The sequence below is a fragment of the Pelecanus crispus genome, chromosome 8, assembly GCF_030463565.1.
Source record: "Pelecanus crispus isolate bPelCri1 chromosome 8, bPelCri1.pri, whole genome shotgun sequence".
NCBI lineage: Eukaryota > Metazoa > Chordata > Aves > Pelecaniformes > Pelecanidae > Pelecanus > Pelecanus crispus.
In genome coordinates this window covers 38,266,500-38,554,857 of record NC_134650.1, presented here as the reverse complement: position 1 = coordinate 38,554,857, position 288,358 = coordinate 38,266,500, and the positions used below count along the sequence as shown (strand labels likewise).

General features: G+C 40.8%; 8 protein-coding genes across 14 annotated transcripts; 5 read left to right on the top strand and 3 right to left on the bottom strand.

Moving 5' to 3' along the window:
- Nucleotides 1-43,252: 43,252 nt before the first annotated feature.
- CDH5 (cadherin 5) lies at nucleotides 43,253-54,510 on the top strand. Its single transcript, XM_075715538.1, has 11 exons — nucleotides 43,253-43,450; nucleotides 45,785-46,073; nucleotides 46,163-46,279; nucleotides 47,048-47,212; nucleotides 47,625-47,812; nucleotides 49,587-49,840; nucleotides 50,414-50,556; nucleotides 51,361-51,485; nucleotides 52,552-52,660; nucleotides 52,948-53,193; nucleotides 54,017-54,510. The coding sequence occupies exons 1-11, from the start codon at nucleotides 43,262-43,264 to the stop codon at nucleotides 54,508-54,510; spliced, it is 2,319 nt and encodes a 772-aa protein (XP_075571653.1). The 5' UTR covers nucleotides 43,253-43,261.
- A 26,770-nt stretch (nucleotides 54,511-81,280) lies between these two features.
- DYNC1LI2 (dynein cytoplasmic 1 light intermediate chain 2) lies at nucleotides 81,281-286,252 on the bottom strand. Of its 6 annotated transcripts, XR_012831245.1 has the most exons (14): nucleotides 286,120-286,232; nucleotides 285,136-285,209; nucleotides 284,603-284,719; nucleotides 278,156-278,386; nucleotides 272,504-272,670; nucleotides 272,075-272,168; nucleotides 271,374-271,509; nucleotides 270,929-271,040; nucleotides 269,745-269,804; nucleotides 268,965-269,006; nucleotides 268,403-268,520; nucleotides 267,235-267,351; nucleotides 261,106-261,885; nucleotides 81,281-81,290 (listed from the first exon to the last, which is right to left on the bottom strand). XR_012831245.1 is itself a non-coding variant. In XM_075714906.1 (13 exons), the coding sequence occupies exons 1-13, from the start codon at nucleotides 286,212-286,214 to the stop codon at nucleotides 261,779-261,781; spliced, it is 1,470 nt and encodes a 489-aa protein (XP_075571021.1). In that variant the 5' UTR covers nucleotides 286,215-286,252; the 3' UTR covers nucleotides 260,538-261,778. The 6 variants fall into 6 exon arrangements, 5 of the variants coding, with proteins under 5 accessions (XP_075571021.1, XP_075571018.1, XP_075571020.1 ...); XM_075714906.1 differs by lacking the exon at nucleotides 81,281-81,290 and having other exon boundaries at nucleotides 260,538-261,885; nucleotides 286,120-286,252; XM_075714903.1 differs by lacking the exon at nucleotides 81,281-81,290 and having other exon boundaries at nucleotides 260,538-261,885; nucleotides 278,156-278,284.
- On the top strand, nucleotides 89,716-144,929 carry BEAN1 (brain expressed associated with NEDD4 1). Its single transcript, XM_075714807.1, has 5 exons — nucleotides 89,716-89,860; nucleotides 95,004-95,138; nucleotides 126,051-126,260; nucleotides 128,920-129,061; nucleotides 144,581-144,929. The coding sequence occupies exons 1-5, from the start codon at nucleotides 89,716-89,718 to the stop codon at nucleotides 144,927-144,929; spliced, it is 981 nt and encodes a 326-aa protein (XP_075570922.1).
- On the top strand, nucleotides 152,857-157,717 carry LOC104032744 (uncharacterized). Its single transcript, XM_075714806.1, has 2 exons — nucleotides 152,857-153,168; nucleotides 155,390-157,717. Exons 1-2 carry the CDS (start codon nucleotides 152,857-152,859, stop codon nucleotides 156,893-156,895), a joined length of 1,818 nt encoding a protein of 605 aa, XP_075570921.1. The 3' UTR covers nucleotides 156,896-157,717.
- On the bottom strand, nucleotides 164,353-179,787 carry TK2 (thymidine kinase 2). Of its 2 annotated transcripts, XM_075714907.1 has the most exons (10): nucleotides 179,613-179,787; nucleotides 178,633-178,667; nucleotides 177,696-177,770; nucleotides 176,232-176,285; nucleotides 174,519-174,608; nucleotides 172,860-172,933; nucleotides 167,246-167,334; nucleotides 166,858-166,937; nucleotides 165,489-165,569; nucleotides 164,353-165,095 (listed from the first exon to the last, which is right to left on the bottom strand). In XM_075714907.1, the coding sequence occupies exons 1-10, from the start codon at nucleotides 179,785-179,787 to the stop codon at nucleotides 164,997-164,999; spliced, it is 852 nt and encodes a 283-aa protein (XP_075571022.1). In that variant the 3' UTR covers nucleotides 164,353-164,996. The 2 variants fall into 2 exon arrangements, with proteins under 2 accessions (XP_075571022.1, XP_075571023.1); XM_075714908.1 differs by lacking the exons at nucleotides 176,232-176,285; nucleotides 177,696-177,770; nucleotides 178,633-178,667; nucleotides 179,613-179,787 and adding an exon at nucleotides 175,152-175,156.
- Nucleotides 179,973-183,064, top strand: LOC104027282 (chemokine-like factor). The gene is made up of 4 exons (XM_009477986.2): nucleotides 179,973-180,044; nucleotides 180,172-180,330; nucleotides 180,939-181,034; nucleotides 182,650-183,064. The coding sequence occupies exons 1-4, from the start codon at nucleotides 179,973-179,975 to the stop codon at nucleotides 182,752-182,754; spliced, it is 432 nt and encodes a 143-aa protein (XP_009476261.2). The 3' UTR covers nucleotides 182,755-183,064.
- CMTM3 (CKLF like MARVEL transmembrane domain containing 3) lies at nucleotides 184,042-200,122 on the top strand. Its single transcript, XM_075715586.1, has 5 exons — nucleotides 184,042-184,155; nucleotides 194,758-194,913; nucleotides 196,748-196,843; nucleotides 198,133-198,250; nucleotides 199,907-200,122. The coding sequence occupies exons 1-5, from the start codon at nucleotides 184,042-184,044 to the stop codon at nucleotides 199,933-199,935; spliced, it is 513 nt and encodes a 170-aa protein (XP_075571701.1). The 3' UTR covers nucleotides 199,936-200,122.
- Nucleotides 209,914-246,688, bottom strand: CMTM4 (CKLF like MARVEL transmembrane domain containing 4). The gene is made up of 4 exons (XM_075715117.1): nucleotides 246,503-246,688; nucleotides 226,530-226,706; nucleotides 215,515-215,613; nucleotides 209,914-214,568 (listed from the first exon to the last, which is right to left on the bottom strand). Exons 1-4 carry the CDS (start codon nucleotides 246,686-246,688, stop codon nucleotides 214,395-214,397), a joined length of 636 nt encoding a protein of 211 aa, XP_075571232.1. The 3' UTR covers nucleotides 209,914-214,394.
- Nucleotides 286,253-288,358: the final 2,106 nt, after the last annotated feature.

The following is a 288,358-nucleotide window of genomic DNA, read 5'->3' as shown; positions in this document are numbered from 1 at the left end:
AGCCTCCATCCGAGCTGAAGAAATATCTTCCTTTTAGATGCAGCACGTTTCCCAGAGCAATCCTCAGAAACACCGTGCCTCGGATGTTCTTCTTCAAAGCAACAATTCTGCCCCACTTTCCCTTTGTTCAGGAAGTCACGCAAGGCAACAACGGCGCACGGCAAGGCAACAACGGCGCACGGCAAGGCAACAACGGCGCACGGCCACGGCCGTGCTATTGAGCGCCCGGGGGTCGAGAGCAAGCTCCCGTCACATGGCATTAGCCCCAGCTGTCATGCAGTAACTCTGCTGCCACACTGGCTGCGCTGAGCTGCCTTACCTATTCCCTGCGTGTCCCGATGCAAGAGCAAACAAGCCCACAGTGGCTAAGGAGGGTTTCATACCTATTCCCCACCTGTAGCTAAAGTTACAGTCCATCCCTGAACTAGTTTTCGTTCTCTGCACCCATCACTGTAGACAGACCCTTGGGCTCCTGAATACCACTGTCCTTTGAAAATCAGAAGAGGGAAAGGGGCACTTCTGAAAATTTCAGCCTTAACCCAAACCAGTCTTTTGTGCCAGTATGTGCAACACCTAAGCTTGCAGATTTCCAAGGAAGAATTTATTATTAATAACTTAATGCAGTGAGAGCTGCTGTTTTCATTCTCCTCACAGCTGTCAGGGAGGCACAGATGCAGCACCACCTTCTGTAATTGGAATCTTTATTTTACAAACAGTGCAATAGACTGTGTTTTATCTCCTTTGATCCCTGTGTAATACAAACAAGGCTCACTAATCAAGGCTCCTTCCCCTTTGTTTGCCCTTCAAATGCTGCAGAGAGCCTCTTCCTGCTGGATATTGTCGTTATGCACATTGCACAGTGAAAACGTATGTGATACCTTAAAGTCAGGACAAAAACTCTCTGTAATGCCTGCTGTATCTCCGTAGTGCCAACTGGCAGCACATACCAGCCTGGCCAGGTGCTGTTCTCCTAACGATACCATTATGTACCAACAATTAACAAATCTATCAACAGATTTCCTTTATGATTCTTGGTGCTACTGAATTTAAATACATTGCAGAATAATAGTGCCTGGATGGTATACAAAAACATATCTAGCTGGCAGACCTGAAAGATGAACACAGCAAAGCAGCTCCGCTCAACCACAGAAGGGATGGAAGCACAAGCAAATCATAACCCCGTGGGAAGTCCTGCAGTCGCAGCCAGCGCAGAGGCTATCGCTGCGGTTGCCCGACACTCGCGACGGCAGAACTCCATCTTCAGTTGGAAACTTGTCAAATCCTAACCAGTTAGGGCACTTCCAAACAAAGGGAGCATTTCTGTGAGCATTTCAACCACAACACTTCTGTCATTTCTGAGAAGGCCCCTAAAGGAAGAACAAGCTAATTTTGCCCAGGTTAACTGCAAATTTTTACAAGCTTTTTTTCCGTTAAGAGCGGGAGGGTCCCAGTGCTGTCGAGCAAGGGGGTAAAAATATAAACAACTTTAGTTTTCGTGATAACCTGCCTGATTTTGACATAACTTCACAAGTAAAGTTCACGTCCATTGAGTATGTTTCCTTAGAATATGGTAGAGCCAAGACATTTCATGGAAAAAGTTTCTCCTCTGTGCTCTTTTTGCCTGCTTATTCTAGCTTATCTAGGGGGCATGAAGGATAAGTTTAAAATTAGAAAAGATAAGTGCCAAATAATCAGGGACAGCAGGATAGATCAGGCATCGGAGATAGCTGGGACTGGCTAGGGAAAAAAGAGAAATCAACAGGGAAAGGAATGAAAAGCCAAAAAAGAAGTTTTGGCTATAAGCAGCACAAAAATAAACACAGATGAATTGATGAGGAAGCAATATACTGGGGAAACAAGCACTCACTTGATGAAGAGCAGTCTCGGTGGAAAGCCAGAAAGACAGTAAAATACAGACAGATTGTTGAGGAGCCAGGAAAACAGCGTGGATGATGCGAGGAGCGCAGACTGTTACGGAACAGAGTTGGAGACTGTGCATCACGCTTTGCAGGTGAGCTGAGGGCCTGCACTAGGAAAATCAAGACTACCCAAGTAGTGATTTGGCTCTAGGTAGGTGAGGAGCAAAGGTTATGTTTGGACACAAACCACCTAGAGAAAGGGCTTGTTTGAAAGGGAAGGAAAAGCAAATGAGTTTTGGGGTAAGCGAGCGGCAGAATGTGTCTCCAAAGAGCACGTCCTCTCCCTAGCCTTAGCACACGTTGTGCTGTAGAGACATCTTCATTACTTTAGGAATAGGGGAAAAATGTTTAAACATAATTAGAAAGCTGATTAAAACAGTTATTACATTATGTAGTTAGTTTAGCTGGTGCAATCCTCTGGTAAGCCTGCAATCCAAGATGAGGGCAGCTTTTGATGGCCTCTTTCTCCTCAGGGTGTAGGCTGGATCTCAGCAGCTGAGCCCCAAATGGATGTCTCTACTGTCGGGAGCTGCGGCCACCTTCGCCACCAGGCAAGGGTGGCAGAATAAGCAGGATTTCTTTTTCTTATGCAGAGAATCTTAAAGGTAGATGAAGCTTACCTGCCTCCCAGCCTTGCTGCACCAGGCTGACTGCTTTTCTCTTTGAGCACGCAGGGGAGCGCGAGACCCCCTCTCCAGCGGAACCAGGGTCAGGCCCACCCAGCTGCCTCTGCCCTGGTCCTGTGCCCCAGAGCTGCCTTCCTGGCCATCCTCCCTCACCCCTCTCCTTGGAGAGAAACCTGGCAGCAAGGAGATGAGGAGGCTTTGGATCAGAGTCTGCATTCCCTACCTAAGTCCCAAGAGCTCAAAAGCTTTCAGCTGCATCCTATTCACATCTTTTCCTTGTCAGATATCCCTTGACAAGAACAGAGCCTGACAGGAGGGGAGGAAGAAGGAAATTACATAAGCAAAACAAAAGTGTAATTAAATTCCCTCTGCAGATGAGCAGATCGGGTCTCGGCTGTTACTTTACTTCATTCTGTCACATTCTGGACTGTTCTTTAAGGAACTCTCTGCTAAATGAAACTAAGAGGGCAGCTTAAGGTTTCCTTTTTCCAAGGAGTGCCATATGTCTGGACTCTTTTTTCACTCCTGCTGTCTTATGCCATTCTTACCAACATGAGCGTTGACTGGGTGAAGCACGAAGCATGTATTTTCAAGGTACTAAAATGAAACCACCAAAACCATGGTTGAATTATGCAGGAAGAAAGCATGCTTCCACCAAGTGTCAGCCTCCCTGGGGTATAGTCCTGAGCTGTCTTAGCAATTGCTTGCAGCAGTAACAAAATGCCAGCTGACTGATGCCGTTAGCATTTCTAAGGCATCTCATCAATCACAGCTTTAAGTCTTTCCCAGTGAGTAGCTTAGGAAAACAAGGCCATTCCTCCTGCTCATCCTGCTCTGATGATTTTCAGTGGCTCCATTATTCTGAATTACTGACAGATGCTTTGTTTCTCCCATTGCTTGACTTCTAGGTGCAAACTACTTTTGATTTAGCACACAGATTAAGTCCTTACCCCATCTCACTTTTCTGATTGGGAAAAGGCCTGAGGCAAAGTCGAGGAAAATTGTCCGTGCTTCCTTCTTTCAAAATAAAGCTGTGATTTTTTTTAAAAGCACACAGAGCATGTTGGTGGTATGCTAACTTTTCAACACTGCCTGGAGAATAAAGAAGAGTAAGAGGTTCTAATGAGAACACTAAGTAGTATCATACTACATTGCTATACTTTTGTTCAAGGTTATTAGGCAGAACAACCTGAAGATATTCCTTATAGTGGGGAAACTAGATCAACTCCAGATATTTTATGTGCAGGCAGAATACCATCCCGACATTCCTGGAGTGCTTAAAGAGACCAAGATAAACTTAAGAGACCAAGTTCAGTTAAACCAGGTTAGATCTTTTAAGAAATAAAATACAAACTACTGAAGTACAACAGGCCTCCACATCCCATGTCCAATGAGGTTTCTGCACAACAATACTTTTGCTCAATTTTTGATAACTTACTTGCAATATGTGCAACCTGAGACATTGCAAGGCTACTATGAAAGATGCTGAAATAGTATTTCAAATTGGTAATCTAATCGCTTACATGGAAATGTTAGCTTTTTTCCAGATACTTTTAGCAGCTAGCTATGAAATTCTGGCAGACAATTTGTCCAAAAACTCTTCAAGACTCATAAACTTATGCTTATTAAGTCCAATTTCTTATTATGTCTAATTTTCCTTCAGTATTCTGATCAGCTGAAAGCTATGCCTTATTTTTTGGGCGTGCAAAAAAGAAACAGCAAAGTTTTAAAGTTAGGAACAGAAATTATGAACTTTCGAGAAAGTTAGAAGGAAAAGGAAGGAAGTAAATCTTTCAACTCAAAAATGCAAGGTAGACAGCAAATCCTCAGCATTTAAATTGGCAAAGACCACATAATGGTGCAATCAGGTTCATTGCACTTACAGCTTTATTTCTCAACTTTTAACTTTATAACATTTAACAGAGGTTTCAGAAAGTAATTACTTTATATGGATGTTTAGTTTACTTTTAGGGTACTTGATTTTTTTTTTTTTTTAAGCTAACAGGAGAATAACAATGATAGTTTAAAAAAAAAAAATCTTAAGTTATAGCTACAGTAGAGGAAAACTGTCTCTGAATACCATTTAATTTCCATGACAGATTTATTTCTGAAATTCAGACTCCAAAAAACTATCAATTTAATGCATTAGATGGATTTGCATGCATTTAAAATCATGACTTAAAATACCAGCAACTGTGCTTATACAAAATTACCATGCACACACACTTGCCTGCATTCACTCATTACAGTTTAACTGACCCTTACTGAGAGCTACCAGTGTTTCCCCAGGTTGAGGAAGTGATTTACATAAATGATCCCTAAGAGGAGGAACTAGGGGCTCAAGTTCTGCCTTCCTCAACCTACTTTAAAATGTCACCAAAACTTCTAGAGGAAACAGTTCCTCATCTTTGAAGCAATGTTTCAGACCACGAGCAGCTATGCTGGAACAGCAGCCTGTATGGGAACACGTTTCTGCTGAGTTCAAGAAACAGTAGGTTTGGTTCAGTTTGACTATCACAGAATGATTTCTCATTATATTAGCCATAGAGTTAATTGGTCTTATTTAAGAAGGCATTGAATATAAAATGGAATGGCTTTACAAATATTGCAGTATCCTTAATGACACAGATTTTGAGAGTATTGTATCATACACTTTGGGGAGGACTTTGTACATGCAGCCAGACAGATGGCTGGATGACTGCATATCTATATAGTTTATTAACTGTATGAGTTACTAATGATCATATTTCCAGCCAGTTTTACCCACAGCTTCTAGCTTTTATGCTCAAAACTGCACATGCAATTACTTAATCCCTGCACTCAACTGCTCACCCCTCAACCTCGCATAACCCAGATCGCTGCATGCAGTCAGTCAGTGCAGTTCCAGTAAATAGGGTAGTGCGAGGGAGCAGACAAAGATGTCGTGCCGGCACGCACTCAGCGGGTGCAGAAGCTGGCTATGTGCTTCGTCTTTTGTGCCCACAAATCCCCAGTCACAGGTAGAGAGGACAGCTTTCCAAAGCCTGTCTTCTGGTCTTAGGTATAATTTAAACAACAATCATTCCAGGAAAAAAGATGAGCCATTAAAGCATTTCTACACTATTTAAGAAGGTCTAAGTAACGACATGAATTAAAATTGCTAAATGAGTTGAGTTAAATGTGTCACTTCAAGGAACCACACTGCTCTACAGTCCCTGAATGTTTGGCCTTCGGGCTCACACAACTGTGCTACCTAATGAGCGCATACTCGCCATCACGCAGAAACAAAAGTCTGGTCTTGTTAGCATGTACTCAGACATCCCTCTCAACTGTAGAGAAGCACAGAAATGTCAGAGTCTGTGGAAACAGCACTTAGGAAGCAGCAGAATCTGTATTAGTTGAAAATTCGAACGGAGAGGTTGTTGAGACGGAGTTGGTTTTGGAGAAAGCTTGGGGACCCATAGGCTCAGTTTAAAAAACCCTTTATATGTCTTTCTCTAAAACCAAGATTATACTTGATCTCTTACATAAAAAACCATGTTTTCCTCAAAGAGTCAAACTAACAGCAGCGTATTTCTTTAAAAAAAAAAAAAAATTCAGAGAGTGACGACCAAGTCATGGCAGGATGTTATCCCTCCCATCAAACCCTGACAATAATTTCATTGTAAATAGGAGCAATAAATGTTTGCCTGTCTTAGTTGCAAAGGACATACAGCTTATGTGATCCAAACAATTGCCAGTAATATGCACAAAGTAAGGAAAAAACATTATCCAGATTACTAAAGTGGCAACCTGCTGTAATACGCTTATATAGTAAAACTTGTAGAAATATTCATTTATCTATTTGCTTAATGCAATGTCCAGCACATGAAAATTATACTTTGCACCATCTTATTTACTACAGGGAAGAAGGTTAATGCAGGAGAACATATTAAAGGTCATTTTCATTCTTTGAAATAATTAAGTGTAGCACTCGCTGAATCCTTTTGAAGAGACTTGCAACAGAAAGTGCTTTTAAATAACTCCACAGGTAACTGCATTAAAATAAATCCTCAGACAGTGGAAATTTAACAAAGAACTTGGAACAAAACAGGAGCCCCTTTTTGAGAGGGCAGTATTTTCTTGTCCCAGGTTTTTTAAGTTTCCAAACCAGCAGTGTCCACTGTACACCATTTTGTTCTATGGCTCTTTTAAGCACAATAAGAAAATTTCCTTGTACTTATAACTAGATTAATTCCAGATTTTCATATCAGAATGAACCTTTAATGGACGGGAAATACAACAGTCTGCACTGTCATTTCACCCAGATATCTCAATGTTACCAAAAACACTGAAGCCATCGCAGAACTGTAAAGGGAAGTTCATTATCATAGAATCATAGAAGTTCATTAAACAAGAACAGGAAACAAACCGAAAATGGCGTGTTCCTGTGGACAACTGTGGTGTTGGACCCAGAAACTCATCTTGTCAGCACGCAGAAAAGGTTTTGTTCATTTGGGGCAGAAAGAACTGTCAGAACTCATAAGCCAGCATGGGGGAAACTGGATCTGCCGCCACAGTGAGGAAGACCCCAGGAAAGCCATCACCACTGGCATCGATGAGCGAACACCATCTCCTGCCTTCATTTGGGGTGTGATATTTCTGTTAGGTGGGGCACTTTTAAGAAATTAGTTTTAATAGCTATTAGTTTAGTGTTGTTCTCTCGAGGTAAAATAGCTAAAATATACAAAGGTGATGATAATGAGATATATGCACAAAAAAGAGGGGAAAAAGGAAAGAGAAGTATCCAGTATTTTAATCAGCAGTTATAACATACATGGCAGGAATCGCTGCGGTCATACCATGTGCAGGAAGCACAGGTGTGGCAAGCAAATTTTCCCTAGATGAGGTTATAAAAGAAGCAACGGGACGTGTCAAAATTATTGGGTACAGCAACTCCAGCTTCGTAACATTTTGGTGTTCTTTGTTAGTGCCGACAGCCACAGGGACACTGCCTTGTTTGAATTACAACGGGTAACATTTTTCAAAACAGCGACAAGCTTATAAACACTGCGTATCTGGTCTCCAGTTTCACTGAAACGCTGCATCAGCCCTGAGCTGACCACAAGGACAGCGTGAGCACTAACAAACTCCTATTTAGTGCTTACTGGGCATCAGCACCCAGCAAAGAGATTAACTACAAACCAGGCTTTCAATAGCAGTCGTGGACTTGGTTCAGCTTCGTAGATTTTTTCATTTTCACAATTTATCACTTTTCAGACTGAACAATAATCACTTGTTTCTACATAAGAGTCATGAAAACCTGAATGGAAAAGCCAAAGGGACGGGAGCTTTCACCATGTTCTTTAAACATCCTTAAGCTGAGAGCTGGAAGTGGCGGGGCCAGTAAATCAATAACTGCTGCCTGCTCATTAGTCTTCACGCCTACGTTTCTACCTGTGAGGAGCAGGCAGTGTTTCCAACCATGCCCACAGTCCCTCTTCTCAGGTCAGGGTAACCCTCCAAAGAGGGTATGGAGATGCTATTGAAAGGCTTCTCCTTCTGGCACAAATCACAGTGGCACAAACGTCAGAAATATTTTTCTGCTGAACTCTGCTATCATCCACATGGCCGTATTTTTCACCCTTAGACACATTACAAGCATAATGGAGAATACATAAATGAATGCACAATGATTATAGATATTTATATGCATCCTGCTAGTGAGAGATCATGCCTATAATTCATATGTGATAAAGCCACAAAATTATGAAGGTCTTCCTACCACTGCCATTTATAATCCAATGCGAATCCATTACATTTTTATTTCTCATGTTACAAGAGGCAATTTATGACTGTCTGTATATCACATTATGTTTTAGAGGTGATGACAATGTAAAAGCAGCCTGACCTCAAAATGCAATAACTGATTCAAGCGAAATGCCATTTCACAAAAAGTATACTTGGTATCTCAGAGAAATAAGTACCTATAGGTAAAGCTTTTTAAATTTTAGTTATGGCATTCATTTTAGAAAATCATTTTCATCAAAGTAATCTCTTTCTGGGGTCATTTCATTTAATCTTCCTTTTAGGAACAGAGGTGTGGTTTTATTTGATTTTTTTTAATCACAACCAAACATACAAAATCAGCCTGTTTCAGAAGTTTTACATTAGCCCATTCTCTAATTTTTCAGTCTGGTCATTCCCAAGCCATTTTGTGATCAATACTGAGCTGTTCCCAGCCCAAATGGGGATTTCAAGACTGTTACTATTTATCCACCTCCTAATTGCATTGTGAGGCATAAGCTCTTGGTGCACTTACACACACTTAAGAGTTACTGTGATGACATCAATAAAAGAGGACAAGAATATCAGATTGTTGTAATGCCTAACTACACAGGATTTGATGGGTTACAGTCATACTCACTATCTTCTACTTATAAATTAAGTAGCATTTGTGATAACAACTATCCTGTGTCCTCCACAGAAGCTGCATCCCACTCCTGAATGTGAGACGCGATATGAATGTTCTTTTATCACTGTTATTCTTGTGGGGTTTGTTATTATTTCTAAGGATAAGAGTTCTATTACATTTATTTGGTTTCTTAACAGCAACACTATTTTGTTCCTACCTTTGCAAACCTACCACATTTTAATTTTCAGATTCTTAAGTTTCCAATATTAAGGATATCATTGCCATATTCCGGTTACAGTTTTTTAAAAGCTGTAAATTCTGTTCTCTGTTGAAGGGCTGCCTTTCTGTGGGCATAAGTATTTCAGAACAGATTCATAAAAATTGACAGCTAGCTAAACTTTATACATCTTGACCTCACTAAGAGTTCAGTTTCACCTGCAGTAGAGCCATTTATATTGGCATAATGTGTTACACAAGTATAGCTGAAGTCAAATTACACTTAATAAGCTAGACTATATTTTAAAAAGAAGATGAAATAATGGCTATAATATTTAATGTGCCACTTAACTGTCACATTAATAGAAAATCTATCAGTAAAGATGACAGAGCTACAATGATTTAGCAGTTACCAGTCCAGACCATTAGAGCTTTATGAGTAACACCAGCGAACAGCATTATGGGACCACTTCATATCTTTTCTCATATGGAAAATTAGTCTCTTGAAATTCCTGAACAGTCCCGACTAAAGGGGACCAGTTACAAGGCTACCCAAAGGCAGTCAAGGTACCCAAATGTGGATCTAGCAAGCGTAAAACATTACTCCATTTTTCCAGGTTTTAGTGGGATATGATGCGACTTCCATGCACCACCTGAACAGTCTGCTGCCTATGTTACTCTTACAGTGCCTAAAGACAGACCACTCTTTTTCAGCATCAGAGAGGAATTCCTTCTTAGACTCACCTGCACTAGCAGAGGTGAACTGTTTTCAGTCAGACCACTTCCCTGAACCAACCCAGAACACATCACGGAGGTGCCAGAGATCAGAGGGAGCAGGACATGGGACCAGTGCAGCCCAGACTTACATCGCTTTAAGCTGCCATGAAGCTGAATACCTAGAGTGGAAACAGCTGAGGACCAATTTCAGTTTCCACATAGCATAGAGCAGCTGCTGACTGCAAGTACAGATTTTACACCAAAGTGTTAAGGAATAAGCTGTCTGGATCTTATTCTTCCTATATAACTTATTTTACTTTATATAGGTTATAGTCTAAGTTTAACTTAATATTAAGTAATAATTACATCCAGATTATAAAACACATATTAAATTATAATTTAAAATCCATTTATCAAAACGTATTTATTTTTAAATGTTTCATCATTGGTAATGGAAAAACAAGTTTAAGTTTCCTTGCTGCATTCAGTGCATAGACTACTTCATTTGTACGTCTTGTCATTTAGTACCTCTTAATTGAAGGTCTTAAACTGATCTGCACTGTATTTTATGTCAGTATCATTTAGTATATCCTTTAACTCACTGAATGTAAAAAAAGCTAAGAACTGAAAATTCAAACAATAAGCTAAAAGTTCAGGACAGCAAAAGACTTAAAAACACAGGTCAAAATAAATCCTGGGTTAACTTCTCATCTTTTCAGAAAGCCTGCATAATTCTTAAGTTTATCTGTGCTGTGTGTACCAAAAGACAAATTTTGTTTGTGAGCAACATACGAAGTATTTTCTTTAGTAGCCAGCATTTTAGACCAGGACTTGAACTATGCTTTGGGTTGCATAATATTTGAAGAAAAGAAATTATCTCGACTCTGATCTACCTTTTCAAAGGAGTTGCTTTGAAGCAGTTCAGCAACAGTCCTCTGTGGGATGCATTCCGTTTTTAAATTTCTTTTCTATTGAAGGATAATCTACAAATTCTAGGCTTTGTAATTCATCTCTTTTTTCCATAATGTGATTAAGGGACTAGTTCCAATACAAACCAGAGTAAATTATATAAGTGTGTCTGCCTGAAAATGAAGTATGTTTTTGCTGTTACAGCAGTGTGACACTATTTCCAAAAAGGAACGACAGGCTGCTAAGCAAAAATGATGAAGAAAAGATTCTTATTAAGGCTTTCAAAAATGTCAGAATAGGGAAGGACATTGGTTTAACTACTTTGGTTCTGCAAACGTTTTGCCATTTCACTGAAACATCTCTGGTAGTAGAACAGGGAGAAAATGTTGCTTTTGTTAGATTTTCAGTGATGGATTTCAGGCCTTCTCCACCTATCAGGAGACTACTTTAATTTTTTTAAATAGTGTCCTGACTACCCAGCATTTCATACTGAAACAGTGCTTTCTTCTTTTCATATTAAGCGAGCTTAATGTTGGACAAAGGTGCAAATTTATCTCCCACAGTCTAACACTTGAACTTTGATTGAGCTTCTGAACGTTTCAGGAATGTCAGCCCCAAGCTCTCTTCACTCATCAAGGAAAACTGCAATTGCCCAAATAGTCTTTTTTTTACAGAAAGACAACAGCTCAACTCCCATCATGCCCTATTCGTCCCTTAATTCATTGAAAAGGCTGCCAATACAGGTTTAGCAGATGCTACATGGCCCACACTCTTGAAACCGTTTTTTCCTTGGGCACTGAACATTGTTCCTCAGCCACATGCTAGAACAAGTGAAAAGCTTCACGGTCCATTGCAAACATCCTGAGCTATTTGATCATTCAGATTAGAAAGCCTCTAAAGATTATACATGAAAACACACTGGTTTACAATCAGCTGCTTTAGGCTGTATGCTGTATAAATTTGTGCTTGGTGCACTCTGTGAAAAGCTTTCTCAACAGAAGCCAAAACCCTTGTTTCTATCTTTAGTATCAAACTACCCCAGTAATAAGTTTCATGGGCACTGTGGTCTGCTCAGAAATTCAGCAGCCTCTGGCCACAGATCACCATCCACTAGGTAACCTTAAATGTTACCCTCTCAAGGTTAAAAAAGTGTGTTTAAGATTGCTCTGGCTTTGAGCTCTCATTCTTGCATCCTTCCTGAACTCCCAGCTTCCCAGGAGATTCTGCGCGGTGATGGATACAATGTGTTTTTCCTCTTGTTCTTAAAAGTCAATTCATTCATCACAGTAGGTGGGGTACATTTTTTAAGCCCTGGAATGAGAGCTGGTCAGCACAAAACAGCATGCATGAAAGATAAAACTGTGGTGAAAACAGATCTGGGCTAGTATTGAGGAAGAGTCCAGAAGCGCACAAAAACCTCTCCTACCAGACACAAGACCTTGTATCAAGCAGGTCACTGCATCTCCCTCTTAAAAACTCTGTAAGTCTCAACTGATGTTCTAATTATTATGACACATTAAGGATTATTAACATTAACCTGGAATATCCCCCAAAAAAATTCAAATTTTTTCTCATCTTTGAGGCCTATTCAGAGAAGGCACCTAGGAAGAAAACTGCTCAATATACAGCCTGGATTAGTATCGTCTACATAACGAACCCAACTTCATAGACAGAAATTATTACAAGTATTTTCCACATAACTTTTTAATAGACAATGACTTTTCTCCATATATATTTTCTGCTTCATGGTATCTACACTCATCCTCTTAAGTCTCCCATATAACTGCCAAAGAAGATCTTTTAGAAAATACAGACCAGCTTTCACTACAACTGATCTCGTACATGTCATTATAAGATATGCCTCACCATTTACTTTTCACGTTACAACCAAAAGGAATTAGGATGTAATTAACACACATCAAATAACAAAACTACTCATAAGATTACTGAGAAAAATTCCTTTTAACATCAGAGGGAATTAATAACAGGGTTTGCCTTTGCACGTTACAGATATTCATACTTACTAAAAAGTTCTCAGTCATGGAAGATTTGGCTATTGTAAGTACAGCTGTGACTTTGGGACAGGTCACAAAACTCAAGGAATGTAGTTTTCATCTATAGGAGTAGTCACTATCGCACTGTGTATACATAAGCAAACTGACTGTTTTAAAACTCAGGCTGCTTATATACGCAAAATGCCAGAACACATTTTGAATTCAGAGCTAAAAGAACCATTGCACTATTGGCATAGAAAAAAATTAAACCCTAAAGATGAAATCTTTCTACTGCTGTTGATTTTCATGTATCGCTAATCTACATGATCTTTTATTTAATCTGCCAGTGCTATCATTGATTTTAATGGGCCAATGCTAATGATTTTTTTTTAAAAGCTGTCCTTAAATATAGAAAAAAAGACAGACAGATGTCATAGCCACAGAAGAGACACTAACAGGGCAGATGTCTGCCTGCTGAAGTCAGATCAGCATGCAAGGTGATTACCATATCTTGGGTTACAACAGCTCTTCAGGAGGGAATTTCAGGTGTAGGCAAAGTGAGACACAACCCTCATCTATTGTAGGAAGCTGATATATGCAGCAAAAGGAGTATGTTTTATTTTTATTTTTAAAATGGGACTCTTCTTTTCCCTCCTCCAAGATCTCTTATTTCTAAAACTCATTAGCATTAAAATACTATACCAACAGAGAAAAACAATTTTCTCCTTTTCCTTAAATTCTCCTTTGTTTCCCCAATAGCCAGTTTCTGAAGCTTGAGAAGAACAATTCCAATAGAGAAAAGCCCACTTTAAAGGTACAGGTTTAACATTTTACAACAGTCTATACCTTATTTCAGCAAAAGTCCAAACACAATGTGCTTCCTGTCCCAAGCTTTGTTATACAACGGAAATCCTTTCAATAGAAGCATAGATGGGTCAAAACAAACCAGAACTACTGTATTCAGAAAGAAAAAAAAAGTTCCCATTCCCACATATTATTCTATTCAAAGTGTATTTGATAGCATTTACTGGCACCCAGACTGCATCTTTCCCTTGCACCACGATACATGTCTTTAATTGAATGCCTTCAAAAAGCTAAGAAATTTGTTGCTCATTTTCTCTTAAAAAACAAAATCTCCTCTTGTGACCAAGGAGGGGGGACATTTCGTAAGTCATCCAGTAAGTAAGCACATGCTACAAATGTCTTGGGAAATACTAGCCTGGGGTACTTGAACTCCACAGCACCTCCTGGCAATATCAACCCAGTTTCACACTGTGATAGATGGATGGAGGTAGCGACAGAGAAGTCATCAGGGAGAAGAATACCTCACATCTGACTTCATCTGGTGTGTTCCTGTCCTGGTTTTGGCTGGGATAGAGTTAATTTTCTTCCTAGTAGCTGGCATAGTGCTGTGTTTTGGATTTAGTATGAGAAGAATGTTGATAACACACTGATGGTTTAATTGTTGCTAAGTACTGCTTACGCTAGTCAAGGACTTTTCAGCTTCCCATGCTCTGCCAGATGCACAAGAAACTGGGAGGGGGCACAGCCAGAATGGTTGACCCAACCTGGCCAAAGGGCTATTCCATACCATGTGACGTCATGCGCAGTATAGAAACTGGGGGGGGGTTGGCCGGGGAGCAGCGATCGCTGCTCAGGGACTGGCTGGGTATCGGTCGGCGGGTGGTGAGCAATTGCATTGTGCATCACTAGCTTTGTATATTGTTATTTTGTATATTGTTATTATTATTATCCTTCTTTTTACTTTATTTCAATTATTAAACTGTTCTTATCTCAACCCAGGAGTGTTTCTCACTCTTACTCCTCTGATCCTCTCCCCCATCCCATCGGGGCAGGGGGAGTGAGCAAGCGGCTGCGTGGTGCTTAGTTGCTGGCTGGGGCTAAACCACAACAGTTCCACATTTTGTTCTCATGATCTTCAGAGATCCTTTGGCCCTACACATCCCTAAAATGACCGTTAAACCAGAGAATGAAGAAGAAGCCCTTGAGAGCAAGCAGGCCTCCCCTGAAGAGATGGTAAGAGTCCAATACATGTACAGTATGCATCTTTGTAGCATCATCAGTTTAGGGTTTTATTGCTGATGAAGTGCTCTGTGATTATTTGCATCATTTATATAACTGAGAGTAGCTAACACTACAGAGTTACATAATGCATATAACAAAATGCAGAAAAATGTTACTGATCCAATTAAAATCACAAGTCAGCTTCTGCCTTTCAGAAAATGAATGCAGCATTTGATTTTAGATGGTTATAAAAGTATTTAAAATCACCATTGTATTTCTTAGTACTTTAGAGAGATACACTTCCAGGTTGTATCAACCTGCAGTAGTAAATCCAAAATTCAGCTCGCCTTACTCATGCTAGCAGTACTATTAAGGGAAATGGGACAATTCCCAACATGGGGTACAAAGTTAGTTGTATTACCATAAAATTGTGGGTCATAGGTCAGAATCCAGAATGAAAAATCTAAGCCATTCTTAAAGAGGTATGATCTGCAAAAACTAGGAAATCAATAAGGAAATCAATAGAAAATAATATTTGACTCATTCACAAACAAATTTGTTTCAAGGGACTTCATCTATATTCAGTGATAGAATTTAAAGTAAGCCCACTTTTAAAACTTAATTAAGCTACAGCTGAGTAAGTCAATAAAAACGTTACCCTAGTGCCTTCATCGCCCTGCAGGAGTGGAGAAAAGAGCACTTTGTAGGCCAACTCTGAACTGAAGATTTCAAACCAATAAGCCATCTGCACAATGATCAGCACAACAGGGCCCTATTTCATTCTGGACATCATAATAAATTTCATCAGCTAATGGTCCCAGCAGGTCTAATCTTTGTTTGCGGTACTGCACACATTTTTGTAGATGAGGTATCAATGAAGCTAAGAAGAGCTGTTTTAGCCCTGAAACATGTGGCACCAGTACAAGCTCCTACATCACACTGTAGTAGGGTGGCTTACGACACACATATCCAGTCATCCCTGAAAATATTTTTGGCGTTGGATATCTATTGTTGCTGGGAAAAATCAGAAAAGCAGGAGAGCCACACTCAATCACCCTAGATTCCCTGGTATCGCAGGCAGGGGAGGTCCCTTCTGCTCTTCAGAAGTTTGAGGGGCACAGTTTCATTTGCAGTACAGAACGATCTGGAGGCGCTACAGAAGAAAGCAGGGCAAGAGAGAAAATGGAGGAGCTGCATTACACTTGTATAACTGTCAGAGATCAAGTCTGCTCCAATAGTGTAAACTGACTCCTCATAAAAAAACCTTTGTTACAGGCTTTCATGTAGTGTATTAAATATCTCAGCCTGCCCATAGATGCAGCACCACTGTCAAATCATGCTCAGGTACCCATCGTTTTAGTCTTAATTTGACCTCTCTTAAAACAAATCTACTTTTTGTAACGATAGCAGTAACATCTTTTTTTTTTCCCTCCAGATAAGACAGGACAGAAAATCTTTGCCTTGACAGTCAGAGAGTGCTGATGTGAAACAAATACTCTGCGACACACAGATGTGCTTCTCTGTTTTAGCGCTAGACAGGCTGTCCCACGTTGGGCTGGAGAAGGCGTCTTTTACCCGCAGTGAAATCCCGCGCAGTCAGGCCTCCCTCCCACTTGAACTGAAACGCTCTCTCCAGAGCCACACCGCACGCATTCCCCTCCCTCCACCCAGATGGAAGCCACCAAAGAGCATCACCCACAGCCAAGAGCGCATTCCAGCTTGTTGAGTCACTGCATTTCACTGCGACTGGGTTAGGGGTCTTTTTGTTTCCAACAAGCCGGATTTTAAAAATCTGCTCATATTCAATGCTTACAATTCAGAACACTTCTGCGCTCATTTCCTATGTGCAGCCTTAGCTGTGATAACGCTCCACAGGGATGATTAGAAATGGCTCATATTTCATCCAAGCCTCCCCTAAACCAACCTTTCTGAAGATTTAAAGGAAACACGTAGAAGGCATTTCTCATTGTGCTGCTGTACACCTGCAGACACCAGCCAAGGTCAGGAGAGGAAACAACAAAATTCTTCAAGACAGCCCGTTCCTTTGTCATCTGAACGCAGGCAGGAAACACTGGAAGTGGCATAAGAAAGTTTTTCTAATGAGATCTTAGCCCAGCCTTGCAGAAGCAACATACAGATGATCGCTGTAGGTCCCTTCCAACTGAAACAGTCTATTTTATTCTATACAGCTTTGAGGAATAAATGCACCAACGTCTGGCTGCTTCAGTCCAATATTCAAACAGGCCAGATCCTCACATTCACAGTTTTCGGTGCTTCAGAGCACAGAAACAGCCACAGAACTCTGGTTTGAGAGGAGGGCAGGTTCAAGGTCTGGGTTGGGCAGGTTCAAGGTCTGGGTCAGACCTGCTCTGGCTGAACTGCCCCATCAGCCAAAGAAGGGCCTGGATTCGGGATCTGTTGCTCTGATTTAACCTCAGGCAGCCTTCTAGGAGTCATTCTGTAACACAAATTATATTAATTACCAGCCATTTTATTTCATAGATACCTGAAGCACATTTAAAAATATTGCACTTAGTGTGCAAATAATACATAAAAGGTGTTTTTTTTTTTAAATCAAGTGTTTCAAAATTATGCTTTCTCTTCAAAACAAATTTTTAGTTAAATCAGCATAATTTTCTGCTGCATTAAACTGGTGACAAGTCAAAATAGCTGCAAATCTACTTGCAGTAATTCATGAACATTTATCTTCTTGTTTATTGCAAATATATCTTTACACAACATTTTAATTTAGTGGCATATTTTTTCAGGAGCACGCTCAAGAAGATAGATCCTAATAGAAGTGTTCATGCACAACCTTTGCAAACTAGCAAGATCAATCATTTTTCTATTTCTCTGAATTTCCAAAATTAATGTAAATCCTGAAAAGTCAAAGCAAGGATTTAACTGTCTTAAATTTTCCATTGTGCTTTTAAATATACATATTCTCTCCTTTGAGATTCTGTTTGGATGTTAGTAACCAACTCTTATTCTTTTTAATCTCTGTTAAAGTGCATAGGGATGGGCACGGCATAACCATTTGTAGGTTCAAGATGAAGTATCAGCAAAAGAAATTGTCCAGGGCAGATATATTTCAGCATGAATCATTAATTCCTAAAGCTTGAGTCTTTTCATTATTCATTACACATTTTTCATCCTGCATTATTCCTGCAGTTAGCAGAGTTGCAACGAGATACTTACAGCTCAGAAGCGTTAGCATGTAGCTGGGGAGACCAGTCCCATGCCTCAGCACTATCAAACTGAGCAATTCACAGGTAATCAGAAGATTAAAAATTACTTTTCCACTGCATTGCAAAGATCGCAGTCCCTGAAATTTGGCATTTTATAGACCAAGCCCTTCAACCTCTGTGACTAGTTTCCCTGACTATTTGCAGGGTACTTCTTTATGCCAGAATTACAAACAAGAAAACCCAAACCCAAATCTTTGGATTTCCATCAGATTTGCACTGTCCCTATGCTGTCGGAAGCTAGGAATTTACTTATGCAATTATGAATATATTTAATTCTGTTAAGAATTAAATGCTATTTTATCAGTTCTAGGGAAAGACTAAAACTTTGTATTCCACAGTCCACTGTAATGGCTAAATTCAAACTAGTGCAAATGAGAGCAGCTTCACTGCAGAGAAGGAGACAACATCACAGCAGAGAATGGCCTCCAGTGTTTAAATAAAGGAAAATACTAGCTGCGGTTGCCTCCGCACGGATGGCTCAGTTTCAACGGGTTGGGGGAAAAAATCTATACTGACTGATTTCCAAGCCATTAGGAGTTCTTACACATACACTCACTGGCTAAAAGAGGCACAATGCAGACTGCAGAACAGGAACAATACATGGGGGACTGTCAGCGATACACTTAAACCATCTGCATTTGCACAGCGTTTGGCAGCAAAACCAGAAATAAGGCAGCCTAGGTCTGAGGGTGTAATAAAGGGAGTGCATATAAATGAGTAAAAGTCACTGAACCAATTTACAAGGCATTAGTGCATTGGCTCCCAGACTTCAACCCCTCAGCAAGAATTCTTTCAGAACAGCTCTCTCCACCCTCCTTTTGGCAAACGCTCAGACACGCTCAGCCCAGTGGACAGATCCACGAACAGCTTTTATAGAAAGCACATGTACCTCCTTCCCTTTTCCCATGTGCTATTTTAACAAAACAAAACCCCAGTCTGAAATCCTGTGCCCTTGGGAAAAGGGTGGCCGCAATTTGAGACTGGGGTCCATCTGATCGCTGTCGCAGAAGCCTGTGGAGTCTCACACGCAGCCTGTGCCAGGCAGAGGAGCCTGGACCCCACGCCTCGCGCTCCTCCGTCCCCTCCCTGGCACCTCGCATCGATAGCGGGGCGTCGCAGCCTCTGCCCACTCCATGAAAGCATACGCCGGAGAGATCTGGCCAGCCCCAACTGCGATCTGCCAGCCAGCTGGGGCTGGCACACCGTGCTGTTCCGAGCGGGACCATGGCTGCGCAGCGGCGAGACAGCGTGTGTGTGTGTGCGTGCGTGCGTGTGCCTTAACAGGGCACAGCGGAGCGCTGCCGGAAGATGCTCCAAGCGCAGCAGCAGAGCGCTTCTGCCCACCCCGGCGTGATGGAACTGGGGGAAGGGAGGGATGATCCGTGACCTGGTGCAGGACGCCAACGTCAATGGCATGACTTCACGCATGGAGATTAAATCACTGGAACGCCGGCAGTTCAATGTAACAAGATAAAAGGAAAATCTGGAGACTTCAAGGGGCATCAAGGAAAGCATTTAAGATATGGGTCACCTCACATCCTGTAAACACCCAGTGCAGCTTCCCTTCCAGGAACTTGTTTATTCGCAGACTCATCTGGCACGGAACAGACCACTAGTGAGACACGTCCCTTGTCTGGCAAGTTTAAGAGTGGATACGGTGCATCAGCATTAGGAAAGACACCGAGGTGAATGGCACCCCAACATGGCCCTGAAAGCAGCCCCAAGTCTGCGACCTACTTTGTGTTGCACCCTGCTCTTTTCACCCCAATACTGTAAAGTCTTACTCTCAAGATAAAACTCCTTCTGCACTTGATTAGCCACACGAATCCCACCATCACAGAGCTATTTGTGTGCTGCAGCTTTTGGGATGACATCTCTCTGATGTCTGGAACAGTTATTTGGTATATAGCTTGCAGTTCAAGCAGTAATCTGAGTTTTTCTCTCCCTTGAGGCTCTCACAGAACAGTAAGAGGCAGAAGAATTAGGTTTCAGTCTTTTTTGGAAGAAAAATCAACATTATTTCAACCTTTTTTAAAGTTTATCTAAAATGTTCTTCTGCTTCAGAGCCTCCGAGCAGACATTCAACTTCAGAACAAGTCAAACAGCCAGTGTTGCTGAGTGCTACCCTTGGCCACCCCACCACTGAAGTCAGGAGCTTGCGGCCAAGCGTTTCAGCTGGCAACGTCTGACCCATTAATGGGGAGAATGTCATATGAAAGCCAGTATCAGGATGGGCATATCGGTTATGTAAATAGCGTAGGAAGGAAAGAGAGGAGGCTGTACCCCTGCTTCTCTCCAGCTCCCTACTCCTGATACGCCACATCCCTTCCAGAGCGAGGAATCGCAGCACGCGGTCAGGACACGAGCGCAGTGGCCGGAGAAACACAAGACAGGGCTCAAACAGAGGGAAACCTCCCCAGTCCCTCCTGCCCCAGCAGCTCCACAGCTCTACCTCTCCATCACCTACTGCAGGCTCTGGTTCTGTTTATTTTTTAAATTAATGCCACAGACATAAAGAGTGTTTGCAATCCAAACTTTACCAAAACTTAAGATGGATGTTGTCCCTCTCATTTCAGACGTGGCATAACAGAGAGAGAAAAACTTTTCTACGCCAAAACATGAGCTTCCCATTTACATTACCCACCAGAGGCGAACGCGGGGCTCCTTCTACAATCAGCAGTGTTAATGAATGAAAAGTAACGATTTTCATCATTTTTGTTTAAGTGGGAGAAGAAGAAATTGTGTTGGTTTGGGTTTCTGTTTTATGGGACATTTCAATTAAAGCAGGTATGTTCTTTGGGTGAAAAAGTTTCACTGAAATCAAGATTGTTTATCAAAAACATTTCTGGAAAATTTTTTATCAGCTTCACACCTCTGCATCAGACTTGCTCTTCAAACTCAAATCACATATTAAGATTAGTGTGCCTGGGTTAGCCTCCAGGCTTGCTTGTTAAAATCCCTGTGGATTGTGTTTTCAATGAACAAATCAAAGGGATTCATGATTCCTTTCTTTCAGTTCAATGGTGAGGCAGTTTCATTTTACAGCTCCTGCTCAGAGTGCTACTAAGAGCTTTAGCACAATGTGGGTGCATTTTCTACCATCTATCTTTTCCTGTCATTTCCAAACAAGGAAACAAGATCATTTGGGCCATTCCCTACTGAACATTTTAGATGCAAATCCTGCAGTCATTAGTCTTTATGCAGCCAGAGGTCTCATATATGATGAGAGATTTGCCTGATTAAGGAGCACAGGATTTAACCTTCCATGAGAGACAGAGTTTAATGAAATGCGTATGGTACAGCCATAATGGTACTCTGGAAAACATTTCAGAAAAATGCTATCGCGTGTCCCCAACAAACATCCAATTCCACCAGTTTTCACTAAAATTCCTCAGCAGTTTTTTAAATACACCTTATATTAAAAAATTTCAGAGCTACATTCTTTTGTTTAACAAACCTGACAAAAGGAAGCTGAGTCAGACTCACTCCGGGATATGCACCTCAATCTGTGACAAAAAGGAAAACAGTTACCAAGTGGAAATGACTAAGAGCACTGCACTGCCCTGATTAAAAGTCCCAGAAATAACAACACAATGTTCTGCAGAGATTATGCTTTCCACATGGAGCAGTAATGTTATTTTTTAAACTTTAAGGAATGTTTCTTCCAGAGAGGCTTCAGACAACAGTCATATACAATTGCACATCTAAAATGGGAGGGATTTTACACTGATTATCTGAACTGTTCAAAATTAGCATTTCAGGTTTATTTTTATAACCAAAGGAAAGCTTATGCTCAACCCCACCATAACTCTTAGCTGGTCATAAACATACTGACACAAGTATTACTGCTGTGACTGAATTTCAAATCTTGGCAGACCTTCACTTGCACAGTGCCTGTAACATGCTGGTTTTAGCAAGACAGACTACTAGGTCTAGCCTTAATAAACTGTTACAAAAGCATTCTTGAGCTGTATTGTCAAGTGTAAAGCCCTTCTCCAGTGAGAGTCGAATATTAGGACAACTGCTCTTGAGGAATTAAAACACCATTAGCTGCAGCTGTGTCAATAGCTGTCTTTGGTTTTGATGACTGTGCTTATTAAGAAGGGCTTATTTAGCATGTTGGAATTTCACCGTAACTAGAATTATGGTAAAAAAAAAAAAAGAAAAAAAAAATCCCATGCTCACTCAGTGAAAGGCATGGGCTGTTTTACCAACTTTGCTGGAATTGGTGCTAGTTAGGAAAGCAATGAACTTGTTCCTACAGCTATGGTTTCCATGAGTTTTTTGAGGACAACTTCACAGACCACTGATCAGACAGGACAGCGAACAAGCACTACAGTGCAAAACTGAAACAAGACGTAACCAAAAGCTATTATCACAAAAGTCAGCCTGCTTTGCTGGCTACGCAGAAAGTAATGAAACTGGAGTTTCAGATCACCTGACCAGTCTCCTCAGCAACAGATAAAACATAATTCTGAAGAAAGATGCAAGCTTTAATCTCTCATTTATTCTGTGCAGTTATCAATTCCATTAACTTAAACTACCCACTCACAGGTATCTGTGTATAGTGAGAGCAGTCAAATTTAATAGATTTAGCATAGTAAATGAGGGCTCTGTTTCTGCCCATTATAACACATTATTTCGTTCAGCAGTAGCAAGATGACAGTTATTACTTTAGATTCCCAGAAATGTCAAATTTAAACTACACACAAGCACCTTCAAAGCAAAGTTGAGTTTTACCCGCTTTGGCCAAGACAGGAAAGACTATTTTAAACTTTACTAGCATAAGTAGTCTGGAAGATTGCTCAGACACCAGCATTTAAATAACACAGGCTAACATCATAAAGTTGCATAGAAAGAGACGCTGATCTGAACCAGACACATCTAACCCAGGTGCCACAAAGTGAAAAAACAGCAGCTAATGAAAATCTGTGGGAAAACCTCGGGGAAAAAAGCGAACGATCCAGTAGGAACAGCTGGATATAACATGGAAGAAAACTTGTACAGCAGTGCTGAACAGACCAGTGAAAAAGGCCTGGCGTCATCTGGAAAAAGGAATGGCAAGCACTGTGAAATGCCAAGTAAATAACTGTCGCTCCTTTTACTTGTGCCACCAGCTCCATCCATGAGTCACACAGAGTAGTGGGAAGTTGTTAGATGCTACGCATTCTATTTGCTTTTTACCTATTCCTTTCACTTCCAGAAGTGACTATTAAATAAGATTTCATACATAAAATGAGGCACCTAAAAGGTAAGTATACCTGCCAATGTTGTCTGATCATGCACAGGATGTTTCTCGTTAGCAAAACTTGGTGTGAATTAATAATATTTGGTTTAAAACATTACCCCCTTGCTTGCAAAAGACACCAGTCACCAAGGAATTTTTCCAAAGTCTTATGATTTGGCCTTAATGATAAAGAGAAAGAAGTCTGAAAGTCTAAGAAAACAAGAAAACCTGCTTGCTAGCGTTTGGAGTCAGCCAGCTTTGAAAACGTGATGAAATCCACTGCCTAGGAAACAAATGTCTGGGATTAACCAGAGGGCGTGAGGTGGTCTGAACCATTAGAAGCTTTGCTGCCTGTTCGAGAGGGCTACAAAGACAGGTTCTTCATTCGGTAGAATCTCAATGGACATTTCCTCATAGCCAGAAAGAAGAACTTAAAGAATCAGCTCAGCAGAGGTGAAATCTATAAAGCGTAATGTGGAAGGTTTTGAAATATTAAACCAACCAGGTTTCCAAAATTTAAATGAAAGTACCTTCCTCCAAGCTTATAAATGGTTTTCAGTTATTCTATTGAGCTCTGAAGCAGAGCATGCTGAAAATGCCTTCAGAAACTTTCTCACTTCTTTCCTTGAAACTTTTCAGTAGAGATAAAACAAGCCAACTGATACAAAGCTTATTTAGCAGGCATCAAAACAGACCTTGATAGTCTAGGCCTGTTTCCTCAGGGCATATATAGAGAACATAGGGGGTTTCTCCTTTGCTTTTCTGAGCAGCAGACGTGAAAGGCTCCCTTATCCTCATCCTTTGTTTAGATTAGCTAAATAGCATGCTTGCTCCCAAGCCTACAGATATAAACATCAAAAGCTATGCAACAGTTGTAAATACAGTTGAAGTCATTTGCAAAAGTAAATCACATCTGGGACTGTTGTCTGCTGTGGGCACCAGATTATCACTGAGCTGCATCCTGACCAGATAGCTGCAGTCCCCTGGAAAACTCCTATCCACATCCTCCCTGCTCTTCTCTCAGCAATGACATAGGAGCGGCTTATTTTCTTGTGAGGAAACTTCACTCTAGTTGGTCTGCTTATGTAAGACTTTGAAAAATGTCTCCTCATTAGTTGCTTAACTTTTCTGAATAATTAATGTATCAAAGTTTTTTAAAAAGCCATTGATCTTTGCTGCTGTACATCATAAAAATGTGAAACAATCTAACCAACCTCAGCCTTCTAGCAAGCCAGGAAATCAATGCCATCACCTGTGCTGGACTGTGATGACAAATAGGGGCTAGAGAGTATTTAACTGTGGAACATTATTATTTAAAGTCCTACTTAAGATACATTGAACATTTGCCTACATTTATTATAACTGGTTCAAAGAAAGTGAGTTTTGAGTTAAGCCCCACACTTCTCAGATTTTCTTCTGCATTATTTAGTAAAAAAAAGGTCTCTTCCATTTGTACTGTACAATGCCAGAGATACACCTTTGCGATCAGTTTTCATGTGCAGATAGGGGTCAGAAAATGGGAAGTGGCACTGAAGAATGCATCACAGTCCCACAGAAGGATTTGGGTGCTCAGGCTAGGCTGTAGAAAAGCCCACTGGCTCATCAGGTTGGGCTCACTGAACAATATCCTGACTTAAGTTTTACGTGGGTGACAGTATTAGAGACACTGACACCTGCGCTTAGGTGAGCCTCCCCCAGGCTGCCACTGCCCAGCAAGTCAGCCTCAGGAATGCAACACAAACGCTGAAGCTTTCCCTTCTGTCTGCCTTGAGTGGTCTTGAGATGTAAAACTAACCATAATCAGGTTGTTACAAACATCTCCTTCTGGAAGGCCCACCTACACTATCTCGCTTCTGGGGTCATAATTTTACCTGTGAAAAATACTGTTAAATGTCATTTTTACATCCAGCACTGACAGAGCTTTACAGGAACCTGGTCTCATTCATATGGGGGCTCTAGCTTTTGTGCTTGCAGGTATAAAAATCCTTATAGATAGGACATCTCCAGACTGCTTTGAAAATCCTGTTTGTGCAAAACAGGCATAGTCTGTGCTGGTCAAATATCAGACACTATTTAAAGTACCATTCAGATGTTTACTAACTCCTAAAACTCTTTATAAAACTGTACTAAATATCACACCAACTTTTGTGTTTCTCTCGGAGCCAATTTCCTTTTATTCAGCTCCCTCATTAGAGTCAGCAACAAGTAAGTAGGTATAGCAATAATAAGACTAAGTTTATCTTGTTTCCTCCACTCCCTTTCCTCACTGTATTACCAAGACTTGGAACAATAACAGGATGCCGGGATGCAGGATGGGAAAAGGCTGACTCCCAGCTGGAAAACCTTGGAGACTGGAGAGCTGAACACTCCCAGTATTGCTTAACGAAAAGAGAAGTGGATTTTTCTATGCGATCTTCATTTTCTGTATGCTGCTTAACATTCTGGGATACTGTTGATTTTAGTTCGCCTGATTTGGGAACAAACTGAAGCTCCACCAGCTCTGACTGAGGTAAGGGATAAACAGTATTTGCTGAACTTCAGCTATGAAGTTCATATCAAAGGTTTTTCACCTCCACCAAAAATCTCTTCTAATGTCTTAAATAATTTAAGAAATACCAGGCTATGAATTTTATACATATCCACAGAATCCTTTGGGCCTAACACTGATGGCACTTAAACCAAATTAAGTGCAGACAACAGCAGAGCTGTTTACAATTGACACTGGAAGAAGAATATATCTGGCCTTCTTGGGCTATACCACAATATTCCAAGACTGTTTAAAAGAAGAGATATTTTATACATTTTTGTAGTTCTGTTTTGTAATATTTAGATTATGCTGCCGATGCTCATTCACAATGGAAAAGGGACAGAAATGATACCGCAAATTGCACCTGTAAACCCTTTAGGAAAGGATTTCACTTGCAGTGTGGACAGCTACAGGCTTAGTACTGTTTTGAGTGAGCAGGTGTACATGCACTGGTTTGATGCAATATGCCTTAGCAAAGTGGGGGCTGAGTTGGTATCTGTCTTTAAGGTGCTATGAGTTTATTGTGACCAATGCCAAGAGGAGGTGAAAGCCACCATGTATAATAGCCAGCTTTGGCATCTCTCTCCTGCTAAGAGATTTGTTTAAGGCTTAGAGGGGACTTTACATAAACACATCAGCGACTTGGTCTCCTAACCTCAAGTTTAAAGTGGCCCAGGTACTTTAGCACCCTAATCCTGGGCTACCAGGTTTTACAGCCCGTGTTCTAAACGACCAGCAATTCTTATTTTAGAAGCTTCTTGATCTCAGTGGTCCAAAAAGAACCATTTTTTCTGACGAGGTATTTTATGAGCAGTGGCTTGATACAAAAAGTTGGTTGAAAAGGCTTTTATCTATCCTAAAGATAGTGTAGCAAGTCCCTGAGCTAACAAGTTTGCTGTACAGCTTGCAGAGACAAAGCATTCATGCATAAGAGACGAACTGATACTGCTTGTTCTGTAAGAACTCTATTCTGCAATAGTGGGGCTGTCAGTGTGCACAGCACCTTACTGTGCTGGTTGTCACACTGTAATAAAGATAAAGGAAGGAGAGAAATGCAAGGAAAAAAGATATGGAAGAAGATGAATTTCTGTGAGAAAATCTGTTCCATTCTTTGCTACCGAAAATATTAAAAGTTGGTTGCTACTCCAGTTAACAAAGGTATAGTTAATCAATGTGTCCCTGCCTCCACTGATTATAAATCATTATATCAGCACTTGTAAAAGCATACAGTATTATAGATGTTCGTGTAGGGAAAAATATTAGACAAAAGCAAGGATACTCCAATGATTTACAAAAGCTTCTCATCTTAGGTTAATTTGTGCCTTGTAACAACAACCAATATACCAGAAACAAATCACAGAAATGCTGACTTGCAATTTATCTGCAGTGTCTCCAGGAGTTATTTTTTATCCTTAAATAAAGGGTGACCAACAGGAGAAGAGGACACAGGATTAGTTTAGCATATGAAAGGCTTAGAATAGTACAGTATACTATAGAGAAGAATGTGAAGTAACAAACAATAAAACAAATTATTTGAAAGCAAAAGATAAACTCAATTAACAAATCATTCCTGCTTTGTCCAAAAACCGGGGCTTTATTTTTCGGAGTGCTACAGCTGCACTGCATTGCAACAAGAAGTATTTCCCAAAGCTTTGCTCTTTAACATGAAATCATAAAACTGTTTCTTAAACATTTTAAAATAAATGCTAGCACTGAAATTATGCCATGAAATGGCTACACACCAATCAGCAAGCTGCAGCTTGCAGAGCACTACATGCAGGGCTCAGTGCTGAAGAGGCAGCTTAGGCAGAGAAAGTTCCACCCAAACAGTTAACAGGTTTGCTGCCAGGTTTGCTTCACATCCTGCCTCTGCTGAGTGAACCAGAACTGAAAACAGGATATAGGTAAAAATCACTGGGGATGGTTTAGAAGCTCCTCTGATTTATAGCACTTATGGAACAAAGGACTTCACTGTGCATCTGTAAATCAAGTACTTCAATTAATATTTCAAATGAAAAATAGAAAAACTTTTAAAAAATTCCTTTTTCTCATCAGGGTACGTGTCTACAGAACTACAGGCTTAAATCAGGCCAGCTAATACTTCATATTTTCTAAAAACGCAGAGGTTCACAGAATAGAGGTAACTGATTATTTCTAGCAGCTGAGCTTTCTGTAAGGAATCTTCATGGTTATTTTTGTCATGCATTCATAATGCCGGTTTTTGATCGGGTTCTAGAAGTTTAATCCAGAGGTTCAAATGTTAGTGCCAAGAAGAAAATAAGAGGTTCTCTCTCTTTGTAAGAAATTTGTTGGCCATGAAAATATTTGGGTGGTTTGTTTGGATATTTTTTTTAACAAATGTCTTTCCCTTTGTTATCCCTGTGGGTTTACAAATCAAAAATCCCTCAAAGTTTAGCCCTGACACAACTGGTTTCCCTTCTACCCTAGAGCACAGCAGACAGTGATTATTTGCATAAACTGGAGATTTGCTAGGACAGAGATGCCCAGCTCACAATCACTAAGGTAAACCAATTCCCCACATATGCCTTTCAAGAGCTGACCAGAATTGGAACTAGGAGAACAGACCTTAGCAAATCCAGAGCTGGATACTAGTTTGATCCGTGACGAGAGTTTGCTCGATACCTGTGTGGACTTCAGTTCAGCGCCCTACTCCATTCTAAGGGCCTGTGCAGGTGTATTTCCACTGCAAACACACAAAGCAGACAATGCTCTGGTGCCACAGTCATGATCAGGAGCCACCATTTTTGCTGCTAAGAAACTTGCAGGCACCCTGCTCCATGGCCTGTCCTCAGCCCAAATACAGAGCCCAGTGTAAACCCAGGAATCCCACCAACAGGACTAATGCTGGGAATAATGATGTGCAAAAAAACATCACTTGCCAACACATGTGCCACCTACCTACTAAATTCTGCAATTAGTCTGATCTTAAAACATAAAAAAATTAAGAAAAAATCATGAAGAACCTGTTTACAGTTCTTCAGTGCAAGAATACAAGTTAGCCCCTTCATTCAATGAGACCCTGAGCTTCATTCATCTTGATCTGAATTTCAAATTTGTCAATAAGCATGGAACTAGCTATATTTTGAATGTAAGATTTTCCTGACTATTTTAAGTAAGGTCTCTCTGTAACAGACTTCTGAGATGGATGTTATTTGTGCCACAAGTCTATTTTGTACATATGCTGCTACAGACATCTGTTGGGCAGGCAGTGAGAAGATTTGGGGCTCAGCCCTCCTAGATGGTAGTTAAAGCCCATGGACGTTCACAGGAACTGGAACAGTTCAAGGGCTGTGTTTTCCAGGGCTGGGCAAAAACAGGGGAAGGGCAGAGGGGAAACTTATCCATCCATTGCAGGTGTTCACACTGCCTACACTTCAGTTGTGGTACTGTGAGTATATCCAAGTAAAGATCTACAATCAGTAAACCGGAAAGAGTCAAAGAGGTGGATGGACACTGGCAGACTTTTCTCCAGACAAGTATTTTTGTGTGATACGGACAGCAAAACTGTTTTACAAAAGATTAGGAGCTGCATGTGAAAGTGTTACCAAGTATGATTCATGAAAAGGTCCAGAACCTATAGTGAAAAATGACTGATATCTTCGAGAAAAGGCAAGCACGCTTACCTGGGACACACTGCAGAAATTGTACAGGGACCTTTCCAAAAGACCAGTGGAAAGACATTCTTCTGCCCTATCTGAAATGCAAGGACTTACAGAGCACCACCATAGTTAGAGGTAGACCAAAAGCAGAAATGTTTTAAATTCTTCATTTTTCAAAATCCAAACAGGTCAGTTTTATTGTCCCAGTCTAGTTGTCATCAAAATCTTCCTGTTCCTGTGGGATTTCACCACCATCCACTGCCAAAACTTCAGGAAAAAGAGCCCCCTGTTTCTATTACACATTCTTTTTAAAAGCCTACGATCAGTCTCCACAAATTAGCAGTAGCCCATCTGGCTTTGCCCCCACTGAAATCATCCATTTCTCTGCATCCTCCTCTCCCTCAAGCCCACCAGCAACATCTGGAATGGTCCTCCTGACACCTGGCAAAGTTCACAGGGCACAAAGTGGGTTATCTGCAGCACACACAGGCCCTTGTCCTTATTGTGTATGACAGCGTAAAGGGAAATTCCACCTCCACAGTATGTCTGGAGGATACGGTTTAATTTCTTCTCCTGCCTTTGTCCACATTTCTAAGCAATGCTTTGGTACGATCAGTCTTCCTTTTCCCCTTCCTTTTATGATGCTATCTGCTATGAATTTGTGTTCTGGAAATCCTCTAGGAGTGCAAAGTCTACCTTACAACATACCGCTTGAGGAGACTAAGGGCCTAATGCTGCTGTCATGCAAATGATAGGAAATCCTGCCACTGGTGGGAATTGTTCCTGTGATAGGTTCAGCTTCATTGGCGGAATCTCCACTGGCACAGAGTTTCAGGTTAGCTTCTCCATTCTTTTTCTGGGATAATCCCTCCCCATACCTCTAGTCCTAGACCTGAATTCAGAAGAGATTTGTGTTATCTCACTGGCTTTTATCGTCATTATCTTTCAGATATATATGATCTGTCTGCAAGAGAACCAGTTTACTCATGTTAGGGTTAGGCCAACCAATCAATACTACTGATAAGGTATCAGACTTTTCACCACCTCATCCATGAACCCAAACCTACAATGAAACAGTATATATTGTCTATTTGCTCAGTACTGTTGATTTAGGTTTTTAGGCTGTCATTAAAACATAACCAAATATTGCTATACTATGCAGATTTTAGTATCATCCAGATTACCAATGCACTTCACCTAAATCATGTATCCAGCACAGAAATTAAGAAGTGAGGACAGAAGCAGAGAGCACGAAAAGCACAAACGTTTTTTGTAATGTGTTCATTTTACAAAGACAATAATGTGAACTTGACAGTGACAAAGCTATTGCAGAGCTCTATCATCTGTAGCACCATTTAACAAACACATGTGCTTTGTACACTAGATTTGCCAGCAGCAGCCCCGGTAAAAGTTTAGGATTAGAATAGATACTGAATCCTCCAGTAATTGCACTTGGAGATGACTTAAGTTTCAAACAGGAAGAAAGGGGCACTTTTCTCTTTGGAATATATTGCATCATTTTCCTGCTGTGAAATGGTGAGCTGTATTACTTGCCTTATATGGATTGATCTTCGTCTTCTTTAAATGAAGAGAAAGGCTTTATTCGCACAAGAAAGGGGTTTTCAGTGGCCGTGATTAAAATATGAGCTGCGGAAGAAATAATCATTCCACTTACACAGCCACTAACTAAGGAGAAAAAAAAAATTCCCACCTCAGCTTAAGAAATATCTCCAGCTGTGTTTCGGATTCAGGCAGCAAACCCACAAGTGCAGCACTGCTGTGAATGAGAACTTCCCAAACAGTCAGGTTACTTTAAAGCCCTCAGCTCCCGGGGGGATGCAGGCTGCTCCCCTGCGCTCACCGCACCGAGTCCCAGCAGGGCAGCTGCAGCAGGCACCAGCCTAGACACTGGGCGTTGGCTCGAGAAGACCTGTGAGCAGAAATGTCCTCAGGTCAGCCAGCTGAAAGCCCCCAGCTCTCACTTCTATCACTTTCACAAAAACTTCTTACCACAGGTAAATAAAAGCATGGCCTGCCTTGAAACAGGGTCACTCCTGCAGTCACATCTTACGTGTTGAACTATCAGCTACTACGGTTGCAATCTACTTCATGAAACACGCTCTCCTTGGGTGCGGGTTCCCTCATTGCCTCTGGACTTGGGGTTGTAAAATTCATCAGACTAATGACCTGCTTAAGCCAGTGCATAGATAATGGAGCAAAACACAACACAACACTGTGTTAAATCACAATCACTCCCACATGGAAACAAATCCATACAGAAAAAAAGTCAAGCTCTAAAAAAAGTCACAAAACTTAAAACAGCTTTCCTCATCTATGTCTGAAGCCTGAATTTTCAGGTTCTCCAGCTTCCATTTATCTGTAAGCTGGAAATTTGCTTCCCTAGTTTTATTTTGATTTGAAGATGAGATTTTCCTGACAAGAGCTAAGCTGTAAGTAAAAATATTGAAAGGCTCATTGTGAATTCATAAGAGCAGTAACAATATCATTTGTATCATCTCACAACACATGGAGATTATAACAATGGAAATGTTCCAGGAAAAGACTGTGACTATAGGGGTGGGCAGAAAAGGTCTTAAAGTTAATTAAGCCTGGTCTGGAAGTCTAGTTGAATAAGGGCAGGAAATAGAGAAGAATGAACTGACATTTGAGTTAGACATTTTAAAAAGGGAGAAAAATACTGAATAATAATTACCAAACAAAATATATCCAGACACACCCTGGTTTTTTAGCCTCTTGCCCAGCCAGAAAACAAGAGATTTATGTATATGTACATGCTTTCTTTATCTGCCACAAAATTAATTTTCAGAGGAAATATTAATGCATTCAGTTACCCAGTAGAATAACCTGGACAAAGGAATCAGAACACACAGTCAGCTAAACACGGTTACTCTGCTTCAGATTACTGTTAGCGCAATAAATATCAATTACTGTGACCTGTGCATGATGGTTGTGTTCAAGACAGATACTTTTGCTCTTGAGCTTTTGTTGAAGGAAAATGTCAAAAAAATCTTTTCTGCTGTAAACACAGCTACACTGTACTTAAAAAAAAAAAATCATATTTATTGCATGCAGTTCCTCAAAGGATGGGCACTTTTCCTTAATCAAAGCTACTCAGTTGGAGCTCTGTGCTAGGAAGCCTCTCTGATACTGAGGCTTTATCTCCAAACAAAGGGGAAGTGGAAAAGCTCTATAATACATTATTCTTATAGTGTACCTTATTTTGTTTCAGCTTGACCAAACTCTTAAACATTCAGTGACAGCTTCAGCTAATCTCTGTGTACAGCAGAGCTAACCAGGGGGCAGTATCAAAACAGATCAATTCTGAAATGTGCACACAATTTATTGTAGGAAACAAAGCTTCTGGTTAGAGATGCTTGAGAAATCTTTTCAGTGATCACAAACACCTCCAATATACCCAAACTGTTCCACTTCTGCACTGGGATGAGCCAAATAATTTTTGGAGGATTCCCTTGTCCCCTTCTCACCCAAACCCCCGCTCCCCAAAAATTAAACAACATCGTCTGAGTGTGGGAGGTCCTGGGGATGAGGGGGGCTCAGTTTGGGCTAAGCAAAAGGAAATTGGCTGAAAGCAAGCGAGAAAGAAGCTGGATCTACAGCCACGCAAATATGCCACTGAGACTAACAGAGCCTCAATCATTCTTCAAAGTCAACGAGGCCCTTTGCAGGAATGAGTACACCTGACTGCAAGATCATCCCTGGAACTACTTTTTGCATACAAGGAAGAGAACAAGTTCTTTGCTTGTCTGTAACACTGGCACTTCATCACTATTTTCAGCATCTGTCCTTATCAATAATTAATCTGGATGGGAGATATTTTCCTCTTAGCTTTATATTTTGGACAAAGAATTCATAGGGGGAAATGTTTGCAGTTCCAAACTATGCATGCAGGCTTTATCCCACCCATCTTATCAGCTCACTTCAGAACAGAAGGGCCGTATTTAATGCAAAGTTAACCCCCCCAGATAGCTCAGATTTCAAGAGCATTTGGCAACCGTCATCAAAAGACATGTGGCCAAGAACAAATTTTCTGTCATTTAATTGTTAGTTTCACCCCTGCAAACATCTGCAAAGCAAACAAATCATACTAGTCATAGGTACTATGAGCTTCCCGATTTTAAAAAATGGAATGCTCTAAATCAACAGCGCACAGAATCTGCATGACACGATGGTGATGAGGAGGTGATAATATTCTGTACCAACACCCAAACTCTGCTTGTGGGTTTGAGCATACTCACTAAACACCAGAATACTCTTGCTCCTTAGGAGTCATTCAGCCCTCATATACCTGCTCCCAAAGCTCAGAAGTTGTAAAGAGCTATAGGAGAGTAGTTTATGACCTTAAACTCAATGCTGCCCATGCTGTCAACAACTAAGATAAAGCCAAAATCTTCTGTTTATGATACTATATTTATTTGTTATGAAACAGTGTCACAAACTGGCTTAATAATTTAATCACAAATCAGCTTCAAAATACTTTAGTGGCTGGGTTTATACTGGGCACTGAGCTTAAGCACATTTTATCCCTTGTTACCTTTTGTACTAAGATATTTATATGTGAAGTAAAAGGCTTTATGCATGGAAAGACTGGACAATACCAGCTGCTGCTTCTTTAAAGCACTCATCCATTTGGGGATCACTTCAGGGAAAGTTTCTGTAGTAAAGCACTATATGACTACAGTAGCATGGCCAGAGTTAAGAACTCTTAAGCAGCACCAGAACATATACATTTCAGTGCTTCGTGTGCTGTATCTGTTCAGTTTCAGATTGGTTATCATCAGCTCTCAAGTATCTCTACAGCCTCTGTGATGACAAATAACATTATTATGAAAAATGAGTAAAGACATTGATTCTGTACCTGGCATGATACATGATCTGCATGCTGAGAGTGTGAAATGACGAAGATTCTTAAAACTCACCTAATGATTCAGTGTGATAGACCTTCACATGTATTTCTCTCCTGGGCGAGGCAGAAGGCCAGCTGTTTTACTAAGACTGGTGGATTATTTGCTAGACATACCAGGATGCTCATATGAAAGGAAAAGAGTCATCCATTAAAACAACAATTAGATTGCATAACTGACCTGACGAGAAGAGGAGAAAGTCAGTGCTCTCATCACGCATTTTAATGATTTCAAAGTATTGTTTTACCTTCATCACGTCATCCTCACCACAGCAAACCCTCATGTAAACGGTGCACTATTTCAACAACAGAAGTGATTCAGGAATTATTAATTTATCTAGCCCAAAGATAATGCTTTCTTAAAGCCCATGAAAAGACCAGCCCAGTAACTAAAACATGTATTTAATTTGCTTCTCAATTACCAGATTTGCAAGTAAGAAACTCAGATAAAAAATAGGTTACTACAGATGGATGGAAAAATTATTTAATTAAAGATTAGAATAGGAATCACGGCTTGTGCACCTGAACCACAGAAACAGTCCCTCTTGGCTGGATAACTTCACTATGTAAGATTTTTGATGTGCCACATAAAAAAAAAACCCCTAGCTTCTCTCCAACCTATGTGGAAGTTGCATACTTTTGTACATACTATACAGGTACACAGAAATACAACCACATGTTTTATTAGATCACGTATGGGATTCATTTCCACAAACAGAAATGTTTCAGATCCCCAGACGTACTTAAACTAACACTATCCACAAAAGGCTACCAGCCCCTAAAGAACACAGAACAACTAGGCACAATCTGTCAGCCCATCTCTTCCAAATTTTCCCAGAAAAAGATACTGTTTGAGGTTTTCTTGAATTCTAAAAGAAGCCAAATTCAGAGCTGATTCTGAGCTGTGCGGGTGTCTGGTACAAGTAAATCAAGATCTAAGCTAAACAAGTGTGCATTTGTGAACAGGAAATTGAATCTGAACCTCCACAAGCAACACACATTCAATAGTTTTATAACTAATCCAGTCTTTATCAGATAGGAGTCACGTCGGAACACAGACAGCACTCTCCAAACTGCAAAGATGATTTCCTAAGTTTTTGGAAAATACACATTAAGATAAGGTTAACTAGAAATTGAGAGAAATCAACAGAAGTTAAATGTCCTCCTACCTTTCAGATTTTGGGCCTTGGTGCTTGACTGTCCAATAGACTTGCCTCTGAATTCTCTCAACTAAATCAGCATTTATCAGCGGAGGATTTTTGTGAGCCAAAGTGCAGTCGTGATTATGTCTTGCACGTTCAGCTAACAGGCAGTAAATGTTATGAGTCTACTGATGCAGTTAGCGGGACACCTTTGAAGGTTAGTGCTGTAAGGAACAGTGTTTGAGCTGAAGTAGCACCACCAACAAAATTATTTCCCTGTTTGTTACGGAGGTCATGCCTGTATATAACGGGTCAGATTCAGAGCAATTCAGAGCCAAGATGGACAGGGGCACAAAGCACAATATTTCTGGCCTACTATGATGGCTGACTGCATCTGTAGTACTGCACTGTTCATAGATTAAAATAAGCAAAGCCTGCTATAGGACAGTCTTTCCCCACTCATGCCAACAGTTTTATTTTTGTTAATCTACCCAGCTAAAATACTGTCAGGCACATTACTGATGTAAAACAAACTACAGTAAAGTCAGGAGAATTTACTGATCCAAGGTCAGATCCTGCACCTGACTCATCCCGCTCCTATTTCAGATCTGTGATGAGGTGATGGCTAGCAAACAAACTGCAAATCTACACATCCCTTTTCCATAAAAGCTTCTTGGCAGGGAACAAAGGAGATCTTTGTGACCTCTTATAACTTTCTTCCTCATTCATTTCTCTAAAAACATTCTGTTTACAGTAAATGTCTTCTTAGATCACACACTTCTTATTTTCAGTTCACACTCAGCTTTTTCATACACACTTCTCTCAGTATTTACTGCAGCACTTTAATCCCGGAGTCAGCCAGTTACTTGCTAAAATGCAAGCAGGGGTGTCAGGAAGCTCTGGGAGGACTTCAGGCAGATTTCATTATTGCTGCTCACCTGTCTTCAGTGCACAAGCTCCCACTCACTAGCTTGGAGGGTGGCTTTGTTTCATAAAAAAAAACCCCAAACAAACAAACAAACAAGTCAAACCAGTGCTTGCCTCCCCCATTTTTAGCCAGTTCTGTATCTGAGATAACAGAAAGACTGGGAGATCAATTTGGCTGCCTGCTTTACACCAGGCAATGAATCTTCAATGTATACATAGTAAGTATTTATAGATCTTTTATAACCAAAGTTCTTAATTTCTAAAAGAGGCATCTGTCCTGGCTGAGGACTTCACCCACCCATGAGATGAAGTTGTATTTTGTACCATCCAGGAGAAAATTTTCTCAGGAGTTGAACAGACAGGGGAAAACAATCATTAATACATTTTTCCCAGACCTACCAGAAACTTAAGGCTGAAATCACAAAGAACATTCAGATTAGAATTATTCTCTTTTTCCCTGGAAAAATATGAGGAGCCACAACTACAGCCAAAATCAGAAGTGCTGAATTATCTTTAGGGGGGTTGGGCTAGATGACCTCTAAAGGTCCCTTCCAACCCAAAGCGTTCTATGACTCTATGATTCTATGATCTCCTCAGCTATATTGATATACAGTGCTGCAGCATCTACACCAAGAACTGAACAGCACCAAATGCACACAAGAGCGGTCTCACAATAGTGAGTGATGTGTGGGGTTTTTTTAAAGTAGCAAGTTTAGTTAAGATATTGCTGAAGTGGCTATTCATTCAAAGGTACTATCACAAGTATAAAATGTCATTTCATAATCAGTTTTCAGGCAGGCATTTGCACTCTAGATTGTTTAGTCAGCAAAGTGGCTATTTACTTAAAGGTACTATCATGCATATAAAAAGCCATTTTATAATCAGTTTTCAGGTAGGCATTTGCACTCGAGACTGTTTAGTCATCAGTGGAAACCACTTCTCAGATGCATAAAATTGACATAAGGACAATCAAAACTATAATACCAGGTAGTCAGGCACTAGGCCCGTTTAAATCAGCTCAATAATCTGGAAACAGAAAAGCAGCACAGTGTTCTCAGGAAAGGCCTATTTTAAAATGAAGCACTGTACACTGTCGAGGACATGTGACAAGACAGCTTTAATAAGAAATAAGAGAAGCACTGAGTACCTACCCGAAACAAATTATATCTGAAAATGCAACAAAAAAATTACTGCTCCAAGTTAAATGTTGCACAATTTCCTCAGACAGTTTTTTAAAGTGATGTTACTAAGTTTGAAGACCTACCCTTGTTCCCGTTCTCACTGTGCTCACCGTGTGCCCTCAACCCTTCTCACGTTGTAAGCTCAAGGGAGTGAAGGAGGATCACAGTTTTGCAACCTAGATGCCAAGCAGAAACTGGAGTGAAGGTAATAATTATACCTATGTGATTACTTTGCTGCCGGGTTTCTCTGGGTTTGTTAAAAGCTGGTTACAGCCATGTTACCTAATTATGACATGAAGAAACTGGGAGAACAAAATCTGAGACTGTTGTTACTCCTGACCCTGGTCCACTGTCAGCAGATGACAAACGCATTTAGGTCCTCTGTCCTCCAAATGTACCTTTTGAAAGGGATATTGTTCCTCATCTAGCTGCAGTACGTTTCATGAAGAAATGAGGAGGCTTTATCAATTCATGTTTGCACAGCCATTTAAGGTGCCTGAAAGGCAGTGTTAAGTATTGCTAGGACTATTTTCTTCTAATAATGTTTTGCCTGCTTACCAAAACTACAAGCATTGCAATGAAAAAGATAATTTATCCCCCTCCTGTGTTTGGTATGTTACCTTTCTCTTTCTTAATGCTCACTGCATTCACACATTTACCTTTGGTCTTAAACACCATATAGATGAGAAATTAATGTCAAAAATGGATTCTGTATGGCAGGGTTGTTCGGGGTCGTTTTGTTACTTGACACTGGGTCAGATTCTGCTCTCTTCATATCTATCGTGGCTTCACTGAGCATAGTAATTTCAGAGGTATTTAGATGGTGTATCAAAGTACATTTTTTGCATCTAAAAAAAAATTTTGAAGTGTTGTCTACTCTGTATTGTAGGGTTTAATCCACTGCAGTTCAACAGAATTTTTTGCACAGAGCTACTTAGGAATACTGGGGAGAGTGCAGCAGACAGGAGGGGGAAAGATAGTCAGAAAATACTTACTAAAATAAATTAAAGCTATCCAAAGTCAACTTTTCTGAAAAAAACTTTTGCGAAGAATGTTTTCTTAGTTTTCTTTAGCCCAGTCAGCGTGTCCTTGTGGGCATGCACCCATCCCAGCACCCCGCTCCCTGGGACACCGCAGGGCCGGGGCCCGCACCCACATCCACAGCAAAGGCAGGTTAAGCTGAGCAAATGCCCTCCTTCAAGCTCCATATTTCTCCCAGTTGATTGAATACAGTATTTCATATATTTAGTATTCCCTATATTTACATGGCTGCAGGCATGACAGCTGAGGTTTCATGAACAACCAGAAACAGCAGAATTTCCAGTAGTGTGGAATGGAATAGGTTATGTCCTATAGTATTGATTTATTGGTGATTTTGTTCATATTTTCTGCTCTGATGAAACTCCCATTCTTGCATAGGATTTTTCATTTTCATTTACGTTATTCAGATTCCAACCAAGATATTGTAAGCAAAAATAATCATTGTTTCCAGCACAACCATCAATAATAATTTTGTTTCCATCTTTTCTGACAAACAGGTATGCAAACTATCTGAACAATACAGACACAAACCTTTTAAAATGTATTTCTTTTCTGGTGCATGACAGACCCTTTAAGCAAATTTCTCTCTTAGGATGTTCCTCATCACTATTTCTAGCACTATTTCTGGTTTTAGATGCTGAAAACCAAAAATTCTCAAAGATTTGCATAAGATTTTAGTCTGATCAACCAGAAAAAGACATCATTTCAGCTACAACTGTCTCCTCATTTGCCAAAGTCTCCATACAGAAACCTGGTTTAACTCCTATTTAACATGCAAGCATAGAACAAATTTCTTCTCTAACTAAACTAACCTCACATAAGCATTAATATACATTTTTAGACTGAGAAGTAAACCAGATAAGAGACAAATACCAGGAAAAAAACCCTACAAATATTCATAAGAACATTTCACTGAATGTGTTTTCATTAGAGACCTTATTTATATTAGCTGCTCGTCAACTTTACAGTTGATTACTTACCAAAACAACTTGTAAAATGCAAACTTTTAATTAGTACAGTATTGTCTGTATCTCCATCTGACATTTTTTTAATAATTACTCCCAATCTGTGAGGAGAAACTACACCGTATGAGTCATGTGTCCCATAAATCAGTTTGAATACCAGGATTTCTCAGTTAACTGTCTATAGTACCCTGCAGACCAAGAGTTATTTGCTAAAATAATTCAACTCATAAGATGAATAATGTTGGTGGAAAAAACCATCATTTGCTGAAAGAAAATTTAAGAGCAAAGAAAGAAACTTAGCTATTTGAATAAACCATTCCCCTGCTAACTTCAAGGAACATTTATGGTCCCTGCTTAAATTGAAAAAAGTTTGAATTATTGGTCTCATCAGTTAGAGACAGGGGCGTAACGGCAGACTGTACACTAAGGTAGACCAGCGATGGCACCTCAAGGCAGCATGCCAGCGAGAGCCACGCACGGGACAGATCGGTCACAGCGCATGCTGTGCTGTCCCCTTCCCCGGAAGGGCGTGGCCGCGGGGGTCATTACTTGAAAGGATGCATCTTATTTCCTTTTCTTAGTCCTGGCTGCCATAGACATGAGAAAAAAATGAAAAGCCAATCCCTACATGTCATCCACCTGTCATCCCTCAGAAACTTTCTTGCTTCTGACTCCATAGGAATGCATTCCCCTGCTCCGGCATGGGAATATCTCTCTTCTGCTACTACCTCTAGCATTTCAAATTAGAACTGCTCGAAAGGAAAACTATCATGGCCAGAAAAAGAGTGAGAATTTAGCATAGCTTGTCAAGAGCTAACATCCATGGAACGTGGCCTTCACACCAGGACAGTGCCCTTATCCAGTTCCTGCTCGGCAGGGTCCTGCTTCTGAAGTGTTTGTATGTACTGCCAAAGAAAAGTATTCTTAAATATTGTGATGAATTCAGCTATGGATTCAACAGCAATGGACTTCCAGCTACTGAGTGGAAAACTTGCATGATATCATAGAGGAAGTCTTCTCAGAGTCAGCCTGTCCTATGGAGCAATGCATATCAAACATCCCTAGAAAAGACGGCATGCAAAGTGCTCGACTGTGCAGTGTTACTTCTACCAAAATGAGAAATTTTGAAAGATGCCAAAGACAAAGCAGAAGTCATTTTTTGCAAGAGGCTCTTCTATCTCAGTCTGTGTTTGACCTACAGTGCATACCAGAGGGCAGACCAAACTCCACCAAATTGCTCACGAAGGAACCGTTAACTTACCAAGGAGGCTAGACAAGTATTAACAAGGAATCCATTAATGGGGAGTTAAAGGAAGTGAAGCCACCTTAAAATCTAAGAACACAAAGATGGATCTGCTGAGTGGAAGGAGTAGCTTAAGTTTCAGCTGAAATGTGCATATACTTAAAAAGATTCAGTCTAGCACTTTCTGTATTAATGGCCAAGCTTTCGAACAAGCCTGAACTGTCAAACACATACAGGCCACCTACTTCAAAGGAGAGTTTGCATTTGCTGCATGGATCCTGAGGAATAATCAGGATATTACCACAGTCCCAGGGCTCCTATACAGATAACTGTACACTGGATATGAATTTGAGCCTTCCATTTCCGATAAGCAGCGCCCCTGCATGAGGACACCAGAGGTCCCGGAGCTGCTGTTACTAGTTATCACTTTCAGCAACGGCGAGAGAAGTACCCTGAGGAGTTTGACAGAAGGCATGGCAGGCTCTGAATTGAGCATTAATAAACAGAGAGGCAAATGCTAGGAAAATATTACTGGGAAGACACAAAATTTCTCTTTACAAAGTAGATTTATACTGAGACTAGTATGCTTTAGTGGAGATTTGACTACTTGAGTTGAAAATGCTTTCTGCAAGGGTACCTAAATGATTCTATGATGTTTGTAAATGTATCATGTCTAGTGAAATGAATGGCAACTGAAGTGGGCAGTATTCTCCTCAGTTTTCCCAGCTAATCTCTTCACTACAGCAGTACAGGAGATCTCCACTGTACCAGAGCAATAAGAGAAAAAGACTTTTTAAACACTACAGTCAGTTTTTTCCAAAACTACAGCCTGTACTAGTGGACGTTAACCAACTGGTTTCCTTTGGTTATCATGTTTTGTAATTTTATGAATACAAGACAGACTTACGTGGTCACAACAGAATCATATCAATGCCTTCCAGTTTCCAGTTGTAGAATACTCATTTACACAAATAAAACACAGAAAAACAACTAAATCTTACTCATTTTTCTAAAAATATTCAGAGCCAAAGTAAGTGCATAGCATACAAAAAACTAGCTAAATCAAAAAGTTTTATATGAATCCACAAAACTGTGTAAAACACAGCTTAGCTACTAAAAAGCAACTTCAAAGCCACCTTATTTGGTCATTTCCTACACAATCACAAAGAAGAAGGAATGTTCCTCAGCTTATGTACAACAATGTAGAAGAGAGAAAAGTACAGGAAAGCAAAATTTCATTGTAAATAAAATCTTTTTACTGACAATGATGCTGCACCACAGGATAACATTGATTGCCTAGTTACCAAACAGTAATTCTGGAAACGGCTCAGCACCTTCCTGATGAAAATATTAACTTAATCTCGCATCTAGCAACCTGTGTGATGTCAACTTCTCTATCACAATTAACGGTTTTATTTTTGATGTGCATGCTGACAGTTCCTAAAATCTAATGGAAAGTCATTTATGTGTAATTTAAAGTCTGATTATTTGAGACTTAAAGTTCCCCGACAGTCCTTTATATTGGGAAGGGGAAATCTAGTAAGAAAATTAATCAGCTTTGCTCCATTAAAATAACTCCTCAATCCAATATGAAAGTCAGGACTAAAGTTTGCTAATATTAACACAGGATGCAAAAATATGGTTTCACCTGAGAATAATTTCACAGATTATCATTCTGTAGATGGTAAACTTGACAATAGGGGATAAAGGAACTTTATATGTGTCTTCAAACGTTTCAAAAGACAAGGAATTGAATCAATAAATGAGCTCTCTGAGCAAGATAGTTTGCTACATTGTACCTGGAATTGATTGAAAATTTCACATGAATCATTTTTTCCACCAAAAAAACAGATTTTATTCTAAATCAATATTTTCCATATGAAGATATTGACTACAGCATATTTTGTGTCAGGGCAAGTCAAAACATTGCATTTGGGTTTGTCAAGCTGGAACATTTCATTTCAAGTTGAGTTAACATAAACTTTGATCTGGCTCAGCCTTGGTGTTGCTTCCCATGGCTACTCTTTCTGTGAGCTATGCTCTGCAGTCGGACTACATTTTCCGTAACGCGCAATGGGTGACCTTCACTACTGAATTTTCTTTTCAGATTAACTGTGGTAGCTCAAGGGGATGCTGGCTTTTATGCAAGCTTTCAAAACTTGCACATTTTTTATTTCATTAAAATATTTTTGCTGGTGTTTACAGTTGCCATCTAGCTAAAACTGTTTCATGGAAGGAAGAAGCCTGATATTTCAAATTTTAATGCTAAGGCAGATGAAAAGAAATAGAGAAAGTAATCAAACTTTCATGTAGAAGGAAAGTCCATTTGCACTTCTATGTGTGCTCTCTGATTAATCCAATTCTGTTGTTATTTACATAGTTTTCACATTTTATATTACTTTCTAGGCTACAGAAGAAGATGAACCACCTTATTCTACTTTTCTCATTGTTCTTGGCTCCAGCATTTGCTGACAAAGAAAGTCAGAAAACAAACCAAAACTTTTCTTCAAACAATGCCAGTCATAAACGACTGAAGAGAGACTGGATATGGAACCAAATGCATATCAAAGAAGAGATTGATACACCATTACCACACCATGTTGGCAAGGTAAATAGCAGTCTGTTAGCAATGAATAAATAGAAATGTAGACAGCAAATTAATATCTTGAAAAGTATTACTGGCTTGCAGTCTAGGCAGAATAGAAGAGAAAAAAAAGAAATAGAAATGGGACTTAATACCAACATACGTGTTAAAATCTTAAGAATGTGGACACAGAGTAAATCAAGACTCACGTCAAAGGGATTCTAATTCTTTTAAAGATTACAAATAAATTTTAGAGAATGGCAAGTATGGAGCATCCGCAGTGCAGAAACAATCGCATTGCATGCTGGTGCACAGTTAGGAAGGAAAGGCTGGCGGCTGATGTATGTTAATATTCTTCTGGCAGCTCAAGATTCTTTCAGAAACCTAAGAGATCAGCTAATAAAAACATATGCATTAAAAAACATACAGTTCACATCTCTCAGCTTGGATACAAAATAAAAGTGCTATGTTTAGGAATACTGTTACACAATCAAAAAATTTGTTTCACAAAGTGAAAGAAAATAATTTTTAAAAATAATAACGAGCATTGACCTGCTTGAAAACTCATTTTCTTCAGGGCAGTGCTCATAAAATCCTATGATTAACTGCGTATCACACAGACAAAGTTCTTCCAATCTAGTCTTTCAAATTGAACTACTTTGACACTTTTCAGATAAATGCAGTTGTACGTTTCCCTCCCATGTACAACAATCAGCACCTGTCAAGGCCGTCTCAGCAAAGTGAAACGGACCTTTCTGGATCAGTGCTGCTCACTGGCAGAAAGCACGAGAGAGAGAGAAAAGGGGCCATGGGGTGCTCTCAGCTAACAGAGGGCATCTCTGTTTCATTTCAGACTAATTCAGTAGCAGATTGAGGAGAACGCTTCTATTCCTGGAGCTGTCCTAAATAAGAGTAATTCACTTTGTACTGTGCTCTGTGGTCTTTCAACAGTGGAATGCCTCTGATTACTTTTGCAATGGCTGTGTTCAGTGCATTGCACTTGCAGGATTGAACACTTGATAAACCCTTTAAAAAAGGCCACAGCAGCAGCGTGGCAGAACTGAGTGACAGCGGCAGGAATATGCTGATACATTTTGATTTTATCTTTCATGACCTTGGCTGCTTTCCTTTTTATGTCCATCCTCAGTTTTAGAAAAGGCAATCTTGGAAGTCTATACCTTTTACACTGAATAAATAAATAAAAATTGAGAAAGAAGGCACAGACTATGCTATCTTTGAGACAAGGGTGGGGTTATTTCTCATGTTACGTCTCTGGAGCTGTAAACTGTTCTTCAGCCACCCCAGCAGCCAGAAGCATGATTAAGTATGTGGAATGAGGGAAGAAAATTTTAATGACACATTTCAAAACAGAAAACAGAAATGAAAGAATGTTCAACAATAAATGACAACTACAGAATAAATCAAATCCTGAATACCAAACAGCTGCAATTTATGAAAACGTCAGTAAGAAAAGACTAGAAATTCTTGGTCAAACCCAGCAATTATTGATAAATAGATTGCTGAAATAAGAATGCTGATATAGTGTATGGAAAATTGTGGTTTAAACCTTCTATCAGTGTCCTTAGATGGGTGAAGGTATAGAAAGGGAAGAATCATCAGATTATCTGCAGATTAAACAATGTGCAAAACCATTTGGGATTGGATTAAATTACATTTTAAAACTGACTGACGTTCATTCCTTTTACCCTGTCCCTTTTTCATTGCATATAATCTTACATTTTAAAATCTATGGGGTGGAAATTTAATCTTAACTGTCATAGCACGAGCCTAAAGACTCACTATAAAAAAATTGCATGTGACTAAACACAAGAAAGCTGCCAGCTACGGCAGGAATTCTGCTAAATGCTAAGTAATAGAAACTAATGTTGAATAATGTCAGTAGCTGTGAATATAGATTTGATTCTGTAATTCTGTGAAATCTAAGCAAAATCTCTGCTAAGTTCGGAAGGTTACTGGCAAACAAGAGTACCTCAAACTGAACATGGTGGCATGTGTTATTTCAGATATAATGAGGTTAATGATTTCTATGTATTAACTGCATGAACAATTTATATCTTTAGGAAATATGAGATACGATCCAAAAAAAGTGCTTCTTGATACATAAGTAAGCAAATTTCAGTCTGGAAGCAAGTTTCACCCTATAGCCCTGCATGGCTGTAGCTGCTGTGGTGCTGTTTGTTCAGCAATACTCCAGCTGACACCAAAAGTCTTGCTGCCTATTCTGGTTTCATACTGAGTCTGAAGAAGTCCTGATTGTGTTTATCTTCTGGTAGAAATTGTGTTGCATCCAGATGCCGAAGCCCACTTTTACCTCTTTGAATTATACTTTCCTTCTAGATCACATCAAGTGTAAGGAACAACAACGCTAAGTACATTCTCGAAGGTGAATATGCCAACACCATTTTTAAAGTGGAAGAAACCAGTGGTGATGTGTATGCATTTGAGAGACTAGACAGAGAAAAGAAAGCAGAGTATGAGCTGACAGCTCTCATTATTGACAGAAGAAACAACCAGTCACTGGAACCCCCGTCTAAATTCATTATCAAGGTTTATGATATTAATGACAATGTCCCCGTGTTTGTACAAAAGGTATTCAATGGATCTGTCCCAGAAATGTCACCAGTAGGTATGTTCTCCCATGGCCCATTTCCCTTCGTATCTCTGGTTAAAAAGCAGAATTTATGCTAAATATGCTGTTTGAAAATCCTTTTCTAGGAACCTCGGTTACCAAAGTGACAGCTGTAGACGCTGATGACCCAACAGTTACAGGTCACGCCACAGTTACCTACCAAGTCATTAAAGGAGACGAATACTTCACAGTTGATGACTCTGGTAGGTCAGATACGCAAATGTCCTTACACTTTGTCCTTACCTTACACTTTGAAGAAAATGTAGCTTAAGCCTTTTTCATTCTGGACAAGGGGGATAATAATTCAAAAATATAATTTTAACTATAATTTAGAAAGACTTTTCATTCACATTCACACAATGCCACTGTCTGCGTCTGGAAATGAACTAATAAAGTCAGGATATCAGGTGCCGTGAACTAAATGAGAAAATAAAAGGTCATTTTTTCCCCACTAATGAAGAGACTGACTAGGAACTAATATAAGTTCATGTTTTCAGTTTAGCATAGATACCATTCCTTTGACCAAACAGGAAAAGGGAATACATAAATTCTGAAGCAGCATTCAGTAATCAATAACTCAACCCTTTGCTTTCCTAAACTTTCCTGTTTGAATTTCACCCAGTTTTAAAAACAATGTCAGTATCTCTTGTAACCATACTAGTCCTCTGGAGCAAATAACTCAGATAAAGAGGTGCTCAGACAAACTCTCTAGATGCTGTAGCGACCAACATTAGACATCGTTAGACTGCTTCTAAACAGCAAAGATCAGTTTAAAGGAATGTATTGTACAAAATCTCCCAAATAATCCATCATGTAGAAAGATTTCTAACATTTTTAACCTTGGAAAAATACCACTGTAAAAATGCTACTTAAAGCTGAATGCGTGGCATAAGACAAAAATTTGCTGTCAAAATTAAGAGATGTTGGACATGCTGCAAAATCTAATCATATTCAATGTTATTTTTTCAAAGGTGTGATTTCTACAACAAGGGCTGATTTAGACAGAGAGAATCAATCAACATATGAAATTATTGTTAAAGCAAAAGATGCTCCAGGGTCTTCTGGTGATTCAAGCACAGCTACAGTCATTATCACATTAACAGACATCAATGACAACTTCCCAGTATTCAAACACCGTAAGTATAATGCAAGCACTGTACCATTTGGAAACCAAGGGTTAACACAACTATAACAAACATATGTCAGAGCTCATCACAATTCAGTTTTCCTTAAAAGTGGACCAAAGAGTCTTACATATTCAGAAGGTCTTCTGTATTTCAGCTCTAGCTACATTTCCTGGGTGACGCACACCTAGAGGAGAAAGTAAAAAACAGTATTAATTTCATCACTTTGTACAAGATCTTGACAATTTTGAGAATTAATTATACTTTTATAAAATTACATCAAAGTATGGTCTGTAGAGATATATAATGCTGAATTCTCAATGAAATATTTTTCTGTACATCCAGAAACTAAGAATAATTTTTAACTAAGTTCTAACTTCCATGTACACGCTCTTTATGTCTTTTTTGTTGTTTTTTTTAACAGCATCATTTCACTTTAAAGTTCCTGAAAACATTTCAGTAGGAGGAGAAGTTGGCAGAGTCAAAGTAGAAGACATTGATGAACCACAACATAGAAATACAAAGTACAGTTTTGTCAGAGGAGATTACAGGGACACCTTTGAAATTGTAGCAAATCCATTCACAAATGAAGGAATCATTAGGCCAAAGAAGGTACTTTTCCCAGTAACAATGATGATTATTTTGTTTTTCCATGTGTAACAAGAGTGTTTGATTCCGTTTGGGACCAGCAGTGGGGAAAAATGGAAATGTGTGGAAGTCAGCATGAAGTACATTAATCCTAAAAACCCTGTTCTGTAAGGTCTGTGAGAAGAAGAACTGGTGATTTCCCAGTCCATTTCAACTGCCAGTCCTGGGAAAATGTAGAATTAGTGCAGAGTGCAATGGGGACTATGTCAGATATTCAGGTTACGTGCTTTGGACTCCTCTCAAACTTCAGATACTTGGATGCTTCAAAGAGTCAGTGATTTTAAGAGTTGAACCAACTGACCAAGTCAAAGAATCTTTCCCTTCTGCAGCCCAACTGAAACCAAAGTAGAAAATGTGAACAAATCCACCTGACCACTCTTCTAAAAGTGCTCGGTTTGGCATTGCTCCAATCTGAGCCACAGCTCCCTTACTTTCCTCAGGGTGTTTTCAGAGCTTCCCCACTAATTCCTTATAACTCTTTAAGAGGACCCAGACTCTCCAAAGCCTTTATTATGGTCTACTCTTTGTTTTTTTAGTTCTCAGACCTACTTGATTTGTACCAAGGGACATTCCTGCGCTATGCATAGCACTGCCAAGCCAAGAGTTGATTGATTTCATTGACTTAGAGTAAAAAAAAAGAGGAGGGAGGACTATAAATCACCTCCTGTAATCCTCAGATTGACAGGAATGTGTTTTTCACTTCCAAATGTCTCTCTGTAACTGTTAAGACCAGAAATGTCATTAAGAAGACGAGAAAACTTTAAGGAAAAGAAGTACCAAGTATTCCAGGACGACAGTAAAGTCTTCAGCTGTGGTCACACTAGGTTTAAGCAGCTTTCCTTCACCAAATGCAGCCCTTCCCCTGGTCTTTCCAGAACCTGAAGGAATGTATTGCTTGCACCTTCTGCCCAGAGGAGCAGCAATAGCAGACCCCACACATACACACACTGCGTGATTTGGAATCAGCTCATCTTTTAACATGCAACGGGCAAAGTTCACCCCACTTTTTTGTAACATGCTTTTGGCCATGGACATGTCATAATTTCAAATATGCAGCCATGTGAGATAAAGTTTCAACTGTTAGATAAGCACTAGCAACTCCAATTGCAATGTCTACTCAGAGAGAAAAACAAGAGTTGCCACAATTAACTAGTGTGTATTTCACGGTGCTTTTGTAATCACAGGTGACAGTGCAAAGGGACCCAAATTTTGAAATGAGCAATAGTTTAGGCATTTCTTACTGCTCTAGCTCCTGGCCTTCCTTCCATTGTGTGATTCCTTTTATAATCTTAGTCAATGGGAAAAACAAGGAAGCGGATGTCATTTATCACTGATAGCCCCAGCTATCAGTCAGTGCAGCTATGAAGTCTGCCTTGAATGACTTCACAACAGAAAGCCTCATCAAGAAGAGGAGAATCTGGTTCACAACCTTTGATAAAAATGAGTTAAACAAGTTTTGGTAGCTACAGAATTATAAAAAGAAAACTACTGAAACCAAAAAATACTTGCTGAACTTAGAATACTGGATGAATCTGTTCAAAACCAGAAGTTGCTCAAGCCACTCTATGAAAGAGAAGTTCAGTTTGGAAATGCTCTCCCACAAGTCTAGCTAAGGTGCAATTTGGTAATATTTCCAAACATGAATTAGAGCACGGGGCTTAAATTTGCATAGATAACTAACGTGAAGTTTCCTTAGACATCTCCAAAGGAAGAATATCTATGTTTGTCTTTCTTCTAGCCCCTGGACTTCGAAAAAGTAGCAGAATACAAGTTTGACATTGAAGCAACAGATCCCACAGTTGATCTTCGCTATTTTAAAACCGGTGGCTCTAGGAGCATTTCAACAGTCACCATCGAAGTCACTGATGTTGATGAGCCTCCTGTCTTCACTAAACTACCATATGAATTTAAAGTAAGGGAAAATGATCCAGAAATAAGAACACTTGGTTCTGTTTGGGCACACGACCCTGACGCAGCTAAACGGAAAATCAGGTAACACAACACCAGCTTTAGTAATTCTATTTTAAAGTGGAGAATTCATTCATGATTCCAAGAATTTGACAAAGAACTGAGACCTATTTTTCAGAATCTGCATGCAAAAAAAAAAAAACCCCACAAACCAATTTGATTTTTCTGGCACTGCAGCCATGGACTTACATGGTAAGCAACAAATATGAACATAAATTAACATTTACCCATGTAATTACCACACACTTACTGATAAAACATTTGCATATTTACAGGAAAATGCATAATCCTGGATATCTTTACATGGTTATAATTTATTGTTATATTTTTTAATTGTAATAACTCTCTCAAGCATGTGCTTTGAAAAGAAAATAGACTTCTGAAACAGCAAAAGACAATAATCTGGAAACTCTTCCAATAGATATATTTTGCTCTCACAGCTTGCATAATTTTAGGGAAATATTCTGAGACCGTCTGATCAAGATATTAACGTAATTAGTCACACAAGTACTCTCTGACCTTCCACTACGAAGAACTGAAGAGAAACACAGTATTACCACCCTTGCATTGACGTATCTCTTTTTAAACAAAAAACAGATTTAGTCGACGAAGAGCTAGCCCTAATGGAGACTACATTAGGGTGTCTGATACTGGAATTATTCAACTTCCCAAGCCACTGGACAGAGAATTCAGTTCCTCATACAACATCACTGTAGCGGCTCAGGAAATCCTTGAAGATGGTAAGCGCGATCCACTTCCCTATTTGAAAGAAATCAGTGTAAAACTTTACAGCAGCACTGTAGCTTATCAAAAGGAAAGCCGCAACCTGACAGCCTGTTTCCACTAAGCTGCGAATGAAAGGGATGCTTGCAGGGTTTGCACAATAATCTTCTAAATCAAATGAGTACCTACAAATAGGTCAAATACAGTTTTAAGATTTGGCCCCTAGCTATTATGAAAATGCATTAAGTTTGTTACAAGGAATAAAGAGGGCATGAGGAGAGGAAGCAGCCTGGGAAACAGGGATAAGCCTGTGGTTAGAGCAGCAACATCCCAGCCAGCTTCACCCACTTACTCAGTTACAAAATCCCGCTCCCACGCTGCCACCCAGGAAGCATCGCTGCACAGGCATCTCTGCATAGCGTCGCTCAGGTTCGGGAAGCAGGAGAGGCCTGGGGGCCGGTCCCAAGTCGGTTTGCGGGAGGCCAGCCTTTTCTGGAGGGTGAAAGATATTTCATAATATAGACATGGCCTGTTCTATGCCTGTTGCCTTAGTGCCAGATCCCATAGCCACACAGTGTGTAGAATCAGGAAGCCATAAGCAATTGTCGTTTTCTTCCTCACAGCTCCTTGATTTAGCCCAGTATGAGAGTGTTTAGGAAAATATCTGAATCTGTCAAAGTTTAAATTAATGATGGAGCTAGAAACTCTCCATGTTCGTCATACAGGAAGCACAGAGGTGGACACAATGAGTGGAAAGGGAGGGCCAGACAGCAGTGATATTCCAGACATCTGAGAGACCTGTACTGTTGTTGTCATTTCAGGCCATCTTTCTGACAGAGAATCACATGCCCAAGTTCACGTAATAGTTACTGATGAAAACGATAATGCTCCAGAACTTGTTTATCCTGAAGAACCCAGAGTGTGTGAAAATGCTGCACCAGGAAAGGTGAGACAGGAGGGAGAGTTTTTCCCTTAAACCTTAATTATCTACTTGCAAGCTCAAGTGAAAGATGTCTTTTAATAAAAGTTAGTCTCAGTTTTCATACCCAAGCACCTGATCATTTCACTGATTTCCAAAATGTCAGCAGTCAGAAATGTCTCTTCAGGACTTTACACTGTTGGAATATTGACTTTTATCTGCTTATGCACATGGTCTGCACAGTTGTTTTCCCTCCAGGCTTTTAAGTATGTATGTGCATTAGCAATTGAACCATGAAGTACAGTCAAGCCTTGCAGAGCAAAAATTAGCAATTGAGTTTTATCACACAAATGTTCATACGTGATACTGAGAATTAAACCATTTCAAAGTACTAAGAGAAGCATGGCTGCATGCAACATTATTGTAGTATTCGTCAGAGTGCGAGTATCTCCATGCACCAATAGTGTTAGTATTTGGGGGTTTAGATGTTTGGCCTCAGACACAAGTATTTAGCCCGTACATGTAATATTTGTTTAATTAAGAGACTTTGTCACAAACTGGACTCTCTGATGGAATCTGTTAGAACACATAAGGTATTATTTCACCTTTAATTTATTTTTTGAAATACCTTTGGGACATAATCATACATATTTTTTTCTATTTTATACATCTAATCTACCCCAGGTTGAGGTTTTCAAAAACAAGCATGCCATTCAGGAGTGGCAGTCTCAATGACAATCAATAAATGAGTCATACTTCTAAGTAAGTTGAACACTTCAGAAGACAGCCATCTTAGGTATTTAGATGAGCCATGTCTTCAAGCATAAGACTTTTTTTATGCTTTAATTACACAAGATTCCTTCTTCTGTTTCCCACCTGTGAATGAAGGGGCAAAACTACTCTTTTTGAAGACCTACAAGGAAATCACTTGCCTTGAAAGAACTTGAGGAGGACCATCACAAGATATCTTCGTCCTGCCCTTTACTGAGGGGTTATACAGGATACACAGCCCAGTTCTAACTTAAATACTGTAAGCAGTTTTATCACTGGAGGCAATGTATACTGAAAACTATGACCTCTTCCATCTTTGTAGGTAATCATCAGGATTTCAGCGACTGACAAGGATGAAATATCACCTAGAGGTTTCTTCAAATTCTCCCTGGCCACAGAAGATAGCAACTTCTCCTTGGTTGAGAACTACGGTAGCGTACCCCTGCAATGCATTTTCTCAGCTAGCCAGAGTGAGACACTAGGACACAGGGGAGAAAAGCTGTAGCAATGACCTATGATTGGTCTAGATGAGCTAAGTAACAATTTATTTTTAAGGGCTTAACTTACTGAAAAAAAAGGTTGGTTGTTGCCACCCAAGTTTCACTAGGCTCTCTACAGGCTGGCTCTGTCTAAGGGGAAGATGTACCAACTGACTGATAATCTATAAGGAAAATCTTGTAGAGATTATCACTTAATTAGATGTCGTTGCTTCTTCCAGATAACACAGCTAATATCACTGTCAAATATGGACAGTTTAATCGTGAACTTGCCAAAATCCACTACCTGCCTGTCATCATCTCAGACAACGGTGATCCTGAGCTCAGCAGCACAAATACACTTGTCATCAGTGTCTGCAAGTGTAATGAAAAAGGCAACTTCACGTTTTGTGAGGAAAGAGCTAAACAAGTTGGAGTTAGTATGCAAGCACTGGTGGCAATTTTTATCTGTATCTTCACAATCATTGGTACGTATTTGTAATGTACGTATTTCGTAATGTTCTCTGACTTAAAATGTGGGGATTGTTTTGTTTTTTCTTAACCGAGATCTACAAAAGCTTTCTGGCTATAAAATGGTCACAAAGGCAGAAATACCATAACTATTTGATTCATCTCACTTGCTCTTTCTATTGGGCCTGTTAGTATAGTTTCAGCTACAAAGCTGTTCGTTCTGTTGGAAAGGCTGAGTCACTGGAAAGGTTATAGCACGTATGCATAATATACTTGATTTACTGTTACTAGGCTCACATGCAGCTATAAAACAGGAAATTTGTGCTGGGGCAATAACAATAGAATTCATGTTTCCAGAGGCTGAACTAGTCTGGAAACCCTTTAAACAGTACAGTGAGCATATATACATAAATAAATCTGTCACAAATCAGCAGACGAGTACCTATTTGCTGTATTTGGAAGGGGCAACATTTTTTCTTGCTTGAGAAGAGGCCGCCTTCGCAATTACCATATAAGTAGCATTTGATGCCTGGTATTAAAAGATTTACCAGTTCAAGGCAGTAGTTGATTCAATGAACTTGTGACACTATGCATTTGTACTTGTGATTCCAGCTCAAGAGTCAGTTGTACAATTCCTGTACAGACTGAACTGCTTTGAGAACATACAAATCCTACAGTTAAAACAGTATTTTAAACTTTTTTTTTAATAAATATGTGTTAAAAAAAAAAATCACTCTGGGAAAAAAAAAACACTTCAGACTGTGTTACATATCTTAAATGCAATTTGGTTTACTTCCTTACTTCTCTATTTACATGTGCTCATCTAAGTTTTCTTTGCAGTAATCACATTGCTAATTCTTCTAAGAAAGAGACACAAGAAGGACTTGAGCGGTCTTGGGAGGAATGTGGCAGAGATTCACGAGCAGCTTGTCACTTATGATGAAGAAGGTGGTGGTGAAATGGATACCACCAGCTATGATGTATCTGTACTCAACTCTGTCCGCAAGAACGGTATAAAGCCAGAAGCAGTTCCCTCTCAATATGCACAAGTCCAAAAGCCTCCTGGAAATATAACTTCTGGTGCTGGAGAAATGGAAATGATGATTGAGGTTAAGAAGGATGAAGCCGACAATGACAGGGATTTGCTGCCATATGACACACTTCACATTTATGGCTACGAAGGTGCCGAGTCCATTGCAGAATCTCTCAGTTCTTTGGAATCAGGCTCCTCAGACTCAGATATTGATTATGACTTTCTAAATGACTGGGGACCCAGGTTTAAAATGTTAGCGGAGCTGTATGGATCAGAACCAAATGAAGATTTTGTGTATTAAGTTCAAATTAGCCATGAATTTTCTCCCTCCCACTATGGATAGACATCAAGAGCCTGCCAATGGCCAAAGAAGAACTCACGGCTCTTCACCCAAGCCATACTAGGATTTCAAACAGACATGAAAAGAAACCTGACAGCAGTAGGGTTAAAAAGAAACACACAGATCACATATACTGACTTCCCCCAGCACTGCTATCCTTGCTAACATTCAAGTTCTTTCCCCGAAATTGCTGCTCAAGGACCTGCTCAAGTCTTCTAGGACACAACTCCTCTCCCTATCCAGATAGACACTTCTTCATAAAAAGTGGGTTTGTCTCCAGTTTCTCCTTCATTCCTGTACTCCTGTACTGTTTTCACCAACATGCATTCAAGGTCACCATCCGCTGGAACAGAGAGGTTCGGTGGCATTGGGAAGGAATGTTTTGAATAACCTCCTGTATCTCCAGCCGTCTGGTTTGCCTGGCCCTCTTGTAACATCTTTATTGATATTCCACACTTATGCTTACCCAGCAGAGGAGAAGAGGAACATATGGTCTATCACTTAATATTAGAAATTATTCCATCACTTTCAAAAAGAGCCATGATTTTTCCTTCTTTCCAATCTATTAATTATTCTTGCTTTATAGTCTTCTACTACATACATGAGCTACTGAAGATAAAATTAGACAGGATTTTTACATGCACAATCTGGTTTCATCTGTCATTTTTAACAGCCTGATGATGATTTCAGGCACCTTTCTGGTGTGCTAGAATTTGCTCTAGCTAGCAGCAAACTTGTTTTTTCTTTCTGTAAATAGGATCTCGGTGTTACTCAATGGAACATATCCTGCAGGGCAGGAAATGTGGTGATCAGGGGAATGTTAAGACTCCAATACTGTAAATCTCTCTAGATGGCAACATAGGTCTCTCTAGATTTCTAAAGAGGTTGAATAGGTTTTTTATTCAACGTTAATAAAGCAATTGTATTTTTTCAGGGACAAACAAATGAAGGGCCTCATTACTGTGAAACTGTTTTGATTTTTTTCTAAGCAGGTACTGTAAAATGGGTATTTTCCACCTAGGAAAATATTGCAGACTGAAACAAGAATGCTACACACCTATACATTTGTCTGCATAAAAGAACCACACATGTAAGTAAAGTTTTGAAGCTGCAACTACTATGTCCCTGGTAAGCATGTGTTCAGTTTCTCACCTGATGAAGAGCCACAGAATGAACAGAATGAAACTTCCCATGCAGGAAGTTACCCAGCCAAATACATTTTGTAAAAAGCGGGTCTCTTAGGACAATGGCCTGTCTCTGGCTTCTGGCAATGCAGATTCCCACTGCCTCACTGCCTAGGAACAGAGCCCTACCACACAGATACTCAATTTTGCAGAATCTGTGCTGGAGCTGTATGTATTAGTTTAGTTCATTTGATTATTTAAATTTGGTAGCTAACCAAATAATACTAAATCCTTTTTTTTTTCCTAAACTAGTATAGTGGAACCTCACAAATTTGCTTTTCACTTATTCATGTCATCTCTAATTTACACTCCCCTCCCCTAAAATGCTTTCCTAGCAGGAAATAGAATGCACTATAATATGGTCTCACATTAGTCCTCACTACTGTAAAAAGTTGTCTAATACAGTACTTAGCTGGACACTGATGCCTACTATCATCAATAACATAATCACTCAAATTTTGAAATATGAACTAAAGGAAAACTAAGTAGAATTTTGCCCATCAGTCAAATCAGCTCTGGATCACATCCTTTATAAAAGAAGTACATTTTGGGATGACAGCCTTGGGTTTATTTTTAATGTGTTCATTCTCTTCTGTTTTGCTTAATCCAGTCAACAGCGTATACTATTGAGGTTCCACGTGTTAGTGTATTATAAAGAATGCTAACTAATAATACTTACAGTTTAAGGTTTTCATCAATAACTAAGGTATTGGCTATCAACAGGTAAAGTTAGTTATGAAATTATTTAGTGCAGTAAGTAATGTACTGTGGTAAGCATCATCCAGATAGTATTACCTGTAATCGCTATTTTTAAGCCTGTTTTATAAAGCTGTTTTAAGGAATACTGTATCAATTTCCACTGTATAAAGATGTTTGCACTGGATAGTTTCTTTTTATATTCCTGTACTGTATTTTTTTTTTACTACATAAAAACCAATCTCAAGTTTGGATTTTCTGTGCATTAATGAGTATCTCACAGAAGACAATACCAGGTTTTGTAGCACAGTGAACTCAACCATAAAAACACTGGCATCTACGCTCTAAGCAAAGTCAGACTAGACACAAATTCACCAAACGACTTTCCGTAAAAGAACTTTTCTCCTACTCTTTGGAAAACTGTCAGTAAAGCTCCTGGAGTAAGGAAGAGAAAAGCCCCAACAGTCCAGTCTGGTTTCAGCAGCTGGTAAGGTTGAACCCTCTGACTTCGGAGGACTGGTATCTGCCAGTGCTACAGGATGCATTCAATTTCTGAGCAGATGTTTGGTATTTTAGCAGCCAGGCATCAGGGTGATTTTGAATGACCATATTTTCTGAGACCCTGCCCTTTTTTCCTACTGGAAAAGTACTCCTCTCAAATGGTAAAGAGCACACTGCACAACAGAAAGTACTAACACCCTGGGTCACTACACACCACCCACCTGCGGGGGAACTACACAGATGCTCACCACCTGAGCGGTCCATCGGGGTTACCTCAGTGGGAAAAAAGGATGACATCCCCAGCACCACCACCCGGCCCCTGGCCTGCTATCTTCTTCTCTGATCTGCTGCTACACACATATCCAAGCAGGATTACTCTGTAGTACACAAAAAGCTCCAGCTTTCTCACAGTCCAGGATTTAGATAGGACATGACAGAACAGTACACACCTGTGACAGAAAAAAAAAAAATGACCCCTAAGTTTGCAGCTTTAGATAGCACAGTTTCTTACCATTTCTTTTCGCTATTAATAATGACTACCCCAATATATTCCCAAGATTATTCTAGTGCTTTAAAAAAAAAAAAAACACATCACTTTTCCCCAGATATGGCACTTATAATTTACAAAGCCTGGAATAAAGCAAAAAAGTTCAATTCCTTCACTGTTAATTGCCATGAGCAAACTCCAGATCAAACACACTTTAGCACAAGTTGTATTAAAAACACAATAGATGTGCTAATTATGTTATAATGAAATGCATTTTTCCATACAAAGAATTTGATTAAACAGCTACTTGCAACTTGTAGCAGAGATTCTCATAAAGGTTTTCATTATTCATTTAATTAATATGCATTTTAATCTCTTATCCCTAAAAATACATCATAAATTATTATTTTATTACATTCAGATGCAGAAGATCATGCCATTTAATACAGGTTTTTTACTCCCACCCCATTAGAATTTTTTATGAAATAATGCCTTGCGATCAGAATCCTTGATACGTGTAAAAGTAGCAATGAAAAGCTGTCTGAATATTAACACCTAGCACACTGCTGCACCTTCCAGATAGGTCAGGTGAGCTAAGGTCCTGTTATCAAAACAAATTTCCACTGTTCAGAGAAAGAAAGAACAATTGTATCGGGTATTATCCGATTACAGTCCAGTACTACTGATACACTGTCAGGAAGAATAGAACAGCAAATCCAGTGAAAACAGAAGGATTGGTAATAAAAGGAAGAAAAAACAATCTTCTCCGAGTTCTTGTTCTCCAATTAGTGGGTTCTTCCCTTTTCTCCTTTCAGCACCAGGAGGGACCAGCCAACCTGGCAATCAGACCTGCTTAAGCACAGGTATTGTCATCCAGCCTGGATTAACTGTAGTGAGCAAGTCACATAAAGCCACACTGGTTTTTCGGAGCTTATTGTTCAGGGTACAGATCCACCCATATACATTTATTTTAAATGTTTTCACTCCTATGCATATGTCACATGCAGGGGAAATGCTCATGGTGGTGGTAACCATGCAGATGTACTATCCTATTTGGCTAGAAATAACAGTTATACTTATTCCCATTATATTTCAGGTGGGGCTAGGACAGAAGAAAAGAATAATCACCATCTTTCCTGACCATCTCCCTTCCTACTTTTTTTTTTTTTTTTTTAATAAATGCTTCAAGTTTGAGGGAGTAAGAAATAAAATTCTTGTGGTTTTGCCTTCACATGCTTCCTGGAATGAAAGAAATCATCAAGGTGGTATCTTTCCCATTTAAGAAGCTACCACAATTTTACTGTAGCACAAGTCAAGTCTTACCGGGAACTAAGTAAGAGTCTGATCAGATCAAAGTGGACGATTTAGCCTAAATCTAGTCCATAGAAAAAGCATGACAGAAAACAAAACAACAAAGACATCCTTTTAGTCTGCATCAGAAAAAGGAAAAGAAAACAAAACCAGCCAAACTCTTTCATGAGCAATAAAAACCCACAGATCTTTGCCGACTTCTCTCAGTTTCCTGACTTTGTTCCTGCCTGGCCTGAAAGAAAAGGGAAAAACAGCATTTCCTGCCACTTCTCCCCAGGGAGGGGCTGTCCCACCTGCTTTCCCACAGGACTCTTTAATTCGTTCTAGTTAACCCCTTCATCAATGCCCCAATCGATCAGAAACCTCCGCCATTCCTCCATTCCTCGTTAAAAAGGACCCTGTACTTGAAAGCCAGTGCTCTCAACGGAGCTGCCAAAACAAGCAGGAGGAAGCAAGGCAGAGCTCACCCCGCAAACACATCTCAAAGAGGATAACCCAAATCAGGTTTTTCTGAAGGATAACCCAAATCAGGTTGTTTTTCTGAAGGATAACCCAAATCAGGTTTTTCTGAAGGATAACCCAAATCAGGTTGTTTTTCTGAAGGATAACCCAAATCAGGTTTTTCTGAAGGATAACCCAAATCAGGTTGTTTTTCTGAAGGATAACCCAAATCAGGTTTTTCTGAAGGATAACCCAAATCAGGTTGTTTTTCTGAAGGATAACCCAAATCAGGTTGTTTTTCTGAAGGATAACCCAAATCAGGTTTTTCTGAAGGATAACCCAAATCAGGTTGTTTTTCTGAAGGATAACCCAAATCAGGTTTTTCTGAAGGATAACCCAAATCAGGTTGTTTTTCTGAAGGATAACCCAAATCAGGTTTTTCTGAAGGATAACCCAAATCAGGTTGTTTTTCTGAAGGATAACCCAAATCAGGTTTTTCTGAAGGATAACCCAAATCAGGTTGTTTTTCTGAAGGATAACCCAAATCAGGTTTTTCTGAAGGATAACCCAAATCAGGTTGTTTTTCTGAAGGATAACCCAAATCAGGTTTTTCTGAAGGATAACCCAAATCAGGTTGTTTTTCTGAAGGATAACCCAAATCAGGTTTTTCTGAAGGATAACCCAAATCAGGTTTTTCAGCCAGCCAGCAGCAGCCGGGCTGCAAGCGGTCCAAGGAGCGATCGTGGCGGCCCGGCCGCGGCCCCGGGCCTGGCCTGCGCTGCCCCGCGGAGCCGCCCCGCTCAGGCGGACGGGCTCGAAGGGAGGCGCGCTGCTCCGCACCCCCGCCGCCCCGCCTGCGGGCACCGCCCACCGGGCCGCGGCTCCCCGGGGCAGCGCCCGGCCGCTGCAGGCCGCTTCTGCGCAACGGGGGCGGCACGGAAAAACCGGACCGCAACGCCAGGCCGCGCCCCACCACTTCCAAAGGTCTTTTCGGAGCGGCCGCCTAAAAACGCCAAAGCCCGAAGGGAGCCTCGGGTGCCGGTGCCGCGCGCAGCCCGTCCCGCGCCACGCGTGTGCAGAACGCGCGCGAGCGGCCCGGCGGGGGCTCGCGAGCCCCGCCGCGCGGAGCGCCGCCCGCTGCGCCCCCGCCCCCGCCAGGTGGCGCTCGGCCCCAGCGCGCCGCCGAGGGCCGCTCCCCGCGCGCGCCCGGGCCCTGCCGACGCAGCCGGCTGCGTCACCGCCCGCCCGCGCGCGCCCCGCCCTGTCAGCCCGCGCGCGCGCGCTTCATTCCTCTTCAGCAAAAGCCGCCGTGGAAGCAAGGTGGTGGCGTCGGTGTCGTCATGCCTCAGCGCTGGCCTCATGGAAACACGCGGAGCTTTCCAGAAGCCGGCAAGGCAGCGAAGGCTGCATTTGTCAAGGAAAAGGGAGCCATCTTGCCCAGGCAGAGTTTTGGAGGGCATAAAGGGCAGGGAAACAGCGTTGGGGAAAGGCTGCAGGCTCCAGGTGTCTGCTGCATTCGCAGCTCAGCCCACATCACCCTACTCGGGCCATGGGTACCCGTTTGCCAGCAGGAGTCAAATATTAAGTCCTGCTGGTTTGTCGTAAGACATGGAAATCTGGTTTTGATGATGAAGTTGTTGTCCAACCCTGCTTCTGTACAGTACTTTTCCTTCCAAACCAAACTGCAACTGCTAATCAGGATCTTCTCAAGCAATACCAAATAATTTTTATTTTCAGTGACTCTAACAGTTGGGTTTTGCCTTGAACGAGTTTCTTTGTGTATGAACACATGCATTATCCACTAGTCAGTATCTGTTTATTATTTTTGTATTATAACCATGCAGCAAAACTTTCCCAAGTAGCCACAAACAAACCAGTAAAAAAAAAGTACCAGGAACCTTTCAGTGACCACCAAAACGTTGAAAGTATTCACCGAAATCACTTGTCACACAATTACAGATTAATGGCTTCATGGAAGTCAAAGACTCCTTGCAAGTGGATTTAATTCAGTACTTGTAATCAGTAAGTTAATCAGCCTTCATCCTCTCTCCTCCTCCTACTCCTCTAGACAGATTACTGTAACTGCTGATCCACCAGCTCTGCAAATCTCAGCGTGCAGGGTGGTAGGAGGGGCAGGCTCTGCCTTCGGGACCCAAAACAATGCTGTCTGCAGGTCTTCAGGATGAACCCAAGCTGGTCAGTCACAAAGAATAGGAGCAAACACCTACACCAGTTTAAAATCTGTTTCTGATATTTTACTGGGCTAAGGAAATGGTAAAGGTTTATGGCAGAGTAGGTGATTGTGCACACTGGCAATCTGCTGCGCCTCCCACGGCTGTCTAGCAGCTGCTTCTCAGTCCACCGCCTCTCCAGGTCACTCCTTTCTCACTCTTACAGCCAGCTCCAGCCTCGCTCTCTTCCTCCCTCTCTGCACGGTGGCAGCTGTGTGTCCCCCCTGTTCTGCAAAAAGCCTGGTGCTCCTTCCTTCATGCCCCCCCAACGCCACATGCCCACGTACAAGCGGTGCTGGGCTGCACGGACGCCGCGCTGACAGCCTCTGCAGAGCCAGCCTCCCTCAGAGCAGGCAGAATGACCCAGCTGAACACGCAGGCCTCTGGGCACCCGTACAACTGATGCTGGCAGCACTATGGCAAAGGACTTGGCAGCAGCCACCACCCCTCCGGTCCCACCTCAGTCGCTCCTTCATTACTTCTTCCCATGCTACAGACTGAGCGCTCCCATCCATGTCACGCTCAATTCCCCGAACGCAATGTTCTGCCTGATCCTCTGCCACTGCAACAGTTTGCAATGCACTCACGGCAGGAGGGTTGGGAGTCCCAGCGCTGCCGCTGCACTCCCTACCCACTACCACCCCTCCCCTTGAATGCCTGGTGACCTTGCAAAACTTTGCGTAAGAATATGCCCCAAAACAGCTCCTTGATAGCAAGCCAATCTTGCTAGGATGAAGAGAGGAGGAAAGAGAAACATAGCCGCACCTGAAAAAACCGGTCAAAAAAGCACATTGAAAACAGGAGGAAAAAAAATTATTTCTCCCTCTGATCCAATACGTTATCTTCCATACAAGTAGCAAATTGTAGCAAATGCTCTGTAAGCAGAGACTAGCCTGAGGGACAGGGCCGCCTCATCCCTCAGCAGCCGCTGAGCCACCTCAGCCTGCTCAGCTCACACATCTGATCCGTTCCCCTGGCGCGCGCGGTCCCATCCTGCCGCCGTCCGCGCCTCTCTCCTCCCGCGGATGCTGAGCACCGCACAGCCAGCAACCAGGGCCCCGCGAGCAAACCACACACCTGCCAGGCCTCCTTCTCCTTTAGAGAACCAGCGCGCATTTCACCCATACGTGCAGCTGAGAATAGCTGTGGATTTCTTCCTAAAACTGCGGTCCTGGCAGATTGCCAAGCAGAAGCGAGGACCTGAAGCCTCTGCCCAGGTCAGCAGGTCCGCTTGCAGGCAGCCCTGCTTGCACAGCCTTGGCCTGCTCAAAGGGCAGCAAGGGGAAGTTTTGTGCTCCTTCCCAGACCAGCCAGCGCAAACGTCGGTGAAGTTGCCGCTGGGATTTACCATGCCTCGGTGTACAGCAGAGTAGGTGGCTTCCTGGTTGAGGAATTACTGAACAGGAGGGAGGGTGGATAGAGATTCTAGGAGTATGTAACACAGCTGGGGAGAGTATGAAGCTCTCCTCTGTACCACTCAGTTGGGTAAGAGCCATCCATGTGGATACCGAAACATCCCAAATGTCATTGCTAACTACTCCAGCTTTAGCTGTCTGATGATTTTGCAAACCTGGAGTACTTTGCCATTGAAAACATGGGGGACAAGCAGACACAAGCAGTGCACTGTCCTCCTAACAGCACTGTGCTTGAGAATGCCATGAGCTCTGCAATTGCAGACAGGTAAGGATCCAGAGCAGCAAAACCCACCACCTTTGTGACCAGTGCAGCCTGGACAAGGGTCAGAAACACACGATGGCCATGCCTGGTTGTGCTGCCTTCTGGTACTCAACAGCAACCGACAGCAGAAGCAGAAGGCAAAGCTAGCAGGGATCCACCGAGAAAGTCAACCGTGCAAAAGAGCTGGCATCAAGGAATACACCTAGAAAGCTAGCAGAGGGCTAGACGCAGGGCAGTCAGAAACACTAGGCAGCAGAGTTGTCGCATGCTGACACAAAATCATTCTCTCGTTCTGTTGATTTGGCAGTGACCACTTGTCACCTGACTGAGTAATCGCATCTTGAACAGACTCAGATCTGTCTCTCAGTACCTGCATGGATCTGGCAAAACTGCTCATCAAGCCAGGTAGAGTGATCGCTTTGAGTAGGTGAAAAGCATTATACCCTTTCTGAAGAGCCGTAAAAAAGTGTGAGAACATAGCCAGCCTGCTCTTCTTCCTTTACTAAAAGAGCTTTGAGTTAGCTAGAAAAATCAAGTATTCTTCGATCCTAGTAAAACAATCTCCACAATTAATTCCTTCTGTGCTGGTTTTGGCTGGGATAGAGTTAATTTTCTTCATAGTAGCTGGTATGGGACAACATTTTGGATTTGTGCTGGAAACAGTGTTGATAATACAGGGGTGTTTTCATCATTGCTGAGCAGTGCTTACACAGAGTCAAGGCCTTTTCTGCTTCTCACCCCACGCCACCAGCGAGCAGGCTGGGGGTGCACAAGGGGCTGGGAGGGGACACAGCTGGGACAGCTGACCCCACCTGACCCAAGGGACATTCCATTCCATATGACGGCATGCTCAGCATAGAAAGCTGGGGGAAGAAGAAGGAAGGGAGGGATGTTCAGAGTGATGCCGTTTTTGTCTTCCCAAGTAACTGTTACGCATGATGGAGCCCTGCTTTCCTGGAGATGGCTGAACACCTGCGTGCCGATGGGAAATAGTCAATGAACTCCTTGTCTCGCTTTGCTTGCGTGCACAGCTTTTGCTTTACCTATTAAACTGTCTTTATCTCAACCACCAGTTTTCTCACTTTTCCTCTTCCAATTCTCTCCCCCATCCCACTGCGGGGGAGCGAGTGAGTGGCTGTGTGGGGCTTAGTTGGCAGCTGGGGTTAAACCATGACACCTTCCTATAAATAGATGATTAAGCATCAACCCTAATCAGATGTGGGTTTCTTGCATTTTGTCACAATCTGGATTTTTTTGGATGTTGATGCAAGTAGTTGGCAAGCAGACAAGGCATTCTATGGGCATAGCTGTGTATAATCCATCTGTTGTCACATACATCACTTCTGAGTGAACTGGAAGCAGCACATGGCCTTCCAAGAGAACAGTATCTGCCAGAGCACTAAATGGTCACCAGACCGACCTATGCAAAGCTGACTGCCTTTGATGTAGACATATTTCAGGAGGAAATATTTGACTTGTAAATAATATGCACTAATAAAGCCTATTTGCAAGAGCAGGACTTTGGCTTCGTATCCTAGCTGTGACACAGACTTACCTTTTCACCTCACATACGTCATGTAGGCCCAGATTTTTGCTTTTACATGTCAAGTGTTCCCAGAGGGACTCCCTTCGGAAAGGTTATCTGGCCATTGTCTTCCCCTTCATGTACCATAGCAACCATACATACACACGTCCCCACATCATCACAAGGGTTAGTTAATACGCATAAAAGCATTCTGAATAAGTAATATTCTCTAATGCTTACGCATTTTAAGGATGAAAGCTTTAATAATATTCATTATTTTACAGCACACTTCCAGGCACAAGACATTTTTGCAAAAGATCTACGAAGACTTATAATTAAAACACCCTCCCCTGCACATATTTACAGCTCTGCAGGATGTATATAGTATTATTCCCATTGCAATTAACAGAGAACCTGTAGCATAAGGCATGAGTAGAACCTGCACTTCGTAGGTCACTGTGAGCAAGAGTGATGGGTAACACAGTATGAGGGAGAGTTAGAGCGAGGCAGTCATGCACACATCTGGAAGTTAAAATTACCATGTTAGACATTTAAAATCCGTGGCATAGCCACAAAGAGTATTTATTGCATTCAGAAAACACTGGTGAGAAATAAAGCACAGATTTTATTTTTAAGAGATGCTAAATGTATGACCAACATACTTCACGTGGCTCCATATGGGATGGAAAAAGACTTACATTTAGTCAAGGGACTCAAGTTTCAGTGTCTTTGCATTACTTCAATTCTGTCTCTAAGAAACATGTTTATTTTAGCCATTCATACTACTTACATCAGACCTTTATTGCAGCTGCCCAAATTATCCCATTTTAGACCACAACAAATAATCAACACTCAGCTGTTTTTTTCTTGTATAGCTCTAAGATTAGCTTTTTTAATTTCAACCCACCTCTGATGGTTTTAGCCACCAGGTTCAGAGGCCCTCTGGTTCAAATCCTTTACAGCACAGGAAAGGACTCATGAAACACACTCACCTCTAGTTAATATTTCCTTTGACCACAGAAAGCTTATCCCAGGACACCTCTGAAGACCCCAAAGAACAGCTGAACAGCTGGACAAGTTTTCATTTCCATGACAGCAGCTGTTTGGGCTAACGTCCAAGGCATCAGCCTTGGAAGCATTTGCGTGTAGAATTTAAACTGAAGAGCTGACACACTTCAAATGGGGCTAAACTGGACTCCAATTAGGTAGAGAACAAAAAGTAACATGCACAACCAAGGTTCTACACTGTATGTGTTTATGCAGTGCATTTTATTTTGATGGTTCTCAAAGGTGCCTAGAATTGCATCACTATAAACAGGACCTACTTCTAGTTGTCACTCAAGCGATAGGAGCTGTGGCTGCATAAGCTACTAAAAAGAATCGCTATGACATGCCCCTAACGCACAGTAAACACAGGCACTGTTTACAGGGTACTCATCTTAGAGACTTGCTTACAGCAGACAGTATTAAAGAAGCAGTGTCTCAAAACTTTTCTTTTTTGCTAGGAAAGGAGAGGCCTTCGCACACCAGCATTCATATGAAGCCCAGTAATGAGCAAGTTTTAGTCCAGAATTGCTATAGACTGCAGTTTAAGTCTCTGGACTTACAGCTAGCAAAAACCCTGAATGAACATTATACCTTATTTATTTTTTGTTGAGACTCTGAAATATCTATGTTAATCACGAAGGAGATGGGAGAGACTGAACTCCAGGGTAGCTAGGCTGATAGCACCGAGTTCCTGAAGGAAAACCAAACTGTACATCCAATGATTCTCAGAAACAGCACAAAATGCTAAGCACCTTCAATGGCCCAGGAAAGCATCCTTGCATTCACACGCTGGGTGTAAGAGTATTGTTAACGTGCTGCCTTTAGAAGCTGAAGTTCTTCCTGAGGCTTCCTTGCTTTCTGAAAAGACAGGACATTCATAAAGAGGATGCCTGCCTGAGTCATTGTTAAGCACCCAGAGTGTGCAGAAATTGAAGTTTACTAACTCTTTTTCTTCTTCTCGCTGCAATGAACTAGCAATCTTCTCTAGGTCCCTTATCAGATGAAGTATTTTGAGTGCAGATCCAAACTTCTGCCCACCCACATGTGCCAATGCACGTTCAGTGGCTGTTGGATTCTCTTAACCCTGAGACATTCCAATACTGCGTATGGAGAGAAAGGGACTGGCGCTGATTACATTCCTCCTCAAGCAGAGGAGATGAAATAGGAATCAGACTGTGACTGTCAGTCCACTGTGATATTCCTGCCCTCTTCCGAGCACTGCAGAACTACTTAATCATACAGGGATACGGCTCTTACTGAACACAAACGCTGTGATTTCACTATATCCACATGTTCAGCTGCCCATTTCCCCACAGGCAGGACAGTCTGCAAAGAGTCAACATTGTCCATAGGACTCTGGAACATATGTATTGCTCTAAGCGCCTCTGAGCTGAACAGGGCTCCACCACTATGAGAGCACAGTTTCATATTATAATCTTTGGACAAATGTTAAATCACAGCATGGTATATTGCAAGCACCAAATAAAGACTTGAAAGCTGGGTTATAGGACCCTAAAGATATGTTTATCATAGAAATGCTAGTGGAAGCTTAATTACAGTGATAGTACTATATGCTGCTCTGCTAGGCAAGCTATTTAAGTCCTTTCAATAATGTTTTGCTGCAATGGGAACAGTTCAAGCTGCAATAGCAGGTTTGCGACATAGAAAACATTATAGCAGTTGATCTTACTCCTTCCAAAGCGCTCATTTTAATAAGGTTTTTTTCTGCTGCTCCACCTGTCAGTTGCCCTTATCTCTAGAGAGCACAATTGCCTTTCTTCTGCCATTTCCAGTTAGTTATGATTTTCAGATTCAGCTTAGAGGAGCTTCACTCAATCTAAAATGAGCATATCTTTTTCACATATCTCCTTTATTTGAGGAAACTAAAAGGTTCTTACTGAATGCTGAGTATGTGATTGCACTACACCTGAGTAACTCTTTTCTGCTAGGTAATAAAGAGCAGCAACACTCACCTTACCAAGAAGCCTGAGAAAATTAAATACCCACTAGATATTTCTACAGAAGTAGCCAAAGGAAGGAGTAAGCCAGTAGGAGTGGGGATCACCTAGAGAAACAGATTTCCCAGCCCCAACATCAGATAGTGGGATGCCAAAAAAAGAATGAGAGGCATCTCCTCTTAGAACACAGTTTGGACTTGCTCAGCTTCAAGTTTGTTTTCCCTTTGTCCTGGTTTCATCTGGGATAGAGTTAATTTTCTTCCTAGTAGCAGGCATAGTGCTGTGTTTTCGATTTAGTATGAGAATAATGTTGATAACACACTGATGGTTTAGTTGTTGCTAAGTAGTGCTTATTCTAGTCAAGGACTTTTCAGCTTCCCATGCTCTGCCAGGTGCACCAGAAGCTGGGAGGGGGCACAGCCAGGCCAGCTGACCCAACCTGGCCAAAGGGCTATTCCATACCATATGGCGTCATGCTCAGCATAGAAACTGGGGGGAGCTGGCCGGGGGGCAGCAATCGCTGCTCAGGACCTGGCTGGCTATCAGTTGTCGCATGGTGAGCAATTGCATTGTGCATCACTTGCTTTGCATATTATTATATTGTTATTATTATTACTACTACTACTATTTTACTTTATTTTATTTCAATTATTAAACTGTTCTCATCTCAACCCAGGAGTGTTTCTCACTCTTACTCTTCCGATCCTCTCCCCCATCCCACCGGGGCAGGGGGAGTGAGTGAGCGGCTGCGTGGTGCTTAGTTGCTGGCTGGGGTTAACCACGACACCCTTCATCCTACTTTCCCAAACTAGGAACTGTTCCCTCCATCCACACTCCCACACAAATTTCTCCTCCCTTACACCCCCACCTTTTGCAATCAAGATCCCAAACCCATCTTCTTGTCACACCTTTACCCACCCTAACAATTCTCTCACCCTCACTTCCCCACATCTTTACAAATAATACCATGAGTTTCCTATCTGAATTCATAAAATCCTATCCGCCCTGTTTTTCTACAATTCTACTTCATGTCACCTAACTCAAGAAAGAGACACTTTCTACAACTGAAGATAGGGCAATATAGCCTACAGGGAAATCAAGCCCATTTTGTCTACATAAAATTCAAAAATGCCAATGACAGCAGTACCTACTGTAAAAGAACAGAGCGTCACAGCATAAATTTGACCTGCAAAGAGCAGATCTATTCAGTGTCAATCAGCTTTAAGGTTCAAATAGACTCATCTTCAATGGCAAGACATGATCTAAGCCAATTTGTATACAAACGTTATTATCAATTGTCTGCCATTTATCCTCAGCCTCTAATACCATGTTTAAATGTTAAGACATATTGCTTAATCTCATCTCTAGCTACAGCTTTCCTAGGATTCTGATTTTTCTTATGAGTAATCCTGTTTTTCATGTAACAGCCTAATGATCTGTCAAATAATGGTAGATGATTTGCTCAACTAATTGCTTATTTTTTAATAAAGCATTCTAAAACATAGGTAATGACTGTAGGCCTGTATTGCTCTAAGAAATAAATAAGGTCAGATCACCTGAATTTTTGTTAACTTAGCAAAATACAGTAAAAATACATTATTCATATGACAACTTTATGTTGTCTTGTGTCTTGTTACATCCTTTTTTTGCATCACCAATTAATTCCATTCAATGGCAGGAAGATAATTTTCATAAACTTACCACTTCAATAAGAATTTCTGAGTGAATTAACTGGGCTTGTCTGTCTTTATGTAATAAAACTTGAAATATTAAGTGTCAGAGATAAAGGTATACTTTTACCTCATGTAAGCTTCTAAAGTCACATGCAAGCCCACATAAATAATGGCAGTGACATGCCCAGTTTCCCTCTCTCTCATGCCCATTTCATCCGTGCAGATTACAAGACCTTCTAGGGAGGCACCATGCAGTTCCCAAATTCAAGTTCATGTACAGCCTGCCTAAGACTGCTTCAGGATAGATGGACTCTGTAAATAAATGTCTTCACAGCAACATTAACCCCTTTCCATCAATAAAAGGAGTCCTCTTTACTCTCCCTCATCTTGGAGCTCCTGCCCCACAGTAGTTTAAATGCAGCTGGACACTGGTTTCTAGTAAGTGTAAGATCTACGTGAAGTCCCTCACATGGGGCAACTAAAGGGAAAAAAAAAGAGCATGTACAAAAAACCCTAAGTGGGTGGGACACATTTTCATTTTGTTGTCAGTTCACATTGTCAGAAACAAAATGATTTTGAAAGTAATAGAAAATCAGTGTAATAACACTGTCCTCAGCATGGCTTTGAAATCCATTTATGGGAGCCCCACCGGTAAAGCACATATATAATTACAACTGAAACTGTATTTAGCTCCAGACTAAACACCATCATGAGGCAATGTGTTAAATAATGCATTTCCCTAGTGCTTTTTACTGAATATGTGATCATTTCATACATTAAATTTATTGTTTTGATAACACATTCTAGTAGCTTCACAGGCAATGCGCATACACTTTTCGAAGATTTCAGTGAAGCAGGAGGTATCTGCACCCTGAGAAGCAATCACCAATACATAAAAATTTCACTGTGCTTCGGCTGCACTCTCCCCGCTTCACCTGGGACTTAAACTAAACCCCAAAGAACTAGCAGTATTCAGGGAAACAAGGGCCTCGATGCTCCACCAACACCACGGTCTCACCGACTCTACAATTTGAGAAGGTTTTCCCACTGGACTCTGGACAACAACCATGTTGTCGGCCACGTGCTTACTTCTCAGGTGGATGCATGAGAAGAGTGAGCAAGCAACAACTATGGTCACTCTGCTATCATTCTCACTGTGAGGAATGTTATCTCAACATATATAAAACATAAACAAGGGCTTCCTATCTTTTATAGCTTGCACCCACTCTCTTCATACCTTTCTTCTTCCTCAGAGACAGTCTCTCTTTATATTCACAGATTTTTTTTTCATTTTGACTTGAATATCAAGCCCCATCACTGAATTTTTAATCAGTATTTTCCATGCCAGATGCACATGTGTGTCAGCTGGCATTGGCTTTCATGTTGCCAAAATAACAGTAAATCAACAAAAGGCAGCAGTTAGAGTGGTGATACCAGCTATTTTCTGAACAGTTATCATGGGAATATCTTTGTCAATTTAATATGACATTTCAGAGCAGAGTGGAGACATGTTCTTCCATTTCAAAGTGTGGTCACTGGAAACTGTCTAGATAAAGTGACATTGCACTTTCTGTATTTATTCTTTCTCTGTTATTAATGATCGTTGTATTTACAAGACAAGAAATGTGTTTTCTTTGTCAGGACAGCAAATACATCTGGAACTTTAAAATCCACACGTTCTCTTTCCTTCTTAAACCTTGGGAGTTTACAACCAATCTTTCGGGTGGTACAATCTGCTACAAATGCTCCATAGCGATTATTTCAAAATCTGGTAGTAGAGTTCATATAGAATCATTATTTTATATATACATAAAAAATAAATAAATCTTTTCAGTTGTAAGATTTAATCGCTATTTGATTTTGGTTTTGACTCTTATTTTAGTACTAAAATAAATATGTTATCTTCATTTTGGCCATAGATATTACTTAGAAGATCGGCATGCAATAAATGTATTACGTAGAAAATACCAAAGTCTACCATTGTATAAATAACTTCTGAACACAACAGGATCTACATTTCCTTGTGCAACAGCTAACTTGATCTTTGTTCATTCACCACAGAGTGGCAGTTGCAGCTAAAATACAGCAGATGGCACCGAAATCAGTTTACTAGTGACTTTATCGTTGTCATTTCCCCTAAATACTGCCATAATACCTTACAAGCCGAACTTCAAACAGGAGTTGAACCTGGAGTTTTACATTATCTATAGTGAGCATGGATACAAAGAAACAACCAACAGACCATACGCAGATGAACTCACTAGCTTAACTTTTAGAACCTAATTTGGTAAAACGCAGTAGTTCTTGGTGTCTCACTGTAAAACCCCTTACAGTTATTTGGATGGTATCAACAATCCAAATGCCCCAGAATAAGCAAGACTCAACCTTCTCAATACATTCCAAAGCCTGAATAATTGTGTTGTTTTTTCTTTTAAAAAAAACCAACTGGTGCTCAGACTCAGGCTGGGGGATGAAGGGATCAAAAGCAGCCCTGCGGAGAAGGACTTGGGGGTACTGGTGGATGAAAAGCTGGACATGAGCCGGCAACGTGCGCTTGCAGCCCAGAAAGCCAACCGTATGCTGGGCTGCATCAAAAGCAGCGTGGCCAGCAGGGCGAGGGAGGGGATTCTGCCCCTCTGCTCTGCTCTGGTGAGACCTCACCTGGAGCACTGCGTCCAGCTCTGGAGCCCTCAGCACAAGAAGGACATGGACCTGCTGGAGCGGGTCCAGAGGAGGGCCACCAAAATGATCGGAGGGCTGGAGCACCTCTCCTATGAGGCCAGGCTGAGAGAGTTGGGGTTGTTCAGCCTGGAGAAGAGAAGGCTGCGGGGAGACCTTAGTGCGGCCTTCCAGTACTTAAAGGGGGCCTACAGGAAGGATGGGGAGAATCTTTTTAGCAAGGCCTGTTGTGACAGGACAAGGAGTAATGGTTTTAAACTAAAGGAGGGCAGACTTAGACTGGATATAAGGAAGAAATTTTTTACAACGAGGGTGGTGAGGCACTGGCACAGGTTGCCCAGAGAGGCGGTGGAGGCCCCATCCCTGGCAGCGTTCAAGGAAACGTTCCATTCGCAGTGCCTCACACAGTATCTAGAAGCAGAAGGCAGCACAGGTTGAGTCCTTTTCCTCTAACGATGGGTTGAGTGAAGGTGACTTACTCCCACAAATAATACAATCGACTCTTGAGGTTTATCGGCACAAGTGGGGAATACTGTGAGGTAGTTTTAGATTAGCTTGGAAATCAGCAGTTCATATTATGATTTTAATTATTTTTGTTCCCTCTGTATGCTCATATTCTTAAACACAGGTAACCACCAGTGGACAAAACAATGATGCTGACTGGGGATCTGAAAGGAAAAATACAGGCATCTGGGATAATGGCTTTTTTTTCCTAGTGCACTTGGTTACATTGTTGTGCAGCACATCTGAAAAGTGCACCGCTGGATCATACAGAAAAAAAATTGATGTAGCCAAAAATTCCAGAAATGAAGCAATCTTTTAACAAATCACGACAAGGCTCAGTTCTGAAGCCTATAAGGGTAAACTGAATACTTCATTTACAGTATTTAACAGATGCTCATCTTGGGACACTTTGTAGACCTGTGCTACCTTGGGACCGTTTTTTTGATAGACCTCTGAAACAAAGCAGGATTGAATCTAATTGACACTAAGCTCAGAACCTGCACACTATGTTCATGTGTGTACTTTAATGACAGCTAGCTACTGACAAGAACTTTCAACAATCTGAATAAAGGAGTCCCTAAAATACTAACCCATTCCAAATAATAAAGTACAAAGCATATACTGGAATTAAAAAGTAAAGTCAATTTGCAAGCTAACAACCAAAAATCAAACAACAAAAAAAACCCCAATAAAGCCTAGTTGTCCTTTGCTTTCTTTGGCCTCTGTTTGACAGTCAGTACATTTTCAGTTAAGCTTGGAGCAAATTTAGTAACAAAGCCATGCTCATCCATCATGTCCAGCTTGTAATGTAAAGTAAAGAGAGTAAGAGGGGCAGAGACACAACTCAGGTGCATGCGTTTGTAGCATTTCATTTTTTCTATCAGACTTTTGATAAAAGCCAATTGTCCTCTTAAGTACTAAGGAACACAAAAGTGTCCTTCGTGATTACGAGTCACCAACTCAAGCAGCCCATGGCTTCCTTCCGCTTCAATGCCTTTCTGTTTTCTCCACTGATACTTAATCATAATTTCCCTCTTCAGGTAGAATCCAGTTGCGCTGGCTTTTGCTCACCTATACCCTAGAGTGGTCATTCACAACTGCTCCTTTAGAATTTTATCCACAATTTTGAGAATACCTTGTTTTGTCAAAAGGATACACAAAGGCTGACTAGAAAGCGATGCATCTGATCTCTTAAATGTGGTCTCACTCACCAACCTTTCAAGTGCTGCAGCAACCCAGTTCATCTGATTTCTTTTTGGTGTCTTTTTACTAGTTTGTGCCACACTATTGTTTGCTCTTTCCACTGCATTAAACACCATGCCCAAGCTGTCAGAGACAAAGTTTTATCCTAAAACCCAGTACAATCTTTTTGTATTGTGAAACCCTCAGGGTCCATTCCATTTGCTTCGCTTTGCTTTGTTCCTTTTGTCCCCAAGCCCGCCTTACATTTCTCTGCAAATGAATTGCATAAGCTACTGAAGTGCCCTGCTTTCCCACCTCCCCAAATCATTTATCACTGTGCTTCTCTTTCCTAGCAAGTGAACTTCTCTGCTCTTGAGGTTTTAAATTAATTGCCAGTTTGCTTATCCTACTGCACATTTATTTCCACAGGTTAGAACTATTAAACAAGAGAATATGTTACACCCTTACTTTAACCATTAATAGTTTATAAAAAAATACGTCTCACTTCGTAAGTGGTGCCAGTCTGTCAGGATACAGGGAGAAACACAACCGGGAGGTTGCTGATACTTTTTTTTTAATCCGTTTCGTATAAAGTCTGGCTGCATTTGAATCATCCTCTGTGCAAGGTCTTTTCTGTCACTGGTTTCTGCTTCTCACAGCAATTCCTCTCAGGCAGGAGCCTCACCATTACATAAGAGTGAGCATTACTTCCAGGCCCTTATTTTACCCTCACTTTTGCAGGCACAATGCCAGTGAAACCAGGTTTGAGTTGCACAACGGTTTCATGAGCCTGAGGGTACGTCCCCAAGCATTTTGATCTCCAGTCTGCATCTCTTCCTTACTACTATGAAAAACATTCACAGTTCCAGTGAGGAACTTTGTGCCTTTGCGTATTTATAAATTTTTTACCACCTTCCAGAGGTCCTACAGATTCACAAACACTTCGTAAATAAAATAGTAATAAAATGGAGAGATACTGGTTTGTGTACTCATTGGTAAAACACAAAAGACAATGAATTACACGGTTTGTACTTTGCCAAGGTGCACTAAGTGTTTCTTGCTAGTACGCAACAGTTTCAGAAAGAGAAAATCAATTTTGGGTTGCATATATATTTTCTTTTGCTGCCATACTGGCTTTTTCCTCATTTGTACTTTTGTTTCAGGTTAACAAATGCATTGCTAGATTCATATGCTTTCCTACACTAATAATACTGCAGGGTATGCCTTTTTTCCTCAAGACCTTAGTAACAAAAAGCCTCTTTTAAAAAGATTACTGATAGTAAATGACAAATACTTCACTTTAGTATCCATCTGTAAAAAATAAGAAATAAATCATAAAACTCCTAACCGCCACAAGGGTTAAAAGGACCAAAAATCTTTTCAATAGCCAAGAAACTACTTTGTAATATGAAGCTTTCTTTCATTTCACTTTTCTTTTCTCCTTCCCCATGACTTCCGACGCACACAAGCAGGGCTCTGCGCCTTAGCCGAGTTCTGCCTGTACAGGACGTGGCCTCCACATCAAGGCACCGGCTTTCAAGTATGGTCGCCCGCAAGCCCACAGACACCCGCCTTAGGAACAGGCAGCAGTGTTTTACGGAACTACAAGTGGATCTGATCATCCAAATGCAGGATTTTGAGCTCTGAGTGGGACACCTATGTCAAAGAGTGGACCTACAACATATAAAATGTTTCGTAATATTCTGACATGCAGAATTACTATTATTACTGGCGGTAGCGGTGTTACCTAATTTTAAATGCTGTGTATGACATAATTCAGTATTTCTTCTTATATATTTGCGTATATTTATAGTTATGTCTCTCCAGAGACATATATGTTATTTGTTAGTACTCCATCGGCCATCTTTCATTCCAAAAGTACCATTAGAATTTACGAGAAATTCATACAAGGACTCATGGAAATAAACATGGAGACTCTGCATTCACTGTCAGATGCTTTAAGGTCCTTGAAAGGTCAACACAAATTAAATTGCATAATTAACTATAAATTTAATTAAGGATTCACAGAATGAGAGGGAAAAGAACACTGAGATCAAATTTTCCATTCTACATCCTTACACATTAACTCAGTTGGTATCAGGAAGATTGAAATCACAGTTAGTTAGCAGAAATATTATTGGCTTTTCAACAACAATCTTGGACCCAATTATTTCCTAGCGCATACATACACATTAAAAAAAACGAATATGTACAGAAGGCAATGACAGCATAATTCACCATCTTCCTCAAAAGTTTGCAAGCAGGTGAATAAATAAGAAACTAAGTCTGGCCCCATTCCAAAGCCTAAGAGCATCTTTTGTTCCACAGAAAGAGACAGTTGGTAGATTTAAAAATCAGGAAAATAGTCTCTGAGAATTTGGGCATGACATAAAATTCCTACAAAATACTTTCTTAACATAGCAACTATAGGAACAGAGTGAAGAGCCTTTTCTTTCTAGATCTCATTTCTTTACATGGCATGTAAAAGAACATGACTTCTGCCTTTAGGCCTCGGTGCTGCTGTAAAATATTTTTTATTGATACGTTTCATCTGTATTAATAATTTAAAATTATTTTCCTCTTGACAGATTTTATGCCTAAAGAACTAAATCACTTGATTTAAACTTCTAGAAAATATTTTTCAAAATAAATTTACCTGTCCTATAAATGCTAGCTGAAAAATGTTCTACAGTAACTTTAAATATATAAAGTTCCATCCTTTTTATTAAAACAGCTTTTAGCACAGAGGAATTTTCTTTTGTTAGTAATTCTACAGTATGTCCAAACTAAAAAAAATCTTTAGGATCTTGCTGGGGATTCATTTTACTTTGATCATACTCAAATCCATTGATTGAAAATTGCTAACATGAAAATTGAAAACTATCTTCACCCTAAGATTTCTTAAAATGTAATTTAGTGTATATTAAATACACAAATGAATTTAAAAATCTAACCACCCATCCTAACTCTTCAGGAATTCCATTCTCAACAGATCTCGAAACTAACTGATTTCATTGCTTCCCATTCCCCTTCCTTGAAAGACAGCATAAAAGGAGTGGGGGGGCGGAACAATGAAAATGAGGAAAGCAAAATGAGGGCACTGGTACAAGAAATCCAAAAGTATCACATGCAGACTGGCCTGAACAAAAGGAATTATACAGCAGTTGTGCTAAAATAAAAAGCTACAATATGCATGTAATATCTCAGAGTCTGTCATTTAAAATAAAGATCCTTGCCCACGTGAAGCTAATCCTACTCACTATACTCACGCAAGTCGCTCCACAGGCAGTGAAGCGATTTCTTGCATAAGGCAAGTAGGAGTTGCCTTGAACCTGTAATCAGCCAGAACTGCTCCTCTTCCATTTAAATTCAGCAGCAAGCGAGCTCATCAATTGTAAGCACCGCACTTAACATCAAACAACACATATTGCAACAATGTCAAAAAATATATATTGCTTATAGTCATTATTCTGAAATTTAAAAGGGTCTTTACTTCCGAAAATGAGCTCAGTGTGAAACTGGTTATTTAACAGAAAAAAGACTTTCCAAAACACTCCTCAGAAGGGTCTCAGGTCATCTAAGCAGGTACCAATACAGACACGACGTCTCTCCTGTGAGAACAAGAACCTGAAGCTGAATCAAAAAAAATCACTTAAGTGATATGCAAAAAGCACCTATCTGGATTCCCCAGGGCTCTGTTTTGGGGCCAGTCTCGTTTAGTATCTTTGTCAACGATCTGGATGAGGGGATTGAGTGCACCCTCAGTAAGTTTGCAGATGACACCAAACTGGGTGGGAGTGTCGATCTGCTGGAGGGTAGGATGGCCCTGCAGAGGGACCTGGACAGGCTGGATCGATGGGCCGAGGCCAGCTGTATGAGGTTCAACAAGACCAAGTGCCGGGTCCTGCACTTGGGTCACAACAACCCCATGCAGGGCTACAGGCTTGGGGAAGAGTGGCTGGAAAGCTGCCTGGCCGAAAAGGACCTGGGGGTGTTGGTCGACAGCCGGCTGAACATGAGCCAGCAGTGTGCTCAGGTGGCCAAGAAGGCCAACAGCATCCTGGCTTGTATCAGGAATAGTGTGGCCAGCAGGAGCAGGGAGGCGATTGTCCCCCTGTACTCGGCACTGGGGAGGCTGCACCTGGAATACTGTGTCCAGTTTTGGGCCCCTCAGTACAAGAAAGACATTGAGGTGCTGGAGCATGTCCAGAGAAGGGCAACAAAGCTGTGGTGAAGGGTCTGGAGCACAGGCCTTATGAGGAGCGGCTGAGGGAACTGGGGTTGTTCAGTCTGGAGAAGAGGAGGCTGAGGGGAGACCTTATTGCTCTCTACAACTACCTGAAAGGAGGGTGTAGTGAGGTGGGTGTTGGGCTCTTCTCCCAAGTAGTTAGAGTTAGGACAAGAGGAAATGGCCTCAAGCTGCATCAGGGGAGGTTTAGATTGGATATTAGGAGAAATTTCTTCACAGAAAGAATGGTCAAGCATTGGAACAGGCTGCCCAGAGAGGTGGTGGAGTCACCATCCCTGGAGGTGTTAAAAAAATGGGTAGACGTGGCACTCTGGGACATGGTTTAGTGGGCATGGTGGTGCTGGATTGATGGTTGGACTGATGATCTTAGCGATCCTTTCCAACCTTAATGATTCCTAGTTTTTACTTTCATTAAAAAACAATCCAGCCACCAAGCCAGGAAACATGAAATTATTACTCTACCCTTAATTGGTTAGTGGTGGACTTGGTAATGTTAGGTTAATGGTTGGCCTGGATGATCTTAAAGGTCTTTTCCAACCTAAACGATTCTATGATTAAGCCCCTTCCAACCTACGCTGTTCCACAGCTCTGTGAGATCAGTGGGAAAGGTCTTCAATCGAATGAAGGGAGCAAGGACAGCAAAAAATAATTAGTGCACAAATTTATGCCTACAAATATCAAGTTTGTACTGCTGCTCCATTCTTTAATGGAAAATTATGTTAAAAATAGCTGCAAAACACTTTGAAAAATTTTGAGGCTTTTCACAAAAATTAAGTTGAAAATAAAAGTTAGGTATTAAGACTTTCCATGCAAAAATGATTGTCTTTTCATATTCTAAGTAATTTTTTGAGGCAGCAGAATGAACATCTGGGTTTTTTTTTCAAAAGAGAATAATTTGAAAAGATTTCCTTCAAAGGATTCTCTTTATTACATTTCAGAACACAGCAAGCTGTGAAAGCATGAGATGCTTCCTATTTGATAGGAATCTGATTCCAGTCCCTCCGTTCCTCACCTCTTCTGTTTTCAGCAGCAAGCACACATTTGTACAACCTGGTCCACCACACAGTGGAAACTCCCAGCAAGGTATTACCTTGCTTGGTGTAATCAGCTTGCCCAGAAATGGCAGAGCACTGGGAATGCCCAGCACTTCTGGCACTGCTGGTCTAGCACAGGTGCAGGGCTAACTGAGCTGGCGTAAGACCTGGCCAAGTAACATGAAGACAAATAAATCTGCATACATTTGGTGATGAGACTCCTACAGCAGCTAGCACAGATGAAATCTCACTGCTACTAGATCAATGCTATTTCCACTGACAAGGCACAAAATTTTCTACACAGAACAGACTTTCCTGTTCCCATAAACAACAATTAATCAATTTTGCTCATCCTGAGGCATTTTATCTAAGACTAATTGTATAATCCAACTGACATGTATTTCATTACCACCTTTTCCATAAAAAAAAAAAGATGCGATGAGCAGTATTCCCCAAACGTCTTGTTACTAATACATAAAAATTCTCAGTCAAAAAGAGATCTCATTATAGCAATAAAATTTATTTTGCCTTACAAAAATTGGCTGTCACAAGAAGTCCATGAGGGTAGCATAGCAGCTACCACACTTAAGCATCAGTTCAGCACTGAGCTCCAAGAATCTCAAATGAAACCACAAGAGGTGGTAAGCTGAGTTGAGAAGGTCTGTCACTTCAGCAGACTGCACCGATGGTATAGTTTTATAATGAAGTCCCTAGATTGAAGAAAATGTAAAATCATCCAAGAATAAAATTATCTTTCTTCAGCAAGGACTTCTCAGTGATTTTCCCTTATCAGTAAATTGGGAAACACCCACTGAGGACGGCAACTTTGTACAGTTCCATCCATAAGGAATGCCATTCTGAACCTTACCTAAATGTACTTGAGCTCCTAGTCAGTCACGCTCCCTATTTCTAAAGACTAGGAAAAAACTTTCTTGAGAACGTGACAGAATTCAGACTGGACACACAGGCCATAAACCACCAGAGACAGATACCGCTTTGGTCCTCCTTGTTTTGTGATGCTATGAGAAAGACAAGCTAACCCAATGTAAATAGAGATGAGCAGCAGAAATTCTGAATATTTTTTATCTTTGTTCCAGATCTCCCAAATACAGTCCATAAGCAAACTCCTATGTAATAAATCATTTATTTGTGGAAAATTTTAATACAAATCTATTTTACCAAAACAGAAAAGCAGATGCAACAAAAAGAAACAAGTAACAACATAAACTACCCATAACATCACCCTGACACAACACATCGCTGCTGACGTACTGCACTAAGTGTGCAAATGATCATCTGGCCTGAATTCCACAACATATCCAGGTTTCATTCCGGTGCACAACTGAATGAGAAAAACAGGAATCCCTAAAACCTGAAAACCACACAGGATAAAAGGGTAAAAAAACTGCCCCATCTCCGTACGCATGTGATGCGGATTTGGAAAGTAGCAGGGTGAGCAAAACCTACAACGTTTAAGTGGATTCAAGATGAGCACGGTGAGTACTGATAAGTACCAAGAACGTTATTGTTAACGGTGACGATGTTTCTGCAGGCTTTGATGGATCATAAGTTGTACATTGTGTTGTCTGACCCAGAAACAAATGTCCTCTGTCTCAGAAGTAGTTGCAATTCCTCCTGGATGTAAAGGACAAGACTGTCACAGAAAGGGGTTTAAAGCCAGGCTGAGATAGGGAATTTTTCAGAATTACCTAACACTAAGCAATTCTCCTGCATTCAAGGTCAGTTACTAAGGCCTCTATATTTTCCACAGTTTGTCAGTTTACGTAATAGTCTAAGCGTAGATTTTTCAAACATAGGACTCCAAGTCTGTCAGCATTAAAGTTAATACTGATACTATGGGTAAACGTAAGGCACCATTTGGGAGAGATGCCATCACCAAAATTTGCAGAAGCGCTAAGCATTAGAAATTCCTGAAATTTAAAATGTTTTCATATCCTTGAGTACAGCATTACATGCATACATGACTTCACATGCAGAATAAGGCCAAGGGGGCACATATGCAGAAAGACAACACAAAGAAATAATCTTTTCTGATGCGTATATAGATTCACACCTTCACATCATAACTAATCAACAAAGAGCCCTAAAATGAAGCCATACAGTTTCCATTTATTGAAACGATAGAGAAGGAGTCTTTCAGGGAGTTAAATATTCTGAGGGGTTGAAGAAATGAATCACACGATAACATTTACAGCAGCATTTTGAGGGATTTTAGGGTAGGGATGTGTTAGTTAAGAACCAAGCTACTACAGTTTTGGCAAAAGGCACGGGTGTCCCTAAGCCATAATGAAACGTACATGTAAATTCCCAATAAACCTTCATTTCAACTGCCTTAGACTTGCTTAATGCTTGCCAAGGAAAAAAAGAGGAAAAAAAGAGAAAAGATAAAAAAAAGAGAAATTATTAAAAAAAAAAGATTAAAAAGAGATAAAATATAAAAAAGGTAAAAGATAAAAAGGTAAAAGATAAAAAAGGTAAAAGATAAAAAAAGATAAAAGATAAAAAAGAGATTAAAAAAGAGATTAAAAAAAGAGAAAAGAGAAAAAAGATAAAAGAGAAAAAAAGATAAGAGAAAAAAGAGAAAAGAGAAAAAAAGAGAAAAGAGGAAAAAAGAGAAAAGAGGAAAAAAGAGAAAAGAGAGGAGAGAGAAAAGAGAGGAAAAAAAGAGGAAAAAAAAAGAGAAAGAAAAGAAGGTGATCAATGACAGCAAGAAACTTTTTACAGAAAGCCCAGAGAGTTCACAAGCTTTACATCCACACCAAACTTCATTACAACTCGGAATCCATCAGTACTGATCCAAAGGGAAGTTAACGCGCCCAGATACCGACGGTGAAGTTGTTCCGGTGCGAGAGGAGCTGCCCACCGGGCTGCGAAGCCGCCGGGGCAGGAGGCGAAGGCGGCTGCGGGCCGGCTCGGGGAGGCGTCCCCGCTTCCCTGCCCCGCCAGCAGCACCGGGGGCACCGCTCTGCGCACCGGGGGCACCGCTCTGGGCACCGGGAGCACCGCTCTGGGCACCGGGAGCACCGCTCTGGGCACCGGGGGCACCGCTCTGCGCACCGGGAGCACCGCCCTGCGCACCGGGAGCACCGCTCTGGGCACCGGGGGCACCGCCCTGCGCACCGGGAGCACCGCTCTGGGCACCGGGGGCACCGCTCTGCGCACCGGGAGCACCGCTCTGCGCACCGGGAGCACCGCCCTGCGCACCGGGAGCACCGCTCTGCGCACCGGGGCCACCGCTCTGCGCACCGGGAGCACCGCTCTACGCACCGGGGGCACCGCTCTGGGCACCGGGGGCACCGCTCTGCGCACCGGGGCCACCGCTCTGGGCACCGGGGGCACCGCCCTGCGCACCGGGAGCACCGCTCTGCGCACAGGGGCCACCGCCCTGCGCACCGGGAGCACCGCTCTGCGCACCGGGGACATCGCCCTGCGCACCGGGGGCACCGCTCTGCGCACCGGGGGCTCACGCAGGCACGGGAGAAACGGACCGCCGGTGTAACTTGGTTCCTAAACCAATCCAAACCGCTGGCAGGCCGTGCCAAAACCGGCCTTATTTCTTGCGTTCTTTACCTAAGCGGCTACCGACATGCTCTTCCGAGGTGTAAGCAGCCGATTATGAAAGCTCATATGCTTCAGTACTGGCTGCAGCCCTATTTTCTGTCTCTGGCACGAGGGCATTTGTCATTCTCCGTGAGAAAGCTTTCCAGGATCCCCGGTAACAGTCAGATCTTGCTATTGTAAAGCGGTTTTAGCTCTGACTGGGGCTACACTCTTCCCCTGGCCCCCATCCAGCCCCAGCGAGCTATTTCCTCCGCGCTGCCCAGATAATCCCGTCCATCCCCGCGGGTTCGTGCCCAGGGGCCCCCTCCCTCCCTCCCTCCCTCCCTCCGAGCCCAAGCGCTGGGCTGGCCCCGGCTCTCAGGAGCCGTTATCCGCCCACAGCCCCGTGTCCGAGCGGCAGATCCCGGCAGCGTCCCCGGCACGCGCCTTCCCTTTCCCCGGGGACCGCGAAGGGAGGGGAAGGAGCGGGGCCGGGGTTCCTCCGGGCCCCGGGAGCTGGGCAGCCCCCAGGCCGGGCCAGGCCCCCGCCATGTGCAGCCCCGAGCACCCGCCGGGCGGCCCGGCCCGCCCCGCCCCGCGGCCTGCGCCGGCCCCGCCGCCTCCGGGCGCCGCTGTCCCCGGCCGGGCCGCCCCCGCACCCCGGGGCGCCGCTCCCCCCTGCCCGGCCGCCCCCGCCCCCCGCGGGCCCCGCTCCCCCCGGCCGGGCCGCCCCGGCTCCGTCCCCCCCGCCGCTGCCCTGCCTCCAGCCGCGGCGGGGGGGCTCCGGCCGGCCCCCGCGGGGCGGAGGTCACCCGCCTGCCCCCGCCCCCCGCCCGTGGGCGCCGGCTCCGTCCAGCCGCCGCCGCCGCCGCCGCTCCGGCCCCGCACGCAGGGGGAGGCGGCGGCTGCGCCCGCCCCGCCGCCGCCCGCCAGCCGCCGGGGAGCCGCGGCGGAGGCGCATGGAGACAACGGGCGCCGCTGCGCGCTGCGGTGAGGCGCGCCGGGGGGGAGCCGCGCCGGGGGCCCGGCGGGGCGGGGGCGGGCGGCAGCCGGGCAGGGCTGCGCCGGGGGGCGCGGCGGGGGAGGGCGAGGGCTGCCGGCGGAACTTTGTGCCGCTCGGGCACCCCCGGGAGAGAAGGAGCCCCGCGGGGCGGGCGGGAGCGGGAGCCGTCGCGGCGGCACAGGGCGCGGGGGGCGGCCAGCGCCCTGCCCCGGCGGTAGCCACAGCCCGGGCGAAACGGCGGGCGGGCGCGGTACGGCACCCGGCGGGCTGCCGGGGCCCGCGCTTTGCACGCGACTGCAGGAGCAAACCAGCCCGTCTTTTAAGAAATCCAAACATTTTGTTATTTAGCACACGTTTCGCTCGTGTGCGCTTTGTTGCCTGCGAGTATAAATCTTTGAAGTGCGAGTTATAAATATTAAAGCTTAAGTGCATAGGGGGAGTATGCGTATCAAATTTTAGAATAAATTTATTCCGACCCAGTTTGACACACGCACGCCTAACGTGTTCAAGATGCACTTAAACAAATCAGGAAACAGTTACTTTGTTTTACAATGGTAGGTGCCTCTTTCAGAGACCGGTGAATGACTTAACAACAATAATTAGCATATTTATATAACACGTTGTTGTTTATACATGGGTCTTTGAATCTAAGAGGCATTAAAGTCCTATATAATACCATTTCCTGAACTGGAGCGATTCCTGGAAGTACGAAGCAAGGACTTGCTTGGTTTTTTCACCCCTATTCAAGCTACATCTGTGCGTATATTCAGAGTGTGAAACGTGTAATCCTGCCCCAGGGGGAGCGGGTGCACGTTAACAACACAATGTGTCTTCAGCTGACATCTGGTTGCAAAACAAAACCAAACTGCTATTAAGGACCTTTGTTTTTTTCCATTTCTCCCTCCTTAGTTTTTTTCTTCCTTCTTCCTCTCATCCCTGGAAGCTCCATCCGTATTGGAATAGGCAGCAATTATTCCAATCTCTGTAAGTAGTCTCTCTCTTTTTTTTTTTTTTAAAAAAAACTGCATTAATGGCATGCCTTGCAGTCATGTACAGCTGTAGGAATATTATATTTAAAGTCTTCTAGTAGATAAACATCAATCCATTAAACAGCAAATAGCTTCCTGACTGAGAAGACAACTGAGTTAACAGAAATTGACTTAACCTTCTGATCTTTATACAGACAAAACTCACAGAAATGAGTGATAGAATTGTCTGAAATAGAGGACCATAAAATCTAGTGTCAGGTACAAGTCCTTCAATATTTCCTTTTAAAAAAAAACCAACTCCTTTTCAGCATTTTCTCCCATGACAACAAATTAGCACAATAGCTGCTAAAACTGATTTACAAATTGAGCACCCTGACATCAGTCAAAATTTACATCATTTTGGCACTCACTACTGAAACAAATGTGGCTAAAAATTACTTCCAGTCATTGAAATAAAACAATTCCTGACATTTGACTTCCTTCTACTCTCCTTTTTATGACTGACTGTTGTAGTTACTACATGAAAGGTTTTGGAAAAGGAAATGTAACATTATAGGAGCCAATTCTGCCCTTGTCACTGGTCCTATTTTGGCAGAAAACCACATGTATGCAGGAAAGCAAAGTAGCATGTCCAATCTCTTAGGTGAAAGAATGCGTAATGATAAAAATATATGCACAACAGTTAAAACCAAGATATCTCTCAGAACAAGTGCTGCAGGCTGAAGAAAAGCCATGCTGAAATGTTGTAACTAGATTATGACTTCAGTAACAACTTTCAAGCTCAGATGCCCATCATGGGTGAGATCATATGATTAAACCCCAAGTTTAAAGAAAGAACAGGCAAAAAGTTAACTTACTTACTTTGAAACATACATAAAGGAACAACAAAGTCAGGCAGCTACTATCATTCACAGACTAGAAATACTATCAAGCTTAACGTTTGCTGCCACAACCTACCAAGTTGGAGAATTTATTCATAGACCAGCTGCTGTCAACACTAGGTATTTGTAGGATCTAACCCTAATATAACTTGGTAACTAGAAGCAGAGTTTGGCTGGTAAAGCTGAAGACAGTGCAAAACCAAGTAAATGCATAGTGGTGTCTTTCAGATTGCCTGGTAATCCCTTGAACTACTGGAAAAATAAAGTTGGGCTCAAGCAAGTGCAAAATTAGTAGCTGCTGATTCAAATTGTTCACCCTCTGGCTACTTAAGAGATGACCAACTGGCATCACCAAAGTCATAGAAAATACCTAATAACAATACAAAAATGACAGGAAATTGTAAATGCTTACATTAGTGTAGCTACATGTGGCTGTCTACTCATTTATTAGTGAATTGCCTGTAGGCTTGGCAAAAAAAAGACTTGATGTGCTTATGTTGTTAAAGGTTATTATGGCAAAAATACTGTCCAGATTATTTTTGCACAGAACTGTTTGGTTTACATTGTGCATGAAATGACATTTCATTACGTACGTAGCCAGTATACGTTTAGTTTGGGGATTCATATCAGAATTACATAATTTCTTATTCATTCTTCGCTTTCATGTTTCTTGACCCTTAAGCTCAGATTTTTCCCTGCCATTGTCCCTCCCAGAGAGACCACTTCTTCATGGCAAGACAACTTTGTATTGCATTAACTTTAGATTAGTGGAGTTTTGTAATAGAACTATTGCAGCAAATAGTTCAGACTGGTCTCAGTATTGCCCTAATTTCCAAATGGGTGCCTATGTCTCTTCTAAATTAAGTGTTAAGACAATGGTTTTGTTTTAATTTGGCCTTAACTGAGTGCAGTTCAGCCAGGCCCAACATTGTGGCTTTCTACACAAGGGCTGTCGTGTTTAATTACTGTAATGCCTAGTCTGTGAAATGTTCTACTGACAATAACAGATAATATTAACACAACACCAGGTGGGCAATAGCAAAAAAAAAAAAAAAAACCCCAAAAAACCCAAACCCCAACAAAAAACCCCAAACCAAACTGTGGCTTGTATTACACTTCTATGGTGGACATGGAAAGAGACCGGCATTATCCCAGGCTGTTACTATGTACTACAGGAAGGAGACTACATAGTGGATTCTTCAGCTATACCGAATTCATGTATGCCAGGTACTAGACCTGTTTACTCTCCCAACACTGAATTTCCTAAGCAAGTGCCAAGACCCAGGAGCAGGACTGCAGTTTTTCTCATACAGAGTCAGCTGCGCCTCAAGAATACTGCATCTTGTACAGGACAAAGGGGTAAAGTCACACAAGCCAGCTCCAGGCAAGCTAATACCCAAGAGTGGATCTATGTGACTTTGGCTGCATAGTACCAAGGCAGGTTGACAGTTCCAGCATTTAATGGAACTTTCTCATTGGAAATAAAATTTGGTACTAGCTTTGTTGCTTTAGATGTTTCTTTCTCAGAGAAACATTGGATTTTTCTTTGCAAAATGTTTTTAGCTTTTGGTCAGGTGTGTTTGTTTTTTAAAGTAAAAAGTCAAAATTATTTCTAGAAAATTTGATGACCATGAGTATAAATCATTATTAATCAGCAGTCATGAACCTCAGTCAGCATTTTTAATACTTAAACGAAGGGGGCCCAAAACTGTCAGAGAAGTAAAAAAGGCAGACAAACGGTTCCACCCAAACTGCCTTCCCTTCCTGCATGCCGCTGCTTCCTCCACCTCCTCCCCAGCAGTTCTGAGATTCATCTCCGAAGAAATGGATTTTAAGCACAGGTAAAAGCAAATGAACTGATATTTCAATCAATTATTCAGTTTGCCAATACATATCAGCTATTATTAAAAGATAGTTATTTTACAACTATTAAGTGACTATATAATTATGTATTTAAATATTAGTAAATCTCTATGATAACCATTTTGAACTCTCTCTGCTGTTACATCTAAGAGCACAAGGAATGCCCAGAGATATGTAAAACGTTCATTTGGGTGCATGAATCGGGACAAACAAAACTATAAAATATGCAGACAACGTTTTAAAATCCAGCATTAAGATTCCTGTGTTATAACCTTCATAGATCTTACAACCTTGCTCTTACTAAACAGAATTATCTCATAAAATCAAGAAGGAACAGAAGGATTCAGACTGTGGCGCTCTCCTCTTTCTGCATGAAAACCCAGCTAAGCCAGGCACAGGGACATACTTACTACAGAGGAAAAGTGCAGAAAATCCTGATCCTAAAACCGGTAGGCCCTTGAGCAGACAGTTTGGATGCTGTCCCTCGGCATTTGGCTCGCACACCGTAACAGCACAGCTGGCTGCCAGCTGTGTCGTTCACTGACTACAGCACTGCTAGCTGTGCTCTGAGACCCCAGAACAACGGTGGAAGGTTGAACAAACTTCTACTCATAAACAAGGAAATCTTCCTGTACACAGCAAGAATAAAACACTTGCTCCACTGCTACAGACTAGGGAGTTTGTAGCTCTTGTCCTTGATGGCAAATCCTGTATTTTTCCCAAAATGGTCTCCAAACTCAGCCAGTTTAACAGTTGTCTAGAGGCCACTACTCAATGAACATCACTTCACATTAATATGTATAGGTGGAGCCCAGTACCTCAGTTCAAACAGGTGAAGAAACTGGGTGATTTTGGGTCTGTCTTACAGACTATCTTACAGTGGTTCTGTTGGCTGCACCAGATTTGAGACATACAGAAGGACGAGATTGCTTCAGGCCTGTGCGTGACAGCTTTGCTGTGAGCTGGTGTCCTGCAGAGAGTACGTTACGCCAGGAAGTTTAAGAGAGACTGACAGATCTGCACCAAGACTTCTGCGCCCTGCAGCAGTGTATTGCCTTGCACTCGTGGGATGCCTTGAGAAGTGTCAGTGATCAAAGCGCCAACGTCTACCACCCATTACCAGTCTCTCTCTTCTCTAACAGTGAATGCCAGAAACCATGTATGTCTGTGATGCCAGGCAGTGAGGGAAACACACGCTCTAGTTTCCCCCCGGACACCTACAGTCTTCAAGGACCTGTGTGAAGATAATTCACTGGAGGACATTCCAGCCAAAGCCACTTGATCACTGTCTATTCTTAATGCAAATAGTGTTTCTATGACACTTTGTTTCTTTGGCCTCTTTAATCCTAAGTTTCTTATCTTTTAATTGCTGTTTTTAGTTGCAAGTGTGTTAATCTCTTTACTTCTATCATTAAAATGAGGATTTTCCTTTCAGCAATTGCTTTCTTTCTTCATTAGAAGCATTATAAAAAGACATAGTGAAATACGTGCAGTTTTTGATTTCTTTTACTTTTGAATCTCTCCTATTGGCAATTAATCTTTTTTAGTTTCATCATTTAAGAGAAGCAGCTCTGTAAGCATCTGATCCTTACAGGTTTTCAGCATCCTAGCTTTATTTTGAATTAGCTGCAAAATTGTTACAGGATTACTTTTACCGGTACCATGGACACTTACAAGACCCAACTAAGACTGAAGCTTTATCGCGCTAGATCCTGCACAAAGTAACTGGCCTTGTCCTTCCAGATTGCAGGTGTCCAGATAACACAAAAGGTGGGAAGAGAAAAAAAGGTTGGCAGAAGAATTAATTGCTTTAGATTACATAGCAATTTAAGGAGAAAGCAAGGCTCTCCTGGCTCCTGGATTGGTATCTGTCCACTACTTGGCACTTAACTGCTAACCAGATACCACACTAGCTGTTTTCTCTTGTTTTCTCTGAAGTTACACTTAACCTCAACTTTCAGTTCCCACTTAGGACAGAAAAATAACTACAGCTGGCCTGTAACGGTTTTCTAGTTAGATCACAAATACAGGTAGGTCTCCCTTCCACTGGGGAACCCAAGAAATGTATAGAAATGATATATTTTGCATCAGAAAGTTGAACACTTCAGTCAGTAGAACAGCTTTCTGAGTCACTCTAAATCATCTAATAGGCTGTTTCCAATTTTTAAACATTGAAAACAGGCTCCAACTTACAGAATGGGTTCAATCAGGGATTTCTACAGCAAGGACTCAGGATCTTAAGGAGATGAGCTTTACAAAAGAGATCCCAGATCCTCTGGGGGAGGGAGTAATACAGTACATGGGAGAGCACCCAGCAGATTGCAAGTTACTTGGTCCCACTTGGAAGACTAGTTCTGACTAGGACAGCCTCAAACTGAACTTTGCTTCTAATCCACACTTAACCATCTCCTCTTATTAGCAGAGGTCAATGTTTTGGGCTAAATGCTCCCCATTTATGATTATTTACAAGTTAGACTACTGAGGTACACAATGGCCATTTTCACTCTCCAGATGCACACAGTATGCAAGCAAGTCATTGGCCCAAGCAATGGGCAAGAAGTACAAGACTTTTTTAATAAAGCAGATCATAGAAAGCCCAACGCAGAACAGAAGAGACTAGAGTTTTTAGAAATTTGTAAACCATGTTTCCTTGATGTCATCTTAATGTATTGCGCTGAAACTTGCCTCTGAATGTGCAGTGATTAGGCAGCCTACTATGTGACCCTCATTCCCTGTTCAGCAAACAAATGTAAAAACCCTGCAGACTTGAACAGACAATAAAAGCTCTGAATGACCAATTAACACTCCTGGTTTATTGCAGATGCCATGTTGACAAGTAGCCCAACAATATCTAGTCATTTGGTATTGTAATTATAACTCTGCCTCAGAGACACGTCGGGAGAGGAATCCAAAGCGATTTCTGTTTTGGCCTAGAACTTGGTGCTAGAGAAAGAACACACACTGCAAAGAGGAGCAACAAAGAGTTCTATTTGGGATGACTTCTATGCATCATTTGAAGAGTATGTTAAACTATGCTAATAATCACGCTGCTCACACTAAACACGTTTGTGGAATCAGATGTTCCTTTAGAAAGAATATGGGACATTCAATAATAGATTGAAAAAGCCGTTACAACGTATTCATGCTATTGTGCGCTGTGGTGCGTGCTCTATATTACAGTTCTTAGCATCAGTCCCAATCAGAAACTGTCCCAATGTTTAGGGAGAGCACAAAATCAGAGTATCACCAACAAAGGTTTTGTATATGCATGAACACTTTTAGAAAAGACTTATGCTTTTAGAACAGCACAATCTGCAATGGAAACATGAGTGGAAACTACTTTTGCAACTCGATCCTATTAGCCAAGCTGAAAGATGTCTAAAAACCTGACGGAAGTCTAAAATAAAAAAGAAAAAAAGCTATGTTCAGAGCTATATTTCTGTGCTTCTGATTAAAAAAAAATGTTTCTACTGAATGAAGCAAGCCGCAAATTGGAAATTTTCCCGAAGTTCGAGACATAAGATCATGCTTCAGGAGTGCTGGATCATCTATAGAGGTAGAAAGAAGAACTTTTCCCCAGATTTTCAGACATGTAAAACTATGATTCCCAAATACAGCCAAGGACGGCATGGTAAAATGCAGGGCTAAAGGCAGTATCAAGGTACCTTAATCGTATAGAAATGACATCTCATGTGTGTCCTCTGATTTAAGGTTATTGTAAATTTCTGTAGTTGCTATCAGTGCAAAAATACTAAGGAATTGAGGAGCACAGGAAGTCACCAGAGAGATAAGAATCTCTGTTCCTTATATTGTGTTTTGCACAGGTTTCTCTGTCATACTCATCTAAATCATATAAGCACAGCAGAGCATTAAGCATCGAACTAATGTGTGCCATGTGTTGTTTATTCTCTCATCCTTTTGCCAAGCTCAAGTCTTGTTAAATCATCTCTGTGTCACTGGAGGATCCTTCTTCACCATGACTGTCTTCCCACAGCTGGCTACAAAGGTTTCAAAGCCAGGCTGCAGGCAAGAATGAGGACTATGATTTTTACAAAGTGCAAAGGGTTATGTTGTAGATAATAGTTCCTGCTGGTGGATGATCAGACTCAGTGGTTGATGCGAGAAGTGCGTACCCACTTTAACAGATACATAATTCAGTGGTCATTTGAATAAAAAAAAAAAAAGCAGTATTACTAACATAGAAAAATACAAATTTGGATAATGTACAATAGCTGTAAACTATTATGTGTATTTTAATGGTGTAGGTTAATTTCCAATTTGTGGATTAATTTTATGCATCACATTTATGTAATATTGCACCTTAACCTAAATTTGATATGATCATTTTTATGTTCTTAAATTACTAATTTTCACTTCATAAATTCATTCAAATATCTGCTGATTTAGAATAAAAACCTTGAAAACCATCAGCACACCATTATGTGGCACACTCCAGTTGGGAACAGGCGGGCTTAGAACTGGGAAGTGCTTTTCCGAAAGAGACTTTGTTAGCTCCCTGTCATCTGTAGAAAAAATTGGTTTTAAATCAATTTTACCTAAGGGTGAAAGATACTTTGAAGACAAAATACTTTGTGCTAGCCTCCACTGAGATAGAAACATTGTCTTAGAAAGTAATGCATTTTCTCACAAATGAAACTAACTGTCTCAAAAGAATTTTCATTGCATAGAGCTTAAACATTGTTATTTGTTCAGTCAGTACCACAATGAATGTGATTCCTACCCCTGTCCCCACCTGCTGCATGACTATAGGCCTGTGCCTCAGTTTCTTCCCCGAAAAAGCATTTAAATATTTTTAGTCTTCATGGGTTTTTCGGTTATTTTGCAGCTCCCCTTAAGAACAGATGGAAGATTTGTATCATCTGGTTTCACGAAAGACATAATTTGCTCTTGCTACATCTGGGAAGTATAGCTTTATGGGATAGGATAGCACACCCTTTTGTTCTAACCATCATGGTACCCCACTGTTTTTCAGTCCAAAAAAATTGGATCTGCCCATATATATTCTTATAGCTTACAATCTTAGTGCTTCTTGCTGAAGATAATAAAACATTGCTGTGGTTTTCTAGCATTTTTATAAAGACTGTATCCCAAAGTGACTTGCATAGTTCAAAAACAACTAGCAGAAACAGAAAGCATAGTATTACTTTCTGGATGAGAGAGAAGAGGCGTTTATCTTGAAGTGACCTTCAAAGTAAAGCCAGTGAAGTGGTGAAAAGTAAACCAGGAATTTTATGTTGCAGGAACTGTAGAAAACTTTCTTATATCCAAAAAGTGATGAAATTGTAGCCAGTGATGGTGGAGAATTGTGTTGAACAGGAGCAGTGAACAAGATAGATACAAAAGGGTGTAGACTGGAGCAAGTTCGAAGAGGTTTAAAATAACTAGGGCAACTTCAAACTAGAAGTGTTTGATGTTTGGTACCACAAAGTAATTATTGCTTAGCTGCTGCTTCTAGAATACTTTAACTCTAAAAAAACCAAACCAAACCAAACCAAACAAAAAAAAAAACAAACCCAGACAGGAATCCCCACAACTTTAATTGCTGAGAATTCTATGCCATTTTACCCCAAAATTGTCTGAGATGCCTACCAGAAATACAGTAGCCATTTGGGAAATGTACTGCAAGATGTTCTGAAAGAACAAAACAGTATGATCTGATTATTGGCCTCTAGATTTCAGAGCTGCCAGGTACAAGCATACAATCTAAGATATACTATAACAGTATGTTGTCAATCCTGGTGATATTTATAAATGCATTTGGGGGTACTGACATCTTCCGCTGGAGCAGCTGTGTGGAGAATTGGAAATAATGAACAATTACTCCAAACTGCATGATTTTGCAGCTACGAAGGATGACAAAAAGGCTCCAAATGAAAAATATTGGAGAGCAAACAAAAACGTGATATAGCAGCGTTGCCTGTCTTCTGTTGGGTACCAGTTTGCACGCTAGCCCTCTGCACCTTTACTTTCAAGAGCTAGTGTTTTTCAAATTGGACTTGAACTTTTATTTGCCTGTATTTGGAATGTTTTAGATTGCTCACATAAAGTAACCTGAATACAGCTCTAGTACTCTAATGAAATTTACAGCTGATTTCCAAAGAGTCTTTCTGCACAAAGGCCTTCCTTGCCAAACTTAAAACCTTTTTATTCTGTCATTAATGAACTATTTTCTATTTTACTTCTCTTTCTCATTATTGGAAGGCCCTACAAAACCGTGCAACTAAATGATGTAAGTGTGTCCATTTGCGCACTCAGATGCACTTGTCAGAAAATAGTTTCCTTTTATCTACCGTCAAAACAGACCACTTGCAATAGCACTACTAGTGAAATGTGAAAAAAAACCCCAACCTTCTTTGAATAATGTAGGAGGTTTTTTCCCCTCTTTTCCTGGATAATTTTCTGACTTCCTGATCTCCATGAATTTGTTTGTTTCTTACAGTATGTTAATAGATTTGTAACCTAACAAACTGGAATACATTTACATAACAAGTTCTTTTTTCAGTGATCTGCTCAGCGTGTTTTAGATGGTATGGCTGGTCACTGGCATTCCATGCGGTATTTTGTACTGTGCAATTAATGTGTAAAAAAAAAAAAAAAAAGACATACTCTTCTTGCATAGAGATTCCCCAACTCCTTTTTAAATTTTGTATCATGCAGCTGCTGTTTGAATGTTTATGGACATCAAACAAAACAGCTATTTTGAGTAGCCAGTGAAAGCTAAACACCTGTTGCTTGCTGGCATTGCATTTGCAGTGACCACCCTCTCCTCGGGCGTACCCACAGAGCTTTTGGACTAGGAAGGGGTGATCCTGTTCAGATATGACAAGTGATGACACTTCCACAGCACTCCCATTTCTTGTGCAAATATGTTTTGCAGAGGTGAATATTAGCATGGCCTGAAACTCTGCTTTTCTTAAGTTACAGGGCTTAGGCTGGTATCACGTCTCCTTTGAGAGTAGGAAATTTCTGTTCATGCATGTGTGTATGCATAAAGATAAAAGGAACCATAGTACACTATAAAAGGACAAGATAAAGTTGCTTGTTTTCCCCCTCTCTAGGCAGAGGTGAGTGATTCAGTTTTCTACTCAGCACTCAAGAATCAACAGTAGTCCTGGGAAGCGGCTTCAATCTTTCAACTGAGGAGCCAGTCAAAGATTTGGCTTCAAGCAGAGCTGCAGACCCTACTATATAGGATTTAATGTCTCTGCAAACCAAACCTGAGTTTATGTCTCCATAAATTTACGCAAGGTTTTATTAAGATTATTCAAAAAATCCTTCCCCCCTCTTATCAGACTGAGTTCCTACCCTTAAGTGTCAAGGAATTGTCAGAAAGTTACACTTATGGCTAAGAAGCCTTTAATGCAGTCCTTCAGGTTTATGCAAGATAGCAGATCTCTTTTTTCCCCTTATTTGTCCATTTTGTGTGTTAAGCTGGGGCAAAGATGGATTGTTTTGTTTTGTTAAAGCATGTCAGTCAGTCAGAAGGCTAGGTGCCTCAGAGACATGGTACCCTTGTGATTTCTTTGGTATGCTTCACCTAGACCTCATCTGTCTCAAACACTATTCAGCAACAATAGCATAGGAAATATTTGGTTGAGTCTGAGACCCTTTTCACATCTGACAAAGAGGAGAGAGTGTTTTCATCCGCCCAGGGCTTTCAAAAGCAGGAAGATTGACTTTCAGTAGACATGTGGCTTTGTTGCTCAGGAAGGAGTTGCTTGTTACACAAAGTCATCTATTGTTTCTCCTCCTTTCAGATGAACAGAGCATTCTGCCGTGTAAAAAAGAAGAACTACAGTGTGGTGACGGACTCTGCCTCTTAAACTGGCTGCGCTGTCACTATAAGAAGGACTGTGGCAGAGACTACATGTCCATCAAGCTAACATGCTCAAGTGAGTTACCTTTCACTTTCCTAAATCATGACACAACGTCCTATGAATGTGAATCCATTTGCTCACCAAATTGGTGTTTGTAGCACTATACTGTTCTAAACGTTAAATTTGATCTGGTTTTGCTGTTGCAAGGATATGGATATTTAGAGGTATATTTATTCATATGTCTAAATCATTTATACTGCATGCTGATTCCAAGTAGAATAGTAGACAGATAGCAGTAGTGGGAATGGAAGATTTGGTCGAGCTCAAAATGCATTAAGGTAATGTATTGTGAAGGCTGCTGCTTTGAAATGCCAGTTGAGGGGGGAGAAATAAAAAAAACCCACCACCTAAAAAAGGCAGTCACCATTGCCAGAAACAATTAGACGCTGGCAGCTCTGCAGAGCAGTAACTGCTGGCCGGGCACTCTGCATTTGGAAATGTTCATGTGAATAAACAAACAAACTGCCAGCTGATTAAAATAATACTTGGGCAGGGGAGAGGTAAGAATTACTGTCAAGTCAGAGATATTCAGTGCAGATAGTTTTAGCCATTTGTTTTCGAACCGGATTTGTTGCAAGTAAGTTGAAAGATGAGTTGGAAGATGATGAACAAAATTGTGTTGTAATCTCAGCAGTTGCTGTTTACTAGCAAACTTGGTGATGTAACCATCTCAGCTTTTTCTGTTCCTACTTTTTGTTCATTTTGTTTACTTGTTAATTTCAAGCTACAGTTTTAACTCCAAAACCTTCCTTTTAACATACCTATTTTGTACCTAGCAACATCTAAGAGGGCAAATTACTTTTAGACCTCTATTCTAAACACTACGAATAGGACGGATCACATACTGCTGTCACTAATGACCTGCCAGAAGTATTTGCAGACTTGGGGTTTTTAGTTAACACAACATTGTACACAGAAGAACGTAGCCACAATTTTGCAAAAAGACCAGAAGTTACAACAGGGAGAGCAGATTGACAGCTACTGGCAATACACTTCAGATGAAAGTAAACCAAAAAATGAGTTTCAGGAGTGAGCCTAGTACACTCCATCCTCTAATGGGCATTCAGATGCACAGAGGCAAGACAGAGCTAATCCAAAGTAAAACCCTCTGAAACAGGCATAGACAGCAGGCCCTCAACACCAACTGTTTAGTCTACAGATCCTTGCTTGTCACGACCTGCTACCTGGCTTTACAGTGGAGTTCAAGCACTCACGCAACACAAGCACTCTGTAGAATTGATCATAGTCTATTAAGTAGAGAAGGATTCAGGTCAGATCCACGGAGCATGAAAGATTATGAGTTTATAATTGAGAATTCAAAAGGGCTACAGTTAGCATGTATGGGAGGGTTGCAAGACCTGAATTTAGGCAAGTCCTCAGGTTCTTATGCTCTGAATTCCTCATCTAATCAGCACAGATTAGAGCTAGACATGCGGTTTGCTTTCTTCTCTGAGGAAACATACTGGGTGTGGTCATGGAAGATTGAATGGGAATACATCAGTTTTGATGATCTTGCATCTTGCCTGGATCACATGAAAACCTTTCAGCAACTTATGTCGCACATAAGTATGCATTACTTTCTGCCCTTCTATAAAGGTGTGCATAAAGTAAGTAGTGAGTGGCAACAAACTCTTTTTAATATATGTAAATATGTATGTTTTCTAAATGCACCGCTGTCAATTCAGTGCTAATAAGAAAAAACTACAATGACAGCTGACAAAATAGAGTCAAATAGTCACAGGTTTTCTCTGAACACATTACAGTAGTTAAGAGCTCAAAACCAACAGATGATTTGCAATGGGTACAGAAGTGCACACAAATAAAAAATTGCCTAGAGGAAAAATTCATTATTTTTCAATGGAAAGACTTATTTGCTGTTCACAGATGAAGCTGAGAGCAGAGTGTCATCCAGCAAGGCACTAACATCTGTCACCTCATATATACTTCACAGACACAGAACTGTTTCAGAGAAGACGAGTGCCAAAGCACCTTAATCATGTGTTGGTTTTGCTGAGTAATAGCAAGACCTGTTAGAAGATCAGCACCAAGAGAAAATCTACACAGAACAACTATGCAGTTACAGCTGGTATACCATTTCCTTCAGTCTCATACTGTCCATAATAGCACTGCTACCTAATAATAAAGGACAAGGCAGTGACAGAGCTAGATGGAATTCAAAAGCTGACAGATAGATTTCCATATGCAGTTAGCATTTACATCGTGAAGTCATGTCCTAACGTGTGGCTAGATGAACACATGAAAAAAGTTCTTGTGTGTTAAAAAAAAATCCCTTTGTGACTAATCTATAGGTAACATTATATAATATGTATATAAGGGCGTATGTATATATAAAAATATATATGTCAACTTTGTTCTTTTTCTTTCTATATATGTGCAAGATAGAGGCACTGGAATTATTTACTGTTCTGAGTTCTAACTTTCTGCTTTTGCAATACTAACATCTAAACATTTAGCCCATAGGTTAAAAAATACTTTCATTCACTCAATATCATCCTAATACATTTTAGAATTTCCTGGCGGGATGCAAGAACCTGTGATGCCCACTGAAGGCAACAGTCAGTTAAAGTACTACACCCTTGAGCCATAAAGCATGAATAAAAATATCAGGCTTTTACGTATTAGTTACCATTATTCTTTCTCATCCTAAATTTGTTACATTTACTTTACAGTTAATGGCATCTCCATTCAGAAATTGAATTTTCTTTTTATTTTGGCCAAGAAAAACTTCATCTACTTCATATGAAACCCATACATAATAAAAAAACAGGTGTGAAGAAGGAATTGTAGTTCCTGCATGTTCTGCTATTAAAGCACTAGTAATAGACATCTTTACAGCTTGTCTCAATCATAACGTATCCATTACTTACTTTGTGTGTCCTTGGACAATTTGTCATGCTGTTTAAGGACAGTGATTAAAAATGCAGCTAGATCTATCACTTAAGAATGTTGTTTTCTTATTTTGATGTTTTCAGAGACATGGGGATTGTCACTTTTTTTTAATTGAAAATTTTTTTATATATATATAAAAAAATAGTAGAAATTTACTTTCATATTATTATTTCAACAACCTAAAAACCTTTTGATAAGTGGCATTAAGTCACTTAAACTTGTTTTTTAACAACAGGCAAGTGTACTGTACTATAGAGCTAACGTTATCAAACTATCACCAGTAAGAAATGTATAGCCGTCATCTCCCCACATATGTTTAGAGGCCACATCTGCATTCCCCCACGCTCATGCACACAAATTCGCAGTGAAAATTTTGGCCTTCTGCTAAATTTCTGTTTCTTCAAGGACAAAAGCTCGTGTAATATTTTCCGAGTCAAAATGCTGGTAGTCAGCAGTGTCATCACTAATCTGTGTATTTATGAATGCACATTACTAGTGTGCAATAGAGCCTATTACTACCTGTAGTTATGATGAATTAACTGGAAAGAGGGAAGAAAAAGACAGCTGTTGTCTGGACTTTTTTTAAACCCAAACAAAAGCTAAAGTCCAAATTTCTGCCATGCAATATGGTATTCTTTGACTAACAATGCCTCAATGGATGCTAAGCAGATGTTTTGAAATGAGTTTCCTTTGGGGTGGAAGTTTACGATTCTCATCATAAATCATAATTGAAAACTAGTATACAGACAGGTTAAAATTTCCATTTTTATAATTTTACAAATGAATAATTTCAGCATAAATAAATAACAGAATAAAGCCATACTCCACTTTTTGAGTTGTCTGTGAAAACAGCCCATGTCAAAATTATTCTTAGTTATGGAAAATGAAAATCATGATACGCTGGAATTTAAATCCCTTTCTATTGCTTAAAGTAAGTTGTTGTTGGAGTACTGTTTTTATCATCAATGATTTTGTGCTTACAGCCTGAAATTATGCAGAGGGCAGTGAAAACCTTAAGCAGCACTTAGCATTAAATCTTATTAAGATTTGAGAGGATCTTCCACGGTGTACAGTTCTTCATCTAGCATTTGTATGCTGCAGCTGTAAACCAGCTCTTTTCTCCAGATCAAGCTCTGACAGTTAAAGATTGTGCCATCACAGTTACTCACCTCCATCCACTAACTAGAAGGAACCATCGTCATAAACCAGTTGATGGAGTGCTTAAAATGAGTGCTCCCTAATCTGTGCTAAAGACAACACCAACTAGGAAGGATAGTTTCATATTTAAATAGGAGGGTTGAATCAGCGCCTCAGATTTTGCCAGCAGCGTATTAGGAAGTTTTCTGTGAACCTCAAGAATTATGGGGAGCAAAAGGAGAAAAACTGTTATAGAGAAGATGGTAGTATCTTCACAAGCATCTGTTCTGGTTGAAGCGTAGCTTGTTGAAAGCTTGACCCTGAGAAAGTAGGCTCAAGATTACTTCCTGAGCCTCAAAATTCCTTAGTACAGGAGGTCTACATATTGTACTAAATATAGAGGGAAGTGTCCATAAATGCTGTTTGGATCACAGTCCCTGCTTCTAATGGAAGGACTGAACATACAAGCGTATTGCACAGCACTCAACAGGACAGCGAATGAACCCTCTCAGTACTACTCACAAGACTGTCCTCCATGTAACTAGCAAAGCACTTTTGTGATCGGATCAATTAATTACATGGCCAAGTGGCTGGCGATACTGTCACATAGTGTGCAGAGGTCTGTTTCTTAAATCCATTATATGGAATGTTTATCGAAGTCCAAAAAAGACTTTCAATGCTGATAACATGCTTTACTGTGTTATTTTGTTTTGCTCTTTCTATTTCAATTTTGTTCTACTTCCTTCCCCCACCTCTGGCTTTCTAGAAACCCAAGATACCTTTTAGTAAAGCTGAAACGGCAGTAACAATACTGTTTCTATATGACAACTAGTGGTTATGCAGCACATATACCATAAAGAACACACGTATCTTTTGGACCCTTGTTGAAACATCTGTACAATAATTTTACTTTCAAACATACATAAACATGCATCAAACTGGAAAATGAGAACCTGTTCAGGTGCTTCTGAAAAGCAGTACAGTTTACTCCCCAGTAAATACCTACAGTCAGGACTTACATACTTAGTTGTTTCTACTCACAGGCAAGTCTGCCATCAGCTTTTGAGACTGCAGACTTTCTGGTGGACTACAGCTATACAGGGGTTCCCAGGAAGCTGATCACAAGCAACTTCATTTGGCAAAGCTGGAATAAAACACCAATTCAGTCTCAGCTATGAACTAATATAAAAGAACAGTCACCCAGAAGAACCAGGATAAAATATAGCCACCAAAGTGAAAGGAAGGGATGTCTTTCCTAATGCCCCAAGAAAATTATCCCATCAATCTGAAAACTGGTCAATCATTTCTATCAATACTAGAGTTCTTAAAAGTGCATCACAGAAGCATGGTGGTTTTTCACTTTGGATTAGACTAGATCCTCTCTGATGGTACTTAGGTTTAAACTAGCAGCCCTGATGTGAGTATTCAGGCCTTTATACAAACATACTTCAGATTATAGAATCCAAAAGCATGAAGGTTGTGCTTTGTGCAGGTTTAAAAACAAAAAGCTTTTCCATGGTGTACCCGTTAGAAGTTTATTTGTCCAACAGTTTTCTTTTTTGGTCTGAGAAAGCCTTTTTTCTTTAAACAGAGAAATAAATGGCCAAGTTCCTCAGCCTGTTATATGCGCTCACTATGCATGTACATTCACTCCAGGGGATTTTGGATTTGTCAGTAGCTAAGGGGAATGCGTGAGGTCTACTTCTTAAAATGCTGGCAGTACATCAACCACAGAAACAGACTAATGATAGAGTGAAAGGGAAATGACTTTCAAATCACCTCCTGCCCACTCTGTCATTAATGCCTAACCTAATATTCTGGATTCATGTACTTAGGCGTTGGGATGGAACCTTTTGTTCTAGCATTTATAAATATCAGATACAATAGTGTCTATAGTGGAGGTTTCCTGTACCAGTAACCACCACCATGTGGTCTCAGTACTCATTTAGAATGAGAGATTGCTTTGTATCAGCTATGCAGGTAAGCAGGATCGCAGAAATGGGAAGGGCAAACGAAAAACGGATGCTAAGAAAGGAGTTCAGAAATAAATACCTAAGAAAGGGGAAAACCAAACCGGATGGCTCTTTCTCAATCATATTACACCAATTTTACTGTCATGTAGCTCAGTGAAAGCTCTTGTGGCCCACTGCTGTAAGACAAGAATGAGGCCATGGTAGTTTGAGGATATCCACTATTATGGGCAGTCCTGTCACACTGGAACTGTTGACATTATTTCTTGTCCAGTTACAAGCACATGGCAGAGACATTCAACATTTCCTATTTGAGACAGCAAGAAAGATTCCAGAGGGCTTACACAGAGGATGGTCGTTATAAAGGAAAGACAGGCTGTAGTATTTTATGCATCCTTTCAGACCTAGGCATGTATGGGAAAGGCTTTGCAGCTAGCCATGGTAAAGTGAATTTTCAGGGAAGGGAAGGGAATCAGGAAGATCTTGGTCCTCAAAATCAACATCCACAGTAGCTAGTGAGAGTAAGAGTGGACTTTCCAGTGAGGCTATATTCCAGGAGAGATTATCATCATATATTTAGCATATTGCTACAAGATAGAAAACATCCGTGCTATTGCCGCAAACCATAGTCTAGTTCTGGCAGGAAGAGCCTCAACAAGTGGTGGATTGAACACGAAGAATGCCGGATAAGTTCTTTTGAGAGGAGGAAATCTTTGTTCTTTTTGTAGCACCACACGCATCCAGTTTCCTAACCATGGCTTCTAGGTATTACGGTAATATAAGTAAAGAATAACAGTACCAGTCAGTGTGTTGAGCCATAGCTCTGATATTTCTAAAAGGCTGTTTATGGCATCACAGTAATCAACAACAGCTTGACAAGACAAGCTTTGTGTGTGCATTCATAGAGATGATTCTTACAGAACCAACAGTATATGCTTACCAACAGGTGATGTGTGCATGCACAGATATAAATACAGTTCTGTAAAAGAGGTGCCTTAATGTAGAAAGAAAAAAAAAAAAACCAAACCAGGAATTCATTTCATATTGCAGGATTATAAGTCCCCACAATTCAGTTAATTTTTACCCTCCATAGTTATCTTGGCTTTCAGAGACAAAATAGTTACTTCCTTAGCTTACTCGGAGAGCTTAATTTTAGCATTTAAGAAGCAAAACACTGACATAAAAGTATTTCATTTAATGTGCAGCTACCATGAAATTCAGCCTAATGGGAAAGAACATGAACTATTTAAAGTGTATTTCGAGTATGAATATATTTGCCTATTCTTTCTGTATCAGTCAACCAAAATCACAACATGAAAAAATGCATTCTTGTATCTTTTTTCATCTCTCTTCCCCCCCTTTCTTTTTCTTGTGCTCTCTTTCTTAACTCGAACAACGGTGATTTTTCGCTGTTAAATCCTCTTGAATCAGAAGTAGAACCACCGCTAAGTCTTAACAAAAGCATTGTACTGCATGTACTCAAGAGAAGCTGCCCTGAGAAGCAATGCATGGATTTGTTCCAGTTGAGAAAACAAGCTAATATTTCCCCTGCCGTAAGAGGAAATCAAATGTATAATCTTTGCTCAAGGGTTAACCATATATTTCTCAGAAAATACACTCAGCAAAATAGTGTTGACCTGTAGCACTTGATGTATTTGTCTTCACCTGCTCTTTTTCCAGTCCTCTAGTCAACCATTTAGCATAGAAGCTTACATGCATACAAAGCTTTTTGCTATCTTTTACTGTCTCAAATTACCTATGTGCTTTTTTTAAGGCTGTATTATCTATCTAGAGACTTTCCTGAAACCATGAGAAAGTAGTATTAAAGGTTAAAATTTTGCTTCAGAATTAAGCATGTATTTTCATGGGAACCAAAGAATTTGCCCCACTGAAGCCAAAGATAGTCATAACCTGTGCAATCATTGCTCCCACTTCCAAGGGTTACATGACTGGAGACTTTTGTACCAATAAGTGTCTTTTTATGTCACTTGATACTTCTCTTTTTATTATTAAAGCAATTAAACACTGCACAAGAACTTAAAATAACCCTGTCATGAAGACTTTACTTAAGGCTTATATTAACAGGAGCCAGGTTTGTCTAAAAGCTGCATCTACAGAGATAATCCCACAGGTCACCTTTCTATTAAGTACCACAGGCCATTTGGATTAATAATCTCCATCACTCTCCATGCAGCTTTATATAAAGTCACGTAGGTAATCCTGCCTATGGAAAGTTCTTTCCAGATAATCCTGCCTAGAGTCAACCAGGATGGTTAACATAATCTTGTCATGAGACTGTTGAGGAAAGTACGTTTGAATACCACCCAGACTTTGATTGTGGGCAGTTCTTGTCAGAAAAGCAGATTTCAAGGGAGGCACGGTACCATTATTTAAACAGCTATTACATGAACATAACGGTGCTTGAGATAATAAAGTGACAACAGTCATTTAAAATATTAAATTTAACTTCATGAATGCATTCTTTTGTTTCCATTCCTTCCAAGTTAAGTCCATTAAATGTCCTTTTAAAGTTACTCCAACTGAAGAAAAGGAAATTGTCATTTCACAATCTCCTTGCAAATTTGTACCCAGGCTTCTCCTAGTCCTTGCAAACAGTTTCAGGGAAGGTATACAGACCCTCTGGGTACAGGTTTACATACTCTAGGTTGTCAGTGGAGATGGACAGGTACTCAGGAAGGTGATTTCATAGAGGTTCAACCTGGCCTGTAGATGCATCCAGTCTCTTCTTACTGCCCAAATGGGAGACCTAGAATGCATTGATTCCTAAAATAAGCTCCAAAGTAAAGTTCCAAAAGTGGGTGAATACTTGCTCGTAATCTGTGTGATACTGTTATGCACCACTGAAATAGATAGGAACACCTAGTTTTAGTGATCATTGAAGGAAACACAAATGGAAGGCATGTCAGAGGCACTGTCTTACAGGAAAGAAGTCCAAACCCAGGAGACCCAGTTTGTCCTGTGTCTGCCAATTTCTTCCTGAGAAGTCATTTCACCTTCCTTTAACTATACTTCTTCACCTAGCAAATGTACATAACTATACTTGCGAGCTTTGAAAATGGCTGTATTATAGGCACCCTAGCACTCTTATGAAGCAACAGAATGATATGCCTTATGTTCAGGAATATCTTTAAAATACAAGCTTCTCTATTAGGAAAAAGACTTCAGCATCCCCAAAAAAGATGAAGGGAGGGGGGGAAAGGGAAAAAAAACCTAACAACCTGTTTGCATCTGATTTGGGGGCACCTTAGTAAATCAGTTCTTATAATCTTGCTGCCTAATTCAGACTTCTTAAGACATCAAATTGTTTGTTGTAATGATAGTTTAAACAATCTTTATTATGCAATTAAGTTCTGAATTCAATGCTACTTGTTACTGTTATTTCTTCTTTGCTTGCTTAGTCATAAGAAGATGCTTTTGCCTTCAGTTAGATTTCAGTTCTTCGGAGCATTCATGAAATTTATGTCTGTTTTATTAGAAGAATTTAGATTGTTGTGGAAGTTACTATCTACCCTTTTCCCTGCTACAACAATATGCAGCCTATCGCATACAAAAATGCTGTTGCTGGACATGTTTATAAATTTCATGTACTACCTTAGTCTGGATTATCAAAACTAACAATAACAATATCCTCTTCTCTTACAACTTTTATTTATTCTTTCTAAGGATTAATTTGAAAGACTGCTTCTTCCAGTGCTGTTACGTTTATTCAGCATATTTTTCTCTTTTATTTGCTGACATTAAGTTTTATTTAATGTATATTGTACTGCCTACTGAGGGTCAGTATTTGTTAACCTTGCCTGATACAAAAATCCTACTCACATGCTACCAACTTTTGTAAGCAGAAACGAACAATGGACATCATAAATGAAATAGCCCTCAAGTGAGTGTTAATTAGAGCAGAACTTTTATCTGTATTATGCATTTTTAATTTGACAACTTATCTTTTCACAAGCACGTAGCTAAAAAGAATAGAGGGTTTAGAAAATAACTAAGCATAGAATTCTGGCATACAGTAAACATAAAAGGCAAGCCTGCATGACTCTGGCACCCTTTGTCTTCTAGCTAGAGAAATTAGCAATGGCTAATGGAAATCAGTAGCCTTAAGAAAGGAGTATGATCAGGTACTGTCAAGCAAAGATGCCAGTGCCAGGGCTTCCTGAAATGGGACAGTCATTCTGACAATGACCCCCCTTTGCCCCGTGAACTTAGAAAATGCTCAATTCTGCTAAATACAGTTATTTTCAAGGTAGAGATAATAATACTAAATTTTCTGATAGGATATAAAGAATGACTACCTCAGTTTCATAGTGAGAAATTATTAGTAGTATTGTTACATTTTGAAATATATTAAAAATATTTCTTTGTATGGTTGCATTTTTTCAGGAAGAGAAGCTAAGGTTTAAAAGGGGAGTTTCTATCAAGGCAGCCTGCCAAAGGCTGCTCCGTAACGCCGCAAACACAGACAAGAAACTAATCTAGTTAAAGAGTTACCTCGATACGCCTTTTTCTTCATCTGTAATATGAAGTCTATGAATTTTAGAAAAAGCTATTTTAAAACATTTCAGTAATTTTTATTATAACACTTTGATAATACAAACTTTGAAAACAACAAGAAAAGAAAAAGAGTCCATCAGCTAGGCAAATACTGTTCCCCCAATGTAAACAGGTAAAAGAGTGATGGTTTTTGAACGTGCATCTCAGTGCTCCCTGAACTGGAAAATTTTTTATGAATAAAATCAAGAATGCATTTACAGTGCATAAATTATGCACATAAGCGGTTTCCTGAATTGAGGCCTAACTTCTTTGTCCACAGTCTCTTTATAAATAAATACCAGAATCCAGCTTTTTGGCACATTAGCTTTACGAAACATGAGTTAGTGGGAAACACTATGTGCAGTAGAACTGAGAATAAGATGAAAAATACAGAGCAAACAGAAAACAGTCAGCAGGGCCAGGGGGCATAAAGCCTCCTTGAAATCCTAAATTCAAATGTGCCTTAAGTCATGACTGAAATAATTTGGTTGGTTTCATCTGAGTGGCTAACAGAAGAGGTTTGTTCATATCATTACATTGCAAGAGAAGTGTTTATAGCTGCCAGGCTTTGTTCCAGAGAGAAAAGTGGCCAATAAAAGCATATTATATATAAATGCATAAGCAGTGTAGAAAACAAAAATATGTAATGGTAGACAAGAAAATATTCTCCTGATCTATCTTACTAAGCATCATTGGAGACTCTCATAAACCGTAATTCACAGAACCAGTAAATGATGCTTATAAATGAATGAAACCTTGATGATATCCTTCTCTGAGGAGAGAAGCAGCAATCCCCTCAATCCTTCTGCATGGGAGAGCCAGAGAAATGCACGAACCAGTGATATGTGAAAGGAAGACTGAAGAGTTCAGGGTCTAACTTAGATGACGCTTCTGGCCTAAAGCGCTAATAAGTCCTTCACCATCTTTGTAACGCTGCGCTTGCCATAACAGTTACATGGGAAAAAAGATTCTTTGCTGGGAATTAAGCATCCTTTTACAACAACCCTTAGTGCAATTACAGGGATAGCCTTTGTTTTCCATGGATTCAGCTGTCTGGCCCCAGGAATGCTGGATTAATCTGAAGTTGAATTACCTGCCTGTTTGGGGGTTGGATCTGCTTGGTGTTCGTAGGCGAGCCCCGCTACCGCAGCATGGCCTCCGCAGTTGTGTCAACACAGTTGGTTGTGCATCCACTCTAGAAACAAGGCCTGGGCACCAATCCTGCGTCTGCTCTAGGAGCAAGGTCAGGGTGCCGATGCTGCTTCCACAACAAAATTGTTGTGGGGAAGGTTTTTATTCACGCAGGGTGCTTCACACCGTGGCCATAACAAGTTGTAGTGGCTTAACTCAGGGAATGGTGCTCTACCAGATGAGGGACAGGAATGGTTAAGGCTGTGTGCCTCCGCTAGTGAAGCCGCAAGTCTGCTGCTAAGAACAAAACCAGCCATTCTGGGGTTTCTCCCAGGAGAGAGAAATGTCAGAACTGACACAATGTTTGCAGTAATAAGCTGTGTTGGCAAAATTCTTGTAGATGTCACCAAAATGTAAATGAACTCCACTGACTCAGGGAAGCAATCTCCAGAAGAAAGAGACGCAGAACTTATTTGCATTTAGCAGGGGATTACAAATATCATTGTACTCTCCCCTCCTCTCAGGCTGAAACTGTTGGCTCAGTGTCAGCAGTGCAGAGATGAATTTCTCTTTCTTGAAACTACTCTAATACCAAGAGAATAAAGTGTGTATCCCTGTGCTTGTCAGCTAGCTCTTTTTCACACATACTTTGCTGCAGGAGTCCTGATTCTCAATACTAGGAATACAGTATATGATATAGTGCAGCAGAAACATGTAGGAGTATATAATTGGTACAGAAACAAAGAGGTCGGTCAGTGAAAATACAAGACAGATTCATCACTTCAGTAAGATACAGTGAGGTCAGTCCACAAGCTTTGATTGGGCTCCGAACGTTTTCTGGCCCCGAGTACTGTGCTGGAGATAGTAGTCAGCACAGGCTTCGCAAAGCACTTGAGGAACCCCATTCTGGAAATACTCTGTGGAACATGAGTTAACAAGAAGGACAGAAAGTTTACCTGATGATAAAAATTCATGAACGAGGTGGGTATAAGGCAACATCTTATTTTTTGTTATCTGGAGAAAGGAAACATCATCAGGATAAAAACAAAATACACAAAGACAGTACAGGAATGTTACTTACATTTCTCACTTTTTAAGGAATATAAAGCAAAATATGAAAAATCTAACAGACATCAGTGCCATACTTTCACCATAAAGAATAAATAGCACAATAATGCCCACTGCAGAACAGATGAAAGCATCGGGGGGTAGGACACAACATGACACAAGACAGACCCCAAACCATGTTTTCATAGCAAGTCTCTTTTCTCCTATTTTCTGTCTTCACATAACCCATATAATATTCATTAGAAGTAATTGCTCAGCTTAAGGAAACAGTGTGCTGGTAATTCATGCCCTTCCACAGGTCATAGAAAATGCAGGAAAAATAAGCAGAATTAGAACGTGACTTAACACAGAGCATGAGACATAGATCATGTGCCACAGAAAGTGTCAGTTGGGTTTAATTTAAATCACAAGTCAATTCAAGGAAGAGCAGAGTTAAGCTATTACCCTTTTGGCTGTCAACTTATGAAACACGTTCAAAGTGCCACTCTACTCAAATGCATTGGTGTGTCACTTCACAGCCTCAGTGCAGCCATCTGTCCTCAGAAGACTGCAATGCAATTTGAACACTGCCGGCCCTTTCAGTAGGCACACAATAAAGCGTTCTTCTGACAAAACTGGATCATGTTTGTACTAATAGAGGTCAGCATGGGATTTCATGACTGAACAAGCCAAAAACAGGGGTCACAGTCTCGATGGGGTAAAATTGTGCACATTTAGTTTATTGTTTGGTGCTTGAGAAATTGACGGGTCTCATGAGAGATGCTAACACCCTAATGATTTGGTGTTGGGTAACATGCTACTCTTTAGCACTAATACCATGCCTTCCCTTTGAAAAGGGAGCAAGCATTTAGACTTTGGATGCCAAGTTGCTGACACATCATCTTTTCTACTGGGACAGAAAAAACTATGTTGGATATACAGGCGGTAGATTTCCAGTCACATAGCTGCCCATTGCACTGCAAAGTCCTCCCTACTGTGTAGGACACTGTTTTATCCTAAGAGGGAGCTAACACAATGCAAAGTAAGTCCACAGATTTTCCTTCTGTAACCCACCAAAAGCCATGTGACCTGTTACATAGGGAACCACAATGCCCTGCCATATGTTACTTAGAAAAAATGGAGCACTTGCAGCATCAGAGTTGTATGGGGATAGTTCTGCTCTCGGTCCACTCCCTTTAACAGTTGTTTCATCCAAGTCAGAAGGGAAGAGATGGGCAAGAAGCCTGCCTCCTCTGTCTCCTCTGCAGTTATGAAGGACAGGCAAACTGGCATTCACCAAATGGTAATAAAACATGCCTTAAAGTCAGCATCTCTCCTACGACTTTATGGAAACATGAAAACCTTGCTTCAGTCTGCTAAGTTGCAGTGAAAAAAGCCTAATTTTATCAGTAGAAATTGCCAACAAGAGCTCTTTATTAAAGGATGATAAGTGAAAGCTAAGATTAAGGCTGACATTAGGCAAACTGCTTTCATATTAATCTTGATTTGGGATCATAGCACAGCAACTATTTGTGATAATATATGTATATACACATTTGTAGGAGGCAGACACGGGTTTTATGGGTTTGATGTATTCATATTAAATTATCTTGAGTGAGAATCCAAAGGACAGTGTTTATGGAGTAAATAAGACTAGTGAAATATTCCATTAATTCAAAGACATCCATCACAAATGTGACCACATCCCTACCTTAGAAAGAGGTTCCATAGAAACATTACATACATACTGATGGTGCCCACGGCCATAACCCGTTCCTCTCCCCCCAGGCCTCTGAGCTCCAAATTGCACACTGCAGCCCAGACTGCTTTTTGTGATAAGGCAACTAATTCTTTTAACCCAGTCTTGGACCAAACTGAACAGGTTAGTGACTGAACTTGCTGCATCTTTCTCCTGTCCACCCTAAACAAGCTGTTCTGTGCAAGGAGTAGGGACAAGGTGCTGGAGCAGAAGGAAGAGGTGTCATTGTTTTCATTGGCTCTTCAGTGTTAACTACTAGGACAAATAAGTTGAATGTATTTTTATTTGGACAAAGCTTAATGGAACTAGTACAAATAGTCTTTGAAAAGAAAGATCCCATTCTCGCAGATGAGGGTTTCCTTGCCATCTCCTCCATGATTTCCTCCTTCCACTCAGGAAGGTACTGTCACCCTAAAGAAGCCACATCTAAAGCAAATGTGACAGATCAACTACATGTTATTCCAAGGTTCAAGCACCCTTCTCCCACATTTATTCTTGTAATTCAATACCAATAATGACAATTAAGTATACTGTCTTCACAGGAACATATTAATTAGAATTAAAAATTGGTACTTCAAGGTGAGCCAAAACCTTGAAGTTAGATTTCTCTGCTTAAAATTGCTTTTAGAATTTACAAAAAAAAAAAAAAAAAAAAAAAAAAAAATTACTAAGATCACAAACAATTTGCCAAAATTCCCAAGGAGAAAAATAAAAACTTCATTGAAAAAATACAACCATAACAAAAAAGTGTATTTCAAATCTAATTCAATAAGCTTGCAAATAATGACTATAGTTATGTTCCTAACTTACAGATGCTTGCATGGATGAATAATTAATCTGATCTCATACCACGATCATTATACATGTACATTAAACCTGCACATGTAAAACTGGTATGAATGCAGTTTTGAAAAAGACAGCATTCCCCCAGCACATCTTACTGCCCTCCTGCTCATTTGGAATCCTACCTCGGTGAAGTGTCTGCTTCATTGTAATTTTGTGTTTGGGAATAATTGAGAGATGAGCAGCTAACTGAGCCAGTGCACAAGATAATTTGACTGGACACTGTATTGATTCCTCCTATAACGATTCAGGAACTGGTGGTGATGAAGACTTGTTTGGATAAAGTAGCAGTAGTGAAAAAGAAATTACAGGGTACCAGTGCTTCATCAGTGATATCTACCTCACAGAGAGTAAAAAAAGGAATCTTGTGCTAAATTAATCAGAAGAAACAGGAGCATAGTTCATATAGTGAGTAAGCCTCTTGACAAATATAATTAATTTATATTTGTGTAAAATATATACACATTCATATAATGTGTAAATTAATGCATTACACATTCTTCATTACTTTTTATCTCAGTCACAGTAATTTTCTAAGGTTGGTATGTATATATTTCTCTTTGCAGAGTTTTTGGGTAATTAAACACTGATAAAGAGCAACATGAGGAATAAAAGTACGCATTATTAGGCTATCTCTAATATTTCTTCAAAGACAGGGTTTATCTCCAAGTAACACAGGAGATGAACAGGAGCAGTGACTTTCCTTCCAGAACCAAAAAGCTCGCTGAACGGTCTTAGCACTTCCTGAATCAACAAGGTTGCCCACACCTTCACAAGCATTCAGTGCTTGCAAGCTCAGGTATATTGTTAGCAATGAGGCCATCTGTTTTTATCATCAACCCTGTCTTCCTTGGCCCAACCCTAAAATCTGGTATTTTAGGAAACTATGCAGCAGCTGCTAGTTAGAAAAATCTGTGATCTCATTCCCAGAAGGACTTAACAAGATAGTATTAACAAGTGACACAGTAAATATGAATACATCAATTACTTTAATAATCCAAACAGCATGGTATTTCTTGTATCATATGCTGTGAACACAAGGGAGATCATAGGTTCTGAAGTGAAGGTCCCTGCACTATATGATATTCAGTACAGCCTTTAGAATAAATTTAGTAGGACAACATGCACAGGCTGAACATTATGAAGCTGTAGGTGTAGCTCCATAAAACATCATGGTTATCCTTGTTAACATTTCTAGCACATTTTATCAATTAATACCAATGCAGAAGCTATCTAGAAGGTGGCAGGGGTTCAAACAGAATTTCATTTTTGCATAGTGTTCATACCTTCCTTGGTAAAGAATTGCAGTCTGTCCCTTTATCTCCAGTAGCTAAAAAACAAAAACAAACAAAAAAACAAGCAAACAAGAAAAACCACAAACCAAAGACACACACAAACAAACAGCCCATACAAACCACCAAACCAAAAAAAACCCCACACCTAACTTCAAACCACATTCCCTTACCAATTTACAATGGAAGGCAGGACCTCTCCCTTCTCCAAGTCCTGAACAACATATCACTGTAGTACAGTTTCCAGACACCCCCACACTCTTGATTAAGACCCCTCAAAAGATACCTTGTGATGCACAAGACAAGAATGAGGAGTTAAAGGAACTATTTGATACATGCAGAGATTTCAAACCATTCCCATTTAATGTTTTTCCGTAAGCCTCAGGACAGTGGGCGATTCGGATTAAAAAACAAAACACAAGAACAAAAAAACCCACCCACCCCACACAATCAAGTATCCACTTTCCATTGCCATTCTAACTGGGCATTTTGCCAGTACAATTATATTTAGGATATGCTGTGAAGTCCAAGGTTTTATAAATTCTGAGAAATAGCTGTTCACCTGCTACTCCAAGGTAACATAATATTTCAAAATTGCTTTGAGGCAATAGCATAATTCTGAGTTTACATCTTGTCTCTACAGCAGATCAAAAACTTACTGTTAGCTTTTTAGTAATTAATATGAGGCTCATATCAGCTTTTTACATATTTCACTTCCCAGTTACGATAACCATCAGGAGCTTAAAGCACAAGAGCTTTAAAGAGAAACCAGCCCACCTTTTCTAAGTTTATGTTTGTTCAATTTCAGCAAATTAATCAGGCGTTGCATTGCTTTTGCTTTAAGCAGCTGAAGTTCAAGGCTTCCACATTGTCTTAGCATTCACTGGGTTTGCTCATTCAGCTAACACTCATGCAGACTGGTAATCTTTGGTGGAGGCCTCAGATTTCAGCCACGGGTCTCACCAGACTTTGGACAGGTGACCTGTGGAGATCACTGGGGTAAAATGTGAATTCTAGCCCTGGGATTCAACCATGGTTGTTGTTCCTTGGTCCCCTCCAAAAGCCATAGCACCTTTTCACAGGAAAGGACCAAGTTTTTACTGCTGTTCAAAGCTCTGTGACTCTACTGCTGTTGGAAGGGATTTTCCCCAAGTCTTTAATTGCAAGGTCATTACGAAGATAGCGACCAGCACAGATGACACATATCCTGTTGTCTAGGGATCTGACATTTCTTTAGTAACCCTGGAGCACCATTTTTCCCCTTTTATTACTTTCAGTCCTACATCACTTTCATGAATAAGCCCTTTTCAGAATAGCACTCACTTTCCTCCAGCTCACACATTGGATTTCTACTGTGTCGTATAACATAGGAGCTATTTTCATGCTGTCACTTTCTTCACAAAAAAATTCATTGTCCACTAATGCAAAGAATATAAAACTTCAACTTGCTTTTAATCTTTGAATGTTTTTTAATCTGATTGTTAACACATAAGAAACTGAAGATGTTAATACATTCACACCAGAATTGAAGTAGCAGTGTATCTAGCTATCTCATACTAGTCCATATGATTTACGTATCTAAGGTTAGCATTCTCTTTGAGATGGTGATAAATTCTTCTGATGTGAACTTTTTACATTGCCATCAAAGCACATTCTGAGTTCTCCTGTATTGCAAGACTATAATGTAATATATTAACTTTTTGGTAGGGAAGAAGTACATTTAGTTAATTTGAATAGAAGCCCCTTAACTGGCCACACCATGTGAATCCTCTTGGCCTCATTATGAACCTAACAACGTAACTCTTAACTGCCAGCACATAGTTAAAATGAATAATTAAGGCAGATAAGAGGAAACTGAAGAAGGGGTTCCCTTTTTTTTTGGTAATTCTTTTTTAATTTGTTAGTCAGCAATTGTAAAAGTCCTTGCTGTTAGCAAGTATGTAGGTGAAAATCCCTTTGCAGTCATGCGTGATCAGGATAACCAGGGATAGAAATAACTTCCTTTCCTATTACAAAGCTGTTTATATCTTTCTCCATATATTTGCATGTGCACTTGAAAGGGGATGGAAGAGGATTTTACATCAGCCTAGATACTAGTTTCTCCACCAAGAATCCCATCGCTTTTTTCAAAAATTCTTTTTTTTTTTCTCCAGTGTGTAAATGGGAACAATTTAACAGACACATTTCCACTATGAATATTAATAGAAGTAGGAGAGGTAGGATGGTTTGCGTACAGGCATGTTAGGAGTTAACAGCAAGGCTCAGGAAACCATCAAGGGTCAATTTGCACTGCAGTGGTGGGTTAATAGTCAAAGGAAGATCATTTTGCCTCATCAGAAATAGTGAATTGTGTCCAGAGATGAAATCACAGTTACCTGATAAACTGCAAGAACAGTTAGTGACCTTTAACATTAGACTAAGCATACAAAGCACATCTCTGATGTGAACACCGCTACTTCGAGAAGGTGGAAGCTGGATGGTATTTCTCTCTCCCTGTTTTTCCAGGCAATATCCCTAAAAGAGCTTTCATTTAGGTAGTCTTATTAGAACCACCCCTGCAGGGCACACTTATTTGCTGAGACTGAACCATTTTCCAGTCCCTTTTGTTCAAAAGGCCACAAAAACTAGCTAGCCTTAAAGCCAGTCAGTATTCCAGGCTAAGACATTATCAAGGGTGCTCTGTGGGCGTTACAGAGTTTCTAACCTACGTGCAACCAGTGTTCATTACAAAGGGATTTATAAAACCTTTGTAGTTCAAAATTTAATCAACTTTCCCGTAACATACAATTATTTAAATGGAGTCTAAACTAAGAATCAGTGTGCTCACAGAAAAAGCCTTACTCTGCATCTTCCTATTATTATTCTCACTCAATCTCATTCGGTAGCAATGCAGAACAATGTGCACTGCAATTTCTGTTTCCTTTAGAAATGTTTTTTTTTAAAAATCCTCTTTGAAAATAATAAATAGCTTAGTTTTAAGAACAGGGAGGAATACCCACAGCCTAGACTCCTAATTGCTGGAGAGAAAATGGTGCAACATACACAGATGTTTCTCAGAGCATCTGTAAATATCAGTCCTTCTTAGCATATGTCTTCTGTTTGGTGAACAACCCAGGACTACTTCTGACTTCCCAGCAGATAGGAAGGTGTAGCTACCTCATCTCTAACAGCTATCGATGTTTACCCTATGCTGAAACTAGCCTTGAAGTGGAAACTACATTTTATATTTAAAATACACACATACGCACACTGCAGTTTATATAGAAAGGTGAATAAATGTACTTTCCTAAAGGCTACACTTGTTGGGGGGGGTTATTTGTTTTCAAAATCCTTCCTCTGCCATCTCAAATGGAAGAGCAACGAACATCATATTATTTATAAGAAGGAACTATGTGGAACCTATAAAATAAGCTCTATATGCGAGGCAGCAGAATGTTACGCTATTCCAGGAGAAACACCACTGCTTATCAGCTGGGGGAAGTTACTTTTTCCAGCCCTTCAGCAGTGTGAGTCTTCTCTGCTCTTTAAGCCTGACTCAGCTCTGCTGGCCAAAGATAAATACGGGAGAGGGCAGAATACAGGATGTGTACCAAGCAGCCCCTAGACACTGCACAGCATATATATGGAATGGTGTTTGGCTGTATGGCAAGTCCTGTACTCCAGTCTACCAATCCTCTAACCAAATGGGTCTTCTATAGTAAGCAATAGGGATTTTTAAGAAAGGGATTTTTCCCCCCAGTTTTTTGAATAGTAATGTTTGAGCAATTTAATTTCTATAGGTCTTTCAGTGTCCTTGAATTTTGGTGGCTCCTTTGGCAACAAAGAGAGTAGGTGATCGAAATCATCCAAAGAATCAGTATCTCGTTTGCTATTCTTGACATTCCTGCAGCTAAGCACAAGTCCTAGTCCTATTCAGACACAATCTGAGGGAATGAAATCGCTTCTTAATGGTATGAGAAAACTCCTTGATTATGCAGGCAGATACTGCTGTAGCTTTTACAGATACAAATACAGATAATGTAAGTCATACTATAGGCTTTGTATACTCTGTGACATCAACACCCTAATTCATACAGAAGTGCATAACAACACTGCTAAACCATTTTAATTATTTAAAAACATCCAAGTCACCTTGAAAGAAAGACTGAGATAATCACATATGATATCACCTCTTAAAGAAAGATCTTTGGATTCCAGCAGTTGTTAATAGGTTTCTATCTTAACGCCCAATTCTTTACATAACTAGCTAGATCAGTATTTTAGTTGTCATTATTTTCTAAGTTGTGAACGTCAATCATTCCTCTACATACATTTTTTTAGTAGATTACCACTGTTGAAGACTGGAGATGAGGATAGAAAAAGAAACAGGATTATTTTGATAGGAAAAGTCCTAAATAAGAAGCAGCACATAGCCACAAGCCCTCTGGAAGGAGCATTCGAGGTATATATAAGGTGGATATGATTCCCAAAGCTCAGTTAGTAGTTCAGTCTCAGAACTTTGTTGCAGATACCATCTTCATTAGCTCTTTTCCAGAGTTTCAAATCATATGAGCAGGTTAATGATTGCTGAAAGATGCTGGTTAATAGAACCAATCAAATAGTTCAATGCAACAAAAGGAAAATACAAAACTTCATTTAAAAAGTCTCATAAATTTGATCCAATTCAATAATAATTAGAAGTGCATAGCTGACAGATTCATAAATGCATATAGCGGGCAACAGAACACAAGTCAGCTGCTCGCAGGTTGTTACCGGTTGTCTCTAACAAGAGCTAGCAAGAATTTCATCACTGCCTTCTCATTTTCTCTGTGGAGGTAGAAAGTAAAGTTTGCAAAGAATGGAACTTTTCTCTGGAAAGTTTTGGCTTTTGTCTTTTTTTTCCCCGATATAGATTGATTAGGTTTTCTGCCTGGGCTACATCTTCCATTAGCTGTCATCTGCCCTATAGCTACCTCTTCAGGTCCCGTCAGATATAGTTCAGACAGAGCTCAACCACCTAAAGGGAATACATGAGACACCTAGATCACAGTTCAAGCAGACAGACTGCTGAGGTAAAATACAGAATTATTTGCCAATTACAATTTTTCAAACTTCTCCCTCTCAGAATAAAAAGAAAAATTATTATATTGCTACATTTTTTTCCAAATCCTATATGAGAAGCTTATGTGCCAAAATACCAGAGTTTCTCACAATAAAAAAAATTATTGCTTTTGCCCCGGTCAGGTCACTACCAACCTAAGTTGGATCTGAGCTTATGAAGATAACTTTACTTTAATGGGTAAAATAGGATTCTCATCATACTTATTTCCAAGCCCTAATACGGAGTTTCTGAAAAAAGTAATAGGTTCAGGTCCTGCTTATAAAATTGTATTAGTTCAAAGTTGTTTGTATATGAGAAAAAAGGGGAAGAAATATATTGTCCATCACAAAGTGGGCTGTTATACTTCCAGAGTGATTTGTTTCACTGCAGTGGTATTTATCATGTTGATAAAATAGACCATGGATCTGAAAATTGGAAGATTTTTCCTGTTAATTTGAAACAGCACCTATACATGCTGCTGTGACATCAACATAATACCCTAAAGCCACAGCATCTGAGAAGATTTATTTTCTGAGCCCTTATGCAGCCACATTCTCTTTGCTTCTGACATTCTCAATTTGCAGGCTGCTGGTGATCCAATCTTATTCATTCTGGCTCTATAATAAGGATGTCAATGCAAGAAGAGAAAAGTCATTATCTGATAGCCAGCAGACATGATAAAAAGGCAGAGTTAGAGATCTCAGAGGAAAGGCCACCCTTGCTGCCTTGGATGAGCTTCTCAAGGTCATGGGCGGCTTTTGTACCTGTAAGTATGCTCCAAATTCACCTTAAGCTGAGTGCATCAGATAAAACTGAAATGTCCTTACCACACAGTCTCATGTTCTGAATAAGGTTTTGATTTTTTTACTATTAATCAGTGAAAAGTTTTGATTATGATTAGAACATATATATGCGGTGAGAAAGATCAGAGAGGCAATGTGAGCTGCAGAGAAACCGTGTCTAAATTTATGGGTCCTACCTGGTTAATGGTATTCATATGGGTCTGGATTATGTTGAAGTATCTCCCACAGAGCAATAATCAGGCAAGACTAGTTAACCATTTGTATAGAAAGATTTTTACCTCAAATTTAAAAATAATACTGAATATCATCTGGTTTTGGGAACTGTTTAAATGTCACAGTTGCAGCAACTGACAGCAAAAATTTATTTATTCATCGACTTTGGCAAATAACTCCTAAGTACCATTCCAGAAGATAAGCTACCACCAAGCACAAGTTAATGGGCTCTCATAAGCAGTAAGTGGATGAAAATTTGAGCTGCAATATATATGAGCTAAACTAGATCAACCAGTCTTTAACCTATGAATATGTATACCATACGATGCCCTTTACAAGCCACATTAAGGCAAAAGTTTGAAGCAATCCCTATACAGTTATTATTGAATACCAATTGTAAATTAAGAGGCAGTTTAATTTTATGTGTGCAAATCAGAAAGGCATACAGAACAGGAGGACAACATGTGACTGGCCCCTAGGCTGCAGGTAGCAGAGGGAAGCAGTGTGAGAGAATTAAATGTGCTCCTGGGCCTCCTGAACTGAAAGTTCCTTTCCCCATACTATTTGTATTGCTCTTGTAAAACTGATTTATAAAGAGGACATTTCCCAGACTACTCTAGTCTTCCACTCATTTGCTCAACTTTGCTACAAGATAGTAAAAATGCAAAAGGGCCAATAGCCTTCCCTTATCATCATCATCAGTTCCTTTTAAACACTATTTAAATGTTTAACATACTAAGGTAGCAGTTCTTATCTGCTTCCTGTATCTCTGTAGAATATAGGAAGAATGTGATGTGCAGTGTTCCTATACCTAAATGAGTGTAACTCATCAGCCGCGTAGTTTTATTCTTTTGGTATTAAAAACACACAGATGTGAGTTTGCTTTGTAGCATGACAGTCCGCACTTCTGTATAGCTGCTTTAGTGGGCAAGAACCCAAACATGCAATGCATTCAAATATTAAAGCAGTGCCACCCAATTCATTACACCCAACACAAGCCATTGCCATAGCCAGACCTACCAAACCCTTTCTTCAGTGACCAGTTTTCCATCTTCCATACTTTGACGATAGCTACAAACTCCCTGTACTTACTCAGTTTTTAAGTCTTTCTGGGTCCCTAGTTATTCCTACCTTAATAAGCTGCCGTCACAGCTGCTGTAGATCTTATGTGATGGAGCACTCAACAACAGGTGTGTCAAGATTAATCTTTCACCAGAAGCACAGAAGGTAGTCTTGCAAGAAGACAAGTAGTAGATTGCAAGAAGCTATTTGAGGAGAACATACCTAGTTTCTTCCCTATCCAAACTGGTCAGAATTAGTAAAAAGCACTGTATTTTCCTCTTTTTTATAATGGGGAGGGAGCATTCAGTTCCAGTTTTATTACTGAGTGGAACTCTTAACCAGGGAGTCAGAAGAAAGCATAGATCCATCCAAAGTGTTCCATGGAAAACATGCTGGTTTCAACATCATGTCTGAGAGAGCTGAGCTGTTCTCATAAGCTTTTCCTTTTACGTAATTACTGAAATTTTTGTAATACTTTCACTACACACCAGAAGTACAAGATGTCATCCAGAGGGACCTGGACAAGCTGGAGAGGTGGGCCTGTGGGAACCTCATGAGGTTCAACAAGGCCAAGTGCAAGGTCCTGCACCTGGGACGGGGCAGCCCCCAATATCAGTACAGGCTGGGGGATGAAGGGGTTGAGAGCAGCCCTGCGGAGAAGGACTTGGGGGGGTACTGGTGGATGAAAAGCTGGACATGAGCCGGCAATGTGCACTTGCAGCCCAGAAAGCCAACCGTATCCTGGGCTGCATGAAAAGCAGCGTGGCCAGCAGGGCGAGGGAGGTGATTCTGCCCCTCTGCTCTGCTCTGGTGAGACCTCACCTGGAGTACTGCATCCAGCTCTGGGGCCCTCAGCACAAGAAGGACATGGACCTGCTGGAGCGGGTCCAGAGGAGGGCCACCAAAATGATCGGAGGGCTGGAGCACCTCTCCTACGAGGCCAGGCTGAGGGAGTTGGGGTTGCTCAGCCTGGAGAAGAGAAGGCTGCGAGGAGACCTTATTGCGGCCTTTCAATACCTAAAGGGGGCCTACAGGAAAGATGGGGACAGACTTTTTAGCAAGGCCTGTTGTGACAGGACAAGGAGTAATGGATTTAAACTAAAGAAGAATAGATTTAGACTGGATATAAGGAAGAAGTTTTTTACAATGAGGGTGGTGAAGCACTGGCACAGGTTGCCCAGAGAGGTGGTGGAGGCCCCATCCCTGGCAACATTCAAGGTCAGGTTGGACGGGGCTCTGAGCAACCTGACCTGGTTAAAGCTGTCCCTGCTCACTGCAGGGGGGTTGGGCTAGGTGACCTCTAAAGGTCCCTTCCAACCCAAAGCATTCTGTGATTCTGTACACCTAGGGATAGGAAAGGTTAAAAAAAAAAATAAAATCAAAACTTGTTAAATTGCTATTTCATTTAAAACTGTCAGGTTGTTTGGACAAAAGTAAAAGGAGTTGAACAACAAAAAAATGTAAATCAAATACAGGCCAGGTTTTGGTCTGAAGCTACTCGTGGTGTATACTGGAGATAACCAAGGTAAGTCCCATAAGCAGATGATGTCCTGGCATTTATCTAGCATAAGTGGGAGGTTCCAACCTTCTTCAGGATCCAGATGGAATAGCTTTGAATCCAACAGAGACTTTTTTTTTCTGACCTTTTTTTTGACTTTTTTTTTTTTTTAAACTTAAAAAAAAAAAAAACCCTCCTATTCAATGACTTGGATAGTATCCCTAACTCCCTTGCTACAGTGATGGTCTGTACAAAGCCATCGCCTGTGATCCGAAACCTTTTTCAGCTTGTTCTTTGTAATGCACCTACCTTACCCATTTTGTGAACTCCTGCCTGGGAGCTACAGAAATATGCAGTGTGATAGCAGCCTGATAGCAGCTGCAGCCAGAGGCTTATTTCCCAGTACAGCAGCAAGTGCAGAATCTAACTGGTCACTCTTGGCCAGACTAAATAATCTTTGAACAGGAACCGTTCATAAAGGCAGAATCAACAAAATCTTCATCAATTCCACTAATTTAGCTTATCTTTGTGCCTCAGTGGGACATCTCAACTCCTCCTTGCCAGCTGTCAATCTCCTCCTCTTGATAAAGAGACTGCATATTCCAACACTGTCCCAACCAGGAATTTAAAAAAACAAGGATATCAGAAACATACTTTAAATTGCTTTGGTGTTTGAGACACTTTGTTGTGATTATTTAAAAATCAAAGCATACTATGCACTATGTCACACTGAGCTTCCTCCTACTCATTTCCAGTCCTGTACACTTTGTTAATACAGCATATTTAAAGGTAATAGGAGCTGCTAGATCATCAACCCCAAAGAACTTGTACTAACCCAGGGCGTACATGTAATACAACATTCTTCTGTCAGTGTGCTTCAGCCCTAGTTCTGCAAGTAATCACTAAGCCCATTCTGTCCTTAGGCAAGGCTTAACTGAGGCTGGCAGGGATTCTAGAGGTGTATGATTCTGCACACAAAATTCTTCCAGTGCAACACATCAGCACTTCTTCATGAGCTGTTCCTGCACATTTCAGTCTGGGAAACAAAACCACTCCGTGTCTTATCCTCTCCACCAGTGATAACATGAATTATCATCTTTATTAAGATGATAGAGATATTTTAAACCAGGGGTAGAGAATTGGTTATCTTAGTAAGATCCAGCCTTGAAATCATCTCCCATTTTCAAAGGCAACAAAGAAAACCCTATCAATTACAGACACCATTGCAGCTTCACTAGAGCTGATGTGCCTTCAGGAAAAAAAAAAAACCCAAACAAAAAAAACCCCACAACTATTTCAGTATGGAGAGAAGTGATTTTCATTTATATGTAGTGCTTCCCTTCTGTCTCATCTGGGATACAAGCAGGTAAAAGCCAGTGAAGAACAGAGAAGCCACTCCTAATAAAGGGCTAGATCTTGGATGAACCAAGCTTCCATGACTTATCTGCACACCAAGACATTTCACTCTGACAGGATCTGACCCAACTGAAACTTCAACATTCCTTACCGCCAAGTTAGAAAGGAATAAGAAGTGTCCCTTCAAAGACAGGTTAATGAGAAGGTGAGAAGGAGAAATAGCACAACACGTGCCAAAAAAGTCAAGTTGTACTACACCTCTTTCAGTTACATGGAGTTACAAGTTGGTCTGTTGAGATGCAGGAGCACTGGGTAAAATAATATAATGTGATATTTAAGGGATTTTTGCAGATGGATAATTTATTGTCTAACACCAAACAGACAGCATAGGCAATTTTCCACTAGTAGTCTCATTCTAAATTAAGTGTTCGCTCAGCCATATGTGCCCCTTGCATTGTATTCACAGCTGCAACCGCCAGCATGTTCCATGCCATGTCTGGTTAGTTGCACAACTCCCATCACTGGATAAAAGCAATGGTATGTGCGTCCAATATAATTAATATTTAGAGTATTAGATATAAAGTATTCATATTTATGTGTGTATTGTTTACAATTTGCAGTTTCATGGAAAAAATACAACTTAGCTCAAAAAAAAAAAGTTAGCACTCTGCTGTTGCTGTTATATTTATGGCTTTTCATAAATTTCCAGATACTTCTATTCTGAATGAAAAAAAATAGTATTTTTATATACAGAAACATACAGTTTATCAAAAGAAGATGTATGTGGATAAGAGGAGAAAAATTTAAGATGTTCCTTTGCCAGAAGTAATGTAAACATCTTTTGCCCCCAAAAGAATTGAAAACCAAAGAATTTATATCAACATAGCATCTCATTCTGTAGTTGTTAGTCACTTGAGCAATTCCCATAGTAGTCAGTCAGTCTGTAAAGTCTGGAGGACTAGACTCACAGTGTCAAATTGAAAATAATACCAAAAGAGAAGTTTATCAACTGCATATTGTTTTAGGAGCTAGGCTAAGGGGAGTTATTCATATATTGCAATATATCTTGTCTTTACCAGAGACTGGCTTCAATTAGATCAAAAGCATAAAAAAAGGGAAAGATTCATGATGGTGAGAAACAAGAGATAAAATAGACAAGATTTGGAACATCTAAGGAAGCCCTGAGAAAGTGCTAGATAAATGGGTTGTCTTGAAATAAAAAATGACACCTCAAGTACAAGCGAAGAGTATAAGAGAGAGTACTTTCTATTTGAAGTCACTGCTAACCTGTTAAATTCCTATAAAGCAAAATAGGACTAAATATTAGTGCTCATGCTGGGTGGCATGGCACCACAGGAATCTCCAAAATAGTCAATGTGTTAAGATACCAGCTGGCTTCCATAGCTAAACAATACACAACAAAAATAAAAGTAATAATTAAAAAAAAAATCTAGTCTACTCTTCTCTTCTTTAGACAGTCCCTTCCTGTTAAGAGGATCATTTAGAAGTTGTCCAAGTTTCAGAAGATGCAAAAGCACTCACTGTGGCCTCTTTCCCACTGAACTTTGCAGGAAGTTTATCACTGACTCCGGTTTCAGTACTACTTGACTTCAATTTGAAGACCATGAGCCTGATAGCGCATGGAGCAACCTCATACCCCAGGCTCATGTTCTCATCATGATGGCAACAATGTTGATTCTCCCCTTTTATCGTTGCAAGTCAGCCAAAATTACCAATAAATTACCAGCCAGTACTTTCAGTTCAGGTGTCAATTCCGTGCAATTGTGATTTAAACTAACTGTCACTGCTGTGATGTTTGCATCTTTCAAAGACAAAATTTTCAAAAATCTGAATAAACAAGGCTATGGAAAGCCAGTGGGAGTACACACATGTTGGACACACTACCAACAGAGAGAGTTTAAAAAACTGTACAAATGAGAATTTTTTAAACTTTGAGGAAGTTTAGTTCTAGTGCAATGGTTGTAAGATCAGTGGAATCTACCTCTCAAACATCTATCCCATACCCAAAAAGTATTTGCGCTAAGAGTATTAAGTAGGACAGTTTTCCATACCCTTTTGATTTAATGCTACAGAATCAGTTTAATTTTCAGAAAATTCAGTTTTCTCTTTTGGCATAAAATGCTTTGTAAAAGCTCAGCACATTTCTTGGCCATCTATCTTAATTGCTTATAAAGATTCTCAGCCAACAGTCAAGTGCTTCTAAAAAATTAACAAAACCCCTACTACATGCTAATTCGACACTTTTTTAATATTTCTAGTCAGTTCTCTCAATGTCAAGTGTTAGCCAATGATAATATATATTGGCTTGCAGTCATCATCTTCTTTTGAAGCTTATTGTGACTGCAAGACTAAGTGGTATATCCCAAAGGAAAAGAGTGGGGAAAACACTGCTGAAAACTATCTGCTAATATCTATCCATGTAAAAAGCACTTGCACTTCCAAAAGCACATTCTCACTTTACCAAACATTCAAAAGAGCAAAATTTTGTTAGCCTTAGTTTCTGTAGGAAACAAATTATTTATCTGTTCAACTGGCATATAGCCAGATATATAAATATATCCATGGCATATTTGAAAGCTAGTCTTGGTATATACGCATCTCCAATAATTTCTTACATCAATAAAATTCTGGTTTACCCAGTACATACTCTGATCCTAAGCAGCTAATGGGAGATTTCTTTTTAATTTGGGGGGAGGTGCATTTGTTTCTTTGTTTTTTAATAAGCTGTGGATTAAGGATAGGAAAATGGGTGCTTATTGCGACTTGTTTTCAAGGCCTAGGCCCAAATTTGGTTACCTATACTGCATGCCAAAACTTCTGTCCACAAATAAACATACAGAGCTTTTTACTTAAACAGGGATTCTATCTGCTGAAATCCTGAATCCTTCATCCCATCATTACGAACATTTACCTCCCCTCCATTAGCAGTACAATTCCCCATAAATACATCTCTGGGCCATTAATTCACATATAGTCATATGTCACCAGTCTACAGGAAACATTGTTTAACTTTTGATACTCTCTCTTTAGCTTGTCTCAAAAGGGTATTTGACTTGGGAATTGTATCGGGTTTGCGTGGCAAGGTTTTGGTAGCGGGGGGGCTACAGGGGTGGCTTCTGTGAGAAGCCGCTTGAAGCTTCCCCTGTGTCCAACAGAGCCAATGCCAGCCGGCTACAAGATGGACCCACCGCTGGCCAAGGCTGAGCCCATCAGCGACAGTGGTAGGACCTCGGGGATAAAGTATTTAAGGCAGGGGGAAACCCCTGGGCAATTGCAGCCGGATAGAGGAGTGAGAATGGGCTTAAGCTGCGCCAGGGGAGGTTTAGGTTGGATATTAGGAAAAATTTCTTTACGGAAAGGGTGGTCAAGAATTGGAACAGGCTGCCCAGAGAAGTGGTGGAGTCACCATCCCTGGAAGTGTTCAAAAAACGGGTAGATGTGGCACTTCGGGACATGGTTTAGTCTAGTCTACCCTTGATTGGCTCCTTTGGGCACATCCCCCTGCTCCGGCGTGGGCTCCTCCCCGGGTGCAGGGGGATCTCTGCTCCCCCGTGGGCCTCCATGGGTGCAGGGGCACAGCTGCCTCCCCATAGGCTGCACCAAGGGTGCAGGGGAATCTCTGCTCCGTGCCTGGAGCACCTCCTGCCCTCCTCCTGCACTGACCTGCGTGTCTGCACAGTACTTCCTCTCACATATTCTCATAGAATAGAATCATAGAATCATAGAATCGTGTAGGTTGGAAAAGACCGTTAAGATCATCCAGTCCAACCATTAACCTACACTACCAAGTCTACTCTAAGCCAATCAAGGGTAGACTAGACTAAACCATGTCCCCAAGTGCCGAGTAACAAGACACAATTCCTCTGTTCTGCTCGGAGCCAAGTTTTTGAGTTTTCACGTTCCTCCTTGCTCTTTGAAGTTCTTTCAGCATCAATCAATTCATGATACAAAGAATCTTTCCAGGAATAAGCAATCAAAATTACCATTATGCAACATACATCACTGACTCCAGCAGGATACTCCCCGATAACAGGGAAACAATTAGTGAGTGACTCCCCCAGAATCAGTTACTAGAGCTCCAGAAATCAGTCTCATAAATAGGTTGTCCATAAGAGCATGAATTCATACAATGGATCTGTCTCAGGCTGTCTCTTAGGGCTTTGAAAGCCCTTAGTTTTGGCATCTGTATAACCACGCTTTGTAAATGTCTCTTTTCACAACTGACACGTTCTTCCTCTCTCTGCTGTACAGAAGTTCACTTGAACCAGAGCAGCCCAACCAGTGAATTCCCCAGCTACGGTGAAAACGGAAATGATACCAGTTTACTTGTTTCACCCCTTCTGGTGGCTGGAGTAGTGATCGGACTTGTGCTATTTCTATCCTGTGTTACAATCATTGTTGGCAGTCTGCGAAAGGACGGACGGTTAAGACACCCCCATCCGAGGAGAGATACTGTTTATGGTAAGATAGCTAGTTATAGCAAGATAATGCTTAACTTTATTAATATCTGGTGCTATGGGCAACAGAAAGCATCTGGCTGCTGTGTAAGGGATAAAAAAAAAAAAAAAATTAAAAAACAGGATGAGTAGGTCACAGGCAGCATTGTAGTGTAATAACATCTGTGTGCCGGCACTGAATTCACATAGTACAAGCTCCATAGTTAATGGTTAACATAAACAAGGCCAATGCTGACAGCATTTCTTAAAGAGTTTATTTTCCCTTGATACAGTATAAGATTTCTTCTCCATCGCTAGACTCCTGATAGTTTATTTTCATATCCCCTTATAGCCTTGGTATAGCATATAATGTAATTTCTATTTGTTGGAAAGCCAGGAATCTTTTCACTTCTGCAGTGTGCACCAACCTACAACAATGACTAGGCAATTACTTCTTTTCTGACCACAAAAGTTAATTAACTGGATATAAACAGAACAACAGGCATCAAAATGTCATTATAACTGGCATCATCAATGACTGATGTCATTAATGACATCAGTCATTACAACTGTCATCATCATTAATAAGACTGGTTTGCTATCAAAAAAATGCCAATTCCTCTCCCCCTACCCGCTGACAAAAATCCCCTGTACTTTAAAACGATTTGGGAATATGAAGGAGTTAATTGTAGAATTATATTTTTGGCCAATTTTGATTTTGCTGACCAGAAGTTAAAAGCCACTTTGTCAAGGAAGTGACAGAATCTGATTATTTCTATATTTAAGGAAAAAACAGTTACAAAAAGTTACTTTCTAAGTCTTCAGCTGGCAAAAATTCAAATGATAAATGGATTAATGAATTGAGTGGAGCATCAACAATTTTTGTCATCTGTGGTTAGGCTCCTATATCTGCAATTTGTTATGAGAGTACAGTTCTTTGCATATTGTTGAGGGTTTTTTTCTTTATATAGAAAAGATAATAATAGCCACATGAAAATGCATTGGCTCAAATCTTGATTTCACTGAGGTAAATCAAGTATCCACTGAAGTCAGTTGCACTTAATTTAATTATTTGGACCAGGAACTCTCATGTCTAAAAGAAACAAATTTCCTAGGATCAGTTTGTCCACCTGGAGACAGGAATAATTATCTTTAGCTTTCCCAGAAACGTTTATCCAGATAAGTGAATAGCGGCTATGTTTTGGGAATAAATTTTAGACTCCAAGTGAAATGCAAACTCCCATGGTAACATACAGAGGGGAAAAGAAAAAAAAAAAAACAACCACCTAATGTCTACTATTATTGCAACATCTATTTTTCCTAATTTTCTGCAGCTAAATTTGGGATTAAATAGTTAAACCCAAATTGGAGTTACTGGTTTACCCATTAATATTTTGGCATGACAAAATACTGACCATTAAGATTCAATCATTACATTTAACTCTACTGCTATGTTAATTTCAGGTCCTTTAAAAACCCTGAAGCCAGGCGAAAACATAAAGGACAATTTTCAAACTGCTTGTTAGAAATAACAATGCTAGAGAAATGGAAAAAGAAAAGCATGGTGATATTTTCAGAGAAATTCAAAAGAATAATCTTAAACTAAATTGTGCCAGTCTACCTGAGTGAAAATTTTACATTGGCACACACCATCCTAATATCTCAGCATGCTTCCACTGGCCAGCATGGGAGCAGCGGGAGTCTCTGTGAAGTTGGCTTCCTTCACTTATCAAGCAAAAGGAAAGCACAGTGCGTGATAGACTGGATTAGTCCTGGTAAATTCCTCGAGAATAAATTGGCAGAGGTGAAAATTCCCAGAAGGAGGAACAGGCAGTTCAAGTGAGTCCTACCCTTTACCCTCTTTTGAGAGGGCCACTACTTTGATGTCACTTTAGAAGCTGGCCTTTCTCTCCAGGTACTATTTTAATGCATGGATTGAAAAGGAGGGATCACTTTGTTTGGAAGACAGTTGTGGGGGTTGGGGGGGGGGGGGGGGCAGGAGCAGGAGATTGCTGCATTTCCACAATTTGGGACACTCTTATGGAAATTTACCCCAGAGTGTTGAGCATTAACTAACTATCCTCAAAGACAGAAAATAGCACTAATTTCTTGGTATTTCTGGAGCTATGAAACTCTTGTGTGAAAGCATTAAGAAAGCCCTGGAGCAGACAGCAAGATGGTTCTCTCTACTATTTTCCAGTTTTTCCCCTTTTTGTGAGTGTTTTATTGAGAACAGCATTTTCTCAAGACACGTACCTACAAGCAAACACCTAAGCCTCCTTTTAAAAACCTTCACAGACTTGGCAAGGTTTCAATGCATGCGACTCCTGGGAACCTCAGCAATCCTGCTAATGTTTGAAGCTGCATGCAGCAGAACTGCCACTCCTTTTCAGCCTTTGAGGCACAAGAAGAGCTTTAGACACTTGCATCTTGTAGGGCAGCACTAAATATATAGTCCCTGTGTCACAGCCTGAAACACCACAGTTCATCTATGGATGATGCTAACTTGCTCTTAAAAGAATAGAAATGTCCTGTGAAGCCTCAGTGTTCCAGAACACTAGTAATCCTTCTGCCTCAGATAGGTTTTATTTTCTGATTTATGGTAGTGTTATAAATAGTGATACTGTCTCAGAGAATCCACCATGGAGGAAAAGATCAGCAAGTATTAATTGCTTGTTTTCCAGCTCCAGATGGCTTCTCTTACGGTGGCTCTTTTGGAGAGCTGAGATCCACCTGCATGGAAGAGTTCTCCCCAGCTTTTGATTTTGGTTCCTATGTGGATACACTTTCTCAGGTCAACGTCATGTATCCCGATTCACCTCCACGGTAAGCACTTTTCTAAGATCCTGAGTGTTCTAGTCCTGCACTCGCAAAGCCTGTTAAAGAAGAAAATAAAACTGCTAGACCTATACCCACTACAAAAATGCAGGTCACGCAAACACTAAGTACAGAGAAACTTTGTTTAGTTTGAGTATAAGTTCAAGTTTTCCTTAGCAGAATATATCTTTAATAAATAAAGGCATGTGTACAGCCAATTCTCATTTACCAATATTCACATTAAAATTTATCATATTGATGACACACTAGTGAAACACACAAATTACTTATGAACATCTGTCTTTGAAAGAAATTATTTTACAAGCCCAAGTTTCACTTCCAGGAGAAAAATATATACTTTTTTCAGGAACTTTCAGGTTACATTTATTACTGACCTTGAGACCATTCAGATCAGAGTAAATAGAAAAACAGAAGAGGGAGGGGGAAAAAAAAAAAAAAAAAGAAAAAAAAAGTGCATGAAACCTTTAAACCTTTCCGTATTTTTCAGCAAGTGTCACTTCTCAGCTTTTTTAACCCCAGTATTCTATCAGAAAGCAGAACTGAAGAAAACATACCATTCTGACATACCTAGTAATTGTACTTAATCTCCTAATTTAGGACAGGGAGAAAATTGTTTGGGATTGTTCATCTTGTATCAGTAATCTGTGAAGGAGGACGAGTACCATTTTAGCTGTTTAACCCAAACCCACCCCGGAGAGCCAGAGTTGCCTGGATTGTAGTAGCATCTTTGGAGGAGAGCATCCTTCAAATATCAGCCAGTTCTAATTACCTGGGGAGGTAACATCACCAGAAGAGGTTCTTTCCAAAGACAGTTATTCCAGAAATTATATAGCAGCTCCTTCCACATTTGTGTGTCTGCATTCACAGGATACAAGAACAGCCGTCACGAGTGACAAGAGTCACACTTTAGGCCATCTATATCTCCTCTGTGTCTCATGCACCTCCAGGTTAATAAATGAAGGACTTCAGTTACTTCCTCCAATGAACCAACAGAAATAGTTTTAAACAGAACATCACTTCAGGCTTTCTGTAGTGCCATATCTTACAAACGGCAAATAATGGTTGAACAGCCATGCTCCCCTGCTCCCCCCCCTTTTTTTTTCTTTTCTTTCTTTTAAGCAGACTCTGTTTTGAGTTAAACCTATGTACTAATGAGACCAGCCCACTTCTGACTGCTTGTAGACATATGCAATATAGAGCAAGTCAGTAGTGTGAACATACAATATATAGATCTTTGCTTTTTCTATTCTGTGCATGTTCTACGTGTAGGGGGGGGGGTCAGGAAGGCCAAGGTGCGGCTGGAGCTGAACTTGGCAAGGGATGCAAAGAATAGTAAGAAGGGCTTCTACAGGTATGTCAGCCAGAAAAGGAAGGTCAAAGAAAGCGTACTCCCCGCAATAGGCAAGACTGGCAGACTGGTAACAACAGACGAGGAGAAGGCTGAGGTACTCAACAACTTCTTTGCCTCAGTCTTCACTGGCAACCTCTCTTCCCACACCTCTTGAGTGGATGGACTGCAAGATGGGGACTGGGGGAGCAAAGTCCCTCCCACTGTAAGGGAAGATCTTGTTTGTGACTACACGAGGAACCTCAACATACATAAGACATGACGAGATGCATCCCAGGAAATTGGCTGAGGTAGTTGCCAAGCTACTCTCCGTGAAAGGTCATGGCAGTCAGGTGAAGTCCCTGCTGACTGGAAAAACATTGCAGCCATTTTTAAAAAGGGCAGAAAGGAGAACCCTGGGAACTACCAACTTGTCAGCCTCACCTTTCTGCCTGGAAAGATCATGGAGCAGATCCTCCTAGAAGCTATGCTAAGTCACATGGAGGACAGGGAGGTGATCTGAGACAGCCAGCACGGCTTCACCAAGGGCAAATAGCACCTGACCAACCTAATGGCCTTGTACGATGGAGCGACTACATCAGTGGACAAGAGCTACGGATGTCATCTACCTGCATTTCTGTAAGGCCTTTGACACAGTCCCCCACAACATCCTTCTTTCTAAATTGGGGAGATACGGATTTGATGTTCGGTGGATGAGGAATTGGTTGGATGGTCGCATCCAGAGGGTAGTGGTCAACAGCTCAATGTCCAGATGGAGATCAGTGACAAATGGTGTCCCTCAGGGGTCTGTATTTGGACCAGTACTGTTTAATATCTTCATCAATGACATAGACAGTGGGATCAAGTGCACCCTCAGCAAGTTTTCAGACAACACCGAGCTGAGTGGTGTGGTTGGCATGCCTGAGGGATAGGATGCCACCCAGAGGGACCTGGACAAGCTCAAGAAGTGGGCCTGTGTGAACCTCATGAGGTTCAACAAGGCCAAGTGCAGGGTCTTGCACCTGGATCAGGGCAACCCCCGATATCAATACAGGCTGAGGGATGAAGGGATTGAGAGCAGCCCTGCGGAGAAGGACTTGGGGGTACTGGTGGATGAAAAGCTGGATGTGAGCTGACAATGTGCACTCACAGCCCAGAAAGCCAACCGTATCCTGGGCTGCATCAAAAGCAGCGTGGCCAGCAGGTCAAGGGAGGTGATTCTGCCCCTCAGCTCTGCTCTGGTGAGACCTCACCTGGAGTACTGCATCCAGCTCTGGAGCCCTCAGCAGAGGAAAGTCCTGGACCTACTGGAGCGGGTCCAGAGGAGGCCACAAAAATGATCGGAGGGCTGGAGCACCTCTCCTACAAGGCCAGGCTGAGAGAGTTGGGGTTGTTCAGCTTGGAGAAGAGAAGGCTCTGGGGAGACCTTATTGCAGCCTTTCAATACCTAAAGGGGGCTTATAAGAAAGATGGGGACAAACTTTTTAGCAGGGCCTGTAGCAACAGGACAAGGGGTAATGGTTTTAAACTAAAAGAGGGTAGATTCAGACTAGATAAGGAAGACATTTTTTACAATGAGGAGCGGCTGAGGGAACTGGGATTGTTTAGTCTGGAGAAGAGGAGGCTGAGGCGTGACCTTATCGCTCTCTACAACTACCTGAAAGGAGGTTGTAGTGAGGTGGGTGTTGGTGTCTTCTCCCAAGTAGTTAGCGATTGGACAAGGGGAAATGGGCTCAAGCTGTGCCAGAGGAGGTTTAGATTGGATATTAGGAAAAATTTCTTCACGGAAAGGGTAGTCAAGCATTGGAACAGGCTGCCCAGAGAGGTGGTGGAGTCCCCATCCCTGGAAGTGTTCAAAAAATGGGTAGATGTGGCATTTTAGGACATGGTTTAGTCTAGTCTACCCTTAATTGGTTTAGTGTGGACTTGGTAATGTTAGGTTAATGGTTGGACTGGATGATCTTAAAGGTCTTTTCCAGCCTAAATGATTCTATGAAACAGTGGCACAGGTTGTCCAGAGGGGTGGTAGATGCCCCATCCCTGCAAACATTCAAGGTCAGGTTGGATGGGGCTCTGAGCAAGCTGATCTAGTTGAAGACATTCCTGCTCATTGCAGGGGGGTTGGACTTGATGACTTTTAAAGGTCCCTTCCAACTCAAACTATTCTACGATTCTATTACAAAGTCATACTATATAATAAATGGGCTTTTAGAGATGGTGTAAATATTTTAGCAGAAAGCTCACATATGAAAAATTATTCTGAGCCTGGCATCTAAATTTGTAGAACTTCATATAAATCCACTTTAAAATTTAGACTGGTTTTTGGACCCACACCCACAAGTCTTTACTAATAAAAGCCAGCCAGCTGACACCCAAGCAACAGCTTGAATGGGCAGTTGGCCAGATTTCTGAGAACAAGCTCAGACTCCTGTGAACAAGCTCTGAGAACATATTCTTTAGCAGACAGGTCTCCTAATATTAAACCAAAGGTTGCTTCCATTTCCAGTTTGAAACAGGCCCGAAGAAGGATTTTCCACCTCTATGGAGTTCTCTGTTTGGAAGGAGATACATGAGTGATACAAGATAGCACTAGATGATCTGTGCTTTCCTGTAAGTTCTCCAGCTACTTCTCTAATAAGCGTGGCACAAGTTAACTGTCTTGTGTCCTACCTTGTTCTAAGAAACTATTCTGGGACATCAATAGTAGGATCAGAGACATAAAGTTGTCCAACCACTGCTTCCTCAAGATTCCCTTCTGGGCTGAGTGGACTGCGACCCTGGGGGGGCCACGATCTGACTCTGCATACAAAAAGAAACGCTGCTCATCCCACTAATTGCAGTTCTGCATCACAAGTCAAAAGTAAAGATTATTGTTAATGGTTTTGCTGTTTTCTCACTGCTACTGTAGTTACATATTTTATAAAAAGTAGCTTTGGCAAATCAATAAAATCTCACTACGTTTTACATCTTAGCAACACAACTTGGAGAAGACTTCAGGAAAAGTAGAGCTTAGCAGATGGCTAAAAGCAAAGCTACGTGGAGAGACATTTAAACTTACTATTAATACATTATATAGTCCATTGTAACTTTCTGTTCAGAAAAGCATTGGCTGAGAAGCATTGTATGAATACATTGCATTATGTAAGAGCCTGAAAAATTTCTGTATAGCTACCTTTACACTCTCCTCCATAGCATAACACTAAAGTGTATTTTTTCTAATTAGTAGAGCATGAAGATTATTTGGACTGATGGGTGCTAACAGGAGGAAAACTGACTGTCAGACATGGCCTTGAAGCATAAACAAGACATGCTTGACCTTGTGCATTTAAAATATTAACTCACTGGGATCAATCTTGTTACATATGATAATGTTTTGAAGAGTAGGTTTACTGAAATGTAGCACTGGCTAAATTAATGCAATTCCTCCTTCTAATTCATGCAGTGAAAGATGTAATTTAAAGCTAAACTAGCATGCCCAAAAGCTAATAACGCAACTGTAGCATAAACAGAACAGAAATGAAGAGCAGCAAGGAAAGCAACAGCATTGGCAAACAACTCTCAACACATATTTGAAGTGAAAGAATTCAGCGAGTGAAAACCTGCTGCCACAGGCAGACACCAAGGCATTAGCTTCATTTAACTGCATTGTTCTAATACAGCCTGCAAGAGGCAACAGCATTACATCACTGCATACTAGGTGCTGTGGAGCCAAGGATTTTTGAACATACCATTTTTGCTAAATCATACTTTTTGAAGTGATTTCAGTAGAAAGCACGACACCTCTGTTTGGCCAAGGGGGTGATTATAATCAGTCTAGAATGTTCTCAATAGATTTTACAGTTGGGCTTCAAACCATGAAATGAGTGGAAAAGGAATTTTAAGGGAAGGCTGATGAAACAAAGAGTCACATTTAAGAGTATCCATTTCTGTGGCTGATGGAAGAGCTAATTGTTCAGGACTGTCCACTCTTGACTCTCCAATTGAAAGTCCAATACAAAATCCTATTTGTATAAAAACTTTAATTGGGAAATTAATTTATGAAATATGCATTGGGGTGTTAGTAATTTAATTGCTTTGATATCTTAAGTCACGAATTTCATTTAAGGCTCAATTTGATTATTGCCATGGACACTTCCACTAACCACTTTCTTACATTAGAGTTAGAGGACTGCCATGCATGGAGTTTTGTCATTAGCCTGCCATAGTTGCAGGGTGGTTACAGAGAGGCCATTTGGTCAATTTGTCTTGACAGCCCAAAATACACAGTGCTCCTAACCATAAACATTCCTTTAGGATAATTAATGACTTCCTAATGAATCTCAGATCTGTGTTAGCATCTGTCAAATTGATTTTACATGAGGTATAGAAGGGAAATATAAAAACAAAATACAGTGGGTATGAACTAAGCAGTTCCAAGGTATTAGGCAGTCCGTATTTTAGAGCCTATTTCCAACATGTATAGATACTTATAGCAGTGCTGGAAGTTAAGTTAATGTTTCATTGTCTGTGTTACCAGAGATGGTAAAGTATTTGTTTCTAAGAAACTTCAGTCATTTGAGAAAGATGATCCAGGTGATCTAGCAACAATTATAAACCACAGAATTCTTTTCCCCACAATTTAGGAAACTTGAACAAATTCAACCAGGACAAAATATAAGAACAATCTCCCTGCCACAGTTTAACTATCATCATAGTAAATATGACTTTGAAAAAAATACTAGAAAGCCTGTAAATCCAATATTTGCCAATTTGTTCAACATTCACTGTGATGGTATGAGGAAAATCATCTCATTGAATTTTTAGAGTCTTTAAACTTTTAAGAGGAATCAAAAGAAAAAAAATCAAGAGTATTATTTGGAATTATGTGGCAGGCAGCAGACCTTTAATCAAAGAAGTCTTCTGGAGTTTGAACAAGATGGCTGTAGTTGTCATTTTACATATCTCAAACACATGCTATGTTGACACTCTGTGGATAATACCTTTACAGATAGAAATCATGAGCTTGTGCTCATGTTCACTGTAACACATGCACTTATAGTGAGCTTTCCTAATTATCTTTTTATATATATGCAATAAGAAAACTGTTTGAAAATAATTTGAGCTTACATGTTTTAAATGGCTTGAAGCACAGTACCAATCAAGGACCAAGTAAATTAAAAGTGATTGCATTTTCTTGATAAGAGTCTCTAAAATCCTAACAATGAGGAGATTTGAAGTTCCCTGCATGAAACAAATTTCATCAACTTTTCACCTTTTGGCCAGAGGAAATGCATTTCAACCTACTTGACTAAGTGCTTTTTCACTCCTTAGTGATTGCATATTAATGATATGTACAGAGCTTTAGGCAACCAAGGTTATCGCCTTTTTCATCTGTGACTCATGACTGTCTAATACAGAACATCACTGAGGTATGACTCCTGAGCAAGATGGAGGGATTTAGCTTCAGGAGTGGTTTTCATGGAAGCCACGAAAGTCCTCTCTGTATTTCACATTGAAATATGTCCTGCAGGGCGCACTATGATAAAGACCTGTTAGTCACCCATTATCCTAGTATTCACATTAGAACACATTGGGGTTTTTTTTTTGCTTGTTTGTTTTAAGTGTGCTCACTCTATGTCATCTGATCATCTTGTCTAATCTACATAGGATCAATTCTAGAGAAAATAGTCTTGTTTTGCCTTGATAAATTCCAGTACTCTTAATACCCATGTTCAGTCTGCATTGTTTAAATGGGCAAATCCATTTAAAAATTAAAGTGGCAAAAGGGAATGCTCATGTCTTAAAGACAGACCCTAATTTCCCTCTAAATATGAAAACCAAAAAAAACCAAACTACTTAAGGTACTTCCTCTTCTATGCCGTTCTTTTCCATCCGTCACTTCTAAGGAAGCAGGTTAGCCATATCAGAGGGAAGAAGGCTTGAACCAGCTTCCTAAATTTTCTTGAAAGACAGAATTAGGCTTGCAGGAAATTAACATAAAAACTTGCTATATTATGCTGTATTCCTTTGCCAAGGCCACTTTTCCTGCAAGCATGCAAGGTAAGTAGCTTTTGGCACATTACAATGACAGTTGGCAAAGCACGAGATGGACATTTCTGGTTAAGTTCATATCTCACTTCAATACCCTCATTGAGATTTTCAGTCAGTAAAGTAAAAAAAAACCATTGGAAATATGACAGTATTAAATCCACTGGAAATCATGACACGAGATAAAACTCCCAATTCTTTCAACTCCAAATTCTGAGCAACTAGACCCTCAAAAGCCCCCCTTCACATCCCAGTGCTATTCCTAATTAATATTAGATATAGAAACAAGTTAATTGCTTTTTGATTAGTTAGTTGTTCTCTGCTGTGAAGGGGTTTTTACATAACACTTGCATTTCACAGACAATCTTGTGAAGCACAGGGAGATTACCTTAGTGTCCAACTTTAAGTCGGACCTTGAGAGGTCAGGGTCTGCAAGTGAGATCCCAATAAGTGTATCTAGACCAGTATTTCAGGTGTCTCTGGTACACCTCTAAACAGAGCTGTGCCCTAGTGAGGTTCTCAGCTGATGTGAACGCTGCCACATCAGTGGCAGCACCATCAAGTTGTATCTGCTGTGTGGACAGGTTTTCCCTGGAGCTGCCTTCATCTTGCTATTTTCTACTAACGGGTCATCCTTCAGGAAGCCATTTCAGTCAGAGGAACACAGGCTTGAAAGTATCTTCTGCAGTTACCCAGTCCCACCCCTGCTGCTGCAAGTAATCATTTTTAATAGAAATTTAGCTGTTCCATAACAGAGTTTGTAAGGATCTTTTGTCCCCATTATACTCACTCCAGAATACCTAAGGACAGACCTAATTCCTAATTATGGCAAGCTTCTTATTTCCAGCTTAAATTTGTTTACAGCCATTTTATGATAGTTTCTTTTTGTGATATTTCCATTCCTCTTAAATAGCCATGCTTTTCTCTTTACTTGTTTCTTGTATTTGTAGTCAAAAACCTTCTTACACCTCAAGCCTGCATGTTGTGAGGCTAAGACACAAAGTTCTTTTGGCTTTCTGTCATCAAAAATATCTGTTGGGATGCTGTATCGTCTGACCAGCCTTTCTCTACACCTGTCCCAGTTTCACTCTAGAAGTGCAAAATATTGCTGCATATTTAAAAAAGAAAAAAGCCCCTGCAGCAGTGAAAGCAGAAAAACCTGATGAAAGAGAGGCACCAAGCATTTCTAATCAGAAATTTGTTGTGCCATACAGAACAATCACAACTTAAAGCTTTTAAGTCATTGATAACAGTACTGAAAAAAAGGAATATTTTCCTCTAATTTTCCAGTAGTTAGACTTTCTGTTGCATACTGCAGCTAGTATTTCTTTCACCTGCTCAGAATTCATTCCTAGAATAATTAAAGCAAAGCCCTTCCTAGGATTATGATCCTAAAACATGTCACATGGCAAACTTCCTCAAGTATTAGCAGATCCTAAGCATTCCTGCTGACATGCAAAAATTGGTATTGTTGTTTAGAACCCTGTTTGTGAATTAACTCCATGGCTTGGGAGGCTACAAGAGATTATTTTGAAATAAATTTGTCTTAACTGATTATTATTACTCAACCAGTGCCCATAGCTTCACTGTCATTTACTGTATAATGGTTATAGGAATCCAGAGACTAAAAACTGCATATGATCAAGTGGTTCTTATTAGATATAAAATTAATGCCAGGTTGAAATGTATCATATAAAATCTTCATCATAGAATGACTTGTTGTATTTAAAATATTTATTTTAATTGTTTAAAGCTGCACAATTATGTTGAAACTGTATTATATCAGTTTCAAATGCTATCTGGTATATCTTCGCATGAAAACGCTGTTTACATTTAATTTCATTTTTCACCTGGAGTATTTATTCAGAGAGTCACAACTTCCTCAAGATTATCTTGACACATAGTGGAGAATAAAGATCCAGACTTTTAGGGCTTATTAACACAAATATTCCTACTGTAGTTGCGGGGAATGGGAAATTCCAGAAATAACTATGAACAGAAAAAAGGCTGAAAAAAAAAATTAATTCCAGGTTTCCTGTCTCTTCAAGGGTTAAGTTACTTAAGCCTTAGATGTTTCCTTGAACAACACCTTGGGTTACATTTTTTACTATTTAAAAACATTAAAATGGAAAATAAGTGTTATTTGTTCATGGTTACCTACTCCAAGATCAGGTGGGCACCTTGCAGGTGCATTTACCACACCTCTGGGAGCTTAAAAGTCAAGTTAGGAGATCAGTATTGCTCTACAGCTAATAAAAAGAGGGAGGTTCCTCCAGAGTACCTTAAGAGGAGTGTCACCGTTGTTTAAATAGCCGCATTTCAAACATATGTGACAAAACTTTCACTTTCCTATGTGACAATACTCCGGTGATTTTATGGAGCACTGGATCATTCCTTCAGGGCCCTGTCTCGGCTGACACTGTGGGCTGTTATCTCTAGGTGTTACATGTTTGTTACTTACCCCCTCACCCACTGTAATTTGGGATCAGTGGTAGTAAAAAATGCTCATGTAATATTATCCAGGCCCAGAGACAGATGGGGTTTGATTTCATACTAACACAATAACTAGGAGGACTGAAACTGCATAGGAGGAGGTGCCACTTAACTGCATTTGCTTATTCTTGCTCTGTCATTCTCCTAATTACTAGGCCCCAACAGTTCGGGGTGTTTCTTTTTTAATAAAGAAAGATGTTTTGGCTCTTCATTCTGAGGCACTGTTCAAGACTTAAACTAAGTGAATGACTGAGACAATCTGTAGTATGGAATGGATTGCTATTATATGAAAATATTAAACTAACGCTTAATAAATCACTGACAAAGCATGCAAAAGAAAAATCAAAACATAGTAAATGCACCAAAGTATCTCAAATAGAAAGTGTCAGTATCAAAAATAAACCTAGAAAAATACCCTGTCTCCTGACATATGTCACTATAAGAGCAGTTCTGTCAAAAGTGATACATTCCCTCATGGTAGTTATACGTCACCAAAGAATATATATATTCTACAAAGAAACAGCTCAAAGAAAACACTGACAGATTTCCAAGCTGCTGTCCTGCAAACCCAGCTGTTAGCCAACTGTGTAATCAGAGGAAGCATCAGCAGCTGAATTACTTACAGGGTCAAACACATCATTATTTTTTTCTTTTGATCCTGCTTTTAGAGCGTTACAGTATATTTGTTCTAATTTCAGCTTTTCTTTATTAGATGACAACATCATATAAACATCCTTTGTGTTGTTTTCATCATAGCACATGTATTTTTCAGATTTAGTAATTCTGTTTACCATTATTAAAAGACAGTAGGTCATCAGCAAAATGGAAACAATGTAACAGGAACAACTTTAGTAGTCACAACATATAGCAAATGAATGAAGTAAACAAAAAGACATCTATTTCACAAAGAACAATTCTTCATTCCCCAGATTTGCCTTTTTTCACTAGTTATTGTTTGCATCTTAAAAAAATTCTGTAAGTAGAACCTTCTTCTTTCCCCAGAGAGTAAGTCATAATTTCTGAATGACAGCTAGTTAAATAAGCTCTTTTGGGTTTCCTTAGCAACAAACCTATCCTAATACTTATTGCAATGAGACCTGACAAATTCATTAAGTTATCCCCCCCCAACATTGAGTCAACAAGGTCAGCTTGAAGAGCTGCTGTATTTTTTAAGCAACATTCTTCTCTTTGCAGATCACATTTACATGCAGTGAGATGATGTTAACAGACATCAGCCCTCCTTGCCTTTCCTAGTATAATTATCCCCTAAAAACTCAATAGCATAGTCTACAATGACAATGAAGTTATTCTGACAAGAAACAAGGCAAAAAAAAAAAGTAGACAACAGCACATTTCATGGTCAGTAACCCCTTCCTTCTCATGACTGCCTATGAGATACATTGAACCTTAAGATAATATAATTTAAAAAAAAAAAAAGAAGTGGGTTAAAGTGAATTCTCCACAAGTACTGTAACCAAGGACTTTTTTCAGGGCTGAAAAAATTGATGCATGATATTCATGAGATGCAGTGTAATGAGTTCCTGTCGTCCATTATTAAGTTTGGTGACATACTTTTCAAAAGCATTTGCTTTCTTGTCTAAAAGGATTTTCCTGTGACTGCTGTACTGAATGTCAAGCATCAGCTACTTTTTACACGTACAGTAACTTCACAGAACGGAATCTCTCAGATAAAACATAACTATCATTGTATTTTTTGCAAGAGACTAGCAAGTATTTTTGGTTTTCCACTTAAGTCATGCAAGTTCCATGCTCTTGCATTTTCAGTTGCAAAACATATATATACACACACACATATATATATGTAGGTGTCATTCCCTTAGCAGTTACTGAGGTTGCACTTTTTTGATATGGCTAAGAAGTTCTGCCTGTGAGCTGTGGTCTTAAGACCGACCCCAGTCGGTCCAGTATCACATCAATACACAGTAATCAATTGCAAGAAATGATTGCTATTACGATTTTTTGTAAGTAATCCTTTAAATCTTTTGAGGAATGATTTCCCAACCACCAACATATGTGGACAGTGGGTGACTCAAATTGTATTACTTCTTATAATACTTGCTTAGAATCCTCTAATAAAAAAAGATCGGGTAAATACTAGATGCATAAGTTTACATATTATGGTCTCTTTGAAGGAGAGACTGTGCTTTGCTGTCTGCAAAACAAAATTCATGCTTGTAGTGTTGCTAATTCATTAGTTACACTACAGGAATACCTCTGTAACAGCACTCTGAAAGTACAACCAAATTACTGAGGCTGTTAAACAGATGGGGGAAACACAAAAAACCAAAAAAAAAACCCCAACCACAAAACACTCTGAAGCTAGGGAAAAATACAAAGTTAAAGTTGCTTACATGACCTTAATTCATCTTCTTTCTATAGGAGGTTCATCTCCTTATCTGTAGCCTCCACTGCTAGTATCATAGCAATAGCTGTTTGCAAATCAGTATTACGAGCAAAGATACCAGGCTTAGAAGACAATATGGGAAACTGAGTATCAAGATCATAAATTGCTATTGAAATACAAGAAGTTTTTTTAAAACCAAACAAACAAAACCTATTTGAGTTATTTGTATTTGCCTCCTTGGCCGTAACAATCTGTAGGTAGAGTTGTGAAGGTGCCAAAAAATTGCTTACTTGAAAAACTGTCATGTGTTCCTTACTGCCCTTATTTGATTTTTAAGATGTGAACTTAATTGCCAAAAATGAGAAGGAGAACATTACTTGCATTGGAGTTTGGAGAAAAAAAGATCATTATTTTTTTATGCATTATATAAATGAAGAAAAAGTGCCCTAACATTAATATATTGATATCTGGAACTGAACACTAAAATGCCAGGTCTTGAATACCATAATTTGCTACCCATTTATCTTGATGCTTAAAAGTCTCCTTCACAAAAGATCATTTTGCTATTTATCCCACCAAGCATTTTAGTTCTATAGGGCTGAGCTATGGTCCGCGAAAGATATTAAATTAAATCCAAGGGAAAGAAAAGCAGATGAATAGATAACAACAGTAAGCAGAAGGTTCATACTGTGCCCATTTCTCCTTTAGATCTGTGGCAGGCTTCCCTTGCACTGGGCCCGGGCCCAGAATTGGGAGACAGAGAAGCTTCTTCCCTTTTGTGTCTCAGCAAAAGGATTCAAAATTTTCCACCTTGAAACTCACATTACTGTGGGCTTTTCAAAACTGAAACTCTTTTACTATGGTAACAGGACCCAGTAGGTGCTCTTCATTAGCCTGATTAAGTCAGTCAAAATCTGTTGAAAGATTTTAAATAAATTCACTGGGCTTTGGGTCAGCAAAATGTAAATTAAGTAAAGATGCAGCTCATAGTAAGTAATCCTGCAAAGAGTGGCTCTTCCTTTCCTCTTGCTGAGTTCACGAGGAGTTGAGGACATCAGGTCCTCAATCTCTGACTGAGGTCTAAGATCTTTTAAAAGAAGAATATCAGGTATGCTTGAAAGCTTCAGTGGGCTTAGTAGAGGCTAGACTGAAATCTTTTCCACATGCTGTACAAAAACAATTCAACTTCCCACATGCTGGAACTTGTTTCTGAAGTGTCTAGCAGCCCTGTTCAGGATCTTCAGGACAGAGTTATGTTTTTTCAATAGCACTCTTTCTGATGGGGAAATCGAAATTTTCTAGTCTGAATTTAAAACCATTGTCCTTATGAGTATAAATATAAGATAAAAGGGAGGTAAAAATAAAAACACCTGTGGATATTTGAGTTATTTAGTAACCTAGTACTAAGATTTCACTTTCTTACCTTTCCCTTCCCCCAAAACAACTTCCATCACCCAGACTAGGACCAATACCATCAAAATCATCTGGAGTGCTCTGAGGGAAAGGTATGAATGAGTGCAGCAGAAGCAAATATTTTTCTAAGGCAGGGCCTCCATGGTTGAATTGCAATAGATTTGAGCTCACTCTAACCAATGCAAGCTGCCCCGCTGCAAGCCACGATAATCTGCAAGTAGGGTTTATTAGCTTTGGTTTAGCCTGGCAGTAATGCAATTACAGGGGGCAGAATGACTGCCTGCAGTCTACTGGGAAGACATACGCTAAATATCCTAAGTTTCAGGAAATATCCTAGATCTTAATAGCTCCGCAGTTAGTGTGGTTGAGGAAATGGGTTCTTAATTTGTCTGGCTCCAGCAGAATTGCTTTTCAGGTTAACTGAGTAGGCAAAGGTTTTTTTACAGGAAACCTTCCCTCCTTCAGAATTGGATTTAAAATTATCCTGAAACAATTAAACAAGGCAGCCACAAACAAAGCAGGTCCAACACTTAAGATGATAATATTATGACTCTTCCTCACTTTTGCCTGTAGCCAGTGAGCCAGGAAAGCAGGACCTTCCTTCAGACCACTAGACCTGGGCTGGTTTGATAGCAAAAGCGGAGTCAGCTTTAGTTTGTGGACAAACAGGTGATGCTAGGATAGCCAGACAGCAGACCACCCAGATAACAAACCAGATTCACCAGTCTGGTTCAGCCTTCCTTGGGGCCACAGTGCAATCTCTGCAGAGACCTGAGGCTCAGAGGGCTGGGCAGTGCCAGCACAGCACGGTACAAACGCATGGAGCCTGCTCGTGTCCGCTCTGTCCGTTCCCATCCCCTTCCTGCAACACAGGCCACGGGAAAACACAAGCACAAAGACACGCTGGTCGATCCAGGCTCATTATTTACCCCTCACGGGCCTCCCTACACTGTGCAGTCCAAGCTGCAATCTAAGGTGCCAGTCTGCATTCACACACACCGGGACAGCAAGCACTGAGCATGGCAGTGGAGCGAGGAGGTCATAGTTTCTTGGTGGCTTTAGCTTGGTGGCACAGACAGAACTACAAAGCCTGGATAGACCTGAGCTGGCTCCTCACAGAAATCCCACAAATAGGTCTGTCTTGCATTCCTCCTTTTCGGGAGGAACATGACGGGGAGTCTGCAGAGTCTCAGAATGACCAGCGTGAGTCTGTCAAGATTATTCATCACAGCTCTGCACCTCAGCAAGAAATCCTGCTGCCTCTGCCAGAAGAGATCTGCAACCCAGACAACCCACTGCCTGTAAACGCTGGCTGAGCACCAGAGACCTGTGAGTCAGGAGGACAGCATCTGATGCGATACTCCTAGACTCCATCTAAAGCTCTCTATACCTTATTTCATAACTAAATGGCAACACCACTTCCTTTTTCCCCAGCCATTTTCTAACTTAGCTACTTACAAGCAGTTGAGAGCAGGAATGAACCCCTGCGGTGTTGCACTCAGGGCGACTGGTGCAGCGTGTACCGCTTTGTGCGAGCCAGCGGTGTTATTCCTCCCGCTCCTACGTAACCAGCCATAAGGAGCCGGGCTTATCCCCAGGCACCTCAGCTGAACGGTGCTGCCACAGATGTTACTTTCATGCAGGCGGATGGCGTCTGAACTTTCACCGAGACCTCTGGGATTATCTTTAGGTATTTGGAGATGTTCTTTGAAGTATTATGCTCTCAAGCGTCTCGTATGGCAGGGTAAGCAAGGATGTGGACTGAGGAACAAAACACTAGACGATCCTTTTCTTCTCGCTTTACCTCCCCCTGTTATGCTGAAAATAATGTACTGTGGCATTTTTCACAGGAATCTAATGAAAAATTCTTTTTTTCTTTCAGCTACGATGAATGTGTGGGGCCAGGAGCAACTCAAATATATATTCCCACAGACGATCCCCCCCCATATTCTCTCACGGACCCTTGTCAAAGAAATGAAATATCTATAAACATTAGCCTGGAAGAGGAAGCAGCATCTGGGACTACAGGACAGGCTGCAAATTACGCAGTCAGGCTGCAGGACTTGCAGCAGCCCATTTCATCCATCTCTTTGTCATCTCTTACTCTGGAGGCTGCTCCCCTGTACGAGACAGTGGTGTGTGAACAGAATATCCCCATCCCACGTGTTCCAATGGAAGTACTGAAAAATTCTTCCACTGACTATCAGACTCTTCTGAACCAAATCATGTGAATAAAAGTGGCTCTTTCCTTCAATTCTTCTGAAGAACTCTGACCGACAAAAACATTTAAATGGAAGAATAAAACCCCTGAAAGTTTTACCTATTTTATATCTTTAAACAGGGATGCAATGGGATTTAATTTTTTACAGTGAATTTTGAAAGTTTACCTAAACTTCCCGCTTTGTGCTTCAAAGTGTTCCATGACATCACACAGCATAAAAGAACAGCAGCAACAAGCAGTGCATCTGACCTTTTTGAAGCATTTCAAAACACATTGAAAACAGCCACTCTTAATGTAGATACATGTTATCCAGTCAAGCCTACTTGTTGATTTTGCGATACTTTGCTTGTTTTAGCACAGAAGGAAAAAGAAGAGCATTTTGTTGTCTTTGTAGGTGTTACTAGTACATTTCATTCAGTGTCTTGGCAACAAAGCATTTTTAAATAATTCTTTGTCTAAATATGTATGTCAGTAGACAGAGACAGAACACTGCCTGCAAAACATGACTATCAGTACCATATAGGAGCAAAAGAAAAAGGACAACAGCATCTATGATTTTGGTAGTCGCATTTTTTCCTTTGGAAAGCCTGGCCATTACCAGGCTTTCCAGACCATTGAAAAGCCTGCTGTAAGTCTTCCTCAAAAGAAACCAACAGCAAGTGATGGGGAGGTGGCAGTGGATCCCCAAACACCAATTGGCTTTACCTGCGGAAGCTGTACTACAGCCGTGTGCAGGCCTGGGAGCTGCACGCCCTTCACGGGGACTGGATACAGCAAGGGAAGGGCAGCGTCTGGAATCCCAGAAGATGCTTCATGCCGATTCCCATGCATGACTGCATTTTCAGGCACTAACTGGTCTCATTCTTCAGTAAGGAACCTGTAGTGTTACAAAGGACCTTGACCTCTAGTAATTGCATTAGTATGACGTAAATAATAGATGCTGGACTTGGCATGCACGGTAACAGAAAACCTCACTTTGCGCAGAAACCTCTTCTATTAGGCACAATCCTTTTCACTGAAATTTTGCTACCCACAAATCTAGCCTTTGTTCGTAGACCTGGACTTCTCACATATTCATAAGATAAATGCATACAAGTTGGAGATGCACACTGGCAGGAACAGCAGAGGCAAACTGCAGATGCGAGAGTTTAATCTTACATGGTACACAAGCACCCTATCTCCACATAAGGACTAAACTACTTCTTCAACCAGTACTTGTTAGCAGACTTATCAGAGGCTCATCTCCACTAAATGTCTTAGAGGTATTTTCACTGGGAAAAAAAAAAAAAATTTTTTTTTACACTGCTAAAATGCACTTCAGTTTACTACCCCCACTGAAGGATACATAAAAATGAGCATAGTAAATATGTAATTGTGTTTAAAAGGAAGCATCATCCAAATTATTAAAATCACACTTAGATTTTCTGTAAATACTAAATAATTTTCAACTGTAATCATCATTCAACACTCCAAAGATTGACACAATTATAATTAATACTTAGATGGGAAGTAATTATATGGTTCTTACTGCTGTATAAATTATACCATTACCGAGTCATAGGCACATGATGAGATAAGGTAAGTATGCATTCTTTGCTAAGTAGATGAGAGTAACCATGTATTTTGCTAAAATAACAGAATTCTTTTGCAGTTCAGCAAAATTTTCGATATTCTCAGTATACTACACCCAAAACAACAAAAAGTCACAATTTTGCATTGCAAAACTGCTGGCAGGCATTGCCAGAATGTAGGCTGTATTTCACATTTGTATTTTTAACAGACAGAACTACTCCTCTATATAAAGTACTACTGTAGACAGTTTTGTGGTATGCAAAGTATCGTGCAATAAGAGAATCAAAACTCTACACCATCTATGGGGGCCAGAAATGAAAACCAACATAGAAATGTACCAGTCAGTTTTATTGGCAGAAAAATAAAAAGTGAAGGAAAGCACAGAGGCTTATTTATGCAGAATAGGACATGCTTTCATAGATGTGTCTTCCTGCAGCTCTTGGAGACCTGCCTAGAACAGGGTAAGGCACTGGGACCAGACCTGCTTACTTCAGGCTGCTATTGGGGAGGTGAAGGGGGAAATCTAATAAACAAATTAGGAGGCAAATGTGATTCCCTCCCCCCCCGCCCCCAAAACTGAGTCTCTCTCTTACCTGTAACATGAAAAACCTGAAGGTTCTTCTGAAGACAAGCACAGAGGACTTTTCACATCTGGCAGGCAAGCCTCTACCCTGTTACAGATGCTTACAGGTTCTGCGCATTTTGGGAAATCCTTTCAGCCTGCTTGGCTTTTAACCTGACAGGGATTTCATGACCTTCCGCTAACTTTCTATCTGTAGTTTACAAAATAAACTAATTTTAAGTAGGCCTCTGATGAAAATGGGACATATGTATTTTACCTCATGATAGAAATGCATTACTAAGATTACAGAAAACTAATAAAAGTCTTTCTTCATTTGGTGACAGTTACACATCTTTAGCATTACAATCTGGATTATATGTAGCAGCATTACGTACAAATTGCTGTCTACTCCCTCTTGTGGTATGCCGCTTTATAAAGTCAAGTCGTCTAGTTATCACGCTACACAGAGTTCAGTGAGGGACTGGTCCATCAAAATAATCCCAGCTTCTTTGTCACACAGACATGGAAGCCAGCCAAAATACACAATTCCATACTGTAGCATTTCTCTAAGTTACCACTAAACTGGTTATGTCATTCATTATAAACAAATATCTTAACCTGTTAATTCAAAGTAGAGTATGCTGCCCTCAGTGATACGATTACATTGCATTACGATACGATACATTACCACGATCACTTGCAAGGGTGGCTTAGAATTTTCTACTCTTGTTAATCTTTTTAACTAGATGATATCCAAGAAAGTTGTGGGGAAAAAAGCTTATAAATCCAACCCGTATACCTCTGCAAACAGACAATGCTAGAAAGAGAATTTTATAGCTCTAAAGCTGTTCTAACAGCTTCTGCTGCTACTACTAGAACAGTGTTGAGATTTCTTTTAACAATGCAATAAGAACATAATTTCATTTCTTGGAGAATATTTAAGATCCCAGATAAATATCAGCAAAGTTGACAAAGTGTCTCCCGATGCTCCTCTTAAGGAATTCGTATCCTCCTATCAGATTTTATCCTAAACTCTCACGTAATTTTAATGCCAGTCCTAAAACAGGCTTAACACAGCCCTTTCATTTATTACATGATTAATATCAGAAAGAAACTGTTTGGACATGCTATTTCTTGCTATGTGATAACAATACTGTATTTCTGTAGTCATCTCTTTTGCTTCAATTTTTAGTATACTGATCTTTACACAAAACTTTTAGTAAAGAACATACAAGTATTTGATACAGCTTCTGTGCTTTTTATTGTGTCGGTATCACTTTGGTACTACCCGCAGCCCCTAGCCTCCTGTTAATCAGGCAACTAAGCAACTCTTGACTAAGCAACATCGTGCTTCAGCCACTTACATTTGGATTTTACATTTGTCAGAGATCACAGGAATAAGCAGCCATCAGAGCAGTCAGGTCAGGGGGGATGAGTCAATGTATGCCCAGCTGGGATCAGCCCAGCTCAACAACAGCAGAAAGGGAAGAGTCTGCAATACTGCTGCAGTGAAAATTTTTACCCTTGAAATACTCTCAGGCATTTCAAGAAGCATCAGAAACCCTCACAGACACATTCATAGGTACCTCTGAAAATTACTAAGGTCAGGAGACTGGAAAATGGCAACATACTGCCAAGGAAAAAGAGAAAAAGCCATGAAATAACAGGCCAATCTTCCCAGAAAAATTCAAACAGGTAATTTTTTAGCACAGTAAGATGAGTAACAGTGTATTTCCTGAATGGAAACCACATTAAACTGATCTAACTGGTCATGGTACAGTCTGACAAATCATTCCCTCCTTAAACTAGAGAAATACTCTCTGCATAAAATTATAACCACAGACTTCTGCAAATTAAAATAATAATCATCATACAACAGAGTATATATCAATTGCTCTGTGTTAGTTTGAAAGGATGCGTCAGGTGGGATCACCTACGTCCTAATGAAAATACTGAGCGTTGCTGGATTTCAGAGCTTTGAGAGAATGGACCTATTAAAATCAGCAAGTTACATTAAACTAGGAGAGACAGGAATATGTAGGAGAGCAGGACTAGAATTTGAAGAGACAGAGAAACAGCCTGGAAAGAACATGATGCATTTCAGTGAACACAAATACAATTCCTGCACTTGAGAAATGTAGGCTCAAATTCGCAAATGCATGACACAGAGTTAGATTACAGGAGAACGTCTGAAAATTAGACTGAGACAAATACAGGCTAACTATGAGCCAGTAATGTCATACTACTAGGAAAAAAAGAAGAAAACCCACGTAACAACAGCCTGGGAATATAAACAGCGCTATTATTCTTAAAACATTCAAAACAGGTCTCCACTCACTACTGCTCTGTTAGGAAACAGAGTCCAGGCTGGGGCTCTACAAGTCAAGGCGGCTGGCAAACCTGACTGCCTAGAGAAAAGGAACAAGAAAGTAAAAAGGCCTGGTTATTGTCTTTTTTTGGTTTTACACGACAGAGACATGCTGTTCTCCATTGCCATATAGAAATGAGATATTAGAATTGACCAGAAAAGGAGAATTAGTAGTTTATGAATTGCAGAGGAAGAAATATTCCACATGTTACCAGGAATGGAAAGGCCAAGTTTCAGTCGTCTCCTTCTAGTGGAGCTTTCCGTGTCCTCTCTTTATCACTGCCTGACAGTGTCTGACACTGCTTCACGGCCTGGGAATTGGCAGTTGTACTTTTGTCACTTAATATTAGCAGCTTTCCAAACCCTAGATGTTCTGCCAACGCCCTCTGGGAAAAGAGGATTCTCTTAGCCCAGACCACATTAGCGACACTGAGCACTACATGATTTCTAACACCATACTGTTGTCACAGCAAAAAGCTTTCAGTGAAAACACTCATCACCGCAATTATATCCAAGCACCTCCAGCTCTAACTTCCCCGATGTGCTGCATGTGAAGTGGGAATTGTAGATAGATCAGAAACTAAATCCATGTTTTCTGATTCCCCAACAGCATCTCATGCATTAAAACTTCTCCTCAGCTAGCAAAGTTCATCTTCATTTCCCTTTTCCTCAGTTCACAGTAATGTATGCTTGAACACTGGCTACTGAACTCATAAGCATATGATAAATTCACAGCTTGGATTTCAGACAGGTCCATACGTGTATATATTCGTACTCCCATTAAAGCAAGAAAAAGTAACAAGCAAAATAGCTTCCATGTCCAGCAGAGACACAAACAAAGTTAAAGCTTTAAGGAACCTCGAAGTATCCAGGGTGGTCCGTTCATGTTTTGGGTCCAATGCTTTGATTCTCCTATTTGGTCTCCTGAATCTTCTAGCAATGTTGTTTCAATAACCCTCCTCTGCCTAAATCAGCCCAACTGCAATGAAAAAAAGAGTCAGGTATATAGCCTGATGCAATTCACCAGGTATTGGCATTGTGTCTTTTGAACTCCAGGGAAACAGCAACAGTTTGCATGCACAACTGGAAGTGGCCCTTCCTTTCTACTGAATTCCTCTTCTCTCCTAGGACTAGTGACCAGGCTCTTGCCTTGCTGTAGTCTTAAAAAAAAATCTTTTTGATAGATTCTGTCTTGTTACACTCCAAATGAACGTAATACATTCACAATGGAGAGACTTTTTTTTTTTTTAATTTAAACTCAAATGACAATGAAGCAGTGAAAGAACCCTGTAAAAATTAAGATTATCTTGTCACAGCTTTGCTCCTAACAGGATTTTATATTTCTGCAAGAGATTGAAATCAGTAATAAACAAAATTAATACACCCAGAAAAGAGCAAAACTTCTTTGCAAAACATTTCAAAATCTCACCGAAGCAGGAAGAGCAAGATGAGAGACCTCATAGCTCAGGGAACTGCAATTGGATTTTTGGGCACCTGGGTCACGGCTGAGTACGCTGCCCTATTGGCATCAATGGGATTGTTGCCACACACACCAGGGAAGTGATTAAGCTTCCCTTTTACAGAACAGGCTTTTAAAGTATTAGGACCTTCAAAACACAGAACATAAATCCCATCCTTGGAGGCTGTGCTAAGAAACTAATTCAAAGAATAAGAATGCTGTGATAGCTAGATAGATGAGACAACTCAGTGTTTACTGTATTAGGCAAATATGTTTTACTGAGAAGTGAAACACTCAGAAGAACCAGCAACAAAGCAAGATTCCCTGTATCATTCCACTAAAACACACCAGGCTTTAACAAAATGCAGCTATTCTATATGTTAATGAGAACTGCAAAGGTTAAAGAATCCAATCCTCCCCCACGGGAGCGGGTGTGCAGAAACATGAAACCCAACCCTGACATTTGGGTCAATAAAGTTTTGCATATGGCAAGAAGAGAGCTGAGCTGCCTGCAGGCACCCTACGAAGAGCCCAGCCGGACTTGCCTGCATACACGCACATATGGTAGGGGAGGGAACTCAGGCATCGCAGCAGATGGCCAGATGGCCTCACTTCAACATGTGGCGGTAGGATGGGGATTTGTCCCCCCTTCCCTCTTGGCTAGATCAGCAATTTTTATACAGCAGCTCTACATACACAAATTCTACAAAACTATTTCCTAATGACATTTCACTTGGAACGACGATCAAAAGCGTATGTTTTTGGAAAGCCCTCTTACCTGGGAAGTCGAGAGAAAAACAGTTTGTTTGCAACACCACACAGCCACTTTCCACAAGAAAGAAACAGGACTGCGGTCAAGTAAGCCTGAGATTTCCCTTAACCAGAAGCAGCCGTACATTCCCAGTGGTTAACAGCGAGACAGATATTAATTTTAAAATCTATCATGTAACGAAGACAATCCATAATAAGATGGGCTATTAAAAAACCATCAAGCCAAATTCACACTTGCAGCACATGAAGTCAGCGGAGACACCACTGAAGACACCGGCCCAGCTGGTCTACAACAAAAAATAAGGTCACAGGAGGCCAATGCCGGCACTGATTTGTGGAATCACACACGCACATGACATTGTAGCGGCCGTAGGAAGTGACTCTAAAATTCAGATTCCAAAAAAATCAAGAGTAACAAAATCATCGAGATCAAAGTCAGGTTTGTTTTCCAGCTGCTGGGCCAGACCTCTACTGCAAACCCATCCCAGGAAACTTTTCAGATACCACAGCAGAAAGCAGAAGTTCCTTTCAGCTGATCAGTGCCCAAACCTAGTCCAGGAATTCAGAGGCAGCACACAATAAAGAGAATAACAGAACAGGCACCGGGGACGCACTGCCTTACAGACGGGCTCGTTTCACCCGGGGCACAGGTACCACTAGGCCAGCTTTCGCCTCACGCCAGCCGTGCGCACGGGGCCTGGCCCGCCCGGGCCCGCAGCCGAGGCCTCCCTGCGGGGGGATCGCGGCCGGCCGGGGGAGCAGCGGAGGAAAGCGGCCGGAGCGGGCCGGGAGCGCAGCGCTGCCGGGGCGCGGAGCGGGAGGGGAGGGGAGGAGAGGGGAGGAGAGGGGAGGAGAGGAGAGGGGAGGGGAGGGGAGGAGAGGAGAGGGGAGGGCCCGGCCCTCACCTCAGCGCCGCCGCCGCGGCACCGGCACCCGCCCTCGCGCCACGCGGCCACGCGCCCGCGCTGAGGCGACGGCCGCCCGCGCGCAGCGCCGAGCACCGCCCGGCGCGGCACCGCCCCCTCCGCCCTCCCGCCTTTCGCTTTCGGTTCGCCGGGGCGCCCGCCCCCCGCCCTGACTGACGCGGCGAGGCACCACTCCGCACCAGGGAGCGCCGGCGGAGCGGCCAATGGCGGGCCGAGCGGCGCCGCGGCCGGGCGGGGGCAGCGCCTGCGGCCGGGCGGCCCGGCCGGTCTGGCGCCGCCATGAAGGAGCCGGCGGCGGCCGCCGAGGAGGAGGTGCTGCGGGACTACCTGGCCTACTACGCGGCCCGAGGGGCGGTGGGGGAGCTGGCGGTGTGCGACCAGGCCTCCCTGAAGGCGAGGGCGCGACGGCTGCTGGGCCCGCGGCGGCGCGGCGCCCTGGACGTGCGCAGCGTGGCGGAGCGGTGCCGGCGGGCCCGGGGCGAGCGGGGCGGCAGCGTCCTCCGCGACCTGCTCAAGGCGCTGGAGGTGCTGGAGCTGCTCTGCGTCAACCTGCTCCTCTCGCCGTGGCGGAAGGAGATCAGGTCGCTGAAGGTAGGGAGGCGGCGCGGCGCTGGGGCGGGGGGCGCAGCCGGCCCCGGCGAGGGCTTCTCCGGCCTCGGGGCCTGGCGGCCGCGGGCTTTCGAGGCCTCGTCCCGGGCCTGTGGCGCAGGAGGCGCGGCAGCGGCGCCCGCGCCCCGGCGAGTCAGGAACAGCGTTTAGGAGCCCGTTTTGGACGGGTTCGTGTGCTCCGAGCGGTGCGAGGGTGCTGCCAGGTGTTCGTTGGCCTTTGCAGGCCTTGACCTCGCCGCGGCCGGGCCTTCAGGGCCTTCCCAGGAGCGCTGAGCATTCCAAGGTTTGGAAACAGACCTTCGGTTATTGTGAAGCAGTAAGGGAGTAAAAAGGTACAATGAAAGGCTTTGACCCTCATTACTCGGAGTTTTAACCTTAATTTGTCTATAAGGAGAGAATGCTTCTAAGCATTAGTTACCACTTTTGCGAACAGGTTGATGCCAAAGGCCCAGTGGACCCGTGTCTGTCCGGTCCAGTGATTTTACCACCTATCCTATCTCTGGTGGCTGCAGCTGGTGAAGTGGGTAGGAAAACACCCTTCAAAAGAGAAAACGCTGTTGCTTTTTGCAGCAAGGTGATCAAGGTTACCCGAGTGCCCTAGCACACTGAACACATCTCATTGCCCAGAAGACAGCAATCCTCAACATGTGCAAAATCTACTTGTATTTGAACAAAATCCGTAAACACCCAAAATGCAAACTTATTTCTCTTCCTACAGCGACAGGTGCTGGCGAGGAAAAGCCATTTCTTTCCTTCTCCCTGCCCTTAGGTCTGATCTGCAGATTCTCAAACAGCTGTAGATTCCTATTCTCCTCATTCATCTCCATAAAACAGGGCAAAGCATAAGATATTCAGGTCTACAGCTAGTGGGCTCAGCTTTTCATAACACAAGAATCCTTGGCTTCATTAAAATCAAGTTTTGAAAGTGCAAGAAAGCCTGCTGAAGGCCTGCAATAATTACTGCAAGGCACAAGTTAGAGAACAACCAGTATCTTGTGTACATACAGGTTTGATAAAAAGTTACTGGTCATATGTGGAATGTTACTTTACATATTTCCTGCCTCTCACCCACTCTCATGTCACCCCCTGCAGCGCTTGCTGCTTACTTCCCCTCCAGAAGGAACAGAAGCTGGGGAGCAAAAGGCACTGTTGACAGCCTTATCTGAGAATGGAGCGGGGCTCAGTACTATATTGTACTATGGCCTTTTAGGTTAATGGCCTTTTTGGGCATCAGTTTTGTTCTCCCCCAAGCTTGTGCTTGTGAGACCAATGCTTAGGTCTCAGCCTTAGGAAGTAGGTAAGGCAGTCTCAAGCTGGGCAGCCTGAAAATAAAGGCATCCCAATTCTGGAAGTTTTGACTTTGCATTCCTGCCTCCATCGTGTTCTGACTTGCCTGGAGTTGGTCATGCTTGATCAACACAGTCTCTCTTATCATAGTGTTTCAGATAAAACCAAAAACCACTTCCAGTTTACAAACTAGGCCTCATGCCTGGGGTTAGCTCCAAAACCAAGCAAATGTTGAACGATTTTTTTTTAAGTTGTTACACAGCAGCAGCATTTTATTCAAGTCATGTTTTGCAGACAGCCTGTGCAAAGAGAGCGTGTTTTGGCAATATTTCTGCTAGAATAGTGTCACTTCAAAAAGGTGCTTTCAGAGAAATGGCAACTTAATTTGGGGGTAGTAAAGTTACAGCAGGAGTCTGAACCATGGAAAAAGAAAACATTAGTCTTGTCACCGGTTAAGAAATATGATTTAGAGTGAGTGCATCATGTCTGTTTCTCTAGGAAAAGATTAGACCTCAGTGATTTATTCTATGAATCTTCATTTGTTTAAAAAATCTTCTGTTCTTCAGTAGAGCATATAAGACTTACATGAGTTTCTCTAATTTGACTAAAATTATTTTCTTATTCTCTTCCTTTTTGAATATTGATGCTCTTAGCCAGTATATCAGCAGGTTTAAACTGGCATAACTTCACTGAAATTAATGTGCTATAGTAAAGCTATAATGCTTGAGAGGCTGACAAAATAATGCTGACAGAAAAGCCTCACTTCGATTCAAAATTCAGACTTTTAGGAACATGGTTTTTTTTAAAAGATTTAAGGAATTTTTGAAGTACTTTTGATTTTTGGGAAGTCTTTCATGCTTCCCTCCACTCCACCCCCCCAGCATTCATCTGTTTTTCATGTTGCGTTCTGTTGCAGACATTCACCGGTAATTTTGTCTACTATATTCAATCTGTGCTCCCAGACGACATTGTAAAAGCAGTACTGGAGAAAATAGGTTACATTGCAACAACAGCAACAGAGTTTTCACTCGTCAAAAAGAGAAACAATGAGGAAACAAAACAGACTGCATTTGAAATATTCCTGGCAAGAATTGAGTGTGAAACCATCCTCGAAATGACAAATGAAGAAAAACATGGCAATTTGGAGAAGACCCTACAGAAGAGAACACAAATGCACCGGCATCATGGAGATAAGGACAAAGAAGATCAGACACCCCACAGAGAAGATTCTGAAAATCTAGAAAATAAAGAAAACAGTGAGACATCTTTGTGCCTTGCTACTCAACAGAAGTCTTCAACTAATAGCAATACCTCCTTTGAAGCTACTGGGAATCTGAAGATCAAAGATGACATGCCTCAGTTAGCAGTTACTCAATCCACTAACAAGCTTCAGGAACACCAAAGGCAAGTCATTAACACCATACATTTTCCGGGCAAATGCTCAGACAGCGAGGACTTCTTGATGAAATACAGTGACATTGTCATAAGACAAACACCTATTTTCAGTGAGAATCTTTCTCCAAAAGCTTTTGAAAAAAAGCCAAGAGCCAGTCTAAGTGAAGAATGTGTTTTGGCAGTCACTGCAGAGTCAACTGCAAATGAGATCAGGCCTGTGCCACTCTCACCAGGAGCAAGCGGTCCGCCAGCCTTTGCAATATTTGCTGACAGCTCTTGTGACAGCAAAACCACTTTGGAGTACAAAGCTCAAGAAGTCTCTGAAGAATCAATTGAAGCAGAAATTAATGATGCCATAAATTGCGTAGATCCAGACCCTGCAGATGAACCCAATGAGCTGAAGTCTCTGCAGTACAAGGACATTGCATCTGTCCAAAACTGCAGTGTCCCTAGGGAAGAGGAAGTTTGTGAGCTGTCTTTAAACTTCACAAAACTACAAATCAAGGACACTCAGGAAGACCTTATGTATCCCGTAGAGGAAACTGGCCAACCTGAGTCAGTATCATATGCAAGTACAAGTGACCAGCATGTAAGAGAATTTAATCACTCCAAAATAAAACATACATATCTGACTAATGCTCAGATGCAGAACAGAGCAGCTGCACATATTGAGCCATCTTCAGATCTGTGCTGTACTACTGGGAGCATGGAGGATCCCACTACTGGTTCCGATAGCAAGAGACTATTAATGGACCCTCCTAAAGCACATACAGTTTCTGAGTGCTTCAGACACATTAGAGAGCCCCCTAATCTCACCTACATTCCACCACAAAGTATTGATGTTCGGTCTTCACACATAAGAAGGGCCACCGCACAGGGCAGAAGGAACCTCTTGCAGCATCAATGTGACTCTCCCGAATCCAGTGAAGTAAAGCTGGAGAACTGTAATTCAAAAGTAAATGAAATCCAGGAGCCTTATGTCATTGTTGACAAAACTGACCAAGGAATGTCATGCCATCACACTTGATTCTACCAGTGCTTTATTTGTAATTGGCCTGGGTTTTTTCCTCTCACTTGTGGCCTTGATCGTCTTTTCAAGGCAATGATTAGCTTTGTCAAAACAGCTTAAATGAAAAAAACCACACCACTGCTTTTGGACAGGAAAAAAGGGAAGTAGTTGAGCAAATTCTTAATGGCCCCTTTTCATCTGCAACCTTTGGCACTGAAGCCTAAATGGTCACCTTTCTGAAGCGTAGGCAAATTCCATAAATTTAAATCCAATTTAATTCATTAGCCAGATTCTGAGTATAGCATGCTGTGCAATGACAGAAACAGGTAAATGTTTCTGAACTGGAAGACACAACTTTATAGCTTTACAAATGCTATACTGGAGTGTACATCTGTTAACTCATTACATTCCTATGAAGCTGTGCTTGGAGCTAATCTTGCTCCTGTTTTCAGTTGAAAATAAGTTTAGAAAGTTTGATAACATTCCTTTAGGCTTAAAGAAGGAAACAGTCCTGTGAACACTTTCGGGTTTATTTTTGCATTAGGAGAAACAGTTTTGATCTTACAGAGCTAATAACCTGTATTACAGGTTTTATACCCATCTCCACTTGTTACCAGAATTTTTTGTGGCTACCACCACAAATTTCAAGAGAAGCACTGAGCATCATAATCATTCACTGCTACCAGAAGAGGGAGATCCAGCTCTTGCTGCCATTTCCCTTGACCCTGTTCCTGCCACTTAACTCTGCACCAGCTCTGGACTTCACTGGACTTTTCTCTGAGCCAGTTTATCTCACTAAAATGAAGGGAAAAAACCTGCCATTCTCTGCCATTTTACTGGCAGGGGAAAAAAAAAAAAAAATCAGATCAGAGAAGGGTCCCAGTGAGCATTAGAGCCAGGATAAGGGATGTCCTGTAGGTGGGAGTGCTGTGTGAAAAGCATCATGTTGAGGAAAGAGAGCAGTATTGTTAGATCAGATCAGCACTGAGAACCTCTGTCATAGACAACATTTAATTAAATTTAGATAAGCACACAGTCACTGGTACTGTATTTCAGCATAATCTTCAATGCTTCTTTATACACTTGTTACCTAGGAAGACAGTTTACTTTAATACTGCTTCAAGTAACTTTTCCAGTAGTACCTCAATGCAAAGAATGTTTTGTTGTTTCATGTATAGTTAAACTATTAGCTGAAATTAATTTAGTATAAATTGTTTATAATTTACTTTCACACCCCCCCCCCAAATTTCAAAGACGAGCACATGGATTACACTTGAAAAACCTCAGGAGCTAAAATGTGAAGATCTGCTTTTTGAACAACTAATTGTTGAAGTCGTGCCATGACCTAATTCCAGCAGTGTAGGAGGAATAAAATTTTGACCAAGCTAACATCAAGTGACAGGACTGCCTTCAGCTTTGGGTGGGATTGCAAGAAACAGATATTACGAACATGCACACACAAATTAATACTTTTGTATTGGGTCTGGCTAGGATTGAGACAACTTTCTTAATAGCAGCCCCTGGGGTGGTGTGTTTGGGATTTGTGGCTAAAATTTTTGATAATACACTGGTGTTTTGGCTATTGCTGAGCAGTGCTTGTGCAGTGTCGATGTTAAACATACGGCTATATAGAGTATGTCTATACTCCCTACTCCTCAATGAGTAACTGGGAGAGGACGCAGCTGGAACAGCTGACCTGAACTGGCCAAAGGGATATACCATATTAACATCATGCTCAGCAATAAAACTGGGGTAGGAGAAGGTGGGGGTATTTGTCTACCAAGGTTGCCATTGCTCAGAGACTGGCTGGCTATCAGCCAGCTTGTGGGAGGTGGTGAGTTACTGCCATTGCATCACTTGTTTCTCCCCACCTTTCCTTCACTTATTAAACTTCTATCTCAACCCAAAAGCTCTCTTGATTTTGCTTTTCCTGTTCTCCCCTGTCCTGCTGGGGAAGGCAGGGAGCAAGCAGCTGTGTAGGCACTTAGCTGCTGGCTGGGTCAACCCACCACAACCTCCTCGCTCTTCTTTCAAGTACCTGTCTCTTCTTCCTAACCATTTTGGTTTTTATAAGCTATATTTTCCCCCTGTGGGGGTTATTAAAATTATGTGTTTTAAATCTCATATTGTGTCAATTATTCAGGAACTCTAATTTAAAAATGCAAAACACCCTTCTCATCACAAATGAAGATGCTCCTAAGTATTTAGAAGAGCACCAGTACTACAGGATTCATATACCCAATATCCCATTTTTATCTTTACTGGAGCCACACGAGGGAAGTATTTAACAGCAACTTACACATGAAAAAGCAATACAAAAGGAAACTAAAGACTACCACTTGAAAAGACACCATCTTGGGCATCTACCTCCATTAATGCCATACTGCTGGCCTTCATTAAACTTGTTAACATCTACTGTGAGAAACACTTTAAGTCTTTTTATGAAACTTCCCCTGATGGGCCTGTGCACAGTTGCTTTCATCTTCACGGTACCTGGCATACAGGATAGACCTTCACTCTTCCTGTTTGAGCAGAGTTTTGGACAAGCATCTTCTGTGTCCAGGAGCTTATGAACAACCTCACATGGGGAAAACAAAATACACAGAGGGCCTTTCAGAAGAGAGGACGCATGACGCATAGCCCTAACTTGCTAACAGCGCACCACAGTCCACAGCTCCATTAAGTCACAGGAACACTGGTGGAGATAGTAATGATGAACAATGCCCACCAAACAAACAGTTAAACTGCACATTTATTAAATATAAAATGGCCATGTTCTGAGAATCTACTTTTTGTTAATGTTTGAGTCCCTGGATTGAGGAGGAATCACCTCTTTATGGCAGATTGGCCAGGACTGCTAAGTGTTCTGTCTGCCTTTGCAGGGAGAGCTACTGTGCACTTAAAGTCTTCTGGGTATTTTCATCCGAGTTTCTTATTGCTGCAGGAACACCTTTAAATTCTCTTCCTGTACAAATGGTAGGGTTTTGAGGCCTTGTACTAGAAACTACTTTTGTATTTGCAAATTTCTGGGGTCTCGAGACAACTGCTTTACAGTTAAAGATGCTTGTGAAGAAACAGGATTTGAAAACCAGCTGAAATAAAAGTCATATTTAATAGGCCTTAGGCAGCAGTCCTTTGTGCAGCTGCTTCCACAAGTAAGGCAGAACTGGGTTTAAAATCCTGGTTGTAAATACAGTCAGACCTGAGAAGAGGGACAGACAAAAGGGACCATAAGATTTCTGACCCCATCTGCCACTGCCCTCCTGTCCCCGCCGGTAGTAACCACTGCACCTCTCCTTGGCTAATTAACTTAAGTAAGAGCAACACTCAAGCAGCGCTGCGAGTCAGCAAGAGGGCTGCCTGGGCCCCTGTCTAAAGGAAGGTGATTTTTCTGTTTGTAAAATGCGTGCCTCTCCTCTGGTGAGCTGTCAACTTTAACTGTGCTACAGCTGGTCCTGATTTGTCTATGAATCGTATGGGGATTTACTGACTGATTGGATGTCTTTCCATTCTAGAGACACAGGGCCAATTCTGTTCCCAAATTTATATGCTACACACAACCACTTTGAATGGCTCAGCTCCCCCAAGCCTTGGATTAGAGAAATTCTCTTTTGATCAGCACAGACACAGAGCTCAGGCAGCAGACCTGGTAGCTGGGTGATGCTCACTCGCACAACCTCTCCCCACTGGGTCTCTTAAAATAGTAATCTCCCCCCCCTTAACATTCGTATCACACGTACACCCTCGCCCTGTCTGGAGCTAAGGTGCTCAAGAAGCATTGCCTGGGTTTAAAACAAACTTCGTTGGTTTTAAAGCCAAGAATGAAAATGAAATTTCAGTGTTAAGACCAAAAAAACCCCACCAAAACCCGAAAACATACAATTTGAAAGCATGCAGACACTAAATTAATAGAGAAATTACAATTTGCTTCAGAATTGTAAATCACTATCTTCAAAAACAATTTCCTGAGATGCAGACAAAGCATACCTGAGAGGGACTGGCAAGGGCTTGCAAAGCACTGAGGAAGATACATTTTTCTACTGTTCAGAGTCGTCTCACCACAAAAAGACAATTTCTGAAACACTGCTTTATCATTTTTTACCTTACTTGTACCTAAACACTGGGAGGATAACTGCCAGTAACCCACCACAGCTAAAGGTCCCACCCATTGGAAATTAATTGGCACAGCTCTCTAAATGAGGTAGCTGATTAAATCCCACAAGGCTCCTTTTCACAGCACTGAATAGTAAAAAAACCTGAAATTAGGACTGGGATGGAATATAGCGACATCTGCAGAGCAGCATACTCACAGTGGAAGTCCGAACAGCTCAGTACTTTTTCTGGGGGATGCAAGGGAGCAACGTATCGCTGTTACCAGGCAGAGGGCTCTAGGGTGGAGCAGAAGATTCAACTCATAGCCTTCTGGCATAAAAACAAGTAAAATCAAGTAGTATGTGTGCAATACACAGGTAACAAACAGAGCTCCTCTATTCTGTCACTCTCCTCATTGAACCTGTGTGTGAGTTCAGAGATCACTCCTGTAGGTGTGTTTACACAACACTCAGCAAGATGGTGCCCTGATCCTCATACAGCACAAATAATTATCACATCCCAGCCTCTTAAAAAAAATGTTAGATGATCAATTAAAAAAATTGATCTGGACTAGCCAGAAGACTACATTTCTCTTATGTAGGAACTAATCTACCAACTGCTAGTTTTTGTTCTGAAATTAAACTTTCCATTTTCAAAAAAAAGCTTGCAACTTTCTGTCAGCCCCCTCAAATGCTTGGGCAGGGGGTGAAGGCCACCATAATTCTCACCTGACTTTATCCTGCTTCAGAAATGCACAGTGTTTACTTAAACCTTCATACGCTACAGGAACGACTGGATTCTCCAAGTCCTGACACAGGACAGTAACTTGCTAGGAGAGCCATCATTCAGGAGAGGGACAGAGACCTTCAGGTCTGAATCTTTCAACAGCAACTGATGGCAGAATGCCCAGCACTTTCTACAGTCTCTGCAGGAGGAGGTGCACTGAAGAGAGATGCTGGATTATTTCCTGGTGTAAGCAGTCATTTTGTGTGCTAATTACATGGTGAAAACGATTTTCAAGGTTTTGTAAGACCTATATTTTCGGACGGTCACATCTCAAATGTTTAATCAAACAACAAAGATCTCCTAAATGTGCTAGAAGAAACACACAAAAGGCCACACTAACAGAATGCAACTGTTAAATGCTTTTATTTTGCCAGTCTCTCTAACTTACTTCAAATCAATTTATATGCTGTTCCCAGATATTACTGATTTGCTAAGACACCTTGACCAGGACAAAGTAAACACCGCAGTCTGGAGAAGACATCCCTCTATCCAGACTAGTATATAATAAAGAAAAGGCAATACAGGAGGAGATAATCACTTTTCACACATATTGCGGTTTAGATGTGGAACTCATTGTGACAGAAGTAATTAAATCCAGAATAGCCAAACTGTATTCAAAAACAGTTATGTATGGTTCCGTCTACAAGTATAGGCTACATCCAACTTACAGACCAAATCTTAAAAGCCAAGAGAAGTAGCAGCTTGTTTATATGATCCTTTCCACTGGTATGAAGTTCAGTCTGCCTACAGGAACAGAGTACTTTCTGTGGTATTTTGCAACTTGCTACCCAGTCGCTGCTTCTTAGACAGTCATAAAGCGAACAATATACGTATCAGACTAATGCTGACTGCCCTTCCTCCCCCCGCAACCCATCAAGTGAGAGATTTTAGGAAACAAAAGCAAATACAATTCCAGGCTTAAAAACAGCTATTTATGATTACTACAGTATTTTTATCTACACATCTATAGCAGACTACAAACATTTTACATTTATGACACATTAACAAGCAGACTGTTTGGTTTTGTTCCCAATTTTCATTAAATGCCACAACCTTCCTGTATATGAAAATCTATACATGAAAATTAATAGACAGCAAAACATAAAATAAACCTGTTCTCTGTAGCCATTGCATCTATAATTTTTAATAAGTTATAGAAATGATTCCTTTATATTCCATTATAATTATGAGTATCAACAACTTCCATCCAAACTACTGTTTTGATATAATTCAAGAGGAAAAAAAATATCTGACCAAAAAGCATAAACTGCTTTCAAAAGCTGAAAGGTAACAGTGAGATTCTTTTTACTGTAAGATTCTCGGTACAAAATGATTAAGTGCTATTTTCTGGAGTATGTGCAAAATATACATCCTTGGCTTCTACAACCCACAATGAAATCAGAATTAAGAACAAACTGAAGATTACTGAACCTCAAGTTTATAGAACTATTTCCAAAGAAATAGTTCTTTTGGTCTCTTACAGAAGAAAAAACTTTGAAAGTTTAATAAAATTTTTCAACAATTACTATATCCCCCTACAAATAAGCTTCAGTAAGTAAGATGATTACTTAACACACAAAAACTTGTTTCTAAGCTAGAATTCTAAAGTTTAAGCTTTACAACAGAACAATAGAACGGCAATACTGAGTTCACAAGCTTTAGTATACTAATATAGTACTTCACTAGGAAATGCTCTCTCAGTGCACTGTTCGTTATTAAGTTGTACTTATTTGGGAAAAAAGTATCCCACCAGAGGGAAGTAACAAGAAATGAACTGCATTTCCTGCCTTGGAAAACAGTGCAGTCATTTCAACTACAATGATTTTTAGGCATACCACAAAACCAGCTACCACAAAACTACAAAGTAGAAGCCGTGAAGTGATCTCCAAAAGTAATACCATCAGTTATTGTTCAAAATCAGGTGGAACATGGAAAAGCCAAGTAACTGAAGATTTATATCCTCCAACAAGTTACAGACAAATGTCTGTAATAAGTGATCAAAGTACTAACTGTAGTCTTGGACATTAGTCATTTTTAGGAGCATTCACTAAAAAGCTATAACAGATGCTCAACTACATTAATATAAGCATGTTTTAACACAGTTAACCTTGCTTGCTCCAATTAAACCAACCAAAACTATTATGGAAAAAAAAAATATACACCATACTTCAGGAATCATTCCCCTCAAATTAAATAGAAAAAGTAATGTGAAAACAGGCAGAACTGCTGCATTAAAACACAACACTCAGAGGGTAAAGCAGAAATTAAGAGCAACTCAACACTTCAGCTACAAGGGCAAGAATGAAACCTCCACTATGTTTCTCTACTCTCCAAATACCTGTAAGTCACAATAAACTGATCAAAATATAAACCCAAAGAACCATCTGTATTTTTATTAAAAAAAGTACAATCAAAGAATCAAAAATAGTTAAGAAATCACTTAATTTAGGTTTTTTGTAACCAGTTGAAAGGAACAAATACAGTTCTGTGCACCCTGTATTTTCACTAGTCCTCAACTCAGCCATGGTAGGGCCAGTGGTTCCATGAACACTAGGGAGAAATAAACCCTTTTAAAAACCTCGCTTAAAAAAAAAAAAAAAGAAAAAAAAAAAGAGAGCTATTCTGCAATCACTTATGAAAAATGTTGGTTTTTTTGCCACTGAATTCAGTGGGACTATCCTAATGCATTGTTATCTTCAGAACTATGCTATATTGTGATTTCATGTAAAGAAGAAACTTACTGCATTCAATGAAACTGGACTGGTGTAGGTAGGATTAGAGTAAGACCCCTATTTCAACCTGACAAGACCTATTTAACAAAACTACTTTAATTTGATGCACTTCATTTGCTTCCTCTAATAATAAAAGAGGACATCCCACCTCTTGTATGGAACTGTTTCTTTCAAATCACAAAAATAGGGTTCGGGGGGGGGGGGGGGGGGAAGAAACCAGTTACTTATAGGAAGCAGCAGTGAAGTGGGAAATGGGAGAAATAGCCATATTTTAGCTGAACCGAACTGCCACAGTAAAGCTGATGGAGAACGTAAAAACATGAAAAGGAATTGGCTTATATACTGCTCATGACTTGTTTCTGAACATTTCATAGCAGTTAAGTCCAACATTCTACAAAACACAATTCAAAAGAAAAACCCATTATATTTAGAAATATTGAATATACTCAAAATTGCCCCCAAATCAGAATTCATAAACATATTTTTTAAAATACAACAACCACAGACATCTATAAATGGTGTTGCATATTATACGGATTTAGTATTTGGTCCCGGTTTTCTTCATACTTTTCTATCATTTTCTGCATGTCATGGTCAGCTCCAATTACCTTGGAAAGAAGAAGATGAACATTAGAAATAGCAATACCATAAAACATGTTTGCTTTTGAGCAAAATAGAACAGGACTACCACTGAAGCCAAACCAATATACTCCTAGAGATCTGTCCAGTTACCTTTCTGTCCAGAATTTGGCATGCATTGAAAAGCTACATGTCTGATCCTGCAAACAATCACAGCGAACAGCCCCTCAAATTCCACCAGAGATGGAAGAGCAGACTTTTATGCTATACGCTCTGGATAGCTGTAAACATTTCTCCGAGATCTTCCTTCTCCAAAGTTTATTAGAAAAGCAGATTTGTTTACTTTTACCACTAAACAACACTCTTAGTATTTGGAGAATACAATCCTCCATATGCTTCATTGGTTATAACTAAATACTCACAAGCACTGGGCAGGAAACTTTGAATAGTGTATGTTTAACAAGCCAGTCTTCATAGAGCTGATGAATAGCTTCTAAATATTCCTAGAAAAGAGGCATTCAAATAACACATATGCCCAGGGATGAAACACACATTGCAGTTTTTATACTTTTGCTAAGTAAAGAGCTACATATAAAAGCCAGCATCAGATATTTCCACTAACAAAAATAAAAAGCATCAGAACATTTCTGAGAAAAATTAATTCCCAGTATAAGGTTTTACTCCATTAGGAACCTCAAAGACACAGAGCTTACAGGAACACAGGGCTCTCAGCTCCTTTTAAGATCAAGAACCACATTTCTCTCCCACAGGTATAATCTGGCTCAAGATTTTACAGAGAAAAATACAACAAGGAGAAGTAAGCAAGACTGCAAAGAATATGTATTGAAGGCACTTTCTGTGTCAATACATTTTCCTAAAATTCCCAGTTCACTTTCTCCTAACTCTGACTCAATCTCCTCTAAAAGCATCTCTGCCTGTCATCAACTATTAGTTGGTTTTTTGTTTTTTTTTTTTTCCCCACGGAGACCACTTAACATTTTTCATTCATAATTGCTCCCCCCCACCCCTCAATAGAGCTGTGAAGTAACACAAAATCACTTCAAATCCATTACAGCAAGGATTTCTTTTCCAAGGCAAAATTTCACATGACCCAAAATACAGCTCTTTGCATGTATCTTCAACTGACAATTGCTTCTACTGAACCACCCAACACTAGAGATACGTTTGTAGTATACAGTATGTCTTCTGTAACTACATTTATTTCTGGTTAGGCTTTCCTTAGGAGAAAACTTGTTTAATGAAGGGCCATTCTGTAACTGTGACACAGAAAGTGATCGTTCAATTACCACAGTTTATTTTTAAGCAGATTCCCAGGCTAACAATTTTCAACAAGTTGCTTGTTTTCAGACACAAGCAGAGACACTTTTCATGCATAAACATCCTGGCAATAGCAGACAACAGAAAGTGCCCACATTAACCTTCAGCACCTGCATGCACTCGTATTTGTGCTTCAACTGGCCGCCTTTATGCTGTTTAATGATACAAAAGCAATTGCCTCTTTACATCTTAGAGAAGATTAACAGTTGATTAATACTCCACCTAAACAGTCAGCTATAGTACACTGATTACTAAACCGTAACACTTGGGAAAGTCAGTGTGCACGACAGATCATTTTTATAAAATAAAATTAAATACTGAAATTTTAGTTTGCAATGGAAACAGCTGCACCATATTTTGGCAATACACTCAGGATATGATTTTAATATTTAGACTGGAATCATTATGTTTTTAAAGCACATTGTAACCACATATATTGAAAGAACTCCTTACCAGAGGAATGATCTTTTCCTCTTCTCTGCATCTTCTCTTCAACCTCTCATAACAAACTTCAGGAGATGTCTGCAAATAAACTGCCATAACAAAAATTACCATAGTTATGTTCAAGGATCAGCTTTAAAAGCAAAGAATAAACTTACTTCACAAACTATAGAAGGAAAGAATCCTGACTTGGGTACCAACACCGAACCTCCCCTTCGGCATTACTGTTAATCAATCCATGAACCATCCACAAATTCATGCTGCCTGATGCTACACATTGCAACCACTACTACACTGAATAATGTGATTATTTATGGCCCAAGAAACAAATATTATTTCTTCCTCCCAGTAAGGAAACCCACCCACAAACATGCCCCTCCAGATCCCATCAAAATTTTACCTATCAAATCGACCGAAACATCAGTGTTGTTCTGGATCCAGTCAAACCATTCAGTTAGGACAACATAATCCACTTCTGGCATTTTTCCGCTGAATAAACATAAAAGTCATCACTCACTGAACAGCATGCACAAATAAAATAAATTCTAAACTTGTATTTTTTTCACCTGACTAAAATTACTCCAGATTTACTCCAGCATGTGAAATGAAAACAAGACCAATGTCATGCCCACCCAAATTGAAGGCCTCATAAAGCATTGTTTATACAATAGAAAGACCAAATCTTTTACTTTTTAAAAAAAAAAGTACTTACTAACACAAAGTTTCTATTCAGTTACAAACATTAATTATTTTTGCCACTACAGTTAAGAAATAATTACTCGGTGACGAAGAAAAACATTACCACATTGACGTTTATACAGTAAAACCAAATTAGTGTCAATGATATTTATTGTTCAAGTTCTTTATATCAGGATCATTTCAAATATATCTGAACTACTGCAGTCCATGTCACCAGAAAGGCTTGATTTACTAAGCAGCACTGACAATTCATTACAGAAGCCATAGTAAAGAGCAATGAAAAAATAATGACACCGTGTAAATAAAATTTACTCCCACTGTAAGAAATATTTGCGGAAAGAGTACTGAAATATTCAACACACTTAATTTGAACTCTGTATTCAGAGGGCACAGACAATACTGGAGACAACTGTCCCAAAGTTATCTCAGTAAGAATAATAAAATACCAACCAACTCATGAAAAAGGGAGTCTGTGGAGGACATACTAAGAATCACATACTATGTTTTTACTAGTATCGGAATTTTCACGTATTACCATATTCCTAAATAATCAAATATTACTAGTTCTACATCATTCAGTCTTCAAAACTGATGATAGAAACACAAACTCCACACCTCTTTCCTAAATGCCTCTGCAATAGAAATATAAAGAAGAGATAGGATTGAGAGGCTCCTGTCCTCTCCAGCTGAATGATTAAGACCAGCTGCAATATTTTCAATAGCGCTGAAGAAAAAGATTCCACAGATTTCTAAACCATTCTCCTGGCAACATGCTTTGATCACTGGCAAAACTGAGTAAAGATAATCCAGAAAGATATTTCCACTTAAGTATGCAAGAAAGCAAAACCTGTATTCATACCATGTCCCTTCTTTATCTGCCATCCAGCTGAATATCTTGCCTACCAAAGCACCCAAGGAGTGGGATAACACAATTCACTGCTATTCTTCTAATAAGCATATACGTTTCTGGGTCACCCAAGGAGTGGGATAACACAATTCACTGCTATTCTTCTAATAAGCGTATACGTTTCTGGGTAGCAGCCATATACATAAGCCAAATACCGATTCTGCTACTTTTCTCCAAGATATATGGGGGAAACAGGAAGGTCAAAAGGAATTAGAAGAAAAAGCCCCACTATTCTTACCCTAAAAGGCAGAAATATCCAGGTCAATTCTGCATTGACCTGCCCTGCAGACAACATGCCTTTGCCTTCCCTGCGTCAGTGGAGTCCCCTGGATAATCCTGTGAGGATTCTGGATCAGGCTCAAGATCCATAAAGACACGGGTAATGTAAAAGGCACAAAAGGGTATTTTAATTTCCAAAGTTTACTGACATTTGACTCCTGCCTAGTAAATTTTTACTGCCAAAGAATGGAACGAGCTTTATATCATAAATATTAATTCAAATGGGACAAAATGAATTGCTAGTGCTTACCCTATAACATTTCATGCATACTCACGTGCACACATTTAAAATTCTTCTACAGTTTTACACCTGACACGAGCGTGTCTTTCAGTGCTAAACTCAGACGTGCAATCGCAGTAAGAACTTGGACACTCATGCATATCTCTGCATGCGGAGAAGCTCAGCAATTGCTCACAATTTAAGCCTTCCATTCTCTCTCTGGGAAAAAGCCTGCAAAGCCAAAACACAAATACTGAGTGACATCGGATCAAAGAAGAGCTGGTATTCCTGATATTCCCACAGCTCTTCATCCCTTGCTTAAACTAATTGTTCTCCTAAAGGAGAAGAGCCTGTGTAGACTAGAGATAACAAGGGATTCTTCTCCATCTTTAAGACTGGGACCCTAAGCAATACTTTCTCTTACAGAAAAGAAAGCAGAAAATAACCTCTGCTCTTTGCAGTATGCTTACCCTATTCAGTCCGAGTCTTATTTGAATAAAAAAGTTCTATTTAATTTTTACATACTTTTAATGAGAAAATGCCTTCCATACAGCTATTTAACAATCCCTTTGCTGAAAATACCTGTTGAATAGCTTGAGCCTGAGGGGGGGCTTTGGTAACATTTTCAGCAAAATTTAAAAATATGTCAGGTCAGTTGTGTTTTCCAGACCTTCCATCAGACAGGCATAATTCAACTTCTACAATGGGCAACTTCTCCTGTGTTCTCTGTATGGTTTTTGCATGTTGACTAACCTACACAAGAATTAGGATCGCTCCCCCACAGAGACAGGAGATTCCTGCTAGGAAATAGTAACAAGGAAAGAAAAAGACTCTGGAGGATACAAAGGAATTTTCCTTTGCAAAGTCTGCTTAGTTACAGCATGATTTTTAACATTTTCATGCAGCAGTTGGCCAAGAAAACAATCGTTTTACGTTATAAGGCCTTTCCCCTGCCACAGGGCACTATTATCCTTCTACATAAAAGTATGAAGTGTCAAGTTTATATTTTCTCTTTGTTCCTCTGATGGCTAAGACACCATCTTCTGATTTTTAGCCCTTAATGTATCCACAGCCTTTTTGTATCTAATTATTCTTTTGTTATTATAGTCTTGCAATTTCAACAACTCCCATTTTTCATGTTTGCACCCAGCGTGCCCACAGGTGACAAGTGTATTCTCCCAACTTTTCTATAAAAATGTCAAGCTGTTTTTGTCTCTTTAAACAGGGTTTCCATGTTTTTGATCATGCTAGTATCTCAGCTTCACACCCGTTTTAGTTTTAGTTCACAGATCATGAACGAGCAGTTACAAGTGTAAAAAGCGATGTTAAAAAGCTCTCATAAAAGCTGTGTACAAAAGCAGCAGTATTTCAATCTCCCTCCTGGAAGCCCTTTGCAGATACTACCAAGAGTCACATTTACTCTTCTCCGGGCTACACAACACTAGCGTTATTTTGTGATCAATTTTTATTTATAAGTATATAAAGTTTATCTATTTCTGCTTTTTGACTTACAATCTTTCATCTTATAGTTGAAATTTCTGTTGTCAGTTCAATTGAATGATAGAATTTATTAGCATACTCTCACCCTTTGTACCAAAGCCTCAATCCAAAGGCTGATCCAACATGAGTAACTCCCTTCCAGCCTGGTACGTCCCCTTTCAAGATCTCCCTTCAGTGGGATTTCCTATCACATTACACCACCAGCTTCTGCGCTATGAATAATCAATCATGAAAGCCCCCCCCAAACCTCCTTGATAAATATATAACTTCAGTTCAGACTGATGAGAATGCCTTTGGGGGGGCGGGGGGCAACAGAGTATGGAATTTACAAAACACAATTACTAGATTAGTCTAACAGGATGCGTAGTTGGCCACTGACTTTATATTTTTGTCCAAAGCTTTAATTATTCTTTCCTTCATCACTTGTTCTGAAGTTGTGCTAAATACTGAGGCAGATGAACAAACCTGCAGTTAGTAAGATGACTTTCCCTAGCCCTAATATTGGCTCTACAGTAGTTGTTTTAAGTCACAAGGGTACTACCTCTATGTTACAATACTTTCTCCTATCGTGAGATTTCACATGCTTTCAGAAGTCTGCAATGGACTTCCTTTCTACTGTAGTTGTGGTTACTACTACTTCCACACGCCCACTATCATCCTGCCATTTCTTATATGCAGTTTTCTCTCCTGTACACAGAAGTATTAGTTTTTGAGACAAGTCTACATATCTTTAAAGAACTATGACACATAAGGATAGGGCAGTGATCAAACACATGGAGTAAAGCCACAGAACTGCTTGCCATAGGACGTCCTGGAAACTAAAAGTTTACACAAGCTTAGGGGGCAACTGGACAGATTCATGGAAAAGAAATGCCCTGTGGGTTACTAAATACAAAGAAACCACTGCTGAACAAGGAAGTCCCAAAACTGTAAGTTACTGGATATACTCAGAAATTATCATAAATGCTTACCCTGTTCTTACGCTCTTTTCAAGTACTTCTGGCCCACCACTGGAGACAGGGTATGAGGGAGGACAGATTTACTTTTTTTTTTTTTAATGTGACTCAAAAATGGCTGTTTTCATGTAGCCCAAATTTTTCCTTGTTTTACTTATAATCTTTTTACACACCCTTATATCATATTTTGGTTTGGTATTGGTAGCGTCAGCTGGCTTCTAGCTTGCTGTAGCAAAACAAAGCAAATGCCTCCTGTCCCAACATTAAAAAGCGCTGAAGCCACCAAACATTTCAGATGCCCTTAAAAATATTATTACAAAATTAACACATAGAGTTGACACAAGCACATTTAGCCTCATAGCAACAAAGTTCTCCGTCTTTGCGACAAAAGCACTTTGTCGACAATGAAAAAAAAAGTCAGTAATTAAAAATGAGAAAGACATTCCAGTACATTTCCACGGCATACAGACTGGGATAATGTCTTTTTCTGTTTGCCTCGCATCTTACTGTGTGTGTCTCAACTTTCAAAAAGCAGTTCCCGTAACAGACTAGGAGCTTATGTAGCATAGATGCCATCTTGTGGCCTGCAGCCATTCTCCCTGCAGACAGGGGCAAGAAACTGGTTTTGTCCCATAAGACCACCATTAAAACAATAATCTGTTACATTCACTTCTCAATATAACGTCAGCATTCTCAACAAAAAAAACCAAAGTGCTGATTGTTGCACTACTTGAGTTAGTATGTGATGGATGAGTTATACACTGGCCAGGTAATAAATGTTTTTTCTCTATCAGGCCACAATCTTATCCCCCAGAACAAAATAACCGGGGTTAGGCCCAATTGCTCTACCTCTGGCCCAAGCACACCTGGGGGTGGGGGCCCAATTCAGAAAGTGACATTGAGACAAGCGGCTCTTTTTCTTTCTTTACTCACTAGCCTACCAAGGTTTTCAGGCTATTTTGATCCTATGAATCCCGATTCTGAGCAATAATAGCACGAGGGCTGGAACACTTGTCACCCGAGTTCCTGCTTGCAACAAATGCCAATCCTGGATGTTAGGTTGGATAACGCTATCTAGTTCTCTCCCTCCTACAGTGTTATTCTTTATACCTTCATGGTTTTTGGCCTGTTCAGTATGCGTTTGCTTTGATTTAAGCAAGACTTTTGTATTCAGCTGGAGAGCAGATAACTTCAATAAATGGTGTTCTAAATAGTAACATGTTCTAAATACCCAAGATCACTTCTGAAGAAGGCTCTCGTCTGGCCCATGTCCTACAGGTTTTATTCTAACAGTGGGCACCACGTCCCGTACAAAACACACTGCTACTCCAAAAAAGAGCTGACAGATTTCACAGACCACTTAGATGCAAATTACCAAAGAAATCCTCAGTTGATTCTATTTTTTTAAATCTAATTAAGCCAAGAAAGTAAAGTAGAAAACCATATACCCTACCTTCGATACAAATTTTCTACAAAAATGTATTTTGCACTGTGAATTGATCGCTCCATCATTCTTACGGGGGAAATCTACAAAGTAAAACTTGACAGTTACTGACTGGTTTACATTTTTCAGCATGTTTGTTTCTTTTCAAGCTCATATTGCACATCATGTCCTTTACATTATGAAAAACATAATATTTTCAGTTCTTCCAGACCTTGTGAGAAAAAAAATGTACGGGGAGGGTGGGAACCACAAAAACAAGTATTCTTAATCTTACTTATGGTCACTGCATTATTAAACACCTACATAACTAATTTGTTATTCATATGCAAGTTTCAAAGGTAACTGCAGAAGCATTCAACTAAGCAGCTGAAGTTAACTAGGGGGACAAAAAAGCAGCAATCCATTTAGGATTTGCAGAGCAACAGGAGCTATTGCTACCTGAATTGCTGCCACCTTCAGGTGTGTTACTGTGTCAACAGCACAGGCCCAACATCAGAAAAACTGTAACAAGAAAACAGAAATTTTTAAAGAAATAATTAAAACTGACGAAGTACTGCCGCTTTAGCCAGTCTTGCATGTGTTCGAACAGTGCTTCAGTTTGGAGAAGAGAGATTCTCTGAAACTGTCTGGCCCCTGCAGAGCAAAGCAACCCGGGCAGGGCTCTTTCCAACCAGGCATTCTGCACATTAATGACCACGGAAGCAGCAATTGCTCCAGCAATGCTCAAATGGCAAATGACAGCAAAGCACAGATTAAAACACAAGGCGATCCTCAGGAATTTTTGAATGAACGTTTTCTGGAACAGAATGAGATTTCTATTATCTTGAAAAAACACCTCTTCCAAAAAGCAAATGGTTGTATGTGTGGTATCACTATCACATGTGGTACTTCTGAAAGCTTGCCCTGACACAAACTCAGAAAATATAATACAAGAACAATCATTAAGATATAAGTGTGCCACCTAAGATCAGATCTTGTAATCAGGGAATGGAAAATTTAGCACAGAATGAAACAAAAGGTGTTTGAAGGAAAGGGAAATGAACAGACCTTCGTAAAAAGGTAGAGTGTGTGCATCAATACAGAAAAAGAAAAAATTACAAGAAAAAAAGGATGCAAACCATCTGAAAAAAAAGCAATAGAAAATTTTAGTGGAAGTCAGATAAACACAAGAAGCAATGGCTAAATTTGTGCTAGACAGCATGGAGCAGTAGAATGAATACTAAACACTGTCTTTAAGACTACCTAATGTTTGCCAAAGATTTGAAATAGCTAAATTTATACAGAAACCGATTACAGACAAGTCACTGATGTGTGATGATGAAGAGATTTGTTCAAGTCTAGCTCACAAGGGTGGTGCAAAAAAAGCAGTCTTAGTTTGGGGAAGTAATGGTGCAAAAAAAGCAGTCTTAGTTTGGGGAAGTAATGGTGCAAAAAAAGCAGTCTTAGTTTGGGGAAGTAAAAGTTCTGAGCGGGTAGGAGGCAGATGTTTCACCCCTAGACCACATGTTGAGCATATCAACAGTGTCTTTGCACCACAAAAATTCATACTCTCTGCAGGAACAAAGAATGAACGCAAACAGCATCTTAACATTTGGATACAAGGTTAAAAATATAAATTTATTACTTGAAACTGCATCTAACTTTTATAAATTAAAAGAAACTTTTTACCATTGGTCTGGTATGCTGCTCCAACATGGTAAGCTGTATGTAAGTCTGTAACGTTATCCCCCATCTTGATGCATCTTGGTACATTAAGCCCTGGCGTTAGAGATGGAAGCGAGACAGGCATACATTTTGGTTAGGTCAAACAGCAAAAAAGTGAAGTCGGGTATTTAGTAAGTTTTTGTACTACAACAGAATTACTAAAAGAAGTGCACTAAAACAGCTGACAGACAGCAGGTGTGACAAGAATTAAGTGATCATTTGCTCTCCACAATGCAGACGTAAGAATTACAGTCCGGGACCTTAGAGACACTAAGTAGCACACTTGGAATGCTTGCTGAAGTCAAGAGGAATTAGTTACTCTGCACCCAGAACAGTCAGGACCAAGGCCTAGCTCATATGAGACAGTTCAAATACGTTTAATAATTAAATGAAGTATCTGCTACTCTATTTTTGTGCACTGACAGACTCTCAGTATATCCATCCAGAAATGCAAATATGGTTCCAGTAAGTATGTTCTGGGCCTCAGAAAAGGTGTGTTTTAACACAGACAACTGTTCTTCCCAAAGGATCCTGAAAGAAATTCTCAGATCTTCCACTCTTTCTGATTGCTGCAATTCCACACGCACATACACTTACAAGCAACAGTCTATCCTGCAAAGCAGAGAAAAGATCTGACTCAAAATAAGACATCATTCAGTGTCTATTTGCTGACGTGACAAGCTTCAAGTCAGCAGCATGGCTTCAGTCCACAGATTTGACCTCTTTTCTCCTTGTCTGAGATCAGAATGAGGAAGTGTCTGAAGTGCACAGACTGCTGGGATGATGTGCGACACGGTCAAGCATGCCCCATCCCTTTAGTAATAATAAGAAAGTAAAGCATCAGCAACTTCCAATAGGGAGAATTTACTTTTCCAGAGGACCTATGCTAGCAGTAATTGCATCAAATACGTGTTTGGGCGCATGTGGTTTGGGGTGTATCCACACCGCTGTGTTGACAGCAAATTCCACATGAGCTTGAGCACAGATACCCATCTCAGCCAGCAATGAGATTTTTGCAATGGAGGTGATCATACAAGCAAGGAAGGCTGACATGAGAAACCACTTCAACCATCCCAGCAAAAGGGTATCTGCAGGTGTAGTCAGAGCCCTGACTGCTGTCTCCGAGCACAGCTGTGACAGAGGGACACACTTGTGGGGAACGGTTCCAAGAAACGATGACTACCCAAAAAGACAGAAGCTCTCAACACCTCACAGGACTGAATTTTCCTTACCTTCAGCAGTCAAACAATATTAACTGATCAGATCCACCCCTCACTTTCCGAGTGATGTTCTTCCCTTCTTTGAAATAGGCATAAGTAGATTCAGAAACAACGGTCACACTCATAGCTTACCTTTCCGTGAATTTGTTTAGCTCATACCTAATAAAAGACCCGGTCCTTGCCAAAACCACATTTTATATGCAATGTTTCTATTATATAGAATCATAGAATCATAGAATCATCTAGGTTGGAAAAGACCTTTAAGATCATCCAGTCCAACCATTAAACCATATGCCTGTCTTAATCACAGTAAAAGATCTTTTGCCTCATGGAGCTTTATTTTTTGCTGTATGAGATTATGACCACACCTTTCGTAAGTTTTGCTGATTGGTAAGTTCTCATGCACGTCTCTAAAAGAACAGTAATTGTAACTGTAGAAATAATTTCTGCCACTTACCAGGATATTATGACCACGAACATTCCTCCACTTAGACACCGGTTCTGTCAAAACCTTGTTAAAAAGAATTACTCCATGTTAAACATGTATTAGATTCAAAATACCTAATTTCACCCTACAAGTCTACAACTATTTTTAATGAATACTCATTCAGTAAGTCAGAGTATTCAGAACTTGTATTGGAAAGCTCATTCCTCTTCAAAAACCAGCACTGAATCCTGTAATACAAATGGTAATAATGAACACTGTTTACAAAATTGAGAAATACCATTATACAACATCTTTTTAGCATTTTGAAAGCGCCAAAATAAAACACCTGATTGATTACCTAACAAGCTGGATATAATTTCAGTTTGTCAAGTCAAACTCAGTACCATGTAAGGGAAAGAATGGCTTACCTGAGTACTGATTGCATTTCAGTGACCTGCTCATTCCCTCACAAATTAATTTCTCAGAGAGTAACACTTGTCAGCAACAGAAAAGAAGATCAGACTGCTATCATATTACTCTTCATTTTATTTTTGTGATCTAACAAACCAAATGTATTCAAAACTCTTACAAAATTAATCAGAAAAGCTTCTACCCTGAATACGTAAAATCACAAAAGACTTAACTGATTCAAACGGTCTAAAACTCCGCCAATACTGTACAGCCAGGCCTAAGAGAATCTGATAAGCCTGGGAAGTTAACTAACAAAAAACGTTGCACTATACACAAAGTTTGCTATCCTTTGGGTACATAGCTATTTACTCCGTAAGGATCATTCCTGTTAAATTACCAAGTAACATTTGGCAACCCTGCATTTCTATGAGGAATCTAAGACTTATTAGCAAATGTGTTCCCAGGTCTGCCGGGAAAAGTGTTAATATCTGATGTACACAAAACCAGTTGCTCACTAAGGTTTGATCTTGATTTTGTTTAAAATACAGGAAGCCTGCCCTTCCCCTAATCTTGTTCTAAGCACTATGAAATCAAATACCATACCAGTCTAAGAAATGTCCAGAAACAATTCTAACAGATTATTCATTTTTTAAAAAAGCCATCCATTTACTGGGATCTCAGTTACATGACATCCGTATTTTTACATCATTACTTCTTCGTCTTTACTTTGCTTATTACAAGATACATCTAAGATTTAAGTAACGTGAAATAGCAAACAAGCATACCCAAACATGCCTAACCCATGTGGGTTGCTGTTACTTTACAGAGGTACAAATTTTAATCCATGGGTTTTACTGGTATTTTGGCATCATGTTACATACGATCTAAACTTCTCTTCTACAATTTGACCATAAATAGTTGGGGGAGGTAGGGGACACACCAGTAAGTGCACTGGCTCACAACTGGCTGCTCCTTTCTCATTAGCCTGAGAAAGGACAGTACTTCTAAGTTAACTGTCAATTCTGTCAAGACAAGCAACTGCTTAATGATGTAAATAAAGACAGAGAAATGTACATCCAGTACCTCAATGCTGGTAGTTTGTGCAAAATAATCCAGGCATGTTGTTTTTCCACTTGCAATGTTCCCCTCGATACATATCTGTTGAAAAGCAGTATCACCTTTAAAAACCGTGCTATCGTGTAGTAGTAAAAAGCATATACAAAAAAATACTCTTTCCATATCAAGCGTATTATTTCCTCATAATGTAAATAGATTAATTACAGGAAGACATTGGGGATGGGTTTGGATTTTGTGACTGCCCACAGACCACCACTTTTTCTCTCCCTGCCACAGATATACCCTCTCTTTACCAGGCAAGGGGCAGCCTTACTTGCTGGCACCCCTGTAGCCAGCTGCCTGCCCGTGCTTCCACAGCCCAACCCCTTCCCACGGCCCCGGGAGCCTCAGAGGGTCACTGGGCTGCTGCTCCTCCGCGCTGCTGGCCACAACTCACCTCTGAGACTCCAACTTAACTTTCAACTTAAAACAAATGCCAACTGAAATAAGAATTTCCGTACCCATGAGACAGATAGCTTAAACCTTAAGATGTATTAGATTTTTATTTTCAGAAACCTGCACAATTAAAATAAACTAAGAGAATTTTGTTTCAGCTGTCTTAAAATAACTTAAAGTAATTAGATTCCCAAATACAAAAGCAAGAAATCTCATGGGCAGGGTTGCATAGGGCAACTGCAACACTACACACGCAACACTGACCCCAAACTGACGCCTGTCCCTACACAATACCACGCATCTGCGCAAATTCCCCCCGACCTTACTGCAATTTACAGAGCTAGATCGGTGTAGGCTTGCACCAAGAAAGACCCAGTAACGGACCCCCGACCTGGGCACCACTCAGTGAAACGGCCACATCCAATGGTTGCCAATATACATACGCTCAAATTATAACAAAGAGGCTGCATGTTTTACATAATTTTCTGAACAAAACGCAAATACTTACAACTGTCTTTCTATCATCTTTTATCAGATGTTTATCTAGAATGGAAATAAACAGGAGTTACAACCAAGGAGGAGGTCTTCAAAACTTACAGTTATGCTGAGCCTCTTAATGTGAGCCCCTCCATGAAGTTTTTAGGTTCTCTATTGCTTAATTCGAGTATTTGCTAAACTACCAATCTTTAAGGTTTTAGGTAATCATGGGGTCATGCAACAGACACGCTGTGGCACACACCGACACAGTTTTAGCTGAAGTTCTCCATTGTCCTTGACATTACGAAGAGTCAAATGGTGAACGCCTACACTCTTTCAGCAGATTTTTGTAACGCTTACTGCTCCTCAGTTTGTTTCCATTGGGGAAAAAATGAATTTTGGAAAGGCCAGCCATGGTGCGATGTCCACTGACTTCACAGTCCTAGCTGCAAAGCTGGGTAAGGACGAAGATTTTAGGACACCTCCAACACAAGCAATTTAGATGCCTTACATCTCAAACCTGCCTACGCAAAACTTCCGCAAGCAATGCTAGGATTACTAGACCCTTAACAAAACCACACGCACACCAAAAAAAAACCCAACCCAAAGGCAGTTTCGGTACCCCAGCGCTGGCAGTGAGGGACCGCACAGCTTATCAGGGCCGCGATGTGCAAGAAACGGCAAGCAGCGGGTTTGCTCAGTCCGAAGAGAGCAAGGGAGCCCCGTGAGGAGGCTGGGCGGCTCCTCACGCCACTGCAATCACCGGTGCGGAGTTCTGAAAAGAACTGAGCGACGCTCCCGGCTTCCCCCCGCCGCCGCCGCCGCCGCATCCCGTTTCTCCTGCGGGCAGCGACGGACCGGGACCGCGCACGGCGGGCGGCTGCCACAGCCCGGCCGCCGCTCCCGCACGTCCCTTCCCAGCGGGTTCCCCGCCGCGGCGCCGGCCCCGGGCTGCCGCTGCCCAGGCACCCCGACACGGACGCCCCCGCCGCCCCGCGCCCCCCAACTTACAGCCGCCAGCGCCGCTCGGCCCGGGCCGGGAGCGCAGCGCCAGGCCGCCCGCCGAGGAGCCCGCGGCCGCCCCGCCCGCGCAGGCGACCCCCGGCGCCCCGCTCCCCGGGCCCCGCCGGCCCCGGGCCCTGCGCAGCGCCGCGGGCCGCGCCCAGGCCGCGCCCAGCCGCCACATGGCCCATCGCCGCCGGGCCCCGCCCCGGCCCGCCCGGCCCCCCGCTTCCGGCCGCCGCGCGCCCGCTCCCGCCTCACTTCCGCCGCCGGGGGAGCGCGGGGCGGGGCCGGGCCGGGGCCGCTGCGAGCCGAGGGCCGCGGCTGCGGCAGCGCCCGTCGCGTCCCGTCCCGTCGCGTCCCGTCGCCATGGCGGCGGCGGTGGAGGTGGACAGCGGCTTCCCCCGCTCCCCGCGGGGCGCCGTGAAGCTCGCCCGCGCGGTAGGCCCCGAGGGGAGCGGGGCGGGGCGGGGCCCCCGGGTCCCTCCGCTCCGAGGGGCCGGCGGGGGGGGCGGGAGGGGCGCGGCGCTGAGCCCAGCCCCCAGCCCGTGCTCTGCCGTCCCTGCAGCTGCTGGCGCTGGTAGCGTTCCTCTGCTTCGCGGCCTCCCGCGCCCGCGGGGCCTACACCGCCCTGGCCTTGATGGAGGTGGCGATCACGGCGCTCTTCTTCCTGCTGTACTTGCTAAAGCTCGATAAAAAGATGAGCTGGCTCTTCTGGCCCTTGGCTGTGAGTATCGGCTGGCCCTTAAATGAGGTGGTGTTACCCATGCAGTGATTGCCTCTTCGCAGGGGTTACTGTCAGTCGGTTCAGTTCCCGCTTCCACAAAGTTAAAGTGCAAACCAGTGTCTCGTCGTTGTTGGACCAGCTTTTCCGAACAGGGATGGCAGTGCTCTCTCGCATCAGCTTCTAAGCAGCCGGCTGACAGCCCTTAAAGGTCCTTCCCGTAACGAGCATCGTTTGCTTAACTTCACGGTACTGTACTTGTCATCTGCACGTCGCAAGTTAAACATACGCTTTCACTTAAATATTAATGGGTTCTCCTCTTGCCTCCCTTTCTAAAATCTGTTTGCTGCTTTAGTCTATCAGGCGTAGCCAAGGTGCGTAAATGCGACTGCAAAAAAAAAAAAAAAAGGTAAAATGAGGAAGTTTTATCACAAACGCTCTTTTTAACATCAAACCACTGGGTGTCACTGTCGATCTGAGGTGGCTATTACCGTAATTCTATTTCCATGGTAAACCAGCGATTTTTAATGATTCATACGATATTGGGAGCTATTCACGTTCTTCGTGCGTGTGGTTCAGAATAAATACTTTGCTTCCACTGGCTGTTTCAGGATATTTTCAACTCGGTGATTGCAGCGTTGTTCCTCCTCATTGTCTGCCTGTTCGCAGTAATAAGCAAGACCAACAATGGGACACTGGCTGGAGGAGTAAGTAGGAACGCTGTTAATGAATTTCAGTTCTTAAAGTGGACGTGATTTAACCTCTTGGTATGCTTACGTTGGGGTAAGACCATGAAAATAACCCTGTCAGGGAAGAACGTACTCAGCAGTCGCAAACAAAAGCGAATACACATTCAATGTATCTCACTAAAAAAAAAATCCTCAAATCGTTAGTAATTTAAAGATATTACTAGACTTAGTAATTACTACAGAGAAGTACTAACACTGAAAACTCCTAGAGGAACCTGCATTTACTTGAAATCCTAGGTGGGAGAATCCATAGCTCTTTTAGGACTATCCAGTTTGGTTACACTGTTTAAGAAGAAATGCCTACAATCCTGCTAAAAAGAGTTGAAACTCTTTAACAGATGTGGTAGTACCTCCCTCCTGATGTGTATATTACTTTTTGTGACATAACTGAGAAATTATGGCTGTTGAAAAGGTTTTTTCATACTATGATTGCAAGATTTTTGTGTGCTTTAAGATCAAACCAATTTTAATAGTTTAAGCAACTGGTATTTGTAGTTCAAATGAAAACTAATGTAAATAACATTAATAAACGATAAGGGGGAAAAAACTCAGTTTTGAAAGTATTTAAGTCTCCTGAAGTACAAGACAAGCTACCGAAAGAAGCCCAGAACTTGCCACGGGAGTTTTTCAAAATCAGCTTAAGAGACGATGAGGTGGAAAGCTGATGTCTTTGCTGGCAGCGCTATCCTAAGCAAAATGGCGACTTTCTGATTAAGTGACCAGCTGTGCTAGAATATAATACATATTCTCAGTAGTGAAGTTAATAGAAATTAAAGTTAAGTTGGAAGCAGGAGACTAAGCAGGTGGCTTGGAAAACAAGTTTGGGCAGAACGTAGGACATCTTCAGTGTTGGGAGAAACAGAATTGCCCCGCGGCCTGTACTCCTCAGGCACAGACCACCTTGAACTGCGCTCTCCTGAAAGAGCTTCTCTTAGCGTTACTCCCACTGATCGGATCATTCCATTTTAAAACATGCTTGCATCAAAAAACTTGTGTGCACGTGGGATTGGGCTGAAGGGCAAGAGCTGAGCAAGGTAGCTCAGCAGTCATTTTGCAAACACATTTTTCCAGTTGCCTGCCTGAAGTTGTTTTTTTTTCTTTTTTTTTAAATACTTACATTCGTTTTCTTCAATTTGGAATATGTTTCCCGTTCAGAGCTTTAGAGGAGAGGAACGCTATTTTTTTTCCTGCTAGGCTTTTTTCTACAAATGTTGACTTTTCTCCAGGCCAATACCATTAATTAGGCAGTCCTTAAAGAGGCAGAAGGGTTTTCATTTAGGATAAAAGCATTGCCTGGCATAATGCAGCATTAGCTTAGCTTTCAAGGAGAACACATCATCTGCAATGCAAGCATCAAACAAAGCCAGGGTGTAGACTGCTGTGTGAAAGGCTGATGGGATTTAAGTATGGATGTTATTTCATTTATCAGCTGTCTCGCATCACACATATATTTAGAAGGCCAGAACCAACTTAGGAAGATGTGTTTACTGCTTCTTTGAGGAACAGTAGATGAGTCATTGCAATAAAAGACAGAGATTCTGTGGGGAAACTAACGTTCTTGTTATTTTTATAGGTGTTTGGTCTTGTCTTGTTTGTTCTCTGTGTTGTCGACGCAGTTCTTATTTTCCAGAAGATTAGCCTTGATGGACCAAGAAGAAGGAATACTCCTGTGAAATAAGATTACCGTTTTAGTAAAAGAACGATTTCTCCAGCGATGACTGTTTTACTGTTGTCTTTTGAAGAATTTGTATTTTCATATGTTCACCGTTGAATTTCCCATGCATTTATGTACATTTTTGCAAGTATTGTTCCTAAGTTTTCTTACATTTACAAATGCTGTTTCAGTGGTACAATTTCACCAGTGTACGCTTCACAGAAAACTGTCATATTTTTCTAAACTTAATTACATTTTCACCTGTGTGAAAATTAATTTCATAATTGTCATCTTTCTGTAATAAAAAGAAAATACAAATCGGCCTGTGTGCATTATTTAACATTATTAAGTGCACTTGAAGTAAAAACTCCTGAATTCAATGTACTAGTAAACATCTTTAGGAACAGATTTTTTTTTTCCCCTCTTCCTTATGTTCCTCATTCCACAGATGAGCGTCCTGGCTGGGGCCTGTCTCGTGTCACCTCAATGCTTTATTGCTGTGAGACCTTTTGGTCCCCAGGTTTTCATTTCTACCATCAGAATAGCGCCGGCAAGAACCACGCTGCCTCCCTTGTGGCACGCAGTCACGACTGCGCTGCGGTGCAGCGGAGGTAGCAGATAAAATTAAATTGGTGTTATAAGCCACGTGAAATATTTAAGCGTCTGCGAGGACCGCCGCTGCAGAGAGCCGGTGGCACGGCTCAGGGCGCCCCGGCTCCGTCCGGCGGGCCGCACCGCGCCGCCGGCCCCCGCCGCCAGCCCCCGCCGCGGAGCCGATGCCAGGGCCGCTGCAGCGCGGCGGACAAACCGAGGGCACACGCTGTGAAAGGCGCTTTGTGCCAAGCCCCCCCCCGAGCTGCCCAGGCGCGCACGGCCCCGGGGAGCCCTCCCGGGATGCCCGGCCCGGAGCCCCCGCAGCGGCCGCGCCCGGGCTCGGCCGGCCCCGGGGCCCCGGCGTGGGGCCGGAGCCGGGGGCTGCCTGCGGCCTGGGCCCGCCCTGCCCCTGCGGCATCGCCCCCGCGGGATCGCCCCTGCGGCGGCTGCCGCGGGCAGCGCCGGGGCCGGGGCCGGGCGTCCCGGAGCAGCCGGCGGAGCCCCCCCCCCCCCCCGCCCCTCAGGGCCGCCCCGCGCGCACGGCCGCCGCCCCCCACATTCGGGGATGCTGAAACTTTTTTTTTTTTTTTTTTCACGTTTCCGCAGTGTCACGATTTCCGCTTCCCTCCTTCGGAGAGAAGAGAAGGAGAAAAAAAAAAAAAAAAAAACAAAAAACCACCACCCAAACCCCACACCGCTCCTCGCCCGCTCGCAGCCATGGAGGAGCCGGAGCCCGCGGGGGCCGCCGCGCCGCCGCCCGGCCTGCGCTCGCTCCTGCCCCCCCGGGAGTTCCTCTGCTCCCGCAAGGGCCTGCTCCTCCTCGCGGAGTCGGTAAGGGCGGCGGGCAGCCGGGGCGGGGGGCAAGCTGGGGTTGGGGCGGGCGGGGACTGCCGGGGCCGGGCCGCAGCCCCCCGCGCCGGGGCAGAGCCTCTGGTGAGGCCGGGGCTGCGGCCTGGGCCCCCGGGACGCGGCGGGTACCTGCGGGGCTAGGGCGGCGGGAGCGGGCTCCCCGCGCTCCGGAGCGGGGGCGGGGGGGGGGGGGTGCCCTCGTCTGTCCGCCTGCGGCGTGATGGCGGCCGGGGGCAGCACAGTGAGGGGGGCAGGCGGGGCAGCAGCCCGCCTCATGCGGGGCAACCTTCGGGGCTGAAAGTTCAGCGGTGTTCAGGCAGAGCGCCTTAGGAAACCGAAATACCGCGTTATGCGTGCCCTTTTCAGTTAAAACCAGCTTTGACTGCACTGTAACCTAAACCAGCTTTGACTGCATTTTCACCTAGTTGCAGTGCGAATCTGCTCACCGCCGCTGAGCAGCTCTGGGCTATCTCCTGGTGCCACGGGGGAGGCGCGGTTTACAAGCTTGTCCCGAGTATGTCAGGAAAGGCCTGGCTCATCAATTCATGCCGTGCGGCCTTACACAGGGCACCCCGAGCTCTCCGCTTCTGTCCTGAGCTCTCCGAGCTGCGTTTGTCCCTGACCCCAGAGGGGACACGCTGGCTCGCTGCTGCGGAGCCAGTTAGCTTACGGTGACAGTACCAAATCACAGTCACCAGGAGCCAGTTAGCTTACGGTGACAGTACCAAATCACAGTCACCAGGAGCCAGTTAGCTTACGGTGACAGTACCAAATCACAGTCACCAGGAGCCAGTTAGCTTACGGTGACAGTACCAAATCACAGTCACCAGGAGCCAGTTAGCTTACGGTGACAGTACCAAATCACAGTCACCAGGAGCCAGTTAGCGGTGACAGTACCAAATCACAGTCACCAGGAGCCAGTTAGCTTACGGTGACAGTACCAAATCACAGTCACCAGGAGCCAGTTAGCTTACGGTGACAGTACCAAATCACAGTCACCAGGAGCCAGTTAGCTTACGGTGACAGTACCAAATCACAGTCACCAGGAGCCAGTTAGCTTACGGTGACAGTACCAAATCACAGTCACCAGGAGCCAGTTAGCTTACGGTGACAGTACCAAATCACAGTCACCAGGAGCCAGTTAGCTTACGGTGACAGTACCAAATCACAGTCACCAGGAGCCAGTTAGCTTACGGTGACAGTACCAAATCACAGTCACCAGGAGCCAGTTAGCTTACGGTGACAGTACCAAATCACAGTCACCAGGAGCCAGTTAGCTTACGGTGACAGTACCAAATCACAGTCACCAGGAGCCAGTTAGCTTACGGTGACAGTACCAAATCACAGTCACCAGGAGCCAGTTAGCTTACGGTGACAGTACCAAATCACAGTCACCAGGAGCCAGTTAGCTTACGGTGACAGTACCAAATCACAGTCACCAGGAGCCAGTTAGCTTACGGTGACAGTACCAAATCACAGTCACCAGGAGCCAGTTAGCTTACGGTGACAGTACCAAATCACAGTCACCAGGAGCCAGTTAGCTTACGGTGACAGTACCAAATCACAGTCACCAGGAGCCAGTTAGCTTACGGTGACAGTACCAAATCACAGTCACCAGGAGCCAGTTAGCTGTGACAGTACCAAATCACAGTCACCAGGAGCCAGTTAGCGGTGACAGTACCAAATCACAGTCACCAGGAGCCAGTTAGCTTACGGTGACAGTACCAAATCACAGTCACCAGGAGCCAGTTAGCGGTGACAGTACCAAATCACAGTCACCAGGAGCCAGTTAGCTTACGGTGACAGTACCAAATCACAGTCACCAGGAGCCAGTTAGCTGTGACAGTACCAAATCACAGTCACCAGGAGCCAGTTAGCGGTGACAGTACCAAATCACAGTCACCAGGAGCCAGTTAGCTTACGGTGACAGTACCAAATCACAGTCACCAGGAGCCAGTTAGCTGTGACAGTACCAAATCACAGTCACCAGGAGCCAGTTAGCTGTGACAGTACCAAATCACAGTCACCAGGAGCCAGTTAGCTGTGACAGTACCAAATCACAGTCACCAGGAGCCAGTTAGCTTACGGTGACAATACCAAATCACAGTCACCAGGAGCCAGTTAGCGGTGACAGTACCAAATCACAGTCACCAGGAGCCAGTTAGCTTGCTGTGAAAGTACCAAATCACAGTCACCAGGAACGAGCTCAGTCTGGCGACGGAAGCATTGCTCCCCCAGAAATACGCTCCAGTTTTCCTTTAGGTCCAAGTTCTGAGATCTGGGCTGGTGGTAATGATAGGCCTTTGGTTTTTGGTGTAACACTTTCTGGTGTTTTACTTCTGAAGGTTTAAAGCCTGACAGATGAAACGGTACCCGCCTGGTAGGGAAAGAGAAAGCTTACCCCATGGGCAGCAGGTATTTGACAAGCAAAAGTTAACATTTAAAAGGAATTTAGTTGATTGAAATTAGACTTTCAACATCATTTATACTAGAAATAATGAGAAATTTAAACACCAGGTTCTCTGTAATTTTAGCTGGAGCTTTGACAGCAGGTAGTCAAAAATTAGGATAGCCCAAACTAGTAGCCAAGCACATGGAGCGCTGTTTGGTTGTGTAAAGTGTCTCTGGCTATCCACTGTGCTAGCTCAGAGAAGGAAACAAGGAAATTCAAGCAACAGAAAGGGAAGGAACGGGCGGCAAGCGGGCAGCGCCGTCAAGCTCCCTGACCAGCCTTTCTCTGCTGGCCCTGGGCATCTGGGAGGCTGCAGGCACTGCCCCGTGGCAGGCTGCACGGGGAGCAGCCGGGAGGTGCGCGGCTGGCTTGGAGGAGAACCATTCCTTCAGGAGATGAGGATGACCTCTGTGGTGGGGAACACGGGCCTCGGGCTGGGTAGCAGCAGGCCACAGGCTGTGTCAGCTCCACCAAAAATGCTGTGAAAATTCCAGGTACCCCCATCACTCATACAGCACCTGTAGCTAACAAAAACACACATCTAGAAGATACCAAAGCCCAACTAACTTTGCTCCTTTGGCATGTGTTTTCGTTACATACTGTAACATATACTGGAACTTCCTAAACAAACTTACAGCCGGTAAATTACGACGTTCAGACAGCCTGGCTTTTTAACATCTCTGAATGATGACATATTTGAGGAATACTGTTTTGGTCATGGGATCAGACTCACCCTTTTGTTGTCATAGAGAAGTACTGATTAGGCCTCCTTGGAGTAATAAAAACTGCTCTGTCTTGGCACAACAGGGATTTATCCTTTGTAAGGCTACTCAGGGCTTCCTGAGGCTTTGGCTGGCTGAAAGCAGCTCTAAAATCCCATCTGCCGAAGCTGCAGCAAAGCTTTCTGCGTGCTCCTTGCAGGCCAGCCCACGTGCTTAGGATGTCGTTTCCTGGCAGAAGGGAGGCAGCACTAGTTTCTCTCCAGTTGTCTCAGCTTTGCCAGAAGAAATCCTTGAAGACAACACAGAATAAATCCAGTCTGTATACAATTAGAGAAATGCAGTGCCAAATAATTGAAGATGAGTCCAAGTTAAATCTATCATAGTTTAAAGCTGTGTTTCATCTTTAGCTTTGCATTTCTTGTCTTGAATGTTTGATTTTTTCCTCTTTGACACAATACTAACGTGGGGTGGGGTTGGGTTCTGCATAAATGTATGTAAATAATATCCATGGGACACAGATTTTGAATAGTGTCTTTTGTTCAGGAACAAAATGGGGTTCTCATTGTTACCAAATATCGCTGTCACATTATTATTTAGCAGCTTGACAAGTCACAACAAACACGCTTCATTTCTTCAGCTTTCAAGTGATGCAAATACTGGCATCTCTGCAGGTAGATCAGAAGTTCTCTGTTCAGCGACAGGAAACGCCAAGGCAGTTTTTTCAACATTAAAAAAGCAAAACACCATATACTGAAAAATATATTACCAACAAAGCAAAGAAGCAACTTGCAAACGTATCTTGACTGGGGTAGATGGTTACACTTCTCCTTTTCGGTCAGTGGCAGAAAGGGAACAGGAGTTGGCTCAGCAAATTCCCTCAGCCCAGTGACTGCTGGTTATGTACTTGCTGGAAGTAACCTCATTAAAAAGTCTTGTTTTGCCCAGTAGAAGTAGCTGGCAAATGATCGGTTCAGCTGCCGTGAGTTATAGCAGACCAACTCAGACTTTGGAAATTAAGGCCACGGCCACGTTGACTGCAGCCTGCTCCCTTCGCTGGCGCTGCTGGAGGCGGCTGGGAGCGCTGGTGCCCGCAGCGCAGCTCGGGCCATCCCAGGGAAGCTCACACAGGGGGCTGCACCGGGACCGTGGGAGCTCAGCGCTGCCAGCGAGGATTGCTTTGTCCCCATTGTAGGAAACTGCTCTAGCCATGGTTTAAAAATAATACTTACACACGTTTTCACATGAAGTGAGTATGGACCTTTACAATGTTCAGGTATAATTTTCATGTCGGCATTTAAACTGCGCTGTGGGCTATCAGGTCTGGGCATTCTGGTGCTTCCTCTAGAACAAGTTAGGCTGGTGATGAAGCCGATTACTGCTAGAAGCTTGATTATAATCTCAAATTTTGTTCAGAGAAGGAAGACGTCTGTGTTCCCCCTGCTCCTTTTCCTTTTGATCCTCCTGCCTTAGTAATTTTTTATTCCACCTGGGATAGCTACACAGCCACAAAGAAGCAGTAATGTCAAGTACATGTGTAAGCTTTGCTGTCTCTCCTGATCCTATTTATTCTCACTGTCTTGTGCCTCCACTTTCTAATCACCATTCCTTATCTGCCAAGTTAATTTTTTTCTCTTTTTTCCTTTCTATTTTCTCCCCATACCATTATTTCTTCTGTATATTTTAACAGTCATCTTCTCTTCAACTCATTTTTCCTAAATACTCGGGTTGCTATCTTGAAGGTCAACATCTCATCCATGCTCTTTTCTCCCCTTAAGAGATGCATTTTTCAGTTCCCTCTGTCCTGTGTTGGAACCATTTAACAGCCATTCCCATTCCTGCCACCAGAGCTTGTCCAGGCAAGATCCACATTTACACATTCTGCTGCTCACCCCAGCTATTTCAGTCAAGCTTTTGTGTTTGTCCTGGTGACCGCTTTAATTGGCGTCTCCTTAGTCCCCTGAAGCCAGTATGCAGTGGCACTACATTTTTTTTTTTTTAATAAAAATATAGTATGAATATGTAAGGTTGTCCTATATAAGGCTGTGCCACCTTTGTGGCAACAGAAAGGATGTAGAAATCACTGTGCCCGTTTTTCTCCTCTTTTCCTGTCTTCTGTCTTTTCAGTCTTCTCTGAGCTGACCTTCATAACTGAAACTTCCAGCTGCTCTGTGTAAAGCCGCCTTCGAAGATGAGCCCTGTGCCCCTCTCTGGGTCTGTTGCCCGAAGGTGACCCTTGCAGCTATTTCTGGGGGAACCAAGAACTTCACCTCCCTGACAAGTACGACAGAGAAGGAACAGAGTAGCAGAGGCCACCAAGTGATCTGCTTTCTCTCTCTGCCAATAAACAACAAGAAAACAGACTCTTGTCCAAAAGAGATCGCCACTAGCCACTTTTAAAACTGTTTCAGCGAACCTGTTCTTTTCTGTGGAGGGGAAATGAGGAACGGGCATTTGGCCGCACGGAGCAGAGAGCAGAGGGCACCGGGGTGCGTGTAGTAGCGTGCAATGCTGTCAGCTGCTTCCTGGCATCCGCGGCATCTGCTGGGCATCCCCGCCGGGCTGCAGCGGGGCCGTGCTCCCGGCACCGAGGATGCAGACGCCTGCGCGCTCTGCCGGGACCTCAGCACTTCAGCAGTCCTCCCTCCCGTATGCAGCACAGTGCTTTCAGACCACTGTAACTACTTATTTTCTATACCTTAAACTGCAAGCTGGTTATATGATAAAGTATAACCTCATAATGCCTGGCCAATTTAAGCAGCTCAGCAACACAATATTGAGTAATAATTACACGGGAGAAACTTACTTCTTGAAATGCAATACCAGAGAAGTTCCTTTAAAAAAGAAAAAGTAATATGTAATAGTTCTTTCTCTTTTATGTGCACTCCCATTCCCACAAAAAAGGTGCTGAATGAAGAATCTGGCCTCTTTTTTGCCAGGATTTTTTATCATCTTACCACTGCCAGACTATGAAAGGATCCCGCTCTGTTCTTTGCTGCACTAGAGCTTTCTGCATCCACATACTGCTCCACAGTGAAGCTGGCAACAATCACACTAACCTTTCAACAGCAGCACAGAACAACTCGGAGTCCTACCTGCTGTCAATGCCAAGGACATAATCCCAAAGGAAAAAGAACCTCCCTGTGTAAATACAAGCGGACAAAACTGACAAAACGCTCCATTTTTTTTTCTCCGAGAAGCAGTAGTGCTTTCTGACTCTGAAAGTGCTAGAAATGAACTTGCAACTGCATTGAGCCTCACACACCTCCTCTCTAGTATTTTTTTACCATAGATAAAGATCCCATTGCTTGACCTTTCTCTGAAATCACTTTTAAACACAGCTTCAGAAAAAAAGGTGCAGAGCAAGTGTGATGTGCAGTGGATCATCTGACGGTCTTAGAGGGGTCGGGCTATATTCTGAAGGTTGCTTTTGAGTTTGTCATTTTTAGAGCAACTTTCAGTTTGCCAGATGCTTGTCTCAGCGACTTGAAATCTGGAAAAGTAAGTAGGTGTTCATTATTTCTGGGTACAGACTGGCACATCAATGTTTGTACTGTGGGAGGAGAGGTATATTTTTTAAATTACCAACTTTTTAGATGACATGAGATGCTTCAGTTAATAGCACTGCAATTAAATGGTCAGACAAGATAACAAGATACCTACTCTCTTTTATAATTCAGAAAAGATAGTAATAGATAATAACTAATACTGCTGAGGGAGTCCGTGCACTCCACCTGCCAGAAGGGGAAATGAGCTCTAAACAGAGAGAAATGAGAAATGTTGTCAAAAGCTGACAGCTTTGTGGGCTCTTGTATTACACAGGGCTGTCCCCGAGTTACCAAGTAGATCTGGCATTAAAATCCATGTCTGGGCTGCAATGTAGCCACCAGGCGGACAGAAAAAAGCAAAGCAAAGAATAAGCTGTAGCACTGCAGCTGTCACCTGACAAGAGCCTTCAGCACCTCCTTCCTTTTGTTTCCCTTGCTCTTTCTAACGTCTGCCTGCCTCCCCTTCCAGCCTTGCCTCAAGGAAGACCGTAGCATCTAAAAATACTGTCTTTCAAACCTTCATTCTCAAAACCTGGTCCCCTCTTTTATAGGTGTGTATTTCACCCAAAATCTTCCTTGGCCTTTTCAGTCTCTGAATGCCTCCAAACCGAGGAATGATGCTTAATTGGAGAGCAATTATCACACTTCATGTCAGATTCTTTCCCTTTTACTATTATCATCAATAATCCATTGAAATCAAGGGACTTCTTGCAAATCAAGGGTGGTTTTTTTTTTAAGCATGGCCTTGAGTGCTCTTTCCCTGCACAACAGGATGCTGACAAGCAGAGTCAGGAGTGCAGCGCGGGGACGGGCTGGACTCAAGCCCACCCCCCAAGGAGGTGGTGATGGCGAGAGCACAATTACTGTTCATCAGGGCTGAGGAACAGGCAGCAGGAGACTGCTGTGATCCTGCCAAGAACCGAGGGGTTGGTTTGAGCAACTAACTGGCCTGTTAACTAGAGTTTAAAGTGGACAACTAGTATTTCCCCAGATGCCAGCTTCTCCGGATCAGACCAAATTAGAAAGCTGAAATGCTCAGACTGATCCTTTTGTCTCTACAGCAGCTTACCTTGCGCCCAAGCAGGAGTCCCGCCGGCACACCAGCACACTGGAGCAGGAGCCCCTTGGTGTGCGCTTGCCACAAAACAAGTTTCTGTTTGCGTCCTGAGCTGTGTTACAGCAGGGTCTCAGGCACTGCGATATGTTTCAAACCACTGCAGGACTATCAGTGCCATCGGGGTGAGGGGAAGACAGCAGGAACCTTAAATTATGGAAATTACCATAAGGCTGATCTTAAGAGAGCACAAAGGTTCTTCGTTTCACGTAACAGTTAACGCTTCTGACAGAAAAACTTTTTCTCTGTATAAAGGCAGACAGAGCGCGGGAGTCGCTGTGTCAAACAATCGAGATGAAAGCAATCTCTGCTGTGCATCATCAACTTACACATCTGAAATTTGCCTCTCTACCTCCCCTCGCTGCTGTAGTATGATGCATTATTTAACCCTGCATTTAATTCTCTCATAAGAGATCTACCAAGTTTAGTTCAGGTCTAACGGTGTGCTCTTGAAGGGGCGTTGTTTGATGGGACCTATCCTGAACGTGCCTCCTCCCTGCTGCTGTTCGTCCTTGCGTACTTCTCTCTCTGAACATCTGTTATCACACACTTTCCTTTAGCCAGGAAAAGGAAGAGGTTTTTTTTTAAACACCAGAACAAGAAAGAAAAAATGTCCTGGCTACATGGCAATTTCTTTTTAAACCAAGGAAACATGAAACCATGTCTAAATTATGTTCCACAAATGCGAATGAAGCAGATTGACAAAGTTAAAGTCCAGTCCTTTCTGGTTTTATTCTGTGGGGGTGCGAAGGGAATAGGTGGTGTGACAGGAAGGAGGAAGAAGTCCTCTCTCCTCTTAGCAGTTTTCAGTTTCTGTTACATCCACTTTTCTTCAAACAGTACATATCACTTTTCTTTTACAGAAACAAAATACCACGTTAAGGATAAGATTCATTGAATGAGTTCCCTCCGCTATATGAAAACTCTAGAAAAACCTGCAAAGAGGCTATGTAAGCAGTAAGCAAATAATAATAGGATAAATAACAACAAATAGGATAAATATTAACAGGTAACAGGCCTCAATGCAGAAGTGAACTCTATATATTATACCAGATAAATTTCTTACCACCCAATGAAATGAGAACATTGCGTAGGCATTTTAAGATAAATACAGTATCTTACTAAAAATGTCACATCCTCTCTAACTTCACCACTCAGTCCTAATGGTTCCGAACAATATACTGCAGTTATTAGCATCCTGGTCAAGAACTGACTGCTTTCCCCAAAAACCAGGCTTAGAGTAAAGGCTTGTTAGTTCATTAAATTAAGCAGTAATTTCAACAGGATTGAACTGCTTAGTTGCCCCCCTAAACCTAAATGGACTCTTTTGATACATGTATTTGAGGGTTGACTGACCTCTCATAGGATTAATTAATAATTAATCACAGGAACCTTATCGTTCAAATATAATAAATGATTTTTTTGAGGTACAGGTGGTCCCCAGAAACACACAGCAGCAAAGAAATCCATAGATCTGAAATTTAATGAGGCAAATTCATCGATTGTCACAGTCCAAACACTTCTGCTTTTCAAGAAGCCACATCTGCCTTCAGATGTGCCATCTGGGGGGAAACAATACATCTACTTTCAGTATTATATGAGTGAGAACGTCACTGTCCCAATTTTAAATTTAGAAGTTCAAAAAAATCTTTGTAATCTAATGCTCAAACAGTACCTACTGCTACGTTGACCACAAGCATCTCTGAGCATTGCTACGGCAGAGATTTGTCTCCAAGAAGAAAGGCTGAATAGAGCAGCTCAGGTGTAAACTAGCACATAATACTCACACTTGCAGAAAGTGTTTTATTCAGTACGCTAGCTACTTTTTTTTATTTTAAGCTAATTTCAAGAAAACAGCAGCCAGTTGCCACGTGAGGCAGTAGAGCAGTAGGGCTGGAGCCTCTTCTTGGAGGTGTAGTGCATCACTTGAAAATTTTAAGTTTCTCCACGGTTCCCTCACCGCCCACTTTCACAAATACAGTAACTGAAAGTCCAGAAGTGTAGCACGGCACTTTGGTACTGTCTGGTTTAGGTGAAAATGCATTGTCTTTAGCCATTTTCCCCATTGTGAAACTTTCTATTTTGAGCCATAAACTATATTCTAACGGTATTTTAATTGAATGGGAAAACAAATGCCATTTTTATTATTTTGTAGAGTTAAGAAACATCATGGAGATAAAACGAATCTGTGGGAGTTATCTATCCAATACTCTCTAACACAGCTGTCTACACTGGAAAATTAGAACCAGAGACTTCCAGAAATCACAGAACAATAAATTCTTAGCTCTTTTCTGTCCATCAACAGTAGACTTTTTTCTTTCAACTCTAAGAAGATTATAAATGCTGAGTTACTTTGAGCTATCTGAGCAATGATTTGGGTTTCAAATGAGAACCGTCACGGTTGAAAGCTTAAAACTCTGTTTGCTTGGCAATGCCCCACTATTCTCAGAATTATGTTGTCAGAACTGTTTACAATCCAGAGCAAATTACTGACTCGGAGAGGTGCAAATCCACCAAGCTCTCCAGAAAGTCGATTTCACATGCATTGAAATAAATGCCATTACTTTAGATTTATTCCATGCTAAACAAGAAAATTCATTTGGCCCAAGGAAAAAAAAAAATAGGAAGCAAGATATGCCATGACCAGCAGCACTGACAGAAATACGCAGGGAGAATAACGCTTCAAAGCTGCTCAGTTGCCTGAGGCTCTGCTATTCCATGCGAATAACTGGTGTTTTCCCTTTACACTAGGTGCTGTCATTTATCATCTTCATCTGCTATATTGCATCTCTAGCTGCCTCTTTCATGGTGGCACCACTCTTAGAGTTTCTGCTGGCACTGTTTCTTTTTTTCGCCTACGCCACCAAAATTAATGAGAAGTTGAAAGGACCCTGCTGGCCTTTGACGGTAAGTGAAATGTGCAATATAAAAACCCACAGATTTAATTGTACAGTATAAAATGAGTAGAAGGGACTATATGGGAGTTTAGGCTGACTGTTAACAGCTTCACCCCCTTATTAGAAACCTGTCCATATTGCTTCTGACTCAAAAGGTCCCAAAGCACTCTGCAAACTCTGCTGTGCTACATACCGTAGAGCTTTCTTGGTGCTGACACAAAGCACGATTTTGTTAAAGCACAGAATTTATGCCCGATTCCAGGCAAATGGCTTAGGGCTGGATCTTCAGAAGCAGGCAACGTCAGCCTAAGTCTGACCACTGCTGGGGTCTCCTAAATATCGTGGGGAGGCTGAGGTATGCTCTGTAGTAATGCATATACTTTACTGAAATGTTTTAAAATTCTCAGGTGAGTGCTGTTGAGATGCAGAGTCATACTCACATGCAAACAAACTGACAGCTGCTTTTGTTACGGGGGAAGCCCTGCAATCTTGCCGGCAGATGCTCGTTCACCCAAAGGCAGGCACCGGCTGTTCACCGGCAGCTGGCAGGCCCGCGCTGCAGGCGATTACCGCGCGCTGGCCGCGGGATGTCTCTCTTGCTTCAGACATGCGTTGGGCAGCCAGCATTTGTGTAGCCGTACAAATACTTCAAAAAAAATGCTAATCCGATCGATTTGGGTTCTCTTTTGGTGCAGTTTTGCAATAGTTCGTCATAGTGGGATCTGAATGAGAACCCTCAATGTATAAAAATAACATTATTAAGGCCACTGGTGGGAAAAACAATAGCAGTGACTTTGACTATGGCAGCGTGCATGGTTTTCAGATGATAATCTCAGTTCCATCGTTTTCCTGTTTTCTACATGCATCTGATTCCAGAACTAAGACAAAAAAAGCACTTGTATGTTTATTATGTCCATTACCATAATATACTCCAGCCGCAGAACGCAGATAATTGACCTCATCCTGATTTCAGAGGAGTCAAGTTTCTTGTAGGATTTGTGTTTTGAGACAGTATCTTATTCATCCATCTGCTCCACAAAGGCAGAAGATCTAATTGTGAACAGAGATCAAGATACCATTATCCCAGCTCGCGTGATTTACACATGCCCTGGGAATCACAGCTCTTTATTTAATATACAGCTCAGAGACGCAGTCGCTCCAGCACATCACTGCTGGTATTACAGGGCACGGCCCCTGCCCTGCAGCGCTACAGTCTCAGCCACAGAAGCACGTATTTCAATGACAGCAATGGGTATGTTCACTTCGGGCTGGCTGCTGGAGTTACAGCTGTACATACTAAGTAGAAATCATAGTTTTAAACACTAAACAAAGTGTTTAGTTCCTAAATGAGGAGTTCCTACAGACTGGCCTACTTCTGTATAGAAACAAGCACACGCCTGTTCCCCACGGGAACTGGTACGCTGCTCCAGAGCCTTTGGTACTGCAGGAGTTCTGCTGAAAGATGAGACTTTTTTTAAGGCATTTCAAATGATTCTTCCATTAGCCCTTGCTGCGCTCCAAGTTAAACGTCACGGAAAGATAGCCCTTCTCAGCCTGAAGAGAGGTCTGCCTGACATACGCATGTTAAAAGTAGGATTTATACCAACATCTGTAAGAACAGAAGCTAATGCCAAGATTCTGGTCATCTCGCATTTAAAAATATTTCCCAGATGAGCAATTCATCAGCTACAAAATACCAGGCTGTAGTCACACTCCAGCATCAGGCAAGTCCACTGACGCAACAACAAAGGTTTTTAATGGTAATTTCTGAAAAAATTTTTAGAGGAGTTTGTATGTTGGAATTATGTGACTAATCTGAGAATGCAACATTGCTTATTTTACAGGATTTCTTGCGGTGCATCACTGCTGCCATTATTTACTTTGCCATTTCAATTGCTGCTGTCTCAAAATACAAAGACGGAGCATCTAAAGCAGCAGGAGTAAGTAGACGTGAGCTTTCCACTTAGGTATTTTGGTGAACTACATATGGACATACTTTAGAAACAATTCAATTTTGACCCCATTGCAAGTAGCAGAAGTTTCTTCAGTTAACTACCTGAGAATTACATTTGCCTAAAGCAAGAAAGAAATGGTCGCTTATTTAGAAAAACAGGTTTTGAATCAATTAATAGTTTTTTCATCCTAACAGTGCTGCCTAATGTTAACTGTACCACTTAGGGAAGGCAACTATTCTGCTTTTTAATTTCACGAGCTGTACAGGGAATATAAACTTCTCTGTTCCTAGAAAGACCATCAAGATCCTTGAGTGGAGGGAATAATAATAATAATAAAAAAAAGAAATCAAACCTGTAACTACTAAGGACAGCCTAAATTAAGTCATTTCAACCTCCTGCTTCTACTGCTTAATTTTACTTGGTTGAGTTGAAACAAGAGCAGTGTCATTTTACCCCCCAGTATACGGACTGCCCAGGAGAGAGCCTTTGCTGTCAGCATTTTGTGTTCAGAAATAGGATACAGCCTCTCCATCTGCAACTTGACTCCAAGTATCAATCATGTATGCAACATAAATAAAATCTGCATAATAATTTTAAAAGATAGGGAAGAACGCCACCCAGTAGTGTTAGCCAGCAACCCCCACCAAACCATCCCAAGTCATACACGACTTCAAAACAAAGACCTTGTTTTAATCTTTGTCACTCCGTTTAGACGTGGAGCAACGCAACATAGCATTTACCCTAGCTTCTCGGCCTGAAAAACAGCCTAGTCTTGCCACACTGCTGCTTCTTTGGCACCAAATAGGTAACGCCAGAATCATTTTATCTCCACCTCGTTCACTCTGCAATAGACACATCTCCTTGCAAACCAGTAAAAAATAATTTCCCGAGAAATCGAGGCGATTTCTTGGTGGCAAGAGATGCCTCGGGATGGTGGAGGTGCAGGTTACGTTCTGTAGCCCCTGGCACAGGGCAACGCTGATGCTCAGAACGCGCCCAGAGCCAGAGGCGGATGGAGCCTGGGAAAGGGCTACGGACACATCTGATAGAGCAACTGCAGGGATCACTACTCAGGGTCCCAAATTAGCTGTAATTTAGTTGATGCCAGTGGGTCACGAGACATTTCCCTTCCCCGTCTTTTTAGAAAGGTACAGACCAAAAAATTCAAGCTCAAGTTTTCCTTAAGGATTTTTCTTGTGTCAGTCAGGCTTATTTTGGTTTGTCATTGATGGACATGAACTGTTGTTAAAGAGAGCATTATTTTTCCATTTTAGGTGTTTGGATTTAAAGCCACGATAGTGTATGCCATTGATTTCTACATAACCTTCAATGACCTGGTTACTTCTCTCAAGCAAGGCAGTGCTGATGCCCCTGAAGGGCGCAAGTCAGAAGGTAGGTAAAATTCCCTGTTTTGGTTAAATGGGCATGTAACGTGAGATTTTCTTCTCCATTTCACCCTTCACAGGGGAGCAAAAGCACTCAGTAGTAACAGTTTCTATTGTTGGCTACCTTGCTTTCGTATGCCGCAACTGTGCTGAATTATGAAGCTGCATAATCTTAAAATACAACAACTGGAATTTCACTGATTTATGAAGATAAGTAGCAAGCCAGGAATGTGAAGTTTCTCAGAGTTTTGCATCATCTAACTTTGAAAGGCCCCAAATCCAATTACAGAAATTATTGCGCAGCACAGACTTTTTTCCTCCCATCAAGTTGTCTACCTTTAAAAATAAAGATCTACCTTTTTTGGATAACTTAATGATTAGCATCAATTAGTCCACAGTCTTTTATATCCAATAGCGCTTTTCTCTTTATCATCTCTTTATTATGATTACCTCTTTTTCAGAGTCGAGCTTTGACCATCTGTGGGCAAATGGCCTTGAAATCCAAGGGCCACACAGCATAAAATTAACAAGAGTGTTACCACATTTCTTTCCAATACAGGAGGAACAGTCTACCTCAAATCAGACAGATCCACTTAGACAAAGATAAAAAGGGGGACACAGGTAGCTATTTTGCAGTAGCCAGGAGCCAAAACCAGGCATCATGCCCCTGTGATACTACTTGTTGCACCCACACAGATGAAAAAGACTGCTCCACACTTAAACAAAAAATTCCCAAACACCAAAAAACACCCCACTTAAAACCAAAACCCGCAAAAACGCTCAAGAACAGACACCCAACACATGTACAGAAACCTAGAAGGTATATAGTAATGCTGACAGTCTTTTCTAGGTATTTTAGTAGACTGTGAAATGTTTTGCAAGCTTTAGGCCAAAAAGAGAGACAAAGAAAAGCAGAATTAAAGGAACAGATTGTAGGAAACGGACTGTTAGACTAAAAACTGTTTGTCCCTGCAAACTGAACTAACCTCAGAAGAAGATCAGGTGACAAGGGTATGAAATTAGGCCAAAGATTAGATCTAATTTCCCTGGAGATGGAGAGAGAAATATATAAACTTACAAATATGCAGTCACGCAGCTTTTTGTCAATGATTTGATGGTGCAAGAAGGGCTCTGCCCTGCAGTACTGCTCCTCCAGCACCAAACTCACATTCATGCTGTAGCTCAACTGCTGAGGCCTGAAATCCCCTGCTTCCTTGCAAGCCGAGTCTCGAGCTTGGGCAAGATGTACCTATCAGGATTTCTTAACGTCTTAAAGCTTCTGGTTTTCAGATACGTTTAACTAGCAGTGCGTAACCATGACCCACAGCAAACAGCAATACTGTAGTACAGGAAGCATGTCTTCAGCAGACTTCCTCTTGGTGGTCATGCTAACAATCATCTCTCTGCAACTTCTTTCATCTGAACAGTTATCTATGTTGTAGTGGTCTAAGTGCCTCTCAGCAGCATTTCTCAAGTCCTTTGAAACACCATTTAAAGCTCCAGCATGTTAGAACTGTCATCTTGCAAGCGTTTTCCTAAATATGGCACGTCCTTTGAAGCAGACACCTGCTGAAGAGCAGCGTATCTCTCCCAGCAAGAGCTAAAGCTGACGTGGAGATTTCCAGGTTTCATTTTCTCTATTGTTCCTTGTTTTAAATTTCAGATGAGGACTCAGATTCTGACTCGGACTGAAGAACTGAACACCAACCGAGTGTGAAGGGAAGATGATCAAGCACTTTGCTGAATGCACTGCCAACTGAATTATCTCCCTTACTTCAGCCTCGGTATCCTCTTTCCACCTCACTGTTTATGGAATCGCCAAAGCACAGACAGGGCAGTGATGTGGAAAAGGAGCCTATTCCCAATGCCATTAAGACAGTCATTCAGAACTACAGATTTTACAGTAGTTCAACCTGCCAGAGGTCCGTATCGAAACAACACATCTCAATTCTCCGTTGCCCCTCCTTACTCAGCACTGCAATGTCCTGAGTAAACGGGAACATAGTATTTTAAACGCATAAGCGGAGCTTTTAATACGCTTTCTTAATTCCAAATCTTTAACACTTATAGCTTTTATACTTCTTGCTGTGCCAAAGAAGAGAGGCTCAGAACGCCTCTACTTTATTTGTATTTTTCTTGATTAACTAACAGTGTCTCTTATCTGAAGTCTGAATATTCCACTATCTCAAGCACTGAAGGCATAGATTATAGTTAACATGTTGGTTTCAATACATTCATATCTAGTACCTATCTGCGACAAGTGACAACTGGAAATCTGCAGCAAGAACAAACCTCAGAGTATAATTGTGCCGCAGGATAGCTGGCTCATCAAATATTCAGTATCACTTTTTTAAGCTGCTTGGATGGGGTCAATCACCACAAGAAGATGGGGTCTTCTGCAATTTCACCACAGGGAAGAGGTAGAACAGATGAGGCATTGTCTTACTGACCCCTTCCTACCATTTGCATGGAAGCCCTTGTACGTGTTTGCACATACGGGTAAGGAAGGCTGGCCAGATACCATCCAACATTATCTGCCTATTGAAGCCTGAAAATACTTGCGTGCAAGATACCACTGTCTGATCTCATGCTCTGTGTTGCGAACACTGGTCCTCCCATGAGAAGTAGCGCTGGACTTAGTCCGCTGGGTTCGCAAAACAGACGACTGTTGCTGTAAAACTCAGGATACCTGGGCCCCAGGAGGGCAATATATCCTTCCCACTGTGAAAAGGCAAAAAAACCCCAACCTCCAAACTAAAGAATGTCTGCAATGAAATTCATTTTCCCAGACCCCTTTTTTTGGTGCGTGTGCGTGTCTTTTGTTTGGGGGGGCAGGGGTTGGTTTGTTGGTTGTTTTTTTTTTTTTTCTTCTCCCCCTCTCGGAAGGACATGATTAATCTTGTGGTCTGTTCTGGGGGAAAAGCCTTCTGAATTTACAAGGTGTTTTCATGGGTAGCACAACCTGCCTTGAAATATTTGTGTCCACCTATAAATGCATACTGCTTGGAAAAAGCATGGCATGTTCCTTATATATGGCATCAGATAGGTCTATTTCAAAGAAACTGTATATACATTTTTAAAAAATTAATACAGTACCAGAACAGGTGGCCTTAACAAAAAGTAATTAAAATGAGAGCAGATGGTACTAACAGAGTAAATTAAAAACAGGGATAAAACAATAAAGGCAGATTTCCTTTGGAACAAAATTGCCGCTTGGGTTCCAATTCCCTGCTAGCAGCTGGCTGCTGACGGGCAGAAACACAGAGCCTAACAGCGAGCAGGTGCTTGGGAAGGTACGGGCCAGATTCGGAGTTGTCTAACAGGCAGCTCCTACATCTCCTGCTTCCAAACCACTGAATAAAAGCAAAACAAATGGTTGCTTCCAAGTGTGACAAATAATCTTTGCTTTTATGAGAAAGAGTTCTTTGGACCTTTTCCGGTATGAAATTCCACATTTCTTTCTTTTCTATTGTCATATTTTACTGGCATGTACTGTGATGTCAGGGGACCTGGGCTCATTTTTATATTCAATTGTTTTGTATTTCTCTTTTGTTTTTAATTAAAAAAAATGTACTGCATGTCACAGCTGGAAACTAGTACATGGTTAATATTTAGAAACCATGCTGGATTAAACCTCTTTTAATAGAAGCGCTGGATGTCTTTACTTATTTTAAGATCTGGTTTTACTGCCTTGCCTCTGACCAGCGAGAGTAATGGTGTTTCAAGACACCCCGTCCGGAAGGACACCGTGTGCTGGGGAGGTGACAGTAGCACAGAGCCAGCACTGGAGACCAATCACTCACGCTTACACGTCTTGCAAGGAGAAACTGCATCTTCAGCGCAGAAGCATGAAAGAATTTAACCAAGAATTGGTTTTAGCATATTTAGTAGACATTGGAGATACAGTGCCCCTACTTGGCAACTAAAAACATTGTTAACAGCAATCCCCTTTGGGTTTACCCCTCACAGATATGTTATAACCTGAAACCTGCTAAGGTTTTCCAGTAATTTTTTCATGTTGGAATGCTCCTAAAATCAACAGAAGAGGCAAACAAAATCGCTCATTAGTTGCCTCAGGACTATTTTAGCAGGCATGCAATGAATTGCCTGTCCAGAGAATTTCATTATTAGCATCCAAGTATTTGATGATTTCATTTATTTCTAAGCAGTTTGCTCCCAGGGTCAAGCACTTGTGTAAGATTCCAGCCTTGTATTTAAAAAGATCTGTTCCCATGATTGAAATAAAATGTGCTTCTGTATTTTACGAATATCATTTCAGAAAAAAATAATTCAATTAAAAATGATTACTTTAAAGCCAGTTCTGATTGGTGGGGTAGGGAGGGCCGACCCAATCTTTTATTCATCTCCTGCCAGCAATATGGCACAAAGCTCAGGGTCCTGTGTAGGGCAGAGGAAAAGTCTGCTTGGTTTTTTGGCTTTTTTATTTGTTTGCTTGCTTGCTTGTTTTTCCTCAACTGACAAGATCAAAACAGTGGAAGCACTGGTTTCTCTGTAATTCAGGATTTGTGACACAAGCGTAACATTACACCTGCAGCATGGAAGCCTTACTGAAGTTCTTATTTCGGTGTACCAGCAGGGTCATAATCTCTCTCATTTTTTCAGCGTCTCTTTTTGCTCACAATACATTCTTGTTCAAAACAGGAGCCGTTTCCAAAACCCGTACAGGCTAATACATGCCTTCATCACAACCAGAGCGCAACTATTCCCATTTTGAATTCCTGTGCTTGTTGAACAGCGCTCAGCAGTAGGCAAACCTAGGGAGCGATGACAGTTTCCAATACCAAGTGTGGAACAAATCTGTAGAAACAACGCAAGAAGTCCTACGATATCAACACTGTGAATGAAAGCCACTAACAGGAAGGAAAAAACAATCGGCTGGCATCACAGATGAATGGCTTCGTACAGCTCTCACACTGCTGGAAGGTCTCCCCTCCCTCCTTCTCCCACCTTCTCCTATCAACAAGCTTTTATACTTATCTGTGGAAGATTTCTTCATTGTTGTGTGGTGATTTTGGACAGGGGATGTTAAGGAATTCGAAAGACCTTTCCAAGCAGCCTTTTTAGCTTCTCACTGAAATAAGAGGCTCAAGTGTCCTTTTAACACTTTGTTCATTACTCCACTTCATTTCGCTTTTCACCCGATATTGTTCAAAGTTCTGTAAGTCTTAAATTTCCAACTGACAAAGTAATTTCCAAGATACCAAGTGAAGAGTGGTGTATCTCAGCCTATGTGGTATTTGAGAAGAATGCTTCCACCAGCCTAGTGTGTTGGAAAGCAGAAGACAATTTAATGCTCTGCATAGCAAGCAGATGTTTTTCATTCATTATGCTTCTGGGAAGTGTTCACTGTGCAAATCTCTAAGCCTGAATTTTATAGCCGCATCCTCCCCTGCTAGGAGACCAGCAGCCTGTATCATTAAGTGAGCGTGTACTTGTAACCAAACACTAACAGTGCATGTTTCTGACACCTGTACTTCTAAAATGCATACATAAATGAGAAAACATACATACTGCTACTAGGCTGAGCTAAACCTCATAGCAGGCAGCTTGTAACCAAGCTCTTAAGAGATTAAAAATAATAAAATGAAGAGGCTTCATTCCAAAGACTAGGATACAAACTGCCCCCAAAGAGCAAATGTAAGATACGTATCGCCTTGTATTTTTACGTTATGTGTGAAGAAGCTCCACCTAACCATCCTTTAATCCTTTTCTGAGCATGGAGAGAGAAAGGGAGGGAGAATACATCAAGGAAGCACAATAAGTTTAGATAGGCACTGAGAATGTGAATCTTACTACAAGATGCTTGAGACAGCTTCCTGCATGAAGTATTGGTTTAAAAGTCAGGATGGAGACACCATCTCTTGATTTCCTTCTAAGTAAACATGACTGCATCAAAACACCCTCACTGCAACACAGATTCCTCCTTTACTGGAAGAATTCAGAGTACTCTGAACGTTTTATAAAACTTCCAGGTCAGAAGGTAAAACAATGCTACCCAGAAAACATAAGGGTTTTTAAATCCATTTTTCAATCTATTTCCTTGAAAAAGAAAACAGTGATTCCAATGTTAATTTTGGCCAAGTAATACCTGTGCTTTTATTTTATTTGTGATGCATTTTGTTAGCCTGATCCATTAAGAAAGAAATCAGTTATAGTCTTCCCAGGAGACTGAAGGAAGATTCAGTATTTAAAAGTTAAGCCAGAATAAACTTTTTTTTTTAATCCAACACCTGACAAAGCTTCTCTTAGACCAAGGAACACCATGGATAATGACATCAGAAGCAATACAGCATTAAGTCCAGCACTTCAACTCTTCATTTTCTTAAAGACCATCAGTTTCATTAAGGCCTGATCTCTAAGCAGGTCCAATGGATACAACACCACAACAGATTAGAATTTACCACTGCTGACAACCCCACATGGGCAAAATGGACTGGCCCATCTTCTAGCAGAAAAGCTGTACAAGCACATGACCCTCCTTAGTGAATCCTTCCTTAGAAGCTCAACTGTACCGCATTTGTCCACCTCCCCACATGCACGTTATCCCTAAGCGGTGTTTTAAGAGCATCATCAATATTCCCAAATCTTTCCACAACACTCATTCAACCATGTGTGCGTTTCCTCAGTTCTTACCCTTATTAACTCAGTGCTTTCACCTTGCACCTAAAGCACCTGGATATCAAAAGTCCCCACTGCATCAAGGTAGGACTTGCAACCTACAGCCCATGAGGTGGCCAAGCATTACCCACTCACTCTGGCATTTCAGCCCCAAAATTCCTTTTCAGTCCAGAATGTGATGGTGCAAACCACAAGGTAACAGCATTTCGGCCCATTACAGCATACCAGATGGAGAAACCTCCACAAGAGCAATCCCACCACAACCGCTTTAGCAATAAAGCGGTTCCATGTGCTTTCTGCTACATATAACCTCTCATCAAGGACTGCTTATGTATGGTTTTTCATTAACTCCGGCATCTGTGAAGTTTGTCTCGTCAGAGACACAGTCACAGAAAAACTCAGACAGGGTTGGTTTGTTTGGTGTTGAACCCCTATGCCGTTTTCTTGCATAGGAAGTGCATTTAGCAGCTGCACTTACTGGATTATCAACTAATCAACCACAACAACTTGGTATACTGACTTTGTATGTTGTCTTTACAGACGAAGACAATGTTTTAGTACTTTAATATGTCCATTTATTAAACAGGAAGTCCTTCACAAATGATTCCATACTATATTGATCAAGGTAAGTGTTAGAAAACTACCATTTCCCCTACATACAAAAATACAGACTTTTTACCACTATGAAGACATGATCAGAAGAGTACCATGAAAATCCATAGAGTTCAAATCTTCAAATATCAGAAAGAAAAGAGACAGAAAGACAACTAAATAAAAAAAATTTACAAAAAGTATTGTGCCCATATACGAAAGACTAGAAAAGCAAAATTACATTTAAAATTGATAAATACACTATTTAAATTATGCTATAACAGTATGGACTTTGAAAACAAGATTGCTTTCTGCATTGCAAGACATTACAATTCTTCAGCTTGTGTTTTTTGTGTAGCATGAAAACCAACAGAAAAGAAGCACACAACATACTGAAAAATCATTACTGGTGTAAAAACAAGTCGGAGGTTACGTTTTCTTGTAGAGTTACCTTGCCTTTGAAACTGGTCAAGCATTAACAGCACAACTTTCACATACAGAGCTGGAAGATGCTACACTTACACATGTGAGTTACAGCTGTTGATACTGAGGGGACAGTGATCACAGCTGGTAGGTACCGCTACAGAAAGCATCTATTTCATCAGCTGGCCTTGTGTGCAGTTTGAGAACTTCAAAAACACCTACCAAAATAATGTGAAATTGCTTCAAGGCTGTAAATTGTCTCTGTATGAACATTTGCTAACTTGTGATATTCTTCAAATCCTTGATCGGGATTTGGTGAAAAATGGGTACCTGATCTGCAGTCCCCTAAGTCAGTGGGGAATTTTGCCTGAGTAAGGACAACAGTCAGGTTCTGCATTTACACATAGAGTACGCTTGTGAGATTTTCCTTGGCAAAACATTAATTCTTACTTCCAAAGCAAAATACCAACGGTATTACACAGCAGACTTGTGCTCATATGATACAAAGGCAAATTGCATCCCCTTTGCTCAGTCCGAGATGGAATTCTAACCCACTATTTCAACTAATACTTCTGAGCTGTTCACAGTTACCAATCTGTCCGTATAGGACCTATATCCCCGAGGGATAAAGTCTTTCGGTCAGGCCTGGATCCTCCTCCCTCAGACACCATAAATCATAAATTATGAGCTAGAAGCAGAATGTTTAGATTACGCCTGCTGTGTTTTTCTGGAGGACCCAGAATCAGCACCGAGGATACAGCTATCCCACACTGAGCATCTCCTTACACAACTCTCAAGGAAAGAAATTTGGAGTACCTTCTAGCACACATCAGCAACCTGCTTCATCTCCATCTTTCAGGTAGCAGCTGGAGGCAGAACAGAGCAGAAGTGATACAATCTTTTCATTCGCCATGGTATCAGATTTACTATTTAGTGCACAAAAGGAAAGCAATGACTACAGTAGCCATAAAACTGGTATTAGTGGAAACAAAGCACAATGAAGCCGGAAATGCATTAGTGACTCACATTACAAAAATAGTGTTTACTGGTTTAATAAATTTACATCTCTCTTTTTGTGAATGACAAGTGTTTATACCACACATGGAAGGCACACTAGGTGAAGCAGTTTTTCGGTATTTGTTTACAATTCTGTGAAAAGACATACAAAGTGTCAACTTTCAAATCAAAATTGAGCATTATAATGAGAAATAAATACATACTTTACTATTTTATTGTGGGTTCCTGAACCCTTACAAACTTCAACATATACAAATAGTTTCAAAATGACACTAACACAGAAGAGAGTAAGTCTAGACAGATACAATGATTAGCTAAGTCATTTGTTATATTAGGTTATAAATGTTGTGTCTTAAGTATAGAAATCATTTAAAAATGCAATAAATTGGCCACAATATATAAATCAAAGTATTTTCTTACTCCAGAACTGTGATGTATGAGTTAAAGCTGGATGAACTGTAGTGCTAAGATACACTCTCCCTCCACAATATCCAACAAGTAGAAACCAGTAAACATTCAAGATTAAAGTATAAACAGTAGAAAAATGAAGGTAGCAATTGTTGTAATAAAAGGGTGCTAGCCAGAACCACTTGAACCTGTAGACATCAGGATAAATGTAACATTACTAAAAATATTTAGACAATACTATTTTGGGGATTAAAAGGTTACCAAAAGTGATAAACCAGCCTAGTTAAGAGAGGGTATCTCCTTTCAGACACATGAAGGTTTTAATTAAATATGTCTGTTAAGACATTTGTCCAAAGCAAAACAAATACAATACCCTGAAAATTTCCCATACTCTACACAATAGTCGTGACAGTCAGAAGAGGCAGATGTCATATTTCATTCTGTTACTCACATCCAGATGTTATTAACATAGCTGTAGGGACCAGCCCCAATCAAAAAAATAAGAAAAACCCCAGATACTCTGTGAATATGATCTGGCTATTGCTTTTTGAAATGCTGCTATGTCCTCACTCTGAATTCATGAAGATAGTTTCCATATCCTTCCATATATGCTAACTGGCTTTTTAAAATTTTACCCATTAAGTCCCTGGTATACAGATAAAACCTTCATAGTAAACACAAAGCTCTATGTTATAAATATGTCAATCAAGGTAACTATGTATATTGTATATAAAATTATATATCTTCTGTTTGCCAAGTATAATTTAAAAAGGAATATCTGTGGCTAGTCATAAAAAAATATTTATTAACCCATAGAGATTAAAAGGCAATTTCACTAACTCATCCATCCAGCACATTTGAAAGAGCTGCACTGGGATTCTGGATCGGTGACTTTATCTAATCACGTTTTCATGATAAATAGACAACTTTCATTTCTGGGCATATATAAGAACACTTTTGAAAGCTGCATATCCCAAAAGAAAATCAGATTGTGTTGTACACTCTAAATAAAAGGCTATCATAAATCACAGTGTAAGCAGATTTTTAAAGATTATTTTAGAATACAAATGGTTAAATTATAGACAGATTTTTAAAAAAAGACAATGCAAAAATAAGACCAAACCAACAAAGGAACCCTTTCAGGTTGGACAGCACCGCTTTGACCCTGTCAAACAGATCTATCCAGGTGGCCAAGTGGCTAACAGGGAAAACAATATACGAGGAAAAATGCTGAAATGGCATTCAGAGATTTCCTGAATATTTGTATAAATTCCTTTTTAACCAACTCCCTCGGTTAAAATAAAGAGGGGAATATGGCATAATTTCTACAAACTATTTTCAAACATTCTGCTGGGTTTTGTACCCATTTCATTTTTAAACTACTACTTTTGTTGCCATTAAAATTCACATACACATATCTATCTGCACAGCCTTTCTGAGCTTTGTTGGCCCTCCAAGCAATCCATTATTTTATGCTATAAACAACAAGAACTAAGTACCCAATTTTCAGAAATGCTACATGGCGACTTTACCCATTTCAGTGGGACTGCGCAGAAATTAGTCTGAAACTACTGATACTTTCTTCTAGATACACTGAACCCTTCTGATGCAAGCATCTACGTCCTGCAGGTCCCTGGGAACTGACTACTACGCTTCAGCTGAGCAGAAGTGATTTGATAATCACTCCAATTTGTCAACATGCCTCAGGTTTTAAGATGCACCATTAACAATGTCAGTGTAGAATCTCTCCAACTGTATCACACAGGAACAGAGAAACACTTCTACACGTACTTTTACTACTGATTCAAGGTATCTCTCCTTCGCTATAAAGCGCGGAAGCAATCTTTCCCTCTGCAGTTGGGCATTATTAAATCATTTTGAAAGCACTGGATTATTAAGCGACAACTCTGGGTTTCTCTCTCCTTCGCACCCTTTAGCATATCTCAAATTCATGATCAGATTGTGCCTGCTTTTTTATTTATCCTAAATACCTGCTGAAGATGTTTGGCTCCAGAGCTTTCAGCGTAAAACCTGTTGTTTATGCTCTGATTTTCATGTACAAAGCTATTCAGTATCTCATCTGAGTGGGAGAGAGGATATCTTCTACACTGTTTGAATCGCTATTAAGTTTGGGGTTTTTTTAAGTTATGCCCTAAAAACATGATTCTTTCTTATGTTGGGTTGCTGGTTTGTTTTTTGGCTTTTGTTGTTTTCCCTCCTCTCCCCCCTGCCCCAAAAGAGAACAAGCAGGAGTGTTTACAAAGTTGTCATGAGACAAGAAAATAACAGGTACAGAGCAAGGACTAAGGAAGAGGGGGGAAAAAAGGGTTGCATTAATAAAGCCATGTATTAGATAAGCATTTTCTGTGTCTGCAAATCCCCAAAATAGCACAAAGGTGACAAATATCAAATTTGTTTAGGGACCTTAAAGTTGATGGAAAACTAGTGGTTAATTCACTTGTAACAGTCCACATGCAGCTTGTAGCAGATCAATTCTCCTGCTGTGTTCCACAGCAATTTAAGAGCCAGTAAGTCTGCTGTGTTAGGAAAGGGCAATCATCATATGGTACAAAATAATTCGGGGGGGTAAAATAAGATTATCTTAGGGAAAACTGGAAACTTTCCCCAGTTTTCCCCTCTTCTTTCTAGAATCAACAATGAAATACAGACAGCTAAAACAATTGTAGATTGTATCATGAATGCACAGTGAAACACATGTGACAAAGCCTATGAAGCACCACCCCACATTACGGATTTTATTTAAATTCACATGCAGGAGACCTAAGCGAAAGATAAGAAGCTGCTTCCAAGGCACAGCTCATTGCTGATGCCACGCTTCTGAATACAAAGCCCATGATGAATAGCACAGACTGAAATATGGGCATCAAATCTCTAGAGCCAGTACCTTGTCTCTCAAAAAAGGCAGAAGTAGGTGTATCTCTAATCCTCTCAACCTCTAAGCACGTGGCTCCTATCAGAAAGCTTACACAGAAACACATGCAGTATACCAGCTAGCTTCCAAAGTCCTAGGGGAAAGAATAAAATTTCCCCCAGCACATCCAGTCCAAACATCATAAACTGTCATAAAAGGGAAGAGTACCATATTTAAGCAAAAGGACGTTGGACACAGTATTCTTATCTTCCTTACATTGAAGCAGACACCATACAGATCAATGAAGAAGGCTTAATGAAAATTAGATTATTAAAACCTAAGATAGATGAGGCACAAAGATATGAAATGAAAGGAACAAGTGGAGAGTAAGAAGGAATCAGCTCTACTAAGAAGCGATGAAACTGTCAAATCGGTTCTTAATTATGGTTTTAGAAACTTGTATCGTAGGCAGTTTGCACATTGTTACAGGAATGTATGATAAACTTGAACTAAGGCTGACAAAACTGAGCATACATACCATTAAAAGGAAAACATATATTCTCACAACACTACACAACAGTTATTACGCTGTTGCTCCAATCTTATCTTATGCTTTAATTAATCTTTTCATGTCTGTGCAGAGGTTTCAAAATTTACCGTCATGTCTACATGCAGAAATACATGGAGATTGCATGTCTGAGGGCTTAGTTTGATGAAAGAGGACTAATCAGAACCATTACAGTTTTGAGTATCTCATTCTTACAAGGTTCAGCTGTTTACCTTTAATTTAGTTTTATTTACAGTGGGGTTTGAGTCCCTTTATGGAGCTAAACAGCACTCTCAAGGACTAAAAGAAATTATCTCTATATGCTCAGCAATTACAAGCAAGACTAACTGGCTGGGAGAAGCAATTTAATGTCACTTTTCTAAGCAAGTTTCAAAAATAAAAAAATTAATTTTTTTAACCTATTTTCTTCCCTCAGCGCTTTTTGACAATGACTGCAGTTTGGATAACAGTCTTAAAATATTATCACCTCTTCAACACATCGTGTAAAATTAAGTCAGGGAGGGGGAGAATCAACCATGTATATATCATATGATGCTAATGTTTCAAATTTAGTTGTCTCTCACAGCTACTTTATTTCCCTTCTATATAATCCAAATAGTAAATAATGTCTCAGTAGAGTAATAAATGCTTAACTTAGATTTTTAGAAAGTATATACTGTACAACACTAGAATCATCTTTGGTCCCCAAAATAAGGAAATTACAAATTTACATTTGTTCTTCTGTTTTACAACGTGTATCAGATAGTATTTTTTAAATTAAAATTCTCTTTGAATTCTACCCTGAAAGCTGTGCTAAGCTTAAGTCATGATGTAAGTAATAAATAATGGCATATGGTTCTCAGCTCAAGAAAACTTATTTCACATGTAAAAACACTTTCATTCAGGTATACTATACTACATGATTAAGTATTACACTGTATTAGAATTATTAACTGTATCATTCTGCATTTGTCAATCCAGCTAAAAGATAACCAAAGCTTTTCATGATCTCACTCCAGAAAAAGCTCTGTGAAGTTATCCTGTTTCTAGGTTAAGGAAAGGTGTAGGGATTTGAAAGATACCAAATTCATAACCTCACAGATGCACAGACCTCCCACGCCTCTGCAAAACCAGAATCAGTACAGGGAGTAGAGGAGCGGGGAGCACCATTTCAGTCCTTGTCATTAACCAGCAAATAGGATACACTCCTAAATGAGGAGCCTTTGCTATGCATCACCTAACTTCTGTTCCTTGATTTCAGATGAGGGTTTCACTCTAAAAGCATCGATCTTCTGGAGGAATGTCAGTTTACAATTCCAGTCTAGACATGCTTGTGCTACTTTTTAAAAGGCTCTTTTAATAATTGACAATATCCACAACCCCTCCTTGCAAACTTTGCCAATACTGGGCAGAGTGCTGAAAAACAGCAGGGCTGTAACAACTGTACTGGCAATAATAAACTTCGTTATTTCATACCACACTGAACATGGACCTGTCATTTACTATTCATGAAATGCACAGTAATCCCGGTGAGACACCGCCTCAATAAAATGTCTATGTTCTAAACCCAGCAACAGAGGTTGGCTTATCGATCTTTTTTTTGAACTGGTGTTCCCTTTGGCATTAACTTTCAATGAAGGACAATAAAATGTTACTATAGTAACTGGTACACCATTACTCATTTTCTTTAACCTCATTAGTAACTCTTTCTGAATTTTAATCTGCATCTTAGCCACTAAGGTGAAATGCACTGTAGACACCAGTAAATTGAAAATGAAAAGACATCAGTTTTGTCACCATTTTTTCACACATCAAAATAATTCTCTGTGCTTGATTCAAACATTGCAGCGTTAGGTTCACACCTGTCACTATCCCAGTTCCTCCGGTATTAAAAAAGCCCAGGCACTTCTTTTAACCTTCTGTTTGGTATAACCTGTTTTTCATACTTAAAAGTGACCTATTGTGACGTATTACCATTTGTTCTTAAGTCTCCAGTTAACTGCATTCATCCACTTAAGAGTACAGCTGCATAAGAACACAACGCAAAAAGTGTTCAAGTCAAATGCAAGACAAATTCAGGAATACATGGCATACAGTTCCGCTAATTTCAGAGATTTCATTGGCTTACACCAGAAAGGAATTCAGCTCTGGAGGTCTTCTCCCCTGCACATTTTCTTCACATAACATGCAGACATGCATATGCCAAATAATGGGCTACATAGATAAAAACACCCATCAAAAAAATGAGAAAAATATCAAGGGACATCTTCCTAACAATGTTATGACATTGCCTAACTGATTACAGCAGCATTCAAGTTTTGAGTAGAGAAAATATCCTTCTCTTCACTAGAAGTACAATTAAACTAAGAAAACTTCAGTTAGGTAAAACAACTATTTCTAAAGAAATCAATACAACCATATTATCCTCCAATTATCTAAACTCATCTTCCAAAGAAATATTAGGGGAAAAAAATTGCAGAAACACCCAATTAAAAAAAAAAAAACCCACAGTTTTACCTACTACCAACAGTTTTAATTTTTGAAGAAACAACCAACCCTCCAAAAAGGAAAATATTTATCTTACATGAATCACAATGTTGCAACCTTAGAAACACTTTCTAAGCACATCATAATTTTTTCCTAGTTCTTGCTTACCCAAGGCTTCTCAGAAAGGTTGAACCTTAAAAAAAACCAAGCAAACAAACAAACAAAAAAAACCCCCAGAAAACAGAAAAAAGCTATGACTGTAATGCAGGTCTATTGGATGACAGCCCCTTCTTTCTCTACTGTGCCTCTCAACCCCCTTTTCTCCACCCTGCCTCCCAAGCATGTTTCTTTTCCCATTTTGGAATGAAAAACAGAATGTATCCCAACATTAGCAGAAAACTACATACTTCCACTTGATGCATTATGGTGACCATTCGGTAAACATGATAATTTTGCACAAGTTCAGATCTGGCCAAGGCCACGCATGAACTGAATATGGCAATTTCAGAGTAACCCACAGGGTAACTACCTCAACACTATATCCATCAACCAAAAAATGTGAAATGGTTGTCCATTTCGGCTATGTAAGTGCATCAACAGTGAAACTGCAGGAGACCTTGCAGATGAGAATTGAGCTGCACTGCCAAGGCTGCATGAGGATAGCTACAAAAAGTTTGTTGGACACGATACATGGCTAAAGTTATTGCTATTTGCCCCTCACTTCCTTTTCGTGTTAAATTTACTTTTGGTGGACTTCTTTCTTATATTAACCAAGCAATGTAGTGCTGGTCTTAGTGTTTACTAAAGATGAAGAAACAGAAGATGTACATTCAGAGGTTGCACTTGGGAGAGGGAAGAAAAGTACTGTGCAGTTAATCCAAAACAATTACATGCTGCAAAACATATATATATTATATATTATATAAGATATATAATATATGTATATATACGTGGATGTCTTAAACAGATCTTGCTTTTGAACGACCAACATTTACTGCCTTCATGACAACAGCTTCTGACTCAATCCATCTCTGCACATATGCAGGGCTGGGCATTCTTTGCCACCATCTGATCTTCCTTTTCTTCCTTAAATAAAGAAAAACCCCTTTATTCCATGAGGGAGTTAAGCACTTCTTTTCCCTTTGCAGTCCCATTTGAATGTCGCTTTCATGCATCCAGACGCTGAATCTCAGGGCGATGATCTACTTCTCTGGATTCTGTCCGAGCACGTATGTAATCACTGGTCTGCCGACTACTTTGTTGTCTGCTGTTCATTCGCCACTTTTTAATAGCTAAGTATGTGTTCACAGCATACACTGCCATTGCCAAGAAACCAAATATCTACAAGAAGTAGAAAGAATTGTCAAAGACAATTTTTGAAAACAAGAACAATAGTAGTTTCACAACAAATTCCTCAGAAACTTAGTTTTCTACTTTATTTGCACTGACAAATCATCATGGACTGTAAAATTGATGGTTTTCTTCTTCAATGAGTTAGAGAATCTGCAAAAGCAACTCAGATCAACGATCCCAGAAAACAAAGTTCTCTGTTTACAAACATGACAATTAAATTCTGCAACGCAACTTCAATGGAAGAACCTCTTGTGAAGAAGAATACAGCTCTTCATCCAACAGTTCATTCCTCAGGGTGCACTTAATAGTGAATGAATGACAAGAGAACAAACAGATGACCAGTCCAGACCATCAAGACTGGAGAAGGAGCAAATTTGCAGTTTTCCTATATGCTTCTGCAGAACTGTTACAAGATTTTCAATGTCCAGGTTTGGGGCAGACAGGGGCAGAAAAAAAATAAAAGGTTGCCAACTCAAACACAAAATTAATTTGCTTGACCTCACTGTTCTAGATTTAAAATCTTGAAGTACTACTATGCTCACTCCACAGAACAAAAATTATCTGTAGTGAGCAAGAAGAATTCAGCAAATTATGTGTAAGCAGCTCCAACTTCTTGTGAATTTTTGGCTCTGTCTTTTCCGTAGGCTTGCAATATAGAGCGCTATCATCTAAGCTAGCTATAGAGAAAGAAGCAAGGCAAGTTCAACTGTTAAGTGTTCTCTGCAAGTCATTTTCCTGTTTGTTGTTGCCTCAAGACAAACAAGTCAAAGGATGTCAATACTTTCTAAAACAGAATTAGTGTATAGCCAACTGTAAAATTAGAAGTAAATTGCAGTGGCAAAGGCAACAGGAGCATTCAATGAACACGAGGGAAAAGTTATTCTTAATTTTAATAGAAGATAAGAGTCATATATAAAGAAGTTCAAATTCTTACCACAGCAGCAATTTCTGCTCCAGTTTTATGGTTTAAAGCAGCAAGTACTACAGAGGCAATGAAAAAGAAGAAAGTGCTGAGTCCAGTGTTGACCAGATCCTAAAAAAATAAATTCATTAGCATTACTAAACAATGATTCTTTGCTCACTTTCATTAGAAGTGATGACAGAAGAAGGTTAGAACAAGAACTATAGCAACACTTTCCCACTTTCTACACAGTTTATCACTTATACAAAAGACGGCAAAGATTATTACACAGGAAACGTAGCATGTGTGCGCATTCGTCTGTGAACTAAAGTCAAATAGCAGGTACATATAAAGCACCAGTGGAGGTTCTGGATGCGTTACCTCAATTTCTACTGGGTTTATTAGAAAAGTATTGTCAGCGTAAACAGTGAGTAAAGTTGTTCTACCTCAGCTGATGCTGAAGTAACCTGAATATCAAGCTTTAGCACTCCAGGAACCCCTTGCTCTCTTTCACGTCACAACAGTGCCCCATGCACTGCCCGGTAACAGTCATGAATTTTACTACAAATTCTTTGAGGCCTTTATTGTAAAAAAACTGCATGTCCCGTGCTATTTCTATAACACCTGCCCGTATTGTGAGGATACACAGATTTTTACGTATTTATTGCATAAAATTGATGTTTCAAGCAGACATTTTAGAACATATTCAGAGCAACACCCTAGGGGTACCTACGTTCAGGGAAAATTCTTGCTTTGCTCCAAGCACAGAAAAATGACAGGCAACACGCAATTCAGTTATACATAGGCTGCATACGTCGCTTAGTGTTCAGATGATTATGCTGCCATGCCTTACAAAAAGCAGGGTCATTAACATAGCATTGGAACGTAAGTAAGAATTCTGAATGGCAGCTATTAGCACAAGAATAATTATGCCAATACAAGACTATCTGATCAGACTGGAGGAAAAAAATTCAAGAGCTGGAACTTTAACAGAAGAAATAAAGTGCTAGATTCATTAGGGACTAGCTGTTCAGTATGTTACTCAGGGCATCTTTCACAATTTTTTAAAATATTTCATACATATGTACACTGCACTATACATACACTACAGAGATGTAGGAAATAACAGACTACCATGATAACTGAATGAATAGGTGAAGTCAGGGAGCAAGGAGGGGTGGGGAAGAATCAGGGAATGGCAGTTCAGCACAAATATCCTGAAGGAACATGAAATCAGTGAGAGGTGAACAGTATCATAGCCAAAAGGGATGGAAAGAAAACCTGTATACAAGTTTGCTGTGCAACTTACAGTTTTGAGTTAAAGAAAAAAAAAAAAAACCCAAAAATACACTGAACATGCCAACTCCCACCATTAAAAAAAAATCCCATCACCACTCTTTAAATAGTATTCAAGGACTAATTGACAAATTTGTTCTACTTGACTCTCTTCTTTCACATGCGAGTCAGGCTCACTTCTCTGTTCCTGCTCCTCCACTTACTACAAGTATAATTTTATTTTTTGATTTTTTTTTCTATTTTCCCCAAAGTGCATCTTGTAAAGTGCTGTAAGAAGCTAGGCTGAAGATATAAATCTAAACTTATTCCCTGGGTATGAATCCCATGACTGTGTTCCAGCTACATAGCACAAAGACATTGAAAGGACCGTTGTCATCCAGCCACCCCCAAAACATGTTTTTCTAGCCATAATTTGAGAATGCTTTAGAAAGTAATTGTAAAAACTGAAAGTTTCAGCCACTGTGTTATTCACAGGGAAAACTATTTTGAGGGTACTGACTTAGCGACAGCTGGTTATCAAAATTAAGCATACCTGGGGATAAACTGTATAAGGTATCACTGTGGCCTGATCCTCGTCTAAAAGGGGGACTTTCCCAAGAAATCGGAGAGGCTTCCACTGCTCACTGCTATATCCACCCACATGTTCAGATTTCATGAGCCCAGTAAGACCCAAACTGTCTTACCAAACAGTAAGGAAACAGGAGCAAACTGTGGGTCTCAAACTCCTACCATCTTTTCACCTGCCAGTGTATAATTAGAGATACTTTTATCTCTCTTCAAGCTCACTGATACAGATGTTATCTGGCACTTACGGCATCAAACAACATTGGAGTTTTATTAAATAATTATTGTAATTTTAATGATATAATTTCTTGCCTTGTGGAGATAAATGTAAGAAATAGAGATATTAGAAAACAAATGGCGTTTCACAATTTCTCCAAGTACCCTCTTTTCCAACTCTGAGTTTAGCAGCTCTACTGTGCTTCCAGGGTTGCCAACAAGAGCTGTGGTTCTCATCTGTACAAACTTTTTTTCACTAGAGGGGAAATCTCACTATATATGACAACAGATACCAGACTCAACAGTATTCAACATTTTCATCAAGTCTGCAGAGTAAACATATGTACATCACCAAAAATGCTGAAACTAAATACTGAGGAGAGGGCAGCTATGCTCTTGAATAATTAAAAAAAAAAATTTAAAAAAAAGATTTAATTCAACCCAAGGTTAAGTTGTGTATTTTACTACCAGAGTACATTTGCCACCTACAGAATGGAGACAAAATGCTAGAAGAAATAACTCAGAAGAACTTAGAAATTACAATAGGTAAGCATCTCAACATGTGATGCCATAACAAAAAAAAAAAAAAAAAAAAAAAAGAGAAAAAGCACTTATACATTCCTTTGGACATATGGACACGATAGGTGTAAGGTGGTAATCTTACCTTTGCAAGGGACACTGGAATGCTGCATCCTGTTCCGGTATCCACATTTTTAAAAGTATGTTGAAAAATTGGACAGGGTACAGAGAAGAGCCACAGAAGTTATTTGAAAGGAGGAGAAAATTTCTCACAGTATGAATCAGAGAACCTAAACTGCTTTGAATATTAAAGAGATTGAGCTGTGTACATGAAGAATCCAGTGTTCAAATAATCAAAAAATACTAGCTGTTTTAAAAGTTTAGCATAGAAAAGCACAACAAAATTAATAGTGTAACAAAATTAACAGCTGCAAAGTTAAGACAAAAGTCACATCCAAAATGAGGTAAGTTTTAATCGTAAGGGAGCTAACCATCATAACAACCACAGATGTGCTTAATATTCCACCTTTTCACTTCTTATAATCCAGATTGTGTTTTTTCAGACACGCATTTTGTACTTTAGTACCATACTTAAAGACTAAGTAGATGGCACATAATGCTCTATGATTTATGGGGTCAGATATGCTTATTAATTAATCCTGATGACCTCTGACCTTCTGAATTGGTCAGCTTGATCATCTTGCCAAAGGAGAATAGTATAAGCAAGATAGCTAGACCTAGCCACAACATGACAGACACTATCATCTAATTCCATGCTACAAATTGACTTGAAGGTTTCCTGTAAGAAGTTTGAGATACTGCAGAATATGAAATACTGATGAAATTAGACTGCTGGTGCCGTTGTCATGACCTTTCCAGGAAACCAAAGATACAAGTGCATTAGAAACTTTGTCATCATCACTGGCATTTTATTTTATTGTACTCTTTACAAAGAATACCAATTTTCTCCTTGCAAAAAAAATCCAACAATTCCAATCTAAAGACTTGATTCCATCTTGAGGCTCCAATTTATTAATTTCTGCAACTCCGTTTTCCCTGTTTAGGTCAAAACCTTTTAATGCAATTAATAATTGGGTCATACACTAAGGCTGGTTTCTTAAAAAGCTAAAACTACCACAATCTTTTATATTCACAGATCAGACTGTTTGGAGCTTAAGGAGCAATGACACTTGTAACACTGTCATATAATGGTAACATCACAGATGCAAATATTGGTGGAGCTTTTTAATCCAAAATTTGTTACTTACTAGTAAGATCAGAAAGGTAAGAAAAAATACAACGGTTTTGGAAGAACAGTTTGGAGCAGAAACAAAAGAGAATGAACTACAGCAAGAATTCAAGAAGTAAAGGACACTCCCTAAAATAATGTAGCTTTTTTCCACATAAAAGAAAATTAATAACCGTGACAATAAAAAGCATAAACTAATTGAAAAAAGATGAGCCATTTCAAATCTGGCCATGATGTAGCCGAAGTTCTTGCTATTATATTTATAGACAAAGTAAAAACCACATCACACAGATAGAAGAATTTCTGCTGAAATTACAGCAACCTCATGAGACAGTATGCTGTGCCATAAAACACTGTACAAAGCTGCCATCCATAACAGAGAATAAAATCTATGAGCTGAATCAAATCCACTCTAGACTGCTGCTGCTCCCTTTGTCCTTTCCAAAACGATTTAAAAATGAAAGACTGACTTCTGGTCACTTCTTAGTTATTCTCCAGTCATTCTGTTCAGTTCCCAATGGTCCTATTAGTCCAAAGGAGAGCATCCAAGGACACGTATTTGCTACTGCCATCACAGCCAGCTGTCCCACCCAGAAGGGGCATAAGGGGCATCTTAACTTGTGGATGAAGATGGGTTTATGCCAAGACAGCATTTTCTACTAAAATAGACAGGGTGAGGCTTTTTTCTGCTGATTCTGCTGTAATGGTGGGAAACTCCAGAAAAGAAAAGTGGACAGCATCCTACAGTCTTTTGTTTTTAAGGGTCTGGGCAGGTATGGTTCCTGGATTAATGGGGATGGAGAAGCTGAATTAGTGCTATGAATGAGAGGTCTGTTAACAGACCTGAAAACTCCCATTAAGTAATTCCTGAAAGCTGCAAGGGATGTCCACTTTGAAAGCTTCTTTTTAGTCCTCCAGTTTGGCACATTACCAGGAGTTGGCTCTGATGCTCAGCTGTCAGTAATAGTCACGTGCCTTTATCCATCACCCTCCATGGCTTCACGCACGCAAACTTTTAAGACACATTCAATCAAAATACGCACTCTGCTTTTTTATCCTGTATTTCCTGGTGAAAAGGCTGCACAAGTGACCAGATACTATTTAAAAAGGACACAGTACCATATTGCAATTGTAATTTTGTTTATACAAAAACATGACAATTAAACTGGTGGTTGCTTTTGTCATTTGCTTTCTGCAATCCAAGAGTTTACATTTAGATGGAGTTTAAAGTAGCTAAATGAATGTAATCTGGAAAAGAACGCTGCACATTTCAACAGCTTGACTTTGTCACAAAAGGTGACAGAACTTAGCAGCCTGCTGCTGTCCAGGTTATTTTCCACAAAAGAGAGAGCTCAAAGTTAACATTTCCTTCTATGTCTGTTTGGGTTTTGGTGGTTTGTTTTTCAGTTGGCGGGGGGAAGGGAGGGGAAGTGTGGGTTTTGTCTTACAAGGCCCCTAATTTTTCCTCCAACCAGTACTTTACTTGCAAGGTTTGGGAACTTTTTCCCTTGTTTCTATACAAAGCTATCAAGTTTACAAACATACCAGTCAGTCCTCTAAACCAAGCACCTCTGGTTAAACTCCCATAATTTTACTCTATAATCATGTTACTAAACATTGTATGAGCATTTTGCTCCACAATTAAAAATAGAAACACAATTTCTCAAGCAGAAATAAGTCCTAGGTAGAAAGAACATAATCAACTCTATGAGCATAAATTCCCATCTCTTTTTTTTCCTCCTTTATTTAGGCTTACATAGGTACGGGAGCCTTTATTCAAATGCTAGATTCCACTACTCCAAGACTTAAATAAGCATCGTTACCCCCTGATAAAGTAGTTCGTGACCAACGATTTCAGAAATACGTTGGTGATCCAGAGGGCTGGATTCACGCCGTGCACACAGAGATATCTTACTGCCCATCTCACAAGGTGGGGCTACGAGCGCAGGGCTGCAGGTCCCCGTGGGTCCCCCGTCACACACAGCAGCCCCCAAAGGTCTCTAGCATTCACCTGCAGGTGCTCCTGTTCAGGTGCTCTGATCTGGTCCCAGGTGTCTGGCACTTGCTGGAAATCCATCCTATTTCCAGCATCTCAAGCAAAATATGTAAACCCCCCTGAATTAACACAAGTGACTTTCAAAAACCTTAGTCAGCTCTCTGAAAGGCCAGGGACAAGCTACATTTTCGAAGAAATGGAAGAGGCAGCCTCAAAACCGAGATTCATATGATTTTATTCTTATTTCTACCTATTTCCGAGTTACAATACAAGCTCTGTCAGATGTAGTAACTGCTGTAAATGACAAAACACGTTCCTGGACGAATGCTTCCACAATCCCCATTTTATTTTGGTTTCTTGAAGATCACCTGCCTATTTCCCTCCCAGTTCTTTCTTAGCTGCTCCTCAGTGCTTTCCCTACATATGTTTCCAGTAAGCAGTCCTGCACACAGACAGGCCCAGCAGTTATTGTCACAAAGCAACAGACCTTACTAGCAGTAACAACCAAACCATGTAGTATTTCTCCTATTTAAAACTTGTGTTTGTATTTCTTACAGAATAATGCATCATTGTTTACACCATGCTGCACCAAATGACAACAAGTGTCCATGAAGAGCACTAACCCAGAGGAAATTAATTCTGACAATTTTTTTTATATTTATAAAATACTCATTATTATCCTTAATAGGAATTGCTATTTTGACAGCAGTAAACATAGAAGTGAAGGATGACTATTGAATTTCTCATTCAACAGCTAAGCAAGCCAAAGAAAACCAAGATGTTTTGAAAAAACAGAAGGGGGAAAATATAAATTTAAAAAAAAAAAAAAAAATCAAGATTGCCCTGTGAAGGCCTTTGAACTACAGCTTTGTAATTACACTCTTCAGAGCCAAGGCTGGCACAAGACAGTTTGTCATTTTGGCACCACATCAAGTTTTCTGCCAACTACCTCAGTGTCAGTTGCTTGCACACAAGGTTTCATCGCTGCAACAACTGAAAAAACCCCAACCCTCCACAGGTTATGAAATAAGTTTTCAGGCAGCACAAAACACAACCACTGATCTGTCTTCAAACAGACACACCTGACTCCTCATGCTTCCTCCCTGTAGTAGTGCTTCCCTGGGACTGAGTCCAGGCTAATAAGCCCGACAGAACTCTAATTAGTTTGTGCTGTGCTCAGTCCTGTGCCTCATCTTTCAGGCTGCTCTAGGCTGAAAAACTCTGCATTCAGAACTGCACACACACAAAATACAGTACCAGAGCTCCAGTGGATGTTTAAAAAAAAAAAAAAACGAAATTAAAAAAGCAATGGTCAAAGTCTACTGGAAGATTTCCCCCCCAACATAAATAGTCCATTCTACTGGCCAATTATACAATGATTTACATCTGTAATGACTCAGATTTCTCTCATCATACAAACTCTCATCCAGGAGACACTGTCAAATTTCAGTACTCTCAGCTATTTGCCATCAACTTCTCCCACTCCCCCAGTCATCTCAGTTCTCAGCCCTGAAAAAAAGGTACTTGCAGAATTACAGTGGATCTACTCTGCAGTGACAGTACTTGTCAGAAAGCCTGGCAAACCACATGCAAATTCAACAGAACACCAAAAAGTTACTACAAACACTTCTGTTAACTTTCCTATCCCATCCCTGCGTCTAGAGGGCCATGTCATCCACACTGTTTGGCTGCAAGATCTTAAGGTCTCCCTGTAGAACACATGAGATTCAAATAATGAATTAAAAAAAAAGGGATAATTTAGCCAAACACAAAATTATAGCAAATATTCAGTTATGAGTTAACTCTGAAAACAAACATTTCAAAGCAGCAGCTCATCAGTTAGGCAGGAATCTCTGCTGTGGCGTGCTCGTCATTCCCCTGTGCCACTTGCAAGTCTCCTTGCAGAATAGGCTCCCTTTGAGCTGCGAAGCATAAAGGAAATGGAAATTTCCACTGACAGGTTCCCCAGCTTTTGCATTTTTGCATAATATTGATAGCGCCACACAACACAGACAAGTGACTATTCTTTCATCTTACGGTAACAGACCTGTCTCTTTCCAACACACCCAAGCAAGGTTCTTTTCCGGCCTCACCATCTCCATGTTTCTTTCATATTTACCTCAGGAAAATGTGAAAATGGTTGACAAGTCTCTAATTAGTATCAAAACAAAGCTCTTTCCCCAAAATGCCTAAAAATATATATTAAAAAAAATTTAGTAAATTGGTGTATCTGTTAGATGCTAGTATATACTGATCCGCATTTTCATTCCAACCAGGGATAGACGGTATCAGACAATAGCCACAATGCATTCAAAAGAAGTCTAATTTTAATAAAGTACTAAAGGAAACAGTCCTGTGTTGGACAATAGCAGTTGGTGGCCTGGTACTTTCTAGTATGTAGGATCATTTGAAAGCAAATGGTTTCAAATGGTTCCTAGGAAGTACTGTGTTTAAAGAAAATCTTCTTCCTAAATTTAAGACTATTAAATTCTTTCAAGTACTGTAACAGTCGTCTTCTCACACAGATTCTACAAGCAAAGTTTGAGACTATATAATGGGTATTTCCCTTGTGAAAAGTCATGTATATTTTGTTAAAGCATGTATATTAATGAATTTATACATAAGCAGGAGTGACTTCCTCCTAAAGCATTCAGGAGTGTGAAAGTCTGTTGTTCAGAAAGCAACTCCTGTGATAACTGTGTCATATAAAGAGGCTGCAAAATTATCAAAATAACGATCAAAACACAGGAGAGTACTAAATATTGAGAGGCAAATAACGTATGAATATACATCTAACTTGTAAGGAATAAAATGCCAAAATAAGCCAAAAGAGCATTCAGCCACAACTCTTCATTCTTAAATTTCCTACTAACTTTGCCAAAGTAACCTCCTATAGGTGTTTTATCAGCAGCCTTCAGTCTCCCACTCTGCACATGCAACAGCAGACTACAGCTATCTGACTCCTGCACCCCTCTCAGAGTAACGGTCCTGTCAGACTAATGATTGTTAAAATCGGTAAGCAATACCAGGAAGAAGGATGGTCTCATCGGTTAATGGGAGTCAGAAGCTTCCATTCTCTTCTCACGTCTGTTAGAGATCTTTGGTATAATGATGGAAGAAGCATTTCATCTTCAGCACATAACTAAAAGAATGAGACTTGCGACATCATGACAATTTACTTCTACCTCTGTTGATTTGGCAGTATGAACTAAAGCAAAGGCATTTGCAGCGCATTCCATTTGCCCTTCAGGTCGAACTCCAACCATGTCATGTTACTCCATACTGTTTAGGTAGGGGGTTCAGACTGTGACCACTGCCCTAAAACCCAAAACACTTAACTTTAAAACAAACAAAAAAACCAAACAAAAACAAAAAAAAACCCACACCACAACTGGTTGGATTTTTGAGCCCTCTTTTCTCTAAAGATCTCTGACAGAGTGCTATGCAGAGACAAGTAACGCTGCACTCAAAGCGCCAATTCTTGTCATTCAACCACTGTAAGAAGTCAGAGTGGCTGAAAGGACCTACAACATGCTATCTACTGCATCATTTGCGGGGAAAGGCTGAGCGCTGCAGTTAGGCTTCTGTACTTATGTTCAACATATCATCAAAGTGTTCTGGTAGGCAGCAGAAGTGTGCCACATGGCTCAACAACAGAACAAAAGGCACAGATACACAGAACCAAGAGTACGTGAAGTTATTAAACTGACTCTTCCAGAGTCAGTCACGGACATCATGCATACCACTCTGTGGTCTCTTGATAAAAAGTCTTGGTCAAACTTACTTTGACCGTAAGTGGAATCTAGTATTCACTGTAAAACCACTCACATCACACCAACAAAACCATCATGTATTTTATGTGACACTGATACACTCACACACCTGTTACCATGCTCTTGTACATCCTACTAGCATGTATGGAACTGTGTGGTATAAAAAGACAGTCTTCAATGGCTGTTACCAGCTCTCAGGCTGTTGTGATGCTCATTAAACAACCAAGCTGCCAGCAGGAACAGAGACTACCTTCTCTCTGCAGCTGCTGCTTTTCAGCTTGTCGTGAAGGTAAGTGGTGACAATACTGGCAAAATGGAGACAAAAGGAGCAAAGGCAAGATAACCCAGTAACATTCCAGTGGTTCCACTGGTTTTGTTTTTTGCAAGCTATCTGGATCTCCCCCACCTACAGTTACCAGTCAGTTCTCAGTTCATCTAATCTATCTACCAAGTACTCTTAGGAAGAGTTCCTCAATACATCATGCATCCCCAGGGTACAAAGAATCATCTAAATCCACATTCCAGTCTCATTTTAGACAAGTCATTTAGGCTTATAAACAGTTACTGAACATGCAAATTGCAACACTATTACATTAAAAAAAAAAAAGGTCACACAGAAGCCTAGAAACCTCTAGGACTGGTCTCCAACAGTACTTATAAAATTACTGTTACAGAATAAAACAGAACACAGGCACATATTTATCTGTAGTGTCCAAAGAAGTTGATATAAATATTGTCCTTGAAGCTGACAGATCTTTTGCTAGAGTGACTAACATGTTGATTTTGTGACCTGTGTTTATGCAAACCAATCTGAAAGTTTAACTCATAATACAGCATGGAAATGAAGACTTGTACAAAAGGAATGTGCACTGCCAGCAGTTCTCTTCCTAAAACTCGTATTTGAGAACACATTAAGCATTGCAAGTCAATGTTTAGTAGTTATGTGTGTAAGCAATTCAAAATACCTGATTTTCAAAGAAAGCACATCATTTTTCACATTACTACCCAATGATTGTATTAATCTGTGTAAGAAAATATATGTAGTATGGCTGTCCTAATATAAAAAACAGCTTAAGAGAGAACAATGGACTACTGTAAATACAGCATCTGTCAAAGTTAGAGAACTACAGGCTGCATTTTTATCCACTTCATCCACAAACAGTAGTTGCTGGCATTAGCAGGAAGATTTTCCTTCCAAAGAGAATCTACCCAGAAGACAATTTTAGTTCTATTTAACATAGTTTAATCTTGCTATATTTCAAAGCTCATTCTGCTGTTAGCATTCAAAATAAATATAAGTAAAATGTGTACTTTACTCAGCATAAAGAACACTCATACACAGTCTCAAACAACAGTAGAAAGTAAAGTTCAAAAAACAAATTTAAAACCAGGTTTGCAGCTGTTTTTAACAGAGCGAGGATTTGTATGAACTTACAGTAAGATTCCAGTTGATCTGCGGTATTCTTGTGTGAAGATTTAGACTGAACATAAGCAACAGAACTCCAGTAACCACCAATGCACTACAGCTCACAAACTCGAAGAAATAAAGGCCTTCGCAAGGGGAGCATTCCATGATGGTCTCTATGCAGATGAAAGCAATCAGTGCCAAAACCTAGGAAGAAAAACAAGTGGAAAAAATATAAATAGATTTCCACATTTTGAAAATAGCCACAAGTATTCCTGAAATTTCCATTGGGAACATGATCAGTTTACACTCAGGAATGTGTGATTTTAGTTTATAACAGGGCACTGTCTAAAGAGCAAAAACAAAAGCAAATTAATGCAAGACTTTCTGGTTATCTCCTGTTCAACAAAGTATATTTTAGCAAAATTACAAGGAATCTAACATCAAAATGACTGAGACACCCAGAAAGCCATGAAACCCCTTCAGGCCATTGGCTTAATATGCAAACGGTACCTCAAACATTTTATTTCATTTTTCACTCATGATATGCTATTCCAAAACTTGAAGATGGAATGTATTTGTCTATTGGGCCAACCTCAAGCTCAATTATATAGTGTTAATATAGTGTGACTGTGAAAAGACATTTCAATAAAGCTATTATTTAAAATTCCCTACTAACTAGATATCTAAATCAATTCAAAACAGAAAAGATTCAGGATGTCTACCAGCCTCCAAAAATGCCTTCATGGTTTTTTTTATCATCAATATGCTGTATTTCACATAGAAACCATTTTTTATCATTCCCTTACTAATATGGCAATAAAACAAGCAGCTAATAGATGAAGAAGAAACTCCTGGTGCTGCAAACACATACATCTAACTGGGATAATGGCTAGTCACACTGAATTCAGAATGTATCTTGGTAGAGTTAGCAGATGCAGAATATTGCAAGATGAGAGTTGAGTTTACTATTTAGGATAAAACAGTGAAACTCATTATACTTAAAAAAAAATCTGCCCAATGGTCAAAACTAAGATATAGAAAAACCATACAGCACTATTAGCTACCACTTACACCTACACAGACTATACAACTTACATATACAAGTCTAAGTTCAAACTGATTCCTCTTTAAATGTAACTGGTAAAAGAAAACCAGTTGCATGGACAGGGTTTTTTTGTTTTGCTTTTGGCGGGGGGTGGGGTGGTGGTGGCTTTTTTTTGTTGTTTGTTTGTTTTTTTAATTTTCCATGGCAAGCAAGGAAGGCCTTAAGAGTCTTTTGCTTTGGTTTTCAAGACAACAATGCCCCCACCCACCCACTTACATTTTTCAGAAAGAATTCACTTTTTCGCTCTGCTGCAAAATTCTAATGAGACTGTAATAAGTCATTTGAATTTGAGGATTCAATTTGAGGCTATCTCCGGGGGATAGCCTCCTCAGAGCTAAATATTCCATAATTTGAAGGTTTTACACAAACAAAACATAAGTTTAAAAGACTGACAGAAGCCACAATACAAATCAATTTCTGCTAAATTTTTCTTTGCCAATTTCAATAATGTTTTGCAGATACACTTTTTTCCAGCACTTTTTATGCTTCATCCATTAATTTGTTTTTGCCTCCTACAACAGAATGAGCAAAACAAAGAAAAAGGTTTTTGAAAGAAGTTACCATTTTTGTCACTAACATCAGCAGTAATTCTAAGTAAAGGACAAAACCCTGCGTGCTTTGTTTGCCACATACTTCAGAATACAGTAGCTAATTTAAGTTTAAAAATGGATTAAAACAAAGCAAAACCGTTTTAATCAAAAAAATCACACTTGGGTAGAAAGTGTCTCACAGTTCACTTAGCATGCTCTCTTAAGAGAACACATGCCATACTAATTGTTGCCAGCTAATAGAGCAGGCCAATTCACATCAAACAAATTCTGAATGGATACCCCGTGACTAAACACTTAACTTCAGATTTTATCTTTGACATTGAATAGCTTTGGGAAAGAAGAAAGAAAGAATAGGCAGTGAAATGGAACATTCAGAAAACCAGAATCAAAGTCAAATTATGATTTCAGCAATGACATACACACACAAAAAATACTGTCCAGAGCACAGTATTAGCACGTAATGAAGTCCACTTTTTATGTGAACGCAAGCCTCATAACTGAATGACACTGAATACAATTTAAAAGAAAAAGAGAAATATAAAAAAAAAATCTTAGCCATTTTTTCAAGGATCAATACTAAGTATTAATGCTAAATGTTAGCTGTCAAAACTTTAACTTTTAGATGTTCCAATATAATAAAGTCTCCACTGTTCTTGCCACTATTTTTGATACATTATGACACTTCTAAAATTGTTATTCTTTTAAAAGAAATGGTTCTGCAATATTCTCTGGAAATACTGTAGTACAAGCCCAAACAATATTAGGTTCATTTTCTAAAAACATGAACAGCTCTGAACCGTGCCACCAACATGAGGCTGAAGGAGCCAAACACTCTGGCACACCAATCGTTACGCTGGGCAACTGCTACTTCACACATGGAGTCTCTGTTGTTTTGCTGATAAAAACCTTACGCTGGCTCTTCTCCATACCAGATAGCATTGCTTCTTCAAGGTTAACGTACCCATCTTAGCAGTCAAAGCTCAAAAAAGATGAGTTTCTTGCATACAGCATTAGAAATAAATTATGTACTGAAGAGGCACTTGAAGCCATGAACTCTCATCACCACGTTACTTATATACTCCCAAGCTCAGAATTAACGATTAATAAACCTCAGAGCAATTCTACCTTAAGATTTCATTTTATCCCTTAAATTGCAAGACATTTACCTGTGACACACCCTTATAAGAAAAAAAAAAAGTATTAGTTGTGTACACTTAGGTTTGACTTAACCCAAACCATTTCAAATGCAAGTAAAGATGAAGATGTGCCATCAGTTTAAGAGACATGAAGCGGCATTAGTGTAGCCTGGGTTGTGGCAGCCCAAGTCTATTGATATGTTTATCAGAAAGGCTGGAAGAAAACCTCAGTTGCAGCAGTTTATGATGGAGATTCTGGCCACAAAGCGGAGGCTGTGTTTTGGAAACATGCACAGTAAGCGACTGTCAACAGGAGTATTATCATTACAGAGTGGATCAGGACACCTGAACACTTGTTGGTTGCAGGGACAGGGAAAGGAGAACATTCCCGTGCATACAATTTATTTGTAACATTTTTGTACTTCAAGCAAGATTTCAACTCAATGTGTTACCATTTTTTTTTTTTTACAGTAAAAATATACTTAACCCTTCTCAAAGATTATGCATTCTACCAGTGCTACAGATAATACCTTCCTGTTAACTGCACATTACTTGTCTCACAATGAATGCTACGACAAAAAATAAAATCCAAATGAATCACCACATCAGAAAAGGCTATCCTCCCACAGAAGCTTCCCCTTTTCTAAACGACAACAAAAATCTCAACTTTAATAAGAAATATTTTCTCTTTGAAACATCAGGGTAATCTTGTCCTCCCACACATTTTTAAACTTGCCAGAATCATCCTTCCAATCAAGTACAAGTAATGTGAATCTTCTATAAAAACACACTAGTGCTGCTTTCACTGGCCATTCCCCTCAGAGATGAACCTAATTTTGTTTCTAATAAAAAAGCAAACTACTCTGAGCGCATAAAATGAAAGTGAAATACATTATAGAATCAAACCCGTGACTTAGCTACATTACTTAAAAGTGTTGTGTAAATGCTGCAACATGAGCCAAAGCAGCTTGCCAAAGGCCATGGGTTCATCCAGTGATCAAGTTCATTTAGAAAAAAGAACGCATTAACATTGTAAGAAAAATGCTTCATTTTCTCCGCATTTTTAAATGTATAAAATTGATAATTTATGAGAAACGCTATATAAATTAGGCAGTAAATTAACCCAATTTTGCCACTGAGAATACCACTCGATTGCCACGGCCGTAAAGCAGACTGATGCGATCATAAGCGTGCCCCCAGAGTGCCCCACCACAAACTGCAGACAGACCAAAAGTCACTCTGGGCCTCAGCTACCCCAGCTAATTTTCTTCAGTGCAGGTTTAGCACTAATCATTTTCCTGTTCTCTCACAGAGCTCTGTTAACTATAATGAAAAAATCTTCTTTCTAACCTATGTTTATCTCCATTGACTGTCTACCACCCATCACTGCCTACTGAATTAGCTCATCTACGTGCAGCTCACAGCTCTTCCCTCTGCCACACCACACACCCAAGATAAAAGTGGTGCCTTGCCTCACGTTGGCTATCCACGCTCTCTTGGGAAGAAGGAGGAAGGACAAAGACCCTCCAGCCCTCCTGGGAAGCCTCCATGCTCCATCCAGACACCGTCTGAGGGTGCACACTTGCGCTGCCCCAGGTGAATGAGGCGCAAAGTTGCAACAGAGAAGAACCCTCACTCCCCAGCTGCTAAACTTTGCTCTTGCTTTATAACACAAGTCACCACTGCTACCTTGGAAAGCCAGGAGACAGGATCTATTAGGCCTGCGTCTGCCTCCCATGATGCAGCTGCACAACTTGCTAAAAAAACAAACAAAAAAAAACCCCCCAAAACCAGCATCGTATAGGAGCACAGGTCTCAGCCAACAAAATGCACGCTGCCATTTGTCCAATGCAGGAGGCAACTCGAAAAGTCACACCTCTTCTCATAGTTTAGGGTGTTGAGTTTTGACAAGTTTTTCCACAAGCAGAAGCTTCAAGATTGGTTTGCTGAGGAAAAATGGGAAGTTGAACGTGGTGGAGCTCTCCTCTTACATGAATTACTGCTCTTTCCCACAAACGACACAGCTACAGCTTTCTCAGGCAGAGTCAACAGAGAACGTGTCCTCTGATGGATGAAACAAACCTTTTCATCTGTTTTTCTCTGCAGTGTTTTCTATTCCACCCTAATTCCTCCAATGCCCTAAGATTTGTATAACTCTCTTTTATTAACATCTTTCTCTTTTTTTAACAGTTGCTTTTGGTTTCCCTTCTACTTCCACTTTTCTTGAAGTTAAGTACAGTGGATATAACTTTGTCATGATGGAAACACCTGTTTATTCTACTGGATGCTCAGGTCCACACAGAGGCATCCTAGGCTACCTGCAATACCACCTTTTTCTTGAACAAAGGAGATGCAAGAGCCCGGTCAACAAAGCAGGATCAACAAGAACGAGCTTCAGGGTAAGCTGAGAAAAGGTCTGGGTCTGCCCAGGCTTGCAGCCCAGTGTGTGCAATACAGCTCGAACTCTGTGACGGAGCAAACCTCCCCCCGCCCTTCATCCCTCGTCTCCCACCACCACATATTGCAAAGGCAGAAGAAAAAAATCTCCAAATAGAGGATTATGAGATGTATTTCCCAATAATGACTTTTTTTTGTGCTTTTTGTCTTGAATAAACTGGCAAACTGTTATCCAGTTTTATTGACGGGGACGTTTAGGACTGCTAAGATAACTCATGTACAGTGTGAGGCTACCGCACTTCTATTAAACAGCACTGAACCCCCACATAAAGGCTCCATTCAGAGTGAAGCAGCCCCTCACTGGAAGGGGATGAAGCGACCACAATTTAGGGCCATTTAATTCCTGAAGGAGAGCCTCTATACTGGGATCCAATGTCCTTTAATTTAGCCACATTAGCCTCCACGTTATTGTATTCATCTCAACTTTCCTGTAAATTCCCCTGGAGAAGGGCCCTTAATGAAGAAATCATCTGCCTTCGGGCTATGTAAATGGCTTATATTTACATCACTTTCTTGGCAACACAGGCACATCGGACATAAAACACTGTACTTCCCCAAAATGGAGAAAATGTGCTACGACAGGCACCAATGCTGAAAGAGAGCTTTTAGGAGGTTGCTAATGGTGTATTTTTCCTGTCAGAACATGTTGTGTTTTATTTTTGAAGAAAATAATCAAACAACTTTGCACTAAAAATAAAAAGACAGTTCTGCAATGAAAACAAAGTAAAAAATGAGTTTTCCTGTTTATCTAAAACGTTACCACAGAAAGCCTTATTGTGTGGTTAAATGACATAATTACGCATGATTTCCAAAAAACCACAAAATGGTCAGCATTTTTTCTGCCTGAAAAATACCCACAGAATTTTAGTAAGAATGTCACACTACCAAGACGTTTTTACATCCAGACTGTTTAAATTAACGGTACAGCAGAATGCATATGCACAAAATAGAGAAGAAATAAATTGCTTTTACACCACTTAAAGTATCTGAAGACATTAAACTTTCTTGAATTAAAATCTAGATTTATTGTTCTCATTTACTTGGCCCAGCAGTCCCAACTTAATGTATGAAACCAAGTGGGTCTCATTCCTTGCAAAGCATATGCATTTCCCACATCTGAAACAGCTGGCACAGATACGAATATTTGGGATCATATGGCTTAAACACAGTCCTGCTTCTCCAGCAGGAAACCATCTTTTACCCTAAGCAGAAGAATGACTGATTTCCCGCCTGTTCCTAGTCTGCATCCTTAAGACTAAAAGAAATGTGTTATTAACTCTGGTAATTGGACTGCAAGGAGCCTTAAATCACAAATTACTATTAAACTTTTCCTACAAGATAGAAAATTTAGGGAAATTACACTTACCAGAGAGGGAAGCTTAAGAAGCACAAGTGATTCAGCACCCTGGATAAACTAAATTGTGCTCTAATGGCACAAAATACAACACTGAACAAATCCAGAGAAACTCAATTGGACCTCCAAATTCAACTCTGATTTGGTTTTGGTGGTCATGGTAGAAATAATAGCAGAATATTTACATTTTAGATCTTCATTGCACCTCTAGGGTTTTACACGTAGCTGCAATCTTTAAGTTTTCATTATTTCTTAGTTCACTTTTGGATATAACATGGCAAGACTTCAGCGCATTAACTATCACGGAATCTTTATTAAATCAGCTGATCTTTTGCCACCTCCAGCAGTTTTCTATAATCCTTGAAAGATTCAGCTACTGCTGACTTCCCTTTCTGAACTTAGGCAAAAGACCAATTCTAAATACAGAACATATTTCTGAGGCCAGAAACATTTTGATGGCGTATTATGAGAAAGGGTCATATTTAAGAACTTAACACTCAAAGTTAACAACAGAATGATAGTTGTTTTGAAACACTAGGTACATCAAAACTAACACATTCTTAAAAAAAAAGTTGACTCAACTAAGGTGAATGGAAGAGATTCTGAACTGGCTAAAATAGAAGTGCATCAATTTAAAAAGTGAACTTAATCATAGTAATAATAATTCTATTCTATAAAGTCTAGAACAAAAAAACAGCCGCAGACATGAAGTAGTGACTTATTTCCTGCAAACTAGGCAGTGTTAGCCATGCAGTACAGTGGTTTGCTTATTGCTTGGACACACCTACAAACATTCTTATCTGCTAGATAAATGCCAAACCAATTCCAGTTCAAATACCAACAAACAAATTTTGCAGTACAGAAATATTTTATGGTTTGGGGTTTTTTTAAAAGAACATAGTTGTTCTTGTTACTGCTAAATTATTTGAGATTTTTTTCTTTTCACATTACATTTATATCATCCTCAAAGTAAATCCATCTCAGCGTGCGAAGTAATAATTGAACACGCAGGCAGCTGTGAAGCCCTGGTCTGCACACCTCCCGCGCGGCCCATTCCGGAGGCGTCAGTGACAAGACCCGCGCTGTGCCGCTCCGCACAAGGTGGCCTCGGGCTGCAGCATCAGACACGGCTGTGGCCACCACCTCCTCCCCTTTCTCCCTACGAGGGCAGGGTCGCTGCCCTGGTGGCCCCTCACACCAGAACCTTCTGGCATTAGGGGTGCACCCCGCTGGGACTGGAGGAGCCACCTCGCAACCCCCGCTCTCAGCCCCATCGCCGCTGGTATCTTCCCCGCTGTTATTCAGGCACCTGTAAAATGTTGCTTGTCCCTACTTCGCATGACTTTGGAGACCTGACTGTGAGTTTGTCTTATTTACTCGCACCTAACCAAAACAAAACCAAAATAACCACCGTAAACAAACAACATCATCACTCTGATTTATGTATATTCCAGGTTTTATCCAACCAAGCAGACGACCAAAAGAACCGGTGAACAGAATCTGAAGCCAAGGCACACTGCAAGGAGGCATTTGTTTTAGGCATATTACATTTCCTCACAGAAATTTGGATGAGATTCAAATACACCTACCAGATTAGGCGAAAAAGGAATATAACATGCCACCTGTCCCATAAACAAAAGCCCATCAATAGTCTTGTAGCAACCCCGTCCTATAGGAACGTTCATTTGAAGATCACACAGCCAGCCACGCTTTAAACAAAGGCAAACAAAACACACAAGACATAACCAGTTTCTCCCACCAATTTCTTTCCACAAGAACCTGTGCCTACAGTCCCCAGAAACTACAATTCATGTGTATCATAATCCAAAATATTTTCATAAGCAACAGGTCCTGCAAGACAATAATGAACAAACTCCCAACATACCAAGTTATACATTTCTAACCTTCCCATTTATATGCTGTATTGATCACTTAATTCCTATGCAACCCAGTGAAACGAACAACTCGTAAATGGAAAGGCTTATTCTGTATCTATAGTACACTGAATTGTGCCAATGGCTTCAGTGAGTGGACATAAAAAAATAAATCATAGGAGGCAGGGAGTTTTTCCCCCCGCTATTCACCGTATCCTGATATTTGAGGCTTAATTTTCCCATTCCTTGTCTCGTACTCATTTTGACAGACATCTGGAAGCACAGCTTTTCATAGCTGCCCCCCCCAGTTCCCACACATCACAAGCTGGTGTCTCTACGATACTGCCTGGCACAAGACATGGCAGGTTCCTCAGAGGCAGCTGCAACTCACAAAGGTCAAACAGGAAAATTCTCTCAACGGCCACCTCAACAAGCCTCGGCATACCCATGGCTATGCCAGAGGAGCGGAGAGGGACACGCCACAAAGCAAAGGGAACTCTTGCAGACTAACCACTGCAATACGTCCACATCAAACTTCAGAACAGCGCTCCAGAGTGCTGGTAAAAACCATCATTAAATCATTCACATAACAGAAAAATGGAAATTCTTAAAACAGTAAAACTACTCAAGTAAGTTTCTTCAAGTCCAATTTTATCACAATTTGACTACCATCTGCATATCGTGTTCTTAGACAAGCTAGATAAAGTAGGTCAGAAAAACATCATACATTTCTTCAGTGCTGCACTAAATATAATTTTGTATACATTTGAGTCCTCTGCATCTTCCTCAGCCACTGCCAGCTGCATGTAGTGAGGGCAGAAGGGTGGGAGGGGGGAGAAGAAAATGTTTTTCCATTAGTCCCATTTGCTGCTAGTCCTACTCATGCAGCCTTTACTACAATAGTAACACAGAGTAAAAACTGACTACAGGAAACAAAATGGGGGAAAAAAAATCTAGCTTAACAGCTGAGTTCAAGAAAGTTTAGTAACCCTTACTTTCAGTCAGCAAGGCAGGGGAAGATACAACTTAGGTCCCTTAATCATTGGTAATTCTTGTTTGTCTTAAAGACTAATTTAATAGTGTCACTAAAAGTTACTAGTTTTGCATCAGCATTTATTAGTTGGTTAATAACAACTGTGCAGGATGGTCAAGAGAGCATGTCAAGGAGAGGTGCATTGTCCAACTTCCCACCCCCAATCTTCCAGCAAGGGTAGAGTATCCTCTCCAGTCCATTTCCTAGTATTTTCTATTAAGTCAAGCTGTAAGAACTCATAACTCATGATATCTTTGCTATTTAAACAAAATGGATAAATACCATTACCATATTTTTTTCTTCAGGCTGCACATACATATTCTGTATGGTACATACACACACTCTCTGCTGGAACACAGCAAGTTATTGAGATTGCATTTGTATGATTTTTAAACAAAGTAAAAAAAAGTTTGGCTGTTGCTTCACTTATGGGAATTCTCCACTCAGCTCTTAAAAAAAAAAGAAAAATCAACACTTTTGACCTGGCTTCATGTTCCCATTCACATTCATAGACCAACCTGTGCTGGAAACCTGGCTAGTCAAAACAATATTAAAACACAGTACTATAAATCTGTAACAAACAGTAGGATAAATTAATTGGTTTTAAGAAGTAAAGGTGTACTCAGAAAATTTGCCAAGTATTTGATCTGCGCAGCCTCCTGTTTAACTAGCCTGTTAGGCTGTTTTAAAAAGTGAAAGTTCTATTTTAAGACTATCAGAATCAGTCTGTATCCTTTAAAACCCCATTTAATGCCAATTATGAGTAAACATCAAACATCCCACAAATACTAAAACAAGAAAAGAATTTTAATGATAAAACAATCAAGAACTTAAAGCAGTCCTAAGGAATCCATTTAAGTTTTTTGGATGTGTTTTTGTTTAAAAGGAAATGGTGCAAAATGTCCTTGCAATCCCAACGTTCCCAAGATTGCAATCTGAAGGCCCCCTTAGATGCCATGCCTTAAAAGGCAAAAAGAGTCTAGACATACTGGTAAAACAGAACATTAAAAAAATAGATGTAGGCCAGAACATTAAAAAGCGCTGCCAGCTGTACTGGGGAATGCATGAAACCTTCAAGCCCGTCTTGCTGTTTAGACTGTCGTAGAAGCGTTATACAGTAGTATCTCATCCAAAATAGAAAAGAGCCCACAAATTTTCATTGCATAACTGCAAATCCACCTACTCGTGATTTTATAACTCAAGAACAGATCTGCCTAAAGACTGCAAACAAACTTGGCACACTGCAAACAGAGGACTATAAAATGTTGTTAACAACACAAAAGCCTTAAGACTCTGGCAACAATGCCTTCGCCTTCTCAGTCACCATTCTTACTGTACTGCCACCATGAACTAAACATACTGAACACCCCAAAGACTTAGGACACTATCCTATAATTCTGGAAGAGCACTTTTTCCAAAATACTTTAAAAATGTTACTAAGTGATAACATCATATGAAATTAAAAGATCCCGATGTTTAATAGAAGGTTTCATCTACATTAGATGAAAAGTTTCAAAGTATTAAATGCAACAATTACTTTCTTTCAGAAGAGTATATGATCAAACAACTAATTTATTCACAACATTCAAGTGGCAATATCATTTCTAGCATGAAAGTAATTTCATAAGACAAAAGCTACTGGAGGTTATTAAAGACTTGTAGAACTTACGTATTTCATAATATTCACAACCGTGCTTGTTGCTCTTTTGCATGAACATTTCAGTTTAAAATGCACAAAAGTACAAGCACTTCCATATTAGTAATTTTCTGTAGTTGATACATAAAATAATTTTGCAAAAAAAATTGCCTGAACTGTTACGAGTAGTGCTGTGTCACTGGCAGATTTAGAGCATTTGAAAAAAACCAATGTTTAGCTTAAGTGAAAGTTACAGTGGAAGTATCACCATATGCAACTCCAGCTCTAAGCACAGGACATATTTCTACATACCGGACACATGGTTGCTGTTCTTTTAAGCTACACTGTAATGAAGGGAACCATCACGAACAAGTTCAGCTCACTTGCAAGCTGAACACCTTGTGAACATATATACAAGCTAAAGAAAATTTAAAGTAGTATCTTGAACAAGATATTATTCAAGCCTGAATATCAAGTTACATATTAGAAAAGTTTAACTACAGACAATGCTGAAGACACTTGTTTGGGTAAAAATGCACCACATTCTTCCACAAGCTAAGGCATTAAATACCAGAGCCTTAATCACAATGAATTAAATACAATAGTCAGAAATGGGATACTCAGAGTTATAGTTCCCAGTTTAATTTGCATACAGTGAGATTAGAACGCTAAAAGTTACTCTGCTTACCTGAAACCACATTTCAGGCATTATGCCATTCTAGTAACACACTGCAGCACAAGTACAGATTTCATCCTGGACATCTACTAAATAAAACAATGCTGGAGACCTGTCACTGTAAAGACTGCATTACTTGATTCACGCTGTTGAGTACTGCATGGGCTTCTCAGTTTGAGAGAGTGCTACGCCAGCTCTAAGCCCTCTTTGCCCATAGTCAGTTATATTTTTGGCCCATCTTTCCTCTACTCATGGTTGTACGTTCTTACATGTATTCTACATCAGGTTGGTGTTATCCAGCTTTTGTTTTCCTCCTCCCATATTCTGAAGAGTTGATAGTACGAGCTCCAGAGGAACCTAAACATTACTTTCACATTTTGGAAGCAACTGACTACACAAATCATCTGAGAATTAGGTGACTTATTTTTTTAAAAAAATCAGAATTTTTTTTTTAAATCCAGCTCTAATTTAGAAGTAGCAACTACTACCACAACAGTGGGTCAACTGCTGTTACTCTGTAAAGATGTCTATTCATTGCGCATCTAGTCCTCTTTGTACACAAAATCTTAGTACAAAATTATTTGTTGAGGTCTGGAAGCAAGGCAGGTATATCTGAAATGCATTTTTGAGCACAGGTTGATGACTATCAAAGAGTGTGCAAGTTGATTTGACAAAATGATGCATTAACTTGGCATCAGAAGTAACATTCCTCCTATACTGGTTATGTTACAGGAAAAGCACGACCTCTTAAATTTCTAGTCCTTCTCCTTGCCTTATCTCAACATGATAATTAAATCACTAGGGAGGCTCATCAACAAAAGACATTACCAGAAAGATTACAAGAAAAGAAGGTAGCTTTCCAAATAATAGTACCATTAGAACTACTTTTCTTGCTGTAGCATCTACAATTAGTGTATCCATTACTATTACACTGGTTCGTAATGGGAGGAAAACAAAACAGCATACTTACTACAGAGGTTAGAAATTTCTTCTGAAAGCAGAATTTAAACCTATCCACCATTTTAGAGATAAATTTGTAACAGGAATGTGGAGTTTACTGACAGTAGGACCATGGCCAGATGGTTTTAAGAGACACCATGAAAGAGACCAAAACCCATTCACCTTTCCGTGGGAAGACAGCCACAGTCTTTTCTTCAGTTGTACACGGAAACAATAAAAAGCAAAGTTAAACAGAGTTATCTCATCCTTCTTCCCTCTATGGTAAATGTCAGTATAAAAATATCGCCACATGGCAATGCAAATCTACAACCTTTAAAGAGAAATCTTTCCAAACAGAAATCAAGAGTTTCAGAGACACTGAAGAGATGTGGTTTACCTAAAGAGGATTTCTAAGCATATTTGTGTATTACAAATTTGATCCTTTTAATGCGGTATTATAAGTCTTTTTCTAAGACCAAATGCCAAAGATCACCAGTATCCACTGTCACACTTAATATCTTCTGAACAAGCAGCTACAAATATAACTGATAATCAAAGCTCAATATACAACACACAAAGTCACAAGGACTTCTTGCATAAACACACATTTATTGTTTGGAACTTGTAAGAGAATAAAAGATGGAAGATACAGTTAGTGACAGAATGACTATAAATTACCAATGGAATCCTAGGACCTGACAGGAGAGGTATCTCCAGCAGAGGCTTGGAAAGTGACATGTCATCATACACACCGGTAGGACACACCGAAAGGTTACCTACTACGGAGGTTGTGCCTACTGAGAAACAATTACCTCAGTCAGGCAGTGGTGCAAGGAAGGGCTGCCGGAACGTCCTGCAGCCGGAGAGCCCCTCTTACAAGGGGAGTCCAAAACAATTTTGTCTTGCCTTGTGCAGCAAGATGAAGGCTGGCTGAGTGCAGACAGCCATTTCAAAGTGCACAAAGGAGTAAGGAGTAGTTATGGAAAGCGGCAATGCTAACACAAGAACAAATGGCTATAAATTTGCTAGAATCAAGGTCACACCAGAAATGAGGGAGGTTTCTATACCTCCAAAGCGCAGAACAAATGAACAAAAGCTAACTTTAAGGTGAAACTATCTCTTATGGAAAAAAAAGTCAGGTACAGGGCTGCCTGTGACACCGAAGCTGCCTTAGAAGGCTCAGATGTCTCCTGCAGTGCTCTGCTGCTCACCGGGACCACTGAATGCTTTACATCAGGACTGATGACCTGACCACTGCGGAATGACCTTGCCATGCAGAAAATGTCATCTAGTGACCTCTATTAGGTACAGTCTAATTTTCTGTAGCTTAGTTAACACCCCATTTACATAAAACCAAACTTTATGATAACTAATGTGAAAGAAACCTCAATTTATTCACATTGCATTCAGTGGCCAGCTGGTAACTTCTATGATTTACAGAATGACAACTGCCTGTAAGGCACCCAGCTCCCCGCTCTAACAACCCATAAACCAAGCAGATCAGGAATTACCCTGCTGTGCAGCTGCACAGGAATACTGCAGAGACCCAGGGAGAAGGGAGCGGGGAAGAGTTAGATGTGTCGTAAGATGCGACGCACTGGACTGGGAAGTTGGGGGCTCCATCTAATTCTCCCCTCCAGAAGCAATCAGAAAGGGATGCTGAGCTGAAGGCACAAGAAGGCAGCAATAATTACCTTATGAGGTGTTCAGTAATCTCATAGTTTTCAACCAGATTCCAATAGTTAGCAATTAGTTTACACCTTGGAACATAAATGTTATTACTCTAATTTTTTAATATAATTAACAGTGAGAATTCTCATACTCTTATTACCCATGTAGGCGTGTATTACAGGCTTTTTGAATTTTGCTTTCTTCATCGCAATTGATCCTGATAGCAAAGAATTTTACTGTAGTCCTGGCCTTAACCAGTTTCTGGATCTGGAAATGTATAATGACAGTAAGCCACAAAACAACTTTTTCCAACATTCAGCTACTCTCCAGCAACGAAGATGGAACTTTTTACTCTGAAAATTGTGAACATATGAACTGCTATTCCCACCAGATTTCATTTAGCTCAAAATCTTGCCTCCGCTGATGGGCAACAGCATATGCTATAGAGAACAAGACAAGAGCAAGCACACAGTGATACTTCCCAGTACACTCATCAGCAACTTGTAGCTCGGAGACCTCCCAAGCAGAAGTATTATCTTCTTGAAAAGGAGTCTCTGATGGATTTTTGTAGTATTTGGAACAAACACATGAAGAAAAGAAAGTCTAGGGCTGTCTGAGCCACAAAGGCCATCACTAACCACCACAAACGCCATCCTCTTTTGAGCTAGCACGTGATAAGGGCTTTCTGACACTTGCTACTTCCATCAGAAGGTTGCTCTGCGATCTTACTGGTCCAGTGACCAGTGACCATCCCTAACTACTGCCAATGTCACAAGAACCGGCCAGGCACAATTGCTCACATCAGTCATCCCAACTGTTAAAGGTGATCTACGTTACTTTACACCAAGTGCCTGTGAAAACCTGGCAGGATCCTGGTGAGAACTAACGAGGCTCCCAACAGGATCCTGCCTAGTTTCCTCATAACTCACCTGCTGCCCTGATGAACAGCCCACACGGAGCTACAGTTCCCAAAGAAACTCAGAAGCAGACAATAGGCAGTCATGATTCACCGTGGGAATTGCAGTGGGAAACATATGTCTACACCCAACTTCAATGATAGTAAGATCCTTGAAGGTGCAGAATTATAACAATCAAGGAAAAATAAAAATGCATTTAGAAAAGCTGAAGAGAAAAATGAAGCGAGGGGAAAAAAACCCAGGCAATCTCATCGAAAGTGAAACAATTTCCAGCAAAGAGGCAGTACCTGCTAACCAGCCCATCTCTTTTGGATGACAGCAAGGGGCCCCTCCTGATTCCTCACATAGTAAACGCCCTTCTTCAGCAAGCACGCTCAGAAAAAGGAGAGACTCTCCTTAGGAAATACAAGGGAATGGGGAAGAAGTACTGAAACGAAACAATCATTTGAGGATGTCCATAGGAAAGTTTTCCAGGGATATCTGTTTGATTATAGTACAATAATCTCCATGGGAAGTATTAAAGCCTCAAAAAGCATGAGAAACATTAAACCATGCCAGAGAGTAATGAAAATAAACTCTAAAGAGCTTTTCTGCTCTGGTCTCCAAGGACAGCTATCTAATCTCTCACATCTACCATATGGCAAGGTACGGCTCTATCTAAGTGCTGGAAAGTCAGCTGAGACAATTTCCACCTAGATTTCAACTTCCCCAAAGGAAAAACATTTCTTTGGTGAGTACACAAGTGTACTGGCTTCTCCCTGACTTCCATTTCAAGTTCAAACCCTCAATTTAAAAATTAAAAAAAAAAAAAAAAAGGCACAAAACCAAACATGAGAGCTCCATACTACTTTAAGTCTCCTCTCCCCTCCCCCCCCCGCCATTCATTTCCCTTCACACAGTTTACTTCCCACCTGCCTGATGACACCCCATCAGGTGTCCCACCCACCCCAGTAGCCCTGAAAACTCCTTTCCTGATATCGTCCAACACTCACCACCTTCCTTCGAGCTGCTTCTTCAAAAGAGGCTTACAGCTCCAGCCCCAGTTACAGCAGATGTTTCCTCACAGATCCAAATAAACACACATGCAACTATTTCAACAGAACAATAAGATACAGGCAAAAGAGCTACTTTCTGAAAAGCTCACCTGCCTAACAATAAAACTTCCAAAAAGAGGAAAATCGGTTCAATACTAAGCTGTTCCACATGGGTCCTTTTTATTACTTCCTCGCTGTTCTTCATATTGAATATTACTGACCATTAGCAGGCAGCCATATGTACTACTTAAGTGTTCAACTTAGCCTTGAATATTAATAAGAAGCCCTAAATAGTAAAATACAGTTTTCTTAGTTTGCATACCCCATTTAAAATTAACAAAAAACCATAATGCTATTCAGCTTTTTCTGGGAGTCAAGGGAAAGCAAGCCACAGTAAGACTTAGAAATAAGCTGCACAATACTATACATGAATCATTATCATAACCCATTATGTCAGTGCCCCTTTAAAGGACACTTTAGGGCATAGTCTCTTGAAATACTAATAAATACAAGTTAAAACTATTCTCCCCTCTAGCAGCACTTAAATTACTCGCCTAAAATGTCATAGTGCTTTCCATCTTGTAACAAGTCCTGTAACAATATTTTGAATCGATAAAAACAAATCTACAACAAAATAAGAGCCCTACAGTCACCTATTTTCAGTCACTTGTTTGCTTTCCCCCTCCCCCCCCACTCCCTGTTCCTTCTGCTTTTGACAATCAAAAACGGTCATTTGGAAGAAGAGCCATTTAAGCCACAATGCCCAACAGTTATCCTTCATATACAGCACTACACACTAATTCGTGGAAAGTCCTTCAACTGAAGATTAGAATTAACAGCAATGCTTGTCTCGAGCTGATACTTTTGTCTGCCAATCACATATGTATTTTAAGACAAGTCCTGATGCTAAATGAAGCACCACATGCATTGTAATCTTTCCTGTAACATTCTTTTTACCAGAATATATTTAGAGACCTTTTATCTTAACCAGTACTTGTCTTTTTTTTTTTTTAAAGTTTTCTTGTGTGCAATAAAGGGAGTTCCTCCCTTTTTTTTTTTTTAGGAGCTAGAGTTATATACTATGAACTTTGATACATTTTAGTTCCTACAATATTTTTGTAAAGATATTATTAAACATTATAATTAAAATAATTTTACTTGGCAAATAAGCGAATGAAGTGCACTGTGGAATGTGTTCTCTCTTTTCTTTCTTCTCCAAAACTGCTCAGTTTTCCATCAGTTTGCAAAATGCAGTAGTCTGTTCTACCAGTCATTACCATGAATTAGACAGAGCTTCTTTTGAGTACAACTGTGCAGAAACTAAACGTGTCTAGATAGTACATAGGCTTTCACCTTATACTAGCTAATTTATTTCTTGATAACTTCTGACCCACCGGATTCATACACTCCGTAAGAACCATGCGCAATAGCTCAGATCACTCTTGTTAAAAAGGCACAAAACATTACTTGGCTCTGAAGCTGATAGCCTGACGATACTAGCCTGCACGTACGTCTTCCTAACGGTGTACTGGAAATAGTGATGCCTTTGTTCAACAGACAAGAAAACTCCCATATCTGTAACTCCAGCACAACATGGTTTTCCCTCCATCTTTCTTTACGAGGCTTAAAAAAAAAAAAATCAAGAGGTGTACTCCATGTACCTTTGGAACTTGCTCCAAGCAAATGAGAGTTTAATAATAAAGGATGTACTTATGATCAGTAATCACTCATTTTAATTACAAGCTTTTAACGTGACTTGCCACAGTTATTAGCATACTACAGAAAGGATCAGCAGTAGGAACAGAAACAAAAATCCCGAGGGCAGATTATTTCGGTATATTAGGAAGCACCACCCCAGGATTTCCACTACATGGACAGTTTTTAACAATTCCAAGACAGGTAGATGTTGCACAGTGATGACAGATTCTTTGGCTTCAGTCCTGAAAACACATAATGCAAACACAGCTATTCCCTGTTGTTAAGACTACTCGGGTAACATGCTCATTGCTACCCCTTGCAGACCACAGATTCTGTTCTACACTGAGATGAGAAGAAAACAAATAGCACTTCCAAATCCTGGATTTTACTGGGTATTCATAAAAAATGATCATAGATTCGTGACTGCAGCCCTCTATAAACTTGTGTCACTGCTGAACCTAGGATAGTTTGAATGTATTTTACATGAAATCCGTACGTGCAAGCTTTGTCTTGTACTAACCAGCAGTGGTTTTAAATGCTAAAAGTTATACGTATATATATGAAATATTAATGTTTCTATCATCGCAGTCCTCAAAGAACTCACCCATTTTAAGGGAAAATAATTTGTAGTACCCTGTAAGAAACTACTTAAAAATTTATTTCAAATTCACCGCCATTTTCATAAAACACCTATCTTAAAATATCCTGAAAAACACAATTTGTTGATTTAAAGAATATCAGTATCAAAGTGACTTTGAAAGTGGATCAGATGAAGACAAACATCAGCATCCTCAACAGAAAAACTGACAAAACGCTTAGGCGTCACCGCACACGTTTCACGGCTGTGGTGCTCGAAGACTCGCACGGACTCCATCAAACTAAGCAGTTTAGCCGTTCAAAGCACATGAAGAAATACAGCTCACATTCAATTCGGAACGGAAAAACATGGGTTTGGCGGGTTTTTCCTCCAGGATTTCTTTCCTTTTACTCTGTGCACTTAAGAGAACCTCGGCCTGTTACAGGCAAGCAGGTAAGCCAACGCTGTGCGGGCACCCAAGCCGACCCCCAGGACAAGGCAGGCCTGCAGCTCCTCACCGAGGACCCGGGGGCAGCCCGCGGCCGTCAGGCGGCCCTCGTGCCCCGGGACAGGGCCCCAGACCGGGCGGCCGCCGCCGGCGGGCACCGGGGCGGGCGGCGCCGCTGCCCGGGGGGGCCGCCGCGTGCCTCCGGCCACGGCCACGCCGCTCTCCGACGCCCCTCTACGGCGAGTCCGCCCCAGGGAAAGAACATTTCGCGTTTAGATCGAAGGATTTACGCACTGAGAAGCTGCCTTTTTTTTTTTTTTTAACCTGTACAAAACCTGTAGCGGTGGAGTGTTTTTAATTCCCCAGCGATCTCAGGGCACAGGCAGGCCTCGGCACGCAGACTGCGCTAAAACCCTTTACTAAAAGCGGCCGGCAGAGCCGAACGCCGCTACAAAACCTACCGCAATGGAGGCCTAACGCGGGCCGCCTCCCGCTGCGAGGGGACGCCGCACCACCTGGCGGGAGCGAGCCCGGCCGTACCCCCGCCAGCCAGCACCCAGCAGCGTCTCCCCCGCAGCAGGGCGGGCGCCGCTGCCGGGCCGAGCCGGCTGACACGACCCGCACCCGGCGGCGGGGCCGCGCTCGGCAGCGGCCGGTGCCACGGCGTTCCCGGGCCGGCTGCGGCGGCTCCCGGCCCGCGGCGGGCTTCCCGGCCGCCTGAAATGGAGGACGGTTGGGCCGCCGCCAGGCGCCGCGCCCGCAGGTACGCACCTCGCCGCCGGGCCGCCGCCGCCCGCTCCGGTACGGGGGAAGGAGCCCGCCGGGGACGGGGCGGGGGACGGGGGGGGAAGCTCTCCCGAGCGCGGGCGGCCGCTCCCCGCCGGCGGTACCTACCACCTCGGCCAGCTTCATCCTGCCGAAGGTGCCCCGCAGGTAGTCCAGGTCGCAGCGGAGGCCGCCCAGCCCGCGGCGCTGGCTGACGGGCTCCGTGGTGGGCTGGTAGGGGCTGCTGGCCCCCGAGATCATGGAGGTGCTGGACGCCTCGCCGTCGAAGCCCTCTAGGTCATCGCCGTTCCTCATGGTGCCGCCGGTGCCGGTGCCGGTGCCGCCGCGCTGCTGAGGGGCTGGCCGCGGAGCTCGGGCCCGAGCCGCGCCGCGCTGCCCTAGCGGAGCGCCGGCTGCATGGCTGCCCGTCCCCCGGTCAGGCGGAGCGGCGCGGGGAGGGCGAGGGCAGCATGCTGCTGTGCCCCGGCCCGCCTGCCGCTGCCGCTGCCCCGGGCCCGGCCCCGAGGAGGAGGAGGAGGAGGAGGAGGGAGGAGAGCGGCGGCGCGCGGGCCGCCCTCAGCGCCGCACACCGCCCCGCCGCTGGGGGGCGCCCTGGCCCCACCGAGGGGCGCGGGGAGCCGCCGTGCCTGGGGCCGCCGCCGCGCGCCCGGCCCGCGCTCCCGCTGGGACGAGGCCGCCCCGGCCCCCTCAGGCCCTCGGCGGCGCGGCCGCCCCGCGGCTCGGCTCGGTTCGGTTCGGCTCGGCGCGGCTCGCCCCGCTCCGCGCCCCGGCCCCGGCAGGGCAGCTCAGCTCCGAGCGGGGACGCTGCCGCCGCCGCTCCTCCCCCTGCGCTCAGCGGAAAGGGCGGAGAGAGCCCGCCCCGGAGGGCGCGCCGCGGCCGGGCCGGGCCTGCACCGGCCCCCGGCCCTCCGCCCGCCCCGCCCCGCCCCGCCCCGCGGCGGCACCTGCCCCCGGCCCGGCGGGGCGCTCCGGGGGCGGGCGGCTGCGGCCGCCGGGTCACCTTGCTGGGCAGGAGTCGTCTGGCGATCGCGGTGGTTGCCTGCGGGCGGGTTGGGCGCTTCAGAGGGCGTTAGCGGTCGGCGGCTGCGTTAAGGGCCTTGTGACTTCGGGGTTTTTTAAAATGCATTGATGTTGATGCTCGCGCCGGGAAGGTCAGGGCTCCTGACGTTTTAAATCGCATTCGTAACTCGGAGCTAATCCTTCGAGATGCATAGAGCGGTTCACGCCGCTCGGAATTACTTTCAAGCTGTTACAATACTGTAGCCGCAGTCGTTCGAATATCGGAAACCTTCCGGGTATTCTTCTGCGAGTGTTAGAAACATTTTAAAGTGCAATTGTAAATAGTGACGTTTTCCAAGTAAACGGTTGGTTTTGGCAGGCTCTGAATCACTTTTTGGAGATGATGCTTCTCTTGCTGTGTCACCACAAATAAGGAGAAATTGCAACGTAATCCAGCAAATGCAGGTGTATCAAATGCCGCTGAAGAAGCTTTTTTAACATGGAGAGAGACCGGCAGGCTGCTGTGTACCACAGACCAAGCTGAAACTCAAGGCGTTCAGTGTTGCATCCTGTCATCTGCCATCTTTATCAGCCACATCCCTGCTCTCGTTCTTGTCATTGACAGTCTACACCGTTTTCTCTTCTTTCACATTACTAGCCCCTGCTACAGGGCTTTCACGTGTCTTAACTCTTCTCGCATCTTCCTCTGGCCTCCAAGAGTCTTTCTTGCCAATAGTTTTTCTATTTTCCATGAATGCTGTGGATTATCAACCTTGTGATTTTCTTTCCAGTTATCTTTGTGTTTTGCTTAATCTCTCCCTCTCTCCTTTTCAGTTCTCTTGAAGCCCCTTTAATCCTTCTGCTTTTAGAGGGTTCTGCCCAGTACCACGTGATTTTTAATTTCAAGAGATTCTTCTTTTTCTCCTCTTTGGCCTCTGTATAAATAGACCCGAAGAAGTAGGGCCAAAGAGACAGACTCAGGGAGCACACCAGGAAACCTGGATGGAGAAAGAGTGGGTTTTTGTCTACCATGAACAGCCATCGCTTGGTTAACTGGAGACATGGTTGACAGTATGCAGCCAACAGAAGTCTTTTCATAGCTTCTCTGGTGCACCCTGGTGCTGGAAGAGGCTGGTATTCTCAACCAAGACGAACAGTTAGGAGACATGCTTAAGAAACAAAAACATTGCCCTTTGGTGAAGGGCAAACGGCAGGAAAAGAAAACATGAGCAAGGCATGGAGAAGGATGGAAACTCTGTTGCTTGGGTCACATGAAACTAGCCTAACAATGGGAAATCATAAACGTAAGGGGAAAATCCTGCATTGGCACAGGGCTGCCCGTGATGGACTAATAGCTTTTTACAGTCTCTTATTTCAGTTCTTGTATAACTCCGGGGAAACCAGAAGTCTCACAAAGTTCCTTTTCTTGCAGGAAATATCATGGGTAGGTGGTTGCCACTTCCAAGAGCTTCTCATGATTCTTTTTAGCTTAAGGCTCCACAGCTGTTTCAGGAACACAGGATTTCCACATTGTCCTGGTTTCAGCTGGGATAGAGTTAATTTTCTTCCTAGTAGCAGGCATAGTGCTGTGGTTTGGATTTAGTAGGAGAAGAATGTTGATAACACACTGATGTTTTTAGTTCTTGCCGAGTACTGCTTATGCTAGTCAAGGACTTTTCAGCTTCCCATGCTCTGCCAGGTGCACAAGAAGCTGGGAGGGGGCACAGCCAGGCCAGCTGACCCAACCTGGCCAAAGGGCTATTCCATACCATATGGCATCATGCTCAGTATAGAAACTGGGGGGGGTTGGCCGGGGAGCAGCGATCGCTGCTCGGGAACTGGCTGGGTATCGGTCGGCAGGTGGTGAGCAATTGCATTGTGCATCACTTGCTTTGTATATTATTATTATTATCATTATTATATTGTTATTATTATCATTACTATTTTACTTTATTTCAATGATTAAACCGTTCTTATCTCAACCCAGGAGCGTTTCTCACTCTTACTCCTCCGATTCTCTCCCCCATCCCATCGGGGCAGGGGGAGTGAGCAAGCGGCTGCGTGGTGCTTAGTTGCTGGCTGGGGCTAAACCACGCCACACATTTACTTTAACATTTAACATTTGTTTTGAGGGACTGCTGTGGTGGTTCTAGAAAACTATCCTGAGCAAAATAATGAAAACATTTTTGAAACATCCAGTGAATGTTGTTTGGATGAATCTTTTGCAGTTCTAACCAAAACAGAGCAGTATGTTGAAGAAGAATCAAAAGGTGCTATTGCAGAAGGCTAATGAAGGACAAAGGGAGAGATGGTTGAGTGGTTTAAGAAAAAGGCTAGGCGATAAGAGATCTTGATTCTGTTTTTTGGCATAGCCACTGCCTCCTGCGCAGCCTTCAGCAAACTTAATAGCTTAGTTTTTCCTATGAAGTGGAGGACGCAAAGTTTAAATGTATTTAAAATAATTAGAGCATTTCAAGAATGCCGCGAAGTGTAGACACACCGAAAACCCTCTGTTCTTTAGTGACCTAATTGCCTAGGTAGTGAAAGCACAGTAAGTGTTCTCTCTGCTCTATCCAAAGTGGTGTTTGAACAATTGTGAGGCATGTTTTCAGCGAGCGTGTTGACAGTGTCACTGACCGCGGTTTCACAGACATTCCAGGCAGCTCCTAGGGCAGTGGGATATCGGCATCGCCGTCCGTAGCCACGGTGCCCCTTTCGGCACCACGGTCTGTACAGCCAGCGTCCCCCTTGCTATAAATGGCACAGAGCCAATACCAAGCCATACTGGGGGATTTTCTGGCGTCCTCCTGGATGGGTGGGTGGGCTGGACAGACTTGGCAAGGGCTTGGGAGGTTGCTGCCAACATTTAACAAAGGAATCCTTTACACACATTCTTGCCTGATACGGCACCTTTTCAGCATGCTCTGTAGCACTTGAAGGAAAAAAATGTCTACATTTAATATGTAAATAAAAGTATTGATCCAGTAAAAAGGTCATTGCATTCATCCAAGGCAGATCACATTGCTTTCAGATAATTTTGTTTTTACAAGTTCATGAGCTTTTCAAGCACAGCCTGCCATTTCATTGTGTGGCTGCATACCAAGACTTGGAAAATGGGGAACCAGGTCAATGATCAGCACTCAAGACACCACCATAGTATCAAGTTAATAGGATCAGAGAATTCATCAGAGAGGATTTCACATCCAGCTAAAATACATCTGAAGAGAGAAAACAAGGAAGAAACAGCACAGAGGGGAGGAAATCCAAGTATGCTATTCAGAGACACTATGATTAAATGATCAAAGATCTGTATTTTTACAGAACAGTTAAGCCAGCTTTGTCAGAATTAAAAATTCCCCATCAGAAAGACTCTCCAGGACAGTGGTGATAAATTAAATCCAACTGGTGATTTAGGCATAAAAAGCAATGGAAAGAGAATCTTAAATATTCTCACTGATCAAACTGAACAAACCAACCCTCATCTCTCAACTTTCATCTCAGCTATTCATACAGCCTTTAATAAGCTTGTGAACCTCTTGTGGGTTCACTTCATTAAGCACATTGAAGTTTTATTTTCAAGATTCAAGTGTGTAATTCTCTTGCAACTGAACATGAATGTCAACTTAAAACCACATTTTTAAAGCTGCAGTGTAAAGTTTTAACACACTTAAAAGTATTTTAATGTTTATACATAAAATTTTGTAGATCTGAATGGTGCTTATTACAAATGGTGCTTAAATGTAGTTAAGAGCGCAAAAGGAATCAGAATCGTAACAGGAAAGTTACATCTGTGCAAGTACCTGAAAAGAGTTGAGAGGTTCTTTAAGAAAATGCTCCGGTATTTCCACATGACCTACCCAAAGGGAAGGAGCACTGGTATGCTGCCAAATTCCAAGAGAGCTGAGCTGTGATTAGAGTTTAACTCTGGCATCAGTGAGGAGGTTTTTCTTCCCTTTGAATTTCTCAATGTAAAAAATGCTGAAGCTTTTTCTGAACTTTTCAGATGGGTGAAAAAAAATCCCAAACACCCCACCCTAAAAAGCTAATAAAGAACTTGCTTTAGGAAAACATCTGGTAGTTTTAAGTGCCTCAGTCCAGTAAATTGTCCATTTTCAGAGTGTGGGAGCGTGGCATGCACGCTTTGCTTTGTAGCCATGAGCGGCATGGGAAGCAGGCAAATAATTTTGCTGAGTCAGAGTTAGGAATTAATACAATATACAACAGGAATAAGCTCTAAGTTCTGACGCAGACTTTCAGCAGAAGGAAAATTGGATGGATCAGTGGGGAGTTGTACGGTCAGTTATCTCTAACTGGTAGAGGATGACTGCTGCTGACGGTACAACAATTCCTACTTCACCACGTCCAACCACAGCTGAAGCAGCACTGTGCTCCGCCGCGTGTGAGACTGCTCAGCATAAAGGCACCTCAGGAACGATAATGAGAACTGAATTCCTCAGCTAGGAGTCAAAGCACAATCGTATCAGCTGAGGAAAGTACCAAGAGAAGCAGAGGGGAGGACAGAAAGAAACTAATTTGAAGGGCAACCTATAAAAGCTTCTTCCACTGAACATCCAGAGAAGTTTCACAGGCTGACAGCATAGTGCCCGCTTCTCAAATCTGACGGTTTGGTCAGGGTACTTCAGGCACATACTGACACAGCACAGCGAGTGACTCTCAGCTTTTTGTCTGCTTAAAGAAGCGCAGCTCTAGCAACAGAAAGTGTTAGTGACTCCTCTTCCTATCCTGCAGTTGTAACATTGGCCCATGCATACTTTCAACACCTCCACCTCTATTGCAGCCCTTATGCTTTGGAAAACAAACAGCAGCCCTGGAAGGCCCCACAGGCCTCGTCTGCTTGTGTGACAGATTCCTCCAATATTCTATGAGCACCGTGGGGCAGCCATGGGGTCTCACAGCTGGGACCAGAAGGCGGCGGTGACTGAAGTCACCACAGGACATCTCCCAGGGAGCTGTATGGGGTTGGCTTCATCTCTTAAGGGGACAGGTAAAAGTGTCACTCCTGGAATTTCACCATCACTATCAGGAAACAGTATTTCCTCTTCAAAAACCAACCAACCAAAAAATCCCCCAGAAAACAAAACCAAGAAAAGCAACACTACCAAGAAAATTAGTTAGACCCTTACTTCACAGCCTTATGAACATGACTTCATATGCTATTAACAGTGAGCCATGCACAGAGCAGCTCTGCTTTTTTTTTTTTTACTCCAGGATTAGATTGACATCTCCTTCAGTATTGTCTACTGGTCTGGTTTGTTTGGTTTTTTTTTCCTGCCTTCATCACCGATGAAGTAGTCACTGACTCCTTTCACCTCCAAAAGCTTTTAAGGACATCTGCAATCTGCAAGTGCTAGAGAGGGGTTACCTTGCAGCCACAGCTGGGCTGAAGGGCAGCAGACATTCTACATAGCAGGGAGGTGAAATTAATTTCTATAAAAAAATAGAAGCAAAACCTCATATTCTTAAGAAAAGTGCCAGTAGACCTTTAATGGTGCTGGGAACCAGCCAAGACTGTGGGTTATATTTCTTTTGAAAGAATCCTGTATAATAAAGCACACTGAAAAATATGAAGAGACTGACAGCAGTGTTTGTTTTATTCATGGCACTACATTTATTCAGGGAACAGAGGGGAAAAAAAAAAAAGCCCCGAACCGAGAAAAAAGGTAGCCTTCCAATAAAATCATAAAAACACCCAGGCCTAGAACAGAAGGTCAAAAAAACCCAGTTCCCTCGGACTGCGTGGGCATGGACATGCTGCCCCTGTGATACCCAGTATTTTTATGGCAAGAGATGGAGCGTGTAGAGTACAGCAGGCCTTCGGAGGGAAAGAGCCCATTTTTGGTTTTTGAGCTGGGAAGCTGAAGGGGAGGATGAAGGGGAAAAAAAAAAAAGTATAAACCATGTTTTATAAGCAAAGTTTTAAAGGTCCCTTAGCAGGCTTAAAAAAAAAAAAAAAAAAAAGGATGAAGTACACTCACTACATTCTTTCTTTCCATGGACGAAATGGGCCAGCGAAAACAACTGACCTCAACTGTTTTAATAGTGTGTGTGTTGTTACGTAACCAAACCAATCAGTCCCCTGCACTTCTGGGGGGGGAACTGCAAATGTTAAAAAAGTTCATTTTTTAATTATTCTTCTGTATTTGTTTTACTTACAGCTAAACTAAGTTTATTGCTAACATCGGTAACATGACAACGGTTCAAAGAACACTCCTTTTTTTCAACAGCACTTAGCTCCTCCATACGACAGAACTTTACATTCAGCTAATTTGGCTCACTGCCTTGCAGAGTATTTCTTTAGTTACATGGGTCTTCTACATGCAAGGGAAAGTTTTGGCTTTTTTTCTTTAATTTCTTTCTTTTTTTAAACGGGAAAAATAATTTCAAGTCTTCCATCACTGGCTATAAACTCAAGGCAGGCACATGGCCCCTACTCTACAAAGCCATCCACAGCGGAACTAATAAATCCTGATTCCTTGCAGACTTATGTCTTCTCTTCCTACCTTCCCCACCTCACCCCTCCCACTGAGCCCAATGACCCAGCACCCTCCCGAGGGTCCCTTTTCACACACAGCAGGCTTAGCTCCTATTTATGTCCTCGAACTACTGCTTGAGCAAAAGGAAGCAAGTGCTGTGCCAGGTTCCATGTGTGCAGACTGACAGATTTTTGTTTGGCCTGTCTCGTCTATGAACTAGCCAAACTTACTTGGCAATCCTTACCTAAAGCAGAGGAAATATTTGGATTTATCATCTCCACCAAGCCACTAATTTTCATGCATCTGGTATTAAGTCAGCTATCTGCGAGATCTTTCTTGTCACTGAAGTTGGCCAAAAGATTTAAGTTTTTTGAGGAGGGGGTAGAATAGGACAGAGCACAAATGCAAAAGCAGAGGAAACCGTGCTAAAAAATGTTTTAAATATGACAGCATTCTCTTAATAGTTGTGTTATACTTCTGTTCAGCTAAAAGGTGACTTGGAGAGATTTTGACAGGCTTTTGCTAAATTTAAAATATTTCAGATCCTGCCAATTTCACTGGCAATTTCTCAGCCCAGCACAACAGCATTGCAAGGTATTGGTCAAAACATCTTCGTACAGCTAGTTAAACAGCTGCTAATCATAGCTGCCTACTGACCATCCAGTATTTTTCTGGGGCATGTGTGCTTTTCCCAGGAAGAGAAACCTGTGCGTAACAATTCAGGTTTGTAACAGACACAAATTTCAGTATTAATTCAGTAACCCCAAGCTCTTACTTATATCAAAGGCTAATCTACCACTTGCTTGTTTCAAAACCAGCCCATTGCAACAGGAACTAACCGTTACTAGAGGACATTGTCAGCTGACAGCTGTGAGTGGAGTCACAGTGAGATTACAGCACAGATAACAAAAGTCTCTATGGCTCTCCTTACTGACCTCCACACCTAAGCTAGAGAAATCCAGTTCTGGGTTTGGCTGGAAGTACCGAGAGCTCTCCCCCTAGCCTTTTGTCTTTGTTTTGGATTTAAGAGATTTTCTGTGCGGCCAGTGACTGATCTTTAATAAAATGGAATTTTTTCCTACTTCTCCCTCTCTGCCTACGGGCGCAGTAACATAAGTCTTTCAGACCATCTGAAAATTTTGAACATCTTCACTTTCTAATAAACTCCAAAGCATAGTCAGTATACCAAGTTCTTCATGGATAATCATTTGATTCCTCTGGAGAGGAGAGGTTTTAATTTGATAGTACTTACTGATTTATTATCAATGTAAAACAGCTTTTATTAACCAACCACAGCAAGTAACCTTTATCTCCACCTTTATCCTACCATTTAAGACATACACGATCGATACGGTCATTTAAACTCGGGTGCAACATCCAAGTTTGCTCTGCAACTGATGTGTGTTACGTCTGTGTTCAGATACAGACTTCCATTACTGCGCCTCTGCTACCCTCCCACAACACGTGCCCACCGTTCCCACCTGCACCGCGACCATGCTGTGAATTCGCTGTATCTGGCTCAGGATTGTACTGCCCATCCCAGGCTGCCTTGCAGGACAGGCAAAAGGCTGGGGTCAGACCAAAAACGGCTGGGCTCTTCCACAGAGGGAAATGGGCCACACAGGGTGAGACAAAAATTGTAGCTGGTCACTTGGGCCAATGCATGCGAGTCGTACTCTGTCCTCTAGTCCCTCAGGCTCTAAGTCCAGTGAACAATACGTAGAGTTGATCGGGACCAGGCCTCAGTAGCCATCTCCATCCGTTATCTTTTCAGTGGTCTTACTCCCTCTGTTCTGTCAACTACCTCAATTCTAATGCTGTCGTTTCACTCCCTCTCTAAAAGGAAAGTCCCTGTTTTCTGGAATGCCATCAATCTGGTAAACTGAGCACCAGAGATTTACAAACGCATGTTTCTTTTTCTCAAGAACGTCAGTATTTTACTGCATATTCTTGCGAATATTCGTGCAAGACTATTCCTAGCACCTTTTAGCACCTTTCCGGCATATTTTGAGGGATATTTTTGGTTTTAGGCATTTGGCAAGTCTGAGACAAGGATGACATTTTTACGTACGTCAAAGCTACACTGAGTGTTACATACAAACAAATACCAACAGTTTCATTAGTGAATATTCAAACTGAAAAATCAACACTTTTCAAAGGCAGCTTGTGCAACCTAATTCAGCTTTCTTGTGCACAGATACAACTGTTTTCTTTTAGTGCTGGACACAGCTCTTGTTCTGAAAGAAAGGAACCACTTGTGTGGTTGTCACACTTTGAGTGTCTTAATTAAGACAACTCAGAAAAAAAAGCTTAACCCATATTAACAAAATTTTTAGAACTGAAATTGCTTTTGTTTGGGAAAAATTCAGCAAGTCACTCTTTGGAAGATACTTAGCCAAAGAAAAAAAAAAAAAAAAAAATCTTCCAAGCAAGAATTATTAAGGGAACATCACAAGCGATGCACACAGCATCTTGCAATGGCATATTAAGCAGCATTACCCACAGGCACTGATCCCAAGTCTGCCACCTTCTGGGCTTGGAACATTTCATCTCCAGAAACCTTCAGCAAAACATAATTACAATTAACTGTCAGGGAGGGGGGAGTCAAGGATCTTTTTCTTCAGATAAAAAGTTACAACTAGCAACGTTGATTCTGCCACATAGAAAGTCTGCAAAGGCAACAGAAAAAATTAACTGCTTCCCTTGTTTACGGCATTACCTTACAGACCTCTTGCATGTAACTATTAGCGTGGTTTCAGTATAACCCCTCCAAGTAACTCAAAGTCTGTGACACACAAACCAAAGCAATGACATAGCTGTTTCAGAGGGCAACAGTGCTACGTATCAACTTACACTGACAAGTCAAATCTTTTGCATCAGTCATTTCTAAACAATGTCAGCACCATGCTCTTAGGTGCGTTTGGCAAACAAAATGTCTAAGGTGCTAAGACTACTGATCTTTTTTTTTAAGCCAGCTTAAAGCAGAATTAGGCGCCCTATACTTAAGATTTATGGAGACATGCATGATTTTGAAGCATTGTAACACCACATTTATACCACTTGTAAAGCACTTCATTTGAGAAAATAACTTCCTTAAGCTTTAAGCATTTGAATTTCAAGAGGCAGTGATGTACATGTGCAAGTCAGAGCTTACTCCATTTCACTTTTCCAGAGAAAAGCAAGCATGCTAGATCAGATTCTGCCCTCACCAGCATGCGCTTCTGCAACTCCCATTACATGTAACAGCTGTTTATAAACTACAGTTACATCTGACTGCAGAAATCTCAAATGTTTGTGAAACCAGAGCCATGTAGTGTCCCAAAGCATTAGTTCAGACAGTTAGCTTTCTTAAAGATTTGTGCTTACATTATCTTCTCCACACAATCTGAGTGGATCAGAGAAGAAGTAATTACTTACTATGCAGGCCACAGTAGAACAGGCTAGAAGTTTTATGTCAATACTTCCTTGAAAGGGAAACTGAATTCCAGCAAAAGTATGCTTTTGGAATTAAACTGCCTCTACCCTGTATTAATTATTTTTTAATTAAAAAGACCAAATAACAGACAAATTCCACTTTTGGTACCAAATATTAAATTTAGATATTCCATGCAACTCTACATACAGACCCAGAAAACCAGAGTCTAGTTTAGGTCATCAATAACAACCTAATAATCTATAGCCTTTCCCTTGTATGTATTTGAGCTACGAAGACTCAGAAACTGATGATTTTATTCAAGCAAAAGATTCTTATCTCAGAAGTTCATTCCCTAACAAAATCCTGCCATGGCTGAAAAGCCAGAGGGGTTACCACCACCATCTGGAACAGTACAGGCAGTGAAAGATTCATCTTGTAAAAGTACCTTAGAGCCTCCAGCAAGATGTTTTCCACACCAAAACCTTATTATGCTGATTTTTTTTCTTTTTTTTTAATTTGGAGACATTTTGCTTTTAAAAAAAAAATTACAGTTAACAACAGCAAAGTAAACAGAAGAGCTACAAGGGTGTCCTTCCATTTCAACCCACTGTTACGGTCTTTCTGAAGAAAGTCACTTTCAACTTCAGCATGTCTGAAGATGAAGTCTTCATTTAGTTTCCTCCCAAATTAACATAACAGAATTATCTTCATATACTCAAAAATATATTCTAAATCCCATCCTAAAGGATTAAAATTAACTCTTTACATTAATGACCTCATTAAAACATAAAGCATTATGGCAATTCTAAAATGATAATTGTTTCATGGCCTCATAAGGATTCACTTCTAGAGAAACCATGTATTTTAGAAACCAAAAACTTAGTTGATTTCTATTTCAGAGGCAGGGTGACTGAAGAAAAATTGAAACTAGAACTTCAATCTATGCAGGGGAATATATAGGCATCCAGTTAAAATAACAATGAAGTAAACAAGTAGAATCCTAATTAAATCAGTCTACTCTTTGTATGCTTACTAGGAAGAACTTGTTACACCCACCGAAGGGAGAAAACTTAGCTTTGCTATTGGCAGAGAAAAGGCATTTGCACCACTCAAGCAATTTGCTCCTTAAACTTCTCATAACCTGGATTTTAATCCTGCAAATTTAGGACTAGTGTTCTGCTTGGACAAAGTATTCCACAAAATATATTAGAAGGTATACATCTTAACCTGGGAAAATACGCAACTGTTTCCCCATTCTCATGAAATATATTAGTTTACATTGAAACCAGTTCTGCTGACATAACTGCTTACGTGTAAGCTATCATGAGCACATCACTCTGCAAACACAGCTACAGCAACTTCGCTTTACTTGTACAAGGTGCATGCTCTAAACTCCAGAGAGGAGCTGCATTAGCAAAGGCTGGTACAGGAACTCCCAAGAAGGAAGCTGTCAGTAAGGTACACAACTGTACCAGCCAACTTACTCGTCCTGTTCACAGAACTCACTAATATTCTGCTCCCACAGAAACAGCTCTAGAAGGGGGATCTTAAAAACAACAAAGCAGCACAGCATAAAGCAGTCTGGATTCGTGTTTATTGAAGCCAGTAATTAAAGACGTCCTCATTTTGCCAGCACTAGAAAGCAAGATTCCACATGACTGCATACTGCACCTGGTTAAAGCCATACAACTGGACTAAGGTTTGTTTCATACATGTTTGCAGTCCTAATTGTAAGTTGGAAAAAAGCCCAATAAACTTAGTATACAGGACAGTGAACTTTCATTTACAGCATGTATATTGTTAAGTTCATGATGTACAGAGCAGTCACTTTCAACATAGTTAAATTAAATAAAATACGAAATTCTGTTCAGTTTAAACAGTTCTTTTAAATGCCAATAAAAAAAGTGCAAACTTAAAATCAAGCAGCATAACCACAGCATTTTTATGGAGGGCCAATCTTTAAACTTTTCTATTTGCTTCAAGTTGAATGCTTTCACTTTTTGTTTTCTTAGTTTAAACATGAACAGTAGCTGCAGTCACTATAATGCATATAAATATAGTCATATAATAAACAGTCTACCATACAAGTGTATCTGCAAAGAAAATGAAGTTTCACTTGAAAATGTAAAGGCTGTTTGCAATTTGGCCTTTGGTTCCAATGCTTGAAGACACCAGAATAACAACTGTGCAGCTCACCAAAGTTGACAGACTTTGGCAACCACAGGATGCTACATTACTTACAAATTTCTTTCAATAAACTAGGAGCATTCACTTGCAGTTAGAAACTGGAAATCTGTTTCTGTTTTGTCAGAAGCATCTTTCTACAAAGCCGGTAAGTTATCATACATTATCAGTTTTGATCAATTTTGGTATATTTAACATTTTTATAGAACCAGAAAGTACTTCAATTTTAAGTTTTAGCCACATTGCTAAAGAAAGTGCTTATCAGGTTAGATGACAAAAAAAAAAAATACGCAGTTTCAGACTGAGGTTTTCAAACTATATCCCATTACAATCACACACTTTTTCGATTTTCCTGTTGAGTTTTTGATGTTTTGATCTCCAATGTCAATTCTCAGTGTCAGGAGGACAGTGTGTAATTACTTCTCCTGGTGTGGTAACTTGCAACTGGCACCCATTACACCAGGAAGTACATCCACATTACCCATCAGCCATCCACAGTCTTAGTCTGTTATCTAGACAACTGTGTAACTTCAGGTCATACCGTTTATTAAAAAAAAAGTAAAAAACAGTATTTTCAACAAAAAAAAAACTGGCACAAATAACATACTCATGTTAATGTTTGTCAAAGAGGCAAGTAAATACTCTTAGCTTTCTAGATAATGTTTAGACAGACTTACAAGAACAGCCTCTTGATGCAACATAGGATTTGAAGTTAACATCCAGTACTGTGTTAGTGGTCAATCTAATTCTGTATATTTAAGTAACAATATATATTAGGGAAGTTATATCCAGACATCAGATTTAGTACAACAAGTTCATATCAATAAAAAGTAAACTCTGCATAATTCAAATTGTGGTTTTTCCCTTCAGCGTTAAGAGCACAGAATATGCTTGGTATTTTTAATTTATGGTAGTGTGTACATGTAAAACAAGCATATCATATATAAAAATCAAAGTGCCATTTCAGTAACCGTAGCAAACAAAAACAAACCATTTGTTTGTTTTTACAGAATGATGGTTTTATGTGACCATGGACAGAGCTCCGTTAGAGCAACAGGGACAACCACAACCCATCTTTCCAAATGAAATGCTACATCAAAGAAAATACAAAACAAGCTATTGGGTATGTTCATCGTGTACACATTCATACTTTTTAGGTTACCTTCAGAATTGGATTTGGCTGCACCTGCAGCAGATGTGGTTGGAACTAGGGCCTTCAAAGGTTTTTTTTTTTTTAAAAAACCTCCATAGGTATAAGGCAGGAATCAATTTTAGCTTGGTAGCTAGTATTTAGTTACAAAAAGTAAGGAAAAGAAAAATACTGTTCTGTAGCACATTTCATTATGGGAAAATGATACGTCACCCATCATTCTTCAGTCAAGCCTCTTGGCATAAAAAAAGGCAGAAGCTATCAGAAAACAGGATTTAAAATTAAATACAAATCGCCGAACTACTGATTTTAAAATAAAACCAAACAGTGACTGTTTGTACTACAGTGCACAATAAGTTCAAGCACCTTCTAAAGACACATCACACACTGTGCCAGGCACTTGGATCTAAACAAGTTATAGTTTCTCCCTTTGTCAGCTACACCAGAAAGGGCATCCACACTCTTAGACTTCAAGAACTAAAACAAGATTTATAACAAGAATAAATTCCCATGATGCTTAGTGTTTGGCCTGGAATTCTCCAATGTAGTCTTTTTAAAACAGTGATTATTTACCCTATGTGAAACACAGGGTTTAGCAACATTGCTCCTCCCCAGTCAATCCAACATTCTAGTTTCTTACTGTCCCAAATCTGTTTCCCCTTTTAGGGCTCCATTCCCCACCTAGGCTTTTTTCACCTAATTAATGCTCTGTTACCCCACCACCACCACCACCTTTCCAAGAATATAATGCATTTGCAAACATACAAGTAGCCAATTCCAGTAACTCTGAAAGAGGATTTCATTTCTCTTTCTTGCCTTGCGTGCAGTCAGTAGTATTTTAATAAGAATTCTCCGTTTTGCTTCTCTGTGTTCTTCACAACAGGAAATGCAGCTGCACCTGCTTACCTCCAAAACCAAAAGAATTGCCCTATATAAACTCTAAATGGTTATCTTATACAGAGGGATTTTATATGCAAACTTCCTGAATGTGCACTTTTTACTGGGACAAGGCAATGATGTAGTAAGCTCATTTCCCCTGCCCCAAGAAAACTGATAGCATCTGCCACAGCAGAAAATTCCTGGTCTTATCAGATCAATATACATAGTTATTTGGTCATTTACATATGCATTTTTATGCGCTATCAAGCTTCATTCTCTGTTGGAGGAGAGTTTGTTGTTACCATAGAGTCTGGCTTGCGAGTCATCCTATCCAATTCCTCTTGAACATTTGTCAAAACATTTTTTTGTCCTAAAAAGAAAAAGAAGAAGGTTAAAGCAATCTAATTTCAGTGAAATGTTTTAACTGATGAGTACAAGTATTCATAAAATCACTTTTATATGACAATATATTACTTAATTTCTCATTATTTCACCACCTACCCAAGAACACAGGACCTGACACACTGCAAGGTAATGTCTATGTAAAGACCGATAAATACTAAGATTTGATTCACTTTAAAGAAATGAAACACTGAATTGTACAGTAGCATAAAGCCCAAAAATGTCTGTGATATATGTTACAGCAACTAACATTTTAAAAACAACCACATTTAGAATTTTCTATAAAAATCAACTGTACACAATTCTGTTATTAGTACTGACAGCAAGGACTTTATTTAAAACCAGATTTTAACCAGAAGTTTTCCAAGGTACGTAAGACACCTGCTACGAAAATCACATTTGTTTGGTCACACTTATACTTGCTGCGTTTTAGTATTAAACAACTAACAGGAAGAACTCTTTTATGTCTGCAGACAATGCTTCCCTTAAAAAAGGGGACATGAATTGCATATTCATGTAATATCTCAGAGCAGTCATTTCAAAGGATTTCTTCAATTGGAAACAGACACACTGAAGTACTTCATGGAAAGGCGTATCTTACGTTTTTATATTAGACTCTGAACTTTTTAACAGTTCTCTAACTGAACCATCAGTTTACTTCTCTCCTTCTGAAAATTATAAACCCACAGACAAATTAATCGCTTAAACTGGAACAATATATTCTAATGCTTAGAGCATACAAGCATTTAAGATTAAAAAGCTGTATTTTTAGACAAAAAGTAGATTATATAACCATGTACAGCTTCCTTACATAGCCAAAAAATTTAACAAGCATCTGTTTTCCAGCTCAAATGTGTGTGAAATATTAGGTGGATTTTTTCCAGGGTACATGCTGAAAACATTAAGAAGGCAAGATTTGACTGTTAGAGATTTAAGTGTTTTTTTCCAAAGTACAAAGACATAACCAAGTTAAAAGGTTACCTTTAATCACTATAAAGGTTTTAGATTTAAGCACTAGTCATAAGCCACAGTACTCTTAATAGCATCTATTCAAAGCATGAGTATTTAAACCAAATTTTAAAATTAGTACATTAACTGTAACATAACTTACAACACGAAACACTTTACATGTAGATTCAAGATACCTTGGAGTTTAAAAAACCTAAACCCTAAAACAATAAAAACCACACAAAATTCTTGCTCAAATAAAAGCAGGTCTAAACAAAAACTGGTTTGGTTTTTTTTACGCTAGATGAACTGGATCCTTAAGCCTCCAAAATAATACCAAGCAGCTGTCTCCTGCAACCATAATGGACAGGAAAAACATTGCCAAGCTGTTCAATGATACGTAGGTTTACATACTCCCCTTTACCACCATCATCGGTGAGCACCTTCCAAAGGAGAAGAAATACAAGGAACTGTTTTTAAGAAATTTGCTTTCAGTTTCCCTACAAAAATACTGTCAAGGACGGTAATGGCCTTAGTCAATTAGATGTGTTCTATACATTTAGATGTATTCTCCTTTCTAGATTAGAGCAAGAGCAGGGAACCCTAGTTCTTTATCTATTGCACAGGAATAGAAGGGTGAAGGCAAACCTTAGAATTCGCAAGAATCTTCTTGTGAATATAAATGAGGTAACTTTTTAAGTCTAGAAGTCCATGTGAGGAAAAAGAATCCACCACAGAAACCAACAACTGAAGTTCTTTGAAATATCATGGTCTATACATGGAAGAAAGGCAGTCCAGAAACATAAAGGCAAGTAAGATGGGTGAGGAATTACACAGCAGGAAAAATGGACATGACATTGCAGCACCTGCCCGGATGAGAGTTCTCTCACGTAAGAGTTAACATAGCAGAAACCAATCAACCAATTAGGCTGACCGGTATGTTGAGATCTACAATGTCTCCCTCATCCTGTGACAAAACCTCAACATTTCAACCACAGGATATTCATAGCTGTGGGAAAATGGATGGTCTCTTTAAAGCTAAGTATTTTTAGTGCCAACCCTCTTAAAAATTAGGGCTCTCTAAACAGTTCAGACATTTAAAATGCCTACAAAGAACATTTTAGCACATTTACTCGCACAGAGGATGCTGCCATAAGTAAGACTTTCTCCAAGATACTCTCCTCAACTCTTCCACAAAAGAACAAGTAATCTTTTCTGTTATCACCAGCTACCTTATAAACTCAGCAATGTGAGAAGCCCCTACCTTCTCAGGAAAGTTTAATATACTAGTTGAATATAAGATGTAAGCACATCAGCTGACAAGCAACAGGCATATTCTCTTGTAAGTGAAAGCTGATTGTTCTGTTCTGCAAGTCAGGGAATAAGCATGAGCTGCCAACTTGATGGAGCCAAGAAAAGCCAACTACGATCTGAGATCACTCAGGAGAAGTACTTCCACCAAAGAAAGAGAACTGCTGCACCAGGCACTACAATAAGATCTATCTGGAGTGCTGCATACAATTCTAATAACTCACGTTCAAAGATAAGCCAATGATGGGAACTAAAGAAGAAGAAACTAGTAGGGAAAATGGAGCTCAACCTCTAACAGAAGACTAGAAGAGAACTTGTCTAATTTAGTCTAACAAAACAAGAAAGTTAAGAAAGGACATATGACTGCTGTCTCTAGATGTTTCAGGAGAGAAATAAGCTATTTAAATTAGAAGTTAATGCTGACACAAGGGGGGGGGGGGGGGGAGGTACACATAGCCATTTGTTATCTTTGAAAACTCCTGAAAGGCACATTTCTAGAAGACTGAAAGAGTAAAGAGTAAAGTCCATTACAGACTAGTCAGTTTTTACTCTAGTATTTTCTCCAGAAATTGCAATTATGTTTTAGATGCTTACAAACAGCCTACCAGCAAAACAATCAATATGGATCTGTTACCAACAAGTTTCGTCAAGCCAACCAAATCTCTTTCTATGACAGGATAACAGGTCCTGTGAAGAAGGGAAAAGTGGTCAACATCGTATCTCACATAACCTTCATATAAATAAACTAGAAAAAAACACCAGTCTTGATATTTCAGAAAAATGAATGTATTGTAATTCATAAAATTACCATTACTTATCCATAGTACTAGTCAATATTTTTATTCAGCAATCTACCCTGTCCAGTTGCTGAAGATATCAGATACATGGGCAAGGATGCTTGAACGGACTACAAAGGATTTTGAAAGACAGGATTGTAGGTAAAATGTTATTTATATAAATGATCAAAGTAGTGCATAAAAATAAGAGTGGAAAACAATGATAAAGCAAACATACGACCTTTGGAAATACTAAGGTAATTTGATAAAAACTAGAAAACCTCCTACTAGGAGGCAGAAGTTGTATTAGGTTGTACCATTATAAGAAATCCTGATCGGTATCACACAGATGAAAAAAACCTAGCATTGCACTGACACATCTAAACAGAAGCAGAATACATAACACAGATTAAGTAACCCCTACTTAGGGCAGACAAAGCCTTGTCTGAAGTACTGCATTCAGTTCTGAGGACCAAAAGGAGCAGGTCAACTGTGTAGACAGTCCAAAGGAGAACAGTAAGAATTATCAGAGCCATAAAAAACATATCCTGTGAGGAAAGGCTGACAGAAGTGTATTTTTGTATTCCAGACAAAAGTCACAGGCAAAAGGGTAATAGCTTTCAAATATGCAAAAGATTGCTGCAAAGACAATGCGGCTACACTGATCTCTGTCTCCACTCGAACAAGACAAATAGTACTGGGATCAGAAACACTGACTGTACAAGAGAAAAAATAACTAAGAAATCAAGTACTGGAATAGGCTTCCTGGAGAGATGACATTACATCTTTTATTTCAGAGTTTGTTTGCTTTTTAATCACGAGCCAGGAACTCCCTAACTGATTCTCCTTAGATGAAGAGCATGGATGAAATAATCCCCAAAAATTATTTCTAGTCCCATTTCTATAAAAACAGTAAATCTGACATTGTGGTCAGTAATAGCATGATGCTGCACTTGATGAAGCAAGGGGCACCTTTCAGTGTTTAACTGAAGAGAGCATTCTGGATTAAGAAAGAATTAATTAAATATTTTTATAATGTAGGTACAAAAATATTATGTAAGTAATATATAATACAAATAATTCTCGTCATCTTTGTAATAAATAAATTTAATAAAGATACAATTACAGAATTCATCATGCTAAAACAAACAAACAAAAAAACCCCACACCCCAACAAAATACTGACTTGCCAGAAGTCAAATTCTAGCCATTTTTGAGCTTTCAGAGCATGGAATGCCATATGAAACCTTTCCCAATTTAAAAAAAAAAAAAAAAGAAAAAAATCCTTATTTCCCCTCTCCAGGAAGTTTCAGTTCAAATACCCACACTCCAACAACTGCTCTAGTTCTCTTACTGGCAATATCATCACCGGGGCTGGCATCAGGTATTTTTCATTTCCAGTTCAGAATGTCTGGGCCTTACACACTCCTCTAAGAATCAGAAACTGTGGGTTTGGTATCACCATTAAATTTTACATGATTTCACAAGTCTGGGATCAAAAGTAGAATATCTAACAATAATTTAGTAGGGAAGTAATTCTGGAAGGAAAGCTCCTGAACCTAAGTGTAATAGGAATGACAATATAAAAAAGAAACAGTTAAATAATCAAAGTAGTAAATTTCTAACATTGAGTGGAACAACCATACAGTTTACAACACCGAGTTTTGCACAGGTACTAGGTATTCCGATGGGTTTCTTTTCTTTTCACTTAAACTAGTGCAATTGCTTATCAGTAAATATCTCATACAATGCAGTGACAAGCACATACACAGAGCGAATCCACTTGATAGTGTTACCAGTTGTGTTGGATCACAATAAAATACTGAATTAATGAGAGAGTAACTTCAAGCTGTCATAAGAAGTAATTCATTTAAACTTGAACCCTGGAGAGATTTCAATAGTTTGACTGGAAACTACAGTCCAAACCCAATAAACTGTTGCATTTCCTTCAAGCAACAGTTAAGTGCCAAGAAAGGAAGGTATTCTAAAGTAAAAAAAACCCAAATCAGCACTTTCTGAATATGATCAAGACTCAAATGTTATTTATATCCCACCAGTATAACTTTACTCAAAGAATCAAGTTATAACAGGCTTAATAGAAGCCCTGGAGTTGTGAAGCTGCCGTAGTTTAGTTCTTTTTTAAAGACAACACATTTTGGCACTGTCATCTGTCAAGGTCTGTCACTTTACCGACCAGTTTAAAAGACAGACAGAGTTAGACCAATATGGGCAAATAAAATATTAAAAATATGCAAAACAGCCTGCAATAACAAGTCCAATACCTGATTTCTTGGCTGTACTTTGCACTGCTCCAGCACCAGGACTCCCAGGAGAGCCAGTCTTTTTGCTCAAGAGACTGTTAAAGAAACTAGCCAAGACACCTTCGCTTGCAGCATTATCTAAATAAAAAACAAATACACGTATATATATATCACAAATAGTTATTGCTGGTAAAAACTTATTTTTTAACATACTTACATAACTCTCTTACCAATCAAGGAAATAAACCTCAAATATGAGAGAGTTTCTCCTTGCTCAATTTAAAGACACTAGTCCCCTGCATTCTTCGGCAAAGTCAGAGATGACTGAAAGCATGTCACAGCTCTTCTGGAATTGGGGGGTGTGGGGTGTGGGGGGGTGTGTGTCACAAAATCTTAATCTAAATATTTGTATGGTTTGTTTTTTTCAAAATGTAGAAGCCAAGAAACAAAGTATTAAATATGGATACGCAATTCAAAGATTTGTAAGTCCATCAGCAAACCACATAGACATTTTAGTGCAGTCTTTCACGCCACTCTACTTTTCATAAATCAGAACCTGGATATACAGCTATGAGATACAATCCAGAACTGCACAAGTATTTTATCCACTGTAAGTGAGGTATGGCACCACAGTGCATAATTAAAAACACCACTGGCCCCACCAACTTTCTTCATGCAGAGAGGAAAAGAACCACTCAACAACATGGCACTCCATCTTAGGGCTGAGGGAGGGGAAAGGGTGTAATTTCAAAGCTACTTCATGTACTATAGAAAATGACATTCTAGAGAGGGTTTAGTAGAAAAACAGGTTTCATTGTGGATTCCAGAATAAGTGATATGAAGTATAAAACTGTGTGTAGTTGAAAGCAGTCCCCACTCCCAATAATCCAACTGATACATAATAAATGTATTTAGGCAACTTAACGAAATAATGTATTTGAAGAGTCAGACAGAGGTCTGATTGCTTGGCAATAACAGAACTCTACTTCAAGTCATATGAATGACTCAAAAAAAAAAAGAGAAAAAAAAGAAAAAACCAAAAATCAAACCTGAAGCTATGTCATAAATTCATTCTTGTTATTAAACTAACATTACCATTAGCAAATAAATTCAAAAATCTTTGTACAAGAGGATTTTTTTTTTAAAGGGCAATAACACATGATAAAAACAGTAAGATGCTTATTCATACTTTTAATATTTGGATCTGGTTTCTTAACTGATGTTATTGGTGAGGCACTGGGTACATTGGCGGGACCAGCTCTGCCTTGAGTTCTTGGGGAACCTGCAGGGCCTCTTGCAGGAGATTCCTTAAAAAAAGTCCAAATCACACAAATCAGAGAACTTAAATGGATTAGCTAAATAAAGCAAATGGAACATTACATACAAATTACTTTTTAAACCTTTATATTAGCACTGTAGTGTATGTGCACTGGGGGGAGGGGGAAAAAAAACAAACAAAACACCAGTTATTTTGGGCATGTGCCTCCACTAAAAGAAAGGATCAATCACTGTAAGAAATTTTCAGTTCAATAATCATCAGATATTTCTACGTTTCCACAGTGAATTAGAATGAAGTAATTTATAAGCAACATTTTAAAATATTGGCACTTCTAAAATTTATTTATTACTTTCTGCAGTTTGGGGAGATTATGTATTTTACATTTACAAAATGAACCTCCACAGGTTAGAATCTTTCCCTCTTTCCTAGAAGGAAAGCAAACACCTCCTACTCTTCTCTTGGATCTACTTACTGATGCTCTTGTAGGCGTTGCTGGCTGTTTGGCAAGGAATGACTGCAAAAACAGCATATTAAGAATATTAAATATATTTCAGAAAATATAAAGGAATAAAATACAGTGAAGCTGACTAACAATTAATTTACTTGATAATTTTTTTCTGATATTTACGGGCTTCCTCTTTGATATTTATATACTTCCAGACTTTACCACCAGGGGACAGAGTTAAAATCAGTAAATAAGCCTCAGTCCTTTGTCTAACACAGCTCTTCCAGAACTATAAGCAAGAACTCATAGACACTCAAGTCTGTAACCTCTATGATATTTATTATCAACTCTACAGGAAAGTATTATTAGGTTTTTTTAAACAATAGAGCAGTAAAGAAAATAACAAGATACAGCATAGCCAAATTTGACACTTTAAAGTCTCTCAAGCCTCTGGCTGCAAGAAAACTGCAACGCTGAGATGTTATCTTTTAAAAGTATTTGTATTTTACTGATCAATACACCTATGTTGTGAAATTTCAAATTATCTTCTTGCTCTTCTCCTTTGAAATGTAAGTTATTTCTGTTCTCAGCGTATTTTCCTTTCAACTTGTCAAGGTAAATGGCTATGTTTTCTACTCGTATATGTTAAAATAAAGTCTTATTTCACAATTACATCTGAATTTGCAAAGCTGAGAAGTAGCTACCTAGTGATCTAAATGAGGAATGAAAAACTGAAGGCAATAACAATGGAGAGCTTAAAGTTAAATCTTATTTAGTGAGGACTTATTTTCATTCTTCCATTCTTACCTGCTGCTTCATAAGAAATACTTGTTCATCTTCTGCTGCTAGCTCTTTATCATGGACTAACTGTTGAACAAAATATTTTGTTATTAGAAGTAAAAACTGATATTACTGTAACTGTTTTTATGTTTTGGTGATCAAAAGGGAAGAAAAAGAGGCAAATCTTTAATACCATTCTTTACTTTTTCTTTTTTTAAAAAAACTTCTCTCACATTTAAAAGAGTAGTAACATTAAAGAATTTGTCATTAAAAAAAAAAATTGTAAGTGAATGGAGTAGACTAGCATTGATGTCAGCCTGTGGGTATTCTCCTAGAAAGATGAGTACTTGGTAAGTAGCCACATTCATCTTTTTAAGTTTAGGTATTAATCTCATCAGCATCTCTTCAAAGACCTGAGATTACCTTACTCCGTAAGACCCCACACTCAATCCCTCAGCCCCCAAAAGCATTATGCTAGCTCTTATGACACTGCTCTTAGGCAATGATTATTTCCTATAGGTACCGTGAGTTACAAACAACAGAATTAAACCTTTTCCTTACATGAAAGCTTCAAACAGCTCTTCCCTTTTCCAAATACTGGGGCTTGAGCTAGAAACATCAAGCATGTAATACAGCTGTAATAGAAGCTTTCTGATACAGACCAGAACATAATTTCTTTTACAATTTTCCATATTACCTTTTTTACATATATCCTATTCCTGCACACCTATACTCACAAAATTAGCAATATACAGAATTTATAGAATTTAGATGGATTATTTACTGCTCTTGCCTTACATGAAGAAATCTGTCATTAACAATATGTTAATGCAATAGTGATATATTGTCTTGTTTTACAAGATTTGCCTTTACATGGTAAACTCAACGCCACAAGTGTACATATGTAAATTGTTGAAGTCCTACAACAGTATTCTCCATTTTCAAAAAGTGTTTTTGCCCCATGCTTGAAAAAAGGTTCATGTGAAATTGTTATTTCTGGACTGCCTTTCATTCACTAAGACGAATGATTTCTGTGTTTGCTTGCAGCACTTTAAACAAATGGAAAATGAAAGCCTGATGTCTCACACATTTGGATACAAAAAAAAATTACATTTAGATTTGGAGTTCTTCCATATTAATAGTTATTAGTAGTCATTCAAGCAAACTGCACTTATTTGTTGGGGGACAGGGAAGAGTTTACCCCTTTTTACCTTTCTTACAGGAGGTTTTACAATGAAGTCCTCATATGCATCTTCTGGTTTCACTGTTGTGAAGTTTTCATGTAAAATGGCAATTTTCTTTTCATTGTCCCAACCAGCAGGTCTATAAAAAGAAGGAAAGCTTTGCCTTTTCAGCCACAAAAAGAGATCATTTATTTACTGCCCTCTACCTGAATAAGGCAATTTTATTATAGGTCAGTCCTAATTCTCAGCTAAATTTCAAAGATACTAAAAAGCTGGAATGGTAGACTCAGAGTCAAGTAACCCAAGTAATATACACTAAGCTGTTTTTTTAATTCAGGATTTCAGAAGACTCACATACCAAGCTTTTGAACGACACAAACCATTCAAGTTATTTTTACATATATATGTTATACGAACTGTAGTGTTTAACAGAAAACAATCTGAAACCATGCTGCTTATACAATTGACTTACATAAAAACTGCATCCTTTTCTACCACTAAGGCAGGTGTGGTAAACTGAAAACCGTATGTTTTATGTACAATGTACTTATACAACAGATCAAGGTTCTTTTCCTCCTTAACTGATGTATAAATCAAGGCAGCCCCATCTGATTATTAATTTAAGGAAAATTATGTAAGATACAGTTTTTAAATTATAGTAAGAATTTCAAAACAGGAGCTAATGGACATATAGCTACTAGACCTAATTTTGAGACGTTGTTCAAGGCAAAAGCTATAGCCATGTAGTATTCAGGGAGAGGGAAGGGGGTGTAACAGGAGAAGACTCATGATACTTTTCTTTGACATACACAAAAGTTACCTACCCTCCCAGGCACTTAACTTTGAACAAGTCAAAAACTTAAGCTGAGATCTTGGGTTCACATGGAAATTGCAAGTTCTGAGGGGAAAACGAAGAAAAACCACCTCACAAAATGCAAGACAAATCCTTTGTAAAGGAACAAAAGCTCCAAATCCCACGCACAATTTAAAAACTATAGAGAGTTTTATACAACTCTCAACATTTTCAAACAACAAATGCTACACAGTAAATAACTAAATACCAAGCAATCTGGAAGTGCAATTTCTCAGATTAACTTTACGTGCAATTCAACACTAAAACATATTTTCTTGCTTCCAGATTACAGCAAATCTCTTCAGCGCAGGAAAGGATACACTGTAAGCAGAACCTACGAATGTGTGACTGAATGAAGTCAAAGTGTTCTTCTCTGTAATCATGCTCCTTCTCTAGTACACTCACTGCATCGCACTGAAAGAAAGGGAGAAAAACAAAACCAGGAAAACCCAGTCATTTAGTCCCAGCATCTTCGTTAATATTACACACACATCACATTTGCTTTGAGCCTTTGGTTTTAAAATGCCACCAATAAATCAAAAGATAAAGTAATTAACATATAATTGACAAGGTTATTACCCTTCTTCAAAATTAAAAATTTACACTAATGGCAGAAGCTTACTTTAAAAAAAAAAAAATATCCCTTTTTTGTTAATCCAGAATTCATTTTGCATGTCTGTATAAAGCATGCCTTGTAAAAGAAAAGTAATTAAACTTTTCCACAGTAGCAAACAGAACTAGAAACTCACTTTTGTACAAACTACCAGTACAGGAATACCAAGGTTGTGAGTCAGCACGTTTTCTCCAAGTGGTAAAGAAACACGTTCATCCTCTTGGCCAGAAGAAGGGCCTCTTCTCTGCGGTGATCCCTGGTAGCCTTCTTCAGGTTCTACATACTCTTGAAACTCCTTTATAACTATTAAGAGAGAGACCTTCTTAAGGTACAACAAAGGAACTAGTTCTTTTGAAACCATAATTAATCAATGACTAACTAGAAATCTCAACTTTTTTTTCCCTTTTATAATGAGGCACTACATGAGAACAGAATGCAAGCTTAAGCCTTGTTGCCCCTTCAAATGCAACAATTCTCCTCCACCAAAATTTACAGCAAGCTTAATCAAGTGCAATTTGGAGCCATTATAAATAATCAAAACTAGCTGCAAGAGCTATAGTACACACAAATGCACATTCCTCAAGAAAATCCGCGTTTCATTATAGGGGAGTTGACAACAGAAAACATAAATGTAGTTTAGCAACAGAGCCTATACTCACTGCAATTTGTACCTGGTTTTGGAAGAAAGCATGGTAAAAATGTAAATGGACACAGAAAACACCAAGCTGAAACAGCCGCTCTTTCTTGTTACTCAATCTAAGTTTCCATTACTCTACCTTTCTGTTGCAGGAGTCCAATGCTAAAAATATAAAAAATACACTGCATAAATACAGAGCCAAGGACTTCTAAATGTTATCTGAAGAGACTCAGTTATATTCCAGAAAACTACAATGGAGTCCAGAGGACAGTAGATCCTACGTTTTCAATGTTTTAATTTTATGGCAACAAGTGTTCCAAAAATATAGAATACTACCAAACACAGAAGTGCCTAAGAAATAGTATTAACACCATTTTGGAAGTGCACTGTGACCCCACGCATGCTTTATCAAAACTGGGCTGCAACTTACAGCTTTTATGTCTTTTTTCAGGCTGAAAGCCACAGACCAGATAAGTCTGCCTACTGGATGTGTCTGCTCCGAGGCGCAGCACTTCCCGAAGACCCAGGGCTCTTCCTCGCATGACATTCCCACCTGAAGCCTCCTCGCTCAGCCATGAGGAGCGCTCAGGAAAAAGGCAAGCAAAGCTCCATGATTTGCTCCCATGAAGGTATTTTTATTTTAGAAACAGTGGGAGCGGGCTGGCTGCACGTACAGCAAGGAAAACTCTTCAAAAAAGCTCCCAATCTCCAGCACAGTCACAAAGAGAGTGTTGTTCAGTACATCCATCCATGTGACAGGGAAGGAACTGCAAGTGTGCTGCGGGCCATCTGATACTTCTGAGGTTTAGGAAATGGTAAAACCTCAGAAAGGTTTGTAATACAAATCTTGCAAAATAAAGTCACTGTACCTTTTCAAAATAGGAACCGCTCTTGCAATAGAATGTGCATGTGGAAGGAAGAACAAATCAGAAAAACACTTCTGCTCAAAGCTGCACAACCTGCAATTTTTATTTGAACTATAAAATTGTGTGGTTCTTGTGGAAAACAAGAGAGCTCTAGTCCAGAGAAAGACTTAAAAACCCCACGTTAATTATAGACCATAAGACTTCCAAACACCAATTCAATGTATCCCAAGGTCCAAGGAAATTAAAAAAAAAATCGAATGCTGTTGCTTTTAACCTCGGGGAGGCAGCGTCTCCTGGTGGAGAGAAACAACAACGCCTTCAACGAGGCTTCGCGCCAGCACCCTTCACATCCAGCAGCTGGAAATCCAAATTCCACTGCGCCTTCCCCACATTAAATATGTTGACTATCTCACAGAAAGCAAATTAATTCCAGAGCATTTAACTAGAAAAGGGTTTTTAAAAAGTACTTATTTCATTACTCAGACTCTTCCTAGCTCAGGACAGAAAAAAACCTATTGAAGACAAGTGTATCACAGCAGTTAAAAGAATACCATTTACATCTGCTACAATCATTCAGAGAAGCCTCTCTGACTTAATCAGATGTAAAAGCGTATTTGACAATATTGCTCTCAATTTACTACAGCATTATAATCCGACAATATTAGTTGCCTAGGTTTTGTTCATTTCAAAGCAGAAAAATCTCTTCTTTGCCGAGATATCTATTAGTATAAACCCCCTCAAATTGGGAAAGAAAAGCCTCCCTTGAAAACACTCTCACAACATGACACAAATCGTTATTCAAGATACCCCAAGAATTTTACTGATATAAATAATAGCAAATGCAACACAGAAGCTTCAGAAGTCTGATGGCACATCCTCATGAATTTCTGCTGAATGGGAATGAAGACCATAATCCTAGAGAGCTGAGATTCCCAACTCTTCCCTCTCCCCAAGAGTAAGCAGTACCAAACACCATGCACCACAGACCAGCGATCAACAAGGCTGTATCTCACTCTGGTTGATCCATGCATGGAGGGAGAAAAAGTTGACTAGATAGATCACAAAAGCACTGAGCAGCAGAACAAAAAAAATGCAGAAAAATTCTCCGAGACAATCATTCCATATTTATACTCTATTAAGTTTCACAATCAGTTCATGCAGCTTTTAACTTTTTTGTACACTGTCTTTACCGATCATAAATTTTAGTCTTGTGAAAAGAATTCCTAGACAAAAGATGTCTGGGCAAAGTGAGTTTCTTTTATCTTTTAGCTTAAGAATTCTTTCAGCTGTATGTCAGACAAAAAAAGAAAAGAAAAAAAGGCAGAGAACCTGAAACTAATTCAGCTTAAACAGGACGCTACTTAATTTTCAGAAAAATGTTATTGTGTTTCAAGTCTTTAGCTTCAAACACTCCAGAGGACATTAATATAATAGCCATTTTACCAGTATACCTCCTTCCTGCATTTCTTGATTCTTGATAGTCTTCTTTTCTGCTTTGCTGTCATAAATAGGGAGGCAAAATTTAGATCTTCCCTGAAATATTATTCGAATGTGTTATTTAAACAATGATTTATCATAATTGAGCCTGAACTAAATTAGAACATTTGAACTGACATTATTTATCTGAATCCACACTAGCCAAGCTTTTAGCAAGGAACTTCCAGAGCAGCTCAGTGATAGGAGTGAGCGCAGACAAACAAAGCTCTTGGTATACTCGGAATACTTCAGTTTCTTTCAAGGCAGCCTGTTGCTTCCGTGTGCATGTCCTGCTTCCCATTCTGGAACCTCTTCAACACAAAAGGAAAGCTTCTCGTATACCAGATGGAGCCTAGCGTCATCCACCCAGTAAAGCCAAGAGTCAGTATCTCAAACAGCAAACACAAGACAAAAGGCTGGGTGGAGAAAGGCCACCAAAACCTTGAAAGCAAAGACAAGCAGTCCAAAGTTCAATACCATTGAGAATGGTGAGCTAACAAAAGGGTGTCTGGAAACTGGTAATAAGATCCTAGTAATGGAGAAAGAACACCCTAGCAGCACTTTAAATGGATGCTAATGGGATAATACTAGAAAATGTTTCCCCAGGGTCAACAAGAACTACTGGTTACTGATACTGAGTGTAATAGCTAAGGACAGCAGTGCGGACATTCAGCTTGGCCCACGTGCCCCGGCTTACATCTAGAAGCAAGCACAAGGGAATTTGGCTCTACAAGCTGAGGTCAAGAAACATACGCATCCATGTGGCATTGTGCTGCAGCGGGGCTTTACTGGAATGAACTTAGCACATCTCTTCACTCTGCACCCTGTTTCTATGTTTTGACTGCCTGCTTTGCATATGCACTTTGTTATCCTGGATTTTTCATATCTGGGCTATTGCAACACAGCGATTCTCCACTTTCTAAGTGGCAGCTTATCTTGGGAAGCATATGCGGGATTTTAATAAGGAAAACTTTGCTGGTGTAGCTTTACTGATGGACTGCAATCACAAGGCACTCTTCAGGCCTATACTGCATGCTCCGTATTATCTAAACAGTTACCCTAATATAGCCACAGCTATAATAGCAATTTCTTTTAGCGTGATTTGCTGTTAAGAGAATTACAAGCTATGGTGGCCAAAGTTTTGAGCACAGATCTGGCCTCAGAGACAGTCTGCAAGAACTCAGAAGATGAGTATCAGAGATGACACAAGTGTCCTACACAGTGACTGAGAAAAAGAGAGAGACAGAAGTTTGGGAGTGGAGACATTAAGGCCCCTGTTTTACCTGCATGCTATCATGATGATATTGGACCAAAGTTCACCGCTCAGCCATAGGATGGCAGCAGAGCCCTGCAAGCATGCAAACTGGGCCGCTCTCAAATTTTCCCTCGGCTCTATTAAAGCGCAAGAGAAACTAGGAATTTCTATGATACTTTAACTTGGAAATCTCTATGGCAGTACTGTTGGAATGTCCTCTACGTTCCCCACACACGGTGCTAAAGCTTTGCCATAGCTGCAACTTGCTCCTCCACCCAGTACACTCTTAGCGAAGGCTGAAAACACTTCTCTTTTCAAAAGTAAAATTTTAAGTGCACAAACTCCACATTTATTTGGATTGCCGTAAAATTTGGTGTGTCTCAGAGAAGTGCAAATCGGGGTAGCTGCTGTATTTTGAGACTGGAACTGCCTTTCCATCTCCCATTCCCAAAAAAATCTCTCATACATAGGAAAAAAAAAAAAAAAAAAAAGAATGCTTTTTCCCTTAAAATTGTCAAATTTTATTTATTTATTTTTAAAATATAACCTGGTGATCAAACGCAGGTGGCTTCAATCATTAAGTTTAAACTCCAGGTAGTATGCTGTAGGCACAAGCCTTCTGGGAAAAGAATATTTAACATTCGGAAAGGAGATCAGCTATACAAATACATCTGAATGCTCACATGCCAAACAGATTACACTGCTCCCTGAAGTGAATCTAAGGAAGCTACTAGACAGTATTTGCAAGGTTTAAACGCTCTGGTACAGCTAGCCACCAGCCCTGAACAAAAGCAGCAACTAACAAGGATCAGTCTGAATCTATACTTCAGCTGAAAAGGAATGCACGTTGCTAAGGTCTTTTCCACTGAAGGAATTTATTTTGGAGTAATTCAATATGAAAACAGAAAAAACTCTCAAGAAACATTCAAAACTATTTTAGGAAAGAAAAGAAGCTGCAGAAAACAATACTGCAGAGATGACTGCTTGCCAGTGCCAGATTCTTTCCTGCCACAGATATGCCAGGAAAGAAAGTTAATTTATACAGCGTTCCTGAAGTCGCAGGGTAGGAATGGCTGTAGTGAGACAGTTAGATGTACCAGGATCAGTCTGAGCCTCATGAAAAACAAGGGCAAAGAGAACTACTGTAGGACAAACATAGTATGGGAATGGGACCTGGCTTAGATACCACAGGAAAGCAGACAGCTCACTTCGTAACTGAATTTTGTCACTATTTTTAAAAATGTGATTCTGCATGGAGTTAGGGTTTTTTTTTAAAAAATGGCCTTTTAAAAAATCAAACTATCAAAATCTCATTATTGCAAGGGATTTAGACCATTAATTCACCTGATATTTTGTTAGCACAGCAAAACTGGAGCAGTTGTTTTAAAGCCTAATAGTCTATTTGAATGAGTTGTAATCACAACTTCAAAGTAATTCTTATTCAACCCATTCTCAAAACACTAATCTGAAGAAATTTATCATTACAAAGGAAAGTTGCAAGAGCTAGTAAAAAAGAAAAAAAGGACAAGAATGTATGGATGCACAAAGACTTACACTTCTGTTCCATGTCTCTCATCTCTTCTGGAGGAATTTTCATCTTATCAATATGTTCTTGCAAGACACTGGCCCATTTCTGTAAAGACTCCATAACAGTCCAAGGTCTAGACATATCTGCAACAAAGACTACAATGGTGTCTTGCAGGGATTCTGCAGAAACTGCAAACTTCAATAGCCCTTTATGGTATAAGTCTCCATCCAGAATCCAAACATTACAGCGAGTATGATCTGAAAGGAAAAGGCACAGTTGCAATCAACAGATGTCAACTTTGCTGCTTTGCTAGTCTGTGAGTAAACAGATGAGCACATTAGTGTTAAATGAAAGACCAAAGCCCAGCTACCAGCAGATCTTGCCTGCTTATTTTTAACACAGGTGCATGTATAAATGCCTACATTACTCGGTAGATGCTTTCATTTTACAGGACTTTTTCTTTTCTGTTCTTTGGCTTTTACTAAGGACAGCTGACACAACAGTTTTTAGATATTGCACAACATTCCTGAATTTGAATATGTATATTTCAAGTAAAACCAGAATACATATGACACACATGTAACTCCAAGTTCAAAAGGGGGTGGTTATAACCGAGTCCAGCAAGGAAGCCTTAGGTGTCCCTCAGACACGTAAGCTGATTTAACATACTAAAGACATCTCACAACAGAAATAAGCTGCAAACAAGATACAAGCAATAAGCAGCTTAAGTTCTAACACAGAAGTAGGAGGAGCAAACACAGGATAAACTTACAACCTACCAAACTTTAAAGTTGTGCTACCTGCTCTTAATTCACACTGAATTAACATTGGCTCCTACTTGCAGGCTCCTTACAGAATGAGTACTGGGCAAAAGATTTGTATTTCAGTTTTTGCCTTTCTCCGCCCCACTGCTTTGATAGTGACTGGACATGTTTTGTTAAAATGCAAGGTGGGGATTGGGGGGGGTGGAAATCAGCTGGGACAGACAGTTGGTGTGAGAAGTTCTACCCCAAACATGAACTTTGGCAAGAATAGAAGAAATTGAAAATGGAGCATCATCCAGGAATGATTTATCAGGTACTCTGAACAACCGTTTCTGTCCAAATTTTAAAAAAAGAAAAATAGAAAAAAACCGCAAACCGCTAAGTTATCCTCAGAGCTTCCTCCTGAAAAGGAACAACAACTCCATTTGTTTCTACCTTCTAGACTCTTTCTAGTACCTCTTCCGAAGTATTCCCTATTCTACTACAGCTGTCCAGAGGGAACAGTGGGCCTCCACAGGTATTACATGCAAGATACATGAATTCTGAAATACATGGGTCAGCAAACCAAGGTCACTGTAGAGCCCACATTTTCAAAACAGGTATTGAGCTTCATAATTACTGTCTCACTATATTTCTCTGCCCTGTGCTCCAAATCTTTTAACTTCACAAAAGAAATCCAGTTGCTGTGGCTATCCTAACTTTACGCTAAGAAAGAATCCATCAGGGTCAAAAACAGTGGCTCTAGAAAAAGGCAAAAAACTTGAATAAGGAAATTGGAAGGAAAAAAGAGTAGAGACACACATACTACCCTTCTAATCAGGTCTTGCATAAAATTACTGAACAGCCAAGTTACAGACAGATTACATCAAGATGCTATATGGGGGCAGTCTTCATTTAGCATTTGTTACGCTCCTACTTAAGTTGTTAGGCTGTCATAAGACATTCAAACATCAGTCATCACACAAATAGGCCAACAGTTATGCTTTTAACTTAAAGATCATCTTCCAGCTGTGCACCTCAGATCTATCCTTTGCAGTAAAGAGTTACGGTAATCGTTGTGTATCTATGAAATGCACCTTTGCATATTCATCATTCCTCCCCACCCCCACTTCAGGAAATCACCTGACTGGTATCACATAGGATTCTCACAGCACTGGATGTACGAATCTAAAGCTATCGGAAGACCTCTAAGGACAGAGGGGAAGTCTGGTAAAAATTTGGAAAAACAGAAGGGAAGCTAGGACATAACGTGAACACATTTACTATTACACAATAGTAAATGAAACATCAATGCAGGACTGTGTTATCCTCTGCATTCCAGAAGCATCCTTTGTATATTCCCAAAAGCAGAAATCTACCAGTGAATAAAACCCTGTAAGCTTTCTATGAGTGAAAGGTTATTAATAGACATTAATTATGTCCCTGTACAACTGTCTCCTTGAAGCAAATACAGAAGTTTTAAAAAATCTAACTTAAGTCTACCTATAGTCTACAGAAGTTTACAACTCTCATCAGCACTCTCATAGTTTCTCTTGTGGTGAGTGCTTTGATAGCAGAAAAGACTTTCACACCTTAGCAAGTAACAAAAATTAATAAATATCCTAATTCACTGCTTCTAAGTCACTTTTTAAGCCAATATCTAAAGGTTACAAAGGTTTTGTTTGCTAAACACCTTTATCCTACTTAAGGATTTAGTTTCTGCTTAACATGTAGAATACAGACTGGAACTAGAATGCAGTTGGAACTATCGCTCAAACAAAATCAATATGCTAGGAAGACTGGAAGCCTAGCCATCACATTAAAATATACTTTTTTTTAAAAAAAAGGTAACATTGTATGAAAATGAAAGGTTTTCCTCCTTTCTTACAGTAAAGAGGTATAGCTTGTGATTTACATTTGCTACAAATATAAAACACACTTTAAAATACAATACTAGTTCACAATGTGGCAACAACTTGATGGCAAATTCAACTTTGTCAGCACCACATCAAGCTCCTAGTTAGTCATATGATGTGAATGTTAACTGGACCTTTCATAGTGGCTATGACATGAGACACCAAAACAGAGCAATTACCAGATCCTGTTGGAAGAGCAGGTGCTACTTATTAAGGACTATTAAAATAGCTGCTAAAACTAAATTTCTAAATCTTGACAATATTTCGTTATCCCTTCAGCCATGAAAAAGATTTTCCAGCTTTGATGAATTTCACTGCAGATGGTTGATTCTGTGAACTGCAACTACATCTCCTGCATTTTTTCAAAAGGTTATCAGCGGTAATTAGATATCCCTTGTCCAAGCTGTGAAGAAAAGTGAAACATAATTTTTGAGAGGACTGCTTTAAAGATGTTGACCAAAAAAAAAAAAATCCCATTAGAAACCAGTGCACCAGCAGCACTTGGCTCAATCTGGAACAACCAGTTCAACTGGAATATGCATATGATATGACTGAGGCCAGTCCAAACCTGAGGCAAAAAACCAAGACTACTCGATTTTGTTAAAAGTAACAACACAATAATAGAATGGCTCTACTTCACTGGCACATTTGGCACAGCCAGGACAACTGCATTGCATTTGTAATCCAAGGCAGTTCAACTGAAAATTCTCTGTGGTGTTGGTAATTGCCAGCTAACCCATACAGTATCGTTACAAAACCAGTCAATGCAGTTTGTCTTGCTGTCTTGCTATACATCCTCACTTCAACACTGCCCCATCACTGCAAAAGACTCTAAAAGCTACTCCAGAAATACATATCCTTTAAGAAAATTATGCAGAGCCTCTCTTCTACTTCCTACAAATTAAGATTCTCAGCTCACAAAAGCAAACTAACCAGCATAGACACAAAACATCTGCTCATCACAAAGAAAAGCAAAAAACTAAAACTGGGCACACTCCCTGAGAAATGCTGCTAACAGAGGACTCTAGGGCCTGAACTCCAAGGTCATTTAATATTTGGAGTTAACTTCACAGCTAGTGCTATAAGCGCTTTCACATCCAGATGAACTATGGTGTCAAGTATGCAGAAGCCACCATATGCTCCAAGGATATTGTACCTGGGGCTAACGATCTACGAGAATCGTCTCTCTCTCAGGATTGCTCCTCAGGTGTCCCCGAACCTCTTCTTGAACAAATGCCTTAGCCTAGGCAGAATTTTGGATAGTACCCTAGGAAGGAGATTTTTCAGGTGGAGATTCAGTAGCGGACTTATGGAAGTTATCCTGAGAGCTAGGGACCGAAGTACTGCATGTTACATTGAACAACTAACATCTAACAGAACTGAGCCAGCTAAGTACCAATGCAGCGGTGACGTGTATCTTGCCATCCAAGCTAGGTATTGGCCACTGCCAAGAAACAAGCAGATGCCAGTGAAAACTAAAAAGTTAGTGGGCACCTGTATTAGCCATGGGGGTTCTTCAAAAAAAGAGGTGTTTTCTATGCATTTGTTTAACTTTCCTATAAAAAAAGAACAATTTAATCACTGATCTAACCTTTAGGGGAAAAGACAAATGAAACCGTAAACTAAGATATGCACCTAGCAATCTAGAGTAATTCTACTCCAAATGCAGCAGGAGCCAGATTCAAATACCCCTTAAGGAAGAAGGGGGCGGGGGGCATAAGAAGCAACACAGAAGATTTTCCTTAAGATTTCCAAAGGGAGGTGGGAGGTACATAATGACTTGGCACTATGACCAAAATATTTCTCCTGGACAGAATAAACTCTTCTGAAATGTAGAGGAAAAAGGCAAAGAGAGCAACGAAATCTTCTAGCACCTGAGAAAGAAGTTGAAAAGATCTTCTCACTCCACTACAGAGTTTCAGTTACCAGCGTTGATTTGATGGCCCTGGAAATCCTTGCACTTTGCTGGTCTCGAATAGGTTGGGGCATAATAAAAAGCAGATACCCTCAAAAATCGAGTATGTGACAGCAAGCTCCTGAATGCCTGCCTATCTTCCGTTTCTTTATGGCTTCCAAGAATTGTGGGTCAATTATAAAGGCTTCATTCCTAAATCCGTATCTGAGCATATGCGTATCTAAAGCACACAAAGCGTTTAAAAGAAACAAACCCAAACCTGTCCTAGAGAAGGAAGAGTGTTATCTTTGCCTGCTGGGAAGTCCTGACCCACTTTGCTATTTATTTTGCTTGCTGATGACACTAATGAGACAGAAAGGAAAAAGGCGTGTATTATTAGATCCTAACACATCCATTGAAAGGATGCATGAAGACCTGAATTCTCCAGCTGAGTCTGGTAGTCAAAAAGGTCTATTTTTTTCCTGCTAGTGCTGCCCGAGTTCTTACGACAGGCTTCTCCTAATCAGCTCAAATACTTATCACTTCCAAATACTCAGGAATAGCCCCAAAATATTTCCAAAGTAGGGACATACTTGAGATTTGATAGACAGCACCAGGAAAAATAGGACACCAAACATTTTTCTGCTTATAATACCATCTCTTTTGATGTTGCAAGAAGCCTGATGTTGCAGGCTGTCTTAACACTCCTAATTGTAGGGTTTTTTTCCCCCTGAAGTATTTATGCAATACTAAAGAAGATTGTGCATGGTGAGAAAGCACTTACATCAAGAACCTCAAGAAGCCAAGAACGGCTCAGCACTTAAAATTACAGCACAAAAGATTTTTAGGAACTGCAAGATTAGGTGGCCACTGAAGACACAGGCAATGTACTCATCCTTTAATTGTTCCTAACTTAGTATCCGAAGACAGTTTATTACCATGTGAGTGCAGGACCAATCTCCATAACAACCAGTCACATATGGTACTTAATCACTCGTGCAAGCTTTCAGTACATTTCCATTTCCAAAATACCATTATAGGATCTTCCTACTTCATTTGCTTTCAACAACACGGATGAACCACCAGCATTGCTTCCCTCTTCTGAACTGAAAACTCAGAAGGAAGTCATGAATAGGAAGACTGTCGTTCCCTGTTTTTGAAGGGGGAAACTAACACAAACAGGTCCAGCAGTTTGCCCAAAATGAGACAAGCAGAAGTAGATTTAGGAGCAAGGATAACAAACTCACTTCCCATCTCTTCCTGTCCCTAACCTTCCTAAAAATAGGAGTATTCTGACTATTAGACCTGCTTTTAAATGGTTTCTTGTCATCATCCCCCTCCCATATAGCAGAGAAGAGCAATCATCAACAGCAACAAAGAGAAAGACAACGGGCAGAGACAAGCTCCAATGTGAGAAAAGGAAACACTAGTTCCAAGTTCTGTTCTTCACTCATTCAACTCTAACAAAACATCTCAGTTACAGTTAACCGAAATTCTGCACACAGCCCCCAAAAGAAAACACCAAAACCCCACACCCAGAAATCCCTACTGAGAATTAAATTCTCATGAATGTATCACTTACTTTCCATAGCTACCAAGTAGTCATACCAAATTACAATATATCTGCTAGTAAATCAACATCAGCAAATATATCTCCCCTAAAAGTAAATGGATCCTGAGAGCTGCTCCAGTGTACTTTTTCCTCACACAGAGGTCAAGCTGTAAGGGCAAGAGGGAGAATGTACACTGAATGTAAAATGCATTTCACTTTCAAGAAACTGATATAGCTTCTAAAACACACAGAACAACGCTGGAACCAGCTACTTGGGTGTAACCCAAAACACACTGACACCACAGTTATTAAAAAAGCACATCAGCTACTTAATTACAGTAAAGCAATTACATATAAAATGAACTTACCATCTCTGTCTTCATCGTGAATATTTAGATACAAGTATTCCAGCCCTCTTCCCTTCTTGCCATGCTCTGCTCCCTGTATTTTAGCCATAAGCGTGGTTTTACCTGAACCATCATCACCTGCCAGTAAGTTTTTACAGGAAAAAAAGACACATTCAGAATTAATTTTAACTTTGCAGAAAAGACTTTTTCAAAATGCGCTTTTGTAATCAGAAGTATCCTTGTACATTTTTGGACTGTACTTACTTTGTTTTCTTTCAAGCTGTTGGATTTAGCTGGAATACTTATACTGTGATAATAAGCACGAAGCACTTTATTATTCTGCATTATGTTCAATTTGTTTAAACATGTTATAAATCTAACAGTGTAAACTAAAAGGAAAGTAAATCTATCAGCCTGAAGACAGTAATACCGTAGACCATATTATATAACTTAATTTTAACAAACTGACGTATCAGTTCATTCACATCGTTTTAAACACGCTTTGCTTCTCCCAAAAAAACCCAACCACCCCACTGCTTGCATATGTTACTTACCAAAAACAAGAATATTCTTGCCCGACGGCAATTTAGACCTTGACCGGGTAGAAACTTCACTCAGTATTGAGGACCTAGAAAACCAGTACCATTCCTGTTAGGCCGACAGGCATGGACGCGCGCACATACGCGCGCACACGCCAACGCAGCCCACACGCTGCCCATCTGACAGCACCGATGAGCTCAGCAGATCTGCACGGACCAATCCTCTTACGTTCATTCTGTTTACAAACTGGATATGATGGTACAGTTAAAGATTCAAGTCCATTTTAAAAGACCAAAAATACACCCTTTTTGAGAAAAGCGTTTATCATTCCTAAAGCACGTGCAGTAGCATCTTCTTAAGTTTTTCTCCCGTATAAGAGGTCGCATCGCTGCAGGACATTACTTTCCAACTGATGACTAACTATTCCCACAATCCACTACTGTGCTTCACACACAATTTTTTCTGCGTTATTAGTATTTTTCAAAGCGTTACTCAGGGAAAAGGGAAGATCGAGCCCCCTGGAGCCCAGCCGGCGGAGCCCAATGCCCCGGGCTCCGCACACCCGCCCTCCCTCAGGCTCGCAGCGACGCTGGCCGCGTCCGTGCGGGTGCGGGTGCGGGTGCGGGGCTCCCCTCTCGCCCGCCGAGCCCCGCAGCGCCGGCAAGGGCAGCGTTCCTCACCGGCCCCAACGCCGCGCCCGGCCGCCGGGCGGGCCGGCCCCCGCCGCGGGCCGCTGCGCCGCCGCTCCCGTCAGCGGGGCCCCAGCGCGGCCGGCACCCACCGCCGCCGCCGCCCCTGCCCCGGCCCCGGCCGAGCGGGGCCCACGCCGCACTCCAGCCCCGCCGGGGCAGCGGCTGACGCCCGCCGCGGGAGGGCCGAGGCGGCCGGGCAGCGCGGGCGGACCCCGCCGTGACAGGCACGGGACGCCCGAGAGCAGCCGCTCGGCGCCGCGGCCCGGGAGACGCGGCCCCCCCCCCACGCCCGGCGCGGCCGCTCACCAGAGGTTCTGCCCCTCCTCCTCCTCGCTGGGGAGCTCGGCGCCGCCGGGCCCGTCCGGCCCCAGCAGCTTCTTCTCCACCAGCACCGGCGCCATCTTGCCAACTGCAGCCACAAAGAGTGACCTCACCCGGGCCCGCCGAGGACCCCGCTCCGCCCTCTCCCCGGCCCGCCCCTGCGGGCGCCCCGCGCCGCCGGCCCCGCCGCGCCTCGCCGCCGCCCGCCGCGCCTCGCCGCCGCCCCGCCGCTCCCCGCCGCGGCCGCGCCGCGCTCCGCTCCGCTCCGATCAGGCGGCGCCCGGGCAGCCCCGGCGGCGCTCCCCGCCCTGGGCGGCGCCCGGCGCGGCGGGTGGGGCCGCCGCCGGCAGCGCCCCCTGGCGCCGGCACGGCCGCCGCTGCGCTCCCCGCCCGAGGCGTGCGGCGCCGCCTGCAGCGGGGCGGGGCGGGGCGGGGCGGGGCGGAGCCCGGTAGCTGCTCGTGCCGCCGCTGGCCTCCGGGAAGGCTGGCGGGCGCAGCGCGAGCTGAGAGCGCGCCGCTGGCCCGGCCCCCGCGCCTGCCCTGGCCGCAGCCGTGCTGCGCGCAGCCCCGCGGCGGCATCACCCCCCCTATTTCGGGGGAATTCCCCGTTCTAAGCAATGTCCCGCCGAAGGCAGCTTTAATTGCCCCCCAAATATTACACCCCGCCAATAATTATTGTTCTTCTGACAGAGCTACAAAGCAAGTTCCAGGTTTTTTGTAAACATGCTTGCCTTCGGTGATTTGTCAGTCCATTCAGCTTTTCAAAGTGCTAAAATACCCTGCTGAGTAGCTTAAGCAGCCTAAAAAATGACGTTAATTATTCTTATGCAATTATGTTTTTATGATGCCCGTTATATGTGGCTTTCAAGCATCTTATGCAAGAAAATTAATACGATTATCAAGATTGTACAGTCAATCAAAAGGGGAGAAAAAGATAGTTGACTTGCACAAATTCACACAACAGGTTTCTGCTTGCTTCTAGCCCATGGCTCTTCCCTTTTGGATTATACAAGAATGTTTTAATGATGTCTTTTTCAGCAAGTTGCATTACAAGAGTAGTGGAAGCACCGGAAGAGGCTGTGGGAATTTCATCCTTGAAGATCTTCACGACTTGACAAGGCACTGAGCAACTTGACTAACTTTGACACGAGCCCTGCTCCGAGAAGGAGATTAGATTATGGACTCCAGAGGTCTTTTCCAACCTAAATTATACCTAAGATTAGGTAAATTGTCAGTATTGTGATATTCTTTGTGCCAAGTAAGGATTTACGCCTTACATATCTTCTCCGCTTGAAATATATTTAGGCCAGAATAATATGGATCACTAACACATTCAGTCAATAGCTGAAAGAGCAGCTTGCCTAGAGTAGTTTTTGAGTCCTTGGAACGACACTTTGTAGAGTGTGTAATAGACCAAAACCTCCCTGTTGTGCGTACCACTCCTTGGTAGTCCTTTTGGCTCGTATTCTGCAAATACATATGCCAATATTTAACTATGCTGCTTTGAATAGCTATTTATTTGAAGACCTATTTACTAGATCATTGGTATCATCTTTACTGCAAGTCTTTCAGTTTTCAGTTATCTTGCTTGTTTTTAAGCATTTAAGCTACATCATAGTAAAAACCTAGTGCTAATATATATATAACAAAACTTTTTCCATAATAAATTCACTACCAATTAATCATTCCTTTATCAGAATAGATGAAAAATACAAATGAAATACTAAGGCTGTCACTGAAAAATCAAATTACTAAGGCTTTCAGTAAAGCTTTCCATAAAAATTGTGTAATTAGCAGAAACAGTGGTTCCGCTCACTTGCTTGAATACTCCTCCAGAAAATGTCCAACTATAAACAGAAGCCAAATTTTATCAGTACCTGCATTCTACCTAGTTCAACAGTGAATTACTTTCTGCAGGTCCAGGAATGTTACCCCAGTCGTTAATACCAGTCAAGGATTACTGCAGCTGAACCATGCACTGCATCTTCTACCCAGAAGTTCGGAGATTTCCACAAGCTTTCTATTTCAGTTTACCTACTGTACCACTGTGAGATTTGCCCACTATATGCAGCAGTGTTTAACCATACATCTGGTGTTTTCTGTCATAGATATATTTTTCTGCACATACAGCACATTAAATGCATGACAAAGTATTTTACCCGCTTTAAACATTTCACTGATTAAGAGGAAACAAATTCAGACACAACAACATTAACACCAGTTT

Bases quoted from the DNA above. Each gene is read 5' to 3' on its own strand.
- CDH5 (XM_075715538.1), top strand. From the start codon at position 43,262: ATGAACCACCTTATTCTACTTTTCTCATTGTTCTTGGCTCCAGCATTT. The intron at 50,557-51,360 runs GTAAGCGCGATC...TTGTCATTTCAG, and splicing joins TCAGGAAATCCTTGAAGATG to GCCATCTTTCTGACAGAGAA. The intron at 51,486-52,551 runs GTGAGACAGGAG...CCATCTTTGTAG, and splicing joins AAAATGCTGCACCAGGAAAG to GTAATCATCAGGATTTCAGC.
- LOC104032744 (XM_075714806.1), top strand. From the start codon at position 152,857: ATGAAGGAGCCGGCGGCGGCCGCCGAGGAGGAGGTGCTGCGGGACTAC. The intron at 153,169-155,389 runs GTAGGGAGGCGG...GTTCTGTTGCAG, and splicing joins AGGAGATCAGGTCGCTGAAG to ACATTCACCGGTAATTTTGT.
- CMTM3 (XM_075715586.1), top strand. From the start codon at position 184,042: ATGGAGGAGCCGGAGCCCGCGGGGGCCGCCGCGCCGCCGCCCGGCCTG. The intron at 184,156-194,757 runs GTAAGGGCGGCG...CCTTTACACTAG, and splicing joins TGCTCCTCCTCGCGGAGTCG to GTGCTGTCATTTATCATCTT. The intron at 198,251-199,906 runs GTAGGTAAAATT...TTTAAATTTCAG, and splicing joins TGAAGGGCGCAAGTCAGAAG to ATGAGGACTCAGATTCTGAC.
- TK2 (XM_075714907.1), bottom strand. From the start codon at position 179,787: ATGTGGCGGCTGGGCGCGGCCTGGGCGCGGCCCGCGGCGCTGCGCAGG. The intron at 177,771-178,632 runs GTAAGTATTTGC...GCTTTTCAACAG, and splicing joins AAGATGATAGAAAGACAGTT to ATATGTATCGAGGGGAACAT. The intron at 172,934-174,518 runs GTAAAAAGTTTC...TTTACTTTGTAG, and splicing joins AGCAGCATACCAGACCAATG to ATTTCCCCCGTAAGAATGAT.
- LOC104027282 (XM_009477986.2), top strand. From the start codon at position 179,973: ATGGCGGCGGCGGTGGAGGTGGACAGCGGCTTCCCCCGCTCCCCGCGG. The intron at 180,045-180,171 runs GTAGGCCCCGAG...CCGTCCCTGCAG, and splicing joins CCGTGAAGCTCGCCCGCGCG to CTGCTGGCGCTGGTAGCGTT. The intron at 180,331-180,938 runs GTGAGTATCGGC...TGGCTGTTTCAG, and splicing joins GGCTCTTCTGGCCCTTGGCT to GATATTTTCAACTCGGTGAT.
- BEAN1 (XM_075714807.1), top strand. From the start codon at position 89,716: ATGGCCATTTTCACTCTCCAGATGCACACAGTATGCAAGCAAGTCATT. The intron at 89,861-95,003 runs GTAAACCATGTT...TCCTCCTTTCAG, and splicing joins ACTAGAGTTTTTAGAAATTT to ATGAACAGAGCATTCTGCCG. The intron at 95,139-126,050 runs GTGAGTTACCTT...TCTGCTGTACAG, and splicing joins CATCAAGCTAACATGCTCAA to AAGTTCACTTGAACCAGAGC.
- DYNC1LI2 (XM_075714906.1), bottom strand. From the start codon at position 286,214: ATGGCGCCGGTGCTGGTGGAGAAGAAGCTGCTGGGGCCGGACGGGCCC. The intron at 284,720-285,135 runs GTAAGTAACATA...ACTTACTGGCAG, and splicing joins CAAGAATATTCTTGTTTTTG to GTGATGATGGTTCAGGTAAA. The intron at 269,007-269,744 runs GTAAGAATGGAA...CTGTTTTTGCAG, and splicing joins TATTTCTTATGAAGCAGCAG to TCATTCCTTGCCAAACAGCC.
- CMTM4 (XM_075715117.1), bottom strand. From the start codon at position 246,688: ATGAGGAACGGCGATGACCTAGAGGGCTTCGACGGCGAGGCGTCCAGC. The intron at 226,707-246,502 runs GTAGGTACCGCC...TTTTCTTCCTAG, and splicing joins GGATGAAGCTGGCCGAGGTG to GTTTTGGCACTGATTGCTTT. The intron at 214,569-215,514 runs GTAAGAATTTGA...TACTTCTTGTAG, and splicing joins GAGCAGAAATTGCTGCTGTG to ATATTTGGTTTCTTGGCAAT.